Source organism: Thunnus thynnus, chromosome 20, assembly GCF_963924715.1.
Source record: "Thunnus thynnus chromosome 20, fThuThy2.1, whole genome shotgun sequence".
Classification (NCBI taxonomy): Eukaryota; Metazoa; Chordata; class Actinopteri; order Scombriformes; family Scombridae; genus Thunnus; species Thunnus thynnus.
Window position 1 is genome coordinate 4,261,607 of NC_089536.1, and position 263,428 is coordinate 4,525,034.

The 263,428-nt window shown below is 38.9% G+C and overlaps 12 protein-coding genes and 3 long non-coding RNA genes across 23 annotated transcripts in view; 6 read left to right on the forward strand and 9 right to left on the reverse strand.

Annotated features, from left to right (window-relative positions):
• Nucleotides 1-1,501: 1,501 nt before the first annotated feature.
• On the reverse strand, nucleotides 1,502-7,821 carry LOC137171560 (uncharacterized). The gene is made up of 2 exons (XR_010924786.1): nucleotides 7,252-7,821; nucleotides 1,502-7,213 (listed from the first exon to the last, which is right to left on the reverse strand). It is a non-coding gene; the product is annotated as an uncharacterized lncRNA (long non-coding RNA).
• Nucleotides 7,822-13,406: 5,585 nt separating this feature from the next.
• On the reverse strand, nucleotides 13,407-77,247 carry LOC137171559 (serine-rich coiled-coil domain-containing protein 2-like). 3 transcript variants are annotated; one of them, XM_067575568.1, is made up of 14 exons: nucleotides 76,766-77,246; nucleotides 51,214-52,586; nucleotides 50,267-50,434; nucleotides 49,978-50,154; nucleotides 49,806-49,879; nucleotides 48,288-48,461; nucleotides 39,002-39,092; nucleotides 37,172-37,256; nucleotides 34,511-34,625; nucleotides 30,521-30,604; nucleotides 30,216-30,302; nucleotides 29,801-29,926; nucleotides 28,222-28,327; nucleotides 13,922-14,170 (listed from the first exon to the last, which is right to left on the reverse strand). In XM_067575568.1, the coding sequence occupies exons 2-14, from the start codon at nucleotides 52,541-52,543 to the stop codon at nucleotides 14,076-14,078; spliced, it is 2,712 nt and encodes a 903-aa protein (XP_067431669.1). In that variant the 5' UTR covers nucleotides 52,544-52,586; nucleotides 76,766-77,246; the 3' UTR covers nucleotides 13,922-14,075. The 3 variants fall into 3 exon arrangements, with proteins under 3 accessions (XP_067431667.1, XP_067431669.1, XP_067431668.1); XM_067575567.1 differs by lacking the exon at nucleotides 13,922-14,170 and adding an exon at nucleotides 24,680-24,938 and having other exon boundaries at nucleotides 76,766-77,247; XM_067575566.1 differs by lacking the exon at nucleotides 28,222-28,327 and having other exon boundaries at nucleotides 13,407-14,170.
• Nucleotides 77,248-81,929: 4,682 nt separating this feature from the next.
• On the forward strand, nucleotides 81,930-83,813 carry LOC137171819 (D(5)-like dopamine receptor). Its single transcript, XM_067575969.1, has one exon. It carries the CDS (start codon nucleotides 82,340-82,342, stop codon nucleotides 83,741-83,743), a length of 1,404 nt encoding a protein of 467 aa, XP_067432070.1. The 5' UTR covers nucleotides 81,930-82,339; the 3' UTR covers nucleotides 83,744-83,813.
• Nucleotides 83,814-93,322: 9,509 nt separating this feature from the next.
• On the forward strand, nucleotides 93,323-94,934 carry LOC137172217 (mucin-13-like). Its single transcript, XM_067576518.1, has 5 exons — nucleotides 93,323-93,432; nucleotides 93,548-93,606; nucleotides 93,748-94,179; nucleotides 94,383-94,781; nucleotides 94,852-94,934. Exons 1-4 carry the CDS (start codon nucleotides 93,410-93,412, stop codon nucleotides 94,775-94,777), a joined length of 909 nt encoding a protein of 302 aa, XP_067432619.1. The 5' UTR covers nucleotides 93,323-93,409; the 3' UTR covers nucleotides 94,778-94,781; nucleotides 94,852-94,934.
• On the reverse strand, nucleotides 93,987-100,962 carry LOC137172219 (uncharacterized). Its single transcript, XR_010924913.1, has 2 exons — nucleotides 100,879-100,962; nucleotides 93,987-94,186 (listed from the first exon to the last, which is right to left on the reverse strand). It is a non-coding gene; the product is annotated as an uncharacterized lncRNA (long non-coding RNA).
• Nucleotides 99,829-100,820, forward strand: LOC137172576 (uncharacterized). The gene is made up of 3 exons (XM_067577087.1): nucleotides 99,829-99,942; nucleotides 100,058-100,116; nucleotides 100,258-100,820. The coding sequence occupies exons 1-3, from the start codon at nucleotides 99,920-99,922 to the stop codon at nucleotides 100,818-100,820; spliced, it is 645 nt and encodes a 214-aa protein (XP_067433188.1). The 5' UTR covers nucleotides 99,829-99,919.
• Nucleotides 100,963-103,226: 2,264 nt separating the features above from the next.
• On the reverse strand, nucleotides 103,227-137,582 carry LOC137172188 (poly [ADP-ribose] polymerase tankyrase-2-like). Its single transcript, XM_067576483.1, has 30 exons — nucleotides 137,222-137,582; nucleotides 135,552-135,913; nucleotides 134,950-135,065; nucleotides 134,671-134,779; nucleotides 133,240-133,335; nucleotides 132,857-132,893; nucleotides 132,644-132,719; nucleotides 131,249-131,343; nucleotides 128,598-128,664; nucleotides 127,904-127,981; nucleotides 126,137-126,245; nucleotides 123,856-123,977; nucleotides 123,564-123,655; nucleotides 122,227-122,305; nucleotides 121,717-121,903; nucleotides 120,445-120,527; nucleotides 120,052-120,197; nucleotides 119,721-119,886; nucleotides 119,390-119,609; nucleotides 119,081-119,190; nucleotides 115,748-115,936; nucleotides 114,840-115,224; nucleotides 114,591-114,667; nucleotides 111,900-112,020; nucleotides 111,031-111,128; nucleotides 110,793-110,867; nucleotides 109,572-109,677; nucleotides 109,212-109,398; nucleotides 108,554-108,710; nucleotides 103,227-106,096 (listed from the first exon to the last, which is right to left on the reverse strand). The coding sequence occupies exons 2-30, from the start codon at nucleotides 135,886-135,888 to the stop codon at nucleotides 106,040-106,042; spliced, it is 3,777 nt and encodes a 1,258-aa protein (XP_067432584.1). The 5' UTR covers nucleotides 135,889-135,913; nucleotides 137,222-137,582; the 3' UTR covers nucleotides 103,227-106,039.
• Nucleotides 137,583-140,205: 2,623 nt separating this feature from the next.
• LOC137171945 (hydroxycarboxylic acid receptor 2-like) lies at nucleotides 140,206-142,704 on the reverse strand. Its single transcript, XM_067576155.1, has 2 exons — nucleotides 141,947-142,704; nucleotides 140,206-141,110 (listed from the first exon to the last, which is right to left on the reverse strand). Exons 1-2 carry the CDS (start codon nucleotides 142,328-142,330, stop codon nucleotides 140,433-140,435), a joined length of 1,062 nt encoding a protein of 353 aa, XP_067432256.1. The 5' UTR covers nucleotides 142,331-142,704; the 3' UTR covers nucleotides 140,206-140,432.
• A 3,629-nt stretch (nucleotides 142,705-146,333) lies between these two features.
• On the reverse strand, nucleotides 146,334-151,055 carry LOC137172071 (hydroxycarboxylic acid receptor 2-like). Its single transcript, XM_067576331.1, has 3 exons — nucleotides 149,295-151,055; nucleotides 148,003-148,600; nucleotides 146,334-146,951 (listed from the first exon to the last, which is right to left on the reverse strand). Exons 2-3 carry the CDS (start codon nucleotides 148,384-148,386, stop codon nucleotides 146,349-146,351), a joined length of 987 nt encoding a protein of 328 aa, XP_067432432.1. The 5' UTR covers nucleotides 148,387-148,600; nucleotides 149,295-151,055; the 3' UTR covers nucleotides 146,334-146,348.
• A 7-nt stretch (nucleotides 151,056-151,062) lies between these two features.
• Nucleotides 151,063-157,092, forward strand: LOC137172072 (uncharacterized). Its single transcript, XR_010924877.1, has 3 exons — nucleotides 151,063-153,695; nucleotides 153,748-154,267; nucleotides 156,046-157,092. It is a non-coding gene; the product is annotated as an uncharacterized lncRNA (long non-coding RNA).
• A 141-nt stretch (nucleotides 157,093-157,233) lies between these two features.
• On the reverse strand, nucleotides 157,234-162,242 carry LOC137172069 (hydroxycarboxylic acid receptor 2-like). Its single transcript, XM_067576330.1, has 3 exons — nucleotides 160,108-162,242; nucleotides 158,785-159,376; nucleotides 157,234-158,020 (listed from the first exon to the last, which is right to left on the reverse strand). The coding sequence occupies exons 2-3, from the start codon at nucleotides 159,202-159,204 to the stop codon at nucleotides 157,364-157,366; spliced, it is 1,077 nt and encodes a 358-aa protein (XP_067432431.1). The 5' UTR covers nucleotides 159,205-159,376; nucleotides 160,108-162,242; the 3' UTR covers nucleotides 157,234-157,363.
• Nucleotides 162,243-167,906: 5,664 nt separating this feature from the next.
• LOC137171681 (transmembrane protein 150A-like) lies at nucleotides 167,907-198,666 on the forward strand. 2 transcript variants are annotated; one of them, XM_067575740.1, is made up of 8 exons: nucleotides 167,907-168,167; nucleotides 170,442-170,523; nucleotides 175,577-175,624; nucleotides 178,970-179,056; nucleotides 180,929-180,996; nucleotides 185,499-185,626; nucleotides 196,063-196,240; nucleotides 197,419-198,666. In XM_067575740.1, exons 2-8 carry the CDS (start codon nucleotides 170,459-170,461, stop codon nucleotides 197,664-197,666), a joined length of 822 nt encoding a protein of 273 aa, XP_067431841.1. In that variant the 5' UTR covers nucleotides 167,907-168,167; nucleotides 170,442-170,458; the 3' UTR covers nucleotides 197,667-198,666. The 2 variants fall into 2 exon arrangements, with proteins under 2 accessions (XP_067431841.1, XP_067431840.1); XM_067575739.1 differs by having other exon boundaries at nucleotides 170,437-170,523; nucleotides 197,419-198,663.
• A 1,434-nt stretch (nucleotides 198,667-200,100) lies between these two features.
• On the reverse strand, nucleotides 200,101-210,498 carry LOC137171680 (S-adenosylmethionine synthase-like). The gene is made up of 9 exons (XM_067575738.1): nucleotides 210,214-210,498; nucleotides 208,292-208,369; nucleotides 206,724-206,846; nucleotides 206,487-206,599; nucleotides 206,107-206,250; nucleotides 202,422-202,640; nucleotides 201,592-201,774; nucleotides 200,662-200,795; nucleotides 200,101-200,580 (listed from the first exon to the last, which is right to left on the reverse strand). Exons 1-9 carry the CDS (start codon nucleotides 210,302-210,304, stop codon nucleotides 200,478-200,480), a joined length of 1,188 nt encoding a protein of 395 aa, XP_067431839.1. The 5' UTR covers nucleotides 210,305-210,498; the 3' UTR covers nucleotides 200,101-200,477.
• Nucleotides 210,499-213,635: 3,137 nt separating this feature from the next.
• ghrhr2 (growth hormone releasing hormone receptor 2) lies at nucleotides 213,636-221,217 on the reverse strand. The gene is made up of 12 exons (XM_067577105.1): nucleotides 221,164-221,217; nucleotides 220,823-220,946; nucleotides 219,608-219,715; nucleotides 219,074-219,183; nucleotides 218,856-218,953; nucleotides 218,569-218,701; nucleotides 217,500-217,653; nucleotides 217,338-217,398; nucleotides 217,190-217,256; nucleotides 215,065-215,156; nucleotides 214,849-214,978; nucleotides 213,636-214,695 (listed from the first exon to the last, which is right to left on the reverse strand). The coding sequence occupies exons 1-12, from the start codon at nucleotides 221,215-221,217 to the stop codon at nucleotides 214,636-214,638; spliced, it is 1,191 nt and encodes a 396-aa protein (XP_067433206.1). The 3' UTR covers nucleotides 213,636-214,635.
• Nucleotides 221,218-237,736: 16,519 nt separating this feature from the next.
• The window catches only part of mapta (microtubule-associated protein tau a), a 29,451-nt gene continuing 3,759 nt past the window's right edge, over nucleotides 237,737-263,428 (forward strand). The window contains exons 1-18 of one of the 6 annotated variants that reach the window (XM_067575878.1): nucleotides 237,740-237,931; nucleotides 239,813-239,978; nucleotides 244,357-244,449; nucleotides 245,211-245,288; nucleotides 246,779-246,799; nucleotides 248,795-249,607; nucleotides 250,070-250,104; nucleotides 251,790-251,930; nucleotides 252,297-252,363; nucleotides 252,491-252,529; nucleotides 252,771-253,024; nucleotides 255,193-255,285; nucleotides 255,931-256,023; nucleotides 256,265-256,357; nucleotides 256,781-256,873; nucleotides 257,827-257,908; nucleotides 259,019-259,125; nucleotides 260,764-260,914. In XM_067575878.1, the coding sequence (XP_067431979.1) occupies nucleotides 237,839-237,931; nucleotides 239,813-239,978; nucleotides 244,357-244,449; nucleotides 245,211-245,288; nucleotides 246,779-246,799; nucleotides 248,795-249,607; nucleotides 250,070-250,104; nucleotides 251,790-251,930; nucleotides 252,297-252,363; nucleotides 252,491-252,529; nucleotides 252,771-253,024; nucleotides 255,193-255,285; nucleotides 255,931-256,023; nucleotides 256,265-256,357; nucleotides 256,781-256,873; nucleotides 257,827-257,908; nucleotides 259,019-259,125; nucleotides 260,764-260,914 (2,512 nt within the window). In that variant the 5' untranslated portion in view covers nucleotides 237,740-237,838. Of the gene's footprint in view, nucleotides 237,932-239,812; nucleotides 239,979-244,356; nucleotides 244,450-245,210; nucleotides 245,289-246,778; nucleotides 246,800-248,794; nucleotides 249,608-250,069; nucleotides 250,105-251,789; nucleotides 251,931-252,296; nucleotides 252,364-252,490; nucleotides 252,530-252,770; nucleotides 253,025-255,192; nucleotides 255,286-255,930; nucleotides 256,024-256,264; nucleotides 256,358-256,780; nucleotides 256,874-257,826; nucleotides 257,909-259,018; nucleotides 259,126-260,763; nucleotides 260,915-263,428 lie in introns of all 6 variants that reach the window. The other 5 variants (XM_067575877.1, XM_067575879.1, XM_067575881.1 and 2 more) reach the window with 5 other exon arrangements.

A 263,428-nucleotide genomic window follows, 5' to 3' on the forward strand; every position in this document is an offset into this window, starting at 1 on the left:
GACTGCATTTTAATCAAAGATCTTCTCTCTGCTTCATTTGTGAAGAGACACTAATGTCTTTCAAGCTAAAGAAACCCTGAACTACACACTTACCACTAGAGTAAATGTCAAGTGTTACAGTACAACCACAGGACTCTGAAAGCACTCGAACAACGATATGACTGATAGTAATAATTGGTGCTGTATGACTTTATATATATATTGTGTGTTCTTGCTCTGCTCATTTTATCGAAGACGCTTTGGGAGAATCTCAGCACAAAGCTTCAAATCAAGCGGCAACCTCCGGGGCTGAAAAATGAAAATGTCCCAACTTTACAGCAGAAATAAACATGTTTACAGCCTGGTACAAAAAACGGTTTTGGTCTCTGTAGCTAATTTCCTCTTTCATGACAACTGTACGGGGGGTGAATTTTTTTTTTATAACTCGCCCGTTTAAATTTTATAAAGCCGTAAAGTTATGCATAATGAAGGACATGGCTGCTTTGAGTGACAGGTCCGCCAGCCGCTAGGTGGCCTCTTTGCCCATTTTTGATTGGCTGGGAGTTAGGCAGCGTCATGCACTGCCAAGATGGTGATGTCAATGGTTCAAATATAAGAATTTTCATACTACAACTGCTGCTGGTCTTTGTCAGGTGTAACGATGTCGTAAACGGCTAATGTAACTGTGATGCTAACTGTGCTAATGACAAACAGAAAACTGATGTTTTGATTGAACTGAATGAACTACAGCTGCTTTTCCTTTGTGAAGAAGCAAGATAGAAGCAGCGTTCATGTTTTTACTTCAGTCACACATCAGTTTGTTTAACGGCTTACTGGATCTGGAAGGAGTGTGTGTGTGTGTGTGTGTGTGTGTGTGTGTGTTAGACCTCCAGGATTTGTCTTTTTTTTTTGTTTTTTAATCTTCAGCAGCAGGAAGAAAACCTCCAGTGTGGAGAATTCAGACAGGAAGGGAATTAACCAGGAGGGATGTCAGAGTAACTCTTCTACACTTACCTGTCCACACACACACACACACACACACACACACACACAGAGCGCTGCACTAAGTATGAGGCTCAGCTGCTCTGGCAGAAGACGGTTGACTGTAATTGAGTGCAGCTCCGTCACTGCAGGTTCATTCAAAGTCTAAACAGCAAGGAAATGCAGTCAGTCTGTGTGTGTGTGTGTGTGTGGTTCAGTCTTTTGTTTCAAAGCCTCACTGATGCTTAACAACCACAGAAGAAGAATGAACCAACAAGCTGTTGTTTGTCTCGCCGCCTGTCGAACACAAACAGACAAACTTGTCTGCAGTGAAACTTTAAACTCGCACGATGATTTATTCACACGCGTCAGTCCTCTGTGTGTGTTTTTCACTCTTTCTCATATATATTTTATGTTGGGTTAGCGTGTTTTCACTGCAGGAACTGGATAGATTTCTTTAATTAGAGCCACCTGCCTGATAAACAACCCCCCTATAATAAATAAATAAATAACCATCATCAATGACTCCACACACTCAGACTTGGTGTTCGTTTATCTTTATTTCAGCTTTCAGCTTCTCAGCAGCATCAGAGACATCTCAGCCAATGACAAGGGAGGACCATCATAAATATTAACCAATAAGATCTCAGCAGCAGCAGGTGACATCAGCCATGGAGGAGCTGCTGTACATTAAATCATGAAAACAGACTCTGTCGCACTCAAACAGGATGTGATGTCACAGGTCTGACGCAGATAGTCAGAAGATACACACACACAGATATGATTCTTAAATTTATCAATAGAGCAGATATTTATGCTATTATGACGTTTTTTTTTTTTAAAATGTATTACTGAATGAAAGCAGGGTTCAAACATCTTTAAAATGAAAGGCGAAGCTAACAGGCGTCCTGACCTATAATGCTGCTTTTATGTCATATGGAGAGAATGAATTTGAGGAAGCCATGATTGTAGTTTTCTGAGTTTTATGTTAAACTATAACGACAAACAGATTTCACAGCATGTGGTTTTCCTATCGATCTATTGCTAACATGATACGATGGAGTTTATTAATCTAATAACACTGTTCCTTCAGGTTTTTTCCAATTTCAGTAATTTGTGTAATTTAAATTTTTTTTTTGCGGTAAACTCTACAATCTGTAAAATGTTGAACTTTAATTTGGGCTGCAAGAGGTTAAAAATCAGATAACGATATGTAGGTTGATATTAACTTTCTTTACACAATCCATAACATAAATAAACTTTTTCTATCAAGGTTCCCACAGTTAGTTTTTAGTTTTAAACAATTAGATTTGAAGTCGAAGTGTAACAAACGTCCCCGTAAACCATGAGAGTCAGAGCGAGGTCAGCAGGTGCGTTACGAGGACCCTGAAACTGAAACAGCCGTCATCTATTCAATCATACTTTTCCTGCTACAAAAAGGACATTTTATCATCTTTTTCTATTTACATTTATCATTTTCACCCTTGTTCATTTTATTTAATCTTTTTACAGTGAAGCACTTTGTTAAGTTTTAATACGAGCGCTACAAACTACTGTATATCTCCTCGATAACTTTTAATGATGGCGACTGGAATATCACTGCTGATGATGATGATGATGAATTAATGATACAGGTGCTATAAACGCCACAGCTGTGCATGACAGCTGCTCTGCTATTTCATAGGAAGTTGAAATAATTAAAAAGGGGAAAATAGGACTTTCTCTGAAAGGGAAACTTGATGATTTAAACCCAAATAAATATTCCTTCATCATTCATTTATTATTGGAGACTTTATTCTCTCTCTCTCTCTATATATATATATATGTTGAACTGTATTCTTGCCTAAAACATTGCAGGTTACACAACATTTATTGGTAACACTTTACTTGACAGCTCCTTTAACTTTATACTAATTTCCTGAGTAATTTGCAGGTATTTTACAGTGAATTTTTACAACATTTTACAGACAGGTAGGCGGTGCAATTTGGTGCAAATTATAGGAAAAAAACAAGAGTTACGTTTGTTTAGTTAATAAGTGCTAATTCATTATATTTGGGTTCATACATAGTTGTTAATTTGCAAAAAATTTAACAGAAAATACTTAGTTTTTACTTGGTGTGTAGTTCTGTGTGTCAAACAAAATGTTAGGTTGTTTCTTAAAAAGCATTTTTCTCATGCTACCAAGTTACATAAAACTTTTAAAGAAATAAAGAATGAACAGTTAGCTACTTTAAAGACATTATTGGGGAAAAAAAACTAATATGCTGAAACTTTACACTGAAAATTTTTGCAAATAAACAACTACGTATGTTTCTGTTTAACCTAAATAGAGCCAAATTACATAGTCGTCCCATCATGAAGCCTCCTAAACCTCCTAAAACTCAGATGACCATGATTGTCTAGTTTGAAACCTGTTTTATTTCCATATGACATTAACGCAGCATTGAAGCGGATGTTGAACGGTGAGTCGGATCATCATCATCGTCGTGACAGAAACACAACAAAACACAAATTTTAAACTCTTTTGTCTTTGAGAGTTCAGCTGAACGAAGCCCCACGTCGTCTCGTTTCGTCTATTTAAAGTGCATTTTTCAGACTGAGATGCTTTACAAGCTCACAATTCAGTGTTAATATAATAATTATTACAGTTATTAAGACTTTGTACAGTTCATCACATAAATAAGTGTTAGTGCAGCTGCGGCGGCGGAGAGGTAAAACACTTGAGTTCTCCAGAGTTATTGCACACAAATTCAGCAAAGAACCAGCAGGTGACACAGGAAATGGCAGGATGTCTGTCAACGTAAATACCTGTCCCAAGTTTTCAAAATAAAAGTCTTTTCCCCTCCCCTCAGATAACACACACAGAGACAGTACAGGACACAGCAGAGTGGATATACTGTATAGTGTGGCACACATTTCAGATATGAAGAGTGAGTACGTTATTCAGAGTATTTAAGGTTTGAGCTGTGGAGACACAACATGAGAACAACATTAAACGTCCATTTAAATACGTGTAAATACAAGTATTGAAATATAACCCACAACAAAGCAGCTTATTGGTGGAAACTCCAACTTTTCACCTGCAAAACATTGATGAATACTGTAAACTCTCAAACAAAGGCCTGGTTCTTTTATCAGAAAGTATTTGATATTTTCTGATCAGCTCCCATTTGCTGTTGTATGTTTAATGTAACGTGTACATGTGTCCTAATAAATCCAGTATAATAAGTCCACTTCCACAACAGAGTCATGTCATACCCGCCAGAACAGAACAGGAATACGTTTTTATTCACCAATTAATCCCAATTTCTTCTACTTTGATGTTTCTTCAATCGTTGTGAAATTCAACATTTCTTACTCAGAAATGTCACATTTAAATCCTTCCAGCAGCTTAAAGGACACATATTCTGCTCATTCCCAGCTCTATATTAATATTCTGGGGCTCAACTGGAATATCTTTGCATGATTTCCAGTTAAAAACTCCTTATTTATCTTCTACTGGTCCTTTTATGCAGCCCCTCGGTTCAGCCTCTGTCTGAAACAGGCCGTTTTAGCTCCTGTCTCTTTAAGGCCCCGCCTCCCGATGAGCCCACTCTGTTCTGATTGGTCAGCTTTCAGGAAGCTTCCTCCAGCTCTGGAGGAACGTAAACAAACTATAGTAACAGGATTTCACTTCTTTTACTCCGTCTGTGCTCCAAATGCAAACGAAGTGTTCAGGGCAGGTTCAAGCCCTGAGTTTTGACTTACAGGCAGCATTTCTAAATACGTTCATGGAACTTTGACCATGTTTAACATCCGACATCAGAACATCATATAAAAGATATAAAACCACAAAAAGCAGAATATGTCCCATTTATAAAGGGAGGAAATCTCCTTGAACGGAAGGTTTTCGATGTGAAATATCTTCAGCGAGTGTTGACTTTCATTAACGGAAGCTTAACGATCAAAAAAACTTCAAAAAGTAGAAGAGATTGGGATTAATCAGGTAATGAGAACTGTACATTATGATTAACTTAGTATGTATTACAGTAGTAAGCATGTATTACACCCATCAATGTTTTACCAGCCTTTATCTGTTTGACCGTAATCTGAATACTGTCTTTAATTTGAGAATTTACAATATTTGATCTTTTTGAGTCAAAACAAATTTTTCAAAGGTTCATTTCTGTGTTCAGTGACCTTTTTTACAATTTCAAAACCTGATTGGATGTTTCAAAAACCAAAATACAAACAAACAACACAGCAGTTATCAGTAACGGGACAAAATGATCACTTTCAAACCGGAAACCAAACTCGGAGCAGATGTCTGGCTTTCGTCTGACGAGAGAAAAAAGATCATTTAAAGTGAAATATGAGGCGTGAAGATGAGACGTTCAGAGATCTTCATCATCAGTGTTTGTGTCACATGTTTAACAGACTGTAGAGCTTCAACATGTCTGCAGGTGAAGATTTTATCTGATAACTTCAAGCTCCAACATTCGTATCATGTAAAAGGAAATAATGAAGATAATAAACTGGATATTTTCTCCTCCGTTTGTCTCAAACTGGTTATTCAGTGATGTTTAAGGGCGTCTACCAGCTGATTTAGGCAACAACAACAACAACAACAACAACAACAGGTGTCATGTCTGCAGCTTTTCTTATCCAGAAGGAAATTTTAACATTTTATTTAACAGGAAAGAACTAGCAGCCGATTAAATATTAATTTATTAGAAACTTTACTGTTTGTTTTCTGACCTGAAGACGGATTTCACATATTTGAATGAATGATCACCTGATTTGCATCGACTAAGTTAGTTCTTAATTAACTAAATTCTAATTGAATTTTTTTTTAATTAAAATTCTGAATGAATTTACCGACTGAACACACAAATTTCACAGTCGTTTCTTTCTCATCACGGAGAATTATTCAGAAATCACAGACCTGTAAAATAAAAATTTTGGGACGTTTTATTTTAAAAAATAAAGGCGACATGAGTAGAGTTTAAACCAGGACACGCTATTTTATGATTGGCTGATATGTCACCATGGTTACAGACAGCATTTTTACTGCAGAGGGACCGACTTTAACGTGTTCTAAACATGAAATAACTTCTCAAAATTGCAGCAAACAAAGACTAAAATTTACAAAACTGATTCAAATTTAACTAAAATTGATTATTTCAATCAAACGCTTCCTCTAAAGAGTCTCTGTGTGGTTGTTTTGGTCTGAAACTGATCGTCCTGAGAACGAAAACCAACCAGAGTCCCGTTCAAATGAGCAAAATATCACTAAATAAAGTTTGAAAATGCTCTTAAAATGAGTTCCTGTTCGGGTTCGTCATGAATAAACCTTCAGTTTACAGATTTTGGGACGTTTGCTCAACATATGAGGAACAGTTTTCAGTTTTCATGATTCGTCTTTGAATTTTTCTGCACCTCGAACCCTAAAAACACTCTGTGAAACATCCCATAATAAACCAGCAGTTTTCTATCATTTTAAGCCTTTTTTTTTTTTTTTTCCAGTTTTGGAAAGACATGAAGGCCGAAGAGAAGCCTTGAGTGTTTTCAATAATGTTTTTTTTTTTAATTGCCTGAATGAGACATCCTTTTGTGCAACGACGGATACTCTGAAATGAAAATCTTTGACATCAGACCATTTTATTTTCCTCTTTTCCTTTTGTGTTTTGCTTTTCTGTTCTTTTTTTTTTTTTTTACTGAATTGAGGAAGAACTGGTCACAAAACATTTCTACAGAGCGTGTGTGTGTGTGTGTGTGTGTGTGTGTGTGTGTGTGTGTGTGTGTGTGTGTGTGTGTGATTTTTGCGAGGGTGTGAACGCGTCCCGCTGGGTTTTGTTTCACTTGCATGAATTAACGCAGCTCCGAGCGCCTCGCTGGAAGATAAAGTTACAGAACTGAGGAGGAAGAAGAAGAACGGCTTTAAGTGTGACACAGCAGGAAGTTATCATAAACAGTGTTGGAGTAAAATTCATCCTGTTGTATTTCGTCAGACTGAGCTGATATTCGCACCATGTGGCTGTTGTTCAGAGTTACGGCTGGTTTGAGAGATCTGGGTCTAGACTGTTTAAGTAGATGCAGCAGAAGCATCGAATGTTAATCAAACCAAAACAGGTAATTTACTTTTTAAATCCAATGACCCCAAGAAATTAGTTGATCCTGTAATTTTCCAGCTACGTGTGTTGTTTTTAAAACACGACTGGACTCTGAATGTTTGCTGGTTTTCAGCCACAATAAAACCTGAACAACACTGCACTTTTGAAGCACAGTTTAAAAAACAACAACAAAAAAACCCAATAATTTACTGGTTTATGTTTAGAAAGTAAAGATGTTCAGCCAGTAAATTGTTTTTTTTTCTTTTCCTGTAATAACACTTAGAAGAATTTAACTCTTCCATCGTCAGCTGTGCAGTAAAGGTTTATCGCCTCTTTTTATCAACTAAGGCCTCAATATTTAAAACATGGATCTTTTTTTTTTATTTTTATTTTTTATTAAGAGATAATCTAAGCACAAATGTCCACTTACTAGCATCAGAGCTTTCAACCGTATTCTTCAGTCAGCGAGTAAAGCTGCCTCAGTCACATGATGATGGTAAGTGAACCTTTTGTGCTCAGATCATCTCCATCAAATACGGTTTCCGAAGGTCAAGAATGAACGTTCATGGTCATAACTTCTATCTGATCACTGACAGGATGCTAACTGTGGTGTGTTTTAGTTTATTTACAGGAGAAACTGCGTCTCTGTTACTTATTTTGTCATCCAGAGAGTCCTGACAAATTTATTTTAGCATCTTCAGTCATTTAGAAAAAATGTTGGTTTATGTTTAGAACGTAAAGATGTTCAGCCAACGTTTTTTCTTAATGACTGAAGATGCTAAAATAAATTTGTCAGGACTCTCTGGATGACAAAATAAGTAACAGAGACGCAGTTTCTCCTGTAAATAAACTAAAACACACCACAGTTACCATCCTGTCAGTGATCAGATAGAAGTTATGACCATGAATCTTCATTCTTGACCTTGATCTGAGCACAAAAGGTTCACTTACTATCATCGGACCAAGTGAGGTCATATGACACATTGTCAAATATCACGTGACTGAGGCAGCTTTACTCGCTGAATGAAGAATATGGTTGAAAGCTCTGATGCTAGTAAGTGGACATTTGTGCTTAGATTATCTCCATTAATAAAAAATAAATAAAAAAAAGAGCCATGTTTTAAATATTGAGGCCTTAGTTGATAAAAAGAGGCGATAAACCTTTACTGCACAGTTGACTGGACGACAGATTACAGGAAAAGGAGCCTATAAAAGGTTATACGACTCACATGCAGTCGGAATGATGGACAAATAAAATAGTTTTTCTACAAATCTGTTCAGCTATAAACTCATTAAACTGTTTGATAGTTTAGTTTCAGATATGAAACCCTAAACTATCTTGTCTGAGCAACTTTTTTACCCACAAATCCTTCAAATTAAAAGGATAAAAATAAATGATTGGTCACCAAAACCTTCTAAAACAAATCACTGTTGGAAAATAAATATCATGATGTGACAGTTCTGAGGTTTAAGGTTTAGGAAGAAGATTGTGTTTTAGGTTAAAATTAGTTAAAATTAAAAAACAGTGAGTTTGTGTTAAAGTCGGATGTTTTGATTTAATCTGGAGGACGCCGTCTCTTGAACGTAAACAGATGTTTTGGGGAACTTAACTAAAACATCTGATTCTCCTTTACAGTAAATAAATAAAGATACATCTAAAATGAAAAACTAAATCAACATACAGTAAAGTGATGACACGTCTGAGGTTACTTCCTGTTTGGATGTGAGCAGCTGCTTCCTGCTGATTTGTCGGGAGGACTTTAATTGGACGGCGGGCTGCTGGGAGGCAGATTAACGGTTATTTCTCTCCATAAATGAATCCCGTCTTTAAGATGAAACGACCTTCAGTTCTAAGCGAGCGGCCGGGTGAGAATGTTCACCAGGTAAATCCAGCATAAGCTTCAGTTAAGACACTGTTAATCTGCTCTTCTTTTACCACCAAAAATCCTCCCAGTTTGCTCTCTGTGGGAGGCTGCTGGTAACATCACAGCGCTGATTAACAGGACGGACACATGCCAGCCGCCGCCGCTGCTGACAGACAATAAAGTTTTAGATTTGACCTCCTTTTAAATCGCAGATACCTTCATGTTTTTTCTTCTCAAAGTCGCAGGTCTGTGAAGGAAGAAATGTGAGAAATGTGAAAAATGAGGAGGTGAAGAATGAAAGATATAAGAGGAAACGAGACGTGTGGAATGAAGAGATGATAGGAAAGTGAGAGGTGGAGAAGAGAAGGATGATGCAAGGACATGGAGGGAAAGAAAAAAGCAGTAATGAGGTTAGAAACAAACATTTTGATGAAGGCAACAGGAGGTAAAGAAAGGCGAAGAATGAAAAGGAAAAGAAACGAGGAGACTGGGAGGCAGAGAAGATGAGGAGGAGAGCAAAATGAGGACATAATGGAAGAAAAAGGTAGAGACAAGGAAGGAAAATATGTGGAGGGAAATAAACAAGGAGGCAGGAAGGAAAGAAGACAAAAGATGAGAAGAAAATGAGGAGACAGGAATGCAGAATATGGGGAAGAAATGGAGGAAGTAGAGAAAGAAAAGGAGACAAGAAAAAATAAGGAGGTAAGGAAGGAAACGAGAAGTAAGAAAAGGATAGGAAGAGATGAGAGACAATGAGAGAGAGAGAGGATGAAACATGGAGGAAATGTGTAGGTAGGGGAGGAGGAGAAAGGAAACACAATGAGGATGTAAGGAAGGACAGGAAGGGATGAGGGAAGGAAGATAAGGGTGAGGAAATGAAATGAGGAGGTAGGGAAGAAAAGGGCTTAAGGAAGATGAGGAGGGAGCAGAATGAGGAGACAGGAAAGGAAAGGTGGAGATAAGGAAGGAAGTTAGGGAGAGGAAATGAAAGGAGGATGTTGGAAAGAAAGGATGTGGCGGGAAAAAATGGGACGAGGGGAAGGAAAGAAAATTATGAGGTAGAGGAGGATAAGAGAAGATGTGGAGGTAAAGAGGGAGAGGAAAGGAGAGAATAAAAAGAAAACACCAGCTTTGTTTTTGGTTTTAGCTTCTATATACAGTGTATATATATGTGTGTGTGTGTGCGTGTGTGTGTGTGTGTGTGTGTTGGAATAAAAGGAAAAACGGCGAAGGACAAAATAAAATAGAATAAATAAGAGGAGCAGATCGGCGGGTGCAGGCAGTACCTCCTCCTGAATCCCCACGGCGTTGTTGCCGTGGCTGCTGAGGCTGTATCGCCATAGTAACCGGGTTTATCTACAACACCTGAGTGGTACCTGCTGTTGCTCTCAGGTGTATCTGAGTGTGTGTGTGAGTGTGTGTGTGAGAGAGAATAGAGAGTCTCGGATTAAAACCTTGGTGCAGAAGAAGAAAGAAAGGAGATAGAAAAAGAAAGATGAGTGTTGAGATAATACAAGCAGAGGAGAGGTGAACAAAGCTGGTCGAATACATTTTTTTTTTTTTTTTTTTTTTTAAAAAGACCAATTACAGCCGACAGCCTCCTCGTCTCCCCGTTGGCCTTGTTATCCTCCTGCTGCAGCTTCCTCACATAAAACAATGTAGGATGGACGAGGAAGAAAAGAAAGATGAGACACAGACAGAAAGAGATGAAGAGAGAGAAGACGGGGGGGTCACAGTCTGACGGAGAAAAAAAAAAAGAGACAATGATGAGATGAGCGGGTTAAAAAGGAAGAGAGAGAGAGAGAGACAGGAAGTAGATATTAAAACGTTGCAGATAAATAATAATAAAGTCTGTATCTCGTCTCAGATTTATTCAGAATCTTCTGGAAAAGTCACCGGTTCACTTATTTCCTGATTTATTTTTTTTATGTTTTGGCCTGTTCTGCATTTTCTTCTTCTTCTGTTATTTTAAATTTCCATTTATGTTAACTGTTTGTATTATTTTACATCTAAGAAGGAAGAAAAGCAACTATTTGTAAGCCTGATTCATTCACGACCTTGTCGGTCCAAACAGTCTGGCTCCACTTGAACGACTAAATGTTTAATCACTGAAATCTATGAAAAGTTTGAAAAAAGCTCTCCGAAAGCTGAGAGTAATATTTTCAAATGTCTGGTTTTGTTACACCAACAGTCCTCAATCCTAAAATACTCAGCTTGAGAAGCTGGAACTGGCGACTTTTTGGGCATTTTTGATTTAATTTATTGTCTAAATTGTTGCAGACTAATTTTCTGCCAATTAACTTGTTTTAGCTCCAAATACGATGAACGACGGAGCTGCTGGACCTTTAACTGACGCTGCTGTTGTTGTTGTTGTTGTTGTCTTGCAGAGTTTCCACTTTGTTGAAATGACCATCGTGTGCAGTTTTTTTTTTTTTTTCATTTCCAGATGAAGAACAGAAGTCGTGTCAGTTTCGGGATGATTGTCTGTAAAACCTTCAACCATCATTGAAAGCATGAAATGTGAAACTAAGCTCAGTTTGTTTTTGCATATTTTCACACTTTACCTCCAGACTTGCTCAACGGCACAACGATGGGACAGTTTTTTTTGGGTGGGGGGGGTTTGAACCAATGACCTTGTTGCATATTTTATTGCATATACTGTGAATAATATCAGAGCAAGCGATGTTGGATGGCAGAGCGGTGCAGGGTAACGATCTCCTCTAGATAATCAATGATATAAATGTGATAATATTTAACTCGTGTGTGTGTTTGATTCCAGTCGTTGACTTGCAGGATTATTATTAACATGTTAATGTGAGGAAGGTCTCAGTCGAAAATGTGAAATCCAGCATTCAGAAAATGGAGAAAAAAAAAAAAAAAAAAAAGTTTAAATTTCAGTCTTTGTTTGACTTTAGCAAACTGCTCCTCAGTTCAATGAACTTTAATTCATGTTTCTCTTTCAGTCGTTATTTAAAGGCTTCAGTCTGCTTCAAACCAACGAGTCTGATGTTGTTTTCAAGCAAATACGTAAAAAAAAAGAGCTGGTTTTATCTTAAATGTGATGATTTAATGCTTTTTTTTTTTAATAAACTGAATATCGTCGGGGGTTGGAGGTTGTTTGGAGAAACAGACATTTAAAGAGTCAACTTTGGGAAATATTTTCACCATTTTCTGACATTTTATAGACAAAATGATTTAAGAAATAATGGTTAGTTGCAGCAATAGAATCATGGTGTCGATTATTCAGATGGAAAGTAGTTGAACCACCGCAGGAACTTTCTCAGGGAACGAAGAAGGTTTTTGAGGAACTCCGGGACTTAATTTAGTTTAGTTTTTTATTTTCCATGTAGAATCATTTATATATTTGTACAGTGATACTGAAGTCAGTAGGATTAGTTTAGTTCTTCTGGTTTTTCCTTTTTGAGTTGAAAAGGGGCTTTAAACACAAGCAGTTAGTTTGACGCAAACTGAGACCTTGACAAACAACTTTTAAGGTCTTAATTTATTTCATGGCCGTCTGGTAAAAAACCTCGAACCTCCGACACGTCGGCTCTTTAGAAAACAAGACCTTGTTTTCAGTTTCTTCCCAAAGCTCTGAAATAGTTTTATAAGAATGAAAACTGTCGAATATTCTCACGAATCAAGAGTACAGTAATCAGCGAGACTGGAAGAAGGATGTTTCCAGCAGCAGCGACATGAATAAATTTAGTATTTTGACCTTCAGGTTGCTCACAAAGGAGCTGATTAAGGCCTAAAAAAAAAAATCAGCGTTTTCGCTCGACGACGTACTTGAAACTAAACGCAGAGTGAATCTGATACACACGACGTGGACTGCGAGAGGATTTGTGCGAAGAGAACGATGAAGCTGGATTTTCTGACCTCGGAGACGTGACGCGATTACAAAGTCTTTTGTGTTTCTGTGACTCTCAGGCGGCGAGGAAGACTTCAGGGAAGGGAAGGAAGGAGGGAAGGAGGGATGTGTCGGCTCTCGAGTAATTACGTCAGACAGGAAGAGAGTCAATCAGGCACACGAACCAATCAGAACGGTTCCTAACACACAGCGAGCGAGTAGCGGTTTATATTATATTTAAACGTCATCGACAAGCTTCCGGCGTGGCTTTTTAAATCTGCTTTCTAATGCAAATAAATAAATACCACACTTAATGCATCATAATATAATCATTTAAAAAGTTTTGGTAACACTTTATTTGACTAGACTTTAAATCTCTTGGAAGCAAAGAGAAGTTCAAGACAGATTTGTTTATAAGCAGTTATTAATTACTACATTTCATTAATTTATTAACCGTTAATTATTGAAAACTTTCTTCTTCATTTACGTTTACTTGAACACTCGCCTGCAGACAAATCTTACATTTTTCATGTGCCGCTGACCTGCAAGCAGCGATTAACTCGAATTAATTCATTAGAAGCTTTTTCAGAGAGAGGAGACGTGATGAATTTATTTAAATAAAATAAAGTGTTACCGTGTTTTTAAACCTCCATAATCAGTCACAGTGTTCAAAATATTAACAATAAATAAGTTAAAGTGTTTATATTCCAATCTCATTTACAGCTTAAATAATTTAGAGAGCAGTACCAGTATATTCATGTCACAGTTTGGGAATAAACCAGTAAAAGTCTAAATTTTTTTCGCCAGTAGCGCCAGTTTGCAGGTGAAATCATCAGAAAGTAAAAGCTTCACCGAAACTACTGGCTGTGTCGTTTCCATGACGATCTGCGGTTGGTTGGCTCGCGTCGCTGCGTGTTAGGAAGATGGCGTCAGACGCTCGCTCGCTCACTCAGTGGCTCTTTGGCTTGGGGAGGCGGGACAAGCCGGAGCCAGATGTGGAGGCCGGCGTCTTGATCTTAACCCCGGAACTGGAGCCGCTCTCTGGGTCGAGAGGCGCCGCCTGCTGCCTGGCCGCCCTGCTCTTCGGAGGGGAGGCGGCGGAGGCGGAAGCAGCATAGGCAGAGCTGGACGTCTGAGACAGGAAGAGGCGGAGTTTGGACGGTTGAGGGAGCTGGAGGGTTCTGATGTAGGTTCCTCTCTTCCCCTTCATCGCTCTTTTTCCGTCATCCTCCTCTCCTCGCTCGGCGGTGGGGTCGGCGGTATCGGGGATGCTGTCAGCGGGGGTCTCGGGGCGGGTGGAGCAGAAGTTAGCTGGAGGCGGAGCTCGGGTTGGAGGCGGAGCTGGGACTTGGTCCGTCAGTGGTTCCTGGTCTTTCTGGGTGGAGGAGTGAAGTATCTGTGACTGAATAACAAAGAGAGAAAAGGTCAAAAACAGCAGATTGATATTCTGTACAACATATTCGAGCATGCGGAGCTCAGATCTGCACGAGTTTATGTGAATTTATTTTGAAATATGCTGAATTGCACATAAATCATGACATGATAAGAGCCTTCCAGTGAGTCCTGCTGTTTTATCTGATGCTGCATTAATTAAATGGTGGAGAAGTTGTCATTATGAGGTTGTAATAATGATAATAAATATTAAGGAAATGCATGAAAACTAAACAAACATGGACGCCTCACACCAGCCAATGTTTAATGTAATTAAACGTAAATTTAATAGATATGGTTAACGTGAACACAGCATATCTACGTCTAAACATAGTTTTAACATTTCGTTGTAGAAGTTAATTGTTGAATTTGAAGGTCTACTTACTTCACTAGCAGCTGTTTTTACTAGTTATGGTCTTATAAGTGTTTGATTTGCCTACTTGAGACCAAGAAATGCTGTTGAAAGCACCAAAAAGAGCCCTGAAAAAGCTTGTAAGTGGAGCTTTGAACTTAGAAAATGTTGTCAAACATGTAGTTTAATGATATCAATTTTGTGCTTGTATGTTGCATATCCAAAATAGTATTTGTTAAACCAAATGATCAAACAGCAAATCTTGTACCTGCAGATATTTCTGCACTACATCCTGCTTTGTGTCTTTCTGTAAACGTCCTGTCATGTTTGCATAAAGCTGTAATTAACTTTAATGTAAAGACGCCTCTGACTGACAGGTGAAGACTTTATACTATAACTTCTATTCTGATTTTATTCCTCTTTGAGTTGTTTCTTGCTGAGAAAGTTACTGAAACAAACAGAGAGAAACCGAGTTTGAGCCTCATCCTGTTTAAATACAACGAAGGCTGACAGATGAATTCTCCTTTTGTTACATATTTTATCACTTGTTGGAGGTGAGAGAAGATAAAATAATGGTGTTTGTTTTTCTCTTATTGTCTCTCAAACCCAGAGCCAGTTATTCTTTCAGATGATTGGTCATTTCAGACATCAGGGCTTTGATCTGTGTGTGTTTCTACTTTGATCTATGGGAGTCCTGCTGTAAACTTGTTTCTCTCAGTCGAGGAAAAAAAACACTGTACTTTATGCTTTTATTTAAAAAAAAAAAAAAAAAAGAAAGTCCAATTTGTTGATTTTCATGGTTTAACTTTGGGGAGAAACACAGAGGCAACGCTGACGAAACAGCTGAAACTCACAGCGGTGGAGCTGAAAATAAATCTGTTTCACACATCATGAAAAGGTTTCAACTTGACAGCAACAACATTCCTACAGTTTGTTTTATTCCTCTGCTGCCGTGGAGTCGTTCAGCTGATCTCTACGACTACATCTTCATCATGAACACGTGCACACTTCCTGTACAGTATCATCACCACCAACGACGACGGCGGGGGAAACCCTCCTCTTCTGTACATCAGCACAGTTTCCTTTTTAAAATAAAAAAATATTGCTGTTTAAGACTTTTTGGAGCACCTACAGTATGGAGTCTTACGTCATGGAAGCAAATCAGGTGTATCAGGTTTTGGCTGCAGTTTTCCCACCAACTAATAAACTCGTGACAACACCAGAATAAGATATTCTTCGATGACGCTCATCTGTGGAGCTTTTAGTTTAGATCTTCCCCTAACTCAAGAGTCAGTGACGGCGGGTCGTCCTCCGTGTACAGCAGACTGACCGACGCTGCCGAAAACAAGCACCAAGACCCGGAGAGACATGAGCGCAGCTGCTCGCTAACAGCTAGCAGACAGTCAGTTTCTAATTGTAGTAGGGTTTTGCGTCTTCAGGTTAGGCTAACCTATTGTTGCTAACTTTGGAGCTAACCCCATTCACCTTTCCAGCACTTGGGGGGGAAAAAACAGACTTGACATTTTAGCATTTATTAACTGACACACTGTAGTCTGTACTGTACATTTACCGCCAGACTGAGAACTTACCGCTAACCGTTTCCTCTGCTCCGCTCGCATCAACCGTCACTTTCCTACCGCTCTTTCCCCACTCGCTACACAAACATACTAAGCACTGCCCTATTCCTAAACGGAGTTACGCTACCGATATTTAGCGTTATTTTTGGCATTAAAAAAATATCTTTGCTGTTATTATTACAGGAAAGACGCTGATTCAGTAAACGTTCAGTAACCGTTAAGTACAGTTAAACCCAGCAGTCTCCGTTAGGTTGGGCGAGTTCAAAGTTGTGAAAACAACGGGGGTGTTTTGAATACACCCCTGCTGTTTTCACAGGTAATTTGTTAGTCTGTCCCCCCCGCCGCAGGAAATAATGGATTACTCCTGGAAGGCTGTTGATGTAGCACTTTTCTTCTTCAGAAAATAACACGGAGATTATTCGACCAATGAGAATTTAGTCGGGCGAGAGCATATCGACCAACTAACCGACCAGGAGACTACAGCCCTAAATTGTAGCGTCCGTCGTCCCGCTAAGTATTAATAACACGCTCGATACTTTACAAACTGGAGTTTTTTTTATTTGATGAACGTGGGCGCTGATACGCGAAAATGAGATAAATCGGTTTGTTTCTAGAGAACAAAAGCAAAACTACGGTATTGGCAGTGGGTAAGTTATGTAATCAGTGTATGCCCCAACACTGTGTAACACCAGTAACACCGACCACCGCGGCGAGCCTACTACACAGGAAATACTTTTCTTCATTGTTGGTTTGTGGGTTCGGGTCTTTTCATGGGATTTTTTGACCAAAAAAATAAACTGGTTTTATTTTCTGAGTTTCTGACCAGTCACCACGTTAACTGCTAAGATCTGGGAACGCTGTGACATCACTACAAAACGTCCCGACTCTCCGACAAATGTCCTCGCTTTCTTAAAAAGTGTCGTCACTTTTCCAGAAACGTCCTCACTTTCCATGTCTGAGAGTCCACTCGGTCCTCACAAAGACAGAAGAACGACATCAGTGCAGAAACGTTGATCCTCTCGTTGCTTTTACACACTTTAATCTACACACAGATAATCTGATTTACACTGAGAATCAGAAGGTAAGTTTAAAAAAAAAAAGCAAGCGGTGAAATCCATCATGCGCTACAATCTCAGTTTATTGATCGTGGGAAACTTCTATGAAGTAATAACTAATCTGCTGTTTTATATCTCGCTGTGCTGCTGCTGCTGCTGTCAGTTTGTTAAATCAGTGAGTTTCAGTCGGTGCTGTGGAGCTCAGTCTTCACTTAAATATTTATTAATTTATTCCTACTATAGCTGAGCAATCCTGAATAAATGAACATAGAGATCTTTCACAGAATATCTCAGCATTAATAATGTGATGATATTTTCCAGATACCTATCAGTACTTTCACGTAAAATAATACACACCAGACCAGTCGAGGATGTTCCACAAAGTTTTATATTTGCAGACCAAACCACAGAAAAGGAGTCAAGGCGATGAAGACAAATATCGATTATTCTATCAATAGTTTTTTCCAACTTTTTTTTACTTTTCTGTATTCCACAATGACTTCTCGCGGAGGTTCAATGGAGCTTTGAGCTTCAAACCACAAATGTTTTTTAGCCTCATGGCGGCGCACGACTCATCCTCTGGGATCCTGAATGTACGTTCAAAATGGACGTCTTAAAACATTAATCTAGTACAAAGAGAAGATAAAAAGGTACCACATCGAGCTGCAACTAACAATTACTTTCATTATCAATTAACTGTTTGTCTATAAAATGTCAGGAAATTGTAAAAAAATGACAAAGAGTCACAAGTGGCGTCTTTAAATGTCTTATTTTGTTCAAACAAGAGTCCAAAACCCAAATATATTCAGTTTACTATCATGCATGACAGTGTAAAGCACTGAATCGTCACATCTGATAAGCTAAAACTAGCAATTCCTTTTACAAATTTCCATAAAAAAATGACTAAAATGATTATTTGATTATCAAAATAGTCTAATCTAATCTACTTCCTTCCACTTACTGCAGTTCCTGGCAGTTTACTATCATGTATGACAAAGAAAAGCCTAAAATTATCACACATGAGAAGCTAAAACCAGCGTATCTTTTTGGCATTTTTGCTTTCACAGTCTACAGTTTGTTGTCAGAAAACAGTTCAAATCAAAACTGTGAACAGGTTTGGATTGTAATCAGGAAAACAGACACTGTTGTCTTCTTGCTCTAAAAGTTCAACCTCGGCAAACTGAAGATATTTAACACAAGAAAAGCTGATTGAAATCCATCGAAACACCGTCGCCAACCAAAAAACCATCAGACAAAACAAACTGAACCTTTAGTCTTAAATCAGCTGGATTCAACTTTGTACAGTAACAATCAACAAATCTATAATCTGTCACCACCTGTTGTAATGAATGAATCACTGTTGGCAAAGAAAAATAACCATGTTTTTTTATAGTTGTAGCCATAATTTCATCATGGTTTGACTTTCAATTACATTCATTTGGTTAAAGTGATTTATATTTTCTCTCTTCAGGGTTCAGAGTCTCTCACATGGACATCGAACCACTGAACCTTTGAATAAGCAGCTCGACCGCCCACTTGAGCTTTATGAAACAATCCGAGCAGCTTTAATTGATTTCAGCGCTTTAGTCTGAAATAGAGTTGTGTGAAAATAAAAATGAAAAGCACAGAGTCAGATCTGTTTTAATCCCACACTAAATTACAATTCAATTGCCAAATATTTATTTTGGAGCTCTGTACTCATATTTTTCACTGTACTTTTTAAACTTTTTATTCAGTTTTATTGAATTTTATCAACCTTTGTATCTTCTGTTTTATTCTTTTTAAACCTTATTTCATGTGGGTTGTTAATATTGCCTTGGCTTTCTTTTTTCTATCTGGTATTAATGCCTCTTTCATGTTTTATGTGATGCACATTGGATCGAAAGGTGCTTTACAAATGAATTTGCCTTAATCATTTTCTTCATCAAGTTCATCAAGCAAAACATGCTGAATATTTTCTGGTTCAAGCTTCTCACATGCTGATTTGTTTGTTTTTTCTCAGTTTTAAATCAGTTAATAAAATGAACATCTTTGGGTTTTGGACTGTTGGTCAAACAAAACAACAACTTTGAAGACATGTTGGGCTTTTTTCACTATTTTCTGATGTTTGTTAACTGTTAAATTAACATAATCATTGGGAAAAAATAAGCTAAAGATGAATCTATAATGATAATATCATGACAATCTAAACTAAAGTACTGTAGATTGAAATGACACTTTAACATGATGATCTGCAGGTTTAATCAATAGATTTTTTAGTGTTAATAAGAGCTTTTGTCCCACAATGCAACACAAAACAGAAATGAAGGAGCGACAGCTATCAGCACTGATTAAAAAATATAATAATAAATGAAACTACTTTGTGGAAATGCCCCAAAACAACAAAATTAAGTAATAAATCACTGGAAAACATTCATTTACTGTATAAACTGTTGTACAGTAGTTTGAGTGACGTCTGTCTGTGCAGAGCAGTCAAAACTATTAATTAATATTTAAACAGACTCATACTAGTCTACAATTAAAACTGAGACATGGTGTCAGTGGTGTTATTCAATATTTTTGTTATTGTCAACAAATCCCATTAAAAAAAAACCCCAAATAAACAATGTGTTCATCCATCTCTTCATACTCTTCTTCTACTCCATCTGTGTCTCTCAGCTCAAAGCTCATTGGCTGATAATGAAAATCTTTAACAGCTCACAAATATATTGTTTCAAGTTTAAAAAAGGTTCAGTAAAAACTAAAAACCTAAAAACAGCCGATTGCTGTAGTTTTTAACATACAAACAGGAGGAAACAGTGCATTTGTTGGGGACTATTTTGAGCGGCGGATAAACTACAATGTGTGTGCAGCTGTGTGGCTCACAGAAGAAGATATATCAGTAACAATACTTCTTTTTGGAGTTTTTGTCAATAAGAAAAACATAAAATATCAACAGACTTATCCTTTAACTTGAGGTCATTTTGTGATGGAAAAAAAGCTCCTTGTCTTAGAGCTAAAAACAGCTTTATACTCATGAATGCTTCTGTCAAGGTGGAGCAAAATCAGGAATTATCCAGCAGGAGGCGACACTGATTTTCTACACAGAGTCTGTGACATGAAAACGTTTGAAAAACACCAGAGAGGTTGTGTGTAGAAAACATAAGCAGGAAGGAGGAAACATCCGCTGGGCAACACTGACATCTGGTGGAGGATAAAGGCACTGCAGCCTGTCTGTCTCCTGCGGACAGGTAGACCTTTCCAATGTCTGAAAGTGTGTGTGTGTGTGTGTGTGTGTGTGTGTGTGTGTGTGTGACCATCCCTCATAAATAATACATGACAGGGTGGATGGATTAAAGAGAGGGAGAGAGAAGGGCAGAGAGAGAGAGAGAGAGAAAGGACATGGAAAGATTTGAGAAAAAGGGAGGAAGAGGAAACGTGACACAGAGAAAGGACAGAAAGGGAAGGAGGGGAGAGAGAGAGAGAGTGAAGAGGATGATGATGAAGAGGGAGATAGAAACAATGGGAGAGATTAACAGGGAGATGGAGAGCGTCCTCGACCACATGCAGGTGTTCTCAAGGAGGATTCACCTTGTGTGTGTGTGTGTGTGTGTGTGTGTGTGTGTGTGTGTGTGTGTGTGTGTGTGTGTGTGTGTGTGTGTGTGTTGAAATGAGGGAATCACTCCACTGCCAAATTTTCCCCAGAGTGTTCTGCTTCCCCGACTTATAGGACGTCCCCACGGTAACACACACACACTTTTGTTGGCGTACAAATTGCTGATCCACCCATACTACGACGCAGCCCCCCCCCCTTCATTTCCTGTCCTCTCATTGGCCCCCAGAGGCTCGTTAGATGAATAATATCACTTCACACTGCATCATCAATTAGCTCAACTATTAAAATTATGACAATAATAACAGAACCAATGATACATGTGTTGTTTATACTCTGCATACTGAACCAAATGTGCATACACTCTAACTGTCCACAATTATTTAAAGTACTGTATTAACATATATAATATAAATATATTGTAACTCTTCACTGTCCATCACTGTACATGTTGGAAGATATAGCATCACTTACTCTCCTCCACTCATCTATAAATAATACGGTAATAATACGGTTGGATGCTACCTACTTTTCATTGGCTTTGTACTCGTTAAAGTTGAATCTAATCTAATAATGAATAAACGTGAGGTTGTATTTTTCAGTGAGCTGGAGGGTTAGTACTGTATTACACCAAGTATTAGTATAACAATAGAATAACAGCAAGTATACAGTGTATATATATATCTGTATGTGTGATTACTGCTGATGTTTTACCCTTTAAAAAGGTCGGCATCAACAACAATGGAGCACAGATAAATGTAAAAATATAAAGTTAAGGCTCAAGCAGCTATAATATATATATGTTTTTATAATAATCTGTGTTTCCCATACATTCATTTATTTGTGGCGGCCACCACAGATTGATTTTCTATTTTTGGAGCTGATTATCCTGCTCTCTCTCTCTCTCTCTCTCTCTCTCTCTCTGGCTCCCAAACAGATGCAGACACATCTGCACTGTGACTCATCCTCCCCCTACTAGTTTATTCTGTCACCAAGTGGACAAAACATCAGTTAATGCAGGTTTAATTGACTTTAATGTACCATTTATTTACCACAGACTCTAATTTAATATCAATTTAAAATGTTGTGTTATTTGAAGCAAACATTAACTACACAAAAGACTCAAACCTGCTGTTTCTCCCAAAGTCAGACACGTCTTTAATACTAAAAAACACACGTTATTTTCATCATTACGGTTTCTGGGAGGCTGGATAATGTTTTTTAGGGTGTTTGGGTTTTTATGTCATTTTGCTTGATAAGGGTTTTTAGGGTGTTTGGGGTTTTTTTTGGTCATTTTGTTTGATAAGGTGAGTTCATTGTGAACTTTGGAGGATGTGAACAGGTTATTTAGGAGGTTGAGGGATTCAAGGGGTTTAGTTGAAAGAGAGTTAGGAGGTTTGTGGGTGTTAAAGGATATATTTTATAAGGAATTTATCAGGAGTTGTTCAGTTTCAGTGTTGCCGACTATTTTCAGCGGGAAGTAGCTAAAGCTTTTTTACATATACTGTATAATACGTTAGTAAGTAAAGAAAATGACAAAACTAAACTAAGTAGCTACAACATTAGCTATTCTTTATCAAGGAGCTAAATTCTCAATATACATCTAAATCTACCTGTAATATTAAAAAACTATACTGTGTAACTGTAGTAAGTACGCACATCCACAGCTCATTCACGTCTCTGGCTGCTGATTGGTCGGTCCCACACTGTCAGTCAGTCCAGAGACCCACATTAGTGCTCATTCACTGAGAAATACTGGCGACTACCTCCACGGGCAGAAAATAATGTCTGCACAAAACCTCGCCAGATTTATCGCTTAAAAAAAAAGCACTAAAGGCGTCTTAAAAGTCACCAAATCTAGCGAGAAAGCCAGTTAGTTGGCAGCACTGGTTAGCTGTTGTCAAGTCTGATGTATTTATTGCATGTGAAAAAAAGAGAAAATCATATGTACGTTCAGTGATATGTGGTTAAAAATTGCGCTGTAGGTGAAACGTTGTCACATGATGCTCAGGTAAACAATTCATCCGGAGCCTGATGATCCACAAAAGGCCAAAGTTCAACCAATAATCACAACTCCTCTAAAGTCTTCAGTTCTGTTCAGACATGACAGCAGCTTTACTCCATCATGTAGAAGAAATAAGGTCCGTCCTGAGTGATGTCATCTCCGGCGGTTTGACTTGCTTCAAGTGACTGAATAAGCCGAGCTGAAGTGCACTTCATCTAATACAACATTTAAGAGCTATTTCCAGAGATAATTTTAGCTCAGAGCTGCTTCCCAACGAGCCTCTGGACTCGCCTGGTTCATTTCACTGTGAAGGAGAAGGTGGGACCTGTCCTTCAGGGAGCAATGAATCATGGGTAAAACTGTCCAGAGAGCCGGCCTTCAGTTGAATCAGTTCCTTATGAATTTTACTTATCAAATTTCACTTTGCAGTAACATAAATATCATGCATATCGATCTATCTATATAGCAACATATCTATTCATCTATATATTGTGGTTTCACATCTGTAATAACTCGACATCTGAAATTTCTACTGATCTGATTTATTATAATTCAGTTATTGATCATTAGAAAGGACGACGCTGCTCTGTGAGCTTTTTATCCTCTTAACTCATTGTTTTGATATTACAGCACAATCTGAAGTGTTTATTAGAATCCTTTATGGACATTATTTTATGGTGTTTTAAAATATTTTTTCCTGCTTATCAATTTTATTTCTTTGTTTTTTATTGTTATATTTTTTATAATCACTTCATTTTTTAATTTTATTCTTTTTAATTTTATTCCTTTTTTGGCTTTTTCATACGTTTTATTACTTGTGTGCATTAGTCTGTTTAAATGTTTTAATGTTTACATTTGTTCAGCCTTATTATTGGATTGTCAGTTATTTGTGAAGCACTTTGAATGTCACTAAACTGTATGAAAGGTGTGATACAAATAAAGTTTGACTGATTGATTGATTTAATATTCAGTGTCAGTCTTTCACCAGCATCATTTCCAGGTATCAGCTAACTGAGCCACATTAAAAACACTTTTTGATGCATTAAACCTTTTTAGACCCCAGCACCTCTTCAATATAACATACACAGTCTATATGAACACAGAAGCTTATCAGTTTTAACAATTTCATAATACATTAGATTAATTTAATTATTAATTATAATTTAAATAGTAAAAGTTTATTCTCAGTCACTCAGAATGAAAGCTAACAGGTGCTGCAGATTTATAGATACATATTCAACTTGAAATAAACAGCGAATGCAATTAAATACACGTATATGTTAAATGCATTTCGTTCATTTTCATAAAAATAAAAATTATATTTAAGGTATACAAGGACGGGAACGGAAAGGTCTTGTTTTCATGTATACCAGCAATGACAGAGACACATAAAACACATATATATTGTTGGGAACATGTTGGATATCCGTCTTCCACATGCAGATAAAACCTGTCCGTGAAGCTTTTAGTCGAGTCGTCTTCAGTCTGATTTCAGTTTTGTTGTTTGTCTCTGCTTTGAGATGTTTCAGCGTTTCTTTAAGCTCATGTTTACCGTCTCAAATGTTTCCATCACTGCTCTAACACTCACTTTTTTCCTTGACTACTGAGCTAAAAGCTTATGTTGTGTTATTATGACAACCAGCAACTGTGAGTCGTCATGTCTGCAGCCGTCTTTGATACGGTGATTTTGATATTGTTTTGATTGTTTTGAAACATAACATAAAATGTAGTTAGTGTAAATGTTTTTAATGTGGTGAAATGTTATTAAAAACACAATAAATGAACAATGATGTGATTAATACAGGCAGCTCTTACAGTGATGACAGCAAAGTAATTTACTGCACCTTTATTAGAAAGTAGAAAACCATGTCTGGAGAAGATCTTTAACATTTAAATCGTCTAACTATGTTTGTGTATATATTTAGTGAATTTATACATTTTTGATAATTTGCTTTGTAATGTTTTGTGCACTTAAATACTTTACAAAAGTCCGTGTTGGGAGAAACAGCAGCTTAAGAGCCGAGTACCTGTTATCTGGAAAGACGGACGAGACAGGGGAGGGAGGAATAAGGAAGAGGAGGAAGAAGAAGAAGATTTAATAAAAAGTTGCTACCGTACCACGCAGTGTCACTGAAGTAAAGCACTAGTTTTTCCACTCCTGGACGAGGGCAGAGAGGAGATGCAGAGAAATACACACAGAGGACAGAGGGAGGACGGTTAGAGGAGAAAATACACCAGAAGATAAAAAAGACAGTTTTCTCAACAGTTTCAAGCAGAGACGTGAAGTGTCTCGATCTGTCTGTACTCAGCGTGAGACGGACGTGATGTAATAAAGACAGACGGAGAAGAAAGAAAGAAGGAAGGAAGGAAGGAGGGATGTATGTGCGAACGGGAGACTCTCGACAGGCTGCTACTACCTGCCAGGTGAGGGTCATGTGACCAACAGGAGTAGCCCAATCAGCATCTAAAGCTCCAACTGACTCCAATTCAAAAACCTCAACTTCTCTCTAGAAATATTGAGTCAATCATTGTTTTCAACGAGTCATTCTGGTCTCAATGTCTAAATTCAGGCCCTCTAATAAGTGTGCTGGTGGTTATTTTGGAAATTATTGCTCCATTAATAAGATTCGAAGACTTATAGTAGCTCTGATGTCTGCTTCTCCAGACTATTGTCGCAATATTTCACTAAGTTTAATGTGACTTGATTATGAAACCTGCCCTGTTATACGTCACTCCGTCCATCTCTATATACAGTCTGTTGTAGTTGAACTAGCTCTACCTTTAGCGTGCTAATCTGCTAGCATGTTTACTACATGGATGTGTTAAGGAGAACAGTTTATCGCTGGCTGAACGCTATCAGCTGTGTTACAGTTACAGTTTTTAGTTAACACTGACTGTTGGTTTGATGATGATGTTTTGTGAGAATTTATATAAAAAAACGTTTAATGAAAATGATGTTTGAAGCGTTGGAAAATGTTTGAAAGTGACAAAGTTAGTCGAATTCTAATGTGATAATACAACTAATAAAGAAACTGAAATGTAGAATTAGTGTTTGCATAAATATTTATGATGAGTATACTGTCATATTTTGAAGAGACGTCGGCTGCTACAGGTCTTTAGATTGTTTTAACTTCTTCTTTGATTACCTTTACTTCAGTGCAAGCACACAAACCAGCAAGTCTCAGCTACTGGAAACCAGCCTGCTTTCAGACACCTTCAGCTGTCTCATTTATCGTCACCTTGCAGGTCATAGCGGTCCGTCGAGTTTCACATGTACAAATGTATATATGTATGGATGGATGAAACTGACAAACTGATCAGAGAAGAGTGAAAGAAAATTTAGAAAAAAGTCTAAAAATATATCAGGAAGCAAAGAAAAAACTAACATGGAGTGAAATTTGGTGTTTCTAAAATAAATTGACCAGCAGATTAAATTCACGTCTGAACTCTGTGGCACCGCTAACGTACATCCACAGGAATAAGTTACAATAACCTTCAATGTCACACAGAAACCTTTAATTAAGTTTAATTAAGTTCTTGATTCAGCGCAGTCGTGTCTCAGTTTATTGAAATATTCAACTCATTTCACGCTGCGAAGCCTCAACGTCTCCATTAAAAACATCTCTGACCTCTGACCCGTTTACTTTTGGTTACTTTGAATGTTGGAACTTGTAGAAACTGAACCTCTTGTTAAAGTTCACTTTAAAGTAATCTGGACAGTTGACAAGTGTGCAAATTTGGGTTCTTGGTGAACTTTTTTGGATTATGTTTTTTTAATAAAGGATTTAATATAAATGGAAGCCTGAACTTGAACTCATTTAATTAGTTTCATTAAAATACGTTTCTGTGCAGGAACAGTTAGTTTCACCTTACATTTATCCTGCACGAGGCTCAATCCAACACTTTCATTTGTTACAATAAACTAAACATTAATTCTAATGCTGAATTCATACTTCACAACATGAAAGCCAGGAATGAACTTCTGTACCTTTTTTACTTTGTGGGTCACTGAGGTTATAAAACATTGTGCATGATATCACGTCATCCTGTCATTAGCTGCTAATAGTCGTCTAGTTTACTATAACGCCGCTGTAAACTAGTCATTTTTACACTTGAGACAGTCTGAATGCATGACTCACTCAATGGCACGACTAGGGGTGTACGATATTATCAGCAGGTCATCGGTATCGACCGAAATGAACATTTTCTGCTGATTATGAGAGGTCGATTTGTTGCCTTCTCCTCCGCCGCCTGACTGTGCTTCCCTCCACGGACTGTTTCACCCTGACGGTCCCGGTGCTTCCTCTGCAGGCTCCACTTCACTCAGCTGCCCGTCAGACCAGCTACTTCTTCTATCGGAGGCTAGCTGGCTGTGTTTCCCTCCGGCCATGCTGCTGCTAACGCTCCGCTAGCCTCTCAGCTAACGTTAGCCCCGGCTCTCCGTGTGGATCCAACCGGGGCACCGAGCCCTGATTTGTTATTCAGGTTAAAGTGGGAACAAGCAGCAGGTCTGACTGGCAGCTTGAGTGAAGTGGAGCCTGCAGAGAAAGCACTGGGACCATCAGGGTAAAATAGTCCGCGGAGGAGCTGCGAAGTTCGGCTGCACAGAAAAAAAAAACTTCTTCTTTTTGGTTTATAACGGCGGTTGGCAACCAGCGTATTAGGTACATTACCGCCACCTTCTCCTCCGGAGTGTGGACCAGAGATTAAATCCTACACATTAATCCTGTCTGTCTAATGAACTCAAAGAAATCTCTACTGCTCCTCCAACTTGGCAGGTTCATTAAAGTTTTAACGCTGAGCTCCTGAACTCCAGTCGTCCTAAATTCTTCCTTCATATATTGTCTTTCTTGATCATACTTAGTACAATCTATAATTGCATGCATGATAGTCTCCTAACGCTTATTGTTTCTGTCTTTGATTTATGATCCTGTGCGTCGCTTCGATAAAGGTCTTTGTGTTTGGATGATAAATTTGGTACAATAGAGATAAGTAAGATAAGCAACCTCTCGTTTTGTGGAGGTGTTTCCATGCACCTAAAAGTTTCCTGCTTTCAGACGGACAACGTTCACTGAAATAAAGTATTTTTAATCAAGTAATTAAATTCTGTGAAACTACAGCATATTTCTTCTGCAAGAAATATCTACATAGTGTGGATTTTTTTTGCTAAAATCATTTGTTTGATTAAAATATTTATATTTGAAAAACATACAGAGAAATAACCAAAATATTTTAAACAATAATTAAAATAAAGACCTAAGAAATGTCTACCAGGGACACAGGATGTTATTTTATTGCAAAGTTGAGGATTTCCAGCCTTAATGGTGGTGATGATGATAATAATATAGAGGAGGAGGAGGAGATGATGAAGGACTGGGTGATAGGGATGGAGTTATGAAGGTATTTGGGAGCTATGGGATGGAGGGAGTGATAGGACTCACTTTTTCTAGCGAGGTGGGAGGGGATGCTGGGCTTCGGCCTCCCCCTGTAAGGCCTGGAGCGCTGATACTGCCAGGGTGGAGAGAGGAAAGGAACAGGAGGAAAAGCCTGAGGAGAGAGAGAGAGAAAGAGAGAAAGAGGGAAACAGAGACAGGGAGGGAAAGGATTCATAACGTCAAGAGAAAAAAAAATTGAGGAAATGACAGGAAGAGAGAAAGACGAGAAGAAAGAGCTGGAAAAGGGAAACTCTGACTTTTGGCTTGAAACATGCAACGAAAAACAGGAAACTTAAGAGCTTAAAACTCCTGTAAGAAACACACATAATAATAATATTTACAGCACCAGAAAGCTCCTCAAGCAACATTTAACTTTGCACGCTGGCGTCTAACAGCAACAAAAGGCTTTAATTTCTAGAGACTACGTTTCCCAGAAACCTTTTCTGGTGACATCAGTAAACCCGTCGGTCTGTGATTCGTCAGGAACCCAAAGAGATAAAGTTTTACGCAGTTTTCACCTTTCACTCTTTTAATTCGTCACTCCTGACAGGTAACGCTGAGATTTTATTTGGCAAAGATACTTTTTTTTGCACCTGAAGTAAAAACTGAATCTGCCAGAATCATGAGATGTGGCTGAAAGCTCTGGAAAAGAGTAAGTTGGACCTTGTATTGACAACGTTTTCGAGACAAGGCAGCAAATGAACATTTTTCTGCTTATTTACAATCATGAAATTCACATAATTAGATCTGATAAATGGGTATTAATATATAATGATTAAGGTTGCTACTATTGGTTTTTATTATCGATCATTATCAATTAATCTGCCGATTATTTTCAGGATTAACTGATAAATCACCAGAAAAATGGCCGTCACAATATGCTGGAGTATAAAGTGACGTCATTAAATGTCTGTTGCCCGGCCAACAGCACAAAACCCACCAAATGATTCAAATTACTATCATTTAAGACCAAGAAAAGAAGCAGATTCTCACATTAGGAGAACCCAGAACCATCAACTGAAAAGATACATAAACGATTAATCGATCATCAAAATAATTAAATTAAATTTTATTTACTTTTGATCAATTAATTGTTGCAGCTCCAATAAAGATGCCAGTTTTTGCATTATGCAGCAAAAAGTGCTTAACAATAAACAAACTGTATACAAGCTTACACACACACACACACACACACACACACACACACACACACACACACACACACACACACACTGTAGTTTAGATTTGTTGAACAGGAGCAAGTGAAGCACATCAAGCCTTAAATACAATATAAAGTGGAACCAATTACACACTTTTTCAGATTTTCTAACAAGGTTTACAGCGTTATTTACACATCTTTAAGTTTACACTGATTTTTTTCCTGTTTATTCTCCTGTTAATGTTTGTTTTTTTTTATTTGTTTGTTTTAGGGTAACTGATAAACATTTTATTTACTGCTGCAGTTTATTATTTGTTTTGCATTTCTGCATCAAAGTTATACAAATAAAGTAATTTTGAAGTTTTTATTGTCCCATGTTTGACTGCGATTGTGTGTGTGTGTGTGTGTGTGTGTGTGTGTTCTCACAGTGTGTACTCTCCAGGGCGTCTGCGAGGCCACGCTCTCTCTCTCCGTCACACTCGTCTGCGTGTGTCGATCCATTCTTCCCGTCGTCTCCTGACAACGACACCTGTAGGTCACTGCGGGAACAGTCTACTCACACACACACACACACACACACACACACACACACACACACACACACAGAGGCAATTACTACATAATAGTCAATATTTTCTGGACGTCTGCGGCTGAATTTTTGCTCCGTTGGACTGTTACTTGACTCAGCTCAACTGTCACCAGTCTAAGCTTCCTAATATTAGACTACGCTCATCGTAATGTGAGAAAATAAACACAAACGCTCGTTAACGATGACTGAATACTGATTAATTGGGTTTTATTTTGTAAAGTTAAAATGTAAACATGGTGGACACACACGGACCAGCTGCAGGGTGAGTTGTGCGATGGTTCGGTCTCGGCTTCTCAGCTCCTCTCTGAGCTGCTGCACCTCCTGCAGGAGATCCTGCACCTGAACACACACACACACACACACACGTTAGGGCTGTGGAAAGGCATTCTGGGAAATGAAGGATAAAAATGAAACTGGGACAGCGTGTATGAGATTTCATTGTTCATATAGACACCTGACTGTTGTTTTAAGACACACTAGAAACATTGTGAACCCGTCCTTTAATGCTGAACCTACGTGTGCGGTGTGTGTGTGTGTGTGTGTGTGTGTGTTTCTACCTGTGCGTTTGAGCTGTGCGAGGAGTCGGCAGCCTCGGGACTCAGGGTGTCTGTGGTCAGAGTGTCATCGTCCACGTCCTCCTCCTGAAAAACACACGCCCGTACCACATAAATATTATTAAAACACGTGCGTTATAGATAGATAGACTCACTTTTATCACTTTCCTTGTGTGTCTTATTATCAGTGTAGGAATAAACTGCAGTACTTGTAACAGCTGATAATGAGTTATAATAACCAATAGATGACACAGATTGAGAAAATGTGAGAAAATGTGCATCTAGGATGGGATAAAAATGAAAAAAAAATTAAATTTACAGATTTATATCTATATCACAGCACAAGTTAAAGGTGTTTGATAAATCAGCTTCCATCAGCTGGTTTAGTGATCATTAGTCATTAATAAATAATGTCAATATCAATGTAACTTTGCTCCAAAGATTTACATCTTTTTAAATCTGATATCTGTTTTTTAATCTGATATCTTTTACTTTTTAATCCAACTTTTATTTTTTAATCCAACTTTTACTTTTTAATCCAACTTTTATTTTTTAATCCAACTTTTATTTTTTAATCCATCTTTTATTTTTTAATCTGATATCTGCTGTCAGGTCACATGACCTCCTCCAAGGTTGAGCTCATGATGTCATCAGTTCCGGATGTCATCAGACATGTGACACATCAAAGGCAAACGGCTGTGATGTCAGATTCTAGTATGATCATCAGTTTATCTGTAAGTAGGAGACCATCTCATCTCATCTCATCTCACATCTGCACACAAGCATCGTGTCCCAGATCCACAGAGAACGAAGACCGTCCTTCACGCACGACTACCGTCTAGCACCACAGTCTACGACAGACAACTTCTTGTTTCCTACCTCTGGACATTGTTTTTATTAAAATCATGTACAGAGATATAAGACGTCAGGGCAGATTTGCTGATGCTGCACCTCATCAGCGACCTAATCAGCGCCCAGATCAGCGACCTAATCAGCGCCAAGATCAGCGTGATCAGCGCCCAGATCAGCGTGATCAGCGCCCAGATCAGCGACCTAATCAGCGCCCAGATCAGCGTGATTACCGTCTGAACCAGCAGAGACCAGCGGCTGGAAGGCCTCACTGTCCCGACTGCCGACATCTGCACAGTCGCCTGGACACTGCTAATAAGCAAATTGCTGAATGGAACGACTGGTCCCAATTTGTAAAGGAGAGGTATCACACCAGTAAGGCCACCATAAAAGGGCTGGAGGAGCGTCTGGAGTCCAAGGAGAGGGAACTCTCAGAGGTTCTCCAGAAGAGCCGAGAGGACATCTCTGAGAGAGATTCAATCATCTCCTCCCTCAGAGAAAGTGTCCAGAACAAGAGCAGGCAGGCTGAAAACACCCAACACTTCTGGAAGGAGGAGTGTATGAAGGTCATAGCCAGATGTGAGGCAGAAAAAGCCATACTGAGAGCTTCTGCCAAGCTGAGAGAGGAGGCACTTCTGCACAGCCAGAAGATGGAACAGAAAGAACATGAAAACGAGGGGAAGAGAAAAGAGAAACAAGACGAAAACGAGAAGAAAGATGAGAAACAAGAAGAAAACGAGAAGAAAGAAGAGAAACAAGAAGAAAATGAGGAGAAAGATGAGAAACAAGACGAAAATGAGGAGAAAGATGAGAAACAAGACGAAAATGAGAAGAAAGATGAGAAACAAGAAGAAAACGAGAAGAAAGATGAGAAACAAGAAGAAAATGAGGAGAAAGATGAGAAACAAGATGAAAATGAGGAGAAAGATGAGAAACAAGAAAATGAGGACAAGAAACAAAAGAAAGCGAGACAAAAACGGGAGAAGGAGGAAAAGAAACAAAGAGCAAAAGAAGAGAAGAGAAAACAAAAAGAGGAGAAAATGGAAAAAAGAAAAAAGAAAAAGAGGAGAAAATGGCACAAAAACAGAAAACAAACAAGAAGAAAAGAGGTTTTTGGGGCTGGTTATGCTGTTGTTCAGCGCAGGCTGAACAATGAGCAGAACCCCTTCACCTCTCCACCCTCCCTCCCTCTCTCCATCCCCCCTCCTCTCCTCCATCTTCCCTCACCCCCATCCTCCCTCCTTTCCTCGTCCTCCTTTACCCCCGACTCCTCATCCTCCTCCGCTCTACCTTTCACCCCTCTCCACCAACCTCTCTCCTCACCCCTACCCCCTCTCCTCTCCCCCTCTACCCCCCCTCTCCTCCCCCTCTAACTCCCCTCTCCTCTCCCCCTCTACCTCCCCTCCCTCTCCCCTCCTCCACCTCTCCTAACCTCCTTCCTTCCCTCTCCAGGGCGGCACGCGGGCTCAGTGATCAACACTGCAGCCTCACAGAAACACCTCCACCTGCCTGTTTGGGCTTGTTTCTGTGTGGAGTTTGCATGTTCTCCTCGTGTCTGCGTGGGTTTTCTCCTGGCTCTCAGGTTTCCTCCCACAACACAAAGACATGCAGGTCAGGCTGATTGGAAACTACTAAATTACACCTCAATTGATCACAAATGCCTGATGAAAACACAAATAAAAAAATAAAAAAATTAAAAAAAAACAACAACTGTATGACTTTATACTGTGAATGTTAGGAAGTAGATATATGATGTTATGATTTAAACAAGAGTAAAGTTCCATTCAGACAGGATGTGGTCTGTAATAGACATGAATATCCAGCTGGACAAAGCCTAAGCATGAATATCAACACATGTTTCAAACATAAACACTTGATTGTTATTATTCACTGTGACTTTTTCTGTCCTCACTATTTGTGTAGGTGCACAACTCTGCAGCCAGTTCAACACACTTCAAATAAAAGTTGAAGGCAGCAGGTTGCCTGTAAGGATTTTAGTGGAAGCAATTGTGAAACTGTGATTAAGTTCAATGATGGTGATTACAAACCAGATGCTAGATGCTACCTTCAAGGCTGGATTACCCAGACCTCGAGGGGACCCGAAAGCCCAGGTTTACTTCATATCTATTGGATCTATCATTTGATTCATTCACTGAAGTACAACATCAACTATGACGGGTCCTAAATCCTCCATTTGTGGTCCCGGTTTTAAAGAGGGAATCTATCAAAATCTAGTTTGAAGACCGTAATAGTTTATATTGAGCTCATTTGTTGTAAAGTTGTGTTTTAATGTATAAAATGTCAGAAAATTGTGAAAAATACAGATCATTAATCCCCTAAGCAACATGTTTAGATGACTGGTTTTGTCTGACCTACAGTCATGAACACATGTGTGAGTGAGTTTACAATCAATCAATTGGCTTATTGACCTCTCAATCATTTCAGCTCTAGAGTACTATTATGTATAAAGCAGACACCCAACAACACACCTCTGCCTCTGGGCCCTATAGAAGGTTGATCTGGCCTACATGACTACTAAACTGTAATCAGACAAGCACACAGAATACTGAAGGAGCCGTCACATGTTTTATATTCTGAGTATGAACTGTTCCCTCTGGAAGACGCTGTAGTTCAAACGGGGCTTAAGGCTAATGCAATGACTCGTCAAGATAATCTTAAAAACAAGATGATGCATCTCAAAAGAGGCTTATCCTACAAATTATACAATTTGTTCAAATGTGGATTAATCTGCTGGTGAAAATACTCCCCAACAAATGTACTTTTTTTCCTCCTGTTTTAAGAAATCACTGAGCCTTTTTTTTTTTAAACATCAAACTATATAGTTCTGAGCTATTTTTAAAGATTTATGTCTTCAGTAGGAACTAATGGGCTCACACACAGAGAAGACTAGAGAAGAACACATTGTTGGTTTTGGTATTTTCTTGGGATTTGCTGACAATAACAAAAATGTGGAATAATGTCAGCTTTACCCTTTGATGCCAGAAGAGCTGTTATATTCTATTTTACTAAATCTCACAAATGAACAGTGAAGACATGCAAAACTAAACATTTAAAGCAAAAGAACCAAATGTCTTTGACAGAAAAAGTGGTAATTCTGCACACTATAATTTGTTATAGTCTCACCTGTAGCAGTAACCTCTGCAGGTATTCCAGCTGTGATCTGACTGCAGAACAATCTTCAGCCAGTTCTTCCACGTCCAGACCCAGACCAGGAGTACCAGGAGACAGGCAGGGAGACCTGACCAACAACAAGACAGGAACAGACAGAAAAAGTGTAAATGCACCTCTGCCTGCTGTGTTCAGGGACGTGTATGAAATACTGTAAATCTAAAAGGCTTTTCTTACAAACACTTCCAAAACACTGGTGTCAAAAAGGTAGAGTGAGGAGATTTCATGACAACTACCATTAGGAAACCTTTTAAAACCCTGAATAAACTCAGTGTTTCCTCTATAATTGTTCAGTTGGGCCGTCAGGCAAACGAGAACCCCGCCAGGCCAAAAAAAAACATTTTTTTTGATGACAAAACACCAAATACCCATTCATTCAGAAATCAATAACCACTTGCATTTGAGAGTTTCTGTGCAGCGCGGATCTGAAACGTGAGTCAACCTCTGTGTTGTTGCCTTGGTAGCATAGCTCCTTTACAGAATAGAGAAGTGCGTAATGTTTGAGCTTAGCGAGCGTGAGAGAGCGAGCGGCAGAAGAGTGACGGTCAACGTGAGCGCAGTAGAGGAAAAGTATTGCAGTAAGTTGTCAGTCTGGCAGTAAATGTTCAGTACAGGCTGCAGTGTGTCAGTTAATAAATGCTGCAGCTTCTCTAGACAAAGAAAAGTCTCGTCTGTTGTTTGCGCAACTGCTGGAAAAGTGAAGGGTGTTAGCTCCGAAGTTAGCAACAATGGGTTAGCCTGACCAGGCTCACTTAAGGTGGACTGACCTTTAAGGTGGACCAGCTATTCTCATTTTAGTGTCAATCTCAGCCGCTCCTAAACAGAGAACGGAGAGATGTCTGGCTGCTGAGTTTCTCCTGAGTTTTACTCAGTTTTGCATTTCATATTAGGATTTGAGGCTTTTCTGTGTCATACATGAGAGTAAACTAAGTATCTTTTGATTTTGGACTGTTGTTCAGACACAAAATGAAACGTCATCATGACCTCTGAAGACCAGTTTAGACCAAAGATTCACAATGAGACGAAAGAAACTGTTTTAGAACGTTGCAGGGAAAAGTTGCAGCAGTGTAAACTGGTCTCAGCTCGACTCCAGTGGCTCCGCCTGTGACTCAGCTTGTCAAGACGCCAGTGGCTGGTTTTAGAAGGTAAGGCACATCACCTGTTTTCGATAGCGAATCAGCTCGTAGCAAAGTCAGCTGGTCAAGTCAGTTACAAACTGTCAGCTGGTCGAAATGGCAAAATTTTGGATGAAGGACAGAAAGGATCACCTCATAAATGTGTTTGAGGAACTGCGGTGTCCGTATGACAAACCTTAAAATTTGCAATTTCCAATAAAAGTGCAATCCAAATTCTCAACCCTCCTCTTTTTTTATATTTTTGCCATTTCATCAGTACTAGGACTACAACTGTAAGTCTCTATCAATATCCTTATTCATATTTTAAGGTGCAACAAAGTCTGCAGCAACAAAAAAGCCTGAAAAGTCAGCAGTTAGAACAGAAGTAAAGAGTCGTTGCTATAGAAATGATACACCGTCTGGTCTAGTCGTATCGGTGTAAACTGGTGGGTTTCAGACCAGCACATTGCAAATAGCTGCAAGTTTCAACTCATATCGTCACAAATCTTTGGTCTAAACTGGCCATAAGAAACTATAACAGGCATTTTTCACTACTATATTTTCTGAGACAAAATGATTAATCAAGAAGATAATTGTCTTAGATTAATAATTCATTTAAATAATGAAAATAATCTGTTTCCATGGTCAGTGGATGGAAACCAGCACTGACTTTCTTTTACTGAAGCTCCTGAACTCTGCCCAAAGAGTCAGTTCATAAGGCCATTCACCACAGATACTGTTCTTTAGAAAGTCACTGAATTATCAAGAATGTAAAAATGCAGAAAAGTTGCTCTGTAGTGAGCTGTGTTATTAAAAAAAACGATCTCATATTCATATTTCACATATTAACATTTTGCTTAAAGCTACAATTTATTATTTACTTTTCCAAGCAGCAGAGGTTATGACATGACGCCTTTTGACATCAACAATTCATTTGTTTCTCTGTGACCAGAATATCTCGCAAATAATTTGCAAATTGAAAGAAAAATTATTGCAAATATTCATGATCCTAATAGGATTAAACATATTGATTTTAGTGACCCTGTGATCTTCCCTCTAGCCCATCAAGCAGACTAATCTTTCAGCTTTCTAGCTTGTAAATCAGATACAAATATGGCTGAACATATTAAAAAATAACTCATTTTGTGCCTCTGTGACCTTTTCCCGTCCTGCCAATATCAGGGCAAAGTTTTCTACTTTAGAATAACTTTCTGACTCCAATTCTGAGTCGGTGAACCCTCGAAATTTGCTGATTACATTCATGCTAACATTAAAAAAACCTGTTGATTATTTCTTTATTATACTTTCACTAACTTTGGCAGCGTTACAAGAGTTTAATAGGAAGATTCACAAGACCTTGTTTGCATTTTAAATGTTTTCCCGGTTAAAAAAAAAATAATAATAAAATCTGAATAGTTCTATATTTCAATTTTACAATCTGGAAACTTTTTTCTAATGTTTATGTGAAGCGTTTTGTCAGTTAAAAGGTACTTTTCTCTACCTTTCATTTTCATTGTGGATGTCCTGCGTTCCCCAACAGAGCTGTCTCCTCCTCCACTGAGCCATGTGGGACATCCCATCTGCATCTGCAGGGTTCAGACCAGACCAGGAGGATGAAACAGGAGTTATTATAAATTAAATATGTATATATGGAGTATAAGAAAACTAATAAAGAGTAGAGACATGACAAATTCAGCCAGTTATCATGATTGTTAATTAAATGAGTAATATGTCTTACAATCCTGATAATGTCCTTTGAACAGCATGACTAAAATGTAATTAAGGGTGTATTCAGGGGGTGGATGGGCGGTTAGATAACCTTCAACTCCAATGTTGTGTATTCGGTTCATAACACATGATAATATGTTTTTTTACTAGGAGGGATTTCACTGATTAAACCAGGATCGAAACTTGGCACTTAACAGTTTACTGTTTAAACTGTGAGCTGTTTATCTGAACAGTTAGCTAACCTGAATAAATATGTTTTAGTTGCTAACTTGAACCACACTACTTTAGCTCCTAAACTGAACTCTTAAACTAAATTAAACATTAGTCTTTGCACCTGAACTGGCCTGTAAGGTTAACTGAAGTTAAATGTTTTAGCTGCTAAACAGAAATATTAGCTAACTTGAAACAAACTATTTTAGCTCCTAAACTGATCTGTTTGTTAAACTGAACTTAAATATTCTAGCTATTAAACAAAAATGTTAGCTAACATGACCCAAACTGTTTTACCTCCTAAACTCAAATTAACTGAACTGTTGCCTAAAAAGTTTCAGCTCCTACATTGGATAGTTAGCTAAATTAAACTGTTAGCTAATCTGAAACATACTGCTTTAGCTGCTAAATTGACTGGTTAACTAAATTAAACTTAACTGTCTTTGTTCTAAACTAGCTTGTTAGCTGAAGATGTTTTAGCTGCCAAACAGGAGTGTTAGCTAACTTGAACCAAATAATTTTAGCTCCTTGACTAAAATGTTAGCGAATATTTTAGGTCCTAAACCAGCCTGTTAGTTAAACTGAACTAAGGAATTTTAGCTGTTATACAGAAGTGTTAGCCAACATGACCAAAACTCACCACTGAACTTAATTAACCTATTTTAACTGAAATGTTAACCTCTGTTAACTGTCTAACCTGAACTAAAGAACTTTGGCTCCTAATTTGGATAGTTAGCTAAACTGAACCAAACCATTTCAGCTGCTAAACTAAACTATTAGCTAATCTGTTGTAGCAGCTACACTAAACCTTTAGGTAACATCTACTAAACTGTTTTAGTTGCTAAATTGAACCATAGCTAACCTGAACTAAACAGTTTTAGCTGATAAACTGAAAAAGGGCTAACATGAAACGAACATTTTATGCTGCTTAACTTAACCAAAACCTGAACTAAACTGTTTTAGTTTCTAGACTGAACTGTTGGATAACTGAACCAAATGATTACAGCTGCTGCAATATGGAACTAAAAGTGTCAGAATAAAACAGAGTTGTGAAATGGGAATTAACATTTCGGATGTAAAGGGTTTCATCAGCGAAAGTCATTTTTCTCATAGACAATGTTAAACAATCGATAGCTGAACCACTTCAAGGTTTGATGGACATGAAACTCTTGTGGTTGAATCATCAGTACAAAAGATGACCAACTGTGTCAAAACAAATATCTGGTTCTTTTATAAAAAGGTACAGAAAGTGAACCATAAAAGTCAATTACAATAACTGACATTCATAGGAAAATTAGGCTGTTTTGGTATATCCTGACACACATTCCAGCTCTTCTATTCTTATTTTTAATTTACATCTGTTTATGACATCTGTACACACACACAAACATACCGCTGTGCAGAGAGGCATCTTCTGGGAAGTCTGAATCCAGCATGAGGTCGTCATCCTCAAGATCACAAGACTCCAGGTTGTTCAGGATGTCCTGAGAGAGAAAACAGAGATACACAGTTCTTTATTTGTTTATTTATATAAGTTATTTAAAGAAAACAAACCCAACATCTTAATATTTTATCAACAGAATAATAATTTAGAAATAAAATATTGCCACTAAGACTGCTGAGAGCTGAACATCTTGTGAAAAATGTTGTATTTGTACTGTACTTCTCCAACAGAAATGTTGGATTTTCGCATTTACTTCGACACAGATGAGTATTATCTAATGGCCATTTGAGGAACTGCAGTTTTCACCACTGATGTAAAGGCTGCATCCAAAATGGCTGACTTGTGTTCCTGATGTGCTCCAAAGCTGTGGATGAACATGTGGTTCTGTACTACATCAGTGCACAGATATAGTTTTTATACTGCATCGGGGTATAATTTGACTTCACTCCATAGGATTAGATGATAATTATCACCAGATATTTGAACAATAATACAAAACAGAAAAGGCACAATACAAGTGAAAAATGAACAATTTCTGTTTTTGTCGTCAGGAAAATCTAAATAGTTCTAGCTTTGTTGGCTAAGAATCAAACAGTTTTAGTTGCTAAACTGAACTGTTAGCTAACCTGAATCAAACCAGTTTAGCTGCTAAATCAGACTATTAGCTAAACCTGAATCAAAATGTTTTAGATGTTAAACAGAACTGTTAGATGGTCTGAGTCAAACTGGTTTAACTGCTCCTAGTTAACCTGAAATAAACAGTTTCAGCTATTAAACTGAACAGTTAGCGAACCAAATTGTTTATGGGCTAAAAGAGCAGTAAGCTAAACTGAACAAACTTTTTTAGTTCCTAAACTGAACTCTAAACTTAACTTTTTAGCTGATAAATGAACCATCGCTAATCTGAATTTAACTGTTCAGAGGCTAAAATGAAATGTTAGCTAATCTGAGCCAGACTGTTTTTGCTGCTTAACTGAACTGTTAGCCGTTACCCTGAACCAACCAGTTTTAGTTAACCTGACCAGATGGGTTTTTGGCTGCAATATAGCACTTTGCTAAGCTAAACAGTTTTAGTTGCTATATGGGAAATTTTCTGTAAAATGCAGTATTGCGTGTCAGACGTCAAAAACAAAGACAATTTTAGACTCTACTCTGGTCGTCCTCTTTATCTTGCAGATGTCTAAATTCATCTTTTCTCTGTACAATGCATGATAGCAGTTAGCTCTTGAGCTAGGTACATGATGCATGATGGTTTTACATTGCATTGTGGGTTACTGTGCATGTGGAAAACACAACAAAATGGCAAACTATACAATTGACTGTACGATGAACAATTTAGATACTTTTTTTGTCAGAAAAATCTGGGTTTAAACTGACTTGTTCCACCTTTGCAGGTACTTACAACAAGTTTATGACCTTTTTCTATGAGGATCATTGGAAAGCATTCTTCCATCATTCCATTAAAAATAACACCTCAAATAAGTTGCACATCCCAGACTGATGAAATATTTTATGAAATATTTTGTTACATTTTTGTCATTGTACACATGAAGGACAGTGTGATTTCTAGGCTTGTGCTTTCTTGTTATTTCAATAGTTCTCTATTTGATTTCCAGTTTTCTACAAAGTGACACAAAGAGACACACACAGAGCTCTTCTCAACCTCACAAGCATGAAATAAAATCCTTGAACAAACTCAAGAGACCAAAAATCAACACTGTTTATTTTCTTCATCTGTAAAACGGCAGCTACAGCATGAAGGACGATGTGAGCTTCAACCAGATGCTGATTAAAGGCTAAAAAGGCCTTCCCGTCATTGTGAGGAGAAGGTCTTTTGAGCCCGTTTGTTTTTGTATGGAGGGTTCGATTCAGGTGCATTTTCAAACTTTTCAAACATGTCTTCTTTATCATATTAGCAACGACTCAAACAATAATCGACCGGAAATATAAAACGGTATGTTGAACTAATTAAGGGACGTTTTTGACTCTCACAGATGTGTGTATATGCTGGTTTTGGAGAATGTTACTTCATCGGGATATTATATCTGAAATAATATTATATTAAGTACAAATTTGAGATACTTTTACTTGAGTATTTCCATTTTATGCTACTTTATACTTCCATTTCACTCCATTTCAGAGGCAAATATTGTTCTTGAAAGGTGCTAAACCATATAAATAACAAATAAACATAAAAATAAATAAACTTAAACCTATGATTATTATTGTGCTTTTTACTCCACAACATTTATTTGCCATTTATAGTTACTATTTAGTTACTACTAGTTAGTTGTTTAATTAATTGTCTGCTCTATTCTTTTTTAAAAAAATATATTATGCACTTTTCGCTGCATTACTGTATGAAAAGTGCTATATAAATAAAGTGAATTATTATTATTATTATTATTAGGAATTATTGTTCTACTGCTGGGCAGTCCTGAAAAATGTGATTTTATAACAAATAATTGTAGGTCTTATCGCCCCTGCTGGTTTTCCATCATACTTCACATTACAGGCCTTAATGCTCAATTCTGATGTTTTAGTCAGATCTGATCTATTTGTGTTGATGTATCCGGCTCCAGTGAGAATACAGCTGAGATCCAAAACTGTCACACGTGCAAATTTATCATAAAAATCAAAAACATGGATGAAACAGCGGTGTTGGCATTCGATTCCTTAAAATCTGGCTTAAATAGAAGCTTCTCCATAAATGTCCAACAAATTAGAAGGTTCCTCGTCTCTCCATTGACCTTCGCCGCTGCTGATGCTCTCCTCCATGTTTATTTCTACTGGGTTGTGAGGATTATGTACTATGGGCATATGAACTTACAGTATCTTTAAAGTTAAATTATATTAGCGTTCATGGAAATTTTTGTTTCCATAAACTGAGGGCTCCACTAATCTGAAAACAGTATGAAAGTTTCTCCTTTAATCATAAATTAAAAGCAAACTTCGCCTTGAAGAAGAAGAAGAAGAGAGAATTTTCTTGAAGACGAAGAGGAGTTTCGACTTCACACAGTTTGTTTCGTTGTTTCCTGCCTGCAGAAGCTTAGTCACACCACAGTGACCTGAGAGGAAACCAAACGTTCACCCTGAGTAATTTAAACACATAGTTCAGGAACTCAGCTTTTCCCCAGTGGCTGAGAGCAGCCATCCACAGCAGCACATTACCTCCTAATCTCCTTTTTCTCTTCTCCACCATCTCTCCTCATCCTCCCCTTCTACTTTTTCTTATTTCCTCCTTTTTCTCTCCTCCTCGCTTCCTTCTGATTGATCTTTTTCCTCCTCTCCTTTCCTTAAACATTGTTATTGTAGAACTACAAATCGTTTTATAGCCTCATTCGGACTGGGTTTATTTCTCAGGGGGAGGTGAGGTGATGTTAACGTTACCTGCTGGTCGGGTCATAATTTCAGCTGCTCCTCCTGTCATTTTAATCCCATCTGGAGCAGCGTCCTTGTATTTGATTTTTTTTCCTGCATTTTATCAGCTCAGTGTGAAATTGGACTTTTGCATGAAAATGTTTTTGCTAATCTGACAGATGGAAACATGCTAACAGCAACGTACAGGCCTGTTTGGGAACCAATACGACGACAGAAAAACATAAAAGCTCATTAAATGGGCTGTTGTAATGTCAGCTACAGGTACCAGGGCTGCAACTAATGATTATTTTCATTATGGATTAATCTGATTAGTTGTTTGGTCTTTAAAATGTCAGAAAATGGTCCAAGATGATGTCCTCAAATGTCTTGTTTTGTGCCGACAATCAGTCCACAACCCAGTTTACTGTCATAAAGGACTAAAGAAACCAGAAAATATTCATATTTCAGAAGCTGGAATCAATCAGAATTTGTACTTTTTCTTGAACAATGACTCCAAATGATTAATTGATTATCAAAATAGTTGGCGATTTATTTAGTAGTTGGAAACTATAGATTCATCTTTACAGCTCTAGTAGGTACTGCTCTTCCCTTTCAGACCTGTTTTTAGACCATATTTATTCACATTTTGACAAATAGTCTCCATTAAAGTCGTGTGAATCAGCTGTTAGCAGCTGCTGTTTGCAGTGTATTCATGGATGTACGGACAACTATCACTGGATTACTGTGATACTCAGATTCAGACAACTTTATTTATCCCATTCAGTTTGGTAGTGTACCCAGACCATGCATAAGAAAACAAAAAACAAACAAATAACAGACAGATCTATGCCAGAGAAAGTCAGTACACAGGTACTCACAGACATGTAAATAAATGAACAATAAATAGATCCATAAAAAATAAGTAAAATCCCAGCAATAACAAGCCCCAGAATAATTAGTTAAGGCTATAAAACTCCAGTACTCCAGAGTATGGAAATATTATTCATTCCACATAGTGCTATCAAGGTTTAACAGCCTGATGGCAGAAGGAATGAAAGATTTTGAAAGACGATTTGTCTTCACAAGTGGCCTGAGGGCGTTAAAATGAAGTCGGAGGACGGGATGTGGTCGGGTTGGGAAACTTGACCACCTGCCTCTCCCACAGAGAACACAAGTCTCTTTGATGGATACCAATTATCTTAGAACAGACCCTCACAATATTGTAGAGGCGGTTCTTGTCCTTGACAGAGAGACCCCCAAACCAACAAATAAAAGAAAATATTAAGATACTTTCAATAAAAGACTGATAGAGAATACATAAGGTGCCCTTACAGGCATTAAAAGAATTTAATTTCCTCAGCAGGTGAATCCTCTGTTGACCTCTCTTCACAATACTCTCAGTGTTAACATCTAACTTCACAGTTCCTCAATACTTATCAACATTATCACCATGGATACTACTTACTGAAGAAAATTTTAAAATGTGATGATTGTCAGGCAACTTCTGAAGTGTCTTTTTTTCTGATTTCTAAGTGAATTTCTGGAAGTTTATTGGTGATTGATATCAGAGATAATGATCAGGAAGTGGAGGTCACACTGGATGATATCGATGTGTGTTTCATGTGTGTGTGTTCAGATTCGACCGAGTTATGAAAGTTTTTTGACACTTCTTCATCTCACGCAGTATCGTTGCCTCATCTTCACCCCCCCCCTCCCCCGGAGAGACTTTTAGCTTTGTACTGCTGAATGTTCATGTCTTTTACAGACCAGATCCTGTCGATTCTCCAGCGTTAAAACACCGTCCAGAAAACCATGAGTTCAATTAGCGAGGAGCACAGAGAATAATTCATCCCCCACCTCCCCTGTGATGCTCATCCCATCTGAATGGAGCTTAAGAAATCGACAGAAACCGGCATGTAAATCGCTCTCGCTCAGTCCTGCCATCATCAGAACGGTAAAGGAGAAAATCAGTGTCTTCTCTTTCTCGACGCTCTTCCTCTCATCTTCCCTCCTCCTCCTCCGCCGCCTCGCTTTAGTCTCTGAACTAATCAATGTTTCAGTCTTGTATGGAAGCTACACACACACTTTCATTCCGCTGCTTTCTCACTTGACTTGGCAGCGCCGCACCGACAAACAGAAAGCAGCTTCTTGCTTTTTGTATTGACCCACCTCCTCAAAACACACACACACACACACACACACACACAAAACAACAGCTTCCTAGTGATTTCAGGCTGTTTGACCTGAGTTCGGTGCGTAACGGTGTGTTGACAGCTTCAGACTTGTTGCCCTACACACACACACACACACACACACACACACACACACACACACACACACACACACACACACACACACAGACAGACAGACAGACAGCCTTCTCTTGGACCAACACTGACCCCTGGTGGTCTTTCGAAGCATTAATAATGATAATTTGTGTTGCACTTTAATCAACAAACTTACAAATTGCTGCAAAATCTTTAAAAAAAAAAAAAACAACAAAAAATTAAAGGACCATCAGGTACAGATTTGAACTTCAGACATCAGTTAAAACTCATTAGTGTCCCGAGAGCTCATTAAGGTCAATCAGTCTTTAAGACAAACAGCTCGTTAACACAAAAGGCTCATTAAGACAGAGGACTCGTTAAGAGCCACTTAACATTATTCAGGAGCTGTATTAACTGTATTGAGCAGGAGAAGTGAAGGACCGTCACGTCCTCCATCCACAGCTCAGAGCTCCACAAACTGATGTCAAGTCATGTTTCATCTGTTTGTGCTGAGAGTGACACCTGCTGGTTCATTTAAAAACTGACTCTAATCTTTCTAAACTCAGAAATGTTCTCTGACATGAAACTACTAAAAGATTAAACATCTTAAAGGCTTGTTGACTAGTTTGAGAGTTGCTCCAGTACATCAGCTCTGTATCGACACAGTTCAAAAAACAACAATATGAATAATTAGTCAATTAATCTATTAGTTGATTGACAGAAAAACAATCTGCAGGTATTTTGATCATCAAATAATTGTTTTAGGCGCTTTTTCAAGCAAAAAAAAAAAGCCAAATCTCTTCTGGTTTCAGCTTCTCAAATGAGAAAATTGAATGCTTTTCTTTGTCATGTATGACAGGAAACAGGATTTCCGACTGTTGATGAGGCAGTACGGACATCTGAAGACGTCACCTTTGATTCTGGGAAATTATAAAAAAGACATTTTTCGCTGTTTTTCTTTTAAAGAGAAAACGATTAGTCAAATAATCAAGAGAATAATCGGTAGTTGCAGGCTAATAATTTTTACAGCTATATATGTGGAGGATTTGGAAATTCGGATGGATGTTGCTCATATGAATATGCAATTAAAAACACAATTAAGCTAAAACGTGATATTAAACAATAAACAGTTCTCAATAAACCTCTTGAGTTACTCTCTTGGCCAAACATTTTTAATTAAAAAGAAAAAAATAAATCATTATTATTTTCCTTTTGGGCAAATTAATACTTTATCGTTTATGTTCCATGAAGGGGAAGAGATTAGATGCAAGAGGAAAATGAATTATTTTATGTTATTAACTGAATTGACTTTCCAAGAAAAATACATTAACACTGAATTACCAAAAATGTATGTTTTGTAAGTTTTTAATACCATTTATATTTTTCATGTAAAAGCTTTGACACTAGTTTTACTTGTTAGGAAGCTGGTATCAACTTTTTAAAATATAAAAACACCACAGTGAGCTGCCTCAAATCTCAAGGAAGACCAAGATGCAATTAAATATAAAATTAAATATACAATTAAATATAAATATGGATTAAGTTTCAATTAAATATAAAAGAACAACATAAACTTTGAGCTTTTACCCTCAGTGAGGAGCTGTAGGAGCCAAATGAAATTAAGATGCTGAATGTTTAACTTACTTTGAATTTCTTTTTTTATTGTATCATAGTTGATTTTTACTGCATCTATGCATCTTAAATCATACTGTGTCCCTGCTGCTTGTCCTCATCATTATCCTGCATCGTTTTTTTAACGCTCTGTGGTGAAACCAAAGATCATTTTCACTAAAGAGGACCATAATATTTCAACATGCAGACCAGATAGAAGCTCATCGGTTTGCAGTAGAAGCTGTAATTCACAGATCAGCCACACGAGGGAGGCAGAGGATTTCATCCAGACTTTAACAGTCCTGATAACGACACCTGAAGCAGACGTGCGATCACAGTGACGACAGACGACACAGGAAGTTCATGGTTTTAAAGATGGACGACCTCTGAGAAGAAGAACTGAGGATGAAGGTTTGAAGATAAAAGTAACATCTATAGACTCATTGAGCTGTACGGCCTGGATCCACAATCTGCAGCTTTTATAGAGCAAAGAATTCAGTTTCCCATCATATCCAACAAGCTGACCTTTCATTATATTTGGTGACTCGTCTATTTCTTTACTTGTGTACAATTTAAGTGTCGTGGAGCTCTGAGGAAACAAGAAAGTTCTTCTTTGTCATATCGATCCTTCTTAGATAATCTGCTGTATATGTGGAGGTTTGCGTGTCTTCGTCCTTTGTGTTGTGTTTTTGTTGCATTTTTACACCATGAACATGTCTGTGCTGCGTATTTATCATCACTCAGTGCTCTTCAGTTCTCTTCCGCTGAGAGACCTCGAGTTCAGACTCGTTCCAAAAATGTGCAACACGTGCCAGCTGTACATATTCTGACATTAAACACGACGGCCTGTTTCTGCCTGTTTGAGGTTCAGTTTGTTCTTTCGCTGTCCGACATCCGACGCAGGACGTCCGTGACCCGTCTGAGAACGCTGCTTCCTCAAAGTAGGACAGAGAAGCAGGATGAAGCTGATGCTGCTGGAATATTAAACACTCACTTTTTTTGTCTTTTTCTCTTTTCTATTCAGGGTGCTTCGCCTGAGATAAACCAACAAATGAGCTGCGGATTAAGCTGCTTCTGTGTGACATCAGCATCATGTAAGATGATTTATCTTGGGGGGGTTTTTTGACAACTGTGTCACATTTTACTCAACTGGTTAAATTACAAAGTTCTCATGTTTTCACCTCATATTAATAAAAAAAATAGATGTTTTGATTGACTTTGTTTTACTTTAACTGAGTTTGTTCCTAACATTTCAGCATTTATAATCATATACAATCCGTAAATAAATGATTTTTAACACTATAATGTAGTTATAAGCAGATGTAAGGATAATTTTTATTAATGTGCAGTAATGTCAACAACTATTATCTTCTGCTATGAAGACAGTTTAATACATTGAGTTATAAATCTTTACAAATCCATTTGCTTATAACAACATTATAGTGTGTTATAAACCATGTAGTGAATGTTTATATAATGATAATAAACGCTAAATGAGGGAACTTTAAGTGCCAGTTTGTTACTAAAAACATTAATTCTTTTATTTGTTCATCTAATACTTTCAAATTAAAGTTATTTTTTCTGTATATTTAGTCATTTTCAAGAGCTTCAAACACACAATTAAGAATTTTTAAAAAGACGTCAAAAAGCTGAAATTCAATTCACAGTAATTTTGTAAACTTATCCTTTAAAACTAAACTGTTTCTTTCTCTTTTGAACAACACTGTATATCCTGGTTTGCACAGATGAGAGCATGAATGTTCCTGAAATATAATGATGTTGTTGTTGTGATGACGACGGAGCAACACTACAACTCTGTTATGACTTATGTATCTGATCTTGTATTAATATTGTGCAAATAAAACAAAAAGAAAAGCATATTTGACTGATCTGATGCCATTTTCTTCTTCAGTTTGTCTATTTTAACCTCTATCAGGGTCTTTATGTCACACACACACACACACACACACACACACACACACACTGGCAGGCCTTACGATGCTGTTGAGGTCGGAGTCGAAGCTCCCGATGTGGTGGGTGGTGTTTCCGTTGGTGTGGATGGAGGCAGTGGTGGCGGCGCCTCCTAGCGTCTCCAGACCCTCCTCGTCCCACATGTAGGTTCCCCCCGATCCGCAGCTGTCCGAGGGGGACAAGTCCAGGGACGAACCCCCCTGCAGCGTCGGGACACAGAGAGAGAGAGAGAGAGGACAGACATGTCAGACTACTTCACATCTTTTTACATGTTTGAATCATGAAGAGACATTTTGAAAGTTTAACAGCAAACAAATTTAAAACAGTAGTCGTCCCAGACTCCTTCGTCAAGCAAGAACTGGAAGAAGTGAAAATATTCCTCCAATATATTGAAACAGCTTCCTGTCTGATAGAGTTTTAATGGACTCACAGTCAGCGGTTTCCTTCCAGCGTCTAGTTTAGTGCTGCTGGATCATTTAAAAAGGTGTTTGACAGGTTAGAAACTGTCTTTACATGCTGTGATCAATGTGACTGATGTGTCAAACTGTTCTAACTGTGTACGGGAGGAGTCAAGTATCATGACACTCCTTGTATTCACATATCAGACTGATATCCTTCTGATGACACTATTAGGGCTACAACTTACGATTATTTCCATTCAATTTCCATTTCATTTAGTCTATAAACTGTCCGTTAATTCCCCAGAGCCCAAGATAACATATTAGAATATCTTGTTTTGTCCAACCAACAGTCCAAAACCCCAAAAATATTCAGTTTATAATGAAATAAAACAAAGAAAAAGTAGAAAATCCTCACACTATTCCCAAAGATTATGTTGCTTCTTCTATCTGGTTTATTTGTGGGGATTCATTTCCTGTATTTTGATATTCAGCGTTGGTTGATCAGGATGTTTTTACGGATGAATAAATTAAAACTTTTGATTTGAACAGGAAGAGAAGAAGAAAGTGTGATAAATAATTTATCTTTTAAGTGGATTTTAAACTACACATCATTCATTTATGAACAGAATCACTGACATATTTTAAATCTAAATATTTAAAAAAATGTAATTTTAGCTCAAAGTTTTCCATTTCCACAATGTTTAATTGTTGTTTTTTTTTTACTGTTTTTATCCTATTGGATTGTATTTCTGGTATTTTATTGTATATACTTTTATTTGCTGGATTTCATTTAATCGAGGTGCTGAAAAAAATCAGTGTTGGAGATCTTTTAGGATTTTATAAACATAGGCTGTCTATATATACTTAAACTTGCATGAAGCCATTATGTGCTGTGATGATGTTGATGTGGAAATGAGTTTAGCAGATTAACGTGTCAGAATAATCTCATAAGAGATGAGTCATGTAGGCTGGAACATATATTATTTATATTAATTGCTGAAGTCTTTTAAATATATGCTGAATAGAAGCAATCTGAGTGACTTCTCAGCTCTGCAGGAAGCAGATAATCGACGCTGATTGATAGACTCATGTTACTGTGCTTTTACACGATCTGTTGATCTGTCTATTGATCAGCTTTGGTACCTGGTCGTGGTAGTCTGGCTGACTGGACCTTCTCCGGCGGGAGAGCCGGGTCAGCTGATGCTCTCCTCGCTCACCTGGAAGAAAAAAAACAAACAAGAAAACCTGTTTAACGAATGTTTCAAGACTTTTCTTAACCTGCACATTAATATATATATATATATATAAAACTCACCACTCAGTCTCACGCCAGCCCAGTCCATACTGTCGTCCAGAAAACACAGTCCAGTCACCTTGGTAACGCCGTTAACCGCCACCTTGTCGTCATCAAACCTGGTACACGATTGGTCGAGCCCTGAGTCGTCTTCATCGTTTTTAGAGGAGAGAAGCAGTATGCCCACCCCTCCGTTCCCTACAAACACAAAACATGTTGATTTCCATTTCTCATCTGAAGCTCACATATAAAAACATATATATAACATGAAAAAGTCAAAAACAACAGTTGCATCCATGTCGTCCTTTACCGAGGTTGTCAAAGTCGTCCATGTACTCCTGACTGGTGTCGTTTCTGTCCAGAGAAGAAGTGGAGGATAGGGACATGTCCTCCAGCGTCTCCCCCACAATCGACAGCTCTCTGTGGGACACTAACTCTGTCAACAGCCCCACTGTCTCCGGAGCCTCTGGGGTAGTTTCTGAGAGGAGAGAGATCAGACATTTCAGATGATATAATCGGATGAAAAATGAAGGAAATATGAAAAGAGATAAATCTGATGACTTACAGCACCAGTCAAACACACCTTCTCATTCCCTTGAATGAGAAAGCATCCAAACTTTTGACTGACACTGTTTATCAGATGGAAAACGGAATAATATATGAGGTGAGACATGGTACGATAGATATGATGAGATATGAGATGAGAGGATCAGAGGAAATGAGGGTAGAGAAGAGAGAAGATTAGATGAGAAATTTGAGATATAAGAGAATAAATGATTTGATTAGAGATAAAGGAAGATGTAGGTTACCAGATATGAGTTGACGAATCAGAAATAAACTAAAAGATGGTGTGAAGATGAGAAGATGAGACACGATGAAGAAAGATAAATGAGAAATGTCTTTAAAAAAGTTAAGATATCAGAGATGGGAGAAAACTGAATGAAATATATAAGATGAGAGATGTGATGAGACTTGAGAGATGAAATATGTTATGATGAGATATGAGTTGAGAAGATGAGAAGAGGGAAGGATGAAATGAGATAAACTGAAATTTAATGAGAAATTAGAGATTAAATACAACATGAAATATATGAGATGAGTTGAGATTAGAGATGTGATGAGATATAAAAGGATAAAATTGGACATAACTGACATTTTATGAGGTTTTAAATGAGAAGAGATAAGAGGAAGTGAAGGGATTAGTAATATTTTGGATGGTGATGATGTCAGAGGTTCAGTCTGATGATAATCTCTCACCTGGGCTGTTGTCTGTCGTAGACGGCGTCTCCGCTGAGTTCCTCCATCCGTTCACCTCCGCATCTCCTCCCGACACGTTGGCTGAGGTCACTCTGAGGGGGCGGGACTGCTTCATGAGTGACGGGCGGGACAGCTTGTAGCTGATGCCACTGGGCTTAGAGGCGGAGCCGAGGCTGGGTAGGAGGGGCTTCTTTAAAGCAGAAGGGGGCAGGAGGGAGGGGATGCCGACCCCTGACCTTTGAGCTTTGACCTCTCCACCTCTACCTCCGCCCTCAGGAGTCTGGCTGCCAGCGGGTGTTTTCGCCACGCTGCCCCTGGGTGGAGCCTGCGCAGAGGAGGCGGTCGGCTCTTTGAGGCCTCGCTCGGCAGCCCTGTTGTTGGAGTAGGAGCGGGTGGCGGTGGGGGAGCGAGAGTGGGACGAGGAGGAGGAGGAGGGAGGGGGGAGGGTGGGGGAGGGCTGCCGCCGCACCTGGGTGAGGCTACGAGAGCGAAACCGATCACTTTCAGTCAGATGGACGGACGGAGCGGGCCCGAGACTGTCGCTCGAGTGCGAACGGCTGGCCGGCGGTTTCTTTTGGAGGGGAGAACCAGATCGAGAACCAGGACCAGAACTCGGCCTGGAACCACCAGGGCGAGCAAAGCTCTGAGGCTGCCTCAGAAAACCGTTAGTTGTACTCCGTGGTTTAGATCCAGAGAGACCGTTGAGGGTCTGCTTTGTGCCGTTGGTCAGACCTGAGGCAGCCTGGCTCGGTTTGAAACTGTGAGATCCACTTTTAGACACAGGAAGCGTTCGAGGGCTGGACTGTGGCGATGGTGATGATGATTTTGATGTCACCGGCTGGCCAAAGCCACGCCCCTTCCCTGCAGAGGATGCGGGTGGCTTCTTCAGGTCGTGCTGCGACACCGCCGGTGACCTCTGAGGCGACCCGTGTTCCCGTGGAGGATAATACTGATGGGCATTGCCGCTCCGATTCTGCCCGACACCTTTTCCTCTCCGCCACTCCTTCTCTGCGTCGCCCCCGCCGTCCTCCATCGCCCCGTTCTCCTTCTTCCATTTCATAGAAAACGAAGTGGGCACTCGTATAAATCCGTTCTGTTTCACAGAGGTGGGCGGTGCGGTGACCGGGCCAGGGTGGTGGTAGAACCCGTTGGTGAGGCGGGTGCTGGTGGCGGTGGCGGCGGCGCTGGTGAAGGTGCCGGCGTTTGAGGTGGGAGCTGAACACATCTGAGATAAAGGTGCGGCGGATTTGGGCCGCGAGCCGAATTTGGGCAACCTAGAAACCATGGTGGGCATGGCAGGAGGAGGGCCGACAAGAGGAGGGGCTGACATCAGACCCCGCCCACTTCACCATGGAGACACTGAGGAAGAGGAGCTGCAGACGGAAGAGAAGATGAAGACAGAGACTGATGTAAGAATCTTTTTGAACAGATTATTCATCACAGGTCAGTTATCTGTACTTCCTGCCAGATTTAAAACAAATCTCCGTGTTTAGAGTTCATCGTGTCACAATGACCTTCAATTAAACAGCCAATATGACGACCATTTTTTTTTAGCTCACTCCATGTTTATTCTGTCAGATGGATATTTTAGATATTAATAGCCTTGAAAAGGAAACCAAAGTACAGCTGCTTATTTTCTCAATGAATCAATTAGTTGTTTACTCCATAAAATGTCAGAAAATGGTGAAAAAATGTCGTTCACTGTTTCCTAATGTCCAAGATGACGTCATCAAATGACTTGTTTTGTCCACAACACAAAGATATTCAGTTTACTGTCAAAGAGGACAAATGAAACCAGAAAATATTCACATTTAAGAAGCTGGAACCAGAGAATCTGGACAGTTTTTTAATTAAAAAAATGACTCCAAATGATTAATTATCTAAATAGTTGGTGATTCATTTAATAGTTGAGAACTAATTGACTAATCAACTAATCATTGCAGCTCTAAACCAAAGAATCCTGCACACTGTCTGAAGGTTTTTATCGGGAGAATAATCCTGCTGATCAGAGGACGTCAGAAACCTTCCTAATATTTATATACACGAAGGTCAATGAGCTCCTCCGATAAACAAACGGGATACTGAGTTCTTACAAGTGAGGACGAACAGTGACGTGCAAAAGCTTTGAGGCACTTTAGATGTTTATATTCTTCTTCCATGACGCAGCAGCAGCAGCATCACTGAGGCGTCCGATCACCTGCAGCTGGACAACACACATCCAGCCGGAGTCATAAAGAATCTTCAGCCCCCCCCCCCGGGCCCCGTTCTACTTAAAATTAATCTGGAGCTGTTGTCATAGCAACGAGTCCTTTAACCAAAAACCTGCTGAGGTGCAGCTTATTAACAGGATCGTGACCAAGACATTTTAGGATGAACTCAGATTTATAATGAAAGAATGTTGAGGTAAGAACATGCAGGTTATTGACTAATAATTATGATCTATCGGTGTAATTATCATTTATTTTTCAGAATGAAGAGTTATTTGTACTTATACACAGAGGTATAAAGCTCCAATAATCAGGACTTAAAAAGATAAAAATAACAATTAAAAAAAAAAAAAAACACTAAAATACATCACCACAAGAATAAAATAAGGTAAAAAGAAAATAAACATTGCTTCTATAACATCTGTGCATTTTATATTAATAAAATGTTAACTCAAAGATTGTGACGGTTAAAACCAGCAGAACCAGAACATTTAATTTGACATTTGAAACAATTAAACCTGTTAAGTGATTAGCTTACTTGCTGAAACATGCTGCAGTAATTATAGTTGATCTTTGGATGTTTTTATGACGTTACATTATCACGACAGACGTGTGATTATCACCATAAAGTCCCCTCATGTGTTCAGTGAGGAAGAAACGTACCAGTCACGCACCCAGCGCTCCCAGTCTGACCACAATCACTGGTAATATCTGACTGTCTGACAGTGACAGTGGAAACATTGTGGAGCACAATAACGGCAGTAACAATGTTAATCTGTTGCCCCAGTGCATGCTGGGAGGGTTCCAACACACATATAGCTCATTTAATAGCGATCACAAGATCAGCCAATCATATGAATCGTGGCTTCAACTCTCTACTCATTGCGCCTCCGTTATTAAAGATAACGTCATCCAGGACGAACAAATCCATCCTCAAACTGCCAATTAGCTGGACAGCTAATTTAGCGACATCACAGACATCACATCAAGTCAACTGATCAATAAAAACTATCCATAGCGTTATTTTGTAAGCATGATCCTCACTTTACTTTTACTGCCTCAAACCTTTACACAGTACTGCACATAATAAATTTACCATTATTATAAATGTGCAGGAACTTTTTTGGGAAATTTAGATTTTGTTAGCTGACAAAGTTTCCCTGTAAACCTCAACAAATTAAATATTCAAACTGTAATGACCTGTTCAAATCCAAAATTTACAGTCTATAAACACAACAGTAAGTAATTTTCCTCATGATCCAGTAGAGGGCTTCTTAAAATTCACTATCAGCTTGACCCATTGCAGCTAAACTAAGCTAATAAATAAAAATGGAGGACAGTAGCTGATCAGATAATACTGACATGGAAGCGTCTGAGCAGCAGTGTGTGGAAGTATTTTAGGGGCGAAATTACCAACAAAAGATACGTAAAAAAGCAGCTTCTTTATTCTACAACGACAACAAGTCTGAGGACTCAGCAGCTGGTTTAGACACAGCGGAGGCATCAAACAAGCGGAGCAACGTTACCTCTACAACCTGGTGTGACAGTAAAATCTAAAAGACACATAATGCAGCTTTATGACACCACACAGGGACATATAAAGACTGCACCGAACAGTAAGACGCTCCGACCGCTGATGGACGACTTATATGCTTCTCACGGTCTCGGTGAATTGTATCTGAGAAACATCACGGTATCTGGGTCACGTTCGAATGAAAGTGAACTTGACCTTTCGGAAAAGTGTCAGCAGCTTCTTCAGAGAATCACTTTCAGTGCTGAGTCAGTGGAAAAATCCACCGAGGAGCAGCAGCAGCAGCTCTGTGAGCAACTGTTAGTGTGATTAACAGCTTGAAACACGTGAAGCCATCTGCAGCTGCTGAACACTGAAGGGTGTGTGTGTGTGTGTGTGTGTGTGTGTGTGTGTGTGTGAGGTTACACACAGACAGGATCAGATGGGTGTGTCTTCTAAAACATCATGATTACTATCTGTGTGTACTGTTGAAGGTGCAGACACAGCTGATGTTTTTATTATGGGTGTGGTGTGTGTGTGTGTGTGTGTGTGTGAGAGAGACTGCAGTGGTTAATGTGTTATCTCTACACACACACACACACACACACAGACAGGTAAGACTGGATACAATCCCCGAGGCAGTGAATCTAGAAACAAGGCAGGCCTGTTTCTGCTCTGTTTGATACTAAAAAGGACAGATTTTGGGTGGAGCAGAAGCAGACGAGGCCACAGCAACAGTCCTCCATCTTTAAATACCTCCTACAACGTGTTAAAAACTACCTGAGCAGGTGACAGCATCCAGTATTTCACCAGACAAAAAGATTTCTGACCCGCTTAACTGACCGGGCAAGTGCAGGAAAACATTAACTCTGCAATTAAGAGAACAACACTCGCATGAAGTCGTCTGCCATTGTTGTTGTGTCGCGTTTAAGGGTGTTTATTTGACCCGATGATTAAAAAAAAAAAAACCAAACACTTTGACGACCTAGATGCTCTGCATAGATGTTATGAAGACAATAATATAGTGATAGCGGTCAACAGAAATGATCAGCCTGTACTCACCCGCTCTGTTACAAACGAAGCTGAATGACAAGCAGGTGCAGAAGACGACCTTTAATTACTACCGCACCACCCCGGTGACACACACACACACACACACACACACACACACACACACACACACACACACACACACACACAAACACACACACACACACTCCCTACTACTGGTGACCAAGTGACAGGCACTCTGACCAAATACATCCCTTGTGTCTACTAGGGATGTGCAGAGAGCCCAGTATTTGTATTTGTATCTGTATTTGTTGAGACAGCAAAATTATTTGTATTTGTATTCGAATAAAAGTGGAAAGAGGCTTAAAAATCCTGTTTTGGTTTTTATGACACTTTTCATTTTAGAAAATTAAAGTGTTACAATAAGTGCTCATGAATAAACTACCTTACAAAGGAGGTCCCCACATCGGATCTTGAACTGGAGTCTCCCAGATCATAGACGACTGCGTTGATTACTGAGCTAAAACTTTACTCATCACCTCATTGCAGACAGACCTCTACCTATTTATACACCCATAACACTGAGACAGCACAGTGTGTAACATGTAGAAGAACTTCAAAGGTGATTCTTGCTTTGCAATTTTCATTTAATGACTATTTTTTACAACCTAACTTTGTGGAAAGGAGAAGAGGAACAACAGGTTCCCTTGGAAGCACTTTACATGTGTCAGTATCTCAGCTTTATCTCTGGGGAACACCCTCAACAAATCATTTTTTAAAATATTTGTATGAAACAAATATTCGTATAAAACCTACTAATTGTGCTTTGCTGAATAATGTATTTGTATTCGGGCACACCCCTTAGTGCCTACAATCCGTTTTCCCCGTACACACTATAACACCAAGCAGGCGTTTTCACATTTTCGCACTCTGGAGGACATTTTGGAAAAGCTCCGTTTTCAGGGGAGAAAAACACCATTTTAGTCTGGACGGAGGAACAAAACAGAGAGAAGCAGATGTGTTTATGAATTTAGCTGGCTTAAAGAGGACATGGTCTCAGAGCTGCAATGATTAGTCAGTCAGCAGACAATTAATCAGCAAATATTTTGATAATCGAATAATAGTTTTATTCATTTTTCAAGCAAATATGGAAAAACTTTGCTGAATTTCTCTTCTAAAATATAAAGATTTGAAGCTTTTCTTACATGATAGTAAAGTGAATATCTTTGGGTTTTTGGACTGTTGTTCTGATAAAATAATTTAGACATTTAAAGATGTCAACTTTGACTTTGAGAATCAGGATTTTCACTAGGCCTATTTTTTGACATTTTATAGACAAAACAATGAATCGAGAAATTATCATCATATAATCATAGATTCTCTGGTTGCAGCTTCTCAAATGTGAAGATTTTCTGCTTTTATCAGCTTTAAATTTAAAAAAAAAGTTATATATTTTGGTTTTTGACTGTTTGTCAGAGGAAAATATGCAATTTGAAGACATTTGAGAGACTAAATGATCAATTAATGTATTAATTAACAATGAAAATAATCATAACTTGCAGCTATAGTCGTCCTCAACAAGCTTTTCATTTTTCTCTCTCTCATCAGACCAAATAATCACAACACACACATCTCCAGCCCTGCAGACTTGGCACATGGCTGATGTCGATAGGACAAAATAAAAAAGCAAACAAACAAAAAAAAAAAAAACATAAGCCTCCTCAGTCATTTGTCCGCCCAAGGCCACCGTACATACCATGAACTAAAGCGAGCATCACAAGCTGTTCTGGATGCCTTAAATTAAAACAGCTGATGTGTTTATCTCCAGCAGAAGAAAACGAGGCATGACACAGCTGAAAAACTTATGATTTCAGTGTGAGAGAGAAGCAAAGGTCAAAACATCATCCGAGGATTTTTTAAGAGGATCATCTGCACGGCCCGGAGGGCTGCGGGGATTACATAAAACCTCCAGAGCTGAAATAGAAATGCTGCTCCGCTCCTCCGCTCAGATACACAAATGAAAATATCAATCATTAAGTTATAGATACAAAGAGTCAAGAGTCAACCGAGAGTTATTGTTTGCTTCCCATCACATACTGACTTTACAGAGCGAGATAAATTAATAAAGAGTTTCCAATAAAAGATGCAGCATTACGCTGACTCACAACTTCCTGTTACTGCTGTGTCACAGTCACCGGCCGAGAAGCAGAACAACAGACTCATCACAACCCCAAAACCCTCCCGTCATTATTTTTACCAGATAGAACTGACACTCTGGAGTTTGGAAACAATCGTTCACTAAAGCTAAAAATGATCAAGTTTCGGTTTCAGATGTTGTGCAAAAACTCATTGATTAGTTATTTGGTCTATTAAATGTCCATCAGAAGTTAAACCAGCAAATATTCACATTTGAGAAGCTGGAATCAATCAGAGAATGTTTAGCATTGTTGTTTATTAAAATTACTTAAATGATTAATCAACTATCAAAATAGTTGCCTCATTAATTATCAGTCAATCAACAGAAGTGACAGTTAGCCAACAGCTAAAGGGGAACACGTTGGTTTAGACTGAGATCAAAATCTCTTTCACAAGGGAACCCCGTGAGCAAATTACAACATCACAAAGAGACACTTCAGTCTCACAGAACAGTTATTAATAAAATATTTTAAATGATCAGGAAGTAGAACTTTACAGTCTCTCAGAGGAACATGTGGCTCCAATTTCAGTTTGTTTTGCCGTTAATTTACAGTAGTGTGAATAGTACTGGTCTCTCCAGGGTTAAAGGTCACAATCTTTCCAGTGTGTCTTATACCAGCAGTCAAGTGTCCATATGAGCAGTGAGAGAGGATATCTGTGGATATCAAGTGGATATCTGCCACATTTACAGTCTTTAGAGCATCAGACTTGTTGAGCTGCGGTGGAAGTACAGTAACAAAAAGACTGTAACGTTGAAAGATATCTACTTGATTTATTGTGACCTGAATAACTGAGAATCTCAGACACACTCAAGGTGTTAAAACATGCCGTCTGACTCCTTCAGTCATGACGACACCACACACACAGACACACTGTGGCCATGTTTTCCTCCGGTGTGTGTGTGTGTGTGTGTGTGTGTGTGTGTGTGTGCGGCTGTACTGCAGCAGAGACACACTGCTGTGCCGCCAAGGACACACAAGAGGAATGAAGACTGATGAACGAGGTCACAACAGAATGATGAGATCTTCAGTCTCTCGTTACTCTCTGTGTGTGTGTCTCTAATCCTTTCTCTCCGCTTCCTTTTATCTTTTTGTGTTACTACGTCTCTTTGTGTGTTTCTGCACGTGGGAGATTTACACTTTTTAGATTAAAGTTGTCCAAATAAAAACAGTAAAACATCCAGCGCAGAGATCCCTGAAAGGTTTGATGTTTCTGTTGCTGTTTTGCTTTAAATGTTCATTCATTTTGTTGTTTATATATAATCAGTCTGCACTTATTTCGGATTTTAAAAGCTGGACTTTTACTCGAGAAAGTCTGATAGTGATGGAGAGAAAAAGAAGAGCAGAAGGAAAGCAGGATATGTATAATTAGGCTGAAAGAGTCTGACTGTCTTCACACATCTGCAGCATCTGTCTGACAGTCTGGGGTTAGAAAGCCGGGGATGCACCACGATGAAATGTTTCTACAGTACCTCATTAAAACAGAGGCACATTAGAACGCCAGAGATATGTTTGAAGTCATTTAGATTTTTGTGTATGTCAAAAATATTTTAAAAATAAAATAATTTATAGGATCCTTCTCAAAACGTCTATGTTATGTTACCAACTACCAGCGGGTAACTCCTCTTTCATTTCATAAACTACAAAACAGCAACCATCCTCTAAACAAATGATACAGAGCAGCAGGCCAAACACAAGTTGGATTCATCTCACAAAAACAGAAAACATGAGGTTAAAATTGATCAAGGTGAAAGGTTGTTTTCACACATGTTGGACCAACGTGGCAGCTTTTTCCTTACTGAACTTGTGAGCTGGAAGCACGGGGTCACTGAACTCCCTGTGTCATCATGTGACCGCTGACAGAGAAAGTTCAACCAGTAACTTCCCTTCTTTACTTTCCCCAAATATAGATTAGCTACTGTACAAAGTGAACCACTCAGGTTTCCTACCAAGTGCATGAAAAACAGCAGAACTAATGTGAAAGCATCTCCTGCCTGTATGAGAATAACAGACTGAGTGGGAGGCAGAGTGCTCCGCTGTGTTATTATTAACGTCACATTTCCAGCAGAGGAGAGCAGCCTCTCTGCTCTGCTGTGTTATTATTAACGTCACATCTCCAGCAGAGGAGAGCAGCCTCTCTGCTCCGCTGTGTTATTATTAACGTCACATCTCCAGCAGAGGAGAGCAGCCTCTCTGCTCCGCTGTGTTATTATTAACGTCACATCTCCAGCAGAGGAGAGCAGCCTCTCTGCTCCACAGTATTATTATTAACGTCACATCTCCAGCGGTGGAGAGCAGCCTTTCTGCTCCAGTGTGTTATTATTAATGTCACATCTCCAGCAGAGGAGAGCAGCCTCTCTGCTGCGCCGTCAGCTCCGGGGAAAGACATCCAACACACTGAGTGGACGAAGGGTTTCTGAGGTGACTGACAGACTGTTCAGAGTTATTTTCTTCACCTTAAAGTTTACGTCGTTTAATGCTGCAGTTTGTGTTGGTCAGCTGATCTCGTTTGTTACTGCTGATGGCTGCTCCGCTCTACTAACGTTAGTCTCTGAGTGACGACGTAGAAAGTTAACAATACACAGTAATTCACATTTGTCTGGCAAAGACAAAGTTGCATATATGTTTCTCTTGAGCCTGCAGTCTAGGTTTGCTGTATTGGGATCTGTAACGTTTCGTGTTGGTCATTCAGATAAGTTTGTTGCAGCACCATCTCAGATTTTGTTCAAACCTTGTCTATATCATGAATGGGTCCCAAAAGCAAGGCCTGTAAAATATTTCTGATCAAATCCTGTGTTTTCATATTTTTTTTCAGCTCTTGATATCATTTCATTTTTATAGCCACAAAAATGTCTTATCTGGGAAGCCATGTTTGGTCATTAATATCTTGCCAAGTGTTAATCCTAACCTCACCAAACTTTGTAGGCTTGAAGACAAACATGTTTTCTGTTTGCCAAAACCAATAAAAGCCTGTACTGCATGCTATGTTGTTTTTTTTATAAGGCCTTTGATTTGGAAAAAAGATCAGATTTCCTAAACCAGATTGATATTGAGGGTACTACAAACCCACATTTTTGCACAAATATGATATTAATCATTATGTTTTTCTGCAAATACAACATTTTAATAATTTTGTGCCAATATTTGAGGTCTCTACCACTAATGGACATGAAGATATTATGAATAAAACAAGGCGTGGAAGCATATTTTGGTCATTTTCATAGGACTGAGAATGGTATGTGTGGTAGCTAGTAGGAACATAAAAATGTGCATGGGAATTGCTTGATGTATGGTTTGTTAGTTTTGGGACCCAAACATTATCATCATCATCTGCAATCCAGTTTGATTTTACTGCTGCTGGCTGATGCTGAAGAGAGATTTCAACGTCTAAATCATTACCGCAGGTGAACGTGTGTGTTTTAGATAAGACAAACACACAGACATGTGCTGTCATTTCCCTTTGATGAGTCAGCTTTAGTCTCACCGGGAAATCTGAAGCTTTCAGACTCTGGCTGCCAGCCAAAGAGTCCATTTGAATGAATGAATGACGAACCAGGTGTCAGTCATCCATGTCCATTTCTTTAATGGACAAGAAATTGTTAAACTGTGATTTCTGCGGTGACATGCAGCAGCGCTTCACTGACGAGTAAGGAAAGAGCGGGTGCTAATCAAATTATATCTTTGGGACCACCAAAGTTATTAAAAATCCTCCTGAGGGGAAGATGAATGTCGGCACAAACTTTCATCTCGATCCATTGAACAGGAATCTAAACTTTTAACTCTGAACCAAAAACTTTGAGCTGCTGGCGGCATCAGCAGGGCTAAAACATTTCATTTAAACTATTATAAAACTGAGAAAAGCAACATGTCTGGTGTTTTTTCTTGATAAATGACCATTGATTAAGCATTGAAACAAATATCAAATTGGTACTAGTGTCTGTAAATATATTATAATCAGTATCAGAGATTATAACGTGGTATTGATCCATTTCTCAAAATCCAACGATTGAATAATTATTGGTTTAAACCAAGTGTGAACAGCCATGTGATCAACAGAAACTTATCGATAAAAGGATCCCATGCTGAGTTCATGCTGACTGTATGATGCTTACAAGCCACTTTCAACTAATGGAGTTCACAGCAGAGCAACCAGGAAACAGCTGCAGAGCTTCATCTGCACTCAGCATCTGGTTCCTCACCATCAGACCTGCCGGGACTCGTCAGCATCCACTACATATTTTTCTGAGGTTCGCTTGTTTCTAACCTCCAAACAAACAACTAGATGCTCAGGATAAACTCCAAAATATCACCGATTAGCTGCTGAAGTGGCTGCAGGCGATTCAGAGTTCCTCAGAGTCTGTTTATTAGCTCTGGTTCGTACTTGAAGTCGGGCTGATGTGATTGATGGACTGACAGGCTGAGAGGGAGATATGGAAGTATATCAATATGTCTGCCCCTCAGCAGCTGCTATATTTAGCTCTGTAATTTCAGCAGAGACAGAGTTGGATTCGATCCAAACTTTAAAGGAAAAAAAAATAGCATAAAACATGTGAACAGGCCCAGGAGGAGGGCACAGTGGAGGTCATTAGCTGACTGAGTTTCCATGAGGTTTATGTGAAGGACAACAGGGAGGTTTAATGTTTAATCGAAGCTGCCAGTTTCACACAGGATATGTCAAACATGAACTATTTTATTATGGTTTGTTTCAAATAGCTGCTTCAGTTTTGGCTTTCCATTCTCTTTTTTACTGGCAAAGAATATCAGGGTTTCTGCAGGGTTCACCAAATTACCTTTAAGACTTTTTAATAGCACATAAAATGCAATTTAACACCTTTTTCCCAGTCAAACTGGTCAAAGACTGACGGAAACCCAGTAGGGACAATAAGGCCTACAATTATTCATTAAGTTCATGAATTTATTGACATTTATATCACATATTTGTCAGCACTTCTCAGCTGTAAATCACAATAATTTCTTCCCATTCTCACAATAGACTCACAATACTGAAGCTAATCAACCTCATAGTTTATAGAGCTGCAGATCATTAGCTGATTTATCAATTAGTCGATGGAATGAAGGTGTATCAGCAACTATTTTGATCAACTGAATACTCAGTTTTAGTCATTTCTTAAGCAAAAACGCCACAAATTTGCTTCTCAAAAGTGATGATTTAATACTTTTCTTTGTCATTCATGACAGTTAACTGAAAAAATGGGTTTTGGACTGTTGGTCAGACAAAATAAGACATTTAAAGACGTCATCTTAGACTCTGGGAACTATTTTCTGGTATTTTATAGACAAAACAGTTAAATTGAGTAAATAATTGTCAGATTAAATGGATCATTAGTTGCAGTCATAACAATTTTGAATCAGGACCTCCAGTATTTGGATGAAGTAGCTGATAAAGTAAAAGTCAGACTCCAGCTGTTATTTCAGTATCTCTTACTTTTAATCACCATTTAATATCTGCTGCTGCTGCTCAGCTTAAGTTTCCTCCTTAACAGAATCATTGATTTTTAGTTATTTATAGATGTTATTTGCAAATGTTGAAACCTAACTTGAGGGAATTTGAGAAGATTCAGAATCAATATAATGTTCTTAAACTCCAGCTTTTATCTAGCATCTCTTTGTCTTTCTGATGTTCTCCTTTCCATCCTCGACCTCCTTCTTCTCTATTCAAGCCCTCCTCCTCCTCCTCTTCTTTCCATAAACATCCCATTATTCCTCCCTCTCCTCCTCCTCCTCCTCCTCTTCTTTCCATAAACATCCCATTATTCCTCCCTCTCCTCCTCCTCCTCCTGCACTGTACATCATTCAGTCGTACACTGAGTCATCAATGTCCTCATGCTCCAATTCTCCGCTCACTGAGCTGAGAGGAATCGAGGGCCGGCAGAGAGAAAACCTAGAAAAGGTCAACTACATCCATCTGGGTCCTCAGATTTTACCTTTTAGAATAAAATGCTTCATGTTTTTTTTATTAACAGCACTTTTATATTGTAATCAATTCATCAGTAGTAGAAGTCACACTAACAAAAACAGGAAATTAAACAGTACATGCACATAAATAGGATTTAATTATAACATACATCATGTTTAAAAACTAATCAAATATTAGCAGCTGTGTGAATTTAGATAAAAACAAATACAATTATAAATGTATTATTTTAATTTACATTCTTTGCTATCATTAAAAACCTTTTATTTTAGAAATTATTTTGCAAAAACTTAAATATACGGTATTAAATTGATTAATTATGATAAAATTAGGCTTTTTATATAAAATAAAATATTATATTTAATTTTAAAATGTTTATTACAAACCAGTTTATAATCTTACTCCTTTATGTGTTATAAAATATCTGTAGTATCGAGTGATTTCTGTCCATAATTACGTCCTAAAAACTTTCTTTAAAACAAGTGAAAAACATCTGCCAGTGCTATTTTCATTATCGATTAATCTGTTGATTATTTTCTTGATTAATCGTTCAGTTGTTTGGTCTATAAAAATGTCAGAAAATGGTGAAACACTATCACTGTTTCACACCCCAAATATATTCAGTTAACTGTCATAGAGAAACCAGAAACAGAGAAATTCTGGCATTTTTTCTCAAAAAAAATCATTCAAAATTATTCGTCGATTGTCAAAATAGTTGGCGAATAATTTACTGCTCTAATATTTACAGAGTAAAAAGAACACAAGATGGTTCTTTGGCTGTTTTTGACCTCCGGAGTATCACTTTTCTTCCTGACTTTTGTTTTTGGGAGATGAAACAGGTTGTCAGTGAACTTTTTACTGATACATTCAGTATCAACGTTTTCTGACTTGCCCGATGCATTAATTAACAATATTCCTTCATTACACATTTTCTGCTGCAAATCAGAATTTCTAGGTTGTTTTTTGTAAACAGTGGAACAATGTCACTGCCTGTTCGAGTCCTGATTCTGCCCCTCAGGGTTAATTTCTAAATGATTGTCTCCTGACAGATGCTGTTCTCGTCGTATTAAAAACAGCTCCGGGCTCTCAGGTGAGTCTTTGCACTCTGTGAGGTCCAATTTCATTCACACTCTCAGACTGAGAAGAGGAAAAAAGCTGCTGGAGCTGAACTCACAGATGGACCAGCGAGCCACACAACAGATGGGCTGGACTGACCCCCACGGTGGGTGCAAAACTGGACACCATTAATTTCATCTTCTTCCCCGAGAAGAGGCTGGAGGGTGAAGTTCCACACAATTTCCTATTCCTGAGCAGTTGTGTCCTCTTGCCCGAGTCTTTTAAAAATGTAAGACGAGCTGTGAGCAGCTGAGAATAAAAATGCTCACAGGCCAAAGTTCTGCAAATGAAGCCGGATCATATTCCTTTATCGCTCAATGATAAATGAATCAATAGTAACCTGATCGGCTGGCTGCTGCTGCTGCTGCTCAGACTGAGTCACAAACACAAACAAAGAGAGGAAACTGTAAAATATCCAGTTTATCAGGTTTTGTTCTTCAGTTCTTGAAAAAAGAACATTTAGAGGATGACACATCACACTCACGTTTATTTTTAATAACACAATGTCTACTACACTCACTGCGGTGCTGCTACAAATTATTTATATTATCGATTAATCTGACTATTATTTTCTCAAGTCATCATTAATTTCTATAAAATGTCAGAAAATATTGAAAAATGCCTGTTATAATTCATGAATGCGATGTATTTAAATTGCTTGTTTTACTCAGAGATATTCAGCTTATTATCATATATGACAAAGAAAAGCATCAAATTCTCAGATCAGAGGCTGAAAACTAACTCTTGCAGCTCTAGACTGTAGTTAAGCTCATAAAACAGAAAAAAACAGACTTGAAACAAAATAAATAATAAATAAAAATAAAATAAGCTTTAGGTCTCAATTACACAAGTAAAGCATGAATCGAATGCAAGCCGATACGCTGCCTGTGTAGACAGCTGTATTGATTAAATAAAAACATATCTGTACCATCAGAGGTGTGTCAGATGGATGACAATCCTTTAATATCAGTTAAAAACTTCAGTCTCTAAAATTGTCTCTGAAACTAGTGAATGTCTGGCACTTTTGCTTAAAAAAATGAAAAAAAATATTTTTTCATCAATTATCAAATTATCTGCCAATTAATATTCTGTCAGCTGAGTAATTGATTGTATTGAATTAAGTAATCTCTTCATCTCTACTCTGAAGCATATTGCACTTCCTGGAACACCCACCTGGACTGACAAAGACTCAGCAGTAGTACAGTGAGAAAATGTAACATGCAATTATGATTACCAGAGGAGTTCCTCAGGGTTCAATCTTAGGTCCTCTCCTTTTTTTCAAATCTACATTCATAACCTAGAGCTGTGCGTTAAAAATGAATTTGTATGCAGATGACACCATGTTTTATATACAGATAAAGGCACAATTGAACACTCGCTTAATACACTGCACCACAGTATTGTATCCAAAGATCACTGATAAATCCAAAAATGGTTATGCATTTGTCTAACTCTTGCTGTATAGATGATGAATGCCAAAATATTGTCCTACACAAATCTTCAATCTTAGCTGGACAGAAATCTTTTATTTTTTTTGTTAAGTCAATTTTTTTTTTTTTACTTCATTTTTGAGGGCTTTACAATCTGTACAACATTTGACATCTTCTTTCCTTGGATTCTTGATTCAATTAAGAAAAAAAATACACACACACACACACACAAAAAACCTTTTCTAGGATGGAAAATATGCAATTGATGTTGTCACATTACTTAATCGACAATAAATCTTATTTAAAACTGGGCTTCTGTCATTAAACTGATCTAGAAAACAATTTAGTCCAGTCTGCCTTGCACAAAATTTTTGAAGATGGTGACTCACTTCATTCACATTATTTAAGCCATTAGATTCATCATATCACAGTTTCATTTCATTCATAACTGGTCATACTTACTGCTCATCACTGCACATATATAAAAAATGGAAAATGGACAAGCTACACTGCCTCTTTTTGAAAAGTATAAACTAATGATACAAAACTATTCTTACTTGCCACCATCAACTTTAAAACAAAATGTTCCCTACAACAAACTCAGTGCAGTCAATTTTGGAAGTTCCCTGGATTAAGACTAACCGACGAAAATCATTGTTCACTTAAAGGACCAGTGTGTAGGATTTAGTGGCATCTAGTGGTGTGTAGGAGAACCTATGGTGGCCGTGAGCCCTCCCTAGAGCCTGTTTTCCGTTTGTCCATTCTGGGCTACTGTAGAAACATGGTGGTGGACCATGGCGGGCTCCGTGGAAGAGGACCCGCTCCCTTTGTAGATATAAAGGTCTCATTCTAAAGGTAACGAAAACACAACAATTCTTATTTTTAGGCGATTATACGCTAATTAAAACATACACATAAATATTATATTCCATTTCTGCCAAGTCCGTTCCGCTAGATGCAACTAAATTCTACACACTGGACCTTTAATTTATACTTTACAAATAACGTCACATCAGAATACTCTTGGACTTGGCACACTGATTTTAGATTGCTGAATGTGATTGCATTTGTACCCATTATGGCGTTTTAGTTCTCTTTTTTCTGTATATAACTTGCAATTGTATTTATTGCATGTTTTATCATGTCTACATCTCAAACCACTTATGACTGGAACAGAATGGCCTGTGTAGATAAATGCAAACCCTATAAAATCAGCTGATTATTGCCTCAGTCTGTCTGCTACTGCTAAGATACTATCTGTTTGGTTGTAGCTCCAAACAACAACAACAACATTATGTACATTATCCCTCTCCTCCCTCCTGAAGATAACATGAACTGTGTGCTGCGTTTTAAAGTTTAAAGGCCAGATGTGATGTAACTGCACTCATGAGTACACACTCGTGTTATCACGCTGGAGACGTTGATAAGTTTATCTGAACTCTGCTGCAGTTTCTCCTGTTCTTTGGTGTGTTTGTCTAAAAGAGAAAATGGCAACAAATATCAGCACAACACTTGAAAACCTGATAGACGATTACCTGAACCAACCCCGAAACAGCTGTTGTGCACAATTTAAATGATGAATGTCAGCTGTCATTCATTCTTTCCCCTCTCTCTCTCTCTCTCTTTTCTTCCCGTCTTCCTTCGTCTGTCTGTTAATCTCTCGCCATCATGTCCTTGTTTTCCTCCTCTGTGCCTTTAGTGGTTTCAGTCTCTGTACATGCAGATCTCCAGAGGACAGATATTCTTGGCAGAGGGCAGAGACACACAACCTCCTCTTCTGTTTTCCCTCCCTGCCTTCGTTACCAAGCTTTTGTTTCATTTCCTCAATAATTCTTCTGTCTTGTATAAAATGTACAGAAACATAAAAAGAACAATTTTAATGGCCTTAAGTTATGCCTCGATGCTCCAGCCGACTGGTACAAATCATGTCAGCAGCCTTCCAGACAACATAAACAACACTAAAAAGAATCAACATGATCTGTTCTTCACCATATTTAACATTACACAACAGTTATTTCTCACTTTTGGGAACTAAACAAAAACAAAAAAAAAAATGTCTGCCACAATTTCCTAAAGCCCAATTTAACTTGTAATTAAAATGTCTTATTTTGTCTAACCAACACTCAAAATACCAAAATATCAAATTTACTCACTTAAATTAATTTAGACCCTGGTTCCTGCGGTGGAAACGCAGCTTTTTTTATGTCCTCTATCTAAAGGCATAATTTCCAAACTCTAGACAATGTTGACATGTCCCCATCATATTTCAAAACCCTGCCTTCTGATTGGTGGAAGAAGATCCGCAGACACTTACAAAAGCTGAAAAACTTTGACTTCCTGCATCTCTTGTGTTTTTTTGGGGAGAAAAAAAATCATTAAGTCTATATTGAGATTTACACGTGATGTGTAATTATAATATTCTCCTAAACGGATACGAGAACTAAACAAAGATATTATATTATATCTATTATATAAAAGGAAAGTGTTTTCTATTTAAGACACAAATATAACATTGTACATCACTAAGCGATAAGAAATTAATTTGCACTAATTTACCTCAACAGCATCAACAACTGCATCATTTACATCATTTTTTAAGCAAAAATCCCAAATATTATCTGGTTCCAGCCTATAAAATGTGACGATCTGCTGCTTTTCTTTGTCTTATGTGACCTTATGTTGAATATTTTGGTGGTTTTGGACAAAACGAGACATCTGAAGACATCACCTTTACGGTGAAGCAAACTGAGATGGATGTTTGTCACAATTTTTCTGACATTTTAAAAGATCAATTAATCAAGAAGAATTGAAAATGGAAATAATCTTTTCACTACGCCCACTCTCCTTTATATAATTTATCATTTAAATAATTTCAATTACAAAATTCACTGTTATATTTTACTGTTATTGCCGTATTTGATTTTTTTTTATCTTTCTGATTGTTCAAAAGTAAAACATCTTTACTCAGACATATCATTATCACATAAAGATGAAATTATCTGTTTACAAAAGAAAAAAACAAATACTGACTGATTTTTATTCTTAAATATTGGTATCAGCCTCAAAAACTTAGTTTACGTCCAGCTCTTACTTTAATATAAAACTTCCTTTAATTTAAGACATGCTTCATAAAAATAAAATCTGATGCAGGCCGCCTTTGATCTGCGATTTCATAGAATAATTAAGCTACAGACTCTGAAATCTGAGAGTCAAGCGATTATAAACGTCCCGTTAAATCCTTCTGATCTGCAGTTAGACATGAAATCATCTGCAGGATTTAATAACTATCTGCCTATTGAAACCCGACATGACAGTCACTCGAGGACAAGATTTGTTTTCTGACTCCTCCTCAGTCAGGACGACTCCTTATCAAAATAGAAAAGCCGCATTTAGCCGGTGTGTTTTATTATTCATAGCTGTCAGTCGGATGCAGGGTGTGTTTGGGCGTCTGACAGACTGAGCCGTGGAGGATATTTGATCCACGGAGCGAAGGGTTTCCTCCGGTCTGATGTCCACACGCTCAGTTAGCCTAAATATCCAGGATGTTCTGCTCTGGTTATATGTTTTTAAATGGAAGCAGGCATCAGCTTTTTGTTCCTTTCTGTATTATTTCTTTGCTTTTGAAAAGACAAAGACAGTAATTATCTTGATATTTCTCTCCTATAAATATCTCTTTAGATCAGTTAATTTTGTCCGGACCAAAGAAAAAACAATAATCAATTGTTGTTTTTTAGTTCTGGTCCATTTATGACTGACAGCAGGTCAGCCAGCACTTTACTGAGATGGGTACTAATGTGTTTATTGATCTTCTCTGGAGTCAAAAAGAGTTCACAGAAAAATAATAATTGATTATCAGCATTATTAGTCTGCAGTGTTCACTTCTTTCCCCTAACTTTTAAATTGGACGACATGCTTCATTTTTACTGTTTTTCACCTTCTGATTTATCAGGGAAAATCCCTGCAGTCACATTGGTGATGCGCAAATGAGTTACCACGGTTACCAAATGATCGTGCATAAATGTAGATGCTGTTTATAGCATGCAGATGGCTCATAAGATCACTTTATTTTAGGGTCGGGTCAGTTTCTGGTTCTGCTGGTCTGGTCCTGTCTACGAGTTTAAACCAGTTTGTTTTTATGCTAACCGACATTTCTCATGACGAGACGTTTAAGTGTCTCATGCGGAGCCTCCAGCACTGACAGGGCCGGCGGCTGTGGTCCACCTAGCTGGATGCCAAAGCCGAGCTGGAGGAAGCAGGCTGACCCAGGCTAACTGCCAGTGACTGTATATAATATGGACGACTCCCCAAAAGTGAAGCCAAAACATCTGGATCACCCTCTGGTGATTGACTGCAGAATAGATCATAAAGTCCCGCCCACTCCGTGTTAGCAGATGGGACATGAGCCAAACTAAGAAAATCAGAGTTAAATAAATTCTTCCCAAAGATGGTTTCTGTCATTTTAAGGTCGTTCTTATCACGCTGAGGTTTGTTCCAGTGCTGATTTTTCTGGTAAGTTTGTTTTTAATTAGTTGTTTGACGATATAAAAGAGGGGATGACATCATGATTGACAGCTGCTCTCAAACCTCTGTCAGGCGGCAGGACAGCTGACCGTCAGACTCTGGCTCCAAATGACAACACACAAGCAAGATGGCCGCTCCCGGAAAGATAGAGATATTTTGACTTCACTTTGCATAGCGGAAGGAAGTGGAGACCACATCTTTATACAGTCACCATTCTTAACATTTCATACGCTAAACAAGTACTCAAACAAGAAACTAATTAGTAGATTAATTAATAATGAAAATAACAGTCAGTTGCAGCTCTAGAAGTCAGTTTTCCCAGTTGAACATGAGACTTTGAAGGCAACATGTGTTGCCTGGGAGCCGTTTCAAACCCTTTAGTGCCGGTACCCTCCCCCCCCCCCTCTACCCTGCTGGTTACATAGCAACTTGGCATGGACAACATCTCCGTTGTACTGGAGGCTCTGGACCTCCACTCACTCCAACACACCCCCACCCCCACCCCCACCACCCCTACCACCACCACCACCTTCATTAATCTGCCACAAAGCAGCTCTTTCTCTCTGCTCCACTAAACTCCTCACATGTTAACTCCTTCTGCGGATCCGACCGCACTTCATCCAAACAGATCGGGAAACAAACTTGTGGAAATCCAGCAGCTAATCAGCAGCACGTCTGTGAAGATTATCAGTCAGCCAGGTCATGGTTATCCAACAAAGGTTGAATCGAGTGCAACTGGACTTTGGATAATCAGCAGCATGTTTCATTACCTGAATATGAGGACTGTAAACCTGCTAATGTGGCCTAAATCCTGAGACGGCCAGGAGAACAGTTGTGCATTTAAAAAAGAACTATTTATACGCAATAATTATACGCAAATATTCAGTGGTTGCAGCTTCTTAAATGTGAGGATTCAATGCTTTCCTTTGTCATATTTAATGGGACACTGAGTATCTTTACATTTTGGACTGTTGGTCAGAAATTAGACAAAACAATTCATCATAATTGTTAAGTTGCATCCTTGTTTCAGTCATTTATCAAGTGAAAATGCCAAAACATCTTGCGGTCCAGATGTGAGGAGGATCTGTCTTTACCTTTGGGTTTTCGACTGATGAATCAATAGTGAGAATGTCTTTGAAGAGAGGGGATGAGACGGAAGTCGTTGCTTGAAAAGAGTAAACAAAACAGCACAGATTGTTGGAGCTTTGCAGACTTTTTTTTAACCATCCACTGATCTGCATAAATAAACATGTGATTTTGTGAATAGGCACCGTTTTCACACAGTCTGTGGAAAAAGATTAAAAAAAGAGTCTGTTTATCTTGAAATACTGCAGTGGGGGAAAGATCTTCACAGCTGACAGGGCTTTCACATGAAAAACAACAAGTCAAGGCCATTATTTCCTTTTGGAGGATCTTACTTTAGTCAAATAATCGTCCCTGTAGTCTGAAAAAATAAAACCGCTTTAAACAAGCAAAAGTACAAAGTACGCATGTAGAGTTTAAGTACGAGTTTTCAGGAAACAGCGGTCTCAGCACGGTGATTTGATCAGAGTGAGGAAACTCTGCAGACAGTCACCACCCAGTCAGAGACGAGAGGACGCACACAGAGAGATCGAAAAGATTCACCAAACATTTCCTGCCTCCAAAATCCATCAGCAGAGAGAGCAAGAGAGAGAGAGAGAGAGAGATAGAGAGAGAGAGGCTGCATCAATTATCTATCAGATATTAAATAAACACAAAGACAAGAGAGGAGGAGAAGGGAGTGAACTTCAGGAAAATAAGCATCTGCAGCTATTTGATAAATGACAGAAATGACTGATTCTGAAGTGTTAAAAAAAAAAACAATACTCTGGTTTCAGCTTCTCAAACGCCTTGAACTTTGGACTTTTGGGAAACTGTAATGCACACCATCAGTGCATTACATAAAATACATTAAATTACACATTTACAGCCAACTATAACCTCAGTGTAACAAAGACTCAAAGAGGAAGGTCAAGAGAGAGACGCTGAACAGAGTGTCAGCTAACTGAGAGAATAACATGAGTCAGCAGCAGAGAGGCAGGGAGCGAATCGGCGATGGAGAAAAGAAAAGACAGAAAGTTTATGTCATTAAAGCGAAGAGTCAGCATAAGAAAGACAGAGTTTCTCTCCTGTTAACAGGATTAATCATTAGTTAGGAGCTTAGTGATGATTCTGCCTTAAAACTGAGACCGAGAGCTTCTCAGCGATGAACCACAGAGACTAAAGAAGCCTGAAGACGCTGTGAGGTTACAGTCAAATTTAAGGGATCCTCATCAATAATGTTGCCTTAATGATTAAAGACAATGACAGTTGAGAGTTACACCAGGCTTTCATGGTGTCATCATTGTCAGCGTTTCTGGTTTCTGAGTCGGTTCTGTGCTGGAGACCAGATTCTTCCTCTCAGCGGGGACTCAAGCAGCCAGACGGCAAATTATCAGTCAGAGGAGACAGAAAGAAAGAAAGAAAGAAAGAAAGAAAGAAAGAAAGAAAGTCCAGCCAAGTGGAAACATCAGGGTGGAGACAGATGGACGGACCGATCAGTCACGGTGTCAGCAGGTTCTCTGCAGTGACACCAGATTAACAGCAGCTTCTGTTCTGTCAGCGGAACACATTGAAAGTGGAACCGAGCAGGACGGATCCAACGGTTCCTGCAGCACAGAGATACCTGAAGACACAACCAACAAAACATCTGGAGGACAGAACAAAAGTTCTACAAGACAGAACCAGCAGAAGCCAAAGAACTAGAGGACAGAACCTGCAGAACAAAACTAGAGTGCAAACAAACCAAACTAGAGAAAAGAACCAACAAAAACTAGAAAACAGAACCAAATACCAAGAGACCTACAGAGCAAAACCTGCAGAACTAATCATCTATTATGCAGAACCAAAGAACAAAATTACTAGAGAACAGAACAAAACACATATTAAACAAAACAACTAGAGAAGACAACCTGAAAAACTAAACTAGAGAACAGAAACTAGAGAACAAAATATGTGGAGGACAGAACCAAAGACCAAAACGACTAGCAAGTAGAACCTGTAGAACAAAACAGCTGAAGAACACAACCTATAGAACACAACAATGAGAGAACAGAACCTGCAGAACAAAAACAACTAGAGGACAAAGCCAGTGGAGCCAAAGAACGAGAGGCGAGAACCAAACAACTAGACAACAGAACCACAAATCTAAAGAAGGGACACAATATGAACTGATTAATTAAAAGATAAGAATACGAGCATGAAACCAAGCGGGTCTTGGTGGTGCAGGGACAAAAACTCAGCTGAGAGCTCACCTGAATGCAAGTGAACTCTGGTGGGAAACCAGTGAGGGAACATTAGATGGAGCCAAAACTGAAGAATGGAAACAGTGGGGCTAAAGATGCGAGGAATGTGGCCGTTCCCATAAGGAATGCCAAGTCTTTAGCCTCCAGAACATTCCTCTCACACACACACACACAGACTTCCAAACACTCTCCGTCTGCAGGGACTTGAACACCACGCTGACGTCTTCACATGTGAATAAGAAACTGCTGGTTCAGCAGAAAGTAGTCGCATAAAACACGACATGCAAAGAAGAAGACGACGACGACATTTTGACTTTTTATGGATGATGTTATTTCATACGCATATAAGTGTCATTGGTGATAGTTATTATGGCTTTATATTGTGGAAGGAAAACTGGGTTTTGTGTGGGTTTTATATGCATTTCCATTTACCTCTACATACAGGATAACAGATTTATAACAAACCACAGAATACTGTCAAGTCTAGAGCTGAAACATTTAGTTTTAATAGATAAACTGATCTAGAGAAGAAGATATCATTGTAAACTGAATATTTTTGTTGTATTCGGACTGTTTGTCTTTGCATCTGCATCTAACGAGTATTTTCATTGTCAGTTATAGAGCTGCAACAATTAGTTGATTAATCAATGAGTTTATCAACAGAAAATTAACCTGCAACTAGCTTGATAATCAATTACTTGTTTTAGCTTTTCTTTTACGCAAAAATACCAAAAAAATAGCTGGTTGCAGCTTCTCAAATGTGATAATTTAAAACTTTTCGTTATCAACTGAATATTTTGTGTTAGGCTATATTTTTACCAGTTTCAACTGTTGATCCGACAAAACAAAACATCTGACAATTTAATCTCTGACTCGAGGAAATTTTCACCATTTTCTGGCATTTCATAGATTAAATATAATCAAAATAATCGTTAGTTGAAGCCAGATAACTATCAGCTAATAGTGATAAATGTCTCAAGGTAACGTCTTCAAATGTCTTGTTTTGCCCAGAAGCCAAAGATATTCAGTTTACGGTCATAAATGACCAAAGAAACCAGAAAATATTCACATTTCAGAGGATGGAACCAGAGAATTTTGACTCTTTTTTTCTTAGAAAATGACAAAACGATTAATTGATCAAAATACTTGGCAATAATTCATCTCCTCTTTTGTCTCCTCCTGCTGGTGTAATTACAAAAACATGCTCGTGTCACAGGCTCCGCAGTAGCCTACTCCGTTGCTACTGTTGCAGCTGTAAAATGGTGGATAAATTGTTTTGAGCGTCACACAAACCCTGCGAAATGACCCATTTCACTATCAGAATTTGATCCGTTCAGTCCGATAACATTTGGAAAGTCTAGAAGTGCTGCATGATTAAAATATTTTAATTCCAATCAAGTTAACAGAGAGCTAACAGGAAGTTAGCCACTCCGGAGCGTAAGTCTGTACTGTGCGTGCTGCCCATAGAGCATGCTCAGTACATTCATCCAGCCAGAACGGGAATGTCACACCAGACACCAGATTAAAAACTCTGTATAATATGAAATACAGAGAGATTTATGGGCACTGCGGGTTTAATAGTTGTCAACCAATTGATTAATCGTTGCGGCTGTAAAAAAACAAAAAAAAAACCAAAACAATGAATTATTGACTTTTGAGAGGCTCAAACTAGCCACGTTGGTTTATATTTACTTTGAAATGGACTATTCAATTTTAATTTGATTATCAAAATAGTTGATTTTCTGATAATCAATTTCAGTTTACAATTATATAAAAGCAGCAAATTTTCGCATTTGAGAAGCTGAAACTGTCAAATTTTGGACATTTTTCTTATAAAAAATTTGAATGATTAAACAATTAACAAAATGGTTTCAGATTAATTTTCTACTTGTCAATAAATCGATTAATAGTTGTAGCTCTCATTTGAAAACATCACCTTAGACTCTGGGGAACTGATGAACATTTTTTATTGCTTTCATTCATTTTTGACGTTTTACATACTAAAAAAATAATCGATTAATCTAATAACTAGCAGAACAGATTAATCGATCATGGAAATAATCATTAAATTGACTCATAAAGGCTCAGCTGGCTCATCTGCTGTCATTCAGAACTACGTTCAGATTTCCCTCTATTGTAACTCACGCAGTTAGCTAACAGTTAGAGGCCGTGTTTGTCCATATTTAAGCTCTTATATAACTCAAGGATGATGTGTGTAATGTTGTATATCTGTATATATACGTATAAATGAACATGGGTGTATTAAAGTGGCATATGAGTGCTCGATATTTTGGGTTAGCACACCGGGGGACTCGGACTCACCTGCCGGATAAACGCAGCATCAGGCGTCAAAATGCGGAAACGTCGACGTTGAGATGGTTGAATGAAAGCAGCTGAGGATGTGTTCGGTTAAATCCAGCCGGAGAAAGTCTGATAAAAACACAACAAAACGATAAAAGTCCAGATATCTGATGATAAAATCCACTGGGAGGTCTGACTCCTGCGGTGTTTCACTGCCGTTCTCCGGCCTGTGAGAAGTGAACACTACGGGGTCTCCGACGGTTATTTATCACCTGCACGGGCTGCTGGTTACCTTCCTCGTGTCCTGTGAGCAAATAAATGTCAAAATCAAAGCCGTTTGTCCGCCTGAAGTCCGTTTGTGTTGCACATGTCCAGAGGACGAGCTGCTGTCTGCTGCTGCTCGAGCTGCTGAATCATCCACACACACACACACACACACATGCACGTGCGCGCACGCGGACAGCGCCTGCCCAAGGCACAGCTGTCACTGACGTCATCTGCACACTGTAAACATAACCCTTTCCTCACCAGACACACCGGAAACACAACGTAAAATACTGTGTTTACCAGCACTGATCCTTTTCTGCAGTAAAAGTACCAGTACTGCAATATAGAAGTTCTCCATTACAAGTAAAAGTACTGCATGGACAATCCTCCTACAGTAAAAGTACATAAGTATTATGAGTTTGATATAGTTAAAGTATTGCAGTAAAAGTACATAAGTATTATGAACTTGATGTAGTTAAACTATTGCAGTAAAGTACATAAGTATTATGAACTTGATATAGTTAAAGTATTGCAGTAAAAGTGCATAAGTATTATGAGCTTGATGTAGTTAAAGTATTGCAGTAAAAGTACATAAGTATTATGAGCTTGATGTAGTTAAAGTATTGCAGTAAAAGTACATAAGTATTATGAACTTGATATAGTTAAAGTATTGCAGTAAAAGTGCATAAGTATTATGAGCTTGATGTAGTTGAAGTATTGCAGTAAAAGTACATAAGTATTTTCAGCTTGATGTAGTTAAAGTATTGCAGTAAAAGTACATAAGTATTATGAGCTTGATGTAGTTAAAGTATTGCAGTAAAAGTGCATAAGTATTATGAGCTTGATGTAGTTGAAGTATTGCAGTAAAAGTACATAAGTATTTTCAGCTTGATGTAGTTAAAGTATTGCAGTAAAAGTACATAAGTATTATGAGCTTGATGTAGTTAAAGTATTGCAATAAAAGTAGTGGTTTGGTCCCTCTGACTGATATTTTATTATTATATATGACATCATTAGATTATTAATAGTGAAGCATCAGTGTTAGAGCAGCATGTTACTGTTGTAGCTGCTGGAGGTGGAGCTAGTTTCAACTACTTTATATACAGTTAGCTAGTTTAGTCCAGTGGTTCCCAACCTAGGGGTCACAATGTAAAAATAATTCACTACAAATAAAAATCCTGCATTTAAAACCCTACTTAAGTAGAAGTATAGAGGTATTACCAGCTAAATTTACTTAAAGTAGTACTTAAGTTCTCATTTTGCAGAAAACTGTGCTGTGACTGATATATTAAATATATGATTAATACTGATGAGTCAATGCAGCATTTGATGGAGGTGGAGCTGGTCTGAGCTGCTCTGTGGGGGTCAGAAGATGAATCTGAGGGGTCTTGAAATGATAGATTTGGGAAGGAAAGAAGAAAAAACAAAGTTCAGCCACATAAACTCAGAATAATTGTTCAGAGCTTTTCTTTAATCTTTTAGTTTTTGTGAAATATTGGACAGTGTGACCTCTTTGGGCCTCAAACTGTTATTCATTTGAAACTATGTGAGGAGAAAATGTCTCTTTGGTTGAACTGCAAACAACTCAGAGACGTCTGAATCATGACAAAGAGACAAAAAGACACACTGATGTTTGTGTAAAGGGCCAAAAGCCAAACAGACTGAGAAGCTGTTCAGAGCTCAAGTACCTTAAAATGGTACTTCAGTGCAGTACTTAAGTAAATGTATTTAGTTACTGTCCACCACTGACATAATGCAGAATGGCATTTTTCAGAATAGTATTATTATTGGTAATAATATTATTATGTCTATATCATATTATTGGATTATAATTATTGATTTATTATTTATTGATGTTTAATTGTATCTGGGTAAGTCTATAATATGAGGTAATGATGTACAGTATAACACAGCTTTTATAGTCTGAGCTAGTTTGCAATGACCATCCCTAAATGTGCATTTAAAATACATAAAACTCAACAGTAAAATGGTCCGTGCGTAAAGTATAATTCATTTGCAGTTGTTCACGTTGTATAATGAAAACAATTTTGGGGGGTATTACCAGATTTCATTATCTTAAGAGGTGCAATACAATTCAGCGGACTAAAGTGTCCGCTTGTTCCATTATAAAACTTTGAAAATTGAAACAGGAAGTCGGGACCCGGAAACAGAGACAGCTCGCCTTCAAAGTAAAGTGCGCGTTTTGAAGCGTGTTGTCTGCAGCTCAATTCAAGGAGAGGCTACAATAAATAAATAAACAAATAGACTAAATAATGAACATAATTCATAACTTCTTTTACACATCTTGGAGATAAAACCATGTTAGGCGGCGGAACCAACCCAGGGATTTTCAAAGTAAACGCAGCGTAGACATCGACGTTACGTACAGGTGAATTCAACTTAAATTTCTGTGGTCTGCTTGTCTTATTATGTGCATGACTTTATCGAGTTGACCTCTCCTACCAAACACAATTTAAATTATCTACCTGCCCACCAACGTAGCTAACTGTTAGCTTCAGCTACCTATGCTAATTGATCTGTAGGTAAACTAGCTACCTGTTGTAGCTAACACACTGCTGTTGTATGTTAACGTTACTCCTTTATTATTATCAGCTTTTGCACATCATGTGGGATTATTTGCTGTGTGAAATGTCTACATATACGGGAGAAGTTAGCTCACAAATGTTTACATTACCAGCAACGTGTTTGTGCATGCAGACTATAAAGTTAAGACATGTAAATAATATAATAAATGTCATGTGTCCTATTTGACAGGTGTGGGACCTCCGTTGGTATGCTGATGCATAAACTCATCCAGTGACTGCACCAGGATAACCTGGAAACAGCCAGAGGAAACTAGCAGCTGGTAAGTAGAGAGCAGAGTAGAGTCCATCATTCAGACAGTGACACATTTAAGTTGTTTTGAATGAATGAAAGTGCTGACTTGGTTTTAAGTAGTTTATTTTTTGTGTTTACATCCATATATTGGGTGAACAGTGGAGCAACTGTAGCCCTCTTTTTTAGCTAGTCTGCCAACTGTAGGACAATGCAGGAGGAGGATGATCCTAAATATACAGCAAATGCAGGCCTGGGAGTTTTTTATGACCCAGCAGTGGGATGTTCTCCACTGGCATTGTCATTCACCTGACCTCAGTCCAGCTGAGCAGGTGTGTTACTCACCAAAAATCAGACCAAAGGCAAAAGTCCATTTTATAGTTCAGGTCCGACATAGAATCACCAGGGGAGATATAAGTGTCCTCTGGGTCAGACAGTCAGCGACTGAAAACAGTTTGACACCAAATGTTAGATATCATGATAAAGTTTGTTTTAATTGGCCAAATGATCTTTGGTCTGCTAGAACTGGAACTTAACTTTAGTTACAAGTAAAAACTAAAGTTACAATTCCTACACTGTTCATCTGTGGATGTAAACACCATCAAGGTAAAGAGGAAAGATTAACCTCGTAGTCATGGTTTCATTTCAAAGCCAATGTGCTGAAGTACAGATAAATTACAACACAACTAACAAATATGTGTAATGATGATATATTTTTTGAAATTTATATTTTAAGCTTTTATGGAAATAATATTAATGTACAACTACAAGCCGGTATTATATGTGTCACTCTACCATATTGGAAAAAAATGCAGACAAAAAAAAAGATTTTGTCATGTTTGCAATAATCAGATTGCCTTTTTTTTCTTCTTTTCTGTTTTTGAAACAATAAAAAATAAGAGTTAGATGTCCCCATATCCCTTGTTAGCCACATTCCCTCAAGAACACTGCAATCATCTGCTGCTGGTTTACTGGAGATTCCCAGTAACAACCGAAAGAAGATCAGTGATGCAGCCTTTGTCAAAAATGCCCCTTAACTATGAAACACACTACCGCTAGATATCAGGGAAGCTAGCTCGCTAGATACTTCCAAAAGAAAGCTTAAAACCTCCTTCTCTTTGCCTGAGCATTTAAATAGCTCTGCACTTGCTCTCTGCAGCACTTTTAAGATGTTATATTTTAATTTGTTTTATACGTTCTATGCTTTAACTTGTTCTTGTCATATTTTATTCTTTGATTATTATGCATTCTATGTATTTTAGTTTTGTTTCTTTTATCATATTATTATGTGTGACAAGACCTTTAAGGAAAGATGAAAATGAACAAATTGTCCCATAATAACTGAAACCAGCTTTTGTAATGTTCTGCTGCTGCTGCTGTTGTTGTGCTGTGAGTATTTGTCCACTAGAGGTCAGAGTTCAACTTCATCTGCTGCTCTGAACACTTCACATCATCCTCCCTCTGTAGTGTATTATACTGTATATACTTTATATATACATATTATAACATGAATGGTTGAAAAAGAAGTGCCAAAATGTGGGAATATTTAATGGAAACATTTACTTTTTTCTAATTAGGCTATACGGACATGTTCAAAGTAAAAAGCCTCATTAAAAGCACTTGTATGCCTTTAAATCATCAGCTTATTGTCATTATTGTATCTGTAGTGCAGATTTGTGGTGACACACAGAGCCTCATAACATTCACCTGATAAGAAAATTACCTCGTAAAACCTCATAAAACTGTTAATTGATTACTTGCTTCTTCTTCTCACAGAAAATAGACACCAACTTAGTTCCATCAGGTCATGTTTTGCACTGTTTTGTAAATTTTGTGATCTATAAATTCAGCTTTTTGCAATTTCCTCTCATTCTTCACCTTCTTCCCCTCGTGAGATGTATTTACTTTGTATTCTATGTCGTTGTATTAAGCAGACAGACTCATAACTTATGTATCTGTCTCATTAAGTTTTTGGAAATTTGTAGGATTTTGTTAAGAGAGAGAAGGTTTCCTCTCTTATATAACTCTTATTATGTTTTCTGTAACTTTCTGACATGAACATGTATTAAAACTTATAGTTGTTTGTTCTGCATTTTTCCCGCCAACATCTGGATTCGTAAATCTCAGAGAATCCAATATGAGACGATGAATAATCTGATCAGCAGACAATGAAATCGATATGTAGTAACGGTCTTAACGTGAGGGTGAATATGTTCCAGCCTGCTGAGGGTAAATATATATTAGTGTGTAATTATGCGCGGAGAGTCGCAGCCGCAGTCAGTCTGAGCGGAGAACCGGAGCGCGTCTCCTGCAGGAACATCTCACTGCTGTTGGTTTGTTTCTGGAGCTTCAGGAGGATTTTTTTCTTTTCGTTTTGTCTGCGTGTTTGAAACGCGGGAAGAGAGTTTGGAGTGGAGACTGGCAGCAGGTGATGGTGGAAAGACAACGACAGGAGAAGCTGATATGGCACCGCGGGAGTGACTCTGGATATCGATGGAGAGTTTTTACAACGAGAGTCAGATCCAGCACCGGGACCACCGGGACCAGCGCCAGGTGGTCACAGCGGGGGCGGACAGTCCCGGGCCAGGCGGAGATCTCAGTCTCCGCGCGCTTACAGGCTGCGTCCTGTGCGTCCTGATCGTCTCCACCCTGCTGGGAAACACGCTGGTGTGCGCCGCGGTCATCAAGTTCCGCCATCTGCGCTCCAAAGTCACCAACTCCTTCGTCATCTCGCTGGCCGTGTCCGACCTGTTCGTGGCGGTGCTGGTGATGCCCTGGAGGGCGGTGTCCGAGGTCGCCGGCATCTGGCTCTTCGGCCGCTTCTGCGACACCTGGGTCGCTTTCGACATCATGTGCTCCACCGCGTCCATCCTCAACCTGTGCATCATCAGCATGGACCGCTACTGGGCCATCTCCAGCCCCTTCAAGTACGAGAGCAAAATGACGCGCAGGTTCGCCTTCCTGATGATCGGGGTCGCCTGGACTCTCTCCATCCTCATCTCCTTCATCCCCGTGCAGCTCAACTGGCACCGCGCGGACGCGGACAACTCCACGGCGGACAACCCGGACGACTGCAACGCCAGCCTGAACCGGACTTACGCCATCTCCTCGTCCCTCATCAGCTTCTACATCCCCGTGGTGATCATGGTGGGGACGTACACGCGCATTTTCCGCATCGCTCAAACCCAAATCAGACGGATCTCGTCCTTGGAGAGGGCGGCCGGTCCCCGCGCGCAAAACCACCGCCACCGCGCGTCAACGCACGACGAGAGCTCCCTGAAAACGTCGTTCAAGAGAGAAACGAAGGTTTTAAAGACTCTGTCCATCATCATGGGAGTGTTTGTGTTCTGCTGGCTGCCGTTTTTCGTCCTGAACTGCGTGGTGCCTTTCTGCGGCCTGGACAAGCTCGGTGAGCCGCCGTGCGTCAGCGACACCACCTTCAGCATCTTCGTGTGGTTCGGCTGGGCGAACTCGTCCCTGAATCCGGTCATTTACGCCTTCAACGCGGACTTCAGGAAAGCCTTCTCCACCATCCTGGGCTGTAATAAATACTGCTCCACCTCCACAGTGGAGACGGTGGACTTCAGCAACGAGCTGGTGTCTTATCACCACGACACCACCATGCAGAAGGAGGCCTGCGCCATGCCGGGTCCCGGGGCGCAGAGACTCGCAGCCTGCCTGCAGCCGCCGCCGCCGCCGCACACCAGAGGAGATCTGGAGCAGAACTTTGACAAAGTTTCTGTCATTTCAGATGATTCACAGAATCACAAGAACTTACTGCTTCCCGCCATCCTGCAGTATGAGTGCGAGGCGGAGATTTCTTTGGACATGATGCCCTTCAACTCGCCGGGACCCACAGACTGTTATGTTATTCCCGGTCAAATCCAGGACCTGTGAGCGTCCTGGAGCTCTGACTCCACATCATGCGTCACGGAGCAGTGAGTGGCTGACCTTTGACCTCCTGCTGGTGATCAGTGATGAATCAGTTATTTCCAACCTTTCTGGCTGAAAACCCTCAAATCAAAGTGGTGTTTTTATCGCAGTTCAACCAAAGAGTGATGATTTCTTTGTCAGATTGTTGCATTTAAAGGATTTTCAGAAGTCCAAAAGGTAAAAAAAATGTACACAACTTCATAAGAAAAGGCAAACAATGAGAACTTTGGGTTACAGAGATGTTTTTATTTACTTTTACTGAATATTCTCTGTCATGATCATCTTTTGTCCCTTTGGATTGATGTTGGGAACCAATGTTGATCTACCAGTTATCAATATTTTTTCTGCAGACAGCAAACTGAATTTCACCCATCAACAGAAATAAAGACGGTGAAATACGAGCTGTGGCTGGAGATCAATCATTTCAGACAGCTTTGATTTCTTGTCATGATGCATATTACAGAATATTTATTAATGTCAGCTAAAAAAAATATTTCTCCTGACTTATTAACTTAACTAATCTCATATCTCATACATCATCTCATGTTGTACACGAGCGAGTCTGATATTAAACAAACTGATTGTAAAGTTGCTGCAGCAGGTGATGTAAGAAGTAGAAGCTGATGGGATACAAACATTTATTATCAGATTCTTCTTACAGGAAAAAAAAGGCTCCTGAAACAATAAAACACCGGTCAAAAAGCTAACGAGCCTGCAGTGATCGTTCTAATGTTACGAGTGAAAAGTTGTTCTGTACATTCGAAACTGTTTTCAAAAAGAAAACGAATAAAATAAAACAGGAACTCCAGAAAGTGAGAGTTGTGGTAGCAATAAATACTCAAAATGTTAATTGTTCCTCAGGTGTGAGATAAGATGATCTGCTGATGTTTGATAAACAAACATGTCAACCGATATGAAGAGGAACTTAGGTCAATACATAAGAATCTCTCTGTTTGGATGTTTTTTTTGCCAAGAAATCTGTCCAGGAGATCCTGTAAAAGCAGTTATATGTCGGAAATATGGTCATCAAACGCCATTTATAAAGGTCATAATCCTGTCGCCGCTGTTCTTAGGTGATAAAGCCGAGCAGCAGCTAACAGGCTCGTCTCTGTTTCTCCTCTGACTGCTGCTTGCTGCTCTCTGCTCTCCCCTCCAGTCACCTGTTCATTTATTTACTTTGCTTTCATGCACCTGACAAAACCTACACACACACACACACACACTCCATGCATGCATCACACACCTCACACTGATCCTGACATCCACATACACATCCTATACTTGATCATTTGATTTAATAAATGATCTTTTGTTAAAGTTTAACCTGGTGTGTCTCCCTTTTGTTGCCACCCCGCTGTCTTCTGTTAGCTCGATGTTAGCCTTCTTTTACAGCATCGTGTGTTTGAGATTTTTATGAAATGATGTATTTCTTCTGATCACAATGACAGAAATCTTAGAGTTTGATTAGTATTTTAAAAGGTATTATTTATATATTCCTTCAACTGACTCTTTAAACGTAAACTGAGTCAGTGCAGCCATCTTTACTGCCACTTCTTCAGCTATAACGGCCACACAGAGACGTTTCAAACACTCAAAATATGAAAACACTTGTTTCCAAATTTTCAACTGCATTTGTATGTAAATTTTCTGCAGAACATTTTGCATTTTTTGGTCTTTATTGATTGATTGATTTGCTTGTTGCAGCAACAATATATCACCCTGGATTTAAACCAGCGTTGCATAAAATTTATTTGTTTATTTATTCATCTCTTCTTCTTTCAGCTGTTCCTGTCAGGAGCTGCCACAGCGGATCATCCGTGTCCATCTCTTCCTGTCCTCTGCATCTTCCTCTGTCACACCAACCACCTGCATGTCTTCCTTCATCATATCCATAACCCTCGTCTTCTCCTCTCGCCTGGCAGCTCCGCCTGTACGTCTGAAATTTCTCTCATCTTTTCCTCTGCTTTTTTGAGGAGGGGAAAAGAATAAGCAACTAAAAATTGGACATAAAAAACAAAGGGAACAAGAAGATGAAGTGCTTTACTGCGCATGAAAAACAACAATGAGATCAGGCTTTTAACTAAAAAAGTGAAGGAGCGTTTAAAAGTGTTTTGACAGAACACGGCGAGGAGGCAGATCGAATTTCCTGCCACATTCATCACTGATACCAGTCAGTTATTGAATTTCTCATTTTGAAAATTGTTTTTATTCTGAGCGAGCGGTCTTAATTTGAATAAAGTGTGTAAAAACGATTCTGTGATTTGACATTTTCCTGTCAGAGTCGAGCAAATCATTTTATTTAAGACCTTAAATCTAGAAGATTACACTATTAAAACATCCTCCTTCATGCAAAAATCCAGAATCTGTAAATACTGTTGATTTCTAAACTTTTCCTGCTGGACACCAGATGTTTCCTCCTTCACTGTAAAGTCTCAGTGTCTCCGTGCTGGAGGCTTCAGGTTTCCACATCACACTTGTGTCATTTGCAAACTGGACTACGATTGGCTCCAAACTAGTTGTGATGTCATTAATCCTGCAGGTACGTCCTGATTTAAGATGAGTAGGGCTGGGCATTGTGTAAAAAATTACAACACCAGTACTCTTAAAGTGATGCTGATACTAATATAGTACTTCGTACGATACCCTTCATGTTAATGGAAGCATTCAGATGTGTAAAATATCACCACTCCTCCCCATCCAATGATTTTTACACGACTACATTTTGTGTATTCAAGTGTTCAAATTATTGAAATATTTATCCAATAACTTGTACTGAAGTATTATCACCACAGACTGTTTGGGTTGAAGCTGCTGCAGTAGTGGGCCGATCACACGTTGCATTAAATCAAAGAACGCTTGCGGTGATTGGCTGCAAGCAAAACCATACAAATAGTCTTTTTTTTTTCGAGATCTGCGTACAAAAAGGATGAAATGCAGATATGGTTTGACTGGAGAAACGCAGTCACTACGCAGCCTTAAAGGTGAGCTCAGAGAAACTTTGAAAACAAACTGCACAGAGACGAGAACAACATCCAACTGAAGGAACAAGAAAAAAATATGTTTTTGACTGGAAGGAGGCTGACAAACATAAATACAACTGTTTTATTATCAGGGGTCAGATATATAAATGATACTGATGAGAGGCAGAATCTAAATAAAATTGTTTAGGCTGTTACACAATTTCACTCATAGTCAGTTTTTTGCAGTATACACGGTGATTTGTAAAATGTTAATAAAAAGCACATTTGATCCTTTATTGTGACCCGCTTTGTAAAGACTATTTAAGTATTGGAGCTTTAAATCACACTATTGATTTTCTCTCTGACATTTGGCAGTCAGTCAATCAGACTGTCACCACCTTGGTTCAGAGTGAAATATCAACAAATATTGGACGGATTGCCACGAAGGTTTGTAGGACTGAGAGGATGAATCCTACTGACTCAGTGAAATGTCTAAACAACAACTGGATACATTTAAATTTATTTGGTACAGACGTTCATGCTCCCCAGAGGATGAATTGTAATAACTTTGATCATCTGACTTTTCATTAACTGCCATCATCAGGTCAAACTTTCTTCCTGGTTTACGACCAAATACCTGCAAAATTAAAGACATTCCCATCAGCCTCAGCTGTACTTTGTGTTTAGTGCAAATTAGCAAATGTTAGCATGCTAACACGCTAAACCAACACAATGAACATGGTAAACATTAAACCTGCTAACCATCAACATGTAGCATTAGCACATGTTAGCACGCTGTAGACTCATATCCATGTAGAACAGGGTGAGACACATTCGCTTTTGGTCACAAAGTATATGTATATTCTTGTTTTATGAGTGCATGGTGAAATAATACCCGCAGCAGAGAAAAAGAGATGCTGTTTGACTGCAGTGAGTGCAGTAACAGAGGTAAATGACAGTGACATGTTTGATAAAAGCTATATAATTTACAATTTTGTGGACTGCTGTCAGCAACATTCAGCAGCTACCACGTCTTGAGGCTGAAGTACCTCAATCTCTAAATTCGAGCCCGACAGTTGGCTCACCTGCTGCTCTCCCCGGCTCCGGGACTAACACTGAGTAAGGCTATTGTCACAATATTTCACTAAGTTAATGTTACTTGATGTCCTATTAGCACAGTTTAGCTAAAGTAGCTAATGTTAGCCCAAGTGTGCAGTGCTCGCTGTTTCCAGTAAGCTAGCGTTAGCTTGGGTCTGAGGTAGCGGGGCATGTTTCCAGAGCGTGAAAGGCAACACCCTGCACACCCTATTTTGAAGGTCCTGACTCTTAATGGAAAAGATGGCGCCAACCAGAAGCTGCAACTCTGGGCTTCAAACCAGCTCCAATTAAACCAACGGGTGACATCACACCTTGCAACGCCATCTTTATATAGAGGATATGGTTAGCATGCTAGCCATGCTAGCTCCCTTAGTAAACGTTTACAACCCTACCCACGTTACTTCCTGTCCCCCCTGTTCTTGGCCACATGATTAAATTTTGCTGGGCAGTTTTCAGTCTGACTGGGGCTTTAGTCTTGTTTAAATGTCAGTTTTCAACGCTGGAATCACTATAAACTTTTACCTTCATTGTTCTGGCAGAAATCTCAGAGACAGAAATCTGAAAACCTGGTTAAAAAAAACTGCTGTGATCAGTTTGGCTGAAGAATGATTTTTTTCTTCTTAGATTAAATGAACCATTACAACCAAGATGTAAAACTAAACTAAATGATCTGCGGAAGTTTTTGTTTTAGTCATGTGAAAGATCTTAATATATCTTATTTTAATCATATTTTGTATGTAGTTTTGCATATTTTCCATATCGATGTTTGAAAATATTCTTATTGTTGTCTTTATACTTTTAACTGTATCACACAGCCATAATTGTTAATTTACAAGTTATGTATCAAAATACAGTCACTCACTTGTACTTTATGCTTCATGCTGTCTAATTTAATGTCTTATTATTCACTGACCTCACTGGCTAATTGTAAGTAGCTGTAAAACCCAGTTATTTGAGTAATTGATGCAGTGATCAAGTGACATTTTGATCCAAACTTGTTTGATGTGAGTGTTCAGGTTCACTTAGTCATTGTCCTGCTGCACTCACTGAACCAGCCTTTGATATGTTAAAGATGAGGAAGGACAATTAATAACAATTAAATCATTACTTTCAGTGCTTAATTGCTCCTTCAGGTAATTGCGGGCTGTGTTGTGTTAAGAGAGGTCCTCCATCTCCTGTTGATCAGACAAGTGTTTGTGTTTGTTTGGTCAAACTGTGCTGTAGATGTTTCCGCTGTCGGGTTAAAACTCAAGGGTTCCTCACAGAGGTTTCATCTGCTGGTTGTCAGCCAGCAGAGATGGTTGTGGCTCCAGCTGTTGCTAGGAAACTGTAGAGGAAACCGAGAGCAATTTTAGGCTCAAGCATCATCAGATGGTCCTTGTTCTATTCATTGTTTCACAGGATACTGATACATCTCATCACTCACTCAGCTGAACTAAAAACTTACAAGACAAGCTGTGATGGAGCTCAATAGATGTTGGTCAGATGGTTGGTTCGTTACTTTAACTCAGACTGAAATATCTCAACAACTATTGAATGGATTGCTTTAAAATTTGGTAGAGCCATTCATATTCCTCAGAGGATGAATCCTACTGATTGTAGTGGTCCTCTGACTTTCCCTCTGGGGCCACCATCAGGTTAACATTTTTGTTTCAGGGTGAAATTTCTCGACAACTATTTGATAGATTGGCATGAAGTTTTCTAAAAATATTCAAAGCTCTTTAAAAAATAAATTCAAATAACTTTCTCTGACTTTTCCTTTAGCGCCATTGTCGGTTCTAAATTTCTCAATACTTAAATGTTTCAATACTTTATGACCAAATACCTGCAAAACTAATCTTTTACGTCATCTGTAACACTGGTGTTTATTGAATCTCACTGAAAGTTTACTTATTCCTTTTACTCTTATTTGATTTTTTTTCCTATCACACCCTGCTTTAATGTATTTTAATGCTTTGTAAGGGGGGCCCAGAGTAACAACAGTGGGGGTGCGACTACAGAACCTCATAGAAAATGTTTTTAGAAGCGTTTTTGACATCCGTCACTTGTGCGTCTCTCTTGTTACATCCATGAACTGGGCCGATATACTTTATCAAACTAGAGTCTATTTTTTTTTCCACTGTAGTGTTTAGTGAAGCATAATCTGCACAGACAGCAGTTTAAAATCACACAAATATCCTGCTTATATATGTTTTGAACTTATTACCCATATCTATATTGATTGATGAGGACTCCCAGTCTGCCTGCAGTGAAACCAGCAAGATAACAGGTGAATGGAGAAATAAAAGTAATGAATCAGAACTGTTTTGGTTCAGTAAACGTCTGCTGTCAGTTTGTCCGGTCGCTGGTCAGGAGCTGCAGCTGACAGACGGCTGCTCCTGTGGATAGTGACGCAGGTCGGAGTCGGTGTGGATTGAACAGATAGAACACCGCTGCTCACTTCTTGCTTTATATGTGAATTCACAGTTAAGTGTTATTCTTGCAGAGAAAATGAGCAGCTTGTGTGAATTCTCAGAAGGTTGGTTAACTTGCAGTTCTTATGCAGAGAGGGAACTATGAGAAAATCTGTTGAAACCAGATGCTGTTAACACAATAAGACAAACATCAAGTGATTGCGATTAAAATGTGTACAAAAACTTATACTAATGCTGCTGTGTCATTTTTAATGCTCTACTGTAAAATTGACTTATTCCTTATTTTGTTTTTTTAGTAAGATGTCACACACACAAGATGTAGTTCTGTATTAATTAAATTAATTAAATTCTGTAGGAGGTTGCAAGCAAACAACATGTCCGAGAGTGTGTTTATGTGTGTGTAAGTAAGTCACAGGGGCATGAAAATATGTTTACCCACAAATGGAGGGCCAGCAGAAAAAGTTTGGGAACCAGTGCTTTAAAATTCTTTTTTTTAAAAATGCTGAATAAATGTTTCTGAGTGAAATGACTCCTTTTATCATCAGAATTTGATCCATTTGGTCCGATAGAAGAGATTCACGATTAAATTATTTTATCCTTCGCTCATCCTTCCTCTTCCATCTCCTTCAAATCCTTTGCTTTACACCAGCTTTTCCACCTGATGGACTTAATATTTTTTCCTCACAGTGAATGTATCCAAGGGGTTTGTAGGGTCAGCCAAAACTTGTGCAAAGTTCATGCTAATCATTTTCAGGTGAAGTTGTGAGAGAACGTGTGCAGGATGCAGTTGAGATACGAAAGGCTACTTCTGCAGAATAAGCGCAGGTTTCAATGTGAGCTTCGATCTTTCAGGCCAAAGACACGTCGAATGCTCACACTGAGGATATTTCATGAGGCTTTAGAGATAGAACAGGTGGAGCGCTGTGATTATGACTCGATCCAGATGGAGAGGTCAGAGCTGATTAACATTCAGCTTCCTGCCAGACAGGGGAGAGGAGGAGAACGAAAGTCATCGACACACAGACATAAACTGCATGTGAAATGAAGTTTTCTCTCCACTACGAGTTCTGCAATCTGACAACAGTTTGTGTAAATTCATCTCAGTTTGACTGATTTGTCTATAATCTTCTCAATAATCTCCCCGCACCTGTGATCCTCTGTGATTTATGCTCAAATCCTGCTGTCGATTTAATTGCTCTCTCACTAATTAACTTCATCAGTTTCATTCAGTACAGAACAGACAGCTGTTGTCTGTAAAACAACAGAAACGCAGCAGGTGTTTCCCCTTTTCTGTGGAAAGAATGTTTTACTAAATTTTAAGATTCAAGGACAGTTTCTAATCTTTGATTCAGCGCTTAGCTAGTCGAGCTAGCAAGGCTTCGGAAAATTAGAAAACAGACGAGTTCAGCTGCCTCTCAGAAAACACAGAGATGTTGTATCACCGCTGTTTGAAAGTCCCTTCTAGATGGGTGAAAAGTTGTTCCAAAATGAAAGTTGAGCCAACGTTATCTGGCTGTCGGCTGGACGTCCTCTCTGGCCGTTCCAGCTATGTTGAAATATGCTGTCACCATCATCAACGGGCCTATTTAGCTTCTCTGCTAACATTTCTGTTTAGTGTTTATTCTGCAGTGCCTATATGTTTAAGATTAACAACTTAAAGGACGGGTCAGGAGCCCAAATGAACATTAAAACATGTTTTTCTTGCTGTAATCATTCCTCCTGTTCATACTGACCATTAGAAGATCCCTTCATAATGCACTTACAATGTAAGTGATGGAGGACAAAATCCACAGTCCTCCTTCTGTGCAAAAATGTATTTAAAAGTTTATCTGAAGCTAATATGAAGCTTCAGCGTCCAAATGAGTCAAATTAAGTAGATATCTTTCAATGTTACAGTCTTTTTAGTGCCAAAGTCCCTCTTTTTGTTACTATACTTCCACCTGCAGCTCAACAGGGAAACACTGTCCGAGGAAACACAAAGAATTTGATGCCAAAAAGACTGTAAATTTTCTGTTTATATCACTGCTATCCAAAGTTTTATGTGCATGTTGCGTTTTTAGCAGTACAACCAATGCTGGGATATCTAACAGCTGGAGAGTCTCCTTCAGTACTCAGCATGATGACATTTTGTTAAAACACACACACTAACACTGTGCATCATATGAAAATACACATTCAGACTCAGATCAGCCTGTGGCTGTGATTTTCTAAGTGTCTCCTCGCCTCTCGCTCGCTGTTTGAAGCTTTTGTTCCTCTCGCTGAAGCACTGCTGCAGTTTCATGGCAGCGAGGTCAGAGGTCAAGGAGCAGAACAGACAACAAACGCCACTGGGGCCTTAAGAGCTGTTTCTAACACACACTCGACTTTCATCTCCCGGAGAAGAAGAAGAAGGCCTGGATTGTGTCGGAGCCTCTTTCATTGTCTCTCTGAAGTCACTTCAGCACAATTAAACAGCCTTTGCACAACAGCGGCTTTTAAATGTTGATCAATAGAGACAGACGGAGATAAATACAGTGTTTATCCTCTTAGTTGGGGCTGTTGGAGTTGATGGAAGTATATATTTCAGCACACTGAGGATGGAACATAAAGCACTGAACAAACTAGATTTATTTATGAAAAAGGGTCACAGATATAAGTAAATCTTCAGATTGTCCTTGTTGTACTTCTGTGTTTTAATATGAGTGTTTTTATTTTTTAAATAAATTTGTGGTGATGTGTTTCTAGATTTCAGGATTTTATTGTTAAATTTGATGCTGAATGTCTTGTTTTCAATATTTTTTTTTAAATTTATTTCTTTGTCTTTTATCTTCTTGGTTGTATTTTCACTTTAACATGTCATCCCTTGGATTTTGCTGTACGTCTGCAATCCATAAATAAATCATATCAATAGAGAAAAAGAGAAGAAAGTATTGACTGTTTTGAAGAAGTTTGATTCATTTATGTCTATCAGAGTTCTTCCTCCATGACTGGAAACAGGTGCTTCTGCCTCTGATTGGGCTCCAGGTGTCATCAATGACTGTGATTGCAATAGAGAGCATGTGGAGCAGCAATATAAGGAGCGAGCAGCCACATTCAACTCACAGCTTCAAGCTTTGGGTCTATACTCCTCACCTGTCTGCTGCTGCTGAAGCTGAACTACTGTTGTTTGTGAGTCAAACATGGCACTCGGACTCTCTTTAAGGTGAGCTACATGTCTTTGTTTTCTCTTTTTGAGATGTTACTGCTAATATCTGTAACTTCCTAAGCAGTTTAACCTTCATGGTAGAAATAAGCTGCTCTTTGTAAAACTGTCACAGGGTTTCTTGGATCTGTCTGCTGTTCAGCAGTGGTGCATGCTTTCCTGCGACAAAAGGAGGTAAGTTTCCCTCTTTACCATCTTCAGACAGTTGAAATATTCATGACATGATCTTGGAGCCTTCAAAGGCTGCTAGATTCAAGTTGAAGCTTGTATTGACTACAGAAGGCTTGTTCCTGAGGCATCTATATCTCCTTCCAGACTACAAATATCCCTACACAGCTACCTGGCTCTCAGCTGGAGGATCTGCTCCTGGATCATCAAACCTTCAGTCTGGAGGTTCATATGCTCCCCTGGTGTCCCAGCAGCACGCACCATCTGCTAACCTTCAGCAGCCTGCAGTGTCCGTCCAACAGGCCAGCTCTCCCACTGGAAGCCAGTCCCCCTCCAGCCTGGGAGCTCCCTCCAGTATGGCCAACAGCTTTCTCGTAAGGTATGACTCCAGCGCTGCTGTCGCCCCCTCCTCGGGTGCCGGGTATGTCAGCCCTCCTGTTGGCACTGGGACCAAGACTCCCAGCTTCTCTGTGCAGCGTCAGCCCGCTTTTGGCTCCAGTGGAACATCAAACACAGGCTCGTACAGCCCCGTCTATGAAGCTCCTTCTCTCAGCTCTGTATACCCCGCTGGGAATGCAGGTACGCGCTTGAACAAGCCTTCACTTGCATCTTTTGAACATGCAAGTCTAATGCTATCTTGCACTCTTGCAGCCCAAATTATAGCTTGAATTTACCCTCAGTTTTTATTCTGAGGGTAAATTTCTTCTTTAATCACTGACTACTAAAGCTTTACTCTTCAAGCTCAAGATCTAATTTTGCTTTCTCTTAACATTTCAAAACAGCTTCCACCGGTGGGGTTGCTGCAACTGTCGCTTACCAAGACCCCTTCAGTGACAGCTCTCTCTCATGGGATAACATGCCTGAAGGAGCCGTCGCCTTCCCCTCAGCCCCCGTGGCCTACGACCCAAGCGCCTGGATGCCATCTCATGTCTCCCCGACCTTCCCAGTCTGGGACCCAGCTCAGGAGATTCCACAGGGTGGCAGCGAGGAGACGTCCCCTCTGCCACCTTCATCCTACATCATCCAGTCCAGAGACGGCTACCAGCGAGCAAGAGAGGCCTACTCCCACATGACATACTCCCCTGAGTATCTTCCACCAGTCTCTTCCTTCAGGGCTGCCAGAAGGACTGGCCTGTCTGCACCAGGGACTGGCTCCAAAGGAGGACAGAAGGTCTAATGAGGTAAAAATAAAAACTGAAGTTTGAGCTTATTTAAACTGTTCATAGCGACTGACTTCTGTCTTTGTTTCAGGGTAAACTGAGCTTCAGCCCTTCTGGAACCACTTCAACATGTGGATGAGTGTCTGAAAAGCATTAAAAATTTAACCATGAGAACTTGTATGCTTCTGTCTTTGCCTTACAAAACTGCTAACAGACAGACATGATCAAATGAGAACTTGCTTAAACTATAGTACCTTTGCTCCTGAATCTTAAATCTAAGGCCTTTTAAACACCACAGACCTAAAATTCTTGTTAGAGGTATGCAGTTGTCTTTTTGTAAGTACTTATGCAATGGTCAGTTAAAGGCTCAATCTCAAACAATATTCTCCATCAAAAGCTAGTACTGACATAGCCACAATGCAACTTGGCAAACCTGTGAGTCATACAACCTGTATTTCTTGGTTGAACAGTCATTGGTCAAGTAGGTTTACACATACAAGGAATCTGCCTGGTATTGTGGCGCTCAGTCAAAATGGAAGGTGGAGGGAAAACTACCATGGAATTGTACAGATTTACTATGAATGTACAATGTGTCTTCACAGGTGTGCAATGATATTTGTAGGGGTCCTGGGCCTTGTTGAGGACAGGAACAAACTGTCATGAGACTTAAGACTGGAGGGGAGTGTCTGGGAAAATTTCTGGGGTGAGAGGGGTTGGCCATGATCTTTCCTACTCACCTCAGTGTCCTGGAGGTACAGCGGGTTGCAGCCAATCACCACCTCACCACAGTGGGTGATACTTTGCAGTCTGCCCTTGTCCTTGGCAGCAGCATATCAGTTGGTGACAGTGGAGTAGAAGTGCACCATCATTGACTTTGGCAGGTTGAACTTCTTTAGCTGCCACAGGAAGTCATCCTCTGCTGAGCCCTCTTGGTGAGGCTGCTGATGTAGGAGAACTGGGATGATGGTGTTGAAAGTGGAGCTGAAGTACACAAATAGGATTCTGATGTAGGTTCCTGACAAGTCAAAGTGCTTGAGGATGGGATGGAGGGCCATGTTGACTGTGTTGCTGTTGTCTAAAGACTTGTAGGTGAACTGCAGATGGTCCAGCAGTGGGTCTGTAATAGATTTGAGTTGGGACAGCGCACTGCACTCAAAGGACTTCAATACCACAGAAGTCAGGGTGACGGCTCTGTAGTTAAGTCATGTGGTTCTTGGTTTTTGTGGACAGAGATGATGGCAGAGGGCTTGAAGAAGACTGGCACGTCCATGTCTCCAGTGAGGTGTTAAAGATGTCTGTGAACGCCAGAGACAGCTGGTCAGCACAGTGCTTCAGGGTGGAGGGAAAGACAGTCTGGTCTGGCTGCTTTGCAGGGCTACTTAACCAGCCTGCTACTGAGGTGGGGGAGATGGAGATGGTGGCTGGAGTTGGGGGAGATGATGTAAGGACTGTCCTTTTGTCTTTCAAATTGACAGCAGAACTCATTCAGGTTGTTGGCTAGGTGTGAGTTGTTTATGGAGTTGGGGGCTTTAAGTTTAAAGTTGGTGATCCATCTGAGACCTGTCATGGCAATTCACCTCTTGCACTTGACTTCAATGAAAGACACAATTTCTCATTACAGTCTTGTCACACTTTGTTGAAAGCTCAGAGCATGGCTGACTCACACTCGAAAGAGACGTACAAGCTGTTGCAGAGGAGTGAGCCCCAAAAAGTGGGGTGAATACTCCTTTATCTCTTTCACACCAACCCCCAGGAGTTGTTGTGACTGCCCATACAGACATGGCAGGTTATGCCTTCGTATGAACATCTTCTTCGTTTCTCTTTCACATGGGAACATACTGTCCAGACACACAAACATGGTTTCTATGACTGTCACTAAGCATTTTTAACTTTTCAGAAGTTCACATAAGTATTTATACATATTCATACAGTCACTTCCCTCACAGACCTCTCCAGACAGAAGCAGAGTCGTTAGCTGAGAACTATTGTTGGAGATTTAACCTCTTTAAACGTATCCCTGTTCCTACTCCTGAACGTCTCTTCCTTTTCCAACCTTACCCGTCTGAGTTTAGCTGTGAACCAGGGTTTGTCATTGTTGTAACTCACCCTGGTGTGTGATGGTACACAGTAGTCCTCTTAGAAGCTAACAGGACGTCACAGCCTCTGTGTACTCTTCCAGACTGTTGGTGGCAGTCCTGAAAACATCCCAGTCAGTACAGTCCAAACACTCACTCGTTATAGTGAAGGTATCTAAGAAGTTCCACTTCATAGATACCTTCACTACAGGCTTAGAGAGTTTTAATTTCTACCTGTATGACTGGATCAGGTGGACCATCGCATGGTCAGAGTGGCCCAAAGCAGCGCAGGGGTCAGAGTGGTTGGCACCGTTGATAGTATAACTTTGATCTAAAGTATTCTCCTCTCTGGTCGGACATTTAATAAACTGTATATTTCGGGAGGTCGTGGCTTAAATGACCTTTGTTAAAGTCACTGAGGACAATAACTAAGGAGTCTGGGTTTATCTGCTCCACACGCAGTATCTGATCGGTGAGTTTGACCTGTGCTTCCTTCATGTTGACCTGTGGTAGAATGTAAGCATAGACCAGTATGAATGACATGAACTCACGGGGGGAGTAGAAGGTGAGGACACCTTTTACCACAATGTCCAATAATTCCACAAATAAGGTGAACAAAGTGGGATATAAATCCGAAGAAGTTGTTTCTCTGATGGTCATTGATATTAGGTATTTTCTTTGTGTTGCATACATCTTAGGGAATGTAAGAAACCTTTAGTTGAGGCATCATGTTCATGTGTCATAAAGACAAATGTGGAATAACATCTAGTGTAGGGCCCTTATGTGTAAATTCTGTAGCTTGATAAGAATGGCGCCAAGATGTCTGACATGTTGACAGGTCCATATCATAATTCAACATACTAAGGAGAAGTCCACTGACAATGGAAAACATATGTTGAAGACATGGTAAGGTATAAAAGATCCCAGCTCAGTTTGCTTGTTCATTGTATTTGCATGTGACAGGACCCCGGCCGGAAATAAAGCTGTATTCAAACTTATGCTCCTTTTTGTGTCTCACTCTATTCGGGATCATCAAATTCACCTAGTTACAGTCATAATATCGTGTCTGGTGTAAGAATCCTGGGTACTGAAGCAAAACACAGTTTGCAAATAAAAAAAACAAAACAAAACAATGTGCACAGACACACTGAGGCAGCCATCCGTGGTGTCATTTTGATGACCTGGTGCTGTTCCTTATTCCCTCATTAGTTCAGTTTGTATTTTAGTCCTGTGGTTCAGTTCAGTCTTTGTTGGATCATTTTTTTGTTCTGATCTGTTTGTCTGAACTCCTGAGTCCCGTTCTTGTGTTGAACAAATAATATTGATTCTTCAGTTCCTACTGCCTGCTGTCTCCTGCATTTGGGTCCACCTGCACTGTTCCACCCAACAGTGGAGTCCTTCCGCTTCCCGGGAACCATCATCAGCCAGGACCTCAAACATCCGCAGCCTCACGAAGAAGGCTCAGCAGAGGATGTACTTCCTGCGGCAGCTGAAGAAATTCAACCTGCCAAAGTCAATGATGGTGCACTTTTACACCGCCATCATTGCGTCCATCCTCACCTCCTCCATGATCATCTGGTCCACTGCAGCCAAGGACAAGAGCAGACTGCAGTTTATCATCCGTTGTGCTGAGAAGGTGATCGGCTGCAACATGCTGTCCCTCCAGGACACTGAGGCGAAAGATAATGGCCAACCCCTTCCACCCCGGACATAAACTTTTTCAAATGCTCCCCTCTGGAAAGAGGCTGCTATCTATGGTAAATGGTAAATGGGCTGTCGAGACCAAAACCTCCCGACACAAGAACAGTTTCTTCCTGTCTGCAGCTGCCTCATCAAGTCTCCAGACCCCCATTGACACAGATTCTATCCCACCCATGAACATTACACGTTATATTGATGTAAAATCTATAATCTTATACTGCACATCTGTGAACCCAAAACATCTAACATGGCGTGTTACATTAATGCAATTATTTGTATTCTTGGTATTATTAGATTGCACATCATATATATCGTTTATAATGTGAATATTTGCACATTCCCAGTCAATATCTTGTTCATTATTTTTTAAACTCAAAAGATTTCTTGACATAAAATAGATTTTTACTTATTCTTTATTATAAAATTTGATTGATATATTTATATCACCTGTCTGTTGTGGTAGTTGTATACTTGTTTTTTCTATTAACTTCAATTTTTTTATTGTTATGCACCACAACACCTTGTATATGCAAACTTATTTGGCAATAAAACACTCAAAACCTGCTTAAAATTAGGACAAAGTGTCACAACTTTGGAAGGAAATTATAGTTGATTTAAATATTGACAGCAAAAAGTAATCACTAGCGAATTTGTAATTTTAAAATTAAATACCACTGAATTTATAGCATTACATCTGAAAACCATCTGTCTGTATTTATGTTGTCTGAATTCCAGTAGACAATCATCAATGTCAACGTCAATACACACTGTCGATCACTTGTACTCACTTCATAAACAACGTAAAAGATATTTTACATTTCTATATATGTAAATGGTACCGCTGCTCTTTGTCTGTATGAATGTTGCTTGATGAAGGTCTGTGGACAGAAACATTATTAATAAAGTGAGTACAAGTGATTGATAGTGTGCAGGATTTTTTTGTTCTTCTTTATGAACCTGTAAGACTTTCTGGAGAACAAGAACTTTGTTGTGTTTTTTAGGATTCACAAATTCAGATTCAGAAAATTCAGGTATACTATATAAACATTTCAGATTAAGAATTTATAACAAAAATATCATAAATATGATGAATTTCTGCAGATTACACTGCAGTTTTTGTCATGTTTAACAGACTTTTACTCTTTATTAAGTGTGTTTACATTCATTTGAATAAGAGTTCTTCCCCCACGACTGGAAACAGGTGCTTCTGCCTCTGATTGGGCTCCAGGTGTCATCAATGACTGTGATTGCAATAGAGAGCATGTGGAGCAGCAATATAAGGAGCGAGCAGCCACATTCAACTCACAGCTTCAAGCTTTGGGTCTATACTCATCACCTGTCTGCTGCTGCTGAAGCTGAACTACTGTTGTTTGTGAGTCAAACATGGCACTCGGACTCTCTTTAAGGTGAGCTACATGTCTTTGTTTTCTCTTTTTGAGCTGTTACTGCTAATATCTGTAACTTCCTAAGCAGTTTAACCTTCATGGTAGAAATAAGCTGCTCTCTGTAAAACTGTTACAGGGTTTCTTGGATCTGTCTGCTGTTCAGCAGTGGTGCATGCTTTCCTGCAACAAAAGGAGGTAAGTTTCCCTCTTTACCATCTTCAGACAGTTGAAATATTCATGACATGATCTTGGAGCCTTCAAAGGCTGCTAGATTCAAGTTAAAGCTTGTATTGACTACAGAAGGCTTGTTCCTGAGGCATCTGTATTTCCTCCCAGACTACAAATATCCCTACACAGCTACCTGGCTCTCAGCTGGTGGATCCGCTCCTGGATCATCAAACCTTCAGTCTGGAGGCTCACATGCTCCCCTGGTGTCCCAGCAGCACGCACCATCTGCTAACCTTCAGCAGCCTGCAGTGTCCGTCCAACAGGCCAGCTCTCCCACTGGAAGCCAGTCCCCCTCCAGCCTGGGAGCTCCCTCCAGTATGGCCAACAGCTTTCTCGTAAGGTATGACTCCAGCGCTGCTGTTGCCCCCTCCTCGGGTGCCGGGTACGTCAGCCCTCCTGTTGGCACTGGGACCAAGACTCCCAGCTTCTCTGTGCAGCGTCAGCCTGCTGTTGGCTCCAGTGGAACATCAAACACAGGCTCGTACAGCCCCGTCTATGAAGCTCCTTCTCTCAGCTCTGTATACCCCGCTGGGAACGCAGGTACGCGCTTGAACAAGCCTTCACTTGCATCTTTTGAGCATGCAAGTCTAATGCTCTCTTGCAGCCCAAATTATAGCTTGAATTTACCCTCAGTTTTTATTCTGAGGGTAAATTTCTTCTTTAATCACTGACTACTAAAGCTTTACTCTTCAAGCTCAAGATCTAATTTTGCTTTCTCTTATACCAAACATTTCAAAACACAGCTTCCACTGGTGGGGTTGCTGCAACTGTCGCTTACCAAGACCCCTTCAGTGACAGCTCTCTCTCATGGGATAACATGCCTGAAGGAGCCGTCGCCTTCCCCTCAGCCCCCGTGGCCTACGACCCAAGCGCCTGGATGCCGTCTCATGTCTCCCCGACCTTCCCAGTCTGGGACCCAGCTCAGGAGATTCCACAGGGTGGCAGCGAGGAGACGTCCCCTCTGCCGCCTTCATCCTACATCATCCAGTCCAGAGACGGCTACCAGCGAGCAAGAGAGGCCTACTCCCACATGACATACTCCCCTGAGTATCTTCCACCAGTCTCTGGCTTCAGGGCTGCCAGAAGGACTGGCCTGTCTGCACCAGGGACTGGGTCCAAAGGAGGACAGAAGGTCTAATGAGGTAAAAATACAAACTGAAGTTTGAGCGTATTTAAACCCATTTTCAAGGTGACTAACTTTTTTTTTTTTTTTTTTTTTTTTTTGGCAGGGTAAACCGAGCTTCAGATTGTTTGAAAAGTGTTAAAACTTTAACAAAAGACCTTTTTGTCTCTGCTTCTGTCTATGCCTCACAGAATTGTTAACTGGACTTAAACTGCCAGTATACTGAAATGACTACTTAACTTATCTGCCCACAGTTTAATCTAAAGCAACATTTTTAGACCTAAACCCTCAAATTTCCATCAGGTTACCAAGGTATTCTGGGTACTGAGAATACCTCGGCCCTAGGGATGTGTAAACGCCAGCAGAACTAAAGCTCAACTGAGAGGAAGAGCATATTATGTGTTATCTTGAGACACAGGGAGTTGGGGCTCTATCTTGCGCTGAACATTATGACTAAACACCCAAAAGTGAGCCACACTTCAGTGTGTTACCAATTAATGGTCTTAACCAGAGCTGGACTGACAGGTTATTCACTCTCACTTTGCTCTTTATAACAGATAAAAACAAGGAACATGATAAGAGACAGAAATGAGGAAAACAGACAACAGGAAATACAAAAACATTAACAGTGCTGCTGTTTGGACAGAGAAGCAGATCCTACATTAACAGAAAAGACACCTGAACATTCAGCTCAACGGGTTAAAGTGATTTTTACAAGCAGATGACAGGATCAAAATAAAATTTGAAATCTTCCCTCAGGATCTGAGTGAAGCTGGCAGGTGTTCAAACAATCTGCGCCGCTGTCATGCTGACTGATAGGATGTCAATCTTCTTCCAGACAGAGGCAGTTAGTGGCTGTATGTGATGTCTGCAGATCACATCTGAAAGGAGTGAGGTCATTAATAAAGAGCCAATGTCATGTCACTTCCTGTCAAGCCTCTGTTTCACTAGCTTCTGTAACTTAACATCTCTCATCAAGCATTTCTTTCATCTGTTTTTCTGAAAAAATAAAGCTTGTTCCTGGAGTTTGTTCCATATTCAAGGACAACACGGCTCCACGACAGCAGCTGCTGTCAGAAGTTGAAATTTAATTTTGTGAGAACAGATAAAAAGGTTTGTCATGTAAAGATTAAAGGACACATTCTACACATTTCCAGCTCTATATTTATATTCTGGGTTTCTACTGGGATATTTTTGCATAATTTCCAGTTAAAAACTCCTTATTTATCTTCTACTGGTCCTTTATGCAGCCCCTCAGTTCAGCCTGTGTCTGAAACAGGCCGTTTTAGCTCCTGTCTCTTTAAGGCCCGCCTCCCGATGAGCCCACTCTATTCTGATTGGTCAGCTTCAGGAAGCTTCCTCCAGCTGCGGAGGCTACATAAACAAACTATAGTAGCAGGATTTCACTTCTTTTTCCTTCTTTACTCCAAATGTCAACTTCTCAAATACGTTGGAGCTGAATCAGATCTGAAATATGAGAGTGAACAACACATGGAAACACCTTAGCAACCACCTTAGCAATCAAAGCTACAGAACAGACAGCTGTTTGCGGGCATGGGTGAACAATCTGATGTCATATCACGAGGAGGAAGTAGAGGTAACATAGCAAATGAAGCGTTAAGAGCAAGTTGAAACCCTGACTTTTGACTTGCAGGCAGTGTTTTTACTTATGTTTACATCAAGTTTTGGACCTTTGACCATTTATCCATTAGGAATGATTTGTAAATTATATCATGAGTCTGTCGCTTCAACGCTTTGGATAAATCAAGTCCTGTTAGCCTCAACTGTAATTTAAGCTTAATGCTAGCATACCAAAGTTTACATGCTTATTTTAGCATTAAAAGAGCTTCATAATGTAGAATTTAAACTTTTAAGCCTTTCTGATGTTAAACTGGGTGTACACATTTGTGATAGAATAGAATAGTATAGTAATAGTAATAGAAAATCACAGACAGAATCATTAAGAAGTCATTTATTTCCTCCAAAATGTCTGCCGCTGTGTAGCTGACAGCATCCTGATTCTGCCAATTAAAAACTAGACACTGAGGAACAGGTTAAACAGCTCAGGACTGTTTCACACATCTGAACCAGTCAAGGTGAACTTGTTTTAACATATAAACCGCCCAGCTTCACTATTAAATATCAACATGACAAAACACCAATAGTTATTTGTATATATTTAACAAGGGGGGAAAGTAGGAAGTTTCTAGTTCTTAAATTAAGTATTTTGAAAGTTTTTTTTTTTTTTACAAGATGCAATAAAAGTGTGGTCCAACACACCTTGTGGTTCAATAATGTGTGAAACAGAGTAAAGAGTTTGTTTCCAAAATGCCACAAAACTTCTCTCCTTAAGTTTGTTTTTCATTTTTCTAATAAATTCTAACAGTTTGAAGGACCTGAAATACTTTAAATAGCACCATTTTGTTCAATTTTGATCAATCAGTTTGTAGAGTAAATGTTTATTGCCCCATTTTGGAATCAAATTCTTCACATTCAGCTGCTGATTTGCAAAATGAGGAACCTATAATTTGCCTGGAGGTGGACAGACAGACAGACAGACAGACAGCACCACATTACCATGCAATAGGACACGAAACGTCCCTGTTAGTGTCCATTAACTTCATATTACAGACGACAGGAGAAGAACTCAAAACAGTAGAACAGTCAGAGCAGATTTACATATGTGACATTCATTTTTGTTTTTCCTCCTTCGTTGGTTTAAAAGTGAGAATGTAGAAAGAAAACCACAGGCAGCGTGTTTGTTTTCCAGCCTTGCCACTGCACGTTCACCACGCTGTGCCAATACTACACAGTTGGACAAAATTACTACTTAACAGCTGGATCACATTTTTTAGTATTTATCTGTATGCAAGATCTCCGCCTGTGACAGCTTTTTAACTTCATTTAGACAGGAAAACAGTGAACCATATGAGCTGGACAGAAATTGTTTTTTTTCTCATTGCTGCTAGTTTCTAGCTAACGGAATTTGATGCTTCCTACTAGCACATCGTGTAAGCTAACGCACAAAACTAAAGCTGTGTCTCAAATCACATACTTCCGTTAGTACACTTCCATGTAGTACACCGCGTACACTATGTACTTACTCACGTAGTGTGCGAATTTCGACAGGGTAGTGTTGTCTCAAATCAAACATGGCCGTTGTGCACTTGCTGGAAATGATGATCGCAAATTAGCATTAACTAGCGTTAGCATTTGCGTTATTGTTTGCGCCATTAAATCATTACAGACTGCTAAATTAACCCAGTAAAGATACTGATGGCTTATATTCGACGACAGTATAGTGGTGCTTAGTGCTGAAAAACATGTATAGTTACAACGTCCTCGGCCGCCATTTACAGAAAAGTGGTCCCTCCCCTTCCGCTACGCAGCCAAAATGGCAGCCATTGAGGGCAAGAATTGTCCATAGTTCCACACTCAAATTTTTTACTGTTTTGAGTGCATTTTTTCCGTACTTCTCAGTGAGAACGCACTTATGCACTCAAAATGTTAAGTGTAAGTACAGAAGTATGCGATTTGAGACACAGCAAGTGTTTCTGTTTTGGACAACTTCTGCTTACTTCATTCTTTTTTGATTTGTGTTTTTGTACCATATTTTGCATACTGGTTGAATACTTTATTTTTGTCGCCCTGCTAACAAGCTAATCCTTAACTGAAGCTCCGTACTGGTGCAATCTTGGTGCAGTAGATGGTTTCCCTTTGCAGTGGAAAAACCATGTTTGTGCGTTTGTAAGCTTTCTAAGCTAATGGTAAACATATTCAGGCTTTCTTGTGTTATTTAATTGGCTGATAATCATAATATTACCCAATCAGAGGCTGCATTTCATTGAGGCTGATTCAGACAACATGAATTGAATCAGACTCCTGCAGAGAAAATCAGCTCTTCAACCTGCCTCAAAACCCAAGTAAAGAGATATTTTTCCACAATATAAATGTTAATAAACTAACATGCTTGTACAAAAAATATGTATACACAACATCTTTGTAAAATACAAGTAATACTTCACCTCGTTAGTGTGTTGCCAGGCAACACATAGAGTTGTTTTTGGAAATGTTTGTCAGGAGAGACTGAGCAAGCGTTTGCTCTTCAGAGAGGATGAATCATTTTCAGCAACATCCGAGTGTCTCCTGCTGAACAGCGAGCATCAGCGTTCGTCGTCAAAACAACATTTTGCAAAGACGGTTTATGCTGCGGAGAGCAACTGTGAATTTTGATCATTTTCATGTCAAATTAGCTTCTGTATGGAACAAAAAAACTCTGCCATTCTTGAGGTATAAATACTTTAAAAGCTTATTGGGTAAATTAAATAAAAAGGCATGGTAGTCCAACTGAAAACAAGGCTTCCTTCTCTGAAAATTTCACATTTTTGTCCCATTTAATAATTTTTTTAGGTTTAAACTTAAGCCAAGAGCTTCGACACCGATGCGATGAAACTGACACATCCTCACTAGACGTACTGTAACCCTGAATCACTGGACAATACTGTTATAGTGACAAAAGGACAAAATCAAACAGTCACATCACATCACATCATGGATAATAAAGTGCAAAAAACAAACAATAGAAAAAACAGCAAAAAACAGGCATCTGATTAAAAACCTACATGTTTTTATACATTGTATAAATAAAGTTTGTCTTTGTGCATGCAGTTAGTAAAGCAAACGCTCAACTGATGAACTACGTTGAGCACTCTTCCTCTGCATTTCTTTGTAATGTCCTCTTCACTTTCATCATCGTCCTCTTCCTCCTCATCCGTCCGCTTCAGGCTTCATGATCTGGTAGGTGATCAGGTACTCTGGATAGGCCTGCGGGCAGCAGAGAGGCGTTCACTGACACTCAGTAAGGCTAAAAACTCTGCTGACATCAGCTCTCCTGCTTGCATTAAGGTTCAATTAGAAAAAAAGAAAGCAATCCCTGGAAGATTTCAGATTTCTGTCATTAAATTATGAACAGGGGATTAAACATTTCTGTAAAATCTTATGTGGATTAAGAAAAGAGTTTTATTTATGCACCAGCAAAAGACAAATTTCCATCATTGCCTGCATTAACGGACAATAAAGTTTTCTTGAATCTTGAATTTTGAAGGGTAAACGTTAAAAATTATGGTGAGTTTTTAAAAAAAATTTCTACCGTTTTTGTAAAAACATGTCAATAGATTTTACAAATATGTTTTCATGTAGAATTTTCTCTATAAAGGGGAATTATTCTGTTTTAACAGGAAGTATAGTGATTGTTTTATTTTACAAACTGTATGTCTTAATCTCTTCTTTCATGTCGCTCACTTGGAGAGCGCAGTGGGCACTGTCATATTTTGTCGCGTTTAATGATTGGGTTGTGTTACTAACGTCGCCATGGAGACTGGAGACTTTTAACGTCCTTGTTTAATTAGTCCCTGTCGGGAGGATATAATGCTGTCCTGCTAAGATTACAGCGAGGAAAACCTCTTTCACTGTTCATTTGGACGCCTGACTGCTGTTTTAAGACACGTGAAAAACTGTGAACCTGAAATTTATCAAAAACGACGATCAGCAGCTAAATCATATAATATTAGTTTCCACCCCACTAACCACAAAATACAACATCACATCGAATATACCAATCAGCACCAAAATACCCATTTTGCTATTGATAAAATTCTGCACTGCTTTCACTTGCAGGAAAAGACATGAAGACTGAAAGACAGAAAATGTGACAATATGAATGTGGTTCAGTGAAGAGCAGTGAGCAGCTGTGATAATGCTCCTCTTCATCTCTTCAGTCCTGCCGCTTTAAAGGCGACCACCGCATGTAATTTCAAAGGCTAAAAACACTGCTGATTGCTTGAGTGGACTTCAATTCACGCCGGATTGTGAAGTGCCACTTATGTGCAGCTATTGGTTGCGGCAAAAGACATCACATCGTCCAGTCGTCTGAACACAAGCTGTGGTTTCCACTTATACGACGACTATCTGCCATGTTGCTCTTTTATGTAGGAGGCAACTCTGCCCTTCAAAGGAAAACTGATGCTAAGCTAAGAGCTACGAGCGCCAAAGGTCGAGACGAAGCTTCAGATTGCCTGTCGACATAAAATATACCACACTGTTCCCATACATGTGGGCTGTTTGGGTGTTTTTATGATGCTTCTCTTTCAACAACAAAAAAAGTATGTGATGCTTTTTTTCCATTTACTATTTAATACCAGTTGTTGCCCTTTTTTTTTTTCCAATCGCTGTCAATCAATCATCTGAACAATCAGCAGCCAGGAGGTCAAAGGTGTTTTGAAGTAATTGTTGTGAGCAGAGAAGAGAAGAGAGGAGCTGACAGGAAGATAATTTGAAGACTACTCGATCGACTGAACAATCAGCAGTGTCATAAACAAGCATCAGCCAGGAGTTCAAATGTGTTTTAAAGCCATTACTGTAAACAGAGAAGAGAAGAAAGGACCTGACAGGAAGGTCGTTTCAACAAATGACACATAAACACCATAGAGCTCATTAAAAATAATGAGGTTAAAACCCTATTAATATATGTGTACATTTATATAATGTGTGGTATAATTTTACAAGACCTACAATGTGCTGAAGGAAACAAAATGCAATGCAAAATGATTTTTAACAATGTTATGAGTTTTAACAGAGGTATGTTGAATTGTTATTATCATAAAGCATTACACCAGTCATATTATATTATGTACACCTCACAGAAACTGGTGATTGATGTGTGGGCACAAAATATGATAATCAGACTCAGTGCACTGGATGAAACTGTAAGTGTGTTTGTTTTAAACTTTTTAAAAAAATAATCTCAAGAAAGAATCAAGAAATAAGGGTGAAAAATTGGCGAGAATAAAGCCAGAAGAAGAATTGGAAATAATGGTGTAAAAAAACCTAAACAGCTTAAAAAAAAATAAAATAAAAGGACATGTCTGGATAAAACAAGACATGCCCAGACATGTCCAGGCCCACCTAAAACCTATTTTTAGGATTTTGGGTCTGTAACAGGTGATATAAAGAGATTATAATGGTGTAATTAGTCAAGTATGAAGAGGTTGGACAATAGGCGTGCCCTTTACAAGCCAAAACAGTATAAACGAAGGAGCACTGGCCATTGCAACTCAGAGTGAGTTTGGTGAAGCTTGTGTCCACATTTTGCTGCTCAGAACTCTTGACTCCTGATGATTCTTTTTGGACACCAGAGAGAAGTTTTTTTTCTTGAGCTGATCTGAAACTTTTTCCAACTGAGGTCCAAAGATTTATTACGACAATGGTAGAGGTGTTGCTGACCTGCTCTCCTCTGTAGATGACGTATTCGGCCAACGCGAGGCCGTTAACGCTCGGTCTGCCGGTGACTGAGTGGTGACCCGGCGGCGAGTGGGCCATCTTCATGGCACTGAACTGCAGGAAGGATTTACCCAGAGTCACCCTGCAGAACAACAGGTGCCTGCGAGGAACAAAATGAACAATAAGTCATTAGTACGAGGAGAGACTGAAGATTTAAGATCCCAACACAATAACTACAGTTAGTTTCCGGCAAGATGAGCTCATATTATTCCCTGTCCTCTTTGTTGCACACAGCCCCGAGCCTGTTGGTTCCTACTGAAGATGTGAATCCTTAAAAGCGCTAAAAATGTTAGTTGCTCTTCATTTATGTACAGTAGCAGAGGAGGACATTTTATGCAGTTATTAATTATACCGTTATTGGTTTTCAATAAACCAAATAAATTAACATTAAATAAATGTAACATTAGTGTCTTCTTCTTGCTTTTGTGTCTTAGTTTATTACCGCCACCAGCTATTGATCAGTAGAATAGTGTGAAACCATTTGAAGGATTGTTGTTCTTGTGCACACAGACAGGGTTTCACTCTTAAAAACACTGCGTCATAGTGATACTGTTGGTGAAAACCAGTGTTTTTGTGTTGAGGTGGCGTCGTGGTGGCGTACCTGTGGCAGATGTAGCAGGAGCGGTCTTTGTGCAGCGGGCAGCCCGTCCCTCCTCCGATCCCGTAAACATACTGGTTGCTCTTTGACGAGTTCTCAGCGAAGTAGATCCCAGCGCCGAACATCCCGCCGATGTAGGCGTGACGCTCGTCAAAACCTTTATGGATGATGGCGTTGACGAAGGGGGAGCCTGCGAGGGAAGGGATGCACTACGATCAATACAAATACTACTGATACTGATCAAAGTTTCAAGCTGATCAAAGTTTCTGCTGAGAAACGGATACATTTTATATTTATATATTTTATTGTGATTATACATTTATTCCCTTTATCTTTGTTGTTTTGAGCTGGTGATATTCTGACCGTGGAAGAGCATCCGTTCGTTGGAGTGGTTGTGGTTTTCCTCGGACACTTCCTTCCTGCGGTGGGTGTACCGCTCCCAAAGCTTCTTGTTGCAAACCTTCTGGATCTGAAACACAAGTGACCAGAACATCATTAGACAGCAGGAACACAGCAGTTAATTACTAAGTGGTTATCTTCCAGTCTGGTGGGTTATTACTTTGATCCAGACCGAAGTATCTGAACTACTATTGGATGCATTGCCATGTTAATTTTGTACTGACATTCATGGTTCCCAGAGCAAGTATCCTAAGGACTTTGGCAATCGACTGTCGATATCTTGACAACGAGTGGATGGATTGCTGTGAAATTTTGTACCAACATTGATATTCCCCTCAGGATGAACTGTATTTACTTTGGTGATCCTCTGACTTTTCGTCCAGCGCCATCATCAGGTCAAAATATGAGATTGTCCAATACTTTCATTGAAAAGGCATTCCCATCAGGTTTACTTTGAGTTTAGTGCAAATGAGCAAATATTAGCATGCTAACACACTAAACTAAGATGGTAAAAATGATAAACATTATACCTGCTAAACTTCAATATGTTAGCGTTGTCAATACCACATCTGCTCCTCTCCCCTTTGTCACAGCTTGCAAGTCCCTCCCACCCGACCCCTCCGCTAACTTTTCTCTCTTCTCTGCTTGAACACAGGAACAGGGGGCTTCGTACGGATGCCAGACCATCGAGACAGCACCCCCACCCTGTGTCTCGACCCCCTTGTTCCCACTTGCCTCCCTGATGTCGACACCTCTCCTCCTTACATCTATCACTCTCCTATCCACTCCCTCCTTCCCCTCTTTCCCGCCTGCTCTTCTTTCTCCCCATCCCTCGACCCTCAACCCCTCATACTCACACCCCCGACCCTCTCCCTTCCCCCATCCATCCTTCCCTCTCCAATCATCCCTCTAACTATCCTTCCTCCTTTTCACCCTGCTCTTCCACCACCTTCCCAATAAACCATTAAATCTATATTCTAGAGGGAGTGGTCTTGATTAGTGAAATACCAAGAAATGTTGTACAATCAAACACGTTTTAGTTACAGAATATCAGTTCTGGTTTTTGTTATTGAAATGTTTCACTACACCTGCTTCTACAAACATCACTATCACTAAAGATTTGTTGGGTTTTCAACACGATATTTTAAATAAATGAATAAAGTCTGAAAACAAACAGCATGTTACCTTGACCAGGTTGTATCTGTTGAAGACTCCTCCAGCATGGCCGCCGTCTCGATGCTCTCGGATTGTACTCTGCATCTGATCAACACAAGTGAGGACATCATCGTGTGTCTAAAACCCTACCAACCATTTAACAACAACCAGAGAACTAAACTTTTCTTCTTTTAGATATGTTATCATGATTATCGTTATTATTGTTAGCAGTAGACGTAGTACTAGAAGTAAAACTATAAGCCTGTACCTCTTCTTCTACTGACTGGAACTCTTTGTCGTCAGCTGAGAGGTCGATCAGCATCGTGCCGCTGTTGGCTGTATTTAACGTCAGATACGGGTTCAGACCTGAGACACACAAACATGTAATTTGATGGTAAAACCTTCACATGAGAAAGTGTTTAAGACTCAACAAAACTACAAACATCCTGCAGAAATGAGGAGTTTTATTTTGCGTAACTCCAAGTTATCATTTATTATATATTATATACAGTATATATTTATTTATATATTACAGGAAGTTGTTGAATTTGTCTGAAAGTAACATATATTGTATAAATAGATTTTTTCTCCTGTTTAGTAAAGAAATACTGTATCAGTATTTGGATTTAATGTTGGTTTTCAGACGTTTTGTGTGCGTGTGTGCAATCTGTGTGTGTATAATCTTACTTTTGTTGGAAACAGGTTGCACTTACATATGTTGTTACCTCCCACACAATAGCAACAGAAAAATTAACAGATAAGTGAATAAAAATAATTAAAAAGTGTTTTTTTGTTTATATATGTGAATGTGTTTGTGTAAAATCTTTACATTTTTTATATTTTATTACTGTGCAAACAGACAAATAAAAATAAATAAAACCACTCAGATGAGTAAATACACAGGAATCATGGGATGAAGAATCAGCAGATGAAGAAGTATGACTGTAGATGTTAAAATGTTGATTTGCTGAGCACTTTATACAACACGCTGCCTCACAAATCTCTCTTCTGTCTTTCTTGATGCAAAATAGACACTGCTAAGGGAACACATGATTACTACGCAGTGTGTGTGTGTGTGTGTTGAAGTGTGTGTGTGTGTGTTGAAGTGTGTGTGTGTGTGTGTGTGTGTGTCCTCACTCTGCGGCCCGCTGATGAGCCTCTCCACTCCTTTGATGATCTTGTGTCGGTGTCCGTAGGCGTTGATGCCGATCTCCTTCAGCTCACGGTGACCCATCTCCACCAGCACGTCCAGAGTGATCTGCACACACACACGCACACACATACACACACACACACGGATGAAGTCTGCTGTCTCTGAATAACGTCTTTATTTCATATCAATCCCAAACACTCTCTGATGAGAGTTACAGGCTTTACTGACATTTATTCCAATGACCAACATCGTATATTCCACAGTATATTGTTTTAGCTTTTATTATTATTTTTCTAAATATATTTTTGGGGGCATTTTATGCCTCTGATGGATAGCAACAGTTGAAAGATGACAGGAAACAATGGGAGAGAGAGACTGGGAATGACAAGCAGTGGTGGAAAGTAACTAAGTACATTTACTCAAGTACTGTACTTAAGTACAATTTTAAGGTACTTGAACTTTACGTGAGTATTTCCACAATAAAATACAACACATTGTTAAAGATGAAACCAGTGGTTTCCAACCTTTTTGGCTTTTGATGTCTTACAAAAAGCAGTGTGTAGTCGGGGTCACATTTCACATGTCTATGAGTTGTTAACAGCTCCACCAAATAGTGATTTTTCCCTCTAAACTTCTCACATGCTTTCATTTCAATAAATGTTCAAATGATCCAATATTTCAGCAAAAATCAAAGATTAGAGAAAAAGTCCAAAAACCGAAAACAGATTTGTGTATCAGAACTTTTTGGAGGTAAAATAAAGGAATGAAAGTGAACAGCAGTTGGTCTTGTTGGGACCAACAGAGTATTAAACAAGGTATTAAAACGTAATACTTTGTGTGTGTGAGAGAGAGAGTCTAATCTCATCATCATCTTACATGATCCCAAATGTTTCCAACAATTTTCAAACCCAGAGAAATCTGTACTTAATCAAGGCATCCATTTCATTTAGTCGCTTGTCAATGGCGTCATACCCCCTCTACCAAAGAGCGTACGAGCACGAGATGATGATCATTTTGTGCACATGCGTCAGCGTCGTGGTTGTCTGCCAGAAACTCTGTCAAAAATTGACGTTTTATCCAGTTTTAAGCCACATTTTTACAATAAACCTTTTAGATCTCAGTCGTTTTAAATATATCTTTTAACCAGATGAAGTTATCAGAGAAACAAGCTGAGCAAACGTTAGCAGCAGCTCGGCTAGCAGCCCGTCCAGACGTCCTGCATCTGCTGAACACGGTCAAAGAAACACTGATTTTAAACGTGAAACTGCTTCATTCAGCGTTTTTACTGGTTTTAATCAATGTGTCCATTTGTTTTGGATGGAAACCCACAAACAATCCAAACTGCAAGGACTGCTGCAGTTCTAAAGGATAACTGACGCTTGTAAAGCAACCTTGAGATTTTCACAGTAGCAGGGGCACAAATGCCATGGTGGCTGTAAGACGTATATGGGGCTGCAATGGCTGCCATTGCCGCCGTGAAAGTCCTACCCTGGTCACCAAGAACTGCTATGCTCGTAATTGTTGCACATTTGACAAATAAAGACCTTAAACTTTGACATGTTGCCATTTATTTATAGATACTGAGATATGTAAAGTTAAAATGTTATGAGTTTAGTCATTTACAAAAAGTCTGCAGCCATCTGTTACAAACTGTGAAACTGCCAAGAACTGATTTAAAGGTTATAGCTGGTGAATTTCCATATTTTTCTTACTGTCAACAAATCTCATGTTTGGATCCAAACCAACAATGAACTGATTTACTAACTAAAAGGTATTGTGTGTGTGTATCAAAGCCTGATATATCTTATTCCTCTGTGCTGTAGACCTCTGTTGTTGTCCAAAAACTATTAAAAACACATCAGTGAGTCAAATCGCTGCACACGGTGACATCATGAAGAGTTTGGTCACGTTAGTTTGTTTAGAAAAACGGCTCCAAAGACTAATAACAGCATCATGTTTTCAGTCTCTGGAGAGTAGTTCTGTGTAAGGCAGACGCCACTGAGCATATGAGGTAACCAAGCAGCAACCTACGGGGCTGTAAAATGAAGCCAATGTAGAAGTGCCAAAAACTGCAGTTCCTTGAACGGCCACTTGAGGCTCCAAAAGCGAGTCAATCCCCATAGACCCCCATGTTAAAATGCCCAACTTCACAGCAGAAATAAACATGTTTACAGCCTGGTACAAACAACAGTTTTGGTCTCTGTAGCTAATTTCCCCTTTCACGACAACTGTACGAGGGTGAATTTTTTTATAACTCACCCGTTTAAATTTTATTAAGCCGTAAAGTTCTGCATAATGAAGGACATGGCTGCTTTGAGTGACAGGTCCATCAGCCGCTAGGTGGCTTGTTTCAGCCATTCGCCCGCCTCTTAGCCCATTTTTGATTGGCTGGGAGTCAGGCTGAGTCACGTACTGCCAAGATGGCGACGGCTGGAGCGGCTCACTTTGAGCTTCAAAACCGCTCTTCAGAAACCAACGGGTGACGTCACGGTAACTACGTCCATATTTTTATACAGTCTATGGCGGTAACACAATTCTGTTTACAGCTTCACTAGCTTTTGTGCTACATATCACAACCTCTGGACTTTTGTCATGAAGCTCTCTGAGAAATTTATAAATTTATGTAGAACAAAGTCAAGAGACTCTGAGCAGCAGGTGCGCGTTGAAGATCTCACCTGCTCTCTGTCGAAGATCTCCAGAAGATGCTCCAGTCCCACGTTCTTAAAGAACTGACAGATACGGAGCTCAACTCCTGGAACACACACACACACACACACACACACACACACACACACACACACACACACACACAAACACACACACACACACACACGCGTACGTACGTTATAATCTGATGACATGTTCTGAATATTTTCCTCATTTATCTTGCCGTTTAGGTTTTCCGTTCCATCCTCAGAACTCACCTTCCTCTTTCTTCTCAGCGCCCAGTGACCTCTCGGCAGCCAACAACAGCGCCGACATCTCAGGAAACTCTGAGGAAGATGAAGACGAGGAGTTTGAAGCATTAGCAGCGGTGGCGTCGCTGATGGTCGTAGCTGCTGCTGTGGTGGCATCAAGCCCAGAGGAGGAGGAGGAGGAGGAGGAGGAAGTGGAGGAAGAGGGGAGGAGGAGAGGAGGGGCAGGGCAGGAGGAAGAAGAAGAAGAGGAGGAGGAGAGGAGGGGTGGGACCACGGCGACGGGCGGAGAACCAGACGCCGACGCCGGCACGCTGATGACCTGAGGTTTATAACAGCCGGGGAGCGCAGAGGGAGGCATGGCTGCTGTTAGCAAAGCCCGAACATCATCAGCCTGCAGGAGGAAGAGGAGGAAGAGGAGGGAGAGGAGGAGGAAGAGGAAAAGAGGAGGAGGAGGGAAAGATAAGGGGGGATACAAGGAGAAGAAGAAAGAAGCAGGAGGAAGTGGTGGAAGAGGAGGAAATAAGGAGGAGATGATGAAGAAGACACGAGGAGGAGGACAAGGACCCAGAAGAGGAGGATGGGGGAGGTGGAGAGGAGGAAGACAAGAAAAAGAGGAGCAGAAAGAAGATGGAGGAAGTAGAGGAGGAAGAGGGAGGAAAGGGTGGAGGAGGAGGAAATAAAGAGAAGGAGGTAATGAAAAGGACATGAGGAGGAGGAGAGGAAGAGGAAATGAGTTAGAGGGGAGGAGGTGGGGAGGAAAAGAGGAGGAAGACAAGGAGAAGAAGAGGAGGACATAAGGAGAAGGAGGCCAGAGGAGAAAGAAGAGAAAGCAGAGAAATAAGATAAAAAAGTTGAGTAAGAGGAAGACAAAGGTGAAGAAGAAAGAAAAATGGAGTCTGTGGCGCGAGACAGACCGTGACTAGATCCAGCGGCGAGTGTCCTTCCTGGTTTTGGAGGGCAGGGTCGGCGCCGTGAGCCAATAGGAGGGCACATAGCTGGGTGCGACCCTTCTGAGCGGCCTCGTGGAGCGGAGTGAACGCCCACTTATCGGTGGCGTTGACGCAGGCGTCGTACTTGATGAGCAGCGCCGCCACGTCCACGTGCTGAACACAAAACACAACACGAGAGAGAGAGAGAGAACGAGTCATTTTGAAAAATTTCTGGAGGTTGTTGGTGCTGTATGCAGCCTGAAAAGGAAGCCTGCAGACAAAATTCAGGGCTTAAAAATCATAATCTATCTTCTCTGAAAGTTTGGGGGTAAAAATATATTTTAAAATCCGCATTTTTATGTTAATATTCTACTAAAAAGACACTTAAACCAGGCATGTAAACACCTGACGTCATGTGTTGCAGGTGTGTCCTCATGTCAGGTTACTGTACTGTAGTTACTCAGTATTTTATGTAACGATGATCAACATGCTCAAACCGAGGGAAAGCCTGATTTCAGTGATGCATAATGGAGACGTTAAAGCTCGATTTCCGGTCGATCAGAGACGTGTATATATTTATAGACGTGAAATCTTTTAAATACGGCGATAACAGCGTATTATTATCATTATTATTATTATTATTATTATTATTATTATTATTATTATTATTATTATTATATACACTACATGTTATATTAATGTAAAAATGTCATCATCTGCACATCACATTGTTACATGAACACAATTATTTGTAATTGACATTTGAACACTACATTATTTATACTGAGAATTTTTACACATTCAGGTCAATATCTTGTACAGTTGAACAGCTCTTTTCACTTACGATATTTCACATTTTGACTGTAGATTTTTATTCGTATGGTTATATCACCTTTCTTTGTGTTTCTTTTTTCTCTTTATCTTCTATTTCTGACTGTTGTGCATCATCGTGTTGCACTCGTTTGTTCGCATAAAAAGTGACATAAACTGTTGTGTCATGAATGAAAAAGGAGAACTAGAATCTCCTTTATCGCCTCCACACAGCTGATCGATCACCTGCTGGTTTCCATCAGCATTCAGAGGTCAAAATATAATCAGAACCAGGATCTAATGTTCATGTACTTTTCCATTTAAACGTCAATAATAGAAACTTTGAGAAGTTTTCATTCATCAGATTTTGGATTCTTATCTAAAGGAAATCCTCTGGGCTGCTGCAGTCTATAAAATTTTAAATAAACAAGACTAAGAGTACGAGTTTGTACTCAGGCAGAGCGGCGCTTTGATGCTTTTTTAAGAATAAAACATAAAACGCCACTTTTGCTAAAAAGAAAGTTGGAGAGCAGAGGAGTCATGATGCACAGGACTGGTGAACCTGACGTTTCCCACAAACACAGACAGAAGAAGTTATAACTGACCAGTCTCATGTGTGTGTGTGTGTTATTCTGTAGCAGCGACTGCAGATTTATCGACATCCTGCTGCCTTCAAATGCTGCAGGAATTTCCTGAACTGAAGGACTCCAGACATGTTTTAAGAAATATAAAAATACTCTGCATCATCATCAGCATCCAGACTCACACAGTCTGCTGACTCCCCTGCAAGAAACTCAGCTCTTCTTTAACCTTTTTAGCACTTTGTTGATGTTTTTTTCTTATGCACTAGTCTACTTCCTGATGTTTCTTACTTGATATATTAAAAATATAAAAATATAATAACTTCTGTCTAGCGTTCTCTCTCATTACACTTGTACTCAGTCAGCTACTTGAGAGTTTAACCTTGTTAAACCTTAAAATGACACCTTCTCCCTCATTAAAAATCCAGAATATGCAAATATTTTTTTAATTTCTAAAGTTTTCCAGCTGGACACCAGATGTTTCCTCCTTCACTGTAAAGTTCATTCTCAGTGTTTGTTCACTGGAGGCTTCAAGTTTCCACATCACACTTGCGTAAGTTGAATATTGGACCACGATTGGCTCCAAACTAGTAGTGATGTCACAAATCCTGCTCGTAGGATCGACACTTAAAATCGGATTTTCGATGAGCGCAGAGAAATTTTCCACCTTCAGCAGATTAATGTGAAAACAAACATCATTCTGCAGAGTGAAGCTCAAACATCCAACTGAAGGAACAAGAAGAAAAACATGTTTTTGAGTGGAAGGAGGACTTTACTTCAAATAATTTACTTACATTTTAAGCTTTATTTCATTATTTGCTGTCTCAGATCAACCTTAAGTTAAGTTTAATGTTGCTGTAGCTACTACCAACCAGCAAACATTCTGCTGCATGATCAGATATTTTGTTGGGAAAAGAAACGACTAGGTACGTTGTCTCTGAACATCTCACTCATAAATTAACATTTTCTCGTCATGTTGAGAGAAAACGTTTCTAGCTAAACGTATTCGCTGTCGCGGCTCTGTCGTACATGAACAGAATTTTCTAGGAGACAGAGTCGTTTCTTCTCCTCCCACCTGAGCACCGACATTACCGGACGGACAAAGAGAACTAGAGCGACGAGAGGATGAGCTGAGGGAGAAGTGTGGAGGTGGAGGAGAGAACGACGGGTGAACGGATGATGATCTCTTTAGACTGACAATCAACTGATCTGAATGGACAAGAGGCCATTTTTCTGCTCATTACCGTGTGTATGTGTGTCCACTTTCTGTCTCTTCAATCAGCAGCTCATCAATCAGAGGACGTGTGTGTGTGTGTGTGTGTGTGTGTGTGTGTTTGTGTAAAAGATGAATCAATCAAGAAAAGTCGGTTAAGTTAAAGCAGCTCAAACTAAAACAGACACTGGACTGTTCTTACTGGACAATATGGCCACAAAATACTATGCTCAGTTCTCAATTAGCCTAAATTGGTCAAAATTTGTCCACAGTTTGGTTCCTTTGAGTTGAGGTTTGGAAGCATTTTTCTCAAATCTGAAACTAAATCACTTCCAGTCGCTGACTCTATTTAGGATTAACAAAATAATCTAAACTCAAAGTCTTCTTTTAAGCTTTCTCTGGAGATTTGAGGTGGAAGAAGTACTCAGATCCATATTTAACGCTACTGAAATGTAGTGGAGTGAAAGTATAAAGTGGCATCAGATGGAAATACTCTTGTAAATGTACTCAGTTACCTTCCACATGTCACCGTCTTCACGAGTGAATAAAGTTTGCAAAGTTGTCATTCTTAAGTCATTATCTGTTGTCTTCATATTGTTTTTTTTTTTCTCGTTTTCTTTAAATTGGAAATTTACATATACAGTGTATGAGCATATGTGTGTGTGTGTGTGTGTGTGTGTGTGTGTGTGTGTGTGTGTGTTATCCCCTCCTCACCCCGTAGGAGGCAGCGTTGTGCAGAGGGATCAGTCCTCCTTTATCCTGAGAGTTGACTTCAGCTCCGTGCTGCAGCAGATACTCCGCCACCTCCAGGTTGTTGTAGCCCGCTGACACACACACAGACACACACACACACACACACACACACACACACACAGAATATGTGCATCACTGAAAGTTAACATTTTGAATGATAAAGGCAGAGAGAGGTCGATATCGATATACACCAAACAGCAAACAGACACAGTTATCTGTAGACTAGCTGGTGAACATAGTGGAGCATTTAGCAGCTAAAGACTTTCGTACCGGCCAGGTGCAGCGGCGTGGAGTGTCTCCCTTGTGTGTCTCTACAGTTGACGTTGTCCTGTGTGCAGAGTTTCTTAACTCGAGCCAGGCAGCCCTTCTTGGCGGCGTCCAGCAGGGCGGCGTCGCCCCGCAGCAGGTCCTGGATGTCTGTGTCGGCATCCTTCACCAGATCCAGAGGAGCTTTACCGTCCCGGTTCTTCCGGGTCGGGTCGGCGCCGTGCTGGAGACGTGAAACATGATGAAACGTTACTGAGGGCTTTGTGTTTGAGCCTCAGCTGCTTCAGATCACCTGACTGTGTGTGTGTGTGTGTGTGTGTGTGTGTGTGTGTACCTGCAGCAGGAGTTTACAGATGTCATATTTGCCCTTGGCGGCAGCTTCGTGCAGCGGAGTGAACTTCCAGAGGTCGGCCACATTGACCACGGCGCCGTGAAGGACCAACAACTCCGCGACCTCATAGTGACCATATGAGCAGGCGTTATGGAGAGGAACCAGACCTCTGACAGAGAGACGTGAAAGATGTTAAATCTGCCGTTACAGTTCAGTTTCAAACACTGTTTCATCATCTGAGCTGTTAATTAATACAGAGAAATAAGAGATAAAATAAATAACTTAATCTGCAGGCTTTAGTTCACAAATAAAGACGATTCCTCTCCTGTCTCACCCTTTATCCTTGGCGTGTACGTCGGCTCCGTGCTGCAGCAGGAACTGGACCACAGCCAGCCGGTTGTAGCCGGCGGCGAAATGCAGCGGCGTCGACTGTCGACCCTCCACGTCCCTGCAGTTCACGTTCTGCACCGTGCAAAGTTTCTACAGCAGAGGAAACAGGAGAGAAAAGACAAAGAGAGTGAGAATTAAAGAAAGAGTAAATGTATTTAGTTACTTTCCACCACTGATGCCAGATAACAAGCCGACATCATATAAAAACAACCAGATGATCGGTGATGAAATAATCTGTTCTCTGTCACAACATTCGGGTGAAACGGTGACAAAACGGAGATGAAATCTGTTGTGGAGCTCCAACGTGGCTGCCGCAGGGTGTGAAAATGTAAACTACCTTGACGGTTTCAAGATCTCCTGATTTGGAGGCTTCCAGCAGCTGTCGGTCGACTTCAGAGTTCCCGATCAGAACTGCTTCTGCTGAGAGATGCACAGAAAAATAATTAAACTCTGTGGAGGATCTGAGAGAACGTCTTTGGTCGGTGACACGATGTAAAATACATGTGACCACAGTTGGCTTAAAATAATATCTATGAACTTTATTCTTTACTTTGCAGCGTTACGGATGTTTTACTGTAGCAACCAAATAAACAGAATCTATTTCATCTTCTTTCAGTGTTTGTATTCCAGTTGCTGCTTCAGTATTTTAACTGTTTGAAATGTTTCAGCAGCGAGCGCACGTCAGTTTTCCTCAGAAGATTGAAACATTTCTGTTTCCTCTTTGACTTCTGAGCTTTTATTAAAATTACAAAATAAATATAACAAAAATAATAAACATTAAGTATGTTGACAGCTGAATATTGCAGCCATATGTGATAGTTGCAGCCCTGATCTTTTGCGTTGCAATGCTCAACTAACTGTTTTTTTCCCCATAATTGATTAATGGATTAATTATTTTATCTATAAATGTAAGAAAATGCCTGTTATAATTTTCCACAGTCAATAGTTACATCTTCAAACATCTTATTTTGAACATATTCAGTTTTATAGCTGCAACAATTAGACGATTAATTGATTAGTCAGTCGTCCAAAAAGTAATTAGCAACTATTTTGATATTTTTTAAGCAAAAATTTGATGCTTCCAGCTTCTCAAATGTGAAGATTTGCTTTTTTCTTTGTCTTACGTGACAGTTAATTAAATATATGAACATTTTAGACTGTTGCTTGGACAAAACAAGCAAACTGAAGATGTCAATTTTTCACTACTTTCTAACATTTCATGGACTAGAGGATTAACCGACTTATTGAAAAATAATCAGCAGATTAATTGATAATGAAAATAAACGTTGTTTGCAGCCTTATTCAGTTCACTATCCAGTATCACAAAGAAAAGCATTAAATCATCTCATTGGAGAAGCAAAAACCTGATAAATTATGGGCCTATCTGCTTAAAAAGTGACTAAAATTATAATTCGATTATCAAAATAGTTGCAGCTTTCATTCAAACTAACAGGACAAAAACCTGGAAAAACAGGCGTGTCCATATAATGTATAATTATGTCCATTTACTTTTAGCCGTATAATGTAAACGCTTCCTTATCGAACGCAGAAAGCTCACTGATGATAATGATTCTGACGGGTTTCAAGTTTCGACAGACCACCGACGTACCGATCACCGCCGCACCTCGCAGCATCTCCTGCATGCCGTCGTTTCCCATCTGTGAAGCCGAGAGTCCCTGCAGCGACGTGAGCAGCGGGTCGCAGCCGGCGCTCAGCAGCTGCCTGCAGGTCTGCAGGTGTCCGCAGCGAGCGGCTCGATGCAGCGGCGTCTGACCGAGGTGATCGACCGCGTTCACCTGGAAGATAACAGGAAGTGAGATTAGTCTGTTTGTTGTTTAATGGATCCAAGTTTTTTATTGCTGAAACCATTTACATTCACTTAAGTACAGTTTTGAGGTACTTGTACTTTACTTGATGCTACTTCATACTTCCACTCCACTACATTTCAGAGGGAAATATTGTACTTTCTACTCCACTATATTTATTTGACAGCTTTAGTTACTTCTCAGATGAAGATTTGACACAATGGATAATGTAAATAAACTTTAGGATGTTTGATGTCACGTGTTGAAGGTTAACAACATGTTTGCTTGTTCTCATCGTGTTGCGGGTTGCTGACCTTTGCCTCATGTTTGACCAACACCTCGATGACGTCGCTGTGGGCCTTCTCTGACGCCAGGTGGAGAGCGGTCTGCAGGCTGAGGGAACAGTGACATCACATGTTCTTGTAAAACTGTTTGCAGGTCATCCGACAGTCCAAATGCAAAATGCATTTAACACCAACCAGCAGTAACGGTGGAGATCTTGAGCTAAAAGCTGTTATATTTTTTAAATCATAGAACTCGTCACTTTGTAAAGTTTTAACCATTTAGATTCCCGATATGTGATCAATTTATCCAAATAATGCCAGTTTGGAACTTTGCTATCCAGTTTTCGGAGACGTGAGGAGCCGCTGGTGATGTTCCGCCGGTCAACACGTCTTTAACCCAGGAGAGCTGTCTGATCTCTGGTAATTTCTTGCTGGTTCTGATGTTTCTGCAGAGTTTTGATATAATTCCTTTTGGTTTCATAGATTAAATCTAATTTTTGTTAAATGAAGCTTCATGTTTTTACTGGACAGAACAACAGTGCTGCTCTGTTGAGCTTCTTATATGTGCAGATGTGAGAGGTCAACGAGGGCATTCCCTACTGTTAAATCAGAAACCCCCCCGGTTTATTTTCTTTTGTAATTTAGTTGAGTTTAACAGGTTTATTTGCAGGATTTAATTAATCTAATGGGTTAAATTTAAACTGCATAAAAGTTCATGTCTGCAGGCGATGTAGATAATCCTAAATGTCTTTCCAGGATACAGTGTTTGTGAGTTTGTATTTCATTCTGTATTGTTTTGTGGATGCGCTGTCTGCTTCCCGCCACCAGGTTGTGCTGTTGAGTCAGAAAAAAACGAATTGTGAAGGAAGAAAAAAAACTGTGTTGTTGTTGTTGTTGTTGTTGTTGTTGTTGTTGTTGTTGTTGTACATTGTAGCCAAGAGAAGAAGAGAATCATTTTTATCAGCAGAGAAAGTGTGAGAGTGAACATATACTGCTTTGTTTTCATTGTTAAAAGCAAAAATAAAGACATTACTAGTTGCACGACAGTCCTGCATCTGCAACACAGATATCAACACATTTCAATAAAAATCTACAAATACAAATATCTCAAAATGAACAGATCGGTCTGTGTTACATTTTTGCAACATTGTAAACTGAATATCTTTGAGTTTTTTACTGTTGGTCGGACAAAATGAGACATTTGAAGACGTCATGTTGGCTTTAATCACAGCTGACGTCACAGGCTCATAAAAACACAGCGAGTGTCTTCAGTTTGACTTTTAAAAGTTACTTTTTTCGTTTCTATTTTCGTGCTTCTACTTTGTTCGTCTGTAAATTGAAAAAAAAAAAAAATTAAATCTTCTCACTCTTTAGTCTTCTCGTTGACGTTGGCTCCCTTCCTCAGCAGGAGCTCACACACCTGCTTCCTCTTCGGGTACGGAGAGGTTGACGCACAATGCTGCACAAGACACACACACACACACACACACACGCACACACACACACACGCACTCTGTCACTTTTCTGGACATTTTTTCACAGCTGGCCAGAAAACTTCATTAAAAAAAATCACATTAACTTCTAAAATAACTCGTCATGTCTAGTGGCTAAAATAAAACCTATGTTAATAAAACCTTAACGCTGGATGTAGCGTCTCACCAGTGCGGTCTCCTGAGTCTGTGGGTGTTTGAAGCCGATGGTCTCCAGACTCAGATGTTTCTTCACTCGAACCACATCGGCCTCTCTGGCCGCCTGGAGCAGACTGTGACCTCTGAACTCATCTGACAGGGGGTCAAAGGTCAAAGACTCATAAATACGACACCAGACGCCTGCTTGGACAGGCAGGAAGACATTAGAGATGATGCTGATACACGGATCTGCAGACTGATTTGTCCAATCAAAGGATGGATGTAAAAGTGCTGCAAAGGTGAAAACCACCAATAATAATAATAATAATGATAATAATAATAATAATAACAATAATAATAATCATAATAATATGAAAGAGTTCAACTCTGCTGCTGTCCATGTTATTTTTTTATTATTCATTTATGTCTTTATTTTTATTTGTATTATTTGTTTTGTTTGTTTGTCTCATACACATATAAACACGTGTGTCATATTTAATAGAAATATTCTGTGATTACACTATTTTTCTTTTATTTTTACGCTATTATTATGACTATTATTTTTCATCCTTGTTTGTTTTGTTTTGTTTTACCTTTGTACAGTATGTGTTAAAAACTAAGTTTGAAATATTAATTCATTAATATAATATATTGTAACTTGATTTCTTGTAGTGATTGTATATTATTTACGTAGGAGCAGATATATGTATATATTTTGTATTTTTTTAATTTATTTTTACATAGTTTTAATACATTATTATTATTATTTTATGTATATTTATTATTATTATTTTATGAAAGGCAATTTTTAATATCTGGTTCTGATAAGAGCCAAATAAATAAACTTTATCATTATTATTATCTCTGCTTATATCTGTAAAGTCACTATTTTGTTTTCACACTAGTAAACTAAAAAGTGTTACGTAATACAGAAACTCAGATTGGGATTATTATCAATCAATCCTGGTTTTACTGGTTTTAACAGACAACATCACATCACCCTGAGTCTGGCTTCTCTCTCCGTTGGCTCCCTGTTGGTTTTAGAATTGATTTTAAGGTTTTACTGATCACGTTTAAAGCACGTCTGGGTCTGAAGCTCCAAGCTACGAGCCAGCCCGCAGCCTTAGATCCTCAGGTGGGGCCCTTCTGAGGCTTAAATCTCGACCCCTCGACTAGTCAGTCGTCCAAAAATTAATTAGTGACTATTTTGATAATCAATTAATCGTTTCAGTTATTTTTCAAGCAAAAATTTGATGATTCCAGCATCTCAAATGTGAAGATTTGCTTTTTTCTTTGTCTTACGTGACAGTTAATTGAATATATGAACATTTTAGACTGTTGGTTGGACAAAACAAGCAAACTGAAGATGTCAATTTTTTCACTACTTTTTAACATTTCATGGACTAGAGCAGTGTTTTTCAACCACTGTGCCCTCGACTCTGGAACGACCTGCCTGAGGAGATGAGGCTGCAGAATCACTGACTTCTTTTAAATCACTTCTTAAAACCCATTTTTACAGACTTGCTTTTATGTAACGTTGTCTTTTGATCATCTTTCTTTTAAACTTTTTATCATCTCTTTGTTGTCTTTCTTCGCCTTTGGCCGCCATCTTTTTAAAGGTCAGATCTGTTATTGTTTTCTGTTTCATGTCTTTGCTTTTGCTTTGTCTGTCAAAGCACTTTGTAAACTCTGTTTTTAAAAGGTGCTATATAAATAAAGATATTATTATTATTATTATTATTAATCCACAAACCTGTAACTCATGATTCTTATTTGCAGTATAAACAGATTAAATACATAATTTGATACAAATCTTAATTACATGAAATTATAAAAGTGAAATTTTGACCAGGAAAACATTTACTGAGAGTCTGGTGATGAGTCCATAGAGATAAATTAGATGTTTGTGATTGCTTTCAATTTTTAAAGTAAAGTTTCTGAAACCATATTTCAACAGTATTTTGCTGACTAAGGTGATGTGTTTATTTCTGCCTCTAACTTGGATCAGTCGACATCAAATTTATGAACTTTCCTCCTGTCTTTGTTCTCAGGAGAGTGAAACATGTTGAGCCTCATCAATAATTCAGACACCACTCAGTCTTTTCAGACGCATTATCTCTCCTCGTTTCAGCAAAATCAGACCAGCAGAGCAGCAGTTACGACCTTTTAGAGTAAACATCAGCAACACAAAGTTTAGAGACTCGCTGGTGAAGAAACATGAAGCATCAACATATTTCTCTCAGAGCTAAAAGGAGAGTGACACACACACACACACAAAAAAAAACACTAAATGAAATAACATCAAGACGTACAGGCGAGTCGTTCTTTCAGCTGCGAGGTGGGAGCGAGGTCGATGGAGCTTTTGTTGTGGCAGTTGAGGAAGTTTGGGTCGGCGCCGTAGCTCAGCAGGAGAGAACACACCTTCAAACAAACACACAAACACATAAACACACAAATACACACACAGTAACACTGTAACTTCATAGTATTTCTGAATGTAGTTTTGAATTAATACAGAAAATAAGCTGATATTCATGTGATTTAATGTTGCTTTTTCAACTTTTAAACCACACGTACTGTAACCTGGACACAGTATTGTTTAAAGAGGGTGAAAACTGATGGCGCCTATGTTACCCACAATGCAACATGACTGGCAATAGTTCAGTCAGAGTTTCGGGTATGTTATGCTTGTAGCCTGGAGCTGCTAATCTGAATTATTGAAGCTCTGAGACGCTTCATGAGACAATTTGTGAATGAAAAATCTGTGTTTATCCCAAAGATGTGTGAAGGTGCAGAGAAAAAAGGAAAGAAGAGAGACTGAAGGAAAACAAAGAGAACTTGAATGCGTGTTGTTAACTGCACATGAAAAAGTTTGCTTCACGACTGCGAGACTTACTGGAGGCAATTAAAAAACTCCCCCCAGATCCCGTTCAGACGTCAAGACTCCTGCTGTTTTTAAAATGAGACTGAAAACAACTTCAACACTCCTGCTGCTGTTTAATTAGCCAACGCAAAGTGTGAATTATACAGTGGTGGAAGAAGTACTCAGATCCTTTACTGCAGTAAAAGTACCAATACAGCAATGTAGAAATACTCCATTACAAGTAAAAGTCCTGCATGAAAAATCCTACTACAGTAAAAGTAAAAGTACATAAGTATTATGAGCTTGATGTAGTTAAAGTATTGCAGTAAAAGTACATAAGTATTATGAGCTTGATGTAGTTAAAGTACTGCAGTAAAAGTACATAAATATTATGAACTTGATGTAGTTAAAGTATTGCAGTAAAAGTACATAAGTATTATGAGCTTGATGTAGTTAAAGTATTGCAGTAAAAGTAGTGGTTTGGTCCCTCTGACTGATATATTATTATATATGACATCATTAGATTATTAATAGTGAAGCATCAGTGTTAGAGCAGCATGTTACTGTTGTAGCTGCTGGAGGTGGAGCTAGTTTACACTACTTTATATACAGTTAGCTAGTTTAGTCCAGTGGTTCCCAACCTAGGGGTCGGGCCCCTCCAAAGGGTCAGCAGATAAATCTGAGGGGTGGTGAGATGATTAATGGGAGAGGAAAGAAGAAAAAACAAAGTTCTGATACACAAATCTGTTTTCAGTTTTTGGACTTTTTCTCTAATCTTTGATTTTTGCTGAAATATTGGATCATTTGAACATTTACTGAAATGAAAGCATGTGAGAAGTTTAGAGGGAAAAATCACTATTTGGTGGAGCTGTTAACAACTCATAGACATGTGAAATGTGACCCCGACTACACACTGCTTTTTGTAAGACGTCAAAAGCCAAAAAGGTTGGAAACCACTGGTTTCATCTTTAACAATGTGTTGTATTTTAAAAGCTTGTTATATTATCCATTGTGTCAAATCTTCATCTGAAAAGTAACTAAAGCTGTCAAATAAATGTAGTGGAGTAGAAAGTACAATATTTCCCTCTGAAATGTAGTGGAGTGGAAGTATAAAGTAGCATCACATGGAAATACTCAAGTAAAGTACAAGTATCTCAATATTATACTTAAGTACAGTACTTGAGTAAATGTACTGGAATTATAAATTGTTTTGTACCTCAGTACGATTCTTGGAAGCAGCCTCATGAAGAGGAGTGAACTGCCACAGGTCCATGGCATTAACACAAGCTCCATGCTGAACAGAGACAGAAACAGACAGGAAATGTTAGTTTAAAGCAGGAGACTCAGTAATCAGTGACATAAAGTCAGTGTAGCTCCACCTGTTGGCCTGTCGACACATTAATCAAATTTACAACATGAGATAACTTCTTCTCCTGTTAATTTTGCCATGTTTCACTAATCAAAGCAAACTCCATACTTGCAGAGGTGTTTGTACAATACGTGACAAATATACAGGAACTGATTCATCTAAATCCCACACACGGCAAAATTTAGTTTCTGTACAAATAAACAAGTTGAGTCAGTTTAGTTGCTAAAGCCCAAAATGACAAACTCCCCAAGAAACCCTTTAACAGGGAAAAACATGACTTCAATAGATGTTGTATACAAAGAGAAGACAGGAGTAAGAGCAAAATGACACAGTGGAGAAACAGAATGAAATATCAGTTAAATGAAGTGCCGAAGTCATGACGTCACTTCCTGTCTGGCTTCAGTAACACAACACAATCTCTCATTCAGTGTTTCTTTCATCAGTGTTTCTTTTAATGAGGTTTCCCGTCTTCTGGAGCAGAATCCAGAAATTTCAGTTTGATTTCAGCTCACTATATGAGGAAAACTGAAGGTTTAATTACCTTCACCAGCAGCTCCGTGACTTCATAGTGACCGTATGAGCAGGCGTTATGAAGAGGAACCAGATCCCTGAAACACAGAGTACATCACACAGCACTGTTATTGCTACTGCAGTACTTCTACTTCTAATACTGCTGCTGCTAATATACCGGCAGTCTGTACAGATTCTGGTGCAAGTCTGGATTACCAACTGGGCCCAAAGAGCCCAAGTGTACTCCAGATCACCTGGGTCGACATATGTTGAGTTATCGCAAGTGAGTTCTAAATGAACAGCCCTGCAGTCCAGTCTGAGCTCTCATTTGTTGTAAAGTTGTGTTTTTAATCAAACTACACACAGAAAACTGGGTTGTATTATTCCATCATAGGTGTAGGAGCCAAAATATGTTGTTATTTCTGATGTGGGCATCACGTATTGCGTCACTTACGTTGCTTGACACATGGGTGTGGTTTCCTATTATTTAACCTGTTCACTGCTGGTGGCGGGAGTTTTGGACAAAGGGAGTTTGGTAAAGCTCTGATATTTTCTGTTGACCGTCACCATCGTCACCATCATTACTATCATTACCATCGTCTGTTCATCACTTTATTTTCACAGTCAGATTGCATTTTTTGTGAAACAGCTGCTTGTCAGACTCTTTCATTTTTGTTTATTTTTTCAATAAAACTGATCAGTAAAACATCATCTGGACTTCGGGATGGTTTTGTATGGACGTGTCACATATAGGAGCCTACTAAGTCCCTTAGCAGCCTTTTTTGAAAAGTAGTGGCTACAATAGGAGTGTAAGACTGCAAGCAGCTATTATTTTCTTTAATAATCTATTGATTGATCAGTGTATAAAATGCTAATCATTATTTCCTGAAGCCTGAGTGAACATATTTAGTCGACTTGTTTTGTCTGATCAACAGTCAAAAACACAAAGATGTTGAGTTCATTATCATTGATTGTTATGTGACGTGACAATCAATGATTTAATTAATGTATTTCTGGTAGTGATATGTTATGACTATTTTAAGTAGAAAAGCCTAACCAGGGACAGGGGTCGCAAATTAGCCTTGGCTAGAAATCCTATATGCAATACATCTGTTTCATGTTATTTTAACCTGTTACAATGGGGTTTTTTTTGCATCATCCCTGATAAATAAACTGATAAATAAATACTATTGACTTTCTAGATAACAATAGTTTATTTGAAGATTTTCAGTCAGGATTTAGAGAGCATCATAGCACAGAGACAGCACTGATGACCTCCTGACTGCATCAGACAAAGGACTTGTCTTTGTACTTGTCCTGTTAGATCTTAGTGCCGCATTCGACACAATTGATCATCAAAACCTATTACACAGACTAGAACATTTAATTGGCATTAAAGGAACTGCATTAAGCTGGTTTAAGTACTATTTATCAGATTGATTTCAGTTTGTACATGTTAATGATGAATCCTCCATGAAAGCAAAAGTTGGACATGGAGTTCCACAAGGTTCTGTACTTGGACCAATACTATTCACCTTGTATATGCTTCCTTTAGGTAATATTATCCGGAAACACTCCATAAATTTTCATTGCTATGCAGATGATGCCCAAATATATTTATCAATGAAGCCTGATGAAACCAATCAGCTAACTAGACTCCAAGCATGCCTTAACGACATAAAGACCTGGATGACCTGCAATTTTCTGCTACTAAACTCAGACAAAACTGAAGTTATTGCGCTTGGCCCTAAACACCTTAGAAACACATTATCTAATGATATAGCTAATCTAGATGGCATTACCCTGGCCTCCAGCACCACCGTAAGGAATCTGGGAGTTATCTTTGATCAGGATATGTCCTTTAACTCCCATATAAAACAAATTTCAAGGACTGCCTTTTTTCACTTACATAATATTGCAAAAATCAGGCACATCCTGTCACAACAAGATGCAGAGAAAATAGTCCACGCATTTGTTATTTCTAGGCTGGATTATTGCAACTCATTATTATCAGGCTGCCCTAACAAGTCTCTAAAGACTCTCCAGCTGGTCCAGAATGCAGCTGCACGTGTGCTGACTAAAACTAGAAAAAGAGATCATATTTCCCCCGTCTTAGCTTTGCCTCATTGGCTTCCCCACCCTCTTCTCTCTCTCTCTCTCGCTCAACCCAACCGGTCAAAGCAGATGGCCGCCTACCTAGAGCTGGGTTCTGCTTGAGGTTTCTACCCCTTAAAGAGGAGTTTTTCCTTACCGCTGTCGCCAAGTGCTTGCTCACAGGTGAATTGTTGGGTCTCTCTCTCTGTAAATTAAAGAGTATGGTCTAGACCTGCTCCATGTGAAAAGTGCCCTGAGATGACTTTTGTTGTGATTTGGCGCAATATAAATAAAATAGAGTTGAATTGAATTGAAATAAATAAATAAATGGAAAACCAGTAAATATGTGAGAAGCTGCTACTAATTTAATAAAGTTTGACAGTTTTGCTTAAAAAATTAATTTATTAATTAATCATCTAATCATTTCAGCATTTAATAGGAGCCCAACAACAAACTTTTACTGCGGGGGGCCATATGAGGTTAATCCAGCCACGTTCTGGTGCTGCAATCAAAAACTACTTTAATCAGACATATTAAAGGTCAACAAATATATATATAACTGCATTTTTCCCGTTAGCAATGTCTCACCCCTTGTCCTTGGCGTGCACATCAGCGCCGTGCTGCAGCAACAGTTGGACCGTCTTGACGCGGTTGTATCCCGCCGCCAGGTGTAATGGTGTTGACTGAAACAACAAGACGACTGATGATTACAGTCTAGTCACAACAAAAAAACTGGAGCCGATTCTCTGCACAAAATGACCCAAATGTGCCCGAACACAACCGAGTGCGCCGACTCCACCGCTACCAGAGAGGAAGTAAAACCTGGGAGGTCATTTCAGTTTTTACTGATGTTTTAAAGACATTTCTAAGATCTCGCTGGTTCAAACCTGTTAGTCAGTCATGTAACGACTAGATATTATTTAACTATATATATATTATTATTATTATTATTATTATTATTATTGTCGGTCTTTAGGTCAGTTTGAATTTGTACCACTTGGGGCAGAAGCTGGATGTTTATCAACCATTTATTAACTATTTAACTATCACCTACTTATCCATTAATATGAACAATTTTAAACTTTTATCTATTTTTAGCAAAAATATTTCAACGTTTATCAGCTACTTTAAGCTGTTGATCAATCACTTGTAACATTTACAACAACTTCTCCATTACTTGTGATGATTTTGACCATTTCTTCATCACATTTAGCTACAGTATTATGTAATAATAACTGTTTATCCATTGATTTTAGCTATTTCAGTCATTTATCCATAACCATCTATTTCAGCTGAATAATTTCAACTTCTCCAACCAATTATCCGTTACGTTTATTTAGCTATAACTATAACTATCTGTACGTTTAACTATTTCAAACAATGATCAGTTACTTTAAGCTTTCTCCAGTTTAACCAACTGTTTATACTTTTAGCTAACTGTCTCAACTCTTCTGCTCCACCATCTCTTACTTTTAGCTATTCTAATTATTTATTCATTCAAACATTTATCGGTTACTTTAAACTATATCAATCACTTCTACCTATTTCAACCTCTTACGTCCATTACTCAAACTATTTCAACATCTCTGATAACTAGTTTTCATGCCCTCTTTATTCCAACATTGTTCGAGTGTTACAGCTGACTCAATATGTGGATATATTTTTTAAATCAAATTGTAAATTCCATTTTATCAGATTAGTTGAGCTACAATCTTTACAAATATCCCTGGTTGGGATTCACTGATGTGAGATATGCAATAAAATTGATTTTAAGTGTGTTTTCACACCAAAAGACACAAACAAGACTCAAGACTTTGGCCAATGAATGTAGGGAGACGTGTATTTTTATAAATGTCAGCGATCTGTGAAGTCTGTCTTCTGTTTAGTTTTGAGACAAAGAAAAGTTTGTTTCTCTGAATCAAATGTCATCACCAAGACTAAAAAAAGACCAAAAAGAAAAACACAAAACAAACTGCGTCTTACTTTCCGTCCATCGCTGGCGTGACAGTTGACGTTGAGCGGCGTCAGCAGAGCCTTCAGCTTCTCCTCGTTCCCGCTCCTGTCGAGACATCAGCTGGAGTTCAACAATAATATCTAGAACTGCAGCTAATTGTCTGTAGATTCATTCGCTATAATGATCTGAAAGCAAACAGTCTGTTTACTTTGACATTCAGACAGATATTAACATGACTGTACCTCGCACTTTCCAGAAGATCATCTTTTCTGTATTCACCTGAACAGAAACAAACAAACAAAAAAAATCACACAAAAATGTTTGTTAGAAAAACTGAAGCATTTCCTTTGTGAGAGTTCAGACAAGTTGTTTTTCTACAGTTCTGTATATATATCAGAGTGAACCAGGGCGTACTCAAACATCAGCAACATCAGAAGAATTGAACAAAAATGTAATTAACGAATAATATGAATAATAAACAGATGATATGATAATGTAGGACTTGTGTGTCCATAATCACTTACTTCAGATTCTGAGTAAACGAGGAGCTAAAATACACACAGATTGAAAACTTCTTTTTAGTAAATGTGGCTCTGAGAGAGAGAGAGAGAGAGAGAGTCCTCACCTGTCAGTACTGCTTTAGCGGACGGTTCTGCCAGATCCAGAGCGGTTCGACCGTCTGTGTTCCTGATGGTCGGCTCGGCACCGTGCTGCAACAACACTACATACACACACACATATTAGTAATGAAATACAGACTGTTGCTTTTTCATATACTTGTTCAGACGTTGGCGTCCATTATATATTACAACCCCGCCAACATCTGAAAATAAAAACTAAGCTACTGTTAGTTAGCTTGGAAATAATCATACCAAAGAAGAAGAGTGTTGTAAGTTTTCTCACAGGCTGCATCATTGATTTTTTTAGTTGAAATCTTAATTAAACACCAGTGTGAGGGAGGTTCACTTCTTCTTCTCATCAGTTTCATTATTTATTAGAGAATTATGCTTTTATAACGTCTAACTGTACACAAGTTGGAACTCTCATTTACTTCCTCTACACTGCGAGACGTTTCTCATTGTAGAGAGCTGAAGTCACGACATCACATCCAGCTGTTGTCAGACATTTAAACTTTTGTTATTTTAACAAATTAAACAACAGAAAAAACTACATCTCCCATTAAAAGAACTACAAGCATGACTTGGTTTTGTCCACATCCATGAACCTCCCTGATGCTTTCTTCTTCTTCTTCTAAAGTCACTGTTGCTGTTTGTGGCTCTTATCTTACCTCACGAGGCAGCTGGATTCACAATCATGAGATCAAGAATCCATCCCGTCGGACTTCAAGTTATGAGCTCGTGTCCAAACCGCCGATGGTTCGGACCAATCAGCGTCGTGAATCCAGCTGCCTCACAAAGTAAGACAGTGATAGACAGATGGTTCATCCAATCACCTGCCAAGTATTTCTCCTAAACGGTTTCCATGGACGACTCCTCAGATGGTTCTGTGTTAACAAACCATCTGGCGCCTCAGGTTAGCTGTAATCTGTGCTGTGTGAAGAGCGTTCGCTCCTCTGTGTCCTGCTGATGTTACAGACATGTCTGAACTCACCGCCACACCCTCTACTGGCTCATTGACTCCTCTGTCGAGCCGTTACATTTAGACAATAAACATTTAGGACTTATGAGAAACGATGTTCGTTAAAAGCCACTATAAAACATAAATATTGAATGAACAATGATATTAGATGAGTTTTTCAGAAAGCTGTCGTCCTTATCTGAACATATGAAGCAAGAGACACACGACATACTGTTGAGAAGGTTCTGATCCGAGGCTGGATTTTTACTTATTAGCGGAATTACAAATGTTAAAGAGATTTTTAATGAGTTTTTCCTACTTCTGGAGAATCTGGAAGCTCCGGTTTGACTTCAGCTCTCTAATACAAGAAAATCAGCAGATATTTTTTTGTCACAGTTGCAGCTACATGGTGTTCTGTACTCTGTACTCGAGGACATTTTTCAGGTATTTCTGCTGTTTTGGGTGTTTGTGTTTGTACCTATACACACGTCGATCTTGCCCTTAATAGCCGCCTCGTGAAGCGGAGTGTAGTTCCAGTTGTCTCTGGCGTTTGCGTCCGCCCCGTGATGGAGCAACAAGCTCACCACCTACACAAAAACACCAGGACAGAATATAAAGGTCTTTGAGATTTAAAGGAAAAAATCCACTGTTTTACAGAAACCATGTGAGAAGTTTAGAGGGAAAAGTCACTATCTCAAAACTGCACTTGGGTAAAGTACTTGGGTAAATGTACTTTACTTTCCACCACTGTGTGTACCTCAGCGTGGCCAAAGGAGCAGGCGTTGTGGAGGGATATCAGCCCTCCGTCATCCCTGGCGTGGACATTGGCTCCGATCTGGAGGAGGAAGTCCACCACGTCTTTACGACCGAAACCTGAAGACACAGAGACGGTTAATGGAGCGACTCTCAGAAACCAGAAATCATTCAGAAGCTCTGCAGTTTATTATTCATACTGTCTGAACCCCTCAGACGTCTTTGTGTCTCGTTCTGTTTCATTGCAATAAATTATTCAGTAAGTTTACAGTAAAGCAGAGCGCTGCCAGGCTTTACAAGGAGGAAGCAGTGAAATGGTAAAACCATTAATGTAGAGAGGTACTGATAGCAGCCTTCTCTGAATGTAGGTGTGTGTTTAATTAACTCCCTGAAAAATGACTTTGGTGTTGTTTGGAATAAAAATGAAATTCTTCAAGTACATTCTGCCTCTGTAAAAATGAAATCCTTTAAAATATCTCTCGTTCACAGATGTTTAAATATGTAATTTTACCGCTGTTGACTCTGAATATTGTCAGATAATGAAACAGTGAGCAGAGGAAAGGTAAAAACTGGATTTAGTAAAAGATTTATGTGAGTGTTTCTCACCTGCAGCAAAGTGCAGCGGTGTGGACTTCCTCCCCGCTGTGTCCCGGCTGTTCACGTTCTCCGCCGTCACCAGTTTACGAACTCGCTCCAGGTCTCCGCTCCGACAGGCCTCGAAAAGCTCCCTGTTGGCCTCTCCGGCCCCTTCCAACACCTCCGCCACCACGGGCCCCGGGGACACGGCCCCGCCCCCGAGACCGGACACTCCCGAACACCTCCGTCCGGACGACATGGACAGCGGCGAGCGGCCTCGTCGCAGTTTCAGACTGCCTGCTCGGGAGAGTTTGGAGTGCGAGCAGCAAGCAGCTGAACCCCAGAAACCTGCAGCCACCGAAGCCATGAAGAAGAACAACAAGCCCCCGATGCTGCAGGAGGCAGGAAACAAAGGATTAAAATAACCACAGTGACCCTGAAAACTTAACTTCTGGGTAATATTAACTGTTGTTCTTTCTTTCCTTAATTTATAGGCTTCTGTAAGTCACTGTATGTGTCACCCAGACATGCTATATATTGATCTTTTCAGGAGTTGGGCGACTAAGAAATACCATCACTTTGCATGTGAGTAGAACTATACATGTTCTAGTCTTTTTATGGAAAAAAAAACAACTAAAAATGTAATCTGAATGGATAACGATTGGCTCCAAATTAGTTGTGATGTCACAAATCCTGCAGGTACGTCCAGGTGTTAAACTGAGATTTAAGTTGAGCTCAGAGAAACTTTCCTCCTTCAGCAGATGGATGTGAAAACAAACAGAGAAGAAAAAAAAAACATCCAACTGAAGTAACAAGAAGAAAAAATCATTTTTGAGTGAAGGGAGACGTTAAAAAACAGACTTGATAAGAAGGACATTGTAGTAGTTACAGCTGTCAGATAAATGTAGTGGAGTAGAAATATAAAACAGCATCAAATGAAAATAGTCAAATAAGTACAAGTGCCACCAAATTATAATAAACTACAATACTTAATTAACTTGCTTTCCACCACTGATATTATTGCCATTTGAAAGAGATGAAGAAAAACACCATAAGGCTGCAACTACTGATTATTCTCAACACCGATTAATCTTCAGATTATTTACTTAATTAATCGATTAATTGTTTGGTCTATAAAACATCAGAAAACACTGCAAATGTCCGTCATAATATCTTAAATCCCAGTGTAACATCTGGAAATGTTTTGTTTTGTCTGTTCAACAAAACCAAAAAAATATTCAATATATTTTCATTAAAGATCAAGAAAAGCAGTGAATTCTTACACTGGAGAACCTGGAACCATTAAATGTCATTTTAGCCTGAAAAATGTTCGATTATTAAAATAATTGTTGATTAATTTTCTGTCTAATCGATTAATCTTTGCAGCTCTTTAAGACACAATAACATGAATATGTACTGAAAGGTATGTAATACCTTCCCTACAGTATATTAAAATGACAGGAGTATTATAGATGCATATAAAATATCACATAAACATGAAGCTTCTTAATTACATTATATGTAAAAATGTAACAGAAACACAGTGATTGCACATATGAAGGAGCACAAATACGCCACCTATCCGGAAGATAATAGAAACCTGCTGCAGGAAAAAAGAAAATCACCATTAAACATAAAAATTCATTTCATTCATTCATCTTGTAAGAATTCAGCCGCACAAAAGGCGTCAGTGAACTCACCGCGGGGCCGCAGACGCCCTGAGAGACCCTGCAGTAACGTTACAGGGATGTTATGGGAATATTATCGGCTGTTAATTGGCCGCCGCTGCATTAGATCTTCCCCGGCTGACTGCAGACCGGCTCCGGTCCTCCATCCTCCTCCTCCCCCGCCTCCAGGAGCGGGTTCTCGGGGGGAGGCTGGCGGGTTGATCCGGGTGCAGAGAGGAGAGAAAGAGAGGGGGGTAACAATAAATAACCGGATCTGATGGACCTGCTGACGGAGGGAGGAAGACCGCAGTCCGGAACAGCCACAGAGGAAGGCTTCATTTGTCTTCCTGGCTCCGCCCGGGCGGGTGGAGCTTCTGCTGTTTCTCCTCATGCACTGAAAACACGATATGATCAATTTGTGTTTTTTTTTTTAATAGAATCATTTCGACATGTTTGCTTAAAAATAATAAGTGCTTCCTCACATGCATCTCCTAACTGGATTATTTTAAATGTTTGTCTGTCTTTTCTTTGTTGAAACGTAAAGAAACGTAAAAACCAACGAGGGAATCTTTAAGGAAGCACATTGTGTTCATCAAAGAAAGAGAAAATGGAGGCCTTATCTTATAATCATGAGATATTTTTGTTTTCTTTGGTGAACACAATATGCTTCTGTAAAACTCGGATCAAGTTTCCTGATAATCTGAAAAAAGCAAGATGAGTATTTACAGATGACAGCTTCTTAACTTCCCTCATCTTCCTCTGCCTCTGTTGTCATCTTCATTTAAACCATGTGATTTTTTTTTCTTCTTGTTTATGAATGTAAAAGTGAAATACCGCTGTGGGGACATAAATCGAGCGCACCCCGGCCTGTGGCGCTCTGCAGACGGCACCTCGGTCGTGCAGCAGGGAGCGCTGTGTTCTGAGTCTGCGCAGGTGCGTGTGTGTGCGTGTGCGTGTGTGAGAGAGATGGGTCTTATTAAAGGAGTAATCCTCTCGGTCTTTCTCCTCTCAATAATGACAAATGCGTTTTACATCATCTACAAATACAAAGAAGATTTACAGGTGTGTGTGTGTGTGGATATATCGGTAGTTGATGCTCATGCTTATTACATTACAGATAAATACATTGCAGCTTAAATAAATATCAGTATTTCAGATATATGGCCCATATTCAATTTTGAGTTCCTATATCTGATAACATGTCTAGAAATATTTGTGAAGTTCTTTTGCATTAATATACAGAACAAAGATCCACAAATTTATGTTGCGTTTATGTGCTGCTGGTAAAGCTCAGAGGTCCGGCTTTTCATCACATTCATGTGTAGGATTTCAACATGGCAGTGGTGGAAAGTAACTAAGTACATTTACTCAAGTACTGTACTTCAGTACACCTTTGAGATATTTGTACTTTACTTGAGTATTTCCATGTGATACTACTTTATACTTCCACTCCACTACATGTCAGAGGGAAATATTGTACTTTCTACTCCACTACATTTATTTGACAGCTTTAGTTACTTTTCAGATGAAGATTTGACTCAATGGATAATATAACAAGCTTTTAAAATACAACACATTGTTAAAGATGAAACCAGTGGTTTCCAACTTTTTTGTCTTTTGACGTCTTACAAAAAGCAGTGTGTAGTCGGGGTCACATTTCACATGTCTATGAGTTCTTAACAGCTCCACCAAATAGTGATTTTTCCCTCTAAACTTCTCACATGCTTTCATTTCAATAAATGTTCAAATGATCCAATATTTCAGCAAAAATCAACGATTAGAGAAAAAGTCCAAAAACTGAAAACAGATTTGTGTATCAGAACTTTGTTTTTTCTTCTTTCCTCTCCCATTAATCATCTCATGACCCCTCAGATTTATCTGCTGACCCTTTGGAGGGGCCCTGAGTTGAGAACCACTGGATTAAACTAGCTAATTGTAGTTGAAACCAGCTCCATCTCCAGCAGCTAGAACAGTCACATGCTGCTCTAACACTGATGCTTCAGTATTAATAATCTAATCATGTCTGTTCTGCCCTCTCTAGGTGTAACTGACTAGTTTGGCAGACAGTGAACACAAAGCTGTAAAGCAGGACTGTTTATTGACAGATCCTGACCAATCTGGTGTTAATGAAGTTGCCGCTGCTGTGCCACATGCGTAAATGTGCTCATCACTCTCAATTTAAAGACATACTTACGATTATAAACACAGGAGACAGCTGCAGACACTGCTCCACTCACCGTTAAAAAAATTATATTGAGACATTAAGTGCTGCTGTTACATTAAAATGCCAGTTTTAAGGAGCAGAAATATGAGGGGCTATGCTCAAAACGCTGAAGCAGAGGCTGTGAATGAACATCCAGTGCATTTTGGAGTCAGTTTAATTTTCTTTCATCTTCTGGGGGAATCTGATGTCCAGTCAATTACAAATATTGGGGGAAACAAATTTCCATGTTTCATATATTGAGGTCTAAACTGTGTGGATAGATGCTTGGTTTTGATATAGTAACACAAATATCCATTCTGAAATTAAGACTGTGCAACATGTAAGTATACTGTACAGGCCCGGCAGAAAATATAATTTGTTATGATTAATTCCCAAATACTTTCATGGCATTTCTCTGTTCCCCCGTTGCGTCTGCTTGCCGAAGATGGACACTGCATCTGGACTGCTCACATGTGCCACCTAGTGGTCGTTGGTTCGCACTGCAGCTACTCCTGGATAAATTATTTCACCCTCCTTCACTGTTGCTGTGGAATTACTGTGGTAATCACATCAATGGAAATGAGTGACCTCTGTACAGTATATTTCCATTTGATGGGATGTAGCTTCATGTAGTTTCAATTAAGTACTAGAACAAGATATGATTCAAAATATTTATGTGACACTGCCACATAATGTGTATTTTTCTAAATAATCAAACATTTTTGAAGGCAATTTAAAGTTTTAAAGGTTCAATATATAGATATAATTAAAACACCCATCTGTAATTTGTTCAATCACAGAGGTTTGAAGTATATTTACAAGCATAACTGAGTTTGGATTTAATAAATGATGATAATTGAAAATCTAATGTGTTTACAAAGTTCACAGATGTACAACAAAGCTTCAACAGCCTAAAAAAGCTAATAAAACACACAAAACAAGCAGAAAATTCAGTGCAAGATACTACAAAAATCAAATACATTAAAACAGGATTTTTCAGAGTGCTGCATGATCCAGTCATTGTTATTGAAGAAAAGCTTATTACATGGCTTCATTCCCTCTGTCAGCCCTCATGGGTTTCAGTTCCTGCTGGGTGGTTAACTGACTTTCAGTTGAGGATGCAGTCGTCTCAGCGTTGCCTGCATCCTGACCGCAGTGCAGGAAACGGGGAAGCGAGCTGCAGAGCGCCTTCTTGAACATGGAGCTGGAGAAGATGTACAAGATGGGGTCCAGAGCCGAGTTCAGGAAGTTCAGCCACCAAGACACAATGGAGAGCTGGATGAAAGTGTAGAGGGTGGTGCAGTCCTGGGGGTGATATGAGCGGATGACCCACACCCCAATGGTCATCACTGTGGTCGGTAAGAAGCACACTATGAACGTGGCGACGATGACCTTGCACACCCTCATCGCCTTGCGCACCTTGTCAGCTTTTCCCATCTGCCGCTGCCTCAGGAAGCTGGAAATCCGGATGGAGCAGAACAGCAGCATGGCCAGCGGGATGATGAACTCCAGCACTGACAGGATGCGGCGCATGGTGACCAGGGTGGTCAGTGAAGGAGAATTGAAGAATATGCACCAGGTGCTGTTGCCACTGCCTTCGATGTGGTTGGAACCCAGTATGGGAACCCAAAGAATGATAACTAACAGCCAGACAAACACTAACACGTACGTAACCTGTCTCTTGGTCATACGGTTGAACCAGTGGTGAGGATGGACCACCTGGAACAAGAGGACAGAGATTTTGCCTCAATTACAGCAAAAATGTGTCAAAGAGCTGATGTTATATTGTCATTTCCTGGTGGCAAATGTGATTTTATAGAGTTACAGTCACAGTCTAAATTAGCAATTGGAGCCAATCCTAACAATCGGTCGCTGGGTGTCCAGGCGTATTTTAATGGATTAAAATAAAGTCAATCAAAAGTCGATCCTTTCTTTACTGTGTTTTGTCCACCTCAGCCTGCTGGTGTTGCTCTCACTCTAGTTTCATTTACAATGGCTATAAGCAGTTCCTGTTTACAGGGTAGCCATGGATGTACAGACAACTATCACTGGATTACTTTGATACTGAAGAAAACATAAAACTGTGATGATTCTCAGGCAAGTTTTGCCACAACTTGAAATATCTTGTTGAGGCATGTCTTTGCATCAGTTTCAGCACACTGGCTGAAAAATACCTTTAGTCTTGTTTTTCTTTGACTTAACTGCCTCAAAATTTGCTTGATGTTCTTTCTGAATTCACAGTAAGGACAGATGATGTACAGGTTGTGAAGCAAATGTGTGATTTATGATTTTGGGCTATATTAATAAAAATGTACTTGACTTATCATGTGATCACACCAGATAAACTCATCACTTGCTGGTGCATTCAGTTTTTCATGCTTATTTTTCAAAAAAGGCCTCAAAACTACCGGAAAGCTGATCAATCAACATTGTTGAGGGTGCTAGTATTGTGCTGTAATATAGATGACCTACTGAAGTGTTATAAAAATATTAACAGCATTTTTGGGTTTATCAGAGTGTGGACAATAATATAATGTGTATTCTCCTTTTCTCACCTTAAAGTAGCGGTAAATTGCCACCACAGTCATGAGTGTAATGCTGGCCGAGCGGTTGGAAAACATCAGGAAGAGGCTGATCCTGCACAAGCCATCACCAAACACCCAGTGGCCTCTGAGTGCAGCATAGATCCTGAGAGGAAGAGTCACTAGAACCAGGATGTCGGCGATAACCAGGTTGAAGAGGAACCGGTTGTTGGGGTTCCAGGCCTTCAGTTTAAAGCAAAAGATCCACAGAGCAACTATGTTTCCTAGCAACCCCAGTATGACAGTGAGGACTGGTAACATGATCGTACCCTCCAGTTTAAAATTGACTGGTGGGCAGCCGCTGCCACCGCTGCCTCCACCACCAGGGATTGGAGTTGTGGAGTTTAAAATGGTCATGATGAAGTTTTCGTTATACTCTGATATTATTTTGACAAATTAAATATTAAAATTGTGTTACTAACTTTAGTCCACCCAAAATAGACAAATCAATTTAGTGTAAATTTTTGGAAAGACAAATAAGACTGAATAAGTATGAGAAAAACAGCTGTATGACTTTATGAATTTGCCTCTTCTCTTTTTCAACCTCTTCCTTATTTCTTTATAATGAAATCTGTGTAAAAGAGAAAAACAGAGAGAACATTTGCATTTGTACATGAAGCAGGTCCACTTTTCCACAGTTAAGATAAAAAGACATTTTGTGGAAAATATGTCAGTGTTGTGACACAAGAGCATATTGCTAAAGTGTCTGAGGAGCATTTTAATGAATAATAAAAAAATATATATTTTATCAAAACACTGAATGTCAAAGTGAACCAGTAAAGTCTTAATAAAAATTGTTTATTACAATGACATATGGTATATTTTTAATTTTTTAAGTTTAAAGATACTCTACATACTCCAAATTCCAAGTAAATATAACTGTAAACATATAAGAGAAACATATTCTATCACAAATAAACTTGAAAATGTCATACAGCAGTCTAAACTATTTTTCCAAAGTTAATATTAGAAAACAGTGCAAGAAAATAATATTTTACCACATCAACTAAACTAATGTTGTGAAAATAAGCATTTGAAAATGTATGTATAAACTAAAAATGTACAAGTCTTTTCATCATATGTACTTTGGTATATTGCACAAAAGGTTTCCTATTGAGAAAGTAACTTATCACTACTCATGTATAACAAAGTTAAATATAATTATATATAAATAATAGATTATGTATAAATGTAATCCAATATAAAGAAAACTGCATGTAACTTTAGCATTTAATACAGTAAATATACAGAACTCACTAGTCAGCTGTGTGTCATCCATATCACATTGGTGGAGGGAATAAAGTGGTGTATGACTTTGGTCTGTGAATATATGTTTCTCACGGAGTATATTCCTGTGTTGTTGATTTTTATCACGCTTGCATGTCGAGCAGGCGTGAAGATAGTTGTCCAAGATCAGAGATCAAGATCAAGACTCTTTCTCTGATCAGCCATCATAGAGACTAACATTCAGCTAAAATGTAAAATATCTATAACATTAATCCCTTACTTTAGCCATATTAAGACCACTATTTAGCTCAAATGTAAAATATGAGCAACAGTCACTGCTAACTTAAACCAACAGGATGACATTTATGTCAAATGAAAAGTATCAATGATGTTAGTATGTCTGGTCTTCAACTAGCCAAAAACAGCTTATGTCACTCCACTTTTCATGATTCTCCACTGGCTCCTTGTTGCTGCTCGCATTAAGTTCAAGTCACTAAAGCTCCAACTGGCACAACACCCACCTACCTGAGCTCCTTCAGCTTAATGCACCTTCTTGTTCCATACGATCAAGTGTCGCAGTCCTACTGTGAGGGAGAGAATCTCAATCCAAACTCTTCTCCTGTTTGGTCCCTTGGTGGTGAAACAAGGTGCCGAACTCGATTATGTCAGCAGGCAGATCCCCCTTTTGTCCTCAAAAATCAAATCAAAGACCTACCTCTTCCAATACTCACTTAATATGCTCTTTCTCTGTATCTCCATCCTTCTCAGGATTTCTGTCAAAAAAATCATTTCTGTTTGTGTTGAGGCCGTTATTCACAACGGCTTGTCCTTGATTGACTGTAGCTAGGAGTGTACCTTATTTGTACATTGCTTTGAACAAAAGCATCTACCAAAGCAATAAACATCAGTATTATCTGTTAACTTTGGTCGACATACAGGCTAACATGGTACCATGTTAGTAACGTTAGCTGATAGAAGCCATTCTATTGGTTAGATGCTACCTTTATCCATTATAAAAGCTAATGTTAAGGTAAACTGAACAAGTGACGTAATATTCCTTATTTACTCTAATTAAAGGTACTGCACACTAAAAACATGTTTTTTGAGCAGTAAACCAAATTATATGACTGTACTGTGATGAAACACACCAATGTTGGTGTTAATGTTGATATTGACACCAAATTTATAAAAATTGGCATTTACAGGCCCACATCACAATGTCCCCCTCAACTTAACCATCATGGAGATAAGGAAAAAATTGGTAGAAAAAAAATGGAAGAAATCTCAGAAGGGCAATTCAAAAGGATCCCTGAACCAGGATGGCCAGGAGTGCAAATACTGTACTTAAGTACAATGTTGAGGTATTTGTACTTTACTTGAGTATTTCGATGTGATACTACTTTATACTTCCACTCCACTACATTTCAGAGGGAAATATTGTACTTTCTACTCCACTACATTTATTTGACAGCTTTAGTTACTTTTCAGATGAAGATTTGACTCAATGGATAATATAACAAGCTTTTAAAATACAACACATTGTTAAAGATGAAACCAGTGGTTTCCAACCTTTTTGGCTGAAAGCAGTGTGTAGTCGGGGTCACATTTCACATGTCTATGAGTTGTTAACAGCTCCACCAAATAGTGATTTTTCCCTTTAAACTTCTCACATGTTTTCATTTCAATAAATGTTCAAATGATCCAATATTTCAACAAAAATCAAAGATTAGAGAAAAAGTCCAAAAAACTGAAAACAGATTTGTGTATCAGAACTTTGTTTTTTCTTCTTTCCTCTCCCATTAATCATCTCACAACCCCTCAGATTTATTAGGCTGCTGCTGACCCTTTGGAGGGGCCCTGGGTTGAGAACCACTGGATTAAACTAGCTAACGGTAGTTGAAACCAGCTCCATCTCCAGCAGCTACAATAGTCACATGCTGCTCTAACACTGATGCTTCAGTATTAATGATCTAATCATCTCTGTTCTGCCCTCTCTAGGTCTAACTAACTAGTTTGGCAGACAGCGAACACAAAGCTGAAGTAAAGTCAGGACTGTTTATTGACAGATCCTGACCAATCTGGTGTTAATGAAGTTGCCGCTGCTGTGCTGCATGCGTAAATGCGCACATCGCTCTCAATTTAAAGACATACTTATGGTTATAAACACTAGAGACAGCTGCAGAAACTGCTCCTCTCACTGTAAAAATAACTTTATTGATCTTATAATACAGCCACGGCCTGTATGCGTCTTGTTATGTGCAGCACCATATTTCTCCCCCTCTCTCCGATGCGCCACATAAAAATCTGCTGTTACATTAAAATACCAGTTTTAAGGAGCAGAAATATGAGGGGCTATACTCAAAATGCTGAAGTGGCAAGATGGACCCAAAGGTTTGGCACTGCACTCACAGCTGCTTTTCACTGTTGCTGAACATGAACACAAACGAGACACAGCAGGTTTTCTGTGAATGATAAACATCTAGTGCATTTTGGAGTCAGTTTAACTTTGAATACTGAGGAGAACAAATATGCTTTCTTTCATCTTCTGGAGGAATCTGATGTCCAGTCAATTACAAATATTGGGGGAAACAAATTTCCATGTTTCATATATTGAGGTCTAAATTGTGTGGATGGATGGTTGGTTTTGATATAATAACACAAATGTCCATTATGTAACGTGTAAGTGTACTGTACAGGCCCGGCAGAAAATATACTATATCAATGCTATGACTAATTCCCAAACACTTTCATGGCGTTTTTCTGTTCCCCCATTGCGTCTGCTTGCCGAGCATGGTCGCCATTTTGTATTGACTACCCTACAGAGAGACAGACAGACTGCATCTAGACTGCATGTGCCACCTGGTGGTGGTTGGTGCACACTGCAGCAACTCTTGGATATATTATTTCACCCTCATTCACTGCCGCTGTGGATTTACTGCGGTAAACATATCAATTGAAATGAGCAACATCTGTAAAGTATAATATTTCCATTTGATGGAATGCTGCAGAAATAAATTAAAAACAAAATACTACAAAAATCAAACACATTAAAACATAATCCAGTCATTGTTATTGAAGAAAAGCGTATTACATGGCTTCATTCCCTCTGTCAGCCCTCATGGATTACAGTTCCTGCTAGGTGGTTGACTTATTCAGTCTCCTCTGTGTCGCCTGTGTCCTGACCGCAGTGCAGGAAATGGGGGAGTGAGCTGCAGAGCGCCTTCTTGAACATGGAGCTGGAGAAGATGTATAAGATGGGGTCCAGAGCCGAATTCAGGAAGTTCAGCCACAAAGACACAATGGTGAGCTGGATGAAAGTGTAGAGTGTGGCGCAATCCCGTGGGTGAAACGAGCGGATGACCCACACCCCGATGGTTGTCACCGTGGTTGGTAAGAAGCACACTATGAACATGGCGACGATGGCGTTGCACACCCTCATCGCCTTGCGCACCTTGTCAGCTTTTCCCATCTGCCGCTCCCTCAGGAAGCTGGAAATCCGGATGGAGCAGAACAGCAGCATGGCCAGTGGAATGATGAACTCCAGTGCCACCAGGATGCGGTGCGTGGTGACCAGGGTGGTGAGTGAAGAACAAGTGAAAAATAAGCACTGGGTGCTGTTGCTGCAGACCTCTATGAAGTTGTTAGCCAGAATGGGAACCCGAGGACTGATGACCAACAACCAGACAAATACTAACATGTACACAGCCTGTCTTTTAGTCATATGGCTGAACCAGTGGTGAGGGTGGACCACCTGGAACAAGAGGACAGAGATGATCATTTTGCCTCAATTACAGCAAAAATGTGTCAGTGAGCTGATGTTTTATTGTCAGGTCCTGGAGGCCAATGTGAATTTATAGAGTCACAGTCACAATCTAAATTAGCAATTACAGATGTCCTGAACCAATCCTAAGAGTTGGTTGCTTGGCGATCCAGGCGTATTTTAACCCTTTCATGCATGAATTATGATAACCTCATTCAGGACTTTTTTCCTGAGAGTTTTTATTCCTCTTAAAGCATGAAAAAAAATATTTGAACTTTTTTTTAAACACGCATTTTTCAAGGAGTTTGTAGTGTTAGTGGACAGATGACTAATTGTCATTTTCTCCCAACACAAAATCAATACTTGGATATTTTAAGAATTGTATTACTTAGTTGTTACTTGATGTTACAAAATTGTATTTACCTGCAAGGGTCTATTACTATAGAAGGATTGGCAAGATATTCCTTAGCTGTTGAGCCGGCAGGCGGCCATCTTGGTTTTGAGCTTTTACAGTCTATGGTTCTGAGAAATTTGTATTGCACTTACAAAGGCTGGCCAATGGACGGCAGTGTATGGGATGACACACTAGAGTCCACTGTGTTGGCTGATGTACAACTATACCACAACTTGAAACAATATCTTGTTGAGGCATGTCTTTGCATGAGTGAAAAATACCTTTAGTCTTGTTTTTCTTTGACTTTGCCATGTAAAAATTTGCTTGGTGTTCTTTCTGAATTCACAGTAAGGACAGATGATGTACAGATTGTAAAGCAAATTTTTGATTTATGATTTTGGGCTATATTAATAAAAATGTACTTGACTTATCATGTGATCACACCAGATAAACTCATCACTTGCTGGTGCATTCAGTTTTTCATGCTTATTTTTCAAAAAAGGCCTCAAAACTACCGGAAAGGGTCTTGGTATTATGCTATAATACAAATAACCTACTGAAGTGTTCAATATGAAAAAAATGTTAACAGCATTTTTTGGGTTTATCAGAGTATGGACAATAATACAATGTGTATACTCCTGTCCTCACCTTAAAGTAGCGGTAAATTGCCACCACAGTCATGAGTGCAATGCTGGCCGAGCGGTTGGAAAATATCAGGAAGAGGCTAATCCTGCACAAGCCATCACCAAACACCCAGTGGCCTCTGAGAAAGTCATCGATCCTGAGAGGAAGACTCGCGAGAACCAGGAAGTCGGCGATAACCAGGTTGAAGAGGAACAGGTTGTTGGGGTTCCAGGCCTTCAGTTTAAAGCAAAATATCCACAGAGCAACTATGTTTCCCAGTAGCCCCAGTATGACGGTGAGGACTGGTAACATGATTGTACCCTCCAGTTTAAAATTGACTGGTGGGCAGCCGCTGCCACCGCTGCCTCCACCACCAGGGATTGGAGTTGTGGAGTTTAAAATGGTCATGATGAAGTTTTTGTTATACTCTGATATTATTTTGACAAATTGAATCTTAAAATTGTGTTATTAACATTAGTCCATCCAAAATAGACAAATCAATTTAGTGTAAAATTTTGGAAAAACAAATAAGACTGAATAAGTATGAGAAAAACAGCTGTATGACTTTATGAATTTGCCTCTTCTCTTTTTCAACCTCTTTTTTATTTCTTTAGTGTGAAATCTGTGTGAAAGAGAAAAACAGAGAGAACATTTGCATTTGTACATGAAGCAGGTCCACTTTTCCACAGTTAAGATAAAAAGACATTTTGTGGAAAATATGTCAGTGTTGTGACACAAGAGCATATTGCTAAAGTATCTGAAGAGCATTTTAATAAATAATAATAAAATATTAAATGGCAAACTAAACCAGTAAAGTCTTAATAAAAGTTGTTTGTTACAATGACATATGGTGTATTTTTATTTTAAAGTTTTAAAAACACACTACAATTGGACATTTTGGATTTCAAAATCCAAATTCCAAGTAAATATAACTGTAAACATATAAGAGAAACATATTCTATCACAAATAAACTTGAAAATGTCATACAGCAGCCTAAATCTAATCTATACTATTTTTACAAAGTCAACATTAGAAAACAGTGGAAGAAAATAGTATTTTACTACATCAACTAAACTAATGCTGAGAAAATAAGCATTTGAAAATGTATGTATAAACTACAAATGTATAAATCTTTTCATCATATGTACTTTGGCATGTTGCACAAAAGGTTTCCCATTGGAAAAAATAACTTATCATTACTCATGTAGGTTAAATATAAGTATATGTAAATAATGGATTGTGTATAAATGTATTCCAATATAAAGAAAACTCTATGTAAGTTTAGCATTTAATACAGTAAATATACAGAACTCACCAGTCAGCTGTGTGTCATCCATATCACATTGGAGCAGGGAATAAAGTGATGTATGACTTTGGTCTGTGAATCTATGTTTCTCACAGAGGATGCTCCTGTGTTGTTGATTTTTATCAGGATATCTGATCTTGCACAACTGTCTCCACGCCTGCAGGCGTGAAGACAGTTGTGCAAGATCAGATATCCTGAAGTCCATTTCTCAAGACTTTCTCTCATCAGCCAACATACAGACTAACATTCAGCTAAAATGGAAAATATCTGTAACATTAGCTCCTAACTTTAGCCATCATGAAGGCTAACATTCAGCTAAACTTTAAAATATCTGCAACATTAGCTGCTAACTTCAGCCATCATACAGGCTAACATTCAACTAAACTGATAAATATCTGCAACATTACTTGCTAATTAGCTAATAACTTTAGCCGTATGAAGGCTAACATTCAGCTGCAATATAAAATATCTGTACAATTAGTCCCTTACTTTAGCCATATTAAGACCACTATTTAGCTCAATTGTAAAATAACAGCAATGGTCACTGCTAACCTAAACCAACAGGATGACATTTAGGTCAAATGAAAAGTATCAATGTCTGGTCTTCAACTAGCCAACAGCTTATGTCACTCCACTTTTCATGATTCTCCACTGGCTCCTTGTTGCTACTTGCATTAAGTTCAAGTCACTTAAGTTCCAACTAGCACAACAACCACCTACCTGAGCTCCTTCAGCTTAATGCACCTTCTTGTTCCATACGATCAAGTGATGACTAGTCCTACCGTCACTGCGAGGGAGGAAATCTCAATCCAAACTCTTCTCCTGTTTGGTCCCTTGGTGGTGAAACAAGGTGCCGAACTCGATTATGTCAGCAGGCAGATCCCCCTTTTGTCCTCAGAAATCAAGACAAAGACCTACCTCTTCCAATACTCACTTAATATGCTCTTTCTCTGTATTGCCATCCTTCTCAGGATCTCTGTCATAAAAAAATCATTTCTGTTTGTGTTGAGGCCGTTATTCACAACGGCTTTTCCTTGATTGACTGTAGCTAGGAGTGTACCTTATTTGTACATTGCTTTGGACAAAAGCATCTACCAAAGCAATAAACATCAGTGTTATCTGTTAACTTTGGTCGACATACAGGCTAACATGGTACCATGTTAGTAACGTTAGCTGATAGAAGCCATTCTATTGGTTAGATGCTACCTTTATCCATTATAAAAGCTAATGTTGAGGTAAACTGAACAAGTGACGTAATATTCCTTATTTACTCTAATTAAAGGTACTGCACACTAAAAACATGTTTTTTGAGCAGTAAACTAAGTTATATGACTGTACTGTAATGAAACACACCAATGTTGGTGTTAATATTGACATTGACATCAAATTTATAAAAATCAGCACTTCATGGCTTGAAAATGGCTCAACCTGTCATCTGCTGTTTAAAATCGGAACTTTAAAAGGCTTGGCCAATGCTGTCATAGAGTCAAATGTTTGGGAGTTCTCTACGTCATGAAATGTATATAAATGGTAAAGTGTTAACACCCATCTCCCCCAGCCCTGCACTCATTTTCAAATATATACTGATCAAGTCAGTTTTAGCTTCAGCAGCTAACAGCAGTGCTGGCCTGCTGGAGAAAATCTCTCCATCTGCAAATGTCCGCGGGAGGAAACACTACTGGCAGCCACAAAAACAACAGAAATCCTCCTCACATCTCGCCCTGCAATCACGGTGTAACCAGTAACTGTCTGTTCGGTCTGTCAGCTGAAACTGTCCCCTTCTGGAGCAGCTCCGCCTGCTGTCAGACAGGTTCAGTAACGACTCCAGTTAAACTGCGATTTAAAGTTTTGAAACAAGAATTTACCAGCTGATAACTGCACGAACAGACAGTTGGAGAGTTAGAGAGCTACAGGACGAAATGGGAAATGACTTCTGGCCCGTTTAAATGTCATTGCACTGTTTGTCTTCTTCTCATTATTATTATTATATGTCGCTGAACAACTCCTGCCCTGCTGCCTCATTTAGCCACGCTCTCCCCTCTCCTCACCTCTCCCCCCTCTCAGCCCCTTGCCCACTTTTTAGCATTTTTCAAATTTATGCAGTGGGTGGAGTTAGGCTCAGACCTGGGGGTGAAGTTACACTTTAAGGCTTGAAAAGTTGTAAAAACTTCAAGAAAGATTGTTGGTTATCATAGTCAACATACAAGCCAACGTAAAACCACTGTTGCTCAAACTAAAGTCTGTGACAGAATTTCAGCTTCATTTAGTTAGCTTTTGTTCACTGTGGCAATGTTAGTATACCCTAATATTATTACAGCAATGCTACCTGCTAACTTTAGTCATCATAAAGGCTAACATTTAGCTAAAATGTAAAATATCAGTAATGTGGGCTGCTAACTTTTGTCTTATTACATGGTTAAATACCTGTAATGTTACATACTATAGACAGGTTTCACGTTGCCACAATGTCATGGTGGCTTATATAAGAATAATAATAACTTTATTTGTATAACACTTTTCATACAAGAAATGCAGCTCAAAGTGTTTTACAACAAAAGAAATTACATCCACCAAGTGCTTCACATGAAAAAAGACCAATCAAAGTAACCAATGAAAGGAGCGGACTGTCTATTCCATCCCCGCTTCCAAAGTCTCATAAGTCAATTTGACGAGTATTGAACAGTTGCGAGCACATAGGGAGAGTCAAGCTCATGCTCGTCACAGCTCCATGCTCGCAGGACCGCATTTGTGTACGCGGAGCAGAAATGTTCTCTCGTGAGGATGGTTTTCCGCATGCAGATACTGTTCTGTGCGTTCCTATCACATGCATTCGCCTGGTTTCTGTGTGCATTGGTTTTGAAACTAATTAAACGCCATAGGCCAACTACCTTTTTAAAGCTCTAAACAGCTGAATTGTGTTTCTCCTCATTTACCAAAGATCTTTTAACCACAACCAAGAGACATGATCACATCATACCTTTTATCCTCTGCACACATGGAACCAAGAATGTTTTAGAAATGATTTTAAGATCTTACTGACTACTTTTAAGGCTCATCTTGTTCTCTCTCCTTGCTATATTTCTGACCTTTTACCATATGGAATTGTATGTAGAGTGAGGAAATCAGTGTGGCTGAGTCGTAGCATCTTTTAAATTGCTTCTTAAAGGGGACATATCATCCCGTTTGTAATTAAACATGGTCAACATGTTGGCAATGTTATTTCTACTTCCTCCTCATGATGACATCAGATTGTTCGCACATTCCAACTGTTGTAAGGTTGTTCCACGGGTTGTCTACTTGCATATTCTGGATCTGATTTGGGCTCTAACAGGAAAAAGAAGCTATATACAAATGCTATTGTTTCTTTAGCCTCCGGAGCTGCCGTTAGTCTGCTGAGGGGCATTTTCCGGAAGCTGACTAATCAGCAAAAAACAAACAAACAAACAAACAACAAACATACAATGGTATACCAGTAAAGCCCCAGAATATAAATATAAATCTGGAAATGTGCATGATACGTCCCCTTTAAAACATCAGAGAGCTTCACATAGTGAGGGACTTGAGCAATATTACAGATGACGGTTTGCTTTCCTGTCATTGCTGACATGACAGTGATGAGGTCAGGAACGAGATGTGCTTAGGAACAATGGAAATCCTCCTTACAAGAAATTACAAGTTAGACAAGCTGTGTGCACTTCAGCAGAATATGGTTGCATCACAGCCACCCTCCTCCCACACAAAACCAACATTTAATAAGCCTACACATCTCTCTCATATACACACAAACACACCACAGCATGCACACAGCCAACATTAGTGACATGTGCATATTAATGACTGTTTTCCTAAATAAAGTAACGTACACAACAGTGTCAAAAACAGCGAGAATAATATCAGCTATTATGTTATTAGAGGCTTCTTTCATTTAACCCGTCACATTCCAACACAAACTGAATAGGCAGGTTTGAAGGGTTTATTTCCTCAGAAATGTTTTGAGCCCCATCACCATACAGTGGTAAAACACGTATTTTCAAAAGAAAAAATCATATTTAAAATAAATACAAAATGCAGCTGTTTTAAGTTGCATGTCCCTCTCCTAAGCCAAAATAAAAAACATAAGTCCCTCCCCAGCGCAAATCATGGTTACTGGGCTTTAGCCCATGAGGATTTCCTGTTTCAACATGTTCCCTCAAACTTAAGATAAGAAAATGCAAAAGGATGTTGCATCACATCAAGTCATAGACACAGAAATGATGATAAGAAATGTAATGTGACTTTATTTTAGAGCCTCTACATGAGAATGACTATTATGATAAGTCAACTAGGCTAAACTAAGGGGGACAAACTCACAACAGAAATATTTATCTTCAGAAAATAGTTCTTCATAATAATTTCAGATGTCAGACATATGTAGTGGTGTAAAAAGGTCAATATTTCCCTCTGAAATGTGGTAAAGAAAAAGTCTCAAAATGGAAATAAAGTATTAGAAACTCTAATGTTTCAAATGTAGACACATAACACCATAAATTACCCAAAAATGTACATACACATTTGTAAATCTTGTTTTTATTTATGGATCATGTAACATACTGTTACTGTTGACTACTTTCTCGATTTCAGAAAAAAGATATCCCAGATATAACAGAATACTGTGATTGATTATGTCAAAGGCAGCTTTGGTCCAGTAGTGCGTGAGCACACGCCAGCATCAGCAGCTATTTTGAAGGACAATCACGATGGCCAAGGTTAACAGACTAAGAATAGAATACAGGAAGGAAATGTGTAGAAATCAAAAGCTAAAATTTGTAAAAATGTATCTAAAATCATTTTGTATTCAAATTTGAATTGACTCATGTGGTGCCTGTTCACAGAGTCAGAAACACATAATTTTGTTCACGCCAAATCAAGAAGGCTGGGTAAACAGGCCCAGAGAATTCAGTGCGGAAGGTGTGGAGGTGACTCAGAGTCTCAGATAAGACATTGTAGAAGGACAGAACACTCCAAGTCAGGTGCAGCCAGTAGAGGGAAGAGGGAGATTCTAGCACTGCTTATTGTGCTCTTCATAGAGTGTAGCTTCTGATGGGTTCCACCACCTGTGGCCAAAACACCTGGACATGACGTTCCATCCAAGCCTACACTGGTCATCTTCTCCTTTCCTAAATATTCCTTTGTAGCTAACACCCACAGCCACATCTTCACTTTTGCCAGTACTCCACTCCACCTCCCAGTAACAGACATATCAAGAAGGTATCTTTTAAAGTTACATGGCTGGATTTTCTAAGGCCTTTGTGCCTGTTTTTGCATATGCATGTCAGGGAGGGTCACACAAATAAATATAATCATACAAATGCCTCTGAAAACCAGGTGTTTATTTTTATTCTAGATCTTAGTACTAATAACATTTCTTAAGTGTCAAGTACTGTTCATTTTGAGCTTAGAAAACAGTGCTACATATCAGACATATGTTTGGACACACCTCAAGTGTGTCCAAACGTTTGACTGGTACTGTATATATATTATGTTACAACTTTCTGTCTGTCCATCACACCAGAATAAAAACATCCAATAAAAATTTGGTCACACACTAAAAAAAAAAAAAAAGGAAGCAATAGCTGAAGCAACAGAGCACCAGAACAAATTGAGAACTCTCACCATGTAGATACAGAGCAGAATTTCCACCAGGGTGGAGGTGGTGAACGTCTTGTGTTGACAGTTCTACTCTGTGGCTTCACTGTCAGCATTCACATCACCTTCTGAAATGAGCAGCGTGGTTTGAGGTGCCACCTTTATAAATGTTGCGAAAAACTTGAAGCAGGTGTGTGAGAAGCAATGGGAGAGGGGCGGGTTACACACACCAACACACACAGTCACAGAGTTTAAAAGTTTTTACACTTGGCTGAGCTGGAGAAGTTGCTGCAAAAATGTGACAAAGTACATTACAAACAGACTTAGTAAGTAATGATGAAGTACATGAAGCATGTAACTTAAATGTCACTCAAGAGCTGAAAACATCAGATCAGCGTGGAGCGATGAGGGGACTGTAACCTTCCTCATATCAATACATGGATCAGACAGAAATGTCATATTTCCATCATGTTTTCCATCGTTTGAATTTAAACTGCCGCTCTTTTAATGACATCATCTCATTGTGTCCTCTTCAACTCGACGTCACGCTGTGGTGGTCTATCACAACCGGCTATAAGATTGATCAGAGCTGTAAAACTCATTTTAAAAAAGACAAGAGACAAAAAAGAGAGATAGAAAGAGCACCAGCAAGAAAGAGAGAGAGCAGCTGAGGTAGAGCGAGCTAGCGAGTGTATGAAGAGCGGGGCTGTGGTAGATAGAAAGTCCGTTTTGGGCTACTGTAAAAACATGGCGATGCAACATGGTAGGCTATGTGGAAGAGGACCCACTCCCTTTGTAGATATAAAGAGCCCATTCTAAGGCAACAAAAACATTTATTCGTATTTTCAGGTGATTATATACTAATTAAAACATACTTATGAAGATGATATTCCATTTCTGCCAAGTCCATTCCGCTAGATGCCACTAAATTCTAGACATTGAACTTTTAAGTTTTCTTTTGCCAATATTCTGGAAATTTGGTTAAATTTTGCGCTACATTTGGATGGAAACCTGGCAAGTATGTACTCAAATGCCTTTTGGGAAGATATTTGAAGACGTCATCGTGGACTGTAAGAAATTGTAACAGGCATTTTTCACTGTTTTCTGACACTTTATAGACAAAATGTCTAATCAGTTAATTGAGAAAATAATCCATGGATAATTAAAATAATTGCTAGTTGCAGCCCTAGCAGTCACCATTAAGCAGAAAAGCAGAACATGAAAACAAAGTCAATTTTATTATTATTATATTATTATTACATTAATATTATGTTTATGAAAAACTGGAATGAATGTACATTCACCATTAATGTTACATTTAAGTGTTTAAATTTAAAGAAATGTTTAGGTTTGTTTAGTTTTGCAGAGGATCCTTCTCTTGGTGATAAAAGAGACAGATTAAGTTAATAGCTATACTGAGCTGTTGGATGGAGGGTGACATGCTAAATCCTAAAATTTCCCATGACCTTGGCATTTCTGTTGCAGGAATACATGAGCAGTTTCCAGAGTTAGTTATTATTAGGTACTGATTAACTACTAAAACAACACATAGCTCTTAAGCCTATGAAGTTTATCTTTAACAAAATAACAACATATTAACAAAAGAGATTTTGACTTGATTGAGATTTGATGTATTTTACAAAAAGAAATTTACTCTGGGAAGTTTAACAAAAAGTCAGCCCCCCCCCCTCTCCCAACACTGTAACTACCAACCCTGACAGCCTCCCCAGGGGGGCACTGGAGAGTTGAAGGTGAGGCAAAGACATTGAGAGGAATTTAGGTCAAAAACCATCCTCCTTCTCAGAGTCATAACTCAGTCAGATCATACCACACAGACATGAAACACATATTGAGATCATTTGGTGTGACCTACACTTCCTGAGGATATCATTATCCCTGATATCCATTGCCAATAAACCTCAAAAAATCCATATAAAAATCAGAGAAAAAGGAGGCTGCAGAACTTACTTGCTGAAGAATCAGAACATATTTAAGTTTTCTTAAGTATCAAAGTAATCCAGTGATAATTGTCTGTACATCCATGACTCAATATATAGATATATATAGATATATTCACAAAATTCACAGAAATTTGTCTAAGATGATGCACAACAAATCTATGTGTATTTTTCTAAATTTCCAAACTTTGAGGGCAATTCAAACTTTTAAAGGTTCAATAAATACCTATAATTAAAACACACATCTGTAATCTCTTCAACCACAGAAGTTTGAAGTATATTTACATACACTGACTTTGGATTTAAGAAATTATGATAACTGAAAATCTAATGTGTTTACAAAGTTCACAGACGTAAAACAAAGCTTCAGCAGCATAAAAAAAATTAATAAAACACACAATACAAGCAGACAATTCAGTACAAAATACTACAAAAATCAAACACATTAAAACATAATCCAGTCATTGTTATTGAAGAAAAGCGTATTACATGGCTTCATTCCCTCTGTCGGCCCTCATGGATTACAGTTTCCTGCTGGGTGGTCCACTGACATTCAGTCTCCTCTGTGTCGCCTGTGTCCTGACCGCAGCGCAGGAAACGGGGAAGTGAGCTGCAAAGCGCCTTCCTGAACATGGAGCTGGAGAAGATGTATAAGATGGGGTCCAGAGCTGAGTTCAGGAAGTTCAGCCCCAAAGACACGATGATGAGCTGGGTGAAAGTGTAATGGGTGGCGCAGTCCTGTGGGCGGTACGAGTGGATGACCCCCAGCCCGATGCTCGTCACTACGGTAGGTAAGAAGCACACTATGAACACAGCGACGATGGCATTGCACACCCTCATCGCCTTTCGCACCTTTTCAGATTTTCCCATTTGCCGCTCCCTCAGGAAGATGGAAATCCGGATGGAGCAAAACAACAACATGACCATTGGGATGATAAACTCCAGCACCGTCAGCATGCGGTGCATTTTGACCAAGATGGTGAGTGAAGAAGAAGTGAAGTATAAGCACTGGGTGCTGTTGCCACTGCCTTTGATGTGTTTATAAGCCAGTATGGGAGCCCAAAGGCTGATGACCAACAGCCAGACAAACACTAACACGTGCACAGCCTGTCTCTTGGTCAGATGGTTGAACCGGTGGTGAGGGTGGACCACCTGGGACAAGAGGACAGGGATGATCATTTTGCCTCAGTTACAGCAAAAATGTGTCAAAGAGCTGATGTCATATTGTCATTTCCTGGTGGCCAATGTGATTACCAATTAGAGCCAATCCTAAGAACCAGTCGCTGGGCGATCCAGGCATATTTTAAAGGATTAAAATAAAGTCGATCCTTTCTTTACTGTGTTTAGTCCACCCCAGCCTGCTGGTGTTGCTCTCACTCTAGTCTCCTTTACAATAGCTATTAGCAGTTCCTGTTTGCAGTGTAGCGAATGATGTACAGACAATTATCACTTTGATACTGAAGAAAACATAAAAATGTGATGATTCTCAGGCAAGTTGTGCAACAACTTGAAACATCAACTTGTTGAGGCAAATCTTTGTGTCAGTTGCAGCACATTGAGTGAAAAATACTTTGACTTTGCCGCCTCAAAATTTGCTTGGTGTTCTTTCTGAATTCACAATAAGGACAGATTATATACGGATTGTAAAGGAAATGTGTGATTTATATTTTTGGGCAATATTAATAAAAATGTACTTGACTTATCATGTGATCACACCAGATAAACTCATCATTTGCTGGTGCATTCAGTTTTTCATTTTTATTTTTTAAGCAATGCCTCAAAACTATGACATTGTTGAGGGTTTTGCTATAATGCTATAATATATATGACCTACTGAAGTGTTCAGTATGAAAAAAGTGTTAGCAGCATTTTCGAGTTTATCAGAGTGTGGACAATAATACAATGTGTATACTCACCTTAAAGTAGCGGTAAATTGCCACCACGGTCATGAGTGCAATGCTGGCCGAGCGGTTGGAAAACATCAGAAAGAGGTCAATCCTGCACAAGCCATCACCAAACACCCAGTGGCCTCTGAGCGCAGCATCGATCCTGAGAGGCAGGCTCATGAGAGCCAGGAAGTCGGCGATAACCAGGTTGAAGAGGAACAGGTTGTTGGGGTTCCAGACCTTCAGTTTAAAGCAAAATATCCACAGAGCAACTATGTTTCCCAGCAGCCCCAGTATGACATTGATGGTGAGGACAGGGGGTAGGATGGCACCTTCCAGTTGACTATGGACTGATTGACAGCAACTTACGCCGCTGCCTCCATCACCAGGGATTGGAGTTGTGAAATTTAACATGGTCATGGTGAGGTTTTTGTTATATTCAGATATCATTTTGACAAATTAAATCTTAAAATTGGAAAAATTTGGAAAGACAATCTGAAAAAGAGATTATTTTTAGGTGCTTCTATTAAATAACAGTCATGGGTCAGGTGACTGAATAAGTATGACTTAATGAATTGCCTCTTCCCCTTTTCAACCCTCTTCCTAATTCTTAGAATGAAATCTGAATAAGAGAGAGAAACAGAGAGAACATTTGTGTTTGCACATAATCCAGTTCAACTTTTCCACAGACCAGACAAAAAGACACTCTGTGGTAAATTTGTGCCAGTGGTGTGACACAAGAGCATATTGCAAAAGTATCTTAAAAGCATTCTAATAAATAATAAATATTAAAATAAATAATAATAAAACATATTTTATCAAAACATTAAATAGCAAACTGGACCAGTAAAGCCTTAATATAAGTTGTATTAGAATGACATAAGTTTTCAAGATGCTCTACAATTGGCCATTTTGGATTTCAAATTCCAAATTCCAAGAAAATATAAGTAAACGTATAAGAGAAGAATATTCTATCACAAATAAACTTGGAAATTTCATATAGCAGTCTAAGTCTATCTACTATTTTTCTAAAGGTAACATTAGAAAACAGTGCAAGAAAATAGTATTTCATTACACCAACTAAACTAATAATGTGAAAATAAGCATTTGAAAATGTATGTATAAACTAAAAATATATGAATCTTTTCATGATATGTACTTTGGCATGTTGCACAAAAAGTTTCTTATTAAAAAAAGTAACTTGTAAAAAAAAACTTGTATAACAAGATTAAATATAAATGTAATATATATAATATAAAAACGTAAATAATGGATTATGTATAAATGAAATCCAATATAAACAAAACTATATGTAAGTTTACACATTAAATACAGTAAATATGCAGAACTCACCAGTCAGCTGTGTCATTCATAACATACTGGAGGAGGAAATAAAGTGATGTATGGCTTTGGTCTGTTTCTCACAGTAGGGTGTTCCTGCTGACATGGGTACTTCCTGGGTGAAGTGCATTTCTCGAAACATTTGACATTTCCGTGAAGTGCTGTTTTTAGAAGTCACTGACCACAACTAATGACCAACTTACAATGACTGAGATGACAGGAACACGCCACAACTCTCATGATTTTACTCTGACATTGGAAATTTGTTTGCAATAGTGAAACTGACCAAAGTCATTTGGTGTAAGCCTGGCATAACTTGTTAATACTTCAACTGGAACCCATTTTTCTTATTTTTAATAATGTGTTTAAAAAAAAAAAAGACAAAACACATAATGCAAGGTTCCCCTTTGTTGGCCATTATAAAAGCTAAGGTAAAGAGAAAGAGATTAAATGCCAATAAATTTAGCTGCATCAAAAGAGCTAGCATTCAGCTAAAATGTAAAATATCTGTAATATTAGCTGATAGCAATAGTTATCATACAGGCTAACATTCAACTAAAATGTAAAATATCTGTGACAGCAGCTGCTACCTGTAACCATCATACAGACTAATTTGGCTAAACTGTAAAATATCTGCAACATTAGTTGCTAATTAGCTGATAACTTTAGCCATCATGAATGCTAACATTCAGCTAACATGTAAAGTACCTGTAACATTAGCTGCTCTCTGTAACCATCATACAGATTAATTCAGCCAAACTGTAAAATATCTGCAACATTAGTTGCTAATTAGCTGATAACTTTAGCCATCATGAAGGCTGACATTCAGCTAAAATGTAAAACGCCTGTAACATTGGCTCCTAACTATAGCCATCATGAAGGCTAACATTCAGCTAAAATGTAAAATATCTGTAGCATTAGCTCCTAACTTTAGACATCACAAAGGCTAACATTCAGCTAACACGTAAAGTACCTGTAACATTGGCTCCTAACTATAGCCATCATGAAGGCTAACATTCAGCTAAAATGTAAAATATCTGTAGCATTAGCTCCTAACTTTAGACATCACAAAGGCTAACATTCAGCTAACATGTAAAGTACCTGTAACATTAGCTGATAACTTTAGCCATCATGAAGGCTAACATTCAGCTAAAATGTAAAACGCCTGTAACATTGGCTCCTAACTATAGCCATCATGAAGGCTAACATTCAGCTAAAATGTAAAATATCTGTAGCATTAGCTCCTAACTTTAGACATCACAAAGGCTAACATTCAGCTAACACGTAAAGTACCTGTAACATTAGCTCCTAACTTTAGACATCATGAAGGCTAACATTCAGCTAAAATGTAAAATACCTGTAACATTGGCTCCTAACTTTAGCCATCATGAAGGCTAACATTCAGCTAAAATGTAAAATATCAGTAGCATTAGCTCCTAACTATAGCCATCATGAATGCTAACATTCAGCTAACATGTAAAGTACCTGTAACATTAGCTCCTAACTTTAGCCATCATGAAGGCTAACATTCAGCTAACATGTGAAGTACCTGTAACATTAGCTCCTTACTTTAGACATCATGAAGGCTAACATTCAGCTAAAATGTAAACTATCTGTAGCATTAGCTCCTAACTTTAGCCATCATGAATGCTAACATTCAGCTAACATGTAAAGTACCTGTAACATTAGCTGCTATCTGTAACCATCATACAGACTAATTCGGCTAAACTGTAAAATATCTGCAACATTGGTTGCTAATTAGCTGATAACTTTAGCCATCATGAAGGCTGACATTCAGCTAACATGTAAAATATCTGTAACATTAGCTCCTAACTTTAGCCATATTTCGCCATCCTCCCCTTGTTGTCAGCTGTGCTCCACCAGTCCGATCATGTCAGGGTCATTCAGCATTTTCTTCTTTGATACACATTTTTCTTTAAATATACTAATTTGGTCGTCGTCGAACCGATAAATCACCGCATCCCGATCCATTTCTCTGTCTCCATCTGGGACGTGAACCTGCTTCCAACGGTCAACGATGACGATGCATTCAAGTGCACCATCCAAGATTTGTCTTCATCAAAAGCTTGTCTCACGTTTACTTACAGAGGATAATAGACATGTTTTGTTAAGTAATTTTTTGGTGCGGATTTTACTAACTTAATACGGGTTAAATGAAATGAATTAATGAAATGAAAAAATAGGTCAGACATGTAATTGATCAAATAATAAACTATGGAATATATAAACGGTATTACAAAAATAAACCTACCCTATTGCTCCTCAGTGAACATCAGAAACGGACATGGGATATGTTATTTACAGCCTATAAATGCGACATCTCACATATTATGGTAATATATGCGTTTTTGAGACCTTTGTTGTTCACGTTTATGATCATTTATGTATTATACTCGATAATTGTAATATTTCCGTGAGGTCCTGAAGGCAGCATGGGGAACCCAGAGTGTATGGGCGGGAAGCGCGAGCTCCGTTGCGCAATAGTTTTATTAATACACTCAATACACTTAAGTAGCGGTAGCAAAATGTGTAGGAAAAGAATGATTTTACAAAGAGTACCTTTTCAATCGAAAAATCAAAATTCCTCTTGAAAAGTGAAACATGTCTTTTATAATATGCTAAATCATGTCACATGTGAAATGTCTCAGTTTATATGGAAGGAAAAGCTCTTGAGTTTACATGTGTTTCACATGTGAATTTTAAGATACACGTGTTTTTCCAAATGTGAAACTTAGGTTCACATGTGAAATGTTTCACTTTACATGTGACACTTTCCTTTTCATATGTAAAGTTTGCATTCACATGTAAAGCTTAAAACATGTTGTCTTTTTTCACATGTGAATTTTAAGATACACATGTGATTTCCAAATGTGAATTTTAAGTTCACATGTGAAATCACAACATCACATGTGAAATGTCTCAGTTCACATGTGAAAGACTAAATTTCACATGTGCTTTTTTCGTAAGGGAAAGATTACTGTATGAAAACAAGAGTATTCATTTAAATGAGGTAATTTTAAGGTAGTTCTTTTTCATTTTTTGTGCAGATTTATACATTTGTTTAGCATTCTAGCGATGTTTTATAATGAGATTTTATTTTTATTTTAAAATGGATGGACTGTAAAAATGCAGAAAATGTCCAAAGTAAATATCCGTATTTTTAAACTAGATCTCTAGAGAATAACTAAAGGTTTTTTACTGTTATTTGACAGTAACTTTTGCTGCCAGACTTTTTGGTGTTTTTTTACAATTTTTTTTTTTTTTTTACAGTGTACCTTAACTGTATAGATGCTGGTGTAGTTATGAGTTACTTCACAACACCTCACACCCCACTGCTCACACATTCACTCCTATATCACTGATGTTACTGACTGACACACTCCATATTTATAGTTATTCTTTCAGTAATTTATTTTATTATGATGAATACTTTTAATTTACCGCCATCCGTTGTGTCCATCCCTATATTTGTCAAGGCCTCGGAGCTGAGTTATGACAACATGGAAAAAAAGGGAGTTTTACTCATTTTTTATGAGATGGGATTCATTCTGAAGGTTAATTCACTCCTCTGTAGTAAATCTGAAATTTCAAATAATAAATGAACTGAAGCTGGTTACCATTTTTTAAAGAAAAATGTGTCATTATCCTTTAAAGTAGCAAGGAGGCTTTGGTAAAACCTTCTACAGTATAATTCTTTGTACCACTGTGTTACTGTTGCTGGTTTGTCTTTAATTCACTGGAACATCGTCCATCCAGCAATAATAGAGTATACTTTGAGACGTTAAGCTTCCCTTAACGTCTGGCAAGAATCCCAACAAAAGCAATGCAGATTTCTATTTAATTTCCATGTGCAAACTTGTGTAAGTAAACTCTTTTTAAAATATTTTTTCCAGAAGTGTGAAATCACAGGGCATTGCCATCTAAAGTGAAAATAAGTTCCCACTGCCTTCTTACATTTTTTGCACATAGGAGAAATGTTGGGTCTAAATTTGGGACTAAACCAGTCAGAGTTAAAATTCCCAGTAGACGCACCTCATGTTACTGAGGCTGACACCCTGAGAGCAACCTGAGGAGCCTCTTCAGGCATTTATAGATGAGTTTAAGATGAATTTCTTAGGAACATGGCAGTGATCTTATTGGCCTCCTGTCCAGAGTTTTAATCTATCATTATACTTTATACAGTACTGTTAGTTCTGTAAACAGGGTCATCATAAACTCACAAGAGCCTTATGTTGTTAAACGAAGTCAAACAGCCTATTTAAGAAAAATAATCTAATTTTCAGCAGAAAAAAAAAAAAAAAATACACACACACACACACACACACACACATATATATATATATATATATATATATATATATATATATATATACAGTGTTTCCCCTATAATAGTACAACGAGAGCCCCCGCCAGGCCAAAAAATATTTTTTTAAATGCCAAAAATAACGCCAAGTATCCATTCATTTGGCAATCAGTAGCGTTTGGAAGCCTCTGAGCAACGCTGTTTCGAAATGCGAGTCAACATCTGTGTTGTTGCCAGGGAAATTGCAGGTAGCGTAACTCCTTTTAAGGAAAAGGCAGTACGTAAGCGAGTGAGTGGTTATGCGAGAGAGTGAGCATCAGAAAAGTGACGGTGAACGTGAGCAGAGCAGAGGAAAAGGTTAGCAGTCGGACCGTGTTCAGACCAAATCAGGCGGTGTGGCGTTCAGCCACAGGGTTGAGCAGTGGTGTGTGGGGGTGTGGGCGTGTTTATTTGTGCTCTGGAACGTAACCGCTGTGAAACAATCAGAAAATAACGTTTTATTGATCTGATTCACCGGCATTCTTGCTACCAGCGCTCCCTCTCTTCATTCACTCTCTAGCTCGCTCGACCACTGCTCTTTCTCTCTCGCTGGTGCTCTCTCTCTTTCTCTCGTCTTTATATATATATATATATATATATATATATGGATATAATAGGAAAATGTGAGCATATTTGATTTAAAATGATTTCTCTGTCATAGTATGGAAATATGGAAGTACTGATGACAAATTTGTTACTGCTGTCAACTGTCAAACATGTGGCTGCTTCTCAAAAATGATTATTTCTTCCCTTTCATACCACCGTAAATCGAATATTTTGGGGTTTTTGGCTGGACAAAATTTGACCATTTTCAGACATGACTTAAGTTTTTGTTTTTTTGATCAAGGAATTTCTCATTATTTTCACATTTAATGTACTAAATAGGCATTTGTTAGGCATTTATAGATGAGTTTAAGATGAATTACTTAGGAACATGGCAGTGGTGTGATCTTATTGGCTTCCTGTCCAGAGTTTTAATCACTATACTGTATAAAGTACAGTTAGTTCTGTAAACAGGGTCATCATAAACCTACAAGAGTCTTGTTATGTTGAAGTCATTCAGTCTATTCTGAGAAAAACAATCTTATTTCAATTTCAATGGAGGTTTCACTCTTAGTGCCCCACAGCAGCAGTGGAGTATCATGACCATAATGAAGAGTGTGGTGCCCCCGTGTGGCAGAAGTTGGCGTTTGAAGTAAAAGGACTCTGGCAACTTCAGCAGTAAAACATTATAAACTACAGGCACAGACGCCATTCATGTCTGACTTAAACACAGTTAATTAAGAGCAGCTGTGAGGAAACAGAGCAGAGAGGCACACAAGGAGCCACGTGAGGATGCCTTCATGTGCTGTCGAAAATAATGGTCATTCTGAAGTGTTCATACATGTTGCATACAGTTAATGGAAAGTAATAGCTCTGATAAAAGGATTTTTTCCCTCTTGCTAATGTGTTTTTTGTTAAGGTGAAGTATTACAGCCACACTCGCCTTTTGTCATAAAAAATAATGAATAAGATGAGGTTTTAATCTACATTTACTATCATATAGGCTTATTTACTCACACACATTAAGTTAATTTTTGAAGTAATTGCAGTTTTCATGAGTACCTACATTTGACTTCATTTCCACTGGCAAAAATTTGACCTTTTACTCCACTATGGTCTTTATTTGACAGCTATAGTCACTTGTTATTGCTTTGCTAACTTACATAATATATTAAGTCCAAATTAGCTCAAAACTTTTACTTTTGATGCCTACAGTAAGTACATTTTCCTGATAATAGGCGTCTTTTACTTAAGTTATGATTTTGAATCTAGGACATTCACTTGTAGTTACATTATGTTACTGCAACTTTTACTTAATGTGATGTGCTATTGTGTGTAGCTTTGTATTTTGTATTATGTGTCCTGTGTGTTTTTTGCTTTGTACTGTTTGTTATTGTTCTGTTATATGTTTTAATTGTAACCTGGCGAAGGGACTGCAGATGAAAATTAGCTATAAGATAACAGTACATGGTACAGTACATCAAATGGTAACATTTATGTTTAACACTGTACATGGTCCCAATAAATAAATAAGATACAACAAAATATATATCTAAATACTTCTTCCAGCACCGTCTATGAAAATGCAGAAAGAGAGAAACAGAAATTCCACTGATTGTCTTCCTCTCATGTTTAATCATCCTCAAATCAAAACAGTCGGTGCTCGGCCAAAACCCCTGAATTTTAAAAGAATTTCAACCACAAAATCAGAAACGTTCTGTTTAAAAACGATCAGCACTTCTTCATGAGGCCAAATTGAGCATCTTTACATCTGCAGCTCGTTACAAGACACAGAAAAAAGCTTCAAATGAACATAAACTGGTGTAAGCAAAGAGCTGTTTTACTCAGGTAACCACTGTTTTGTCTGCACTTTTTCTGCATAGGCTGCAAATCACAGTAATAGATCAAACATAAATTGGGCCACGTTGGTGAGGTACATTTCCACGTGTTACTATTATTTTCATTCATGTATTCATGACGCTCCGATGACGGTTGTTCCTTCTTGTTTTTCGTGTGCAGAGGAAAATAAAAACAAAAGTGTCGAAAAAGCAGAAACCTAACATCAAGACAAACATGAAAACTTACAAAACTGCAGCAACAATAACAGAAAAGTAAATGAAATGCAAACAATCAAAGGGGCATCAGTCTACACATACACACACACACACAAAGCGTTACACGAAGCCTGCAGGCTTAAAAAATGTTGAACTCAAACTTTAACCGTGGAAAATATCCAGTTTCGACTCCTGCTGCAGAACAAGACAATCCTGAGCTTTAGTGAAGCTTCAAGTTTCCCAAACTGCAAAAGAACAACATTTTTACGACCAAAAAATCACATTACACAGGGCTCATTTACATCTGCCAACTCGGGAACACGAGCTTACAAAGGGGCACTTGAAGGCAGCATCTGCTTTCTCGGAAAACGTGTTGAATTCTTTGAGGAAAAAAAAACACCCAAAACAACTCACGGAATCTAATAGCCTATCCTACAATATACTCTGGAGTCACCACTAAGTTGTGCGCAATTAATCTGCAACTCGGTTGTGAAATGTGTTTCCAGGAACTAGACGGAGAACAAAATGATCGAAAAACAACACACCCGCATCAACAGCTGATCAAAACCATTCCTGAAGATTGCACAAAAACACTCTCTCTCTCTCTCTCTCTCTCTCTCTCTCTCTCTCTCTCTCTCTCTCTCTCTCTCTCACTCACACACACACACACACACACGCACAAGTTTATAAGCTGACAATAAAGTGCAAAACAGATCAATTTATTAACAACAATTAAGTAAAAATGTGGCTTTAAACGCAGCGCAGACACTCAAATAATAACCTGTCCATCATTTTAAAGGGGGGGAAAAATCTGTGTGTAATCTGGGAGGAGTTAAAAAGTTATAGTGACTCCAGCTGCTCCTCTAAGTCGGGTCACAACAATCAGGCTGTAGGAGGAGGAGAGTCTGTCTATGTGATGAAGGAAAACGGGAAAACACAAACTCTCCGCTTAATCCTCCTGATCCTGATGCAATAAATCCACATCACACTCGTCTCTGTTGACGATGAACTCAGACAGAGCAGCCCGGACTCACTTTGTCCAACTTTTCCTCGAGTTTGGAGGAGCTGAGATGAGGAGCAGAGCTTGAAGATTTTCACTGTACAAACAAGAGGTGAGATGAAACGTTTTACTCCATGTATACTGAACCTCTGTATGCAGATTTCCCTGAAGGAGCTGTAATAATTATGTGATATGCACAGATGAACAGGTAAAGCGAGCAGCTTCTACAGGTGTTTCAGGTAAAAAAAAAAAAAAAAAAGACTCAGTCATCCAGTAATAATGAAGGAGATAAACAGTGCTGGTAAAACTATTCAACCTTTAAAAAGTACAATATTTACTTTTTTAGAGTAGTGAAGTAGCTTTAGATGGAGATGAGGAAATAGTAAACTTATCACTGACATTTAAAAGACTATTTTGCTGATTATTTATTTGTGGTTTAGTGTCTTTTTAAGCAAGTTTTCAGAGTTGTCGTCACACTTTGAAGGAGTTTTAGTACTTTTATGTGTGTTCAGACTTAAAATAGTGCATGAACACGCAGGATATAACAGGAAAATGTGAACACATTCAATTTCAAATGATTTCTCTGTCTTCTGTTGGTTTTTATCATTTGAACTTGCAGAGTAAGTTACCATAGGAACATAGTATCACTGGCAAGTTTGTTAGTAATTTGTAAAGTAAAACTGTCAAACATGTGGCTGCCTCTCAAAAGTGACTATTTCTTCCATTTCATACCACTGTAAATTGAATATTTCAGGGTTTTTGTCTGTTGGCTGAGCAAAAGTTGACAATTTTCAGATATGACTCAAGTTTTTGGCTATTTGATCAAGGAATTTCTCGTTGTTTTCACATTTAATGTGCTAAATACACATATACAGTAGACATTTAACACATAAATCAACAGCAAGGCTGGACGGCCAACAGGGCAAAGAGGGCGAACTAACCCAGAGTCCTGAAAGTTTCAGGCTCACAGTGTGTCAACTGGTTTGTGTTTATTCATGACCCTTGAAAACAGTCGTTTTCAGACAATAACCTTACAATATAGTAGCTCTTCTGGAGCTTTCAATCATATCACATGATCTTCATCAGCAAATGGTTGGTGGAGGGGTTTTTTTATGTTAAAATTTTCATTTTTTCCTTTTCCCTTCTTGCGTTTCTTCTCATCCATGTGGTCTTAAAGAGTTTCAAGATGGTTGAAAGAATTAAAACATGTTTGAGAATATTGACAACATGCACCATTAAAGCACAACATCCACTGACTGATGTTAAGGGCTTTAATGTAGAGACAAACCTGTTTTATTATTTAATCTCAGGGCTCTATCCCTGTGTCAAAATCCAGTTTTTCAATTCAGTTTTCTGCTTTCATGTTACATATTCCTAAATGTTTATCCAAATAGCAGCACAGCCAGTCTGGGGTAGAATACTAGTATAAAAATACAGTACACATAGCAGCAACAGGGGGTTGAACGGAGGTCAAAAGGGGCCCAGCAGCAGTGGCCCCCCTGCAGGTTTATCTGAGCATGAAAAACAGTACGTTAAGAGTTTGTTCTGTGATGATCAAACAGTACAATACTGGTAAAAGTACAATATGTCTTCAGCACTCTTTGGATCTTTCTTCACATCTGCAGGATTCATACAAAACTCCCATGATACACCAGTTAGTTTAGACCTGTTGTGTGTTGAGCTGCAAGTAACAATTATTTTAATTGTCAGGTAATATCTGGATTAGTTTTTAGATTAAAATGAAAATAATAAGAAATACCCAAAGTGACATCTTCTTTTGTTTGACCAACAATCTGAAACCCAAATATATTCAATTTACAATCATATAAAACAGAGAAAAGCTGAATTAGAGAAGCTGCTGTTTGGAGTTTTTCTTTGATAAATAGCTTAAAAAGTTATCAATTTTCTGCCAATCAGCTCGTTTATTAATCAATTAATTGTTGCTGGACTCTTGTGTTGTGTTGTCCTAAAAGTGCATAGTCCAAAAGTGCAAACATTATTGTAGATAGATAGAGAGATAGAAAGATAGAGAGAGAGAGAGAAAAGTAAATCTGATGCCGGTCAGATAATTGGATGTACCTTCTAGGTAAAATATTTACAATAAGTACAGTATATACATGAAAAAAAGGAAAAAAACCACACACAAGATAAATAGATCAACCTGAGAGGTGAGAAAAATGTGCAGATTTACTAAAAAAATGTGCAAAACATGGATATGAAAAATGGATATTGTGCAGATATGAGCAAGCGGTGTTCATGAGTAAACTGTAATATTCGTTTCTGCAGCAAAGTCAACCACAGGAACCTTCTTAAAGTCATTCTGGTTTCATGGCCTGGCCGTCTTCCTTCAGGTCTTTAAGTATATTTGTTGTTCTTCGTAGTGCAGCTCTCCAGGTGGTCATCATGTCCCTGTGGATGATCCTTCCTGTCAGCCTGCCGGTCTTCACCATCACTGGAATATGGGTTGTGTAAGTACCTCGGATATATTATGTAATTAAACGTCAACATTTGCGTGTGTTGTAGGAGCTTCTTGTGTTTGTAGAACAAACTACATAGAAAAACATCTCAATATTCCAGTTTCTGTACATTAGCCTTTGCGCCTGTTATCACTGCAGTGACCTCAACCAGCTGCACAAAGTTCACGTATGTGCAATTGTTTCCTTTTTTGGAAAGAAGTAATAGCTCTCTGTTTATTCTACGATTGTGTAGGAGTGCAGTCGTCCATGAAATTCCTCCTGGCTTCTCTGGTCTGTGTGTCCGTCCCTGCATCTGCACCTCCTCCCTTTTTTCTTACTTCACTTGTCACTTGCCCACACACAGCAGTCACATCTGTAGCTCTTCACATGACAACAGCATGCAATAAGAGCTGCTTTTATGGTGGAAATGAAGGAGCAGAGCTGTTCTTGTTAGGGCTATTCAGCATCTGTCACACTACCAGTAGGAATCAACAGGTGGTGGAGCTAAAACAACCCTGTCTCCTAGAAATTATGTTCATAAACAACTAAATTGCAACAGTAAATACCTTTAGCTGGAAATGTAACACGTTTTCTCTCATCTAACTCTCAGCAAGAGAATTATTTAGCATATTTCCCGAAATATTGAACTATTTCTTTTAATCCGTTAAATCTAGATTTGTTTAACTGCAGTTAGTGCGAGAAATCACGGCATATTTCTTCATTTTCAAATGGGATGCCATACTCCAGCAGTGTTGTCATCTCTGGTTACCACGTAACCAAACCACAGCTTCTTCTTACTCTTTTTTAAATCTCATTTTCAAGACAGACGTGACCAAAACAGTTATGACAGTAAAACCATTACAGAAAGAAGAAATCGACTGAAACAAATGTCACACTTTACACAATTTGCACCTACATAAACATTGACCAAGAGTGCTATTTTTCAAGTATTTTAAAACTGCAAAGCACTACTTTTACATATAAATGAACATCCGTCACATTCAAGTCAAATGATGAAGCCTTTCACTGCCTTTTTGGATCAAATTCTGGTAGTGAAATGAGTCATTTCGCGAGGGTTGTGTGATGCTCAAAACAATTTATCTACTGTTTTAGGCTACGGCGGAGCGTATGACATAAGCACAATATTTTTTTTAAATATTTTTTTACTTTAATTCAACAAGAGTACTATCGTCTGACAATTTCAGGTCCTAAATCTAAGATTGAATCTGGCAAAAAAAAAACCCTTATACATAATTTTTATTTATCCATATACGTTTGGGTAGTTTATTCTGTAACAATGCATCATGTTTTATAAACACGTCACTGGTTTTGTAAGTAAAATCTTAATCAGCAAGGCAACTAGTAACTAAAGCTGTCAAATAAATATAGTGGTGTAAAGAGTACAATATTATTTATTTAAAAAAAAAAGTAGCATAAAATGGAAGAACTCAAGTACAAATACCTCAAAATTGTACTTAAATAGAGTACTTTAGTAAATGTACTTTGTTACATTCCATGACTGGAGATAAAGAAATAGTAAACTAAACTGTTTAAACTTAACTTAAGACACTTAAAAGTCTATTCTGCTGATTATTTATTTGTGGTTTAATGTTGCGTTTGTCTTTTCGGCCAAGTTTTATGAATTGTGGTCAGATTTTTAAGTAGCCTCAGTAGTTTTATGTGTGTGTTCAGACTTAAAATAGTGCATGAACACACAAGATGTAACAGGGAAATGTGGCATATTTGTTTTTAAATGATTGTCTTATGCCTTATGTCTTATTTTCTGTTGGTCTTTATTATTTGAACTGACAGGTAAAAGGAAGATACCAGAGGCAAGAAGTTCTAACCACTTTTAAAGTTACTGTCAGCCATTTCTAACACATCCTTTATGATCTTAACCTTTGGGAGAATAATGGAAGAAGGCTGGAAAGGCTGCAATTGAAACTGAACATTTATGTGCAAGCCGAGGCATCAAAAGGACAGTTCTGCTTGAGCAGCTTGGGTCAGAGTAGTCTATTGTTTCTCTTCTCATCTGGAGATAAAGAGACACACCTTCACTCACCTGGAGGAGCGCTGACTGACTCAGAGAGAACAGAGGTGCTGATATCAGATTGGCATTGCTGATTGGTTAGATTGTATTCAGACAGACCTCAGTGCTGCATGAAAAAACACAGCAGAAGTTCCAGTAAGAAGGCCGCAGGATCGTCTGGCTGATATGTTGAAACTGGCTCCGGCAGCGCTCTGTGTTGGCCAATCAATTATTAGATTTGTTTGTAACTTGAACGGAATTTCTGCTGTTTACCTCACAACTGTGGAAACAGAGGATAAAATTACTGTCTGTGATTCTTGAATCATATTATGAACTTATTGTGCAGAGTTAAAAGGCGGAGACGCACGTTACGACTGTTGAGCTGTTTATGAATTTGTCAGTCGGTTTTGATATAATCATATAGCGTATGATGATATGTAAAGATTCAAATCTTGTCTTCAGATCCAGTCACTGCCAGTTGCCCAGATAGCAAAACTGCTGTGGCCGAGATCTGGCCCACAGTCGACACTTTCGGTCCTTTCATCCGGTCCACATACCGTGTGGAATGATGGCACTTGGGCGCTCCTGTTTCCCAGATCTGGGCCACAAGCAAACCATATGTCAACCAAGAACAAACCAGATAAACCAGAACTGGCCCACATCCAGCGAGAGCACCGCATCTTTACCAAAACATTTGATTTGGGATATTTGGGCCATATTTGCTATTTTACATGTGGGCCATTTCAAGCTCACATCCATTTTGTCCAGGCCAGAAGAAGACCAGCAGTGCCTGAAGTGGCCCACTTCCATATGCTATCTCGGTGTTCTCATAAAGAGTTTTTTTAAACATGTTTGATATTTATGACTGACATTGGCGACCCAATTGAGGGAGGATGTAACGGTAAATAAATAAAAGAAGAAGAAAGGTTCGTGGTAGACAACTGAAATGGAGGAAAAGCTGATTGAGCTGTAAAGAGAACACATTTCCTTTCAACTGTAGGATTTAAAATGCAGGACTTTCACTTTTTGCTTTGTTGTATGTACTTTTACTTAAAGATCCCCTCCTGACATGTGTGTCTGATATAGTTTTTCCACAAAAAAAAGTATGATTGCCACTTTAAAATCCTTAAAATAGCATCTACTCCTTCTCCCTCTTTAAAAATTCAAGAATCTATAAATATGCAAATATATTTCATCTCAGAAGTTTAACAGCTGGACACAAGATGTCTCCTAAATCACTGTAAAGTCCGTTCTCAGTGTTTGTGCACTGGAGGCTTCAAGTTTCCACATCATACTTGGTGTGAGTTAAATATTGGACCAGGATTGACTTCCAAACTAGTTGTGATGTCACAAATCCTGCTTATAAGCCCTTTAAAGTCAGATTTTCAATGAGAAACTTTGCACTTTCAGCAGATAAATGTGAAAACAGCCTTCAAAGTGTCAAACTTTGCACAGACATCATTCTGCACAGTGAAGCTCAAACAACCAACTGTAGAAACAAGAAGGAAAAACATAATTTTGAGTGGAGGGAGACTTTAAGTAAAGAATCTGGGTACTTCTTCCACCACTGGTGGTCACAAGATATCACCAACAAGACACACAACTTTTCAACTAAACTTGTCTCTTGAAGTTGATTTCTCGACTGTCCCTTTGTTCCTTTCTCTCCTCGGTGTGAGTGGATTGACACAGTTTCCTCTCTGTAAGAAGCCTTTCACACCTCTGTCAAGTGGGCGTAAGAATTTCTAACACAGGGTCTCTAAAGCTCTCCCTGTCAGAGACAAGTCTGTAACCCCCCATCCCCCCTCATTCTGGCAGACGTATTGTCTCTCAGACACGTTGACACCTGTCTGCTTGTGCCTTTCAAGTGTCGTATAATGGCCCAGAAACGCAACTCTAGTATGCACTGTGACTCTGGCAAGCTTGTGAAGTTTATGTGGGAAGGAATTAGAAGATATGGCTGTAAAAATTAGAGTTCTTATAGATCAGTTATATCAAAAAGGGAGGCAACTAACAGTTATTTATATTATTGATTCATCTTTCGATTATTTTCTCAAGTAATTTGTTTGGTCTATAAAATGTGAGAAAATGGTGAAAAATGTCGCCCATATCCCAAGATTTTGTCCCCAAATGTTTTGTTTTGTCCCGACCAACTGTCCACAACCCAAAGATATTCAGTTTACTGTCATAAAGAACTAAAGAAACCAGAAAATATTCACATTTAAGAAGATGGAATCAGAGAATTTGGACATTTTTTCTTAAAAATGGACTCAAAACGATTGAGTGTCAAAATAATTGGCAATTGTTGCAGCTCTGTATCAGACTTTACAGCAATGATCAATAGTTCAAACCAAATCTGATCCCTCTGCTGCAGTTGAATTCAAACAAAATTTTATGTTTATTCAAGTACAGAAATATCACTTCTTAAGATCTGAGTGTCTTCTCGTTATCAGCGATCAATGCTGTAGAGGTGCTAAAACCATTACATGTCTAATTTTCAGTTTTTGTACTTCTTTCAGCAACTTGTTTTGTTGATTCCTGTGTGTCTTGTAGGTGTTTTTACAGTCTCTCTTGATATATTTAAGCCTCTGGTAGCAGATTGTGACATTTGGCTTCAGTTGAGAGACAAATCAAAGAATTTACAAGTGTGAGACACCGAACACCTGCTGCTTCGTCCCTTCTTCTGGATAAGACTCTTAGCTGAGGCCTATAATGTGATTCATAGCGTAATCATGTGTATAATGAATTATCTCAGGTTGGTTATTGTTTAGTTGGCAGATTTAATGGATTTAAAAAGCAACAGGAGCTCCTCTGGCGTCAGAGTTGCAGGTTAAAATACGGCCAGCGGGCTCTGCGTACATGAGTGAGGAAGACAACAGTGGTGATTCATGTGACGTGTGTTTTGTTAGTGAGAAAATATGTTGTACTATCTCACTATACTTGACGGTGCTTTCAAATACAAGTGCAAGTACGGATACTGCATGAAAGATTGTTTTGTTGTTCTTTGACTAAAGTTTCTTCTCTTCTTTAACTTTACAGATATGCGATGGCCCTGTACAACCAGCACGTCTGCCCAGTACATAACTGGTACAGCACACACACACATACACATACACACACACACACACACACACTATGTAATATAATGCTGGTGACACACTTACTATTATTGATAGTGTGTACTGTAAATTTTGTCACAACAAGACTGTCACACAGCGCCAAGAGTGAAAATGTTCCGCCTGAAGATGTTTCTGTGACATTTATTAACAGACTGATGCTGTGATGTCACACCCAAAAGAGCTATTCCTACCCCCCCCCCCCCCAATAACTCCGAACCAGAACATTCATATCCATCCTCCTGGAAAATCTAATTTTTTTAAGATCTGAAAGATCCTTAAATGAGGTTTTCACATTACAAACAGTCATTTAATACGTTGTTAATATAAAAATGTTGCTTCAAGCTGCTTTAACTCTATAGTTCCCCCTCAGCTCTACGTCTTTCAGATTGTTGTTTTCGTTCTACAGTCCGCAACATATCCGTCTGTGTGTTCAGACAGAACGAGACGCGAATACTAGAGGCTGTGCGATCGCCATAAATTCAACGGAAAGACTTGAATTCGCCCAACGTGGACGTGTCCATGCTGGTTGAAAATAACCTCACTCACTTCTTGTGGATAATAACTCGTCGCCACACAGACGCCCTCTGTGAAAACCGTGAAAAGTGTCGAAATAAAAACACATCTTTTCCCAGCTGGTGTGTTTATCTAACACGGATTCAGGAAGAAGGTCATTCACGACAGGCTTATTTTGCACCAGGAATCTTTTCTTAACCTACACCAACAAGATCCCGCTCACCCACTTCCTGGCAAGTCTTAATTCAAACATAGCGAGGCACGAGACGGAGAGAGGAGGAGGAGTGGAGATAAAGAAAATAAAGTGCTGTGAGGGGCAAACGTTGACATGACAGGGGAGAAAATGTAAAGAAAGAGTGAATGCGCCTTTTTACGAGGGAGTGAAATTGAAGTTTCAGCAAAGACGAGGAATGCAAACAGATTGCTGCAAATGGACGGAGGAATCCGTACTTGTGTCAGGGCTGCGGCGCCATATATCTCTGATATCGACTGACTTCTGTGGTACGTGCGAACCAGGCATGGATAAAAACCACCTGCCTGTTTGATTAATGAAAGTACCTTCCCAGCTGGTACAGAAATCACACAAACAGACTGAAATACACGAATAACGGTTTTGGTTATCTTACAGCGAGATAAAACCTAATCAGTAGACGTCTGCAGAGACAACACACCTGCAGTACGTTTACCTGTTAGACCATGGAGACTGATATTAATAATATTAACAAACTTTATTTCTATAGCACAAAGAATCACAACATTTATCATAAAACAAGGACACATATAATAACATAAAATGTAATCACTCCACAATCTGAGACACTGCTTCATTTCTCATGCAAGAAGAATGTGGACGCTCCTGCACATGTTATTCTGTTCTGGGTTTCTTTTTTTACACCTTTACACTGTGTGATTTCAGACTGTCTGAGACAAAAGTTAATAATCGTGAGAGAAATGTGGTCGTCAATCCAAAACGATGGTCTTGGATCTCACTTGGAGAGATTTAAGACCAAATTCTCACAATGTGACGGCTGCTACGACACAAGACTCCAAACCAACAACTCTGAATACGACTTATAGTGACGTAGAGTTTTGTAAGTGTGTTTTTTTTTTAATAAAGTTTAAGGGAAAACACGCCAAACATTTATCACACAATCTGGCTCAGAATGATATCGTACAGTGTGATTGTATATTATTATAGGCGTCTTGCACAATGACATGAAATAAACCTACACCGTCGTAGTTGTTGCATCATAGCTTCAAGTGAAACGTCTTCATAAAACAGCTGCAGCTCAGAGGTTTCATTTTTGATGACAGCAGCAGTGTAGAGTTGTGAAGATCTGCAATGGAAAACAGCACATGCAGCCGAGCATTTAACTGTTATTTAAGAGACCTTTCACCCAAAAATATTTTGGGTTAATTTTCTACCGTCTCTTGCGTAGAGCAGGAGTCACGATGCCCCAGATATGAAGAGGCGACGCTCAACCATTAACAGTTTTAACTCTGCTGTTTGCTTGCTTTAGTCGTCCTGCATATGAGAAATTCATTATGCATCATTGATGTGGCTCTTAGTGGTTAAAAGTACAATTTTAGCCTAAAATGGGGATTTTTTTTGTTGAAAACTTTGAACTACATTAAGATGAGTTTTTAATGTGTCCTGTTGGACCCAAAATTAGTTTTTGAACAAGTTTGAATTTGAAAATCTAACATTTCTTCAGTCTTTTGTAGAAATCTCTCCAGATCTACATGCATACTGTACACACTATATCTGTCTTTAGAGTGAAGTACACACTACAAGTATGAGAACACCTGAACATTACATCCATATGTGATTCCTGAACATCTCATTTCCAAAAAATAAGCATTAATCTGCTGCCAAAAAGCAGGGATTCACACCCATTCAGCCACAAGAGCATTTTAAGTGGCTTTCAAACCGACATTCGCACTACTTGAAAAGCTTTGAATGAGGGTGTTTACATGCACACTAGTGTCCTAGTTTTGATCATATTTGGTAAATGGTGTTTACATGAAAAACCTGGTTATTTATATCCCTGTTTACATGATTCTCATAGGTTTCTGATCATCTGATGTGTCTTGATTTATCACCATCTCAGCCGTTATGTTCTGTACCAACAAAGAATATTTAGAAACCTTGATGATGTGCACATGTGTAGACATGTGAAAAACATGACCAGGATGCTCCAAAAAAACCTGTTCATAACCAGGATGCTAGTGCGAATGTAAACACAGAGGCCTCTGCAAAAAAAACACACACAAAGGTAATCTGACAAAAAAGTTTCACCTTGCTGCACTTTTTCAGCAACGCCATGCAGCATCATCTGGCAAGTTCCTGTCAATCAAATACATGCAAATGCACGTTGCTGGTAGTTAAAAAGCAAACATTGTTTTTCTACTGTTTACCTTTAATTCATCATCTCACCGGTACCTGAGACAGTAGCCTTGCACCAGTGCAGATCTGTGCACTTTTTTAGATGCAGGGCTGTTTTCAGTGTGAACACCCAGTTGGGAGATGAGGTCTGGCTCACAGTCGGCGTTCCAGTTCATCCCAAAGGTGTTGGATGGGGTTGAGGTCAGAGCTCTGTGTGGGCCAGTCAAGTTCTCCCACACCAAACTGGGAAAAGCATTTCTTAATGGAGCTGACTTTGTGTGTGTGGGGGCACTGTCATGTTGAAACAGGAAAGAAACAAACATGTTTTTTGTCTAAAATATCATTGTGCACTGCAGGATAAATATTTCCATTCATTGGAAACTAGTGTAACTGTGTGTGTTTGTGTGTTTTCAGGCTTTATAATGAGTCATGCGAGGAGCAGCTTCCATTACAGAGGGGTCCTGTACTCTGTTGCACCCTGGACAACATACCACTCATTAGGTCAGTTTACATCAGATTTTCCACTCTCTAGTGTTGCACTGTCATAGTCAGTAATCTGGTTCCCGCATGTGATCTTCAAAGAACTAAACAATGGCATATTGTTGACACTGAGTCGTTGCCATCAGTGAGGCTGCTTGAAACCACGGCGGTTAACTTCATTATGAAACCGACTGAGGATACGCATGATGTGACCGTGGATATCCAATGATGTGAAGGAAGCTGCTCGCCTTACTGTGGTCTGTGGTTTCTTCCAGGCATTTTTATGTGCTCTGCTATGTCTGGTTTCTTTTTCTTAGTGATAAATAGTTGTATTATTTCTGCTCTTTTTTAAAAAAAATTCTTGTTTTATCTTTTGTTTGAATACTGAACCATAACAGCAAACAGGGCCAGCTCGAGACCCCAGGCGAGATTTTAAATCAAAGCCCTAAAAGATTTAGATTGGAGCCCCCAAAAAAGTGCAACCTCCAGTCCAAGTATTCAAATATGTATTTGCACTAAAATCAATTCCCTCAAAGGTACCTCCAGTCCAGACAAAGTCCTCTCAGTCCTCCAGACAAAAAGGCAAGTGCAGGTCAACGAGTGTTTGGAGGCTTTGTCTGAAGAAGCACATGAAGTTTGATGGCTGCCGTGCAAAAACTGACTGAACAGTAAGGCTTTGGAAAATCAAATCAGATGAGAATCCATGAAAGCTAATGGGGGAAAAAAGCAGGAAAAACATTATGCATTTTCAAAAAATCCCACTTCCCACTCATTTGGTGCCCTAGGCAACCGCATACGTGGCCTATGTCACAGGCCGGCCCTGATGGCAAATAGAAAAACAGGAAGATTTCAGTGCACATTGTGTTTTTCTTGACACTTCATACTGATGCTACTCCTGGTAGTGAGATTAATTAACAAAATGTGAAATATGAGCCAATTAGGTAGTAGCAAAAGCGCATTAATTAGTCCTGTTGTGCACTAACTCAGTCTGTTAAGTCTAAACCAGCAGACAGAACACAACAAAGTTTTTACAATCATATCAAAATTGTGTTAGAAAAAAGGTATCAGAAGCTTATTTCTTGTGTTTTCTTCTCTCTTTTTTTTGTAACTGAGCTTTTGCCTGTTAAATTGCTCTGATAGTTGACGAGCATCTCCAGTCGAGAGCATGATTTGTAGACATGTGAGATAAGCCTGCACTTGCCCGGCTGTGAGGCTCGCAGTCAGCGGGGAAGAGGAACCTTTTCACCTAGACAGGAAGAAGAGCTTTTGTTGTGTGCAGTGGATCCTTCACCGCTCTTTGAAATGTTGACACACTGAGTTGCAAAATGTAAACAAGAAACTCTTTTTTTTAACCCCCTCTCCGCCACAACATACAATGAAACCCAGAATGATGAACAAGGAGGTTACACTCCTGCTAAAGACATGAGAGAACACTGTTACAGTCCTCCTGTTTTATTCTCATACTTCTCATGGTGCTTATAATCTAGAGATAAAAAAAGAGATAAAGATCTCAGTGTCTTTCTTTCCTCGACCTCCCAGCAAGACTGTCGTTTTCCATTTATAGACAATCGTTTTTCTGCTCAAACAGAGTTCCAAGAAAAAACTGCTGGCATGGTTTTAATGCCACAGAGCCACTAAACATACATATAAGGCCTTTCTATTTCTTTGTGACTATTTTTAAGGAATTCCTGCCTGAGTATACAACAGTGCAGTCTGCACACAGTAAAAAATAAACAACAAGAGGGTATATGACAAAGAGAACTGGCGGTCACGTATCTGATTTGAACTTTAAACCTGCGAGAACTTGAGTGAACTTGCACTTTAGCCCACTGAGCCTGCGGGCCAGCACATACTAACCACCCCCCCTTCCTCTCCTGTCTGTTTCCATCGCAGTAAATGTGGAACCCTGCCACCTGAAAGCTGCTTTTTCAGCCTCATATGCAGCACTGGATCCTTTATGGGTGAGTAATCAATACTGGGTAGTTGAGAAGAGTTATTGGAGAGTGATCTCACAGTGATCATTTATCTACCATTAACACTAAAAATAATTCCCACCTGGGAGTGGAGTAACGTTGCAGAAGAGGCTGAATTATCCCACGAAAGTAGTTACATCTGTACAGAGAACACAGCTCCAGCACTTTTTTTTTTTTTATACCTTCACACACATTTAAACATCTTACCGCTGTTGGTTGAACTGGGTTCTCTGCTCTCAAGACTTTTGGCTTGTTTTTTCAGCTGCAGTGACTCCGGCCAAGTCTCTGTTCCCCCAGAATGCACTGCCAGGTCCTGCCTCAAACCCCCACCACCACCCACCCCTCTCTCTGAGGGGAAAAATTTACTCTATGCCATGAATGGTGCATTTTTATGCCTCACATGACCCACAAGCATTCACCCTCTGACCATCAGGGCAGCTACTCTGCTTTTCCAATACTACTTTAGACCTTCTATTTTTGGGCAGTTTATTCAGGGTTCACTGCTCGCTTTGCAGGGTGCATATAGATTTTTTTTTTTTCTCTGTATTTGCTTTACAAAACTTTGTCCTGATTCTGAGAATTTACACTCTGGGAATTTGCCCGAGTGAGCTTCGGTTCACTGAAATCGTTAAATAAGCTCATATCTATTAAGTTGTGTGTGACTTGGCGTAATGTGTTTGCTAAATCTTGGAGGCTTGAAGGGACTTTGCACCAAAAGTGCAAGTTTGACAATGTGCAGAGCGAGGAAATTATTCCTAAAGGAGAGAGCAGTTAGCCTGTTTTCCTGGTTTTGTTTCCAAAATTCAACAAAATTGAATTAATGGCGCAGATCATTTTACTGTAGAAAAGAATTGTGGTTAAGTTAATTTGGTCTAACTGCAGGCTCTGATCCTCACAGGGCTTCAGTAAAAAATAAAACTATTCATAAGAGAGGGAAGATATGATGTATTCTGTAGCTGCTTTGTGGGATTATGCTTGCGCTCTACCTCGTTTTATCTTGTGTGTTTGGTCTGAAGATGGCATTAGTGATGTTAAACACTGTCTGTCTTAAGGCCCCTTTAACCCTTTAAACAGTGTGATTTTGGGTCACGATGGTGAGATTGAATGTGGTGAAATCTTCGGTAGCAGCCTACGTTAAAATTCTGAAGCTGCCCGTGTGCTTCCAGGAGAGACGTCTGTGCCGTTATTCCCCGTGTTTGAATAATATCGCATCTCTCTCTTCTCTTTTCACTCTGCCTTCGAGTGCAGTTGTTAAGGACAATAACAAACACTTATGATTTACACATCGTACAAGTTCTGATGGAGGATAAACCAGCCTTGACAATGTCCAAAATTTAGGATCAAATTCTTAGAGTGCTGCTACGACCCACGTCTATAAACCAACCAACCAATCAGAATACGGTGTGAAATCCTATAAATGATAATAACTCTGGACGACAAGACATCGTAAGCACGTTTTAAAGGAAAAATAAATGGACATGGCTTGGTTTTTTATGCTTTTTCAAACCATGAGAGCAGCGCAGATGGATGAGTTGGAAACATGTCTGTGTTTGCATATTTTTTTTAAAACATCAGTTTTTATTTTAGTGCTATGATTCACCATTTACTTCACATTGATGACACGCCTCCAGACTGATATCATACAGCCAGACACAGATTGCAAGATTTTATGAGATTCATCTCTTCCAGTGAAACATACCATATCCGGTTGTTTTGCGCTCTGTTTAATTTGTCTCAGATTTGACCAAATTTTAGCTTTTGCATTTGAATAGAAAAGGTTGGCATGGAAGTGATTATTGGATAATAGATTTATAGAGTTAGTGTTTGTAATTTGTCACACAGATGTGTTTGTTTGAACGGTGCTGTGCTGTCTGCATTTTTGATGTAGTGTTTCAGAGGAACTGGGAGTTTGTGGATGAATGTGGTGTGAAGTGCTGCAGATCACGTAGACTCATCTCAGCAAGACACACAGCTGACGGTGGACATCCATCGATACAACACGAGGGGAACTAAACACCATGAACTACCATGTAAAGAAAACATTTAAACCAAAAGCACAATCTGGGTCAAGTTTTAAGGAGTATCATGTGTGCAGATCACAAACTCAAATGCGTATTATGTTGTAACAAATGATTAAACTTTGACGTGAGTGTTCTGACTGAAGTACTTTCTCTAAACATTCAGTCTCTCTGCAGTTTATCTGACCTCTCACCGGGACACACCTGGTTCTTTTTCTGAGAAAATGCTGGAATTCGGGAACGTTTAACAAGCTCATTAACCTGTCTCAGCTCAGTATTTTTTCCCTGTCTGGCGGTTGTTATCACCCACTGAGTGTCCTGCTACGTTTTAAGACTTCACAAGGGTTTAATATTTACATTACAGTGTAAAACAGGAACATTTTATAATCTAATCTTTGTTTAGATTTTATATTCGAGTAAACTTTCTGTTATTGGACCCGATTCACACAGCAGCAATCTGTTAAGATATCCACATTTTTGAATGATGTGCAGCAGTGCAAACAAAACTTGTTGTGCACAGCCAGTGATGTCATCAACCTCTGGGAGACCTGCACAAGGGTCAAAGGTCAGATGTCAAACAGTGAAGGACCACATATGGTGAGAAATCAGTGAAAAATACCCTTCACAGTTTTTCAGACTAAAGTGGCGTCTTCAGGTGTCTTGTTTTGTCCAAAAATATTGAGAAAAGCAGCAAATTCTCACGTTTGAGAAGCTGGAATCAGGACATTTTTGGCATTTTTTTGCTTAAAAATGACTGGAATGATTTAAACAGTTGTCAAAACATTTGCTGATTAATTTTCTGTCGATCGACTTATTGCTTCAGCTCCAAATGAAAGCGCCTGCATGCACCCTGGAAATTTCCATCATCAGAAGCTTTTCCCCTTTTTTTTTTTGTTCCACTTTCATAAACAATACTCAGTTTATGTTTTTCAGGGAGTTTATGTAACTGGAAGGTGTGGTGTGAGTGGAGATGAGAAGAATGGTAATTGTTGGAACCTACCGGATCAGAAAGTCGATCCCTTGCTGTGCCGCAGCCAGTGAACTGTACAGATAACCCACAACCCAAAACAAGGAGTCTTATCGCCGCCTACACTCAATCATCAAAAAACTGACCACTGTGCTTGTTGCCGGACTCACAATATGAACATCAAAACAGTCGCTCTCTGCGGTTTGGGACGTGATGAGCACCAGATGTGTGAACGGCATGATGGTCAGATGGAGAAGTGGGAGAGCGGCGTGAAACTGCTGTGAGGCTTTGATGGAGCGTTTTGGTAAACAAGCATCAGGAATCTTCTCACGCAGAGATTTGCAGCATCATCACTTTACATTTCAGATGCAACTCTGTGACCTCGCTGTCTTGATATTAAAAGTAGAGTTAAGTATTATTAGTCCATTTTCAGGAAATCTGTTCAGAGCTGCAGCAATCAGTCGATTAATCGATTAGTTGAAAGTTAATCGCCAACTATTTTGATTATCGATTAATCATTTTGAGTCATTTTTTAAAGAAAAAATGCTAAAATTATCTTGTTCCAGTGGACAAAACAAGACATTTTAGGTTGCATCTTGGGCTTTAGGGTACAGTGACCCACATTTTTCACCAATTTTCTGACATTTTATAAACCAAACGACCGATTAATCAAGACATTTTTTGTCAGATTAACGATAATGAAGATAATCGTTAGTTGCAGCCCTAAATTTGTTAAAATTAGTTTTTTATTTTATTTGTTTGCACACACAAAAAAACAGAAATTTAGAAAAGCTTTGTTTACAGATTATTTCTGCTGCCCCCAGGTGGCCAAAGCCCCTCCAGTTATTGCAGGTTTAACAATAAATAATGTTGTATTTACATTTTTACATTGTCCTTTACCTCTTTAACTTTTATATATGTTACACATTGTTAACTTTAAGTCAAAATATAAATGAAATGTTCCCTTTTTTTCCTGAAAAACATACAGAGGCCATGTGGTCATGGTAGTTTTTTCAATCCCGAGTAAAGTCTGCAAATCTATCTTTCAAGCTGCGTAAAATCTCAGCAGGTTTTACTAATCAGATGAATGTGTTTGCAGCCTGATTGGTGAAACTCGGGGCAAAATATGCCCACAAATTGCTCCCTGCTGCTTGTAAAATGTGTTATGTGTGAAAGGTAGAAATTGCACTTGTTTACCTTAAAATCAACACTGCATTTGGGAGGCAACAGGTGCTTCTTCTTTTAAAATAAACAAAGATGATGAACGGTGGGCAGCAATATGAAAAGTAAGTCTTGAATCTAAATGGATGTAAGGGGTCAACCTGAGGTTGTTTGGTTCTTTTGCTTCTGTTTAAAAAAACCCAACTTGTTCAGCAAGAAGAGAAAGCAGGAAAACTATAAACATTTCAAATGTAGTTTGTAATGTGGGCACAGTTCCTGGAAGAGAACATACTTGCGCCAACGTGGTTACCCAACTGTATAATATGTCATCCTCTCTCTTCCAGTGATGATGATTGGCCTGCTGCGTTACGCTCATGTGATCGAGAAGCACCAGAACTGTATTCTGAACACAGCGGGCCTCTCCACAGCTTGGATCTGTGCCGCCGGCCTCATCATGGTGGGAAACTTCCAGGTAATCACAGTCAATCGCATTAAAAGACAGGTTCACATTTTTTCAAGTCAAGTTAAAACAACAGTCAGGTGCCCGAACAGTGAAAGAGGTTTTCCTCGCTGTAATCATTCCTCCTGTTCATACCGGCTGTTAAAAGATCCCCTTCAAATGTGCTTTCAATGTTAATCACAGTCAGTTTGTGCAATGAGGCTTCATCAGTCTGAGTTAGTCATGTCAAGTGGATATCTGACACGTTTACAGTCTTTTTAGCATCAAATTCCCTCTTTGTGTTTCCCTGTTGAGCTGTGGTGGAAGTATAGTAACAAAAAGAGGGACTTTGGCACTAAAAAGACTGTAACATTGAAAGATATCCACTTAATTTGACTCTTTTGGACGCTGAAGCTTCATATTAGCTTCAGATAAACTTTTAAATACATTTTTGTACAGAAGGAGGACTGTGGATTTTGTCCTACATCACTTACATTATAAGTGCATTATGAAGGGATCTTCTAATGGTCAGTATGAACAGGAGGAATGATTACAGCAAGAAAAACATGCTTCAATGTTCATTTGGGCTCCTGACTGTTGTTTAAATACAATTAAAATAAATAAATAAATTAAAAAAAATAAATTGTGAACTCGTCCTTTAAAGCTTCAGTTTATCAGCTCAAACTCTTCCACAAAATAAGCTGACACATGCTTTTATACTTATTATCATTATTTTTAATCTATTATCTAAGGGAGATTCATTTTTGATTCATTTAGACTTGATTATATTTTCTAATAGAAATGTACTTTTTTCTGGATTGTTTTAGCAGTTCATTGCAGTTTTTTGAGGAATCAGGGATCCAACGGTGGTGAGAAAGAGAAAACTGGGCACTGAAATTTCCCAAAGAAAACTTGGCACAATAAAATGTGTTGTACATAAATAAATCTTTCTTATATGACTTTAATTACCCATTTAAAGTTGAGGCACACCATCAATCTTTCTTTAACAGCTCAAAAAAAAAAACAATTAAAGAAAAACAAACAAATAAATAACAGATCTCCTTCCAAAAAAGGGCTGCATTTTCTAAATTGTAAGTTACATAATTTCTTACATAATATCCAAACATTCACAGAGGGAGATCGCTATCTCACTGTTTTATTTTCACCACTTCCAGCTATTGTGAATCACAATTGCAGTGTTTGAACTTGAGGTGGATGTTTGATCTTTTCTGCAGAGTATCCAGGTGTAGTTTAATAACAGTGAAGCAGAATATTCTTATTGTAGGAGCGTAACATGTGGCCTTTATACTGTAAATAACATTTATTTAAATGCTTATCCAATTTTGTACTTATTCTTGTCTAGAATAAAGTAGGAGGCTAAAATATTCCCCATTTAATGCTCTTTTCTGACACATAGACTTTATACAGTGTTGTAAGCTTGCTGCTTAGATAAGACGTTACATGAGTTATGGATCAGTGCCATGGCAACCGAAAGCAGAGGGTCTCATAAACAATATGGAGGTTATATTGGAGATGGGCCACAAAAGAGCTGGGACCGTCCTGCCTCTCTTTAACTAACACACTGCTGCAGGTCAGAGATTTTCACTAAATCATCTTCACTGATGGTAACAACACAGAAAAAGAAATGGTTTCAACTCTCTGCATCACTTACCATCACACCTACTGCTCCACCCAATCTATTTACTGCAGCCAAAACTGTGATTTCTTGATATTTCATCACCACAGAATTTGAAAGAAAAAAAGCTGATTTGGTTTCTGCCCCAGAAGACATAAATGCATTTGAAACTTTGCTTACAGACTACCATCTGCATTGTTTTAAAGGGGACGTATCGTTCTTTTTGTGATTTTCTGTCATTTATACACTGTTATAACGTCAGATGTTAAATATGGTCAAAGTTCAAGTTAAAAGCCAGGGCTTCAGCCTGCTCTGAGTGTTTTGTTTGCAAAGTTACTTCTACTTTTACATCATCGCTCATACACACAAACAGCTGTCCGTTCTATAGCCTCGGATGCTAAGGTTGTTGCTAAAGTTGTTCCGCTGGTTGTCAATTTCGCATATTTCAGATCAGATTCAGGCTTGAACATGTACAGATGTATTTGAGAAGTTTCAATTTTGAGTAAAGAATGAGAACAAGAAGTTAAATCCTTCTACTACTGTTTGTTTACGTAGGCATCAGAGGGGACGGGTGTCTCCCAAGGCTGATAAACTGTATTTGCTGACTGAACGGCCTGTAAGTTTTACTTATTATTAGCCTCACATATTAGCCTGTTGATGCTCTAAAACAGCAAAATCATCAGTTTATTGTTTGTTGTGACAGTGACTTTAGTAACTATTGGCTGTACTGAACATTTAGGTGGACTTAAAGGTGGAACTATACACTACTGTCGTACTGTAGGCGCCTGCATAGTAGGAACTATACTACACTACACATACGTTTCTCAGCGTTATGACTGTGATACAAATGTTTACTGATTTGTATTTTAATGGTGACATGATCGCTTAGAAAGTCTTTGAACTGTACTGAATTAAATTATCTGAACTTAGCAAACTTAATTTCCATCTCTAGGTCATAGTTCAGTGTTGTTTTTGATCCATTTATAGCACCACTGTGTCGTACGACACCAGACCATCATGATTGAATAATGTCCAACACAGCACTTCACTGTGATAAAGAGCCACAGTCACAGTGAGCAGAAGGTTTGCTGTGGTGAAAGCATTTCTAGATGTGTGTTACTTGAATAAAAATGAGAAATAAACACACTGTCTAACTTACTGCTGGAATATTTATTAGTTTTTCTCATTTTTATTCAAGTTGTGCTTCCTTCTGATGTCTTGAATTACATGTGTATCACAAAAAAATGAGAAGATAATTGAGCCTTTCTTCAAATTGTTTGGTGTTGTCTTCACTATCAACAGTCTTCACCGACAACAGAAACTTGTAGGAGGAAAAACAAGAAGTGCAAGCTGTCCAATCACAGTTCTTATCTTCTCCATGTGGTATTTCTGCAGACGCCGTAGTCCTGACTTTTAGTCACATATTTAAGGAGTTGAACGTCAAGTCAAAGCTTTAGTCTTCTCCTTTGCAAATTCAGTAAGTATAATCCTATTATATCTCTAAATTGGAGTAATCCATTGGATTACGTCCTAAATACACATGTATGTGACGCCTCTGCTGGTTGAATAACGCTCCGCTGTGTCGTGGCTGCTGAGCCTCTCTGATGTGATTCTCCCCTGCAGTCTCTCAGCACTTTGTAGACCTTCCAAGCAAATGTCTTTTGATGTTCTGTTTGTTCTGTCTGGAAATTGTCTGGCAGCCTCTCAGTGGTAGTGTGACCTTAAAGGGGACCTATTACACTTTTCCTTATTTTCAGCCATATATATATATATATATAATGTTACAAAATCAGATGTTCATATTAAATGTGGCCAAAGTGTCAAATAATGAGGTAAACATATGTAGCAGTAATCCCTGTGAGAAAAAAGTACCAGTTTCAGACTGCTCTGAACACTCGGTTTCAAATGTTTTTTTCTACTTTCAGCCTGAGCCGACGTTGACTCATGGCAGATTTCTTTATATGGTCATCTGCTCCACTCCACTAAGTTTTTCCAATGTTTTGGGGGTAGTCACACTGAGTCATGACTCCATTACACAGCAGGGCAGAGTAAAATAAGTAGTTTACCTGTTGGAGTTGTGCTAGTTGTCCGCAGCTCTTCATCAAACATCATCATCACTTTGGTTGTTCCTGCTTGTACTCTTCCTCCCTGCGTTATTTCTAACTGATCCACTGAACAAAGAGCTCCAAATATTTCCATATCTAGTTGTGTCGACTGGTTTTAACGCTGCTAACAAAGCTCTGCTAATTCAATGAAGAACATGTTTCATCTCTTCAGTTCTTCACAATAAATATCTCCCATTATTGAGTCATTTAAAAGCTCTTAATATGAAGGTGTAAAGCAGGAAATGTTGGGTTTGCATTGGTGGTAACTAAGGCTAAGACTGCCTGTTAAGAGACAGAGGCTGAACTTAAGGCCTGCATAAAGGGCCAGTATAAAGCTCCTTACACACATGCAGTCTATCCCTGAAATGTTCAGGAACATTTCCTGCATCGGGTCATATGTGAATAGGAGCAGGGATTGATATTCAAACCACCTCAAGACCTAGTAACATTTCAGGGAAAATGCTGGTATGGCTGTGACGTGAATTAAAGCAGTAACATTGCAGGGGCCAGCACGTAAAGGGTTACGTTACGTCAGATGAAAGACGCTTTCATGTGGAGCGAGCGAACCAATCACCAGACTGCGCTGATGACCTATTTGAATCCGTGACTTGTTTACAGTTGGCTTTCCAATGCTTTTGCAGGTGATTTGTCTCGCAAAGTTGTTGAATATTAAATACATTACAAGAACACAGACATTAGACAAAAACAGCTCCTCGCCCGCCATGTTCCTGAAAATAATAAGACATAATAATGAGACGTACGTCCGGCCTTGCCCCATCTTCTTCTTCTGTTGAGTTTTATGGCGGTTGGCATCCGGTGTTGCATTACCGCCATCTGCTGGACTGTTTCTTACCCCGTCTATTCCAGCATTGCTAAGGCATTTGTGAAAAGACGGTGCAAGATGAAAATGTTCCTGAATGTGAATAGTGAAAATCTCTAGCGGTGCCTGAAAGGTTATCCCAGTAATTTACTATGTGTGAACTATGTGTGACAGAGTTTAAGGTAAATAAGGATTTTTTTTGGACTGTGAATAATGCAAAGCTACTCTAGTGGAGTCCTAGAATAAACATATAGAGCTGGAAATTATCATAATAGGTCCTCTTTAAAAAATAGATGTTTTGGAATGTTGTGTGTCTGTGTTCATGTCCTCATTGCAGTCAAGATAAGTTCAGTTTATTGATGTGCTCTCATGATAAATCCCCTGCTTGTTTTGAAAAGAAGCTCAGTACGAGTGTCACCTTTTGTGCTGATTTATAATACTTGTAACTACCCTGCAGGTTGTGAACAGCTGTTGGAATAAAGACAGACAGATTTACTGTAGGAACATACGTACATGCACATAAACACATATACAGTATGTTACAGTTCTGCACACATCCCTTCCAGTGCTGAGAGTTTTCATCGCCCCAGGTGCTCTCTTTGCTAAACCTGCTGCTGAACATGTGCTAACTGTGGGTTTTTGCCAGGAATGTAGCTCAGCATGAGTCTGTTCAACAACTAAGATTTGCAGTGACATTTATGTGTTCAGGCATGTGCAGCGATGGTTTTCTAAGTACATTTGAGTCTTGTACTTAATTTTGAGGCACCTGCACTTCACTCGAGTCTTTCTGTGTCTAATACTTTATACTCCACTGCATTTCAGAGGCAAATATTGCACTTTTTACTTTACTACATATATTTGACAACTATAGTTAATAGTTATGTTGTAGATTAAAGTTTTACACACAAAACATTATGAAGTAGAATGCATTGTTATAGATTAAAATACCAAACAGTATGTAAAATACTTCTAACTTGCTCCATGTGAACCAGGGGGAGAGCTTGTTTAAAGTCCAGCTGGTTAGAGAGAGGGGCCGAGACTGACCTCTGATTCAGGAAATATTTTTTGTTTATGTTCTTGTTTTATAACTGCACAGCGAAGTGATACCAGCAGCAGGGAGGAAGAGATGCTGGTTGGCTGTAGTGAGTGTAAGTACAGAGACAGAGGTCAATGACAGTGAGGATTAAAGGGTTTCTTTGATTAAAGGACGGGTTCACAATTTTCCAAGTGTGTCTTAAAACAACAGTCAGGTGTCCATATGAACAGTGAAAGAGGTTTTCCTCGCTGTAATCATTCCTCCTGTTCATACTGGATATCAAAAGAAGATCCCCTTCAAATGTGCTTTCAATGTAAGTGATGGAGGCCAAAATCCACAGATTTAGTGCAGAAATGCATTTAAAAGTTGATCTGAAACTTATATGAGACATTTTCATGCTTCTTGTGATATTGGATATCTTCTTGGAATCATTTTTAAGGTTTTGTTTCATGTCTATTATCTATTCTATACGTCTTACTTTTAGTGCATCACTTCATTGATTGATCAGTTGTATTTATATTATTTTCTTGTGGTGTTGCTCTGAGATCAATCAGTCTTAATAGTACACCACTTTGGTCTTGACTGAAATATCTCAACAACTATTGGATTATTGCCATGAATTTTTGTATAGACATTCATGTTCCCTCCGAGATGAATCTGACTGATGATGACTTCAGTAATTCTCTGATTTTTGCGTGTAGCGCCACCATGAGATTCACATGTTCGGGTTTGATGGAAATTTGGTGCAGATATTAATGTTCCCCTCTTGTAATAACTTGTAAAGTGTAATAATATTCTACACAATGAGTACATTTACTTTTAATATTCAATATATTTTGCAGATTATAGTTCTGTACTTTTCATAAAAGTACAACTGTTAATGCAAGCTTTTTACCTGTAACCAAGTATTTCTACATCGCTACTTTTACCCGTATGAAGGATTTGAATACTTTGACCGCAGGTTATGTGTGTGTATCTGTATGTGTGTGTGATGTAACAACCATCAGAACTATTCTGAGAGTAAGCAGTTATACTCAGGCACGTGTGTGTGTGGTGTCAAAGGTCAGTGTTGTATAGTATGAAGTCTGTCTCGTGTGTGTGTGTGTGGCTGCAGTCTCAGATTCCTCCCGGTGTGTCTGTACACGTCTGGGCCCCTTCAGATACATTTTGGGGCACATTGCACAGTTCAGTCTTTTAGGGTTCATCATATAATTCATCCGCTAGTGGTTAAGGGCGACCCTCCTCTTCTCGCTGATTGGCTGCAGAGTCCTCTCCTCCCTGTCTGTGCTCAATCTTACATAATGAACCTCACTGTTTGCCTCACAGTAAACATGGCCGGAGTCCTTGAGTGTGTGATGGACCGGATAATACCACATCTGCTGAGTGATAAACAGCCACACACACACATGAAGGGCCGCTGTTTACAACTTGGAGATGAAATGTTGATGTTGAATTAGAGTTTCAGGAAATCATGAATGAGATGACGTAAGAGAGGCTGCAGAAAGTGGACGTATTGTGGCGTTATTACAAATCAAGTATGTTTACAGTAAGAATTCATTAAGGCCTCATTCAGTGGTGATTTATTCACATTTCTTCAACTTCTTAACATGCAGTTCTCCCCTTTTATTTCCCCTTTAAGTCTCTTTAAAGGGGAAATATCATGCTTTTTATGTTTCTCTGTCATTTATATATTGTTACAATGTTGGATGTGTCTGTTAAATATGGTCTAAGGTCCAAAACTTGAGGTGAACGTATGTATAAATGCTGCCTGAAAGTCAAAAGCTAGGGCTTCAGTCTGCTCTGGACGCTCCGTTTGCAAAGTTACCTCTACTTCCTCCTCGAGATGACATCAGATCTTTCGCACATGCCCGCAAATGTCTCTTCGTTTGGTAGCCTTTGTTGCTAAGGTTGTTCCACGGGTTGTCCACGTTGTCCACTCGTATATTTCGGGTCAGATTCAGGTTTGAACATGTACGGATGTATTTGAGAAGTTTATGTTTTGAGGCAGGAACGAGAAGAATAAGTGAAATCTATTTAGCTTCCTGAAGCTAACCAATCAGGAGGGAGGGGGGCCTGTTTCCGACAGAGGCTGAACCGAGGGGCTGCATAAAAGGCCAGTATAAGATAAATAAGGAGTTTTTAAACTGTAAATCATGTTAAGATATTCCAGTAAAGCCCCAGAATATAAATGTAGACCTGGAAATGTGCATGATATGTTCCAACTAGGGCTGCAACTAATGATTACTTTTATTATTGATTAATCTATTGATGAGTCTATAAACATCATTTAAATAATGAAATGATGAAAAATGCCCATCACATCTTCCCAGTGCCAAAGGTGACTTATTTAGATTATCCGTTTTATCCAACAAACAGTCCAAAACTCAAAGGTATTCAATTTACAGTGATATATAACAGAGAAAAGCAACAAATTATCCCTTTGAATAAGCTGGAACCAGAGAAATTTTGTGATTTTTGCTTGATAAATGACTTAAAAACAATTCATAGTTAATAAAAAAATTGTTCAACTGTTTGTTTCAGCTCTAGCTCCAACTTCTCAGTGAAGTATTGAGTGAAATATTCAAACCCCAGACATACGACTGCATCATTTCATCAAATGGAAATATTCTACATGTCTGGTGCATCATTTTGCATACATTTCCCAAATATTCAGCCTGATATGTTTGATATCTTTGGAAAATTGGGATCTCTACTAGGATTGAAAATAAAGTTATGGGGGTTTGAATGATGTTTGGTTGCACAGCATGAGGTTGTAAGTGTTGGGAAGGTGGAGTCGACTTATAATATCTGTTCTGAAAGGCCTCCACCCTGCAAAATACTCGTGATTTTCTTCTTTGAAGACATGAAGAATAAATTTTAGGTAGTTTTTGTGGAAGCAGCACACACATAAATCAAACAGGATGTACTGTTTCTCCTTCTTTGTCTCTTCCTTGTAATTACACAGCTTTAAACAGCTGTGATATCTCCCACAATGCACCTCTGCACCTCTCTGTCATTCACTTGAACCCATGTGCAGGATGTGTCATCATCATACCAGCTGCTGCATTTAAAATATATGTGTCTCTGTCTCTTGATGTGGCACTGCGTTCATTATAGTACAGGTCATGTCTTTGCTTTTCAGCTCATGAGTTCAAGTTGACTTTCAGCATCAGAGGTGATAATGGAGATGATCTCGTCGCCTTTGTAAATTGGTCTCATTACAGTTTCTCTCTCTCTCTCTCTCTCTTGTCTTGTATTTTACTGGTGCAGATCGTCCTGTCCTGGGACGTTCTTTGTCAGATGATATTATAAAGGTGATTACCCAGAGTGCAACTGTAAGGTCAGGATGACCCCGGTGTGTGTGTGTGTGTTTGTGTTTTTATCTTGTGTCCAGATGTTCCCAAAAGAAATGATGCTCAGATTGTTTTTGGATCCCATCATGAAAGAAATGATTTTCTGTGCTGAGTGTTTTTTAGGTGTTGACAAAGGACTGAGGGCTGAGTTTCTGTTTTTTGAGGGTTAAGGTTGTTATACAATGAGTGTCTGTAAAGAGACTTTTATCAGTATATTAGTAGCATTAATATGTTTTGTGAAAGGAGGGGAAAGCATCAATATTTGGACATAGCACATGTGAGGTAATGATCTTGAGTAAACAAGAAAAAAACTGAACACATTTACGTTCAGAGTGTACAAGAAAGAAAATGTGTTGTGTTTCCTTCCACTGTTGTAAGTATTAAGAGATAAACAGTGGGTGGCGCTAATTCTCCAGTCAGTGCTATTAAACCATTGCAGAAAAAGAGGACACAACAAGATGATGTCATTAAAAGAGTGGCAGTCAAAACCTTAAATGATGTAAAAGTGTGTAGAAAACATGATGGAGATATGACATGCCTGTTTGTTTCATTTGGGGAAGGTTAGAGTCTCCTCAACGCTCCACACAGATCTGATGTCCTCGTCTCTTCAGTGGGAGCTTGAATGATATTTAAAGTCCATCTCCACTCAGAAATATGTTTTTCTTATTGTTATGTGACTGTGATGTTTGAAGTTCTCTGTGCAGTTTGTTTTCACGTTTATCTCCTGAAGGGGGAAGGTTTTCTTTGTGTTCACCTGAAATCTGAGTTTGGAGTATGCAGCTTACACAAGTGTGATGTGGAAACTTGAGACTGGACTTTATAGTGATGGTGATAGGAGACATCTTGTGTCCAGCAGTTAAACTTTAGAAAGAAAAAATATTCACATATTCAGATAATCAGAAGAATTTTTATCCATTTTTTGTTTTTGTTTTTGTGGAAAACCCAAATCAGACACAAATTATTATTCAAAGCAGACTGTTTTGTGAAATATGTCTGGAGCTGATCATTAAGTGACGTGTTTCATGTACGTCATCATTTATTCAACAAGTCTGTTTCCATTTTCTTCCTTTCATGTCCTTCAATATTTTTGTCTCACAGATCTATTAAAAGAGGAAAAATAAGATAGAAAAAGGAGCATAAAAGGCAGGGAACTGGGCAGATGGGGTTACAAGTAAAGTAAGGGACACAAACCAGAACAACTGATGATAATGATGCTCACATTTATGAAAGACTGTTTGTAATGTTAGTATATGTCTTATATATCCCCCAGCAGACAAAGCTTAGGTGATAACAAAATAGTGAGACTAAACGTTGACCACAAATCTCAAAAATGTTTCCCCAAATATAGCAACTACAGAGCAAATATGTAAAAATGTACATTTCTGCTTCTTTTCCAACATATATCCTTCTTTATACGGCCTCCCTGATGTATCGACCTTCATCATATGTGTCCACTCTGTCTTATCAGTTTCTAGATTCATGTCCAGTAAAATTTAAATGTTTTGTGTCTGTGTCTCAGGTGGATTTTGCCAAAGTTCTCCACTACGTTGGAGCTGGAGTTGCTTTCCCGTCCAGCATGCTGTTTGTGTGTCTGCAGTCGGCGCTGACCTACAGACTGGCCAAGACCCAGGAGGAGTACCGGATAGGTCACCTGCGCGTAGGGATGACCCTGCTGGCGCTGATCGCCCTGGTGCTTAGTATCCTTCCAACATGAAGCAAATGTAAATGCTCAGGTAGCAACTACAGTTTAGGAGCTGTAGCTTTGCTTCTGAGTTGTCTTTTGGCAAAACAATGAAGATATTTCTTTGTTGTTTTTTGAGTTTTTAGTAACAGGATTCAGAATAATAGAAGTCTAAAGAGAAGAAGAGATCTTGATTACGTGTTTGAAATTTAAAGAATGTTAAGATTTGCTTCCTATTAACAAATAACAACAACCCCCCTTTAACAAAATCATAAAATCTGCTTATTTTTTTTAATGTTTGTTGAATCATGAGATTCATCATTGGGAGGTTTAATCACCACTTAATATGACTGGTGTATTTATCCTTTATTATTATGTACATAGTACAGTAGGGTGCAAAAGTTTTAGGCACTAAAAGTAAATTGAAGTGAAGTGCTTTCAAAAATAATGTCATAAATAGCTTTTTTTAATCAAATAACTTCATACAAAGTTCAGTAAACAGCAGAAACTTAAATGAAATAAATATTTGCTGTGAGCAGCTTCGTTCTTTGTTGTTCCTGCATCTTGGAGAAGTCGCTACAGTTCTTCTTCTGTGGATTTCGGCGTCTCAGCTGCTTCTGTCTCTTCATGTTAATCCCAGACTGACTCCATGATGTTGAGATCAGGGCTTTGTGGGTGCCAAACCATCTGTTGCAGGACTCCTTGTTCTTCTTGTTGCTGAAGATAGTTTTTAATGACTCTGGCTGGATGTTTGGAGTTGTTGTCATGCTGCAGAATAAATTTGGGACCAGTCAGATGCCTCCCTGATGGTATTGTGTGATGAACAAGAATCTAAACATCTAAAGTGCCTAAAACCTTTGCAGAATACTGTACATTTTTTAATTTTCATGAAAAAATCATGACTCGCCTTCACAATAATTCATATTAAGCACGTATGAAAGACAGAACCAATGTGGAAGAAGTAAAAGTGTTTTCTGGGAGTTAAATAAATTCTATGAATGAGTTTTAAATGTTTTAATTTATCATACATAAATCGGGTTGCATCATCTTGTCTGTCCAGTGTGCTCAGAGGTTATGTAGGTAAAAACAGGGCCCCCTGCTGGAGAAACAACGGTTTTACATCCCTTTACAGAAGATTTTGTACACCTCACTCCTGCTGTTCTGCCATTGTTCTCCTTAACCTCTGATCACCAGGTGGAGTTTTCTTTTGCCAGGAGAGCTTCGCCCTGCAGCACGCCTCCGCCATCTTTGAGTGGGTCTACTGCATGCTCATCATGCTCTTCTACGGGACTTTTGCATTTGAGTTCGGGGGCATGTCGGGGGACACCCTGATGGTCCTGTCCAGAGGAGGGGGAGTACAGAGCTTCTCCACCTCTGAACACAAGTCAGAGGTGGGTGGAGGGTCCAACCACCACCCGACAGAGAATTTATCGATGCTGTAGCTGAATTGCAGCGTGCTTCAGTTCCCCTGGAGGTCAAAGGGCAACACATGGACCAATCTGGAAGACACCAGAAACCAACGTCTAGAGCCGGGAAGCTGCATCCTGCATATCACCACGCTCACTATTGCACAAAGCCAAAGTTGCTCTACTCAGCAGTGACCAAAGACTGACAGACTTTAATGACTTTTATGCTGCTTTGTAAAAGTGCAGGCTACACTGCAAAACATTGCACAATGTTCTAAGTGCCTTCTTGAACACAAAGGCCAGCAAAGACATACGCAAGTACACACACAATCCTGGATGTTTGTTTTAATTCTCTCAATGTAACAATCAGTCTGTGGATTCTTGGCTGCAGTTGCCTTTTATCAGATGGAACATCCTGAAGGTGCCTCAGATGTCGCTCCGCAGCGTCGGTATCAGTGTTTGTTTTCATATGTAGACGTTAAGACACTGAGCTCCGTTTTGTTTTAACTCAGGAAGTTTTGTTACATCATCAGCTTTCACTCTTTACCTCGATAATAAGGTGAAGTTTTCCAAAAACCTGACAACAGATGGACAGTTACTGTGTGCCAAGAAAAAAAATGTTTTCATTAAAAGTGGTTAAAAGACATTTGTGTGTTTGCCCAAAACTATGGCAGGAATATCTGTCCTTGTGTTGAACAATTTTTAGTGTTTTTCTAAGTTTATCTTTATAATTCAAGTGATTTGGACTCTTTATGGTGATGTTGCCCCAATAACTGTCTCTTATTGCCCAAATAAGCTCTGTTGTATATTTTTGTTCCACTTCAGCTCTTTGCCAAAAACAGTTGTATCATTGCTCTCAGTAACAACAACTTCTTACAGCTTTAACGGGACCAAAGTATAAAGTAGAGAATTATCATGCTGTATTTGATCATATACAGAAATACTTTTCCAGAAAATAAAATAATGTATGCAGAGAACAAAGAATTAAAGTAAATAGAAAAAAAATCCTTTTTTTTTTATATGTTTTTCATCATTTTGTGTTTCTTGGAGGAAAATTAAATGCTTTCTTGTTAAAATGTTTTATTGTTCAAAAATCATATTTACATTGTTTTTCTAGACTAATGACACATTATGTGCAAAGATTGAGATATGATTTCCTTGTAGAAGAGAAAAATGCAGCTCAAGGTTGCACATTCACAGGTTATCTCTGATTCTGTGACTTTTTCAAACTTCTTTGGAACATCTACTGCATTTTGAGAACATTTAATCTTTGTTTTACAAGTGTCTGCAGGTCTTTTTAGTCTTATATTTGCACTGTTTTAGTACCAAATAACATAAAACTTAAGAACCAGCTGTTTCGTCTCAAACATCAACTTTAGATGAAAAGGTTTGATAATGCAGATTTGTACATCGATTTCCTATTGAAACCTCAAACACCAAGAGCTCTAAAAACTATCAAGACTTACAATCAAAGCTGAATATAATCATATGATAAGACTTTAGATCATCAAATGTAATAATAAAACCCGCAGACACTCTGCTAGCAGCCAGCTATCTAACATAAAAACAAAACAAAATATACAGTATAAAGATCTGGAAGCAGGGTTTATCTCCCCCTTTCTGTGATCACATCTCATCTTTTGTGGAGATCATATGTCTGCAGGTCTTGATGATATTCATAGTATTGTAATACCAAAACCTAAACAATATTTGAATCTCAAACATGGATCTTGGCAGAGGGGAGAGAGTAAATATGTAAAATATAAAACGATTCTAAAAAACGATGAAAACTTAGCTATAGTGCTTTAAAGGCTTTAGATCATCCAATTAAAACCTGATGTCAGCAGATCTCGATGTTATAAGGTCAAATAATGTAAAAACTTATATTTTAATCCCAAACTTTGACCTTGGAAGAGGATATTGAAAAATGTAAATTAAAGGTTTGTGCATTTATTTCTTACTGGAAAACAAAAACAAAAGAAAAACCTACCAAGACTTCTAAAAACTATTAAGTCTTACAGTCAATAATGTAATTTTGGGACCTTGAAAGGCTTTCGATGATCCAAAGTAATGCTAAAACATGCAGACACCTTGCTAGTGGCCAGCTATCTATCATATAAAACATATTATATAAATGTTTGGAAGCATTTAGGATTTCTCTAATTCCCACCTCATGAATCATTGACATTTAAAGCTTCTTTGGGATATCTATATTTCTCCACCTTTTGAGATCATGTCTTATCTTTGTTTCCTTTCAAGGCTTTGTGTTGCACTGAAACCTGCAGACACCCTGCTAGCAACCAGCTATTTCTTGTATCATATAAAAATACAGACAATAATAACAAAAAAAAAAACAGAGTAAATGTTAAGAACCATGCAGCAAAGTCACCAATTGTTTCCCACATCTTGAGTGTACTTAAGACATTGAAGTGGCTTTGAAATGTCTCTGCAAACGTATGCATGGCTGCTCTTCCTTAAAATTTGGTCATTCACTTATTTCTGGACAAAAAAAAAAAAAAAGCCAAACAACAACTTTCTAAACCAACTTGAGTATCAAACAAACTGCATGCATGTGACTGCACACTGTATCTACAGGACTAAAATACCAAGCACGTCACTCATATTTCAGGTTACCATTGAGGGGCTTCAGAGTCATAAATTGCAGATGAAAGATCTTCCCCCCGTCCAATGACCAGAGTTGATCTGCACCCCACCCTGACCCATCCCTCCTGTTCGCTGGCAGCTGCCTTTCTCTTACTGGGTTACAGGAGCACGAGGACAGCTATCTATATATCACTGACACTCTGCTCGCTCTCGCACACACATACACACGGGTACATAGATACTCTAGAAGTTGAGGTTTTTTGGGATCTCCCAGGGAAAGTCCTTTCTGCCAAAGTGTCCGTAGCAGGCAGTCTTCTGGTAGATTGGTCTCTTCAGGTCCAGGTCTCTGCAGGCAAAATCAAACATATAAGTATAGTTACATGTCTCGCAACAACAAAGCAGATGCAGCGTCAGTTTAAATGCTGACCTGACAATGACGCCGGGTCTGAGATCGAAGTTCTTATTGACGATCTGAAGCAGCTCCATCTCATTTTTGGGAGAGGAGCCGTATGTAAACAGGGAGATGGAGAGTGGATGGGCCACTCCAATCGCATACGCAACCTGAAAACACACATAAGAGACACACAGTTTAACTCTGAGAGAAAATTAAGTGTCAGTTACATCAGCCATCTGAGGTCAGGGGTCAACTTCTTCCAAGCCAAACTGGGAAAACCATTTTTTCACGGAGCTGGCTCTGTGCACAGAGGTATTGTCATGTTGAAACAGGAAAGGGACAAATATAAACACACTATATACATACAAATATAAACACACTATTTATATATATATTATTGTATGCTGTAGCATTAAGATTTCTACTAAATGCACCTTTAGACTGTGCGACAACAAGTTTATTGCACACAAGAACACTGTTGCCTTAAATATTATTGCATCAGAATCAGAATCAGGTTTATTGCCAAGTAGGTTTGCACATACATTTGCCTTGGTGTGGTGCATACTGAGAAAAATATACAAAATAAGTGAAAATGCAAGAGTCAAGTAATTATAAATAATATATAATAGAAATGTACTATATAAGATTTGTAAAATATATTCCACAGTGAAAAGTTGCTGCTGCAAAATTTAAAATGAAGAGAATGTACAAAATAATCGGGAATGTGCAAATGTTCATAGTTTAAAAAGCAAAAGCCATTTGCAAATACAACAAATGCAATTTAATCCTCTGAAATTATTTGGAAAAAAGATTTCTGAGTCACATTAAAAGAGTGTCACCTGGTCTTGTGCATCAATTGTCTAAAAGGTTAAAGAAAAAAGAAGAAAAGCTGAAAGAAAACCCAAACCAGATATAACAGATGTCTTGAATATTTTGGAAGGATTTAATGGAAAGTCATCTCACCTGCACCAGCACCCTCCTGCACAGTTTGGCCTTCACCAGAGATTTTGCCACCCAGCGGGCGGCGTAGGCTGCCGAGCGGTCCACTTTGGTGTAGTCCTTCCCAGAGAAGGCCCCGCCCCCGTGGGCTCCCCAACCGCCGTATGTGTCGACAATGATCTTCCTGCCCGTCACTCCAGCATCACCCTGACAGAGACGAGCATCGCACACAAACATGCTCTTGAAATGCTTGTGAAGGAATTATGAGGACTTATAACTTTAACTGTGAAATGTGCAGCTGCACAAAGACAAGCGTTTACATAATGGACTCTGTTACATACTGTGCCTGAAGATGATGCTCATCATGATTGCAAGATTCAAATTGCTTGTTCAAAATTTAGGTTACAATGAATAAAACTGAGAATCTTTGCATTTGAGCTGCTGAAAACAGCAAATGTTTGGCATTTTTTCTTGATAAAATTATTTAAACTGATTATTATTATTTTAATAATAATATAATTTAGAGCACTAAATCATCATGTTATGCAAAGTTGCTGGTATACGTCACCAGCCAATTAAGTGCTCAAGTAACAAATGACCAAAGTGAAACAACAACTCTCCTGACTTTCTTCCACCAATATTTTGGCACAAGGCCTTCATCAAGGTGTTTTACAGATCGTGTAAAAATACTCTACAAGAGGGCTGAAGCAAGAGATCAGCAGCCTCTAGACAAAGAAACTTCAAAATAGTACACAAAAGTATACAACAAAATATGACATAAACAATCATCACACAGTCACAACATAACATCACAAAAACAAGCATTTAGTTTTGGGACGTTCCCTGGCCTTTACCTGTGGTCCACCAATTACAAACCGTCCGCTGGGCTGCAGGTGGTAGATGGTGTTCTCGTCCAGGTACTTTGATGGAACCACAGCCTTGATGACCTTCTCCTTCAGTATTTTCTTCTGGTCCTCCAGGCTCACATAGTCATCATGCTGCACTGAGATCACAACAGTGTGGACCCTTATAGGGATCACAGCACCGTTGTCCTGGGCGTAATGAACCGTCACCTGCAGAGAGTGGAGGGAAGGGGGGGATGACAGACATTACTTTATGCCTGAACTGAGATGTAATTCCTGCGTTAACACGTGAAGAAACTAAAAATAGCTTTTTCATATCTCCACACATTCCTCTTTTCATGTCTGAGCTTTTGTGAATTGTTTGAGGCTTTGAGTAGTCTTGTGCACAGTGAGCTCACAGGGATTGCACAGGCTGAAACTGTTGGGGGATTATTGGAAAGGCGTGTCCAAGCTCAGATGTTGCATACCAGTGTGCTCTGGTTGGTGTTTGCTGGTCAGCACATTCTCAAGGTCACCATCACGGTCTAAATTACTAGTGAGTAGAGCATTCACTATAAACTCAGGGAGAATCCCTCCATACACGTTTGAAGACATATAAAAATACTCTGCTTTGAATAACGTGTGATACATCTGATGTTTTTTTTCACAAAAATGTTGAATTATCAGGTAAAAAATTATACCTATTCCTTCTCTGTTATTGAAAAGTCTAGAATCTATGAATACACAAATATTGTTCATTTTCATGTCTCGCTTACTGCTGAAATATTTATTTGTTTACAATGTTTCAGTCTGTCCAACCTTGATCAGGTGTATCATGACCAAAATGTTGTAAACTAATAAATATTCCAGCAGTAAGTGAGACAGTGTGCAGGAGTTTTTCTCATTTTTACTTAAGTTGTATTTTACTCCAACAAACATGTTGCATTTCCACATCACACTTGTCTAAGTTGCATACTGGACCCCAACTGGTTTCGAAACTGGTTGTGATGTCACAAATCATGCTTATAGGTATACGCCTTTAACTGAGGTTTAACGTAAGCACAGAGAAACTTTCCACTTTCAGCAGATGAATGTGAAAATAGACTATTCACATTCATCATTCTGCACAGAGATGAGAAAAGCATCCAACTGAAGGAACAAGAAGAAAAACACATTTTTGAATGAAGGGGGATTTGGTTCTCGCCTGCTGCTGAACTCTTCATCTTCAACAATGTGCCTCTTTGCAAATCAACTCCGCTCTCGGTCACTCAAGAACTCCAGACTGCACACAACATGTTTCATATTCCTGTCTGTTTAAATCATAGGCTAACCAAATCTGTGGATAATGATAATGATTTTATTTTTATTTTCCCTGCTGTCCAGAAAATCATGGTTATCAATAGTTTCTAAGTCCAGATGGGTCAGGAAAAGCACTGCAGGTGTAAACCTACAAAATTTGAATACTGTAAAGCTTAATGCACCCAAGTCATCTAATCACAGTGACACCATTGATAAGAAATTTATTAAATATAAGATATTTAAATAACAAAGCACATTTCATAAATGATATGATTTCTGACCATGGCATTGACTTCCTGTGTTTGACTGAAACTTGGCAGCTACCTAATGACTACTTAACACTGCACCAAGCTATTAAAAGTGTTGACAGTATCGGATCATAAGGCTGTCCTAATCAATGCTAGAATCCCTGCCCCCTCACATTGACTTTGCACCTCTCGCACTATCACATACAGGAACGTCAAGAGCATTAGTATACCTGCTGTAATGGACATGTTGGAGACAGAGCTCACTTATGATTACAATAACTCATCAGCTGTTGCTCTGGTCTCTATGTTTAATGTGCTCCTCTCAGATACATTGAATCATCTTTCCCCATTCAAATCACGCAGTGTGTCCTTCTACCATTCTGCTCCATGGTTTACACCAGAGCTGCGCAAAATGAATCTCAGCAGGAAAACTGGCTTAACTGTGCATGCATTATCCAACAAAGATCATGTCAGAGCCAATAAGGAAGTTGTGAACAAGGGTAAGACCACCTACTACTCTACCATTATTGGAGAAGGAAGGTAACACCAGAGCCCTTTTTCTCACCATCAATAATCTACTTAAACCGTGTAAGCAATTTCCTGCCTCTACTAATCTCTGCAGTGATTTTATGGACTTTTTCCAGAGCAAAATTATTTCCATCTACCAGCAGCTTCATCATTTGTCCATTCATCTCCCTGTTAGCTTTTTCTCTGCTTTCTCTATTGTCGACAAGCAGTATGTAACTGAACATGTGCCCTTTTGACCCCATGCTCACTCTACCAATTAAAACAGAGTCTGCCTGTCCTCTACCCCCTGCAGACACAAATCGTCAATGCATCTCTTCTGTCTGGCTCTGTTCCCTCCAGTCTAAAAATGGCTGCTCTTAACCCAGTCCCAAAAAAATCTGGAACTGACCTGGAGGACCATAAGAACTACAGACCTATTTCCAAACTCCCATTTCTTGCCAAACTCCATGAGCGAACCGTAGCCAGCACAGTTCAGTGACTGTCCTCACCAAAATTACCAATGATCTGCTTGTAACAGCTGACTCTGGTTACCTCAGCATACTTATCCTGTTAGATCTCACTGCTGCTTTTGATACAGTCAGTCATAATCTTCTGTTGAACTGGTTAGAAACATCCTCTTGGACATATAATTCGTCAACATCACCTCAATTTTCACCGCTATGCTGACGACGCACAACTCTACATTCACACCAAGCCCTCGGACACTCTACCACCATCCAACCTGACGGGCTGCTTAAGTGATATTAATGCATGGATGACTTGCAATTACCTCAAACTTAACCAGGATAAATCTGAGGCTATCCTCATTGCCCCTTCAGCCACACTCTGCAAAGTCCCCCATCTAAATTTGGCCAACCCTGGTTTTATTACATCTTCTGTTGCTGAGGTAAAAAATCTAGGCCCTCTTCCACCTGAAGAACATTTCCAGACTTTTCCCCTCTCTTGCCCAATCTATTGACTCTCATTCACGCCTTCACTACATCCCGACTTGATTACTGTAATGCCGTGCTCCTTGGTATATCTACTTGGGGGATAAATAGACTACAGTATGTCCAGAATTGTTGTGTTCTTTGCCACACGCGATCCTAGGAACACATCATCCCTACCCTTCAGCAACTGCATTCTCCCAGTTAAATACTTCATTTGTTTTAAAGTACTTCTCCTTGTTTACAAATCTCCTCATGGCTCGGTGCCTACCTATCTATCCAATCTTCTCCATCCCACACCTACTCGCTCACTGAGCTCCTCTGATCTCCTCGATACTCCCCCCTCCAGGCTGGACCTAACCTCTGGAATGCTCTCCCGCTGGGTCAACGCCAGCACGCATCTGTTGCTTCTTTTAAGTCAAAACTGAAAACTCAACTATTTAGAACGGCCTTTGCTGGTGCTGTGTAATGTGTACATTATAAATGTATTCTTGTATGTGTATATATTTCATTGTTGTTGATGTTGTTTTGTCTTTTCTTATGTATTAACTGTCTTAATGGATTTGAAAAGTATTCTTGGGTGTCTTGAAAGGCGTTTATAAATAAAATGTATTTTCATTATTATTAAAGATATATTTTAGACAATATGTGAACTGGATACTTACATCTAATCAGTTGTTATTATTTTGATCCTACCTGTGTCTTGGAGTCCGGGCGGAGCCAGGGGACTGTCCCATTTCGTCTCAGTTCGGCCATCTTTGCATTGAGTTTGTGGGCTAGGATTATGGTGAGGGGCATGCACTCTTCTGTCTCATCTGTGGCATATCCGAACATCAGACCCTGTCCACACAGAGTAGGCAGAAATAAAACAGAAAAGGTAAGTAGAGAAAGTGGTAATTCTGTAAAACTAATGTGGGTCTTGTACTGTATGTAATGCATCTTGAATCTATTTTCAGTGACTTGAAACTTGATTTTATGACCACAAGTTCTCCAGTATTGAAATAGGAGTTAATCAGTTTAACTGAAAAGACAATATTTGTTCACAAGTTGTGTCTTGTTGTGCTTTTCTAGACGACCTGGTCTCCAGCTCCAATTTCACTCTCCACACGGTCGATATGAACTCCCTGTGCGATGTCAGGGGACTGCTGCTCCAGGGCAACCAGCACATTACAGGTCTTATAATCAAACCCTAACACAGAGAGAGAGAGGCAGGACATATCAGAATCAACTAATCTACATGAAGGAAAGTTCTACTCCTGACTTAAATGGTTAAAGGAGATTCAAGCTCTTCGAACATTTCAGGTTCCACTCACCTTTCTCAGACGAGTCATAACCAATATGCCGGATGGTTTCCCTCACCACCCGCTGGTAGTCCACATTGGCCCGAGACGTGATCTCACCGCAGAGCAGCACCATGCCCGTCTTACACACCGTCTCTGTTTCAGCACAAAGACAACATCACAGTGCTTTATTATTTTTTTAGGTTTTTTATTTATCCTATCTGTGATTGTTGGTTGTCTGTTTTTGTATACCGTACGTTGTTTCTTGTGTGGTGGTTGTGTGGTTGTCTGACTGTAACTGTGTCATGTTCTCAGGTATCTCTTGATAAAGAAATCTCATTAAGGGATTAAGAAGTTTTGCTTTTATCATCTAAGAAATTATTTTTGAACCACTTGTAAACTAATTTAAAGCAACTATTTTTAGTTTTATTTTGTTTTGCAATAAAAGATTTATTGAGAAGTTTTTGCACAGTAGTGCCACTGTGCCAGAGCAATTAAAAGGGGACATATGCACATTTCCAGGTCTACATTTTTCATTCTGGAGCTCTACTGGAATATCTTTGCATCATTTACAAAACTTTTTTGTTTTAAAACTCCCTATTTATCTTCAACTGGCCCTTTATGCAGCCCCTCAGTTCAGCCTCTGTCTGAAACAGGCCGTTTTAGCTCCTGTCTCTTTAAGGCCCGCCCTCCTGATTAGCCCACTGTTCTGATTTGTCAGTTCCCGGAAGCTTCCTCCGACTCTGAAGGCTACGTAAACAAACTATAGTAACAGTATCACTTCTTTTTCTCTTCTTTTCTCAAATGTTAACTTCTCAAATACATCTGTACAAGTTCGAGCCTGAATTTGATCCAAAAATACGTGAGTGGACAATGCAAACAACTCGTGGAACAACCTTAGCAACAACGTTAGTGACAAGGACTACCAACGGACGGCAGTTTGTAGGTATGCACGAACAATCTGACGTCATCATGAGGAGGAAGTAAAGGACACATTGCAAACTAACTGTTCAGAGAAGGCTAAAACCCTGGCTTTTGGCTTGCAGGCAGAACTTCTACATATGTTTACCTCAAGTTTTAGAACTTTGACCATGTTTAACATCCAACATCATAACAGTATATAAATGACCGAAAATCACAACAAACATGATACTTGTGTCCCCTCTTAGGAAGCCTACAAACCATGTAATTATCACCTCAATTCACAAATTATTGGCCATAACTTTTTATTAAAATCAATAATGACTCCACATACACAAATGCTTCAGGATCTGCCTTCCTCAGCGTTTAAGAGTAAAAGTGGTGGGTGTGCACCACTTTTACTCCAGACTGGTTACTCTAATGGACTTTAGGACATTTAATGTCAAGACAAAAATAGTTCCCAATAAATTTTTCCAATAAGTTGTTTTAACAAGTAGGTATGCTGTCAGCATCAGAAAAGTATTCAAATATCTGACTTTTAACATATTTTTTTTGTTCTCCTTGGTTCCCCTTGCACAAATTTGTAGTAATCATACTGTAGACTGTGGTTCCTAGATAAGAAACATTATTGATCAGGTTTACTGCTTCCCTTTGCTGGAGGAAAACACATTATTACTCACCACAAGCCACCTTAGCATCCGGGTCTTGCCTCAGGTGAGCGTCCAGCACAGCATCACTGATCTGGTCACATATCTTATCTGGAACGCAAGAGAAGGATTTAAATATATAAATATATCTGCATCACTGCATGTGCCGTCCGGGTCGTTTCCTCGTGTGACCTTCTGCTGCACATGTCAGATTCCTCATCTGGGCAGAGCCTGAGAATATCAGATTTCACTGCTCCATCAGAGTACTACACACCATTCATATTAGGAGCTACGGCCCTATGAATAACCCTGGCTGAGCGAATGCATGCCAGTGTGACATGGTGCACTGTAACTCCATTAACTACTGTACTGAAACATATAAAACGTTAATTTTGTTGTGCAGAATACACGCAAATGAATGAATTATCTAGTCAAAGAAGACTGGAGCAACAGCATTTTTGTGAATAGTCAAATAGTCAATAGTGTAAAGGTTTGCTCTGCTTGTCAGACACATTTCAGTGTGAGTGGAAGGATGAGGAAGGGTAGATATTCAGCTGCAACAGTGTCATTGTTGTGCGTGTCAGCATCAGATAGAGAACACATGTAGAAGTCCAATCAGATTTGTTGTATCAGCAAGATTATTCCTCCCGCACTGCAAACTAGCTGATAATGTGCTAATTTCTTAAAGATTGCTGTGCTTTGTGTGTGCTGATACTTTACTTTAACATGTTTAGTTAAATGTCAAGTATATGAGAACGAACCAAGAGTCACGTGTGTCTATTAATACCAGTTGATCAGACACCTGCAGCTGCTGGAGTCCTCGAGAGAGTCCAGCTCTCAGGTCTTTGCACTGTGTGTGTTAAAGAATTGTTTTTATAATACTACTGTGGGTTTATAAAGCAATAACTTATGATCGGATGTGCCAAAAAGTGTCCAGACTTCTTATGTGGGCTGAGACAGATTTGCTTCACTGTCTCCAGAAGAAGCAACCAGGAAATTAAACTTGGAGTTGTTGTTTTTTTTGCAGAACATATTTGGAACAAACTCCAGGAAAACAAGAGATTTGCTCTAACTCTCTGTTCTGTTTTCCACTTTATGTTATTAAATTAAATTCTGAGCTTTTCATTCATATCTTACAGAGTATGTCATATCTCCTCTGTTTTATTCAATTTCAGCTTATCTGACTCTTTTTAAATCCTGTTTATATGTGTCTTTTTAACATCACTTAGTGTTTCTATTAGATTTTTTATCTCTTCGATGCACTTTGAATTGCCTTGTTGAGATCTTCTCCACAAATACACTTTCTTTGCCACATCATGGATACAGATTGCAACTTCTTTTTGAAAAAGAAACATGTCAACACAGTACTTCACTATCAAAACCATCCATAACACTTCCTGCACATGTGTTTAAATACAAAGCTGATTATGCAGCTACAGTACAAGTTTCTGTCATGTCTGTCTGTCCTAGAAGAGGGATCCTTCCTGGGTTGCTCTTCCTGAAGTTTTTCTCCATTAAATGGTTTTTACTTCCTTGATTTAAGGGTCTAAGGATAGAGGATGTTGTATGCTTTACATATTGTAAAACCCCCCTGAGGCGAAGTTGTGATATTGGGCTATATCAATAAAAAACTACCTGACTTTCCTTTTTGCAAACATAATAAATGATGATGATAAATGGCTAAATATACTTTCACATCTTCACTGTCAGTGCTGTAAAAACACTACAAGTGCATTTAAAAAATTAAAAAACACACTCTTCAAGCTGCTTTTTTTACAGTGCGCCGCCTTCATGCACCGCTCAGGATTCTGCACATTCCACAAAGTCATCAATGATCAGTGAAACATAAAAGTGTTTAACACATGATTACCACTACTGCTCAGTCATACTCTGTAGTAGCTGCACATGAAAAGCATGCTTCCACATGCTGCACGGAGAGGGAGTCCTCTACTCACCAGGATGTCCCTCTCCCACAGACTCAGAAGTAAACATGAAGGAGCCGTCATGAGGAGAATACATGAAGTTCCCATCCATCGTGCCATTCATTTTTGTCCCTCTCAAAAGTCTCCTGACACGCTGTGAACTGGATAGCAGAAGTGATGGGAGGCTAGTTAAAAGCACAAGATGCGTCCTTGTGTTTCTTATCAAAACAGGATAATAAAGACAGGCAGATTTGTGTGGCAGACTTTGGCTGCAGTGTAATCTCACAGTCCCAAGGCAGTGCAGCCGGATAACTCTGCACTATATAAGGCAAAGACAACATACACTCATACACACACACACACACACAGGGGGAGGGTGCCATGTGAACCAGAGGGTTAGACCATTCAGAGGCGAGAAAGGGGAGGGTGGGATTCCTTTTTTTTTTCTTCTTGGAGACACTTTTTTTAACTCCTCCCGTGCTGAACGTTCCCAGATTCTCAGATGCTCACGCTGAACTCATCAAACTCCCTCCGATAGTCTTTTTCTAGTTGTCCTCGAATCAGACAGCAGAGCGTTAACTTCATCAAAGGGTCACTTTGAAGCTCCTCCACCGATTCATTCATGCCTAGTCTTTGTTTCTTTGTACCTGGGGGCCCCTGAGGTCTCTGACGGGGCGTCTGTGGCTGTGTACACACAGAGCTGCCTGCCAACCGAACACTTTCACTGCTGAGTCAGAGCCCAGATATGAAACCATAAAAGAGATGGAATGAAAGTACTACATGGTAAAAAGTATCTGTATTTTGATTACTTTGAATAATAATGATAATTATTATTATGCGAAGAAGAAGAAGACTAGGGCAATTTATACAAAGCAAAAGATGAAAATTAAAAGTAATGACATTAAAGGCAAGGTATTTTTAAAATAGACATTTAAAAGCAATAAAAGTGACAGTAAATGAGTAACACGACTGCAGTTATTTGTAAAACATGAGTTTTAAGTTTTTTAATTGTAACATTTTGTATTGTGTGAATTATTATTATTATCTGTTATATTGTTCTGTCATGTATTTTCTTTTGTTTGACTGTGAAGCACTTGAACTAAAAAGGGTTACTACTATAATTATTATTATTAATAATAAATATAAGGTTGCAATTACTGTCTACAGTTTTTTTTTTTTGGTCTGAACCATTGTTAACTGTGTTTATTTTTTTATAGTTTAAAGGACAGGTTCACAGTTTTTCAAGTGTGTCTTATAACAGCAGTCAGGTGTCCATATGAACAGTGAAAGAGGTTTTCCTCGCTGTAATCATTCCTCCTGTTCATACTGGCTGTTAAAAGATCCTTCAAATGTGCTTTCAATGTAAGTGATGGAGACCAAAATCCACAGTGTGTCCACGCAGTCATTTAAAAGTTAATGTAAAGCATATATGAGGCTTCATCAGTCTGAGTTAGTCATGTCAAGTGGATATCTGACACATTTACAGTCTTTTTAGCATCAAATTCCCTCTTTGTGTTTCTCTGTTGAGCTGTGGTGGAAGTATAGTAACAAAAAGAGGAACTTTGGCACTAAAAAGACTGTAACATTGAAAGATATCTATTTGATTTGACTCTTTTGGACGCTGAAGCTTCATATTAGCTTCAGATAAACTTCTAAATACATTTTTGCACAGAAGGAGGACTGTGGATTTTGTCCCCCATCACTTCCATTATAAGTGCATTATGAAGGGATCTTCTAATGGTCAGTATGAACAGCAGGAATGATTGATGTTCATTTGGGCTCCTGACTGTTTTTTTTAAGACAAATATGAAAAATTGTGATCCTGTCCTTTAAATGTTCAGTTTATCAAATCAAACACTTCCACAGAACAAGCTGACTCATGTTTTTATACTCATTATCATTATTTTTTGGGAGATTCTTTTTTGCCTCATTGATTAATTTAGCCTTGACTAGCCTAGACTTTTTTTTTCTGGATTGTGTTTATAGTCCATTACAGTTTTTTTTTGAGGGATCAAGGATGCAAAGGTGGAGAGAAAGAAAAAAACTGGGCACTGAAATGTCCCAAAGAAAACTTGGCACAATAAAATGTGGTGTTGTACTTAGAATAAATCTTTCACCATTTAAAGTTGGCAGTGCAATCAAGGTCTGTGGATTTTGGCCTCCATCACTTACATTGTAAGTGCATTATGAAGGGATCTTCTAATGGTAAGCATGAATGATTACAAAAAGAAAAACTATTTCAGTGTTCGTTTGGGCTCCTGGCTGTTGTTGAGAACTCGTCCTTTAAACTACCTGGTTACACCAAAACCACAGTAAATAAATGGAGGGCGCTATATCAGACGACTCATTTTTTATCTCAAGGTGCTCATACTATGTTAAAACACATTGTTAAAAATCCAGTTTGTTCTTACTGTGCAGTTTGATAAATAACCATTCTCTCACTGAGGTTTTGTTGATAAGCAGTAAAACTTACTGACACTTGAAAACAGGCAACTCAGAGTTTAATATTCTTGTTTGAAACAGAACAACTGACTGGTCCTGGACTGCAGAGCGCTCCAGATGTTTTGTGACGTTTTGACCACTAGATGTCAGTCTGGTGAGGAGACACAGTTGTTAAATCGTCACTAATCCTGCACATGATGACACTATTCTCAGCTCCACTACTTTCCAATCATTTTAAATCAGAGAAGCAAACTACAGCAGCGAAAATACAAACTGCTCAGTTTTCTTCTTATTACTAAATACTAAATTATTCCGTTTTAACAAGAAACCTTTTTTGTAATAGAAAATTGAATTTTTAGGCACTGAGTGGATCTTTATCTTGTTTTAACGGCATATGAAAATTTCTTGTTATGACAAGAAAAGTTTAAATGAGACATTTTGTGATTAAGATAAAGTGATTTATTATTACAAGAAACGTTTCTTGTCAAAATGAAATAATTTAATGAAAAAAGTTTGTCATTATAACATGAAACTATCTTGATATAACATGAAAAAGATCGTGTTGAAATGAGAAAAGTGTGTAAATATTTTTTTTAATTAATCAATTCTCACTCGCCTACAGTTGAATAATTAAACCCTGATTGTAAAACCTGTACTTTCCTCAGTATTTATTGTGTTTTCATGTGTTACAATCTACTCCTTCCTGTAAAGTATACAGTGATTTTACACTTTAAATGAACTTACTTTAAAAAAAATCACTACAAGATTTGAGCAGAAAATTCAAAAACAAAATGCAGTGTAAACTTTATTAACAGTTTATCATTACACACACTTTGGTACAACCGGAGGAGCAAACAGGAAGTGTTTGCATTTATCTTGGCTGACATGTTGGAGGAGATGCAATAAACATTCTGTGTAAAGCCCAACATTGATTTTTTTTTTATGTGCCTGAAATAGAAACCATGTTTCACTGAAGAACAGAGTAAACAGAGAATATCCAAATGTACACATCAAGTTAACAGTTAGTCAATAATCTGTCTTTAATTATCACACAGCTGCCGAGTCGTTTTGTCGACTGCTGCTGAGAAACATGTAAAAACACCATCAGACTGTGTGAGATGAATAAACGATTATCATGTGGAGGCGATGTTAAAATCCAGTCTTCTGTTATTCATGAAAAATGTGATTTGGAATATTTACACCACATTTCTTTTCTTATATACTGGTTTCTGTCACAGGTATGATACATGTCAGGTCAGCTCTGTGTGGCAGGAAGCTACCACGTCCTCAAACAAACTGTATGATGACGTTTTTCTACAGAGTTTCTGCTCCTAACAAACATGAGACTCATCAAAGTAGGTTTTCTTTTAAAAAATCTCTAAAACAACATCTGATGAATTATACAAGGATGTTACTTTTAGTTATTGTTGGTTGTTTTTTTTGTTTTTTTATAACTTTTTGGTTATTCTTATTTCCTTTTCTGTTTCTATCTTGACAATTTTGTTTGTGTTGTCCACTTTTTCAAGTTATTTAATTCATTTTCTGATCTTCATATTCGATTTGTTTAGTTTTTTCTTGATCGGTGTGATTTTTAATGATTGTCTGTTGTATCGTTGCCCATGTTGTTGAAGCTAAACAGGATCCAAATAAAGAATAAACACACAGCTGAACCTTTAAATATCAGCAGACCTCTGCAGTAACATACGAGTCTCGAGTAAAGTTTAACATTTAATTGCATCCTCTGAGTGATTCAACACTTTTCTACATTAAACTGAAAATCAGTGTCATCTAATGAGAACTGACAAGTATCAAACTACAGCGTGAGAAAAATAAATCAGTCTTCAGTTTAAGAACAATTTCTTGAGTTGGAGGATTGATGGCTTAGTTTTTTATCTCATGTTTAGCTTCTTCTCATCGTCCTCCGAATTTCTTTTTGGACCTTAAAAGGAAAAAAGTTTTAAGCCTGTTAGTTCTGACAAACTCAACTCTGATAAAATTGTATTTTTTTTTCTTTTAGGAACTTGAACTCACCTCTTCATTTAAAAAGCAATACAACACAGCAACAATAAAACCCTGCAACAACATGTAAAATCCAAGTTAGGAAAGAAGTTTCATTACTTTATAATATAGACTTTATTAAAAACATTAAGTGTTTCAGCACTAAAGGACCCATAACAACCAGATAAATGATAGAGATACCTGTTGGCTGATGCTATGAATGGTTACCTGGAAGGAGCCTAAAACTAATTCCAAGCAGAGTCGAGGCCCCACGCCAACGTGTTCTGGGAACAAGGCGAACACCACGTAGTGAATGCCAAACAGAGGGATCAGCAGCAGAGTGGAGCGAACGAGCCTCCTGGGCAGCAGACGACAGGAGAGGAAAGTCTGACGGGAAGAGAAACTGAGACACGAGACAAAGAACACAAGACACACAAGTCTTACCTGTACAGGTGAGTCTCGCTCTGGTTCACGTGTGCGGCCTTTGTCTTCTGAACGATGACCCTACTGATGTTCAGGAAGATCAAGAGGTTGATCTGAGGATCATAAAACATACAGAAGATACTTACACATGATCTTCAACAAGTCATTTTATTCATGCATACTGACTTAAATATGCATATAGATTAATTATTGTATAATCAGCTCAGGTTTTTTGTAATTTGACCCTCTTTGTGATTAGTTGGATATTATATAAAGATGCAGCTTATTGGGTCTTTTGTGTGTGTGTGTGTAAGATCACTTTAAAAGATAAGGCTGGAGATTTTCTATATTTTTTTTATTGGCAACAAATCTCATGTTTGGAGCCAAACCAACAATGAACTGATCCACTAACAAGTATCATGTGTGTATCCAAAGCCTGATATATCTTATTCCTCTGTGCTGTAGACCTCCCTTGTCCAAAAACTATTAAAAACACGGCAGTGAGCCACACCGCTGCACTGGGTGACATGTTCCTTCATCATGAAGACTACGGTCACAGTAATTTGTTTAGAAATGACTCCAAAAACTAATAACAGCAATCATGTTGTCTGTCTCCAGAGAGTAGTTCTGTGTATATTCCTCTGTGCCGTAGATCTCCATCATTGTCCAAAAACTATTAAAAACAAGTCAACGAGCCACTGACCAAATGTCTATCAATCTGCAGCTGAAACTACAGTCACAGTAGTTTGTTTAGAAACGACTCCAAAAACTAATAAAAGTGATCATGTTTTCTGTCTCCAGAGAGCAGTTCTGTGTATATTCCTCTGTGCCGTACACCTCCATCATTGTCCAAAAACTATTAAAAACACAGCAGTGAGCCACACTGCTGCACTGGGTGACATGTTTCTTCATCATGAAGACTACAGTCACAGTAGTTTGTTTAGAAATGACTCCAGAAACTAATAAAAGTGATCATATTTTCTGTCTCCAGAGAGTAGTTCTGTGTATATTCCTCTGTGCCGTACACCTCCATCATTGTTCAAAAACTATTAAAAACACAGCAATGAGCCACTGACCAAATGTCTATCAATCTGCAGCTGAAAATACTCCTCTATAGATACACCATTTCCTCCTGTTTGAGTAATGTTTGCTAAAAACTACAGTTCCCAGCTGTTTAAGGAAATTACTGAGCCTTTAAAAATGTATTTGGGAGCCATTTATTTCTTTTTCTTTTCTTAAGATTTACATACTCAGTAGGAATGAGTGTCACAGACAGGGAAGGAAAGTCTTGAGAGACTAACACTGTGTTGGTTCAGTGTACCCTATAGACTGACACCAGCCTTATCCTTAAATAAACTAAAAATATTTCCCAAATTATAGAAAACACCAAAATGCAAAAAGTTGGGAGCTCAAAATAAATAATTTTAATATCTAATCATTTGATTGGTACCCCTATTTATCATTTATAATCAGCATATAAACACTTAATAAATGCTTTATAACACTATAATGTAGTTGTAAGCAGACATAAGGGCACTTTAAGAGTTTATTAATGTAAAGTATTTGTCAACAATTTCAACTTCTCCTATGACAACATATTTTATATAATCACATCTATGTTTTGCAACGTTGTCACTGATTATCTGTTTATACACCAGACTCCACTTATGGAGCCTCATAAGAAAATATATTAATTAACAATATTGTCTGCTAACAACTATGTTATAGTATATTAAAAACAATTTATTAAATGTTTATATACTGCTTATAAATGACAAATAGGGGTTAAAGTTACTGTTTAATCTTTTTTTTAAATAATGTCAACATTGTACATCTCACCTGAATGTTAATACTAAAATACTAAAGCAAGGAAAGGCAAACATATCTAACATTGGCCAGTTTTACAGCTTTCTCTGTATGATGTGTTTAATTAGAAGCTGCTATTAGGAGACAATTTGTGTTGAGTTTTTTTAGTTCATCACTTTCTGTGGCAGCAAAAATGTTTATACCTGACAACAAATATTTAATTTGCTTTCCTCTATAGCCTCACTTTGTCATTGAATAGTCTGATGAGGCGGGTGTATTTTTTGAAACCTTTTTTTGTTATAAATCATTGTGCAGCAAGTGAGGAACTGAGGTTTCTTACAAAGATAGAAAGCAGGATGGGAATCTTGATTATCCACCACAAGCTGCTCTCCAGGTTGTCCCAACACCTGCACATAAGAAACAATATCAGACATTCATATGAAATTGAACAGTTGTATACATGCATTGTCATACTGACTATTACTTACCCTTCATCATCAAGTTGTTTTTTCAACATGGCCCAGACAACTATGGTCACTGACGGACAACCTACAAGATCAGACTCAGTCAGACAAGCAGAATAAAGATTAATACAGATTTGTAGATATAAAACACACATATATATATATATATAGAGAGAGAGTTTATACCCCAGCCAATGGTGGCGTAGATCCAGAAAATCTTGCTGGTGTGAGTGAAGGTGAAGAGCAGCAGCGTCTGCAGGTACAAACCCTCCACCAGCAGCCAGGAGAAGTTGGACAAAACACAGAAGTGGAAGAACATCACGGCTGCTTTGCACTGGAGCTGAACGGACAAAAATTACACATATTTACACTAGGGGTGTGCTCACATACAAATACATTATTCAGCAAAGCACAAATAGTGGGTTATATATGAATATTTGTTTCATACAAATATTTAAAAAATTATTTGTTGGGGGTGTTCACCAGAGATAAAGCTGAGCTACTGACATGCAAAGTGCTCCAAATGGACTCTCCATAACCTGTTGTTCCCCTTCTTTCTTTCCACAAAGTTAGGTTGTGAAAAATAGGCAATAAATGAAAAGTGCAAAGCAAGAATCACCTTTGAAGTTCCTCCCTACACATTACATGCTGTGCTGTCTCTGTGTTATGGGTGTATAAATAGGTAGAGGTTTGTCTGCAATTAGGCGATGAGCAAATTTTTAGTTCAGTAATCAGCACAGTCGTCTATGATCTGGGAGACTCCAGTTCAAGATCCGAGGTGGGGACCTCCTTCGTAAGGTAGTTTATTCATGAACACTTATTGTAACACTTTAATTTTCTAAAATTAAAAGTGTCATAAAAACAAAAACAGGATTTTTAAGCCTCTTTCCACTTTTATTCAAATACAGATACAAATAATTTTGCTGCCTCAACAAATACAGATACAGATACAAATACTGGGCTCTCTGCACATCCCTAATTTGCACCACAGAATAATCAATATTTAATAGTAAGAAACAAATCTGCATATTTTTGTAGTGAGGATACTTTTGTAGTATTTGATGCATTGTTTTTTCTTATTGCAAATAGTTGAAAATGTCCTAAAATAAACGGATAAATATTGAACATTCCAGCTTGTTAGTTTTACATTAAAATTTCATTAATATTTCGTATATCAGCGCTGTTTTTAATTCATTATGATCTATAGTTGTTGTGACATTTCTGCCTCGTGCTGCGTCAGCTGGCTCCGTCTTACTGTTGACACTGTGCAGTGGTCCGTGCTTTTGTCTGCAAACAGCACTGCATCTTTGATGAACACAGCAAGACTCCTGAGCATGAAGGTCACAAACAGGTTGAGGTGGATGTAGCTGCGCGTGCAGAGCAGCTTCCTGAGAGAGGAACATCGACCATATGTCACCGCTACAGTAACAAAATGTGTCATAGACTCACTGATTTTGTTTTGTGTGTTGAATTCAAACATTTGACTATAAAAAATCATATTTTTTGTTCCCTGTTGGAAAGTTTTCTAACATGAAAACCAACCTGAAGCAGCAGAAAACCAGGACAGCGATGAGGAGAGCAGCCAGAGACACTCCGTACCCGACGCTGTAGATCAACTTCAGAGTATCAAAGTAATTTTTCTGGGGCAAAAGATGAAATATTTATCAAGTGGAGGCACAAAGAACCAAAGTTTGGTTCCCTTAAGACAGCTGGCACATATTGCATGCATATTAGACTCTAGATGTTAAACTTTCGTCTACCTCTTTCCCAACATCCTCCTCTTGTTCATAAGCTTCAAAGTAACAGGCTTTGTAATATGGCAAGCTGGGTTTACTCCATCCTCGGCCTGTGCAGTTCCTCGTGATGACAACTGAGAAGAAAATGTTTTAGATGACATTGAGAGAAGCTGAAAGTTGTTAAAAGTGCAACTGAAACTGTGATATAGTCTGTGGAGCAATAGAGAGAACGTAATATAATTTCTCTTTCTCTTTCTGTCCGCAGCATTATACAGCACAGAGAGATCATGTCCTTTGTATTGTTTCTGGGAATTTGGGGTTTTTATTGACCTGAGGAGGAGTTTACAGTCTGCAATTACACATATGTTTTTTTAAGGGGGCGTTTCATTTTGTAAAGTCATAATATACCTGAATTTAACTGGTTTTAAGCCAAATAAAAGAGGAAAAATCAATCAAATGAAATACAACTTCTTCACCAGAATTACTGTTTATCCTAAAATAAATAAATGCTCAACCTGCACGTTTATGAGAGTTTTTGCATGATGTAATAATGTTTACCTGGAGGAGTTTCAGGCTTCAGCAGAGGAAGAGGACAGCGGACGGAGACGATCTCACCTTCAGATGCAGCCGACCAACAACTCACTCCATCCCACTCCATCACACAACCTGTAACACACACATGTGGGGTAAATTTTTATTGGTTTTGTACAAAAAAAGTTGGGGGGGGGATACATGGCAGCAATAAAGTCTTAATGTCATTCCAGGGTTAGAGGAGTAGACACTGTTGTAAGACGTGGTGGGAGAAATATAAATAAGCATGTACAGAAGTGTGTCATGAAGGTGGGTGAGTGGAGCAGGTGGACCCAAACGCAGAGACGGCAGGCAGGTTGGATACGATGCTGAATATTTAATGAATAAACTCAAAAGTCACAAGAGACACTGAGAACAGGAACAAAGACCATGAACGCAGGAAAAAAAAACAAAACTGGACTATAAATACACAGGAAGTGATTGCAAACTAAACTAGGTGAGACACATGAAATAATCAAACACAGGAAGTAAAAGTGACCAGACACAAGGAGGAAATATTTCAAAATGAAACAGGAACTTAAGTAAAAAAAAGAAATACAGGTGACACAAAAACACACAAGGGAAACAGAGAAAATCAAAACCAGGCAAAATGAAAGAGTCCCTCAAAAAGTCCAACTAAAAACAGAGAAAGTCTGAAGGCATCAGAAGGATAACAACAAAAACCAAGAAAGTCAAAAGAACAAAAAACAGAAAAAGTCCCGGTAGGATGTGACAAAGTAAGAAATTCAGTCCACTATAAAATGCTAAGAATAAATGTCATAATCTCATAAGATTTTCAGCTACATTATTGAGACCTAATCTGACACCAATCTGAAAATAAGTCTGAAGAAAGATCCGAGGAGAAAGTCATAGGACACAATCTCTACCATCACATTTACCCAAAATCTGGAGCTTTAGCTCACCATAATAACAGAAAATGCACATTTTGACATATTCCATATGTCAGATCTGTCCCTTAATACTCATAAAACAGGAGTCAGAGGACTCAGGACATCTATAACTGTGACCCAGAAAGATCTCACTGATGTACATTCACATATACAACACAAATTAGCGTTCACTGGTTTCATTCTGTGGAGTCTTACTGGTTCAATATCTACTGAGAGATGTTTCTAAAATATCTAAACTCTTCTATCAGCTGCTTGTTTATTCTCTACTTCAAGCTTCAACATTAACAGTTACCTGCAGTTTTATTACTGGCTGACTGAAGTGATGCTTCATCGATGGTCTTCATCTTCAGTTTACACTCGTTTTCTTTCTCTTGTAGATGAAGAACGATGGAGCATTCTGGATGAGTTGAGTTAACCTGAAAAAAAACACAGATTGAAGGATTCAACTTACCTTTCATTCCCACTGAGGCACAAGTTCATTTACATGTTACACAGTGTTAGTTTTTGCCTTTTGTTTTGACTTTACGAGCCAGTTTAACACCTGTAAACTAAAAATGTCAAGACAAATACACACTGTAAATAAAATTGTGGCACACTGGTAACAATAGTTCCTTTAAAAACCTGTTAACTCACCAGGTGTCTTGCAGTGATCAGCAGGTAAACGACAGCAGTCAGACTGACGTCCATTTCAGTCACTGAAACCCGTAAACTTGTTTAGTGTGAGCTTCCTTTTTTCTGTATCTGAAGTTGGTAAAAACAAAATCACGCTGTCCATCAATGTGAAGTTTTGTCCATGTTCTTCCACTTTTAAATAATCTCTCAGTCAGGTTAGATGTTTTTTGTAAAATGCCATCGAAATATCTGAAAATGTTTCTTCTTCAAAGTTTGTAATCTGCTTCCTTCATGCAGCTGGTTTGATATGAAGCGTTTTAAAAGCTCTCGGCGTGAGATGACTGAACGTACATGAAAGTGTGACGTCACCTGAGCAGCTTCATACTGACTTAACAAGAGGACGACAAACAGAGAACAAGGTGACTTTAATCCGCTGCATCATTTATGATCATGAAGTCTTCAAAACCGAAACATGTTTGGTGCGTCACATCTTTAATTTAGTTGAACTTTATTATATTTACAGATATTATGAGGTCATGGTTTTATGGTTTCTATATATAAAAATCCTCCCACAGCAGGAGTTATCATGTAATATTCAACTGAAAAACGACACATGCTGTCAAAGTCAAACAAGGTGAACAAATGGAGTTTAGCTGATTTTAAATACTGATGACTGTTCATAACATTTGAGCCTTGCAGTCAAATATTTCCTTTAAATTCTGAAGTAGTAAATGTTTTGACTTTGAATTTTACTTATCTGGATTTAAGTTCTCATCCAACACTGTTCTGTAGGAAGAAATACACATTAGTCCCCAATCATAGTATTTTCTGTTAAAACATCAAATATCTGTTTTTTCTTTTTTCAATTTGAAACCAAAATTTTCCTTTTTGTTCCTTCAATCGGATGTTTGAGCGTCTCTGTGCAGAACGATGTTGGTGCAGTTTGTTTTCATCATCTGCTGAAGGAGGAAAGTTTCTCTAAGATCACTTTAAAATCTCAGTTTAACACATGACGTCCCAGTATGGTCCAGTATGCATCTCACACAAGCCTCCAGTGCACGTACGCTGGCTTTTCAATGAAGTAGGAGACATCTTTAAATCAGGAGTTTAGCTTTTGAAATAAGCTGAAATATGCAGAAATATTTGGAGATTCTGTGTTTGTCAATGAGTGAAAGGTTCAAAGGTTCAATTTACACCCATGAGAACATGGAAACTACAGAGCTCCTTATGAAACATAAAAACAACAATATCAAAGTGAAATAGATTAAAATCACAATTTCCTTCCTTACAAAGCTCTGGTTGTACCGTCGTGTTTCCTGTGGGATAAAAGAGCCAGAATACCGTTTAGTGTGTTAGACAGGTTGCTTTAATCTGTTCAATAAGACATTTAACACTGTCCACATGAAGCAGATGTTCTTCATCTTCTTTAATCCTACAGGACATTTTAGACTCATGGTGTAATACACACTGTCCCCTCTGTTGTCCTTCCAGCAGCCTCTTCGCTCTGCTGGATGTCTGATTGATCCTCGCTGACATTCACCCCAGTCTTTTTTATTTCTTTTAAAACATGTCAGGAGGGGGTCTAAGAGCAGCAGCAGCAGCAGCAGTGAATCTGTCTGGTTTAATGTTTAATGTGGAACAAGAAGAGACCACCGATGCTGCTTTATCTCCCTCTAGTGTTTGATTTCATATTTGTTCTTCAACCATCAGCTCAGGTTATCGTCCACATTCATTCATCAGCACAGTTGACAAAACAAGCACATTCATTCAACAATTTTGATAAATATTTTAAATGAAAAATCACTGTTAGAAGCTTCTCAAAGGTGAATATTTTCCAGTTTTCCATGATAATAAACTCAACATAAACTTTGGAGTTATCTGAATATGTCAACGTGGGCTTCAGGGAACAAAGGTCATTTTTCACTATTTACTTATTGATAATGAAAATAAGGTAGGTGCACAGAGGAGGTCATGTGATGGGAGTGGTGGGAACACAGAGGTTACTGCAGGTCAGGATGATGTGATGCAATTCAGTGACTGACACTCAAAAATACGGCAGAACAGTATGTATGTAGTAATAGTGATACTACTCATTCTAAAACACATATTTCTGCAGTTATACAGATAGAAATAAAACAAAGTACATTCACAAAGGATTAGCATTTATGTTTATTTTATCTTTTGGCTCTAAAACTGTTATTTTTGGAGGTTATGTTACAGCTGGTGATGCTACAGACTTCCTGTAGTTTCTTATCTGACGGCGCTACAGATGTTTCCAAGCAGCTGATTTAAACGTCACTCAAGTGTTTACTTCGTGGCAACAATCTGATTCAGTAAATCAGAAGTTTGAAACTGAGGAAGGACTTTACGCACAAACTTAGTGATGGATTTGTGAACAGCTGGTGCAAGCCGGTGGTCCCTCCCTGAACTTAACTTTGACTGGATTATATTGTGAAAACATGTGAGTGAATGTGAGTTATTTAACAGTAATCCAGGGGGAATTATCACAACTCGTTTGTCTGATTCGGATCAAGCCGTGTTACACAACTTTCTTTTACTTTCCTGTGAGTGATGGTCAGTTCCTCTTCACGTATTTTTAATTTTTACAGACAGATGAGCTTGAAGACTGAACTGGCATCCAGAGAACTCTTAACTGTGATGTGAAGTTCTTTGTACAGTCATCACTGATCTGCATCTACTGTCACAGGCAGCTCCCAAATACTTAAGCCAAGTCTTTCCACCCTGGCGTCGCTTCAAAGAGCCAACTGTTGGTATCTAAACATGCCTGTCATAGTCAAAGATGTAATTATCCGACAGCAGAAAATGTTATCCGCGCAGCATCGTTTCACCGCAGGATTCTAAACAAAAACATTGTGGGGGAAATCCAACTAAATTTTCTTTTCAGTTTGAAAAAAAAGCCCATAAATCATTCAGCTGTAAACAGAGCACATTCATTCTTACCATACAGGCTGGTCTGTGTTCACTTTATAAAACAACACAGTTTTCTTTCACTGGAGTCACTGGTTTCGGGACACAGCTGATGTTCATTCTTTAAAAGGACCACATTTGGCATGTTCTAGGCCATTTACAAAGCAGTTATACATGCAGTTGTACATACTGTATACACATAAAAATGTTAAAATCAGGCTGTTATGTGTAAATGTTTTTATCCAAAAGAGTTCAGTCAACAGCAGCTGGACTCCTGGAAGTTCTGACAGACTGAACTATTTAACCATGTGGTTTGTTAGGCCTCTTGTCTGTCATGTGACAGTCGTTAAAGTCATTAGAGTCGCACGAGTGAAAGGTGTGAATTGGTGTTAAAGGACAAGTTCACAATTTTTCAAGTGTGTCTTAAAACAGCAGTCAGGTGTCCATATGAACACTAAAGGAGTTTTTCCTCGTAATCATTCCTCCTGTTCATACTGGATATTAAAAGATCCTTCAAATGTGCTTTCAGTGTAAGTGACGGAGGCCAAAACCCACAATGTGTCCACACAGTCATTTAAAAGTTGATGTGACGCTTATATGAGGCTTCAGCAGTCTGAGTTAGTCATATCAAGTGGATATCTGACACATTTACAGTCTTTGTGTTTCCTCAGACAGTGTTTCCCTGTTGAGCTGCAGTGGAAGTATAGTAACAAAAAGATGGACTTTGACACTAAAAAGACTGTAACATTGAAAGATATCTATTTGATTTGACTCATTTGGACGCCGAAACTTCATATTAGCTTCAGATAATCTGTTGAAAACTTGTGAACCCGTCCTTTAAACTTCCTGGGAAGGGCTGAAAGGGTTCTGGTTATTGTTATAGATGGCTGATAAGTGGTGTGGTAGACCACTTCCTCTGTTGAGTGCACTTGTGGCACTTGTGAGAAAAAAAATGCTGTAATGTGAGGATGCTTTCAACAACAAGGCCATGAATAATAATGCAACATTACATGCTGAAGTACATCCAAGTGACTCAGATCTGATATTGGACGTGTTACAGTGTCACAGTTTCATTTAGCAGATGCTTTTATCCAAAGTGACAAAGTAAACATGAGAGTTAATACAACACAAGTAAGTGCCATAAAGCTAAGTTCAGGTCAGATAGGATGTAGGTGCCAACAGGCAGTACATAGAGGCGATGCATAGAGTGCATAGAAGCAGATAATAGTTCTTTTATGTTATGTTTTCATTATTTTATAAGTTCATCAGGTGCTTGCGAAGGAGCTGGGTCTTTAGCTTTTTCTTAAAGATCAAGAGGGACTCTTCCGATCGAATGGTTTGGTAACTAGTTCCACCATCAGGGGGAACTACAGAAGCCTTTCATTGGCAGAGCGTAGTGAGCAGGAGGGGGTTTAGACCTGAATGAGGAAGTTCAGATAGCCAGGAGCAGTTTTAGTTGCTGTTCTGCAAGCAAATGTCCAAGGTTTTTGAATTTGATGCAGGCAGCAACTGGGAGCCAGCGGAGGCCCTGTCAGCTGGCAGTGGCGGGCTGGTTATTGATAGCAGAAGCCTTATCAGTAAAGAACGAGGTGAACGTGTCTGCAGTGAGCAGAGTGGAGGTCAAAGCAGGAGGCAGACTGAGGAGCGAGTTAAAAGCAGAAAACATTTTTTCGAGCATCTGCGGCGCCACAGATCTTGTTCTGATAGTAAGTGATCTCAGCTGTTTTTAACCTGGAGGAGAAGGATGCGGATGCTCGGTGGACTCTCTGGATTTACACCATTTTTCTCTCTGCTGCTCTGAGCCCCACCCTTTGCTCTCTGATGGTCTCAGAGAGCCGTGGACTGGGGGGGGGGGGGCGTTACAAGCAGGTTTGGATGTTAGAGGATAGAGATTGTTAAGGGAGGAGTCTGTGTGAACAAACCAAATCTGACTTTTTTTTGCTACATTCACATTAGTACTAGGGGTGTGCCCGAATACAAATACATTATTCGGCAAAGCACAAATAGTGGGTTTTATACGAATATTTGTTTCTTACAAATATTTAAAAAAATATTTGTTGGGGATGTTCCCCAGAGATAAAGCTGAGCTACTAACATGCAAAATGCTCCAAATGGACTCTCCATAACCTGTTGTTCCCCTTCTCCTTTCCACAAAGTTAGGTTGTAAAAAATAGACAATAAATGAAAATTCCTCCCTACATGTTACACGGTGTGCTGTCTCTGTGTTATGGGTGTATAAATAGTAAGAGGTCTGTCTGTAATAAGGCGATGAATAAAGTTTTAGTTCAGTAATCAGCGCAGTCGTCTATGATCTGGGAGACTCCAGTTCAAGACCCGGTGTGGGGACCTCCTTCGTAAGGTAGTTTATTCATGAGCACTTATTGTAACACTTTAATTTTCTAAAATTAAAAGTGTCATAAAAACAAAAACAAGATTTTTAAGCCTCTTTGCACTTTTATTCGAATACAAATACAGATACAAATAATTTTGCTGCCTCAACAAATACAGATACAAATACAAATACTGGGATCTCTGCACATCCCTAATTAGTACTAAAGTGTAAATTTCTCAAAGAACTTAAAAGACAAGAGGTTGTGATATGTAGCGCAACAAGCTAGCGAAGACCTGTAAACAGAACCACATTCCCGCACATGCTCAGTATCATCCACCTTACACAGGACTACTCTCTGGAGACTGAAAACATGATCGCTGTTATTAGCCTTTGTAGCCTGATGAAGGAACATGTCATCCAGTGCAGCAGTCTGGCTCACTGAAATGTTTTTAATCATTTTTGGACAACAACAGAGGTCTACAGCACAGAGGAATGAAATATATCAGGCTTTGGATACACACGCAACACTTGTAAGTAGATCAGTCCACTGCTGGTTTGGCGCTGCATATGAGATCTGTTGACAATAAGAACCAAATCCTTTAAGTGCAACTTTAAACCTTCTTCTAATTCCATTACTCCGAACTCCACTCCTGTTAATGTGGCTGGGAAACGTCCTCTAGTATCTCCTCCAGGTAGCCTCAGATTGCTCACCACATGAGGATTTAAAGGGTGTGTAAAGGGAGATTTTAAGCCTCAGACAGATCCTACGGCAGCACCTGGCCCACACTGAACTCTCACCACAGGATCAATCCAAATCCTCTCCAGCTACACAGCTAGTGGCAGCTGTTGTACTGGGCAGATTTCCAAAAGGAGAGAAGGAGGAAAAAGGAAAAATGGAAGAAAGAAGGCACAAAGAGTCTTGTTTCGCCAACACACATCACGGCCGCCTCGACATTCCCAAACAGATCTGACCGTCAATAATTCCACTGCTGTTTTTCCGGAGCTGAATGGTTTCTCGACTTAGTGTAAAAGTTGGCAGCCAGTGTGTGACAGTGAGAGGCCACAGGCAGGCCAGTGAAAGAGAAGTGACACAAGGGTGCACTGTTTAGTCCCCCAGGCCTCCGCTGTTTTATGTGCCAAGACTCGACCTTTGTGTGTCCGACCACACTGATCTTTTACAGTACTTCTGTTCAGCCTGGCTGTTTCTCTCTCTCACAAAACCAGTACACATGTCAAAATAAAACTTTTGAACCCTTAATATAGATTTTTTTCTCTCCTTTTATTTCCCCCTTAAAGTCCAACTTCATTGCTTTTCACTCGTCCTGTGTCCTCCTTTGAGAAACCAAATGTTAAGCTCTTTGATTTTATGATGCAAACAGTGAAATTAAATGTGATTTTAGTTTGACTTTGAAATAACTGTGTGAGGTTGTTAAAATCATCTTATTCCACTCTGTCTGATATTTCAAACAGATGGAAATATTTCAGTTGTCTTGTGCATCGATTCATACACAGCCTGAAATATTTAAAGATTCATTAAACTTCATTATCTGTCACATAGTAACAGGAATATTCCTCTTTGACAAGTAGAAACAGTAAAAACATCACAGTAAAAATAAGTTGAATGTTAACATCAAAGCTGATAAGTTTAGGTGTGAATGTCTATATGTGCCCAGTTTGATTTATTTAGGACATGATTTGTCATTTTGGGAACTTTGGGCTCCATTAGAGTTTAAATAAAGTTTTGTGGGTTTGAACAAAGTTGGCTGCACAGCATGAGTTTATAATGATGCACCAACGACAATTAACCCTTGTTAAAGGAGTTAATTATTTGAATACATTATATAGATATTGATACAGAAAGATACAGAACGTATTCATAAACTGAAAATGCATTCATAAAAAATAAAAAAAATAAAACAACATTGAATTAATGAGCAAATTTTAAAATTCATATAACTCATTTGTCTAGTGATATGACTTAAAAATGATATTTAATGTCTAAATAATATTCATTGAAATTTTATTCCTATTTCAGGTATATTTTCAGTTTAATTTTAGTTTATTTAATTGTCATTCTAACCACATTCATAAAGATACACACATGACAGAATGAGATATGAATCCTCACTGGAACAGGTAATAATTAAAAATAAATAAAATACAAATATTTTATTTATTTTCATAAATATGTTAATAAACATATTAACAATCAATCGATCATGCAATCAAAATCAATTCTTTTTTATGTCAGACTTGTGTTCTATAGAAGTTCAACATACAAACACATACAAGTGTGTCCATATAATATAATAATATAATAATGATAATAATATGTATCATATATTTGTTTTAGGTGCACAGTTTATGTGCTTTGTGACACAACATGTAAACAAGTGATGCAGACAAGTCATATAAATATGGTACCATATATAACTTACACAACATGGCCAAAAGTATGTGGACACATGCTGCTATAACAGCCTTTATTCTCCACAGTCTGCATTAAAGTTCATCTCAGAGGTGCAGGATGACGTTGAGGTCAGAGGTCATCCTCTTTATTAACCTGCATGGCTTTGTGTACGAGGGCTTTGTCATGTTGAAACAGGAAATGGTTTTCACTAAGCTGTTGCCGTAAATATGGAAGCAAACTATTGTCTAAAGTATCGACTGCAAGCTGTAGAATTGAGATTTCTCTTCACCTGACAGCAGAATTATAACATCTGTAAATTCAGTTTCCCAGTATGAAGACTTAATGCATTTAGATTTAGTGGACAAAATAATCTACCAGCACATTTCACAACAGTGTCGCAGCTCTTTGGAGATTTTGATCCTATCACATGGTCAACATCAGCAGATTGATATATAGCCTCTATTTATTCAGATTAGCATTTAGATTTAAAGCCTTCCCCATGCTGCCAGGAAGATAATACAGAAAAGAGCTGAATCCTTTCATTTTTATCTATTTATTGATGTTGGCCAAAAAAAGTTGTTAAATTTGAGTCCAAAAACACTGGAATCAGACTATAAAATAGTCTAAAAAGTGTTCAATTATAGTGTATTTTAAGTAAAAGTTTCCCTGAATAAATGGCATCAGTGTCCCTAAAGCAGTGTCCACATACTTATGGCCCCATACTGAACAATGCAACATTCAACAGTGTATTTCATCTTCATACAGCCTATATAAAGTAGTGAAATCATTAGAAATATAATCATATACCAGTATTAAAGCGGTCATAAAGTGTGTTTTTTTTAAATATTTTTGATATAGTAAGTGTGTGATAAGGAGCAGGAGAGTTTATTGTAGAAACAGTGCCTTCGCAAAGCTCACACCTCTTTGTTTATGAAGGCAGATGGACTGAAGGCTGCTGAGAGCAGACAGGTTGCATTTCACCGCTCCGCTCCGCGCCTCACCGCGCCTCGCCGCGCCGCTCCGCAGCGCCCCGCTCCGGCCTGCCGCTGCACTGCGACCAGAAGCTCTGTGCGCCCGGTGAGCGACTGCCGCTGAAGAGACAACACCGCTGTCTGCACTCAGGTAAGAAACCCCGACATATTTCTTTTATTTGAACGATCCAATATACGTGCAATCGCACCAAAACATCCCGACGAGCGTCCGACACGCGAACCAAACGCTGCGTCGTAATTCTCCATCGGCATTCGTCTTGTCACTTAATATTTTTTGCATGAGGTGGGAGAGGTTGGGCCTCTGTGCGTTACACGTATAGAAATATTATGCACATGAATGAAAGGCGTTTTCGTGCATCATATGGCGACACAGATCCTCCTGCAGCAGCTTATTTCGCACGTTTAAGGTTTTCAAATCAGACTTTAATCGCGTGCGCCCTTCATCTTCATCGATCCTCTTCTTACAATAAACACTGAAACGTGTTTTTGTTGCAGCCGTCATCGCTCCGACACTGGAGGAGCAGTCACCTCCCTACAAACACGGCATATTGCATGTTTTCTGCTCATTCCTAGTAAAAAAAAAAAAAAAAATGTCTCCATCATCCTCCGGAGCAGGTCCTGGTTTCGCTTCAGCCACACTGATATCGTCCTTGCGCGCTATAACAAGACTAATCCGCCAGAATATTTAGCCTATAATCTCATTATTAAAGGATCCCATGAGGACAATAATGTAATGTTATATCTGTAATGTTTCCTCCTGATTATGAGCTGTGGACACCTCTTTCCTTTGTCGTCTGATTTGAGCGCAGTGTGTGTCGGTGTGTGTGTGTGAGTGTGCGTGTGTTTGTGTGAATTTGTGTCTTTTTTCCTCCCGTTATTCTGGATCTTTCGTTTCTTTCTTGCATCTGAAGGCCTGAAGGGGTTTCCTGCATAGCTGTGCGTGTCTCACAAATGGGCTCCTTTATTGTATAATGTGATATTCTACTTCCAATCCGATGCATAATCAAGCCCCTTGTGTATTGCATTCATCAACGCGCCTCTCTGCTGCGTTTTCATATCCGTACATTATTTAGAGAGCAGATAGGGAATCCGAATGATGCGGCGCTTGTGCGCAAATGCCAAGCCCATTTTTCATTTTTCCAACAGTGGAGACAGTCCGCACAGCAGCGCAGCGTCTCCACTGTCACACATACACACAGCCTGAGCAGTGAACCAGACTGCTTATCTGACACATATGGGCTCTTCAGTAATCCGCCCAGGGTCAGTGGACAGGATCTGATCCACAGAAGGTGCATGGAAGCCTTTCAAACCTCTTTCACTCACCCAAATGAAAACAATAGGGCTTCATTTGATGTTTGCATGCCCGTGATAATACCTGTGCTCTGATGGACTGGATGGATTTGCTGGAATAAGGATCCCTTGTCCTCTTTCTTTGCCTCGGACACACCTCTCTGCAGCCTCTCGGGGAAGATCCTGTTTCTTGTTACATTGATGTCTGCGACAAGAGGGCATGTTGTAGTCTGTAAACCACAGCTGGAAGCCATTTAAGCAGCCGGATGATGAGCTGTAAGGAGTGAAAGACATCTCAGTGTCATTTAAATCATGTTTTGATACACGCAGACAGCTTTCTGCAAGTTTCTGCAGCCGCTGGCATGAGCTGTTAGCTGGAGAAATGTGCACACAGTGAGGTCTCTGGGTTGCACGTCTGCTCCACCCTCACAAAGAATTGCTGAACATGTAGTTCACTTTTTCAAATCTATTTTAATACACATGGCACCTGAGTTGTTTCTCCTGTCCATGAGTGTTGTATTAAAGGATCATTGTGTCAGATTTAGGAGGATCTATTGGCAGAAATGGAATATAATATTCATAATTATGTTTTAATTAGTGTAAAATCACCTGAAACTAAGAGTCGTTGTGTTTTTGTTGCCTTAGAATGAGCCCTTTATATTTACATATGGGGTGGGTCCTCTTCCATGGAGCCCGCCATGTTGCACCGCCATGTTTCTACAGTAGCCCTGAACGGACAAACCAAACACTGGCTCTAGAAAAGGCCTGTCACGTTTTTCACAGCCACTGTAGGTTCTCCTTCACGCTTGATAGCGGAGGGGGAGGGGAGGGGTGTTCAGTCGGTTGTAATCTGCATCCTCACTGCTAGATGTCCCTAAATCTTACAGACTGGTCCTTTAAAGGGACTCCAGTGATTTAGAAGTGTACTTTCATAAAGTTGAGGGACTCACCATGAGATTAAAAAAAGAACGGTCAAAATTGAAGCAGCAGATTCAAAGATATTAGCCTAATGGATGATGAAAACTATCATTAGTTCTCATCAGTGGCTCTAATCTGCATAAAATCTGTACAAAACCTCTTGTAGCTGTGATAAAGCAGCACTTCAGGGATTTAGTTTTGCACTCAGGAGTCGTGAAAGACAAATTTAAAAAACAGAACGATTGAAATCAAAGCAGTTTCCAGTAAAGCAACTCAACAGCATCTTTCAACAAGCGCTCCTTCCCTCTGAGGAGCAGGAAACACTCGTCTCCCTCAGACTCCTCGCATCCATTTGTATGCAAGCCCAAGAGTTAACCCCCGATGACATCACTATGACATCACCAGGGTTATTTTCTCAAATTTACTCGTCTTAATTCACAGAGGACATTATATAACAGTAGTGCTCCACATAATGATTAAACTGATCTTCATCATGTGTAAAATCTGAGAAGTGTCTGTTTAAATCTGAAGGGATCCTTTAATTTTTAAATTGGAACTACAAGTTATTTTTTTTGTCGTCTGCTTTTATGATTTTCATTTTCCAGGATTTAATTTCCAATATCTCTCTGGTCGGACATTGAATGTTTCTCATTTTCTTGATTTTCTTGGTTTTTTGAACTGAGAAAACACCAGGGACGATGATGTACAGAGGTTCAATCATTTACAATCATATTAGAATGTTTTTAATTAACCAAAACATCCTGCATTCAAACCGCAGACAGTTATAATATAGTCATATCCTCAGAGATGCAGATTGAAACAGTCACTCTTCTTAATTTGGCTGCTGACTTTATTGAGTCATCACCGTCAGTGACATGGCCTCAGGCACCAGCGTTATGAAATGAATCCGCACTCAAGTGCTTCGTTCTGCAGAGACTGACAGGCTGTTGCCTCCCGCAGGCTTCGGTCCAAAGGTGACGGCATCAGGAGCTTGAGGAGCTTATGTTGGCAAAAACAAACAACATCACTTAATTTGTTTCTCTGCAGTCAAGCTTTTATTTCCAGTTTACTGTATACAACTCAGATATCTGCCAGAGAGCTGGAACAATTAGTTAATTAGTTGATTAGTTGAATGGCTGAAGATTAATTGGCAAGTATTTTGATAACTGATGAATCATTTTAGTTGGTTTTCATGCAAAAATTATAAATATTCTCTGGTTCCAGCTTCTCAAATATGAGGATTTGCAGTGTCTTTGAGTAAAAAAACGTAATTTGAAGATGTCAGTTTCAGTTTTGGATAATAGTGACGGACATTTTTCACTATTTTCTTTAACATTCTTTCTTTTACATCTCACATTTTATAGACAAAATGATTAACAAAGGAAATAATCAACCGATTAATCGATAATGAAAGTAATGTTAGTTGCAGCATTCTGTTTCTTCTGTTCTGACCTTTTCAGATAATCAAACATCAATTCTTTTAACTGAATATTATTTATAATTAAACTTTTCAGCCATTTTTTTTTTTAGTAAATTGATTCTCAGGCTCATCCTGTTGTAGGTGTGTCATAAGAAAAAAAGAAAAGATAAACCTGAAAGAATTTAATAATTAAGAAGCTGTTCAGACGTCTTTCCGTCTGCTCGTTAAGAGAAGAAGAAATGCCACAGCGGGATTTAAACTGCATTCTTGTACGTGGTTAATTGGCACCATGCTGATGGAGGACTTTGGCTCATTACATCCGTAGATAAGTGTGTGTGTGTGTGTGTGTGTGTGTGTGTGTGTGTGTGTGGGTCTTGTGTACATATTGAAACACGTAGCAGCTGGAGTATCTGAGGTCTATTGCACGCTGCGTCATGACAACACAAGAAGAATATTTCCAAATCCATACTGACAGATTGTCGTCTTTTTTTTCCTCTCTGCAAACTGGAACCAGAAGTGAATCATTGATAACGTAACAAACATCTTGTTTTAAGAGGCTGAGACGTCTTGAAGCTGAAAGGAGGATGTATGGAGCGGTAGCAGGGTGTGGTTTACATCCTGCAGGTATGAAAACAAAGGTGGAAAAGCTACTAAACGTGCAGGTTTGTAGCTGCTGAGAAGGAGGAGGCCTGTCTTGCAAGATATCCCCCCTCCCCAGCAGCTCCACCTTCACTTCAGCCCCTCCACTGCAGGCCCACATTAGAAAGGTAGAGTCAGTCTGTGGCTGCCAGAGGCGGGGAGGCTGGGCGAGAATGCAGAGAGAGGGAATGATGAGGAAAGTAGGTCAGAGATACAGAAGCAATCAAGCATGAGAGCAGCATCCTCGTCTCTTAGCTCAGCTACAAGCAGCGCTGGTGAGCAGGCAGGCTCATACTCAGCATCCAGACGAGCCCCCTTTGTTTTTTTGGTTAAATCGGCTTTAGCACTGACATGATTAGCCGATGATTGACACAAAATTAGTTTGAGATTTTAAGTCTTTTATGGAGCAGAAATGTAAAAGATGCTTCCAGATTCTGAGATGTGAGGATTTGCTGCTTTTCTCTGGTTTTTTTTATCATCATAAATGGAATCTCTCTCTTTGTGTTTTTTTTTGGGGGGGGGGGTCAGACAAAACAAGCATCTCCAAGATGTCCCCCTCAGGCACGCTGCTCTACTTTTTCGACATTTTGTAGATTAACCCTTTAACATCCACCTGACTGAGGACTCCGTGTTTTTAAGGTTTCAGTCGTCTGATGTGTATTAGAGTTTAATCAATTAATGGCTGCAAACAACAATAATTATTTTCATTGCCAGTGAATCTGCAGATTCTTGTTTTGTTTATAAAATGTCATAAAATAGTGAAAAGTGCACATCACGAGTGACTAAATCCCAAGGTGATGTCATCAAACTGCCTGTTTTGTTTGGCCAACAGAACAAAATACTAAAGATATCCAGTTTACTGTCAAATAGGACAAAGAAAAGCATCAAATCATCACACTTGAGAAACTGGAACCAATTAATTTTTAGGGTTTTTTGATTATTAAAACAGTTGCTGATTAATTTTCTGCAGATCAATGTATCCAGTAACTGAGTTGTCATTTTATTTTGATAATCAATTAATCATTTTAATTACTTGCTAAGCAAAAATGGTAAAAATATCACTGGTTCCTGCTTCTTAAATTTAAGTATTTCCTGATTTTCTTCATCTTATATGGTAATAATCTTAATATTTTGGGGTTTTAGTCTGACAAAACGAGTTTTGAATAAGTCGCCTCACACACTGAGAGCTTCTGTCGGCATTTTTCACTGTTTTCTGACATTTTGTAAACTAAACACTCAGATAATCAGCAGATTAAAGTCATTGTTAGTTGAAGCTCTTCTGTTCTATTTGAAAATAACCACGATAACCAAATTGCATGAGTCAATTAATCTATTCAAAGGAGAGATCAGTTGAAAGAATACGCCGATATTCATTGAGGTGAGCAGAGAAAGACCCTCTTTGTAAGCGTGGGACTGTATGAAGATCAGAGAAAGGACAGGATCCCCCAGAGTCTTGACGCCAGGTGGTGATGATGATGGAGGTAAAACTATCAGATTGAATCTTCTGAGACATCCTGAAGGTCGTGCTGGTGATGGGGAGGTGGTGGGTTGCTGATGATGATATTTAAAGAACAGTAAGATACACAAGCATCACCGGCCGGATATGCTGATGGGATTTTGATGGAAGAAATGAGCAGAAATTCCCTCCTAGAGGAACAAAGACAAAACATGAAAGAGCAGATCTTCCTTACTGAATTTGTTGCCAGTGCTTCATTTAACACGTCTTTCAAATTAAATGACTGAAAACAGTGTTTGTAGTTGAGCTTTAGAGCCATAAAAAATAATAATTATAATGTAAAACAAGCAAAAATGAAAGTGTTCCTCTGACCTGACGCTACTATGGTTACAGTCTGGTTATGTTTAGGCATAAACAAAGTTTGGTTATGGTTATAAAAACAACAGTTGTGGTTACAAAATCCATGTTGAGAAACAAACAAGCAGTCTCTTGTGTCAGAGTCTGATGTTTTGTTGACCTTCTCAACCACCCTGAACTCCCTCTGTTGCATCAACATCACACAACTTCCTCCTTCGCTCTCAACCAGAGTCCTCATTACTACGACCGCTGACAGGCTTTGTGCCCTTGAACATAAACATGTCGTTTTGGGACATTTACTGTGAGGACAGTCTTGTCTTCATCACACTTTTTATGTACGGTCTTACTAACTGTCCATGAAAGTTCTGCATAATGCTAGCATCCTGCAGGCACACTGTGTGTTGTAAAATGTTAAACAAGTAGTCAAATATTATTGTTAATCAATAGATAATCAACAGATTAATAGATAAAATCTGTAATTGTTTTAAAGCAATACCTGTACAGTTTAGTATTGCACTCAAAATTGAAGCAGAAGAAGCCGAGACATCCTGACTTTTAGTCCCTATTATGCAAAAATCACTGGATCCTACATTTCCCATAATGCAACTCAGTAGCATCTGTTCATTAGATCCACCCTGTCTACTGTCTCTGCCCTCATCTTTCCAACTCTTAATCTCCCATTGTAATCCAATCTAACTACATAATTTGATAGTCTCCGAGTCTAAGCCAAGCCTGATGACATCACTATGACATCATCGGGGTTCTCAGATTATCCCGCTGCTCCCCTCTGAAACAGGTGTTTACGTGTAAAATCTGGTTCCCTTATGAGAACATTTATTTACAAATTCTTTGTCGCCTCTTTGTTGCATCTCACGTTGTATTTAACGTCAGGAAACACACACACACACAGTCTGAGGCGGCGTCATCGCTACGCGCTCGGCCCTCCTGGCACTGTGTCAACACGGTTGTTGACCGTACTCCTTGCAGAGCCATCTGAGCGGTTTGCTCGGGCGCCGGGGCCTGTGCCAAGATTACATTTTCACACGCCCCTGAGAGGAACAAGCTGCATCAGCAGACCTTTTGGGCCTTTTCCCCCTCATGAAGCTGCGACAAAGACGGCTGTCATGTTCTCTTTCTGCAGCAGGTGAAATGTGTGTTTGTTTTTGTCCTAAAGCAAATCATCAAGAGGCCTCAAAGCAGTGAGTGACAAACTGGTGTGTTGATGAAAATAAGAAGAGTAGACAGCTCCGAGAAGCTAAATTCCATGCAAAAAGGTTTATTTTTCTGCAGTGCACAAGTATTTTGCATCTTTTATACAAGCGTCAGAGAAACTTAACTATGATCCGGACTATTTAATTCCCTCTGTACATATAATTATCAGCTGATGGATCCAGTTCTTATCAGTCTTGAGTTTGTTTGCTCTCCAACTGTCGGAGCTGCCGGATGCAGAGTGAACGGCCTCTCAGAGGGATTGTCTTCGTTGGCAAGGGTGCAGCTTTCTTGTTGTTTGGATTCTGTCATGTGTAATGCCACAATGGGAGTTTTGTCCGGGAACTGTGTGTGTGTTTGTGTGTGTGTGTGTGTGTGTGTGTGTGTGTGTGTGAGGACGCTATTCATTAGAATTTCTATGGGACACACAAATGTCACTCTGCCATTTATAATATATCAGGACCTCCACTATTTTTTAATGCATTTTAACCTGTTTTAAAAGATAAGGTTGGTCTTATTCTATATTTTTCTTATTGTCAACAAATCCCACAAAAAAACAAACAAAAAATAATCTCTGTGCGTCTCCCTTTATGACCTCCCTGCCCCGTCTGTGACTCTCAGCCTTGCTGGGTTGCAGACCTCTGAACCGTCGCCCACATCTCTGATTTTTCCAGCGCTGGCGGCTGTTTTCCACCGTTTGGAAAATCAACTGAGCCAATCAGAGCTTTGTGGGCAGGATTAAGACATGGGGACGTCATGTTCCTGTGGCAGAGCCAGAAAAATTGGCAGGAAAATTACGACAATCGTGGATGAGATCGATGCAGCCGTACAGGTTGTTGTGAGTCAGCTTACAGAAATAACAACTCTAAAATCAGCATATTGCTGCAGCTCACCGGACAAATGTTAACTGCTACTAACAGTACTAGTAGTACTTCTGTATCGAATTAAAATGCTAGTTTAGATATGGCACCCGCAACTAATCGATCAGCAAATGTGCTAACATGAAGACAGTGAAACGAAATGGTAATTTAGTCTGATTATGAGGCTACGAAGGCACAAATATCAAGTTTCATTTTTAAAAAAAGCTTCAGTAATTTCCTAAAACAGTTTGGTTCTGTAGTTTGTAGCAAATGTTAGTAAAAGAGGAGGAAATAGTGCATTTGTTAGGGACTATTTTCAGCGGTGGATGAATCCACGTTTGGTGTTTTAATGATTGATTCAGACTAAACTACGGTTTGTGTGTTCATGGTAATAAAGGAACTTGTCACCACCTGCAACTTTGATGTGTTTTTTAATAGTTTTTGCACAAAAATTGAGCTTTTATGACACAGAGGAAGACAAATATCAGGCTTTGGATACAGAGAATATTTGTTAGTGGGATCAATTTGTTGGTTTTGTCTTTTCATGGGATTTGTTGACAACAATAAAAATACAGAATAGCATCAGACTTGAGCTTTGTGTGTCTGTGAGGAGCATTTCGAATCCTCTTTGTGGTTTTTTTTAATGAGTTTTTTTTTTGCTGCTTTGTCCCATTCATGCTGGGTTTTTTGTTGTTTTTTTTTGCCGAGTGTGGAATGTTGTTTAACCATCAAGGTCAGCAGATATGAAGCTACACAGAAGGGAAGGTCACATAGCTGAGCCTGGTGAGCCTTTTAGAGGAGGTTTTTATAGGGTGGAGTAACCACGGCAACAGTTTAGGCATTGCCGCCTGTAAAGAAACAGTTGCATCACTGGATTGCTGTGTATGGAAAAGCCTAAATAGGACGCACATTTATGAGAAACATTTCAGTCACTTGCATTTAATGAACGTTTCATATTTTAAATGCTTTGTATTCTGTAGGTCTAAACTATCTCTGCAGGCTTTAAGCAGAAGCTCTGAGAGATTAAACTGAGTTTATGTGCCAAACTGGGCATGAGGGTAAAAATAAAGATCCAATTCTGGCAAATCTGCATCGTGATACAAACACGGTAAGAGCAGTTTGGATGCAGAGACTGATAATGCCATAAGCTCTCTGCTCTCGCTCAGTTTGTGTGTGTGTTTTTTTTTTTTAATGTGTCTGATAGAGAGAGTGATTGTGTGAGAAGGCAGTGAAAAAAAAAAAAACATGATTCGAACTGAAAACTGCTGATGTAACCAGAGGCTTGGGTTTAATCTGATATGTAATCCTCTTTTTATGAGATTTGACACAATTCACATCTCGCTGGTTGAGGGAGCGTGTCAGGGCTGTGAAGGGTTATTTCCTGTGGAACAGAATTCACTATTAGCGTATTTATTATTTATTTTATGTGCAGTTCTCGCTGTGAAATACGGCGCCACATGAACCTGGAATTCTGGTTCTGTTAAGCGAGAGTGACTGAATCAGTTGAGAAGTGGTCCAGTGGTTGTTTAGGAAGTGCAACTTATCACAGTGGGGACAGCGTGCACATGAGCATGAGGGACTATTTTTGTCTGTGAGGCTGTAACATGAAGCTCCGACCCCACGTCAGGATGTATAAATAACCAGTTTTCACAGACAGAGTGTCTGTTTACATTTTGTGGTGACAGACTGGACTTTGCACGCCGGAAGACAAAAGTGTCCATGAAGTACGGCATCATTATATATTTAATCCTTTTAGTTTGTCATGCAGTGTGTTTGAAAGCCATCATGTGACCCGTCCTGGACGTCCTGTCCTGAACTTCGTTTATTGAACTTGCTTTTGGGGTTGTGCTCTGTTGTAGCCTGACCTGCGACTGGCAATGGACTACACGAACAACGCCTCCAACAGCTACAGCTCTGGAGACACCATGAGCTCCTCCTTAGCCAACATGACCATCAACGAGCAGCACCACCAGGAGAACGGAGTCCAGATGGGACACAGAAGCCCCGGAGATGCCAAAATGAAAGGTCAGACATGAGAGAGAAAGACACGACCAACAAAGAGACGCTGTGAACAGTGAACACGCCAGATATAGAATAAAATGACATCATTTCTTCTGACATTATTTATATTATCTTCTTATCGTTACATCATAGAGACGTGTGGTCAGCTCTGATGTCCTGAAGGTCCAGAAATTTATCAGACACTATAAAACCACTATATCTCAGTCAGCGAGCTGTTCATGTTCATGTTTGCTGCACAATATTAAAATCTCATAAGTGATAGTTTAGTTAAACATGCAGTGTTGGACCAGTGTACAGTTTCCATGGATACAACAGGTTTATTAACTTATTAAGATTCTCTTAATCAAACTCGGCAATAAAAATGCCTGCCTATGTTGAGATAAACAAAGGTTAATAGATCAATTACTTGAATGTTTATTAAGCACCCATGAAAATAAGTAAAATATTATTATACTCTGCAACATAAACTGGATTAGATTACAAATTGCATTTATTTTTATTGTTTATAATTGATAATAAGGCTGGATGATATGTTTGAAGCCATTCTAACAATATTAACAATATTATTAAAGACATTTTTCAGTAGACATACAGTAAATCACAATATGTTAAATGTCTGCAGAATCAAACTGATGCTCAAAGCCATAAATATACATAACCAGACACCAAACTCTTCATATCTGTGCTTTTGTTAGTTGTTGTGGCCATTTGTCATCAATCAAAATATAAAACTGGAACAAACTTAGAATCAAAGCGTCACTGATGCACTATGGGAGATGTGATGTACGCAGGCAAAAGGAGTCCACTGTCTAAACAATGTTCTCGGGTTTTCTGGAGCTTTATGTGTCAGTGTAACCAGAGATCTTGGCTCCTGCTGCATCTCTTGCTCTGGTAAAAGAGAAACATGGATCCTCCCAGGTGCTGCTGGTCTAATACCTGCCTGCATATATATATATACACTCACATCGGTACTTAATATACAAAATACAACAAAATACTAGTAAACTAAAACTAAATATGTTAAACAAGCAAATAATTCAGCTAAATTAACTAGCAAAAGTAAAAAAAAATACTATTGAGTCTAAATGGACAAACATCAAGAGTTATTAAGTAGTATTAAAAATACAACAGCAAAAAAACAATGAACAGCTCCTGCATTACTGTTAATTACAACTCGCTGGTAATCATTCATTTATACGGGAGAAATTTGTAGAATTATAACATGATAAGATCAAATCTTAGAGGTATGAATCTGCAGAAATGCAATCTTTCCTGTTTGATACAGTATTGATACGTCATTTTATTATCAACAAGCTTAAAATCCAGATGAAACAGCATTTCGAGAGCATCTAACTTCTGTGTTGTGTCACGTCACACACGTCAGGACAGACGGGCGGGACGTAGCGTTGGGAGGAAGTTGATTTGAACGTTGAAAAGTGTCGTAATGAATCTCAGCTTGGAGCTGCTGAAAGCTGAAGATTGATTGATGGGTGGATGTCAAGCCTACATAAGCACACATCATATTTTATTTTACAGGAAGAAACATGATTGGATTTTTTTGGGGTTTTTTTTTGGTATATATTTTTAAATAGGTGCACAATATGATCTTAAAGGGTTAAACAGGCATTTATCATTTCATCTCAACTTTAATATTATTATATATTCTTCACTTTTTAATTCGTCTGACCCAGCTGACTTACAGATGAAGTTAGGAGGTCACAGATCAACCTGAATCAGTGTAAATGTAAAGGCTTCATGTTAGAGGAGCATTTCTATTTCCATGTGTTTCCTAAAAGTCGCTGTTGTGTGTTTAGAGTCGGGGCAGAGGCCGTGTGTTTCAACCCGGGAGTTTCAACTGTGCTTTGTTTTAATCCCTCTTTACATAATGGATACAAGACATGCTCGACCGGCCCTGAGAGGCAGAGACTGCAGCTGCGTTGTAATCCCGGCATCTGGGTCAGACCCCTCAGAACGAGCCCTGTCTCCACGCTCGCTGCCGATTCAGCTAAACAATCAGGCTTTTAACGACACGCACACACACACAACGTCAACTTCTTAAAGAGAGGCAGACTGTTATTAATGTGAAAAAAAAGCATATAAATGGCAACGGAGGAGCCGCTGTGTTTGTAAAAATAAATAATTACAACCCCGGATCGCTCAGCTTGTAGCCGATAGTCACTTTCAGATTGTGTTTTTCTCCTCCTGATCCCAATCAACCATTATGGCCAATTAGTACGTAGCCTAGCCTTCCCCAGTTTACAGCCCTCACTAGTGCTTTCGTTCTTCCCGTTTCCATATCCCATCGCCTCATGCACGAGCAGGAAGCAGCACTCAGAGTCAGGTCCATCTGCAGAGGTAAACAGCACATTTATCAACGGGGAAACACATAGTGAGTATCTCAACGACCTGTTTGAGTAGGAGACGTAGAGCAGTAGAAGAAGTATTTGTAGTGTTAAAGTTAGTTGTGTGGTTAGTTTAGAGACAGTGTAGAGCAGTCATTGTGTTTTATATGGATGGTTTAAAGTGGTTTAAATGGTTTAAACTGATTAGGAATTAACTTAACTTTTGATTTTATCATCTAAGTGCTGATGAGGGGTCGTCATTTTCTGTAAGAGTCGTAGATTTAACTTGAACTTTACCTTCGTTTCAGGCCTTTTTAAAGCTCCTGCGCACCCACACAGGTGTTTTCATTCAATCCGTCTGATTGGACGTCTCCTCGGGACTGTGTGGGGTTTATACAGAGCGTGATTTCCTGTTGGAAAGCTGTCAATATCAAGCAGCCCTGGTTCCACAAGTAAAAAGTCCCATTTAATATCCCATAGATGATGTTACATGACTGGAGCTCTGCTACAGCTGGGATCGATATAAAACTCTCCTGTTTCTGTTTCTTCGATGAAAACATTTATATTGTATAATTTGGAAGATGCTTTAATACCAGTTTAAGTTTATTTATTTGTATAGAACTTTTCATACAGTGGTTATAAGTCAAGATGCTTTACACGTAAGAAAAACATTAAACATAAGGAGACATTAAAGGTGCAATAAACATACTGAAGGCCAGTACTTGGCTTTTAGAAGTGCTCAATGAGGTGTTTATTCTTTTCTAATTATAAGACAAGACATACCTTACACACATTTACAACAAGAGTACATATACCCAACAAAAAAACTAAAAAACCCAACCCCCAAATAGGTCAAGAGCAACTTTATCCCAACGTGTACATAGTCACATCGGTTTAAGAGTCACTTTCTGCTGGTAAAGTTTTCCAGATTTGAGGCAAAACAATGAAGCATCAGAGGTCAGTGACTCAAAACAGCCATGGTACAAATTCTCAAGTAGCTGATCAAGTACAATGAGAGAGTTTTTATTATAGTGAGAAACAAGAAGTAGACAAGTGCAGAAGAAATAACATCAACCACAAGGAAGTAGTGCAACAATCAACAAAAAAAAGCTGCGTAAAGTTGATTTTCTCTCTTCGCCCTGTAGTGTAGCCTGGCACCTTTTAAAGGTGTCTGTATTCTCCTTCAGACTGTTAAACCTCCTCCACCTGCACCTTTCCCACAGAGGATAACAGGGGAGGCTGTGTGAACTTTACAAAACCGACAAGCCGACATTCACACCATGATTGGCTGGCTGTGCGGAAGTGAGAGAGGATTCTCTCTAGCTCTCCTATTTCTGTCACTTTTCATGTGAACGGCTTCCAGGAGAGACTGTCTGAAAATATATCCCCGTATTTCAACGATATCCCCCTCCTCCTCTCTCTCTGTGTGACGGTTGACTTTTCACTCCACCTTCAATTGAAGCCGGGCTATTTGATTTCCGACACGGTCGTTCAACACGTCGTAACAACCGGTCCTGAGCGACCGTAAATCGAGCTTAACTGTCAGCGATCAGCTGCGCCCAACTTCAACCTGAGCGGAGGTCCAATCAGCTTTAACTGAAAACACCTGTGATGGTGTGAAAGGAAACGACTGACTGCAACAGCTGATTTAAGCCCAATATGTCAAAGTGAAGTATTTTATATGTGGTTCTTGAACTTTTATTCCTGTTTATTTGACTGTTCTGAGTGAAATTAAACAGTTAAAGCCTGTAACTGCTGTAATATGATTCACCAAATATTGCCACATTAATTATTTGCTCAGCAATGGTGCCTTATTTGATTTTGTCATAACTGTTTGTTCTTGTCTGGAGTCATATCCTAACTGATAATAATGTGTTTTCTTATTTCCTGAAACAGAGTTAAGTAAACATTTCTCATAACTCTGGATTTAGCGGCTGAATAACACCGACTGTTGTCATGATTTTAACCGTTTTCTGATCCCTGTGCTGTGCTTCCTGATGTCTTCTGTCATGACCTCCAACTCAACCTTTAATTCACAGAGAACGAAGCGGCGCTCGGTGAAAACGGGGACAAATCTGTGTCTGAACTCTCTGAACCAGAGATCAGCCACTGTGATGATGAGGTGCAACCCGGTACGCCTTCCTGCATGCCTCCCCTCACGACGCTAGAATACCAAAGACCACTGTTAATACAACTTAACCCTCATTTAACCCTCAATTTGTGTTCAAAGTTCTCTCCTTTTACAAATAATTTTCCTTTGTTTCAGAGATATAATCGGAGAAATGTTCCTCTTGGTTTGTTGATTTTCTTCTTCCTCACGGTTTTCATTATTTTCAGCCGTCCAACTCTAACACTTTTTGTTTTAAATATGGGTTTTTTCCTGCCTGTATGCTAATATACGCTGTAAACCTGCTCATTTGCCTGATATTTATAGCCCACTTGTCACAGCGAGGCACATGTAACTGTGTCGTCACCACAAACAAAGTGTAATAAGAGCCGATTACCCGGGAACATGTAGAATGACCTCTTCATGAGCCACAGATCGCTGACTAACATGGAAAATAATGCCTCTCTGTGCTTGTAAAAGAATTAGCCACAGTAGCTCCACTCAAGTCTGGGTCAAGCATGCTTTGATCACAAGTATAGAGAGTGACAGCTTGTCCAAAGCATAGTGGGAGGGTTGAAAAAGGCTCCTTGATCTGTTAAACAGCTCCTGAGTACATGAACATGAGAAATACCACAAGTGACCCGTCGCTGCAAACACGAGGTCAGGAGCTGTCATTCCAGCGCAGATTAAAGATGAATAAACTTGAGGAAAGTCTGTTAAATAAGGGTTTAAAGGGGTTTTAACAAATCCTATTTTCTGACTTACTGACATCTATTTGTCCAACAGCTGAAGTGTCTGCAGAGAAAGCTGCGTCTGAGCATTCAGAAATAGAGAGCGCCTCATGTGAAGATGAGGGGCAACTCGGTACGCCTCCTGTCTCCGAGCTCCCGCCGCTTTGCAGCCGCTTGTGCATTCGTTTGTTTTGCCAGCATGTTTTAAAGGAATAGTTTGACATTTCGGGAAATGCACTTATTTGCTTTCTTGCCGAGAGGTAGATGAGAAGATCGATACTCTCGCTCTCATGTTTGTATGGTGAATGTGTAACTGCAACAGCTTTGCATAAAGACTACAAACAAGGGGAAACAGCTAGGTTGGCTCTGTCCAAAGGTTAAAAAATCCACCAACTCACATCTCTAAAGCTCACTAATTAAAGCTTCATTCAGACTGAAAACAGCCCTGCGTTTAAGCGATGCAAAGGGCTGCGTTGGTGGAGGCGTTGAACATGCTGGTGATGAAATACAAATGAAATACAATCCACATTATATCTCGTTTATTTAGTTTGTACACAAACTGAAGTGATCAAAACTCCACCAACACTTGTTGTATAAGAACAACTTTATTATGAGACCGACGCATTTCGGCGTGTAGCTGACCCTGATGAAGGAAGCTTTGACCTCTTTGGACTTCTTCCCTGCTCCATGCACCTTGGAAGTCGGTCAAGTTGTGCCAAAAATCCCATATCATCATATTTTTACACTTGTGTAAACTGTTTTTAAACAAACAAACATGATTATTGAGCTTTAGAGGTGCTGGGAGCCATGCTAGCTGTTTCTCCTTGTATCCAGTCTATATGCTAAGCTAAGCTAACTGCTTCTGGATGTAGCTTCATGTTGAGCATCTAACTCTCTGCAAGAAAGCAAGTAAGTGCATTTCCCAAAATGTAGAAATTTTGCTTTAAGTTTTCAGACCAAAGTAGCCTGCTGCCTTCATGTATTTACTGCTTAATGACTCTCTTGCTTTTATTTCAGCGCCATGCTTTGGGATACAGTGTGATTTTGGTTTGTTTTCCTCTTTGGCTTCATTCTTTTTTTTTTTCATGCTCGCTCTGACAGTTTACTCTCTGCTCCTTTCAGAACTGCAACATGATCATAAACAGACTTGAGAGGCAAACATCTCCCGTTTTTTTTTTTTTAAACAAAAAGATGGTTACATCCTGGCTATTTCAGAATGAAAGCAATGTCCAAACCGCAGGCAGATTTAAGACTCCTGTGATCTGTTAAACAGATGCAGTGCTCCCAGTCGTGGGGAATGCCAGAATAATGTTAAAAACAGCTGAAGTACCACACTCAGCGCCAGTTTAAGTGTGGTACCGCTGCAACATGTCAGACTTAAATAAAAACTGTGGCAACCTGATCACTTTGTGCGCTTGCATATTCATCCCTATGGTTTTTTTTTTGAATAATCTATTTTTGCTGTGGGCTTTCTCTCTGCGCTGACTGCAGACATGCTGCGTGTGGGCTTTGCATTGATTTCTTTGCGGTGCGTGAGTGTATTAATCAGTCACGAATGACAGAAACTCATTACTGACTTGCTGTCATGTCTTTTCCATGTGTCTCATCATGTTCAAACTGCAGCAGGAGGAGCAGCTTCAACAGGTAGGCTGTTATATGTTTTATTGATTGCACTTAGACTGTAATTATTATTATACTGCAGGAGTTAGACATCAATAGACTTTTAAGTGTAGGTGGTTAGAAAGTAGCCCAGAGGGGGAAAGAGCTGTTCTCTGTAATCTGATTTTTATAATATGTTTATTTATATTGGAGAGTCTGCAGTGTGCCCCCTGAATAATTATAGACTTTTACAGAGTTTAAAGGACCAGTGTGAAGGATTTAGTGGCATCTAGTGGTGAGACTGCAGATTGCAGCCACCTCAGTACCCCTCCCCCTCCCCCTCCACTTCCAAGCATGTAGGAGAACCTACGCGAAAGGCCCTCTTTAGAACCAGTGTTTGGTTTGTCTGTTCTGGGCTACTGTAGAAATGTGGCAACATGGTGGGCTCTGTGGAAGAGGATCCACTCCATATGTAGATATAAAGGGTTCATTCTAAGGTAGCAAAAATACAACAATTTTTATTTTCAGGTGATTATACACTAATTAAAACATTCTTAATAATCTATTTCTGCCAAGTCTGTTCCGTTGGCACTAAATTCTACACACTGCACCTTTAAATATAATTAGTTAATAGATTTGTCCAAAGTAATTATAAAGTAATTAATTAAATTTGCATTTAAAGGATGTAGTAGGATGTAGAAAAATCTTTATGTTTACTAATCAGTAATTATTGTTGCTCTGTAACTGCTGGATGTGTAAATAAATAGGCAACTACTTCCTAACTTTGCTAATTTGCTGTATCAACTTAAACCTGCATTAACTGCTTTATTTTGTCCACTTGTTTTCAGCAGAAACAAGTTCTGAACACAACACTGATGTATCATCACATTTTAAGTTGATATGTTGGACTTGTTAGCAAACAGTTGCTTATTTCCACATCCAGCAGTTACAGAGCAACATTATCATTCATTTGGAGTCCTGCTTGTGACCTCCTGGTGAATTTAAATCCAATATTCACTCTCGTTTAGCTCTGTTTTTGCTCTCTACCAACTCCTGAGGGAAATATCTGCCTGTTTAGCTGCTAAATGCTCCACTATGTTCACCAGCTAGTCTACAGTTAACTGTGTCTGTTTGCTGTTTGCTGCTGAGCAGGTAGTGTACAGTGGCTTTTTACAGCTTTTCTCTGAAAACGAAGCTATGAGAGCGCTGTTAGTGAACCAAAACAGTAAAGTTACAGATTGTAAAACCAAAAACAATAAACTGAAAGTTGCAAAAGCTCTTGGAAACACATACATGACTCTTAGTGAATGCTAACGTTAACACGTCTGTTGGATGTGTAAAATAGGCAAATCTTAGCTAACACGTTTGCAATAAGAATTTTAAAGTTCAATTATTGATTCATAATTTAAATACAGAATAAGTAAAAAGAAGTATTAATTAACAAATTTAAATGTACACAAATGTGACTTTTGTTAATTGATTATCATTAAACACTGTTAAAGTACATATTTAATCTAGTGGCACACTCCAGACTCCTCACTGTATACACACACGTTTTCAAATATTTTGCTTTATCATGAAAAACTAAGTTCAAAGATTATGTTTTTTTTAAATATGGGGAATGCATTTTTTACAGTGTGAAAATCAGAACAGGAAGATTTAATATCACATTTCAATCACTTTTTTACAATGAAAATGCATAATTCAGCGGTCTGTCGTTCATTACGTTCACTGGAATGCATCATGTGCTGTCTGTCACCCCAGTGTGATGCATTATTGTCCATTTTCATCTCATTTTGTTTTAATGTGACTTCAGGTTGTTTTTCATATCACTTCTCAGTTCGTGGGTCTTGCGTTATCACCTTTTTATAGCTCTCTCAGTTGTTTGGTGTTTTTCTGAAATACAAGAGTCTTTTATTTTCCTCATGGACATCAAGTGCCCAGTTTTGTTCACTTCTTCTTTCATTTTTCCTTTTCAATGGGGAGATGGAAAACAACTGCTATGAATGTCATCATTAATCTGCTTTCCAAACAAATTAGCAAAGCCTGATACTGGAGTCTGCAGTGAGTTTGCGGGCGACGGATCAAAGCCTGCTGTAGACGGAGCCGATGGGGCTGGCGTTGGCTTCATGGGAGTTTCCTGCTCCCCGGACCCCGGAAATGAGGCGGTTGGGGAGTGTGGGAAGAGGCTAAGTGACTCTTTATGGGCCTCTGAAGACCTCAGCTGTGGATCAGAGATTAGACGGGATGTGCCAACCAACAGGGGGAGCCCACAGTGGAGCGGAGCTGTGGATCCTCAGAGGGCCATCAGCCTCGATGCCTCTGGGTGCCTGACTGAAATGAGCAATCTGTCCGAGGTGTCTTTGGTCCGGAGTACGGCCTTGGAAGACCTGACATCCATCGAAGACAGACGCTCGTGGGTTAATAAGGGAGAGGATGTCGTCTCTGAGCAAACACCAGATGAACTGACTGCTGATGGAGCGGCTTTTAAGTCCTGCAGTGACTCTGCAACCAAAAATATCTCCCCAGAAACTCAAGAACAGTCCCCTCGTACCCAAAACATGCCAGATTTTAGCTCTGCTTCTCATTCAGAAGATCCTCATCCAGCACATAGTGGTAGCAATGTTTCTGAGACGGATAGCCTTTTAACCAAAATGCCATCTGACACGGCCACTGAAAACGGCAGCAGTGACTCATCGTTACATAGGAGCAGCTATTCAAAGCCTGACATTTCTAATGACTCAGAGATGAGGAGCAGTGTGGCTCAGACCACCAGTACCGCTGAGCTCCAGAAAACAACCCGCCAAAGCTCTCCAGCCAGAAAGTCTTTGGTGCCGGTCGCTATTTTCAAAGGTCTGTTTGCTGTCATGTTCACCACTTCAGAACCAGTCCTCCTCAGTTAACTCCTTCCACTTCTTTGATTTACAAAGCAGCTTCTACTCTATGTTATGCAGCACTCTCCCTCCGAATTTTTTCCATGGACGTTATCTTTGACCTGAGGAGAAGCTTGTTGTCCTCCCTCCCCACTTTAGCTTTTTTGTGTTTTTTCATCCATCTGGCTCACTCTGCTGGTTATGCAGCCCTGAAAAGCCACTTTTCTGGTTTACCACAAGCACTATGTGTACATTATGTGTCACAACGCATGCTGCATCCCCCTAAATCACCGATTTCATTTCATTTCTTTGTGAATGTAAATAGGCACACACTTGGAAGCAAAAGTCTTACTTTGTTTCACTTGGGAGGGTATGAAGGAAATAAAAAAAAACAAAAAACTGGATCAAACATCTTAAGTCTGCTTCTCTCTCCTCTCTGTAGCTCCGGCAAAGATGGATAACGGCTCTGCAGATAAGGTATGTGACCAAGAACATAGAAGATGTGTTGATCTTTTCTTTTAGACTGTTAAAGGATCATTCTAGTTTAAGGCGACTTGGGTCTTATTGTTGTAGTTTTGTCCATCATTTCTATAAATTACAAAGAACGTCATACTCACCAAGTTTATTTCTGATGTCTGGAAATGTGGCGACATCGGAGCAAGAAACACAAACAGTCAGACTATCGGACAGATTAGCCGTACATGAGTGGATCAACATAGTTTTCCAGTGAAATGATGGATGGTCCATTGAACCTCCAAATGAAGCGCTTGATATAATCTTGATAAACTGTTAACTGTTAGCTAATTATTGCAACCTGATCGACTGACTGCTCATATTTGGAGCTTGTCCTCAAAATGACAGAGTTAATGGTTTGTTCAAATGCCTAAAATAGTTTTACATTCACCCGACAAGGATCTCTATCGGCTGTCTGAACTATGACTCTTGTTTGTCAAGAGCAAAGACAGAAATAGAGGTTTTATTAGTGGTGCAAAATCCTTCTGGAGGAGTTTAGGGTGGATAGTTGAGTCAAAGAAACTGCTGTTTGCTTTCTGTTTCCAACCAACAATCAACGTTGGTTTCTTTTCAGGATGGGCATTACCAAACTTTTTTAATTTGATATGATACTGAAACTTTTTGTTACAATTTTAACAATACTGATCATTTCTTAAATTACTTACTTGGTCGTGTTGCTGCTGTGTGGCACTTTTTTTTCTTGCTGTATTTTTATATACAGGTGAAAAGTAGTGGCGCACCACGCTACGTTTCCGTTCTGCCATTGTGTCACTAGTTTGATGTTCTCATGTCACATAAGTTTCCACCATCAGGGCTGTTTATTGGCACCAACATTATACAAAAGTACTGAAAACATTTGGAGGTCATGCAGCCACCCTCATTTTATATTTATATAATTTTATTTTCAAATTTTTTTTAAAGGAATTGATACCAAATGAGTAGCTTGTGAGTATCAAAGTATCGATCTCGCAGTATTGATCCGCCCATGCCTAGTTTCATCAGACAAACTGATGTGAACTATGATATGTTGAACTTGTTCGCAAATTTCCACATCCAGCAGTTACGGAGCAACATTATCATTCATTTGGAGTCGTGTTTCTGTCCCCCCGGTGAATTTAAATCCAATATTCACTCTCTTTTAGTTCTGATTTTACTCTCTACCAACCCCTGAGGGAAATATGTGGCTCTTTAGCTGCTAAATGCTGTGAACCAAAACAATGAGCTAAAAGATAATAAACTGCTCTGTAGAGCTGAGGGGTGATAATTCTCTGAGAGTTTGTCACTATGAGCGACCTATTTCTACACAAAAGAAGTGATTTTGTGATCATTAATATAAAAATGCACATATTAGTAAATTTGGAGGATATTCTGACGTTTATTTTGGAGGATTTGTTTCGTGTTTCCTGCTGTCAGACTTCACATGTTCTCAGATCTCTGCAGTTATTTTGGTGAGAACAATCTTATCTCAACTGAAATAGAAAAGCAGCCAAAACAAGGACAATCAGACCCGGAATGATCCTTTAACATTATGTTCATGAAATGTTTCCTTCACATCATCTTTTATTTGTTTAATCGCTCCTCTGTTTTTATGTTCATTGTCATTAGAACTTTTGTTTTTTCGTTCATTTTTTCTTCCTCATGAAAAAAAGACACAAACTGCCACCAAACCAACCTCTTCCCTTAAAAGACCATCAGTAGTCACCAAGGGCACCAAAACACACGCTTCCTCCCGAAACGGTCCCAGCTCGATCCCCATTAAAGCCAGCAGCACAGGGCCCAGGCAGCCCGGAGTAAGTACAGGACTGACCGGTCAGGGTTTCAGAAGGGATGGATGGATGCTCAGTTTCCTGGACTCTCCCTGATTTGTTTGAGAGATCACGGAAACATAACAGCTAAGGAGGTTTTTCAGACAATTTGAATGCACTCAAACCTGCACTGATTTCTTTCTTTTTGTCGCCTACTTTAACAAAAACACTAATCAAAGCTTCATCCATTCATCACTGATAACTGTTTGACATTTGTTCTGCCAGATTAGATGTCGTCATAATGATTGGTGTGATTAGTGTATCCAAACATGTCTTGAAGTGCAAGTAGAGTAGAATAAAAGCACCTGCAGCTTTCCATGGAACAGTAAAAAGAACATTGTTGCTTTGCAGAGTCTTGCTGGTGCAAAGTCTCAAACCCCAGGAGCCAAAACTTCTGCCAGACCCGGAGCTCAACCAGGTATGAACCTGTTTTTACAACACGACTGTTTAAACTTCATTTAATTTCTACTTGTTTTCATTTATGTGAGTTTATAAGGAGTAAGATTTAAGATTTATTTATGATGTGTCATATTTTTGTGATACAGCTAGTGCCAAGAAACCTCCCACTCCAAAACATGAAAAAGGTAAAAAATAGAAAAAAAAAAGAGGCACAAATCTGTAGAGATCAATTTCAGTGTCGCATGGCCACCAAACCACAGTCTGATCCTGTTTCCTCTGGATCAGACTTGGTCAGCTTTTAGCCAGCAGAGCTCCTAGTTCGCTTTTATTTTTTATTATTAATTATAATTTCTTTATTATTTTCCTTTCATCCATTACCTTTGATATGTTTAAATCTCTGATCCGTTGCCTCTCTGATTGCTTAAGATGAAAAGAGTGGACAGAGCAGCCCTGGTACCCCCAAATCTCCCTCTAGCCAAGCACTTTCTGCCAAGGCGGCGGCTGAGGCCAACAAAGTGAAGAAGATCGCTGTGGTGCGTTCCACACCCAAATCCCCAGGCTCCCTCAAGGGCCGCCCGCCGGCTCCTCTGGCTGCTCCGGCGGCCATGCCGGACCTGAAGAACGTCAGGTCCAAGATCGGCTCCACAGACAACATCAAACACCAGCCTGGTGGCGGAAAGGTAATGAGACTCTGACCATAGCTTTTACACTGAGAGCACCTCATACAGCACACAGTCCAAACCACGACTGCAGTTTGCAGATGGGAGTTTGAGATTCATTTATGCAAACGTATTTCAGGCAGAGCTGCTCTGGAGGCAGAAATAATCTTATTGTTTGATTTAAATCTCAACTGGCAGATCAAGAGGTGCTCTGTTGTTTTTGTCAGAGCAGAAGCTGGATGTATGTCCCCTATAGACATACTTGTCATTCCAGACATGCAGTCTCTCATTTCATGTGCAGTCCTGCACCACACAGTTGTTTTGATGTTTCCCGATTAAAGGCTTGTGATATTAGCTTTAGATATTAGCATTGCAATCCTATAATATTGTCAGACTCATGATGGATAGTTTTTAAAAAAGGATGAAAATTGATGCAGCAGAACTACAGATATCATCTTTTTATTTCACACATTCTTCTTCCCTTTCAAAACCTGGTGCCTACATTACCCACAATACAACTCAACCGCTGACAAGTTGGAGATTGTGGAGTGTGATGCTAGTGGCTGTTAACGTAGCCTTTTTTGTTGTCCAAAAACTATCAATGAGTCACACCGCTGCACAGGGTAACATGTTGATTCATCATGAAGAGTTTGGGAATGGTAGTTTGTTAGAAAAGGCTCCAACGAGTAAAAACAGCGATCACATTTCCACTCTCCAGAGAGTAGTTCCTTGTACGGCAGACACCATGTGCAGGAACGCTGTTCTGTTTAAAGCTCTGCTAGCTTGTTGTGCTACATATCACAACCTCCTGACTTTGTACTGAAGTTCTTTGAGAAATTTTCAAGATCAAACACAGAACAAAGAACTACTCTCTGGAGACTGAAAATGTGATCGCTGTTATTAGTCTTTGGAGCCGTTTCTATGATCTTCTACATAATCTTCAGGTCAAGATCCTTCATTTCACTGTTGGTTTGACTCTGCACATGAGATTTGTTGACAATATAAGAAAAATATAGAAAATCACCGACCTTATCCTTTAAGTCAACTAACTAATCTCTAAATATTATTTCCCACTTCTCTCACCTCTTTTCTTTTTCGATTTGCTTCAGTCTGACTCTGGTCAGTCAAAAAAACAAAAACAAATAATGTTGTGATTTGGCTCTGCTCAGTGAGATTTGAATCAACCAGAATATTTCCTGTTTCCAGAGAAATGTTTGTGGTCCTAAAACTCTCAATCTGTCTTGTGATCTTAAAAATACAATGTGCTTCCATGCCTCTGCGGAAGTATGTCAGTGTTTGTGTGCACTTGTTTTGTGGTTGAAGTGTGTATCGTCCATATTAGCATGAAAGACCCCATGAAACGAGCATCTTTAGCTTCTGTACTGTGACGTATTTCCCTGTGAAATCCCACTCCATATCGCTCTGTGAACTACTACGACCCACAAATGGTGAAATGCGGTTTTATATGACCGGTGTGGCCCAAACTCACATATGATTGGATGAACTTTTGTAATTGCTCCTGAGTGCAAGATCAGTCATCAAACATTTTAAACCACTGTACAGGAAGAGGAAAGATGTAAAAATACTCTGATACTAATTTTTTTTAAAAATATATACATATTTAGCATATAACAAGAGATAAATGAACAAGGTCACAGGATTAAAACGGGGAAAATTTATTTTTCATTTCATGGGGCCTTTAAGCACCTCAAGTCTTGCAGTAGGCTACAGTCACGCGTTGGGTGTTTTAAGGCTTAAATTGAGTTTCTTTTGTTGTGACATTTATGGACTGAAATGTATAATTTAATTTAAAAATTCTGTTCACTGCTGAGGACGGGAATCTCTTTATCTCACTGACATTTAAACAGCAGATCAAATAAACAGAAAAGAACATGAAAACTCTGAAATATAATCCAAAAATTCATTACAACAAGGCAAATGTTGTAATATTCCTCTCTAATTGTAATGATTCCCTTCCTGTATTTAGCCTCGTTGTTCTTCCTGGTCAATATTAGACTGAGGGAATAAGAACATATTCAGTTTCTTTCCTCAAACTGCATGCAGACACACAAAAGCACTGCAACACAACTCTGAACCAGTACGATCTATTACTCACAGGCTTCACAGCTCTGTATCAAACCTTCATCTACACTTCAAATATCTAAAAGCTAACATTTTCATTTTTTCAGGTACAAATCTTTGATCAGAAGCTGGACTATAGTAATGCGCAGTCTAAGTGTGGCTCCAAAGGCAATATGAAACATGTACCCGGTGGCGGCAATGTGAGTAACTGAGGGATGAACTCAACACCAAGACTCTTGAGTATCTCTGCAGTTATGATCATCAAAACCAACTTTTGGTAAAAACAAAACAGAAAGTGCTCTCTTGTTTGTTCAAGGTTAAGAAGATGGACTTTAATGTCCGGTTTAAACAGATTATTAAATTTGAGAATCTTTTCAGTCACTAATAAATTTAAATATCTCTTGAACTATTTAGTTCTTGCACTAAAAGCTCAATTATTAGACAAAAACCCACTGATTTAATATATTAAAGGTGGCATCTGTAATGATTTATTTGTTAAAATATCATTGATATAGCCATATATATGGCAGCATATTTATGCTGATAATAAGCCCAGTAGTGTCATAAATCATTATCCAAGTTTTGTAGTGGCTTCCACACAATCTCCTGCCTCGACTTTGTCATCTTTAATGCAGTTAAAACATAATTTCTGTTCATTTTCTCTCGGACAGAACAACAACGTGCAAAAAGTTACGGATGCCAACTTTAATGAAATAAATGGAGATATGTGTAGTCTTCATCCCTGTAACATCTTATTCCCTCCTTTTGGGCTGATCCTCTCCTGCAGCTATTTCCATTTTAATTTCTAAAAAAAAAAAAAATCTCTTTGTTTTTGCACTCTCCAGGTGCAAATCCTCGATAAGAAGCTGGACCTGACTAACGTCCAATCTCGTTGCGGTTCGAAAGACAACTTAAAGCACACGCCTGGTGGAGGCAAGGTGAGAAAGCCGGACTTTAAGTTTCACTTTTGAAATAATTTGTCTTTAAAATGAAACCTGTTTTATTTCTTCTGAGCCCACGTCCGTGATGCATCTGCCACAAGTAGAAGAAACGCATGGTATCATTTATATATTCAGTGCAGCAACATTATTAGTGGTACAAACATCTCTTCAGTTTTATTTTTTCTTCTTCTTCTTCTTATTTTCTTATTATCTTCCCTTCACCTCTGTACTTTTTCAGGTTAAAATACTTGAACAGAAGTTGGACTATAAAAATGTCCAGTCTAAGTGTGGCTCCAAAGACAATATCAAACATGTACCCGGTGGCGGCAATGTGAGTAACTTAAGGGATGAACTCAACACCAGTTTTGAGTATCTCTGCAGTTATGATCATCTAAACCTACCCTCCAGTAAATGGAAAGTGGTGTTTTGTTTTTCCAGGTCAAAATATTTGATCTGAAGGTGAATTAATGTGTCTAAAACAAAATAAAATATGTACTCAGAGGTGATGATGTGAGTAACCGAGGAATCTACTCATCATGAGAGTCTTGAGTACATCTGCAGTTACGATCATCACATCAAACCTTGTTAAAAAAAAACATGAAGAGGTCCTTCCTTTCCTCCTTAATCAGCCTTGTTCCCTTGAGCCTCCTTCCAAGATCTATTTTCCTCTCCAGCAATGGTCCTCATTTGCAGCTCTGCTGCTGTTGCTTCCTCCAGGATAACAGTCTTTTTTCCCCACATATTGACTTTCCAGGTACAAATTCTTGATAAGAAGTTGGACTTAAGCAATGTGCAGTCCCGGTGTGGCTCCAAAGATAATATAAAACATGTCCCCGGTGGTGGCAATGTGAGTAGATAAGGGATTGGCCCGTGGCAGGCTGCAGGTATGCAGCTGTTGCCAAAAACCCTCCTTCTTGCTTCTACTGAATGCATCTTCACCAAGAAGCAGATGTCAGACTGCACGAAACCTCCTGTCTGTGTTCAGCCCTTCTGACCTCGATACTCCCAACACTCAACTCTGACCTGTTAACACCTCCTATTAACAGTTTTATCATTCAACTTATAAACAGCCATGAGCATTTCATATTAACTATTGTAGCACTAAACTGTAGATTTACGTAACTACCAGTAGTTTTCTTCTATTGTGTGATTTTAACGATCATAAATGAGTGTTTTCATTAGTGTACAGTCATGGTTTAGTGCTCACAATGCATCTACTGTCACAGCTAACAGCGTTATGTAATGCTCATGGTCTAATGTAAGCTTGATAACTCTGTTGAATCTGTGCTTGATGTGATTAGTGTTCAGAAAAAATGTTTATCACCCAAACTGGCCCCTGAAACGACATGCATGATTCCTGTGTGTGTTTTTATTCTCTGAGTGCCCAAAACTGATCCGAGCCTCAAGTTGTATATTTTTTACAAACAGAAAGTATATTTAAATAAAATCATTAGTCCCTTATGAATCATGCCTTTTTTTATGGAAAAGCGAACTAATTACGCCATAAAATGTAAGGAGAAAGAGCTTCTAGAACCGGAACAAAGAGTCTCTGTCCTCTCCACCAAACTGTGCCTGTTGTCGTGAACACTGTGATGATCTCAGCCGACAGAGACTGGGCGCTTTGTGTTACGAAACAAACGGCCATGACAGGAAAGCCTGAGATGAGGTCTTTTTTTTTTTAAAGGCTTGTGTTGTGATGCATGTCTGAGAAATACAGCTCGGAGACTCGAAGGTGAGTTTATGATGACGCGTGTAACTCCGAACTGTCTTCTTCTTCTTCTTCTTCTTCTCTCTGCACAGGTCCAAATTGTGCACAAAAAGGTCGATCTGAGCAACGTGCAATCTAAGTGTGGCTCCAAAGTCAACATTCATCATAAACCAGGTAAAACAAAAGCTTCATATTAGCTTCAGATAAACTTTTAAATACATTTTTGCACAGCAGGAGGACTGTGGATTTCATCCCCCATCACTTCCATTGTAAATGTATTATAAAGGGATCTTCTAATGGTCCGTATGAACAAGAGGAATGATTACAGCAAGAAAAACATGTTTCAATGTTCATTTGAGCTCCTGACTGATTGTTTTAAGACTGACTTAAAAAATAGTTTTTCACTTTCTGATCGTTTGGGGGAAAATCCATGTAATTTACTTGCTGATGCTCATGCGTGTTACCATGGTTACAAATATACAGCGCTTATACAGATCACTTCCTTGACAGTCCATGTCCAGAAAGTGGATTTAAGAATCTAAAATCAAACATCAATAATATATCTCTTATTAAAAATCTTGAGGTTGTCTGCTTTGCTTTGGTCTGTTTGTCACAATTAAGGCACCTACTACTGTATTATAAGAAATATTTATCATTATAATTAATTTCATAATAAGGAAATACATTTTCTCATTAAAATAAGAAAACTTTCTCATTATACATTAAGAAACTTTTTTTGTCATGGTGGCTTGTCGAGGACAATAATTTTATATAATTTAATTGTGAACTACATTGTTTTTGAGCATCGGAGTTCACTCTGGACTTTGGGGAACAATATATGTAACAAAATAGTCTTGACTCAAAGAACCACTTACTAGCTTTTAGGGAACTTTCAACCAGATGTGTTGTTTGTCTCTTTTTGTGAATTAAAACAAAAGGCACAAATTATCCATATTTCATTACTGTGTATTTTAACAGGCTGTATATACCGTATATAACCATTTATTATATGTATATAAGTTAAATGTCACTTTTTTACCATTTAATATTTATTTCAGCACTTTTCACTTCTTTGCACTATTTGTTCACAATCCATATAAACAGTTTCACCTGTTAATAGTCGTTCTTTGTGTAATTTTTGAAGATTATTGTATTTTTATTCTGTGTAAATACATTTAAAGCCACTAAACCGGAGTCTAAGTCCTTGTGTGCGTAAACATACTTTTATAGAATGTCTTTTTATGTGTGTGTATTTTTATATTTGTATATTTATATTTTTACTAGGTGGTGGAAATATTGAGATCAAAAACGAGAAGCTGGAATTCAAAGTCCAATCTAAGGTCGGCTCTCTGGACAACATCGGCCACGTTCCTGGAGGCGGACAGAAAAGGGTAAAAACATCAGTTCAGCAACAGTTCTCCCTGTTGAATAGCCAGAGCTTCATCTGCATCTCTGGACAGCTTGACAAACAGTTTTCACTCTGAACTAACTTGAAAGCAGCATTAGTAGCAGATCCTTTACAGATACAGTATGTATGTCACATGATCAGGGTTCACTATTAGTGGATGAAACATGGTCAGCACCAAAAAGGTTAAAGGATACAGCTAGTTTTATTTCTTTATAGTCAACAAATCCATGAAAATACTAAAACTAACAATGTGTTAGTCCGTCTCTCAATGACTTCCCTTCATTTGTTGCTCTCAGCCCAAAAAACCATTGATTCTTTATGAAGTTGTAAATCTTAACAGAGATTTACAACAGCTCACAAATATATAGTGTCATTTTTTTTAAAAAAAGGTTAAGTTATTTCCTAGCTGTAGTTTTTAGTAAACGTTATTCAGGCAGGAGGAAATTGTGCATTTGTTGGGGACTATTTTATGCAGTGGATTAATACGCATTTTGTGCTCTAATGAGTTTTTACAGCAGCATATTGGTGATTGTGGGATTATCTTGATATAAAAACACGTTAATGAGCCACTCTGCTGCACTGGGTGACACGTAGTTCTTCACCCTGAGGATTACCTTAGATCTTTAGTCATGTTAGTTTATTTAAAAATGGATCCAAAGACTAATAACAGCGATCACATTTTCAGTCTCCAGAGAGTGGTTCTGGAGTTTGTGTTTGACGTTGTAAATTTCAAAACTTCAGAACTTCAGTGCAAAGTCAAGAGATTGTGATTTGTAGCACAAGAAGCTGGTGAAACATTTTAAACAGAACCGCGTTCCTGCACATGCTCAGTGGCGTCTGCCTTACACAGAGCTACTCTCTGGAGACAGAAAATGTGATCGTTGTTATTAGTCTTTGGAGCCATTTCTAAACAAACTACCGTGACTGTAGTCTTCATGATGAAGGAACATGTCACCCAGTGCAGCAGTGCAGCTCACTGACATGTTTTAAATAGTTTTTGTAGAACAAAGGAGGCACAGAGGAATAAGATATATCAGGCTTTGGTTACACACACAATACTTGTAAGTAGATCATTTATTGTTAGTTTGGCTCTGAACATGAGCTTTGTTGACAATATCTCATATCCCTTAAGGAACTAAAAGCTTTTCAAGAACTAAATTTTGTCTTTAGATGCATTTTGGTGTTTATCCACTTGATGTTAAAAGGGCAGGTAGACTTTTCCAAATCAATAATGCTGCATCTGATCTTAGATTTAAAAGTTAAAACACAGAAGTGATCAACACTGGTGTTACAAGGGGTTACAGTGTATAGTGTGCCCGCTAGGTGATTGTGGCTTCCCACACACTCCCTTTCATTCATCTCTCATCCTTTCCTCTCCTGAGTTATCACTTCCCTCCGTCTCTTTGTGCGACTTTCAGCCGCTTCCATCATCACCATCCAGCTGATTTTCATTTTTTTTTCTCCATCATAAATTATTGATTGTTGCTTTTTCTTGACATTCACCAGATTTCATTTGGTTTTCATACATATATATATTGTGTTGCATTTTGATTTCTGTTGATTCCATCACATGTATTTTTGTTGCATGCCTTGTCATTCCCTTGCTGGGGCTCCTGTATAGAGGCAGAAGGGGAAGGAAGGAGAGGGCAGCACCTCAGGCAGCCCCTCAATCCCCTCCCCAGCTCTCACCCCCCCTCAATCACCTCAGACTGTCCCCTCAGCACCCGTCACACCAATCTTGACGAATCCTCTCATAAAGATTGAGGACTCCTGTAAGTACTGACAAGCTGTGTGCTGCTTTAAACTGGTAGTTAGAGGAGATTATAATTGTTGGTATGTTTCTGTGTGTATCTATGGTGAAAGCTCACAAAAAGGTGAGTTTATATCAAAAAATGCAAAGAGAAAAACATTTTAACTCACAGCCTCAAGGAGGTAAATATACACTTTCTAATAAACATTTATAATAAATCAATATTTTCTACTACTATAGTATTTTCACAGTTTCATCCCAAACTGTCAAATCAATATATGAAACACACACTGAGGTTGAGATATGAATTGGTACATGTTCCAATCTTTAAAGATTAACTTAACACCCCTTCGAAAATCCTGTGTTTGCTGACTGATACTGGTTTAACTGGGTGTACTCCAGTTGGGTGTGGTCATAGGTGAAATATTCTATTTCAGCCTGGTGTTAAAGCTGGAGTCCAGGACTTTTACATATAAATGAACGTTCGTTATATTCAAGCCCTTCGCCAAACGAGTTCACACAATAAATCTCTTTATACAGAGTTTTTAAATCTGGTGTCTGGTATGACATTCCCGCCACCAGTATTGATGCATTTTACATCAACCAGCAATGAAAGTAATCATTTAGATTCCCAATATGTGGTCAGTTTATCCAACCCCTATTTGGAAATTTGCTCCAACGTTTTTGTAGCTGTGAGGAGCTGCTGGCTGGGTGAAACCAGCTGGTTAGCGTACATCACAACGTCACACGCGTCAACAGTGTTTTTGTAATTACGCTCACTGCCAGAGGGGGGAGACGAAAGTTCCACACTGCAGGTTTAAGTTAGGCTTTAAAGGGCGCTTTGTGGAGTTTTTGACCAGTAGTAGCGCTATAGAGTAATGTTTTTATAATTGTTTTGTTTGTATCTGCTGCCGTTTTCATGCTGTTCCACTGATTGACAGTTGGTGGCAGTAACGTGCAAAGAAGTGTAGCAAAGGTGGGGAAGAAGAAGTTTGCTGACAAGGAATTATAGATGTAAAAAGTGCAGGATTTTAAAAAATTCTGTTTGATTAAAAAATTCTAATGTTTCTTGAGGAAGGAAATGTATTCAACATGTTCGTCAGACCGAAGGGAGACACACAGTTTGCCTTGGTGGGAAACACTGAATGTAAACACAACTTATGTTTGTTGACATGAAAGGTTTTAATCGGGGCTGGAATAACCTGTTAGGAAGCTCTGGGACAAATATTTACTTTTCAACCAGTTGACTAGAACTCCAGGAGTCCTGAAAGATCCAGGACTACTGTGTATCAACTGGTTTGAGGTAATTTAATCAAACATTTGTTTGGAAAAAAAGTACATCAGCTGACATGAGAAGGACCTTTGGGTGGCTTTAATACCTGATCTTGATGTCCTATATTTAAGTGTTCCCACGTGAAAAACTAGTTTTGGAGCCTTCATTATTTCAGTTCTGTTCCTCTTTGTTCTTATAGATATTTAAATAAATGTGTGAAATCAAAGTACTTAAGAATAATAACAGGGTTTGCACCTTTAAAATCGGGCTTTTCAAAAAGATGGTGTCAGGTGTGTGTGTCAGAAACAGATCGCCTGCACACTGATAGAAAAGCAGAAGAGGCTCTTAAGCTGCAAAAGAATCAATTTATTTCATGTGCAAAAAATGATACAGTGAGAAAATGAGACAAAATGTGAACGTTTAGGTCAAAGGACGATCGTCAGTACAACTTACAGACAACATGATTCTAGAGAATTTATACAAAGACAATACATATATAGGAATGTGTATACATGCATATATATACACACATGCATGCGTCTTAGGGCTGCCACTAACGCTTATTTTCATTATTAATTGTCTATAAAACATCAAATAAACTTGAAAAATAACCATAACAATATGCTAGAGCAAAAAGTGGCACCATTCAGTGTGTTGCTTTGTCCCATTAACACTCCAAAATCCCCAAATATTTTATTTACTATGATCTAAGACCAAGAAAAAACGGGGCGATGCAAGCAGTCGTTTTATGAAACGGATACCACGGAGCAAATCTGGGATCAGTTAGTAGTGATGGGGAAACAAAGCTTTCTGAAGCACTGAATCAATATGAAGAAACAGTACTGAAGATAGTTCACAAGCGTTTGATGCAGTCAAAATATCTGCTGAGCAACTACTGATGTTACATTTGTATGGATGAACAGTCAGAATATCAGTGATCTTACTGCTTTCATTATTGTTATTTTGTTCAGTAAAGTCTTTACTATTAAAACTGATCACAGCTCTGTTCTTAAAGATACAAGTGTGATGTAACGAGGCCTCGTTCGGGTTGGTCAAGTGATTTTTGGAGAGTTGAATTGAGGCCTCAGAACATCTTGCCACAATATTTAGAAGGAAACTTGACGCAATAATATACGCAATAAAAATCTCTGGGATAAAATTTTACCCAATTTGGGTGAATATAACCGATACAACACTGAGTTAATGTTACCAAGAACACCACTCAAGACAAGGGGTTGTTTCAGCCCAGTTTGATGTTATTTT

What these genes read in the sequence shown, in the direction of transcription:
- ghrhr2 (XM_067577105.1), bottom strand. Translation starts at nt 221,217, where the DNA reads ATGGACGTCAGTCTGACTGCTGTCGTTTACCTGCTGATCACTGCAAGA. An exon ending in TGATCACTGCAAGACACCTG is followed by an intron (nt 220,947 to 221,163) that starts GTGAGTTAACAG and finishes GTTTTTTTTCAG; the next exon opens with GTTAACTCAACTCATCCAGA. An exon ending in GAAGCCTGAAACTCCTCCAG is followed by an intron (nt 219,184 to 219,607) that starts GTAAACATTATT and finishes TTTTCTTCTCAG; the next exon opens with TTGTCATCACGAGGAACTGC.
- LOC137172188 (XM_067576483.1), bottom strand. Translation starts at nt 135,888, where the DNA reads ATGGCTTCGGTGGCTGCAGGTTTCTGGGGTTCAGCTGCTTGCTGCTCG. An exon ending in GATCTTCTGGAAAGTGCGAG is followed by an intron (nt 132,720 to 132,856) that starts GTACAGTCATGT and finishes ATGTCTCGACAG; the next exon opens with GAGCGGGAACGAGGAGAAGC. An exon ending in TGGTCAAACATGAGGCAAAG is followed by an intron (nt 121,904 to 122,226) that starts GTCAGCAACCCG and finishes GTTATCTTCCAG; the next exon opens with GTGAACGCGGTCGATCACCT.
- LOC137171680 (XM_067575738.1), bottom strand. Translation starts at nt 210,304, where the DNA reads ATGAATGGCACGATGGATGGGAACTTCATGTATTCTCCTCATGACGGC. An exon ending in TTATGACTCGTCTGAGAAAG is followed by an intron (nt 206,600 to 206,723) that starts GTGAGTGGAACC and finishes TCTCTGTGTTAG; the next exon opens with GGTTTGATTATAAGACCTGT. An exon ending in AGACCCGGCGTCATTGTCAG is followed by an intron (nt 200,581 to 200,661) that starts GTCAGCATTTAA and finishes TTTTGCCTGCAG; the next exon opens with AGACCTGGACCTGAAGAGAC.
- LOC137172576 (XM_067577087.1), top strand. Translation starts at nt 99,920, where the DNA reads ATGGCACTCGGACTCTCTTTAAG. An exon ending in GCACTCGGACTCTCTTTAAG is followed by an intron (nt 99,943 to 100,057) that starts GTGAGCTACATG and finishes AAACTGTTACAG; the next exon opens with GGTTTCTTGGATCTGTCTGC. An exon ending in CTTTCCTGCAACAAAAGGAG is followed by an intron (nt 100,117 to 100,257) that starts GTAAGTTTCCCT and finishes ATTTCCTCCCAG; the next exon opens with ACTACAAATATCCCTACACA.
- LOC137171945 (XM_067576155.1), bottom strand. Translation starts at nt 142,330, where the DNA reads ATGACCATTTTAAACTCCACAACTCCAATCCCTGGTGGTGGAGGCAGC. An exon ending in CAATTTACCGCTACTTTAAG is followed by an intron (nt 141,111 to 141,946) that starts GTGAGAAAAGGA and finishes CTCTTGTTCCAG; the next exon opens with GTGGTCCATCCTCACCACTG.
- LOC137172217 (XM_067576518.1), top strand. Translation starts at nt 93,410, where the DNA reads ATGGCACTCGGACTCTCTTTAAG. An exon ending in GCACTCGGACTCTCTTTAAG is followed by an intron (nt 93,433 to 93,547) that starts GTGAGCTACATG and finishes AAACTGTCACAG; the next exon opens with GGTTTCTTGGATCTGTCTGC. An exon ending in ATACCCCGCTGGGAATGCAG is followed by an intron (nt 94,180 to 94,382) that starts GTACGCGCTTGA and finishes ATTTCAAAACAG; the next exon opens with CTTCCACCGGTGGGGTTGCT.
- LOC137171819 (XM_067575969.1), top strand. Translation starts at nt 82,340, where the DNA reads ATGGAGAGTTTTTACAACGAGAGTCAGATCCAGCACCGGGACCACCGG.
- LOC137171559 (XM_067575566.1), bottom strand. Translation starts at nt 52,543, where the DNA reads ATGTCAGCCCCTCCTCTTGTCGGCCCTCCTCCTGCCATGCCCACCATG. An exon ending in ATCCACAATGAAAATGAAAG is followed by an intron (nt 34,626 to 37,171) that starts GTAGAGAAAAGT and finishes GTTGTTGGTCAG; the next exon opens with GTCTCCCTGCCTGTCTCCTG. An exon ending in CGCCCTGGAGAGTACACACT is followed by an intron (nt 14,171 to 29,800) that starts GTGAGAACACAC and finishes TTTGTTATTCAG; the next exon opens with TCACAGATACTTCACTCCTC.
- LOC137172069 (XM_067576330.1), bottom strand. Translation starts at nt 159,204, where the DNA reads ATGATATCTGAATATAACAAAAACCTCACCATGACCATGTTAAATTTC. An exon ending in CAATTTACCGCTACTTTAAG is followed by an intron (nt 158,021 to 158,784) that starts GTGAGTATACAC and finishes CTCTTGTCCCAG; the next exon opens with GTGGTCCACCCTCACCACCG.
- LOC137171681 (XM_067575740.1), top strand. Translation starts at nt 170,459, where the DNA reads ATGTCCCTGTGGATGATCCTTCCTGTCAGCCTGCCGGTCTTCACCATC. An exon ending in ATCACTGGAATATGGGTTGT is followed by an intron (nt 170,524 to 175,576) that starts GTAAGTACCTCG and finishes TTAACTTTACAG; the next exon opens with ATATGCGATGGCCCTGTACA. An exon ending in GTCTGCCCAGTACATAACTG is followed by an intron (nt 175,625 to 178,969) that starts GTACAGCACACA and finishes GTGTGTTTTCAG; the next exon opens with GCTTTATAATGAGTCATGCG.
- LOC137172071 (XM_067576331.1), bottom strand. Translation starts at nt 148,386, where the DNA reads ATGACCATTTTAAACTCCACAACTCCAATCCCTGGTGGTGGAGGCAGC. An exon ending in CAATTTACCGCTACTTTAAG is followed by an intron (nt 146,952 to 148,002) that starts GTGAGGACAGGA and finishes CTCTTGTTCCAG; the next exon opens with GTGGTCCACCCTCACCACTG.